This window comes from Somniosus microcephalus, chromosome 28, assembly GCF_052327205.1.
Source record: "Somniosus microcephalus isolate GS21.2 chromosome 28, FLI_Smic_1.0, whole genome shotgun sequence".
In the NCBI taxonomy this organism is placed as follows: Eukaryota; Metazoa; Chordata; class Chondrichthyes; order Squaliformes; family Somniosidae; genus Somniosus; species Somniosus microcephalus.
Genome location: NC_141014.1, coordinates 43,190,151 through 43,478,508, shown reverse-complemented (window position 1 = coordinate 43,478,508; position 288,358 = coordinate 43,190,151). Strand labels below are relative to the sequence as shown.

Sequence of the window (288,358 nt, the reverse complement as noted above, 5' to 3'; positions counted from 1 at the left end):
TGAATGGGAAGGGGTTTTAATGACTATCGCAGCCCTGGATGATTTTGCCTGAAAAGGAGATGCTGTTTAATGAAGTTTGGGTGATGTGTTGATTCTCTCTGTCCCAGGGTGTTGAGGGTACAGGCCTTGCCTTCATTGCCTTCACAGAAGCCATCACAAACTTCCCTGCCTCGCCATTTTGGTCTGTCCTGTTTTTTCTGATGCTGCTGAACTTGGGGCTGAGCACGATGTTCGGGAATATGCAGGGAATTCTCACTCCCCTCCTTGACAACTTCCCCAGGCTGTCCAGGAGGAAATCCATTTTCACAGGTAATGTGTGTTGGAGTGATTGAATCGAGGCTGGCAGTGACTGACTGGCTGGCTGGCCTCACTGGTACCTGACAAACAACAAAGCTAACGTTCCATTCTCATCCAAACCAACCAACCTTACAAACTCTGGATGCGCCAAACCTCTGTCCCCATTTCAATGGTTCAAGCCCCGATCCAACTCTCCCTCCCCCAATTCTGCACTAATTCCATCTCTCTGACAGCTTCAGTTAATCGTGAGATAGAATGTTTGTTCTGCTCCGCTTTTGCCCTCCCCTCGATCAGTGTAACATCTCACTGTCCCCTCGATCAGTGTAACATCTCACTGTCCCCGTGATCAGTGTAACATCTCACTGTCTCCTCGATCAGTGTAACATCTCACTGTCCCCTCGATCAGTGTAACATCTCACTGTCCCCTCGATCAGTGTAACACCTCACTGTCCCCTCGATCAGTGTAACACCTCACTGTCCCCTCGATCAGTGTAACACCTCACTGTCCCCTCGATCAGTGTAACACCTCACTGTCCCCTCGATCAGTGTAACACCTCACTGTCCCCTCGATCAGTGTAACATCTCACTGTCCCCTCGATCAGTGTAACACCTCACTGTCCCCTCGATTAGTGTAACACCTCACTGTCCCCTCGATCAGTGTAACATCTCACTGTCCCCTCGATCAGTGTAACATCTCCCTGTCCCCTCGATCAGTGTAACATCTCACTGTCCCCTCGATCAGTGTAACATCTCACTGTCCCCTCGATCAGTGTAACATCTCACTGTCCCCTCGATCAGTGTAACATCTCACTGTCCCCTCGATCAGTGTAACATCTCACTGTCCCCTCGATCAGTGTAACATCTCACTGTCCCCTCGATCAGTGTAACATCTCACTGTCCCTGTGATCAGTGTAACATCTCACTGTCCCCGTGATCAGTGTAACATCTCACTGTCCCCTCGATCAGTGTAACACCTCACTGTCCCCGTGATCAGTGTAACACCTCACTGTCCCCTCGATCAGTGTAACATCTCACTGTCCCCTCGATCAGTGTAACATCTCACTGTCCCCTCGATCAGTGTAACATCTCACTGTCCCCTCGATCAGTGTAACATCTCACTGTCCCCTCGATCAGTGTAACACCTCACTGTCCCCTCAATCAGTGTAACATCTCACTGTCCCCATGATCAGTGTAACATCTCACTGTCTCCTCGATCAGTGTAACATCTCACTGTCCCCTCGATCAGTGTAACATCTCACTGTCCCCTCGATCAGTGTAACATCTCACTGTCCCCTCGATCAGTGTAACACCTCACTGTCCCCGTGATCAGTGTAACATCTCACTGTCCCCTCGATCAGTGTAACACCTCACTGTCCCCTCGATCAGTGTAACATCTCACTGTCCCCTCGATCAGTGTAACATCTCACTGTCCCCTCGATCAGTGTAACACCTCACTGTCCCCGTGATCAGTGTAACATCTCACTGTCCCCTCGATCAGTGTAACATCTCACTGTCCCCGTGATCAGTGTAACATCTCACTGTCCCCTCGATCAGTGTAACATCTCACTGTCCCTGTGATCAGTGTAACATCTCACTGTCCCCTCGATCAGTGTAACATCTCACTGTCCCCGTGATCAGTGTAACATCTCACTGTCCCCTCGATCAGTGTAACATCTCACTGTCCCTGTGATCAGTGTAACATCTCACTGTCCCCTCGATCAGTGTAACATCTCACTGTCCCCGTGATCAGTGTAACATCTCACTGTCCCCGTGATCAGTGTAACATCTCACTGTCCCCTCGATCAGTGTAACATCTCACTGTCCCCTCGATCAGTGTAACATCTCACTGTCCCCTCGATCAGTGTAACATCTCACTGTCCCCTCGATCAGTGTAACATCTCACTGTCCCCTCGATCAGTGTAACATCTCACTGTCCCCTCGATCAGTGTAACATCTCACTGTCCCCTCGATCAGTGTAACATCTCACTGTCCCCTCGATCAGTGTAACATCTCACTGTCCCCTCGATCAGTGTAACATCTCACTGTCCCCTCGATCAGTGTAACACCTCACTGTCCCCTCGATCAGTGTAACACCTCACTGTCCCCTCGATCAGTGTAACACCTCACTGTCCCCTCGATCAGTGTAACACCTCACTGTCCCCTCGATCAGTGTAACACCTCACTGTCCCCTCGATCAGTGTAACATCTCACTGTCCCCTCGATCAGTGTAACACCTCACTGTCCCCTCGATTAGTGTAACACCTCACTGTCCCCTCGATCAGTGTAACATCTCACTGTCCCCTCGATCAGTGTAACATCTCCCTGTCCCCTCGATCAGTGTAACATCTCACTGTCCCCTCGATCAGTGTAACATCTCACTGTCCCCTCGATCAGTGTAACATCTCACTGTCCCCTCGATCAGTGTAACATCTCACTGTCCCCTCGATCAGTGTAACATCTCACTGTCCCCTCGATCAGTGTAACATCTCACTGTCCCCTCGATCAGTGTAACATCTCACTGTCCCTGTGATCAGTGTAACATCTCACTGTCCCCGTGATCAGTGTAACATCTCACTGTCCCCTCGATCAGTGTAACACCTCACTGTCCCCGTGATCAGTGTAACACCTCACTGTCCCCTCGATCAGTGTAACATCTCACTGTCCCCTCGATCAGTGTAACATCTCACTGTCCCCTCGATCAGTGTAACATCTCACTGTCCCCTCGATCAGTGTAACATCTCACTGTCCCCTCGATCAGTGTAACACCTCACTGTCCCCTCAATCAGTGTAACATCTCACTGTCCCCATGATCAGTGTAACATCTCACTGTCTCCTCGATCAGTGTAACATCTCACTGTCCCCTCGATCAGTGTAACATCTCACTGTCCCCTCGATCAGTGTAACATCTCACTGTCCCCTCGATCAGTGTAACACCTCACTGTCCCCGTGATCAGTGTAACATCTCACTGTCCCCTCGATCAGTGTAACACCTCACTGTCCCCTCGATCAGTGTAACATCTCACTGTCCCCTCGATCAGTGTAACATCTCACTGTCCCCTCGATCAGTGTAACACCTCACTGTCCCCGTGATCAGTGTAACATCTCACTGTCCCCTCGATCAGTGTAACATCTCACTGTCCCCGTGATCAGTGTAACATCTCACTGTCCCCTCGATCAGTGTAACATCTCACTGTCCCTGTGATCAGTGTAACATCTCACTGTCCCCTCGATCAGTGTAACATCTCACTGTCCCCGTGATCAGTGTAACATCTCACTGTCCCCTCGATCAGTGTAACATCTCACTGTCCCTGTGATCAGTGTAACATCTCACTGTCCCCTCGATCAGTGTAACATCTCACTGTCCCCGTGATCAGTGTAACATCTCACTGTCCCCGTGATCAGTGTAACATCTCACTGTTCCCTCGATCAGTGTAACATCTCACTGTCCCCTCGATCAGTGTAACATCTCACTGTCCCCTCGATCAGTGTAACATCTCACTGTCCCCTCGATCAGTGTAACATCTCACTGTCCCCTCGATCAGTGTAACATCTCACTGTCCCCTCGATCAGTGTAACATCTCACTGTCCCCTCGATCAGTGTAACATCTCACTGTCCCCTCGATCAGTGTAACATCTCACTGTCCCCTCGATCAGTGTAACATCTCACTGTCCCCTCGATCAGTGTAACATCTCACTGTCCCCTCGATCAGTGTAACATCTCACTGTCCCCTCGATCAGTGTAACATCTCACTGTCCCCTCGATCAGTGTAACATCTCACTGTCCCCTCGATCAGTGTAACATCTCACTGTCCCCTCGATCAGTGTAACATCTCACTGTCCCCGTGATCAGTGTAACATCTCACTGTCCCCTTGTGGTAAACCACTTTTGTCGTTCACTATCGTTACACTATAGTTATCACTGTTATATCGTTATCACTGTTCACACTGTTGTATCACTATACGAGGTCGCCTCTTGTCACGCTGTTATACCTGGGCTGAACACTGCTGACTCCGCCCATGGCTCCACCTACCTGCCCAGGTATAAAGGTGGTCGACTGGCTGGTATTCCTCCTTGTTGGATCCGATCACCCACGAGGGTGGGCTCTGTTATTTAGCCAATAAAAACCTATAGTTACTTTCTTAACTCGTCGCTTTTCATTGGATGAATTGATAGGTATATCAATTTTATTGGCTAAATTTTAAAATGTCGACACTTGAGCAGCCAAACGACCAGCCAAGCGACCAGCCAGACGCCCAGCTACAACAGCCACAGCAGCCGGCCTGGCTGCGAGCCCTCAGACCACCGTACCTGGACCTAAACCCACAGGCAGCAAACTCAGCCCTCGACTTCGAACACTGGCTGAGCTGCTTCGAAGCCTACCTGGGAGAATCCGGCGTGCCTCAGAAATCCATGCTAAGAGTTCTGAACGCCCAAGTGAGCTCTAAAGTATTCGCACTCATCCGGGACCTTAAAACATACGAGGACGCCATCAACCGGCTGAAAAGACAGTACCAAACCCCGGTAAATTCCATGTATGCCAGACACCTCCTAAGATCCCGCCCGCAACAGCCAGGAGAGCCCGTGGAGGAATTTTTACGGGTGCTACAAGCACTCGGCAGAGACTGTAACTTTAAAGCGGTAACGGCGGCAGAAAATACTGAAGACAATGTCCGCGATGCCTTCGTGAAAGGCCTGCGGTCCGACTACTCACGGCAAAGACTACTGGAAGCAAGGGACCTCGACCTGGACAAAGCTGCAGCCCTCGCTCCCTCTCTAGAGGTGGCCCATCGGGACCTCGAGGCATACTCAAGGTACTGTAACTCGCGACCCTGGGACTTGGGACCGACCCCGACCGCGATACCCCCCGCAGCAACCCCCCTGGGACCTACCTCAGCGTCGGCGTCCCGGACCCGATCGAGACCGCCACCCCCGGTACCGGCTCCGACATCGGACCCCCGCGATCGGGCCGCCGGCTGCTTCTTCTGCGGCCAGGCGAAACACCCGAGGTCGCGCTGCCCAGCCAGGAAGAAAGGCCACTTCGCTAAGGCCTGCAGAGGTGGATCATCAGAGGCCAGCAGTGCCTCATGCGAGCTGTGGGGGCGGCCATCTTCCTTCAAGGCAACAGAGGCCAGCATCCCCACATGTGAGTCATGGGGGCAGCCATCTTTGATACAGGCAACCGACACCAGCAGTGCCTCATGTGAGTTACGGGGGCAGCCATCTTCTCCGCCATTTTGTCCAACCTCGTGGGAGACCCACCACGCCCGACCACCACCGTGCCTCTAGACCCGACTACCGCCTCACCCGCAGACTACAGCAACTCGCTCAGCTATACACTAGCCTCCGTCTCACTGGACCAAACCCGCCCGCATCACCTGTCCAAGTCAATGATGGACATCAGAGTAAACGGCCACGCCACGACCTGCCTGTTCGACAGCGGAAGCACGGAGAGTTTCATCCACCAAGACACGGTGAGCCACTACTCCCTCCCTGTCCTGCCAACGCGCAACCGGATCTCGATGGCATCGAGATCCCACGCCACAGACATCAGCGGCTACTGTGTTGTGACCCTATCAGTTAAGGGTACGGAGTATAAAAATTTTAAACTCCTCGTCCTCCCCCAGCTATGCGCCGCCGTCCTACTAGGGCTAGACTTCCAATCCCACCTCCAAAGCGTCACGTTAGCATACGGCGGACCCCTCCCCCCACTCACAGTCGACAACCAACAGATTTTAAACCGCCCACCACGTAACACCTGCGGCCTATCCACCCTCAAGGTCCCGCCACCTTCCCTGTTCGCTAACCCACCCCCGACTGCAAACCCGTCGCGACCAAGAGCAGGCGGTACAGCGCCGGGGACAGAGCTTTCATTAGCTCTGAGGTGCAGCGTCTCCTGAAGGAGGGCATCATCGAAGGGAGCACCAGCCCCTGACGTGCCCAGGTCGTGGTAGTTAAGACGGGCAATAAGAACCGCCTGGTCATCGACTACAGCCAGACCATAAACAGGTACACCCAGCTGGACGCATACCCCCTTCCCCGCATATCTGATATGGTCAATCAGATCGCACAATACCGAGTATTCTCTACCATCGACCTTAAGTCGGCCTACCACCAACTCCCTATCCGCCCTGAGGACCGCCAGTATACCGCCTTCGAGGCGAATGGCCGCCTCTACCACTTCCTTAGGCTTCCCTTCGGCGTCACCAACGGGGTTTCGGTCTTCCAAAGGGAGATGGACCGGATGGTTGACCAGAACGGGCTGCACGCCACGTTCCCCTACCTAGATAACGTCACCATCTGCGGCCGCGACCGGCAGGACCATGACGTTAATCTGGAGAGATTCCTCCGTACGGCCCAACGGCTGAACCTCACCTACAATAAGGAGAAATGTGTGTTTAACACCTCGCGCCTTGCCATCCTCGGCTCACCGAGCTCACCGTGTCTGGGTGGATGAAACTCTCCGTGCTTCCGCTGTCGAACAGGCAGGTCGTGGCGTGGCAGTTTACTTTGATGTCCATCATGGACTTGGACAGGTGATGCGGGCGGGCTTGGTCCAGTGTGACGGAGGCTAGTGTATAGCTGAGCGAGTTGCTGTAGTCTGCGGGTGAGGCGGTAGTCGGGTCTAGAGGCACGGTGGCGGTCGAGCGTGGTGGGTAAAATGGCGTCTCCCACGAGATTGGACAAAATGGCGGAGAAGATGGCTGCCCCCGTAACTCACATGAGGCACTGCTGGTGTCGGTTGCCTGGATCAAAGATGGCCGCCCCATGACTCACATGTGGGGATGCTGGCCTCTGTTGCCTTGATGGAAGATGGCCGCCCCCACAGCTCGCATGAGGCACTGCTGGCCTCTGTTGATCCCCCTCTGCAGGCCTTTGCGAAGTGGCCTTTCTTCAAGCAGGTCGAGCAGGTCGCGTTTTTGGCAGGGCAGCGCGACCTCGGGTGTTTCGCCTGGCCGCAGAAGAAGCAGCCGGCGGCCCGAACGCGGGGGTCCGATGTCGGAGCCGGTACCAGGGGTGGCGGTCTCGATCGGGTCCAGGACGCCGACGCTGAGGTAGGTCCCAGGGGGGTTGCTGCGGGGGGTATTGCGGTCGGGGTCGGTCCCAAGTCCCAGGGTCGCGAGTTACAGTACCTTGAGTATGCCTCGAGGTCCCGATGGGCCACTTCTAGAGAGCGAGCGAGGGCTGCAGCTTTGTCCAGGTCGAGGTCCTTTGCTTCCAGTAGTCTTTGCCGTGAGTAGTCGGACCGCAGGCCTTTCACGAAGGCATCGCGGACATTGTCTTCAGTATTTTCTGCCGCCGTTACCGCTTTAAAGTTACAGTCTCTGCCGAGTGCTTGTAGCGCCTGTAAAAATTCATCTACAGACTCTCCTGGCTGTTGCGGGCGGGATCTTAGGAGGTGTCTGGCATACATGGAATTTACCGAGCTCTGGTACTGTCTTTTCAGCCGGTTGATGGCGTCCTCGTATGTTTTAAGGTCCCGGATGAGTGCGAATACTTTAGGGCTCACTTGGGCGGTCAGAACTCTTAGCTTGGATCTCTGAGGCACGCCGGATTCTCCCAGGTAGGACTCGAAACAGCTCAGCCAGTGTTCGAAGTCGAGGGCTGAGTTTGCAGCCTGTGGGTTTAGATCCAGGTACGGTGGTCTGAGGGCTCGCAGCCAAGCTGGCTGTTGTAGCTCGGCGTCTGGCTGGTCGTTTTGCTGCTCGTTTTGCTGCTCAGGGAACGACATTTTAAAATTTAGCCAATAAAATTGATATACCTATCAATTCATCCAATGAAAAGCGACGAGTTAAGAAAGTAACTATAGGTTTTTATTGGCTAAATAACAGAGCCCACCCTCATGGGTGATCGGATCCAACAAGGAGGAATACCAGCCAGTCAACCACCTTTATACCTGGGCAGGTAGGTGGAGCCATGGGCGGAGTCAGCAGTGGTCAGCCCAGGTATAACAGCGTGACCAGTGATAACCATAGAGTAACGATATAACAGTGATAACTATAGTGTAACGATAGTGAACGATAAAAGTGGTTTACCACAACATCTCACTGCCCCCTCGATCAGTGTAACATCTCACTGTCCCCGCGATGCTGTTTAACACCTCACTTTTCTTCTTGTTCCAGTGTTCTGCTGTATGCTGGGCTTTGTTGCTGGAATGATTTTTACGCAGCGCTCTGGAAACTACTTTGTCGCTATGTTTGATGATTACTCCGCGACGCTGCCTCTGATCATCGTTGTTCTGTTCGAGTTGATTGCAGTCGCGTGGATCTACGGAGCTGACAGGTTTGCTCAGTTTTAGAGCTCAGTCTCCTTTTTCAGTGTTCTTCTCTCCGTTAATCCTCGTCATCGCTTTGTTCCTTTCTATTTCTCCCTCGTTCTCTTTGCTCTTTCTATTTTTATTTTTCACTTTCTCATGTTAACTCCGATTATTAAACTCCCTCTAGTTCATTCTCTCTTTCACCATTTCTTCTCTATCCACACTGACTTTTTCATTTACTATCATCCTGCTGTTCTCAGAATCCATTTACTGTTCATGTCTGTGTCTCTCACTCTCCATTTTAGCTCTTTCTCTTTCTTTTACTCTTTGATTCTTTCTCTCTCTCTCTGTTGGACTTTGACGTCTAGAAGCTCGAGCTGGTAAGCATGTCATAGTCAGTCCTTCCACCACACTGCAGGCAGATGTTTGTGATGAGGAGACTTGGCTGGGGAGTCTAGAACCAGGGGCCACAGCATCAAGTTAAAGGCTCGGCCATTCAGGACTGAGATGAGAAGAAATTTCTTCACTCAGAGGGTGGTGAATCTTTGGAATTCTCTACCCCAGAGGGCTGTGGAGGCTCAGTCGTTGGGCATATTCAAAACAGAAGTCGATAGATTTCTGACTAGTAAGGGCATCAAGGGATATGGCGATAGGGCCGGTGAATGGAGTTGAGGCAGAAGATCAGCCATGATCTCATTGAATGGCGGAGCAGGCTCGAGGGGCCGAATGGCCGACTCCTACTCCTATTTCTTATGACTCTGGGACACGGGTCAGCAGCGGCTGGAATGTGAGCTGCAGTGGTCCTGAAGACGGGGTGTGGGCGGGTTGGCCCTGGGAGAAGCAGCTGGGACATGGTGTGTGTTGGTGCTGTGCTCAGGGCCTCTGCACTCACATTTCATGGTGAGTTGTCCAGCTCATTATGCCATTCATCAACTCCTGGTACCCACCTGCCAAGCATGGGCTCCAGCCAACCGCTGCCATTTGCCTAATGGCCGTCTTTGGGGGAGGAGGGTAAGAGGGATCTCCATGGGGCCGAGGTGGTCCCAAAATAACGATCCTGGCAATGAAAGATCGGAACTGAGTCAACTTTCTGTGGCAAACTCAATATTCTCTTCTACACTGTCACAGCAAAGCCTCCCAAGGAGGTGTGACCGAGTAGCGATGAGGAGCAGGGCACTGGCACTGCTGGCGGTTCTGGCTGAGTTGTAACTGAGGGTGTTTGTTGCAGGTTTATGGATGATATCCAGGCCATGATTGGTCACCGTCCTGTCGTTCTGTACAAGTACATGTGGAAGTATGTCTGTCCCATGATGATGATGGCTCTGCTCCTGGCCAGTCTGATCCGCATGTGCATCAAGCATCCAACGTATCGGGCGTGGAACCAAGAGAAGGTAAGATCACTCACAGCTTATTTTACAATTCTTTTAATTAAACTAACTGACTGGGAAAGTTCTATCCAGAATAACTTTGCTTTAGTGCTGCTGAAGCTGGCAGTGCTGATTAGAGTCATAGAGTTATACAGCACAGAAAGAGGCCCTTCGGTCCATCGTGTCCGCGCCGGCCATCAAGCCCTGTCTATTCTAATCCCATTTTCCAGCACTTGGTCCGTAGCCTTGTATGCTATGGCATTTCAAGTGCTCATCTAAAAGCTTCTTGAATGTTGTGAGGGTTCCTGCCTCTACCACCCTTTCAGACAGTGAGTTCCAGATTCCAACCACCCTCTGGGTGAAAAAGTTTTTCCTCAAATCCCCTCTAAACCTCCTGCCCCTTATCTTGAACCTATGCCCCCTGGTTATTGACCCCTCTACTAAGGGGAAAAGTTCCTTTCTATCTACCCTATCTATGCCTCTCATAATTTTGTACACCTCAATCAGGTCCCCCCTCAGCCTTCTCTGCTCCAAGGAAAACAACCCCAGCCTGTCCAGTCTCTCTTCATAGCTGAAGCGCTCCAGCCCAGGTAACATCCTGGTAAATCTCCTCTGCACCCTCTCCAATGCAATCACATCCTTCCTATAGTGTGGCGACCAGAACTGCACACAGTACTCCAGCTGTGGCCTAACTAACATTTTGTACAGCTCCATCATAACCTCCCTGCTCTTGCCTTCATTAGTCGAGACATAGAATATAAGTATCCCATATGCCTTTTTAACCACCTTATCTACCTGTTCTGCTGCCTTCAGGGAGCTATGTACATGCACACCAAGGTCCCTCTGATCCTTTGTCCTTCCTAGGGTCTTACCATTCATTGTGTATTCCCTTGCCTTGTTAGTCTGTCCAAAATGCATCACCTCACACTTTTCAGGGTTAAATTCCATTTGCCACTGTTCTGCCCATCCATCCAACCCATCTATATCGTCCTGTAGCCTGAGGCTTCCCTCCTCACTATTTACCACTCCACCAATTTTCGTGTCATCTGCGAACTTACTGATCATACCTCCTACATTCATATCTAAATCATTAATGTACACTACAAACAGCAAAGGACCCAGCACCGATCCCTGCGGTACACAGGCTTCCATCATTAATGTACACTATCCCGTGGCACTCGATCCCATCGCTGTTCGGAGCTCGCACAGCAGCTTTGGCCTTGGACATGGGGAGGGATGAAACTGCAAAATCGCTGTGTTGGTGAAATTTAAAAGGACGTGGCCACTGCTTGGGGGGAGGGCAAAAATTCTTGCAGCCTTTAGAAAGGCGCCAGAGGCATCTTGAGCCCTTGTGGGTCCGAAGGGCAGGGCTAGAAAATCCAGGGTGGAAACACAAGGTGGAATCTGGTGCCCAACCCCCGACCCCTGGATCATGGTGGTGAATAGGGGTCCCAGGGCAGGTCCAGCACGGGTCAGATACAAAGTAAAGCTCCCTCTACACTGTCCCATCAAACACTCCCAGGACAGGTACAGAGTAAAGCTCCCTCTGCACTGTCCCATCAAACACTCCCAGGACAGGTACAGCACGGGGTTAGATACAGAGTAAAGCTCCCTCTACACTGTCCCATCAAACACTCCCAGGGCAGGTCCAGCACGGGTCAGATACAGAGTAAAGCTCCCTCTACACTGTCCCATCAAACACTCCCAGGGCAGGTCCAGCACGGGTTAGATACAGAGTAAAGCTCCCTCTACACTGTCCCATCAAACACTCCCAGGGCAGGTACAGCACGGGTTAGATACAGAGTAAAGCTCCCTCTACACTGTCCCATCAAACACTCCCAGGGCAGGTACAGCACGGGTTAGATACAGAGTAAAGCTCCCTCTACACTGTCCCATCAAACACTATCGGGGTAGGTACAGCACGGGTTAGATACAGAGTAAAGCTCCCTCTACACTGTCCCATCAAACACTCTCGGGGCAGGTACAGCACGGGTTAGATACAGAGTAAAGCTCCCTCTACACTGTCCCATCAAACACTCCCAGGGCAGGTACAGCACGGGTTAGATACAGAGTAAAGCTCCCTCTACACTGTCCCATCAAACACTCCCAGGGCAGGTACAGCACGGGTTAGATACAGAGTAAAGCTCCCTCAACAGTTTATTGAGCGATTGGTGTAAATGTTTGTCTGCTCTATTCCCAGGCGGAGGAGGTGCTGCTGGAATATCCGGATTGGGCATTGGCCATGATGATCATCCTGATCATCATAGCCACTCTGCCCATCCCCCTGATGTACGTCCAGCGCGTGGTCCAGGACAGACTGGACAAACGCACGGCCTACTCTGAGTGTGTCTACATCAGGGGCGATGAAGGAGATGAGGCTTCGCTCACTGTGAATGAGAATGAGGAAGAGGCGTTCAGGAGAAATGGCTACCTGAAGGTTGACACGGAAGAGGAAGGTTTGGAAAGGGCAGAGCTGCTGGCGGAGGAGGAAGAGGAGGATGCGTTCGAAATGGATGACATGTCACAGGACAAAAATGAATTGAGTGCAAGAGTTTAGCAGCTCCTGTGGAGTTTGTTTGTCCATTTTAGACGTTTCCCTCGGGGCCTTTAACACGTTTTTAAAATATGCTGCAAAAGTTTTTGAACAACCAACTCAGCAGAGAGTGATCACCGCTGGACAGTCACCTGCCTAACAGGCTCTGGTTTTACTAAAGTTCGAAAGCTGCAGTATCCCAAACTGGAATTAATTTGTATTATTTTTAAAAATTCACCAACTATGCAAAAAGATCCCGGAACATGTGAGTGATATCACAGGTTACCAGAGTGAAGCAAGTCCCGAGAAATAACATTAAGTATCAGTTGGGGGAGGGTGGGGGGCAGCGGGGGTAGGGAGTGGGGAGCCATGGGGGGTGGGGAGCAGCGGTGGTGGGTGGGGAGCAGTGGGGGTATGGTGGGGTGGGGTGGGATGGGGAAATGAGAGCCACCCTCCAGTGGTAGCCATGTCGGGAGATTGTGACACTCGAGCTGAATGTTTCTTGAGCTAAACAACAATCGGCTACCCCGCCCACCGTACAGGCTGGGGAATGATTCTCGGACTCGCCCACAGGAAGAAACAGAAGATTGAAAGTAGACAGAAGTAGCAAGCTTCTAGAACGGTGCAGTCGATCTATGGTTCTAGATCGCTATACAGTGCAGTCGGTCTATGGTTCTAGATCGCTATACAGTGCAGTCGGTCTATGGTTCTAGATCGCTATACAGTGCAGTCGGTCTATGGTTTTAGATCGCTATACAATGCAGTCGGTCTATGGTTCTAGATCGCTATACAGTGCAGTCGGTCTATGGTTCTAGATCGCTATACAGTGCAGTCGGTCTATGGTTCTAGATCGCTATACAGTGCAGTTGGTCTATGGTTCTAGATCACTATACAGTGCAGTCGGTCTATGGTTCTAGATCGCTATATGCTGCAGTCTATGGTTCTAGATCGCTATACGATGCAGACAGTCTATGGTTCTAGATCGCTATACAGTGCAGTCAGTATATCATGGTGGGGGTGGTGGGGGCTTCATTTCCTCAGAAGATCGGAAAACATAAATTATTCAACGGGAGGCTGTGACCGATAGAAATGTATCCATTTGCTGTCAGGTCTGAGTTTTGCTCGTGACCGATTATAATAGTGTTGGTGTGCGAGTTTATGTTGTGTGTGTGTGTGTGTGTGTGTGTGTGTGTGTGTGTGTGTCTGTCTGTGTCTGTGTGCGCGCGCAAGTGTGCTTGTACTTATGTGTACCAGGGTTCCCCCTAAGGTGTGCGAGTGCGGGGCCGGGCATCGATCGGGATGTCCCGCGCAGGCTGCTCACAAGCTGGAAAAGATACCACGCAGCAAATTTAAAGGGACCGCGCACGGGAAAAAAAAATTAGGGGGAACATTGATGTGTACGTGTGTCCATGTACATACGTGTCCATGTGTGTACATTTCTCCTATTGTTACATGGATGCAATTCTTCCCTCCTGTCTGGGAGAGCAGTCGATCCATTTCATCACCCAGTGATTAGGTTTCCAGCTGTCCCCAGAGTTAATGTGAGGAGCTGTTAACTAAAAATAACTATTGGTTGGACAGAAGTATGTTACTTTGTGTTATCCGTGCCCTACCTGACCCATTTAATAAGAAAATACTGAGTATTTTTTCAAGAACATTGCAAGGAAAATAAATTGATTACATGTACAGACAAATGGAAGCCGTGATTTGTTTGTAATTATCCATAATAACCTCACAGGGAGAGCAGCTGCATTTATAATCTCACCTTTCATCCCAAAACACTTCACATCCAAAGTAGAAGATCCCATAACAACAAATGCAATGAATAATCATTTTTTGGTTCTAATCTTCCAACAGTGCCATGGATTCTTTTATATCCACCTGAACAGACAGGCGGAAGCTTAGTTTAACGTTTGATCTGCAGGAACGCCCCTCCGACAGTGCGGCGCTCCCTCAGTACTGCCCCTCCGACAGTGCAGCGCTCCCTCAGTACCGCCCCTCCGACAGTGCGGCGCTCCCTCAGTAATGCCCCTCCGACAGTGCGGCGCTCCCTCAGTACTGCCCCTCAGACAGTGCGGCGCTCCCTCAGTACTGCCCCTCTGACAGTGCAGCGCTCCCTCAGTACCGCCCCTCCGACAGTGCGGCGCTCCCTCAGTACTGCCCCTCTGACAGTGCGGCGCTCCCTCAGTACTGCCCCTCTGACAGTGCGGCGCTCCCTCAGCACTGCCCCTCTGACAGTGCGGCGCTTCCTCAGTACTGCCCCTCCGACAGTGCGGCGCTCCCTCAGTACTGCCCCTCCGACAGTGCGGCGCTCCCTCAGTACTGCCCCTCCGACAGTGCGGCGCTCCCTCAGTACTGCCCCTCCGACAGTGCGGCGCTCCCTCAGTAATGCGCTGCAGGAAGTGGCTACTCCAGTTGTGGACCTGAACTCGCAATCTTCTAACTCGGAGGCAAGAGTGTGCACACTATCAGACGTTGGACTGGTATGAGTGAGGCCTGTGTCGAGCTTTATGTTGGTTTGGGATTATGAGCTTGCACTGCTGATGGTCATCAGTCTGGTACACGAACCTAGCTCCTGAGTGCTGTGGAGGACAGGTGACTGCACAGAGATTGGCTGTGAGGAAGAAGGAAAGGTGACACATGGCAAGGGAGCAAGAAGATGATCATCACGTGAAATCTACACAGATACAATGTTAAAGAGCAAGGGGTGAGGACCGTGTAGCTACTTGGGTATCAGGGAGGGACCATACAACATCGACTGGGGAAAAACCTCAACCAGGATCCCAAAACACAAGAAACAGAAGGAAGACCAAGAATGAGCAACTTTTAATAAACATTCACTTATAGTACACACACCTGTTAGTGTATATCCCCCTCAACACCGGGTATATCCCCGCGACCCCGAGTATATCCCCCGCGACCCGGGGTATGTCCCCCGCGACCCCGAGTATATCCCCCGCGACCCGGGGTATGTTCCCCTCGACCCCGAGTATATCCCCTCGACCCCGAGTATATCCCCGCGACCCCGAGTATATCCCCCGCGACCCGGGGTATGTCCCCCTCGACCCCGAGTATATCCCCCTCGACCCCGAGTATATCCCCCTCGACCCCGAGTATATCCCCCTCGACCCGGGGTATGTCCCCCTCGACCCCGAGTATATCCCCCGCGACCCCGAGTATATCCCCCGCGACCCCGAGTATATCCCCCTCGACCCCGAGTATATCCCCCTCGACCCCGAGTATATCCCCCGCGACCCGGGGTATGTCCCCCTCGACCCCGAGTATATCCCCCTCGACCCCGAGTATATCCCCGCGACCCCGAGTATGTCCCCCGCGACCTGGGGTATGTTCCCCTCGACCCCGAGTATATCCCCCTTGACCCCGAGTATATCCCCCTCGACCCCGAGTATATCCCCCGCGACTCTGTGACACTGAGACTCTGTGACACTGAGACTCTGTGACACTGAGACTCTGTCACTCTGTCACTGAGACTCTGTGACTCTCTGACACTGAGACTCTGTGACACTGAGACTCTGTGACTCTGTGACACTGAGACTCTGTGACACTGAGACTCTGTGACACTGAGACTCTGTGACACTGAGACTCTGTGACTGAGACTCTGTGACACTGAGACTGTGACTGAGACTCTGTGACACTGAGACTGAGACTCTGTGATTCTGTGACTCTGAGACTCTGTACATTGTCAATGGTAGGTCATTGGGAGACTTCCTAGGAAGATCCACCTATTGCTCACCTCTTGGCTTCAGCACCGTAGACTATATGATTACGGATCTGGACCCATCCTCTTTCAGAACATTCACAGTCAAACCACAAACAACACTGTCAGATCACAGTCAAATTACTGCATATCTTGAAAGGACAGAAACAACCAACACAGAAACACAACCCAGTAAGCTGTACAACATTAAAAAATCTTACAGATGGGCCAAAAACTGCACGGAAAAATACCAGAAAGCAATTAGCAATCAAACAACTCAAGCTCTCTTGGACACCTTTCTGGAAAATACATACACACACAATAAAGAAGGCGTAAACCGGGCAGTGAATAACCTAAATAATATTTTTGATAATTTGGCATCAATGTCAAACTTGAAAGTTCGCAAGAACAAACCCAAAACAAAAAACTACGAAAAATGGTTTGACTCCGATTGCCAGAACATGAGGAAAAACTCAGAAAAATATCAAACCAAAAACACAGACAACCAGAAAACGAGGAATTACGCCTTACTTATTGTCAGGCACTAACACAATACAAAAACACACTCAGAACCAAGAAAGAGCAGTATATTAAGAATACACTCATCTCCATTGAGGAATCCATTGATTCCAATTGTTTCTGGGACAACTGGAATATATTACACAAAAAACAACACGACGAATTGGCCATTCAAAACGGAGACACATGGGAAAACCATTTTGAAAAATTATACCAGAAAAACACACTAAGCCCAGAGCAATACCAAATATGCGAAAAACTGGCAAAGCTAGAATTTGCCATAAAAGATAACCAAAACCCGATAGACCCCATAATATCTGAAAAAGAGCTAATTGAAAAACTCAAGGACCTGCGACCAGGAAAAGCTTGCGGTGCAGACGGCATCCTAAACGAGATGATTAAACACACAGACGATAAAATGAAATTGGCTATACTGAAACTCTTCAACTTGGTTCTGAGTGTTGGTTACTTCCCTGATATCTGGAACAAAGGACTCATAACGCCCATACACAAAAGTGGGGACAAAGTTGACCCAAATAACTATCGAGGCATCTGTGTAAACAGTAACCTGGGGAAGGTTTTCTGTAGTATCATAAACAAAAGACTTATAAACTTCCTTGAGGAGCACAATGTCTTGAGTAAAAGCCAAATTGGATTCCTACCAAACTATAGAACATCAGATCATATCTTCACCCTACAGACCCTAATTGACAAACATGTTCATCAAAACAAAAGCAAAATTTTTGCCTGCTTTGTAGATTTCCAGAAGGCTTTTGATTCCATCTGGCACGACGGTCTATTCTTGAAACTTATTGAAAGTGGTGTAGGGGGAAAAACATATGATGTAATTAAATCAATGTATACAAACAATAAATGTGCAGTTAAAATTGGAGACAAATAAACAAAATACTTCCCACAGGGGCGTGGTGTGACGCAGGGCTCGCCAATCTCACCGACACTCTTTAATATTTACATAAATGAGTTGGCAAAACTACTTGAACAATCTACAGCACCCGGCCTCACCCGATATGAATCCAAGGTTAAATTCCTCCTCTATGCAGACGACCTGGTTCTGCTGTCACCAACTAAGGAGGGTCTACAGCAGAACCTGGATCTGCTGGAGTCATTCTGTCAGACCTGGGCCCTGACAATAAACCCCCAAAAAACCAAAGTCCTTGTGTTCCAGCAAAGATCCAGACATCAGGGACCCAGAATAAATTTCACACTAGGAACAACTAAAATTGAACAAACCACTAACTACACATTGTAATGAAATCTGTTTGTCTTGCCTGTATTCGTTTTGCACTCATGTATATTACCCTCCCCCACACTGTGTATAGTTTCACTTCCTCTTTCCTGACTAACCTGGAATGTTCCAGGTCTTGGCTCTTGGCTCCGCCCCGACTTCTCTTACATAAAGATCCCAGGATCTATATGACTCATTCCTGCGAGCCAGTCAGTGTGTTGAGATGTTAGCTCTGATCTTAGTGATTAAAAGCCAACTTGTTAAGGTCTATAACTTCTAGTTTTGTGGTTATTAAAGGCACATCACACATACTTGGGCTTAAAAATCAGCTCTACGGGAAATTTTCATCTGGCTGTGAATGAACTGAAAGAGAAAGCTAGAAGGGCTTTCTATGCCATTAAAAGATCAATCCAAATAGAAATCCCAATTAGCATTTGGCTCAAAATTTTTAAATCAGTAATTGAACCAATTGCACTCTATGGCAGTGAGGTGTGGGGACCGCTAACACAACAAGAATTTGCAACATGGGACAAACACCCAATTGAGATCCTACATGCAGAATTCTGTATAAGTATCCACCGGACTCAAAGGAAAACCATAAACAATGCATGCAGGGCAGAACTAGGCCAATATCCATTAATAATTACTATCCAAAAAAGAGCCACCAAATTTTGGACACACCTAAAAATGAGCAACCCCCACTGCTATCATTACGAAGCCCTGAAATGCCAAGAGAGGACCATAAAGAAGAACACCCTCAGTCAACTAGTCCTGGGACTCAGTGAAGCAACCACTAACACTACTAACAATAACCAGCCCCAGGACAGTGACATCGTAGCACAGAGAATTCGACCCAACACAATTGTCACTAAGCAAAAGGAAAAATACCTGTCATATTGGGCAGAAACAACAAAAACCCAAAACAAACTCAATTGCTACTTGGCCCTAAACAGACAATACAACATGGCTGAATAGCTGACCATGGTAAAGGATAGCAAACTGAGAAAAACCTTGACAAGGTACAGACTTAGTGAACATAGCCTGGCCATCGAAAAAGGCAGACACAGACAGACCCGGCTGCCAAGAGAGGACAGGATATGCTCTCACTGCAGTCAGGGAGTGGTGGAGACAGAGATGCACTTCCTCACAGCTTGTGGAAAATATCAGGGCATCAGGGAGAATTTCTACCAAAAATTCACACAAATATGCCCTGAATTCAGAAATTTGAATGACGACCAAAAACTCCCATACCTACTAGGGGAACAGAGAAACTGTGTAACCTTAGGGGCACACTATGTTACAGCTTGCCATTAAACAGAGGGACAACCAGTAAACCTAAGAAAAGAGTATATACAAATTATACGAATGTATATTTATACACTCAGGGATATATCTGTTTATACACTGTATGAATAGATCTGCGTTTATGTGTTCAACCATAAATGTTTTTTGATGCTTTGGCAACATAAGATGTACCTTATCATGCCAATAAAGCGATTTGAATTGAATTGAATTGACTCTGTGACTCTGAGACTCTGTGACACTGAGACATTGAGACTCTGTGACTCTGTGACTCTGAGACTCTGACACTGTGACACTGAGACACTGAGACTCTGAGACTCTGTGACTGAGACTCTGAGACTCTGTGACTCTGAGACACTGAGACTCTGTGACTCTGACACTGAGACACTGAGACTCTGACACTGAGACTCTGTGACTCTGAGACTCTGTGACTCTGAGACACTGAGACTCTGAGACACTGAGACTCTGTGACTCTGAGACTCTGAGACTCTGTGACTCTGAGACACTGAGACTCTGAGACACTGTGACTCTGAGACTCTGAGACTCTGTGACTCTGAGACACTGAGACTCTGACACTGAGACACTGAGACTCTGAGACTCTGAGACTCTGACACTGAGACTCTGAGACTCTGTGACTCTGAGACTCTGACACTGAGACACTGAGACTCTGAGACACTGAGACTCTGTGACTCTGAGACTCTGAGACTCTGTGACTCTGTGACTCTGAGACTCTGAGACTCTGTGACTCTGAGACTCTGAGACTCTGTGACTCTGAGACTCTGAGACTCTGACACTGAGACTCTGTGACTCTGAGACTCTGTGACTCTGAGACTCTGACACTGAGACTCAGACTCTGAGACTCTGACACTGAGACACTGTGACTCTGAGACTCTGACACTGAGACACTGAGACTCTGTGACTCTGAGACTCTGAGATTCTGTGACTCTGAGACTCTGAGACTCTGAGACTCTGAGACACTGAGACTCTGTGACTCTGAGACTCTGAGACACTGTGACTCTGACACTGAGACACTGAGACTCTGAGACTCTGAGACACTGTGACTCTGACACTGAGACACTGAGACTCTGAGACTCTGAGACACTGTGACTCTGACACTGAGACACTGAGACTCTGTGACACTGAGACTCTGAGACTCTGAGACTCTGAGACTCTGTGACTCTGAGACTCTGAGACACTGTGACTCTGACACTGAGACACTGAGACTCTGTGACACTGAGACTCTGAGACTCTGTGACTCTGACACTGAGACTCTGTGACTCTGAGACTCTGAGACACTGAGACTCTGTGACTCTGAGACTCTGTGACTCTGACACTGAGACTCTGTGACTCTGAGACTCTGAGACACTGAGACTCTGTGACTCTGAGACACTGAGACTCTGAGACTCTGTGACTCTGAGACACTGAGACTCTGAGACACTGTGACTCTGAGACTCTGAGACTCTGTGACTCTGAGACACTGAGACTCTGAGACACTGTGACTCTGAGACTCTGAGACTCTGTGACTCTGAGACACTGAGACTCTGAGACTCTGACACTGAGACTCTGAGACTCTGTGACTCTGAGACTCTGTGACTCTGAGACTCTGAGACTCTGAGACTCTGTGACTCTGAGACTCTGTGACTCTGAGACTCTGAGACTCTGAGACTCTGAGACTCTGAGACTCTGACACTGAGACTCTGTGACTCTGAGACTCTGTGACTCTGAGACTCTGTGACTCTGAGACTCTGAGACTCTGACACTGAGACACTGAGACTCTGAGACTCTGTGACTCTGAGACTCTGAGACTCTGTGACTCTGAGACTCTGACACTGAGACTCTGTGACTCTGAGACTCTGTGACTCTGAGACTCTGACACTGAGACTCAGACTCTGAGACTCTGACACTGAGACACTGAGACTCTGTGACTCTGAGACTCTGAGATTCTGTGACTCTGAGACTCTGAGACACTGTGACTCTGACACTGAGACACTGAGACTCTGAGACTCTGAGACACTGAGACTCTGTGACTCTGAGACTCTGAGACACTGTGACTCTGACACTGAGACACTGAGACTCTGTGACACTGAGACTCTGAGACTCTGTGACTCTGAGACTCTGTGACTCTGACACTGAGACACTGAGACTCTGTGACTCTGAGACTCTGAGACACTGTGACTCTGACACTGAGACACTGAGACTCTGAGACTCTGTGACTCTGAGACTCTGTGACTCTGAGACTCTGTGACTCTGAGACTCTGTGACTCTGAGACTCTGTGACTCTGTGACACTGAGACTCTGAGACTCTGACACTGAGACTCTGAGACTCTGTGACTCTGAGACACTGAGACTCTGAGACTCTGAGACTCTGACACTGAGACTCTGTGACTCTGTGACTCTGTGACACTGAGACACTGAGACTCTGTGACTCTGTGACACTGTGACACTGAGACTCTGTGACACTGAGACTCTGTGACTCTGTGACTCTGTGACACTGAGACTCTGTGACTCTGTGACTCTGTGACTCTGAGACTCTGTGACTCTGTGACTCTGTGACTCTGACACTGAGACTCTGTGACTCTGACTGTGACACTGAGACTCTGTGACTCTGACACTGAGACTCTGTGACTCTATGACACTGAGACTCTGTGACACTGTGACTCTGTGACACTGAGACTCTGTGACTCTGTGACTGTGACACTGAGACTCTGTGACACTGAGACTCTGTGACTCTGTGACACTGAGACTCTGTGACTCTGTGACTCTGTGACACTGAGACTCTGTGGCTCTGTGACACTGAGACTCTGTGACTCTGTGACACTGAGACTCTGTGACTCTGTGACACTGAGACTCTGACACTGAGACTCTGAGACTCTGTGACTCTGTGACACTGAGACTCTGTGACACTGAGACTCTGTGACTCTGTGACTCTGTGACACTGTGACTCTGTGACACTGAGACTGTGACACTGTGACTCTGTGACTCTGTGACTCTGAGACTCTGTGACACTGAGACTCTGTGACTCTGAGACTCTGTGACACTGAGACTCTGTGACACTGTGACTCTGTGACACTGTGACACTGTGACTCTGAGACTCTGTGACTCTGTGACACTGTGACACTGAGACTCTGTGACTCTGTGACACTGAGACTCTGTGACTCTGTGACACTGAGACTCTGTGACACTGAGACTCTGTGACTCTGTGACTCTGAGACTCTGACTCTGTGACACTGAGACTCTGTGACTCTGTGACACTGTGACTCTGTGACACTGTGACTCTGAGACTCTGTGACTCTGTGACACTGAGACTCTGTGACTCTGTGACACTGAGACTCTGTGACACTGAGACTCTGTGACACTGAGACTCTGTGACTCTGTGACACTGAGACTCTGTGACACTGTGACACTGAGACTCTGTGACACTGTGACTCTGTGACTCTGTGACACTGAGACTCTGTGACTCTGTGACACTGAGACTCTGTGACGCTGTGACGCTGAGACTCTGTGACTCTGTGACACTGAGACTCTGTGACTCTGTGACACTGAGACTCTGTGACTCTGAGACTCTGTGACTCTGTGACACTGAGACTCTGTGACTCTGTGACGCTGAGACTCTGTGACTCTGTGACTCTGTGACACTGAGACTCTGAGACTCTGTGACGCTGAGACACTGAGACACTGAGACTCTGAGACTCTGTGACTCTGTGACTCTGTGACTCTGACACTGTGACACTGAGACTCTGAGACTCTGTGACACTGAGACACTGTGACACTGAGACTCTGAGACTCTGTGACACTGAGACTCTGTGACTCTGACACTGAGACACTGTGACTCTGTGACTCTGACACTGAGACACTGTGACTCTGTGACACTGAGACACTGTGACTCTGTGACACTGAGACTCTGAGACTCTGTGACTCTGACACTGTGACACTGAGACTCTGAGACTCTGTGACACTGAGACACTGTGACACTGAGACTCTGTGACTCTGTGACTCTGTGACACTGAGACACTGTGACTCTGTGACACTGAGACACTGTGACTCTGTGACTCTGTGACACTGAGACACTGAGACTCTGTGACTCTGTGACACTGAGACTCTGTGACTCTGTGACTCTGAGACTCTGTGACACTGAGACTCTGTGACACTGAGACTCTGTGACACTGAGACACTGTGACTCTGTGACTCTGTGACTCTGTGACACTGAGACACTGAGACTCTGTGACTCTGTGACACTGAGACTCTGTGACTCTGTGACTCTGAGACTCTGTGACACTGAGACTCTGTGACACTGAGACTCTGTGACTCTGTGACACTGAGACTCTGTGACTCTGTGACACTGAGACTCTGTGACTCTGTGACACTGAGACTCTGAGACTCTGTGACTCTGTGACACTGAGACTCTGTGACTCTGTGACTCTGTGACTCTGAGACTCTGTGACTCTGAGACTCTGTGACACTGAGACTCTGTGACTCTGTGACACTGAGACTCTGTGACTCTGTGACACTGAGACTCTGTGACTCTGTGACACTGAGACTCTGAGACTCTGTGACACTGAGACTCTGTGACTCTGTGACTCTGTGACACTGAGACTCTGTGACTCTGTGACTCTGAGACTCTGTGACACTGAGACTCTGTGACACTGAGACTCTGTGACTCTGTGACTCTGTGACACTGAGACTCTGTGACTCTGAGACTCTGAGACTCTGAGACTCTGTGACACTGAGACTCTGAGACTCTGTGACACTGAGACTCTGTGACTCTGAGACTCTGTGACACTGAGACTCTGAGACTCTGTGACACTGAGACTCTGTGACTCTGTGACGCTGAGACTCTGTGACGCTGAGACTGTGACTCTGTGACTGTGACTCTGTGACACTGAGACCCTGTGACTCTGACACTGTGACTCTGTGACACTGAGACTCTGTGACTCTGTGACTCTGTGACACTGAGACTCTGTGACTCTGTGACACTGAGACTCTGTGACACTGAGACTCTGTGACTCTGAGACTCTGTGACTCTGTGACACTGAGACTCTGTGACACTGAGACTCTGTGACTCTGAGACTCTGAGACTCTGTGACACTGAGACTCTGAGACTCTGTGACACTGAGACTCTGTGACACTGAGACTCTGTGACTCTGACACTGTGACTCTGTGACACTGAGACTCTGTGACTCTGAGACTCTGTGACACTGAGACTCTGTGACTCTGTGACACTGAGACTCTGTGACTCTGTGACACTGAGACTCTGTGACTCTGTGACACTGAGACTCTGTGACACTGAGACTCTGTGACACTGAGACTCTGTGACTCTGAGACTCTGTGACTCTGAGACTCTGTGACTCTGTGACACTGAGACTCTGTGACACTGAGATTCTGTGACACTGAGACTCTGTGACACTGAGACTCTGTGACTCTGAGACTCTGACTCTGTGACTCTGTGACACTGAGACTCTGTGACTCTGTGACTCTGAGACTCTGTGACTCTGTGACTCTGAGACTCTGTGACTCTGTGACTCTGTGACACTGAGACTCTGTGACTCTGTGACTCTGTGACACTGAGACCCTGTGACTCTGACACTGTGACTCTGTGACACTGAGACTCTGTGACTCTGTGACACTGAGACTCTGTGACACTGAGACCCTGTGACACTGAGACTCTGTGACACTGAGACTCTGTGACTCTGAGACTCTGTGACTCTGTGACACTGAGACTCTGTGACACTGAGACTCTGTGACTCTGACACTGTGACTCTGTGACACTGAGACTCAGACTCTGTGACACTGAGACTCTGTGACTCTGTGACACTGAGACTCTGTGACTCTGTGACACTGAGACTCTGTGACACTGAGACTCTGTGACACTGAGACTCTGTGACTCTGTGACTCTGTGACACTGAGACTCTGTGACACTGAGACTCTGTGACACTGAGACTCTGTGACTCTGTGACACTGAGACTCTGTGACACTGAGACTCTGTGACTCTGAGACTCTGACTCTGTGACTCTGTGACACTGAGACTCTGTGACTCTGAGACTCTGACTCTGTGACACTGAGACACTGAGACTCTGTGACACTGAGACTCTGTGACACTGAGACTCTGTGACACTGAGACTCTGTGACTCTGACTCTGTGACTCTGTGACACTGAGACTCTGTGACTCTGAGACTCTGACTCTGTGACTCTGTGACTCTGTGACACTGACTCTGTGACTCTGTGACACTGAGACTCTGAGACTCTGAGACACTGAGACTCTGTGACTCTGAGACTCTGTGACTCTGAGACTCTGTGACTCTGAGACTCTGAGACTCTGTGACACTGAGACTCTGTGACACTGAGACTCTGTGACTCTGAGACTCTGACTCTGTGACTCTGACACTGAGACTCTGTGACTCTGAGACTCTGTGACTCTGAGACTCTGTGACTCTGAGACACTGAGACTCTGTCACTCTGTGACACTGAGACTCTGTGACTCTGTGACACTGAGACTCTGTGACACTGAGACTCTGTGACTCTGAGACTCTGTGACTCTGACTCTGTGACACTGAGACTCTGTCACTCTGTGACACTGAGACTCCGTGACTCTGTCACTCTGTGACTCTGTGACTCTGAGACACTGAGACTCTGTCACTGAGACTCTGTGACACTGAGACTCTGTGACACTGTGACACTGAGACTCTGTGACTCTGAGACTCTGTGACTCTGTGACACTGTGACTCTGTGACTCTGTCACTGAGACTCTGACACTGAGACTCTGTGACACTGAGACTCTGTGACTCTGTGACACTTTGACTCTGTGACTCTGTGACACTGTGACATTGTGACTCTGTGACTCTGTGACTGTGACACTGAGACTCTGACACTGAGACTCTGTGACTCTGTGACACTGAGACTCTGTGACTCTGTGACACTGTGACACTGTGACTCTGTGACACTGTGACTCTGTGACTCTGTGACTCTGTGACACTGACATTCTGTGACTCTGACACTGACACTCTGTGACACTGAGACTCTGTGACACTGACATTCTGTGACTCTGTGACTCTGACACTCTGTGACACTGACATTCTGTGACTCTGTGACTCTGACACTGACATTCTGTGACTCTGTGACACTGACACTGACATTCTGTGACTCTGAGATTTTCTCTCTCTCTGGGCCCATCCTTTGGCGCTTTCCCCTCCCCGGAACATCTCGCTTTGTCTCGGCGGAGGCTGATCATCATATTCTAATAAGGGGCGGGGCCGCGGAACATTAGAATATTCAGTGGAGGCGGGGCTGGAATATTAACGAGAGGTGACGTCACGAGGGGAGTCAGGGAGAGGGTCGGGGCCGCGCGTGCGCACTGCCCCATAGCAACAGCGGCTAGGCCGCGGAGCCTCGGGCCGGGAGTGGAGGCGGCGCCGGGAGCGAGAATGGCGGAGGCCGGCGATGCCGAGGGTCAGAGGAGGAGGAACAGGAGCGGGCCTGAGCCGCGGAGAATGGGTAAGGCAGAGCCGGGCGAGGGCACCGGCTTCCGGGCTCAGCGGCCGGGGACCCGCTCCTGGGAGAGTGACCGCGACCCCCGCTCCCCGCTCCCGACTCCCCCCGCTCCCGCACCCCGATCCCCCGCTCCCGGGCCCCCGGCCCCCGCACCCCGATCCCCCGCTCCCGACCCTCCGCCCCCGTGCCCCCGCCCCCCCGCTCCCGACCCCCTGCTCGCTGCCCTCCGCTCCGGCCCTCCGCTCCCGGACCCCCTGCTCCCGACCCCCCGCTCCCGGCCCTCAGTGTCGGGTGGGTGGGTGTGGGGTGTGGGTCAGTGTCGGGTGGGTGGGGGGTGTGGGTCAGTGTCGGGTGGGTGTGGGGTGTGGGTCAGTGTCGGGTGGGTGGGGGGTGTGGGTCAGTGTCGGGTGGGTGGGGGGTGTGGGTCAGTGTCGGGTGGGTGGAGGGTGTGGGGTGTGGGTCAGTGTCGGGTGGGTGGGGGGTGTGGGTCTGTCGGGTGGGGGGTGTGGGGTGTGGGTCAGTGTCGGGTGGGTGGGGGGTGTGGGTCAGTGTCGGGTGGGTGTGGGGTGTGGGTCAGTGTCGGGTGGGTGGGGGGTGTGGGTCAGTGTCGGGTGGGTGGGGGGTGTGGGTCAGTGTCGGGTGGGTGGGGGGTGTGGGTCAGTGTCGGGTGGGTGGGGGGTGTGGGTCAGGGTGGGGGGTGTGGGTCAGTGTCGGGTGGGTGGGGGGTGTGGGTCAGTGTCGGGTGGGGGGTGTGGGTCAGTGTCGGGTGGGTGGGGGGTGTGGGTCAGTGTCGGGGGGGTGGGTGTGGGTCAGTGTCGGGGGTGTGGGTCAGTGTCGAGTGGGGAGTGTGGGTCAGTGTCGGGGTGGGGTGTGGGTCAGTGTCGGGGGTGTGGGGTGTGGGTCAGTGTCGGGGTGGGGTGTGGGTCGGGTCGGGTCGGGTCGGGATGGTGTTTGTTCCCAGTCCCGGTCTTGCCAGCAGCGATCACTGGATGAGGATCAGGGCTGGGAATCCTGACTCTCCCCAACCTTTGCCCCAGCGAGGTTCAGCTAATCAGGAGTTGGTTACTGATCAGAGCCTTTCACTCAATGCCTTCGCTTGGTGCTAATGTGCTAGTTTTTTCTGGGCTCGGTATTTTTTCCTCATTCATTGGTTTGAGTGACCATTTCTCTCTCCTGGACTGTTCCTGTGTTTTACAATGATCAGTATCAGGATGAGCTTAGTGACGGGGTGTATTAATATGTGAAACAAGACTGGAGTATGGTGCGTCAATTTATGCTAACTTGTGCGATCAGATTCAAGGAAGAAATTTCATTTATGTAGCACCTTGTCACATCCTGATGCTGTCCCAAAGTCCTTCACGCCCAGTGAATCACTCCTGTGCAGCCAATCTGCCCAGCAAGGCCCCACAAACAGCGAATGAATCAATGACCAGTTGATGTCTTCCTGGTGTTGGTTGAGAGTCCTGGGACTGTAGGAGGTTCCATTCCCCCCCTCCCTCCTTACAGACAGTTCTTGGACTTCAGGATTTAGACGAACAAAATACGCACAACACAGGGTTTGGCTCAACCTTTGATTTGTTCGTTTATTGAACTCTCAAAATTCCCCCAGTACAAACCCCTCTGTGATTTGACCGGGATAACACAAAACCCACATTACAAAACCCTTACACAAAGTTACCTGAATCTGACACGAAATACCAGTTAAAACGAGTCAGTGTTTAAGGATAGCAAAATACTGCAGATGCTGGAAATCCGAAATAACAACAGAAAATGCTGGAAAAACTCAGCAGGCCAGGCAACATCCGTGGAGAGAAATTAGAGTCGACGTTTCGGGTCGAACCCTTTTTCAAAACTGGAAAGGAAATGAAATAGATCGAAGGCAGGGCTGGGAGAGAACAAAAGAAGTAAAGAGACATTAAGAGGTATTCAAAACCAGGCGAGATGGTAATAGGACAAGTGGAGACAAAAGGCGGCTCAGATTAGGTGTGAAGTGTACTGGCAGGATGAGAGACAGCTGCCATGTGGGAGAGAGAAAAAAAGAAAAGGGGGGGGGAGGGAAAACCCAAAACAAAGGGGTGGAAAAAATATATAAGTAAAAATGTAATAGGGGCCGAGGTTATGATCTGAAATTGTTGAACTCGATATTGAGTCCGGAAGGCTGCAGAGTGCCTAATCGGAAGATGAGGTGCTGTTCCTCGAGTTTATGTTGAGCTTCCGTGGAACAATGCAAGAGGCCAAGGACGGTGCGGTGTTTAAGGAATCGCGCTTTGCTGCCTGCGGGTTAATTACTTCTCAGGACACTGAATTAAAGCCAGGAATGCAGTATCCTCTGAAGCCGCAGTGTGGTGTTGGCATGTGCTAGGCTGCTGTATGCTTGAAATGACCTTTCCTGGGCCTCGTGTCATGCCGGTTTCACATCTAACCTGTACCACAGACTCATCCATCTCTCCGATTGATGAGCCAGCAATTCCCGGAAACACAAACCTGCTTTCCTCCTTTTACATTCTTCCTGTTGGTGCGTGACCCACAATACAAAACCCTTACACAAGGTTACCTGAATCTGACGATCTGCTTTGTTCTGTGACGTCTGTTCAGAAACTAGCTGAAGACCCACCTGACTTGTCCCTATCCAGCATTCCCAGTGGCCTAAATAGTCACTTCCTGGAGGCACTTGAAGGCTGATTGGTGGAGGTTCTACAATGGGAGCTCACAGCACCCTCTAATCTGAACTCCTCCATCGCAACAACTTGAATTGATCTAGCGCCTTAAACATAGTAAAATCTCCTGAGGTGCTTCACAAACAAAACTTGACACCAAGCCAAAGATGGAGACAAAAGCTTGGTCAAAAAGGTAGGTTTTAAGGAATATCTTAAATGAAAGAGAGAAGTGGAGAGGTTTAAAGAGGGAATTCCAAAGCATAGAGCCTAGACGGCTGAAGGCACGGCCACCAATGGCGGGGCGACGGAAGTGGGAGATGCACAAGAGGCCAGAATTGGAGGCCAGGAAAACTAACATAAGCTGACTGGCTTTCTTTTTTTAATTTTCCTTTTTAAGATTGTCCAGTTGTAATTTGACGCTTTATCTTCTCAAAATATTTTCTACCGCTTGATTTTTTTCTGAATGAGGAACACAAGATGTTTCTGTGCTGTAGACTCTGAACAAGACTGACGCTTCCCTGCCCCAGTCTGGGAGCAGCCCCATTAGTATCACTGCAGGGAGGTTGTGTGCAGGTTTCACACTAAGCGTGACAGGACACAGCCCGAGCAGTGACTCAGTAAATACTTTCAGTGCCCGTGTAATCTGGGAAAATTAATGATTAATCTTTGAGTGTGCAATTTTGAAAGGCATTTCTTGTAACTTGTTGGGTTTCCTGCCTAGCTGTACCTCCCGTCACCTGGCTCGTCTAAACCCCCGCAGTGGCAGTGTGGCCCTCATCACCAAATCACACTCTCCCTTCTCCCCCCATCTCCTCTGGCACAGTCTCCTTAGAACATCTCGCCTTGTTCCACCCCTCTCAAATCTCCTTTAACATCCTTGTTCCAGTTTCTCACGGAGATACCCTCCCTGCTTTTCCCTCCGCCTCGGCACTTTGCTCATTCTCGGTGATTTCACCTTGTCCTCCCTGAACCTCCTACACTACATAGAGTCATAGAGTTATACAGCATGGAAAGAGGCCCTTCAGCCCATCACGTCCGCGCCGGCCATCAAGCCCTGTCTAATCTAATCCCATTTTCCAGCATTTGGTCCGTAGCCTTGTATGCTATGGCATTTCAAGTGCTCATCCAAATGCTTCTTGAATGTTGTGAGGGTTCCTGCCTCTACCACCCTTTCAGGCAGTGAGTTCCAGATTCCAACCACCCTCTGGGTGAAAAAGTTTTTCCTCAAATCCCCTCTAAACCTCCTGCCCCTTATCTTGAATCTATGCCCCCTTGTTATTGACCCCTCTACTAAGGGGAAAAGTTCCTTTCTATCTACCCTATCTATGCCCCTCATAATTTTGTACACCTCAATCAGGTCCCCCCTCAGCCTTCTCTGCTCCAAGGAAAACAACCCCAGCCTGTCCAGTCTCTCTTCATAGCTGAAGCGCTCCAGCCCAGGTAACATCCTGGTAAATCTCCTCTGTACCCTCTCCAAAGCAATCACATCCCTCCTATAGTGTGGCGACCAGAACTGCACACAGTATTCCAGCTGTGGCCTAACTAGCGTTTTGTACAGCTCCATCATAACCTCCCTGCTCTTATATTCTATGCCTCGGCTAACGAAGGCAAGTTTCCCATATGCCTTTTTAACCACCTTATCTACCTGTCCTGCTGCCTTTAGGGATCCATGTACATGCACACCAAGGTCCCTCTGATCCTCTCTTTCCGAGGGTCTTACCATTCATTGTGTATTCCCTTGCCTTGTTAGTCCCTCCAAAATGCATCACCTCACACTTTTCAGGGTTAAATTCCATTTGCCACTTTTCCGCCCATCTGACCAACCCATCTATATCGTCCTGTAGCCTTAGGCTTCCCTCCTTGCTATTTACCACCCCACCAATTTTCGTGTCATCTGCGAACTTACTGATCATACCTTTTACGTTCACATCCAAACCAGACCACAAACAGCAAGGGACCCAGCACCGATCCCTGCAGTACACCACTGAACACAGGCTTCCAGTCACAAAAACAACCTTCGACCATCACCCTCTGCCTTCTGCCACTAAGCCAGTTTTGGATCCAATGTGCCAAGGCACCCTGGATCCCATGGGCTCTTACCTTCTTGACCAGTCTCCTGTGCGGGACTTTGTCGAAAGCCTTACTGAAATCCATGTAAACCACATCCACTGCACTACCCTCATCCACACACCTAGTCACCCCCTCGAAAAATTCAATCAAATTGGTCAGACATGACCTTCCCTTGACAAAGCCATGCTGGCTATCCCTAATTAATCCTTGCCTCTCCAAGTGGAGACTAATTCTGTCCCTCAGAATTTTTTCCAATAATTTCCCTACCACTGATGTTAGGCTCACTGGCCTGTAATTCCCTGGTTTATCCCTACTACCCTTCTTGAATAATGGTACTACGTTAGCTGTTCTCCAGTCCTCTGGCACATCCCCTGTGGCCAGAGAGGTTCTGAAAATTTGTGTCAGAGCCCCTGCAATCTCCTCCTTTGCCTCACATAGCAGCCTGGGATACATCTCGTCCGGGCCTGAGGATTTATCCACTTTTAAGCCTGCTAAAACCGCTAGTACCTCCTCCCTCTCGATGCTAATATGTTCAAGTATATCACAGTCCCCCTGCCCGATTTCTATGTCCACATCGTCCTTCTCCATAGTGAACACAGATGCAAAAAATTAATTTAAAACCCCACCTACATTTTCTGGCTCTACACACAGCTTGCCACTCTGGTCCCTAATAGGCCCTACTCTTTCCCTAGTTATCTTCTTGCCCTTAATATACTTATAAAACACTTTAGGATTTTCCTTTATTTTGCTCGCCAGTGTTATTTCATGGCCCCTCCTCGCTCACCTAATTTCTTTTTTAAGTATCCCCCTGCACTTTTTATACTCCTCTAGGGCTTCCTCTGTCTTTAATTCTTTGTATCTGCCAAAAGCCCCCCTTTTTTTCCTAATCCATTCTCGTATATCCCTTGTCATCCAAGGTTCCCTGGGCTTGTTGGTCCCACCCTTGACCTTTACGGGAACATGTTGCCATTGTACTCTCTCAATTACCTTTCTGAAAGACTTCCATTGCTCCGATGTGGATTTTCCATCAAGAATCTGATCCCAGTCCACTTTGGCCAGATCCTGCCTTATATTAAAATCGGCCTTCCCCCAATTTAGAACCTTTATTTCCGGTCCATCCTTGTCCTTTTCCATGACTACCTTAAATCTCACCGAATTATGGTCACTGTCACCAAAGTGCTCACCTACTAACACTTCTACCACTTGCCCGGCCACATTCCCTAGAATTAGGTCCAGTACCGCCCCCTCTCTTGTAGGACTTTCTACATGTTGGCTCAAAAAGCTCTCCTGGATGCACTTTAAGAATTCTGCACCCTCTACGCCTTTCACACTCTGACTATCCCAGTTAATATTGGGGAAGTTGAAATCCCCCACTATTATTACCCTATTATTTGCACACTTCTCTGATATTTGCCTACATATCTGTTCCTCTACCTCCCCCTGACTGTTGGGGCCTATAGTACACTCCCAGCAAAGTGCTTGCCCCCTTTTTGTTTTTAAGTTCAACCCATATGGCCTCATTAGAGGAACCGGTTAATATATCATCCCTCCTTACAACAGTAATTGACTCCTTGATTAATATTGTGACACCCCCTCCTCTTTTTACCCCCCCCCCCCCCCCTCTGTCTCGCCTGAAGATTCTATACCCCGGAATATTGAGCTGCCAGTCTTGCCCCTCCCTCAACCATGTCTCCGTGATAGCAACAATATCATACTCCCATGTGTTCATCAACAACTTCAGTTCATCCACCTTATTCGCAAGACTCCTTGCATTAAAATAAATGCCATCCAGCCTTGCCCTACTCCCTTGTGCCGTTACATATTTGCTCTGCCTTCCAGTCTGACTTATTTTTTCCTCTCTATTTGGCTGTACATCAGCCCCTATTATAGTTCCACTCTGTATCCCATCCCCCTGCCAAGTTAGTTTAAACCCCCCCCAACAGTGCTAGCAAACCTCCCCGCAAGGATATTTGTCCCGTTCTGGTTTAGGTGCAACCCGTCCGACTTGTACAAGTCCCACCTTCCCCAGAAACAGGCCCAGTGATCCAGGAAACTAAAGCCCTCCCTCCTGCACCAACTCTTTAGCCACGCATTCATCTGCTCTATCCTCCTATTCCTATACTCACTAGCACGTGGCACCGGGAGTAATCCAGAGATTACAACCTTTGAGGTCCTGCTCTTTAATCTGCTACCTAGCTCCCTAAATTCTTGCTGCAGGACCTCATCCCTCTTCCTACCCATGCCGTTGGTCCCAATGTGAACCATGACCTCTGACTGTTCACCCTCCCCCTTCAGAATGCCCTGCAGCCGTTCACTGACATCCTTGACCCTGGCACCACCTGATTTGGGACACCCTGAGGTTGTGAAGGTTGTGAAACGCGCAGTAGAAATAAGTTTTTTTTCTCTCTCCCTTTGTATAATCTCTCCTACCCATAGCCTCAGGCACCCCCTTAACCTGCCATCTCACGTGGCCTTTCTACACCCCAGGCAAGGACATCTCCAACCACTTGTACCCCTCACCACTCGTGTCCTCCTACCCACTTCCTGCTGCATCTGTGGTGGGGAATAAGAAGATTCTTTCTGCCGTCTAGGCCCCATGCTCTGGAATTCCCTCCTTACACCCCCTGCGCCGCTCCATCTCATCCTTAAAACCGTTTGACCAACCCTTCCTGGTATCTCCTCCTTTGGCTCGCTGTCCATTTCTTGTCAAACTGCGCTCTGAGAGGCGCTGTGGCACGGTTTCTAGATTAATGGTGTTTTTTTCTACAATTTCTGGCTTGTTTCTGCCCAAGAAGAGGGAGGCTGTGCTGCTGCAGTTGGTGATGCACAGGATGCTGAGCCAGTGGACGGGTAGTGCTGTCTCAGCCTGGGCCTAAGGCTCCGCTTTGTAGATGGGCAGAGCTGCAGTATTTGATCCTATAGCTCGACTCTGCTGTCGCATTTGTGTGTAGTCGTCATAATGTTCGTTGCATTCAGCAGCATTCTCTAACTTTGTGTTTCTCGTCTTTTAGACCAAGTTAGTGAGCAGATCATGCTTACAGGAGCAACACTTCTGCGGGGGTATGTGTCCGTTTTTTTGATTTAATACTTGCTCACCTGTTTCATTGCTCTCAGGTAGTCTGGAGTCTGGTGATTTAGCTGCCAATTTGGCCACTACTCCGATTCCCCTAGTGGGGAGGCGGTCTAAGGTCGGAGGGCAGCTTCAGGTAATGGTTGTTGGGAAGAGTTTGGATACTCTCATTATCCCAGGAGCCTCGTCGGGTTATTGCAGGCTCTCCCAAAGCTCGGAATGTGGTGTCGGCTCGGCACAGCACAGCAGGCTAGTTAGTACGGTGAGAATACACCCGAGATTCCCCGGGATTCACTCCCAGCCTTCGGCCGTGTTGTCAGGAGCCGGACGATGGCCAGCTGGTTCTCTGTAGGAAAATAATTCTGAAAAGTCCAGAGCGAGTCTCCTGGAGTAGGCCGTGCATGAGTTAGTGGTTGGTTTGAGAAGTTGAGGGATGCCAGGACACGAGGATAGTGTTTTGTAAAATAAAGACACATGTACGCTGTAAGTGATGAAATGTAGTTTGAATGTTGATGTGTGGCCATTTCACGGAGCCAGTTACAGTTAAATTAGTGATGTTAGTTTAGTCAGTGAGAATCAGGATTGGGCTGGAGACTGCACTAACTGAGGAAATGGACCGAGGGATGGTTCTGAAGAGCTACCACCAGCAGAGAGCTGATGGGCCGAATAGGCTCCTCATGTGTTGGAATTTCTGTGATGACCCAGGGATAATGATTTTAAAATTTCAGATTTATCATAGATCGGACGACTCGAGGTGCCGAAGGTTGTGAAATGTCGGTAACCATCACCGAGCTTGGGGGCAAAGAGGATGAACTGTGTAACCCCGATGTAAAGCGTCTCGGGGTCTGCCTGCGACAGATTGGGGACGAGCTCGACGGAAATGTAGAGTTACAGAGGTGAGGAGCAGACCAACAGAGGCTGCAGCCCATTGACAAGAGCCGGGGACTGGGACCTCAGCCTCCAATACTGCTGGGCACTTCATCTCCCTACTAGCCTGTTTGGTTTCAGCCTGTTTGGTTCCTGTCTACTGCATCGACTTTCAATAACAGGTCACTGGAGGGGGCAGCCTGAATGCCCAGCCAGCAGATGGAGGAGACGTTAATCTCATCACTCGGTCGGGATTCGAGCCCAGAGGGACAGGGACAGTAAACCTAACCCTAACTCGCTGAAGCAACCAATCTCTCGAAGCGGTTAATCCAGTTCCCTGACTTAATGTCTGTCTTTTCACAGCCTGTGTGTGTTGTCCCTGTTTGTGAAAATGAGACCCTGTGAGATTTCAGCCTGTGGTTTTGTAGAAAGTACTACATTGAGTAATGTTGCAGTCTGTGATTTGAAAACTCTGCAACAACAAAGGGAGTAGTAGCAGGACATTTAGAAAATCATAATACAATCAAGCAGAGTCAACATGGTTTTATGAAAAGAAAATCGTGTTTGACAAATTTATTAGAGTTCTTTGAGTGTGTAACGAGCAGGGTGGATTAAGGGGAACCAGTAGATGTAGTGTATTTGGATTTTCAAAAGGTATTCGATAAGGTGCCACATAAAAGGTTACTGCACAAGATAAGAGCTCATGGTGTTGGGGGTAATATATTAGCATGGATAGAGGATTGGCTAACTAACAGAAAACAGAGAGTCGGGATAAATGGGTCATTTTCAGGTTGGCAAACTGTAACTAGTGGATCAGGGATCAGTGCTGGGGCCTCAACTATTTACAATCTATATTAGTGACTTGGATGATGCGACTGAGTGTACTGTAGCCAAATTTGCTGACGATACAGGTGGGACAGCAAGTTGTGAGGAGGGCAGAGTCTGCAAAGGGACAGAGAGAGGTTCAGTGAGTGGGCAAACATTTGGCAGGTGGAGTATAATGTGGGAAAATGTTGAGGTTATTCACTTTGGTAGGAAGAATAGAAAAGCAAAATATTATTTAAATGGAGAGAGACTACAGAATGCTGCGGTCCAGAGGGGTCTGGGGGTCCTCGTACATGAAACACAAAAAGTTAGCATGCAGGTACAGCAAGTACAGGAAACTCTCTCTTAACCGGCAAAATTCAGGAGTAGGTTCAGGTAAGTTTTGCTATATATTAGTGGCCGTGTAACCGGGGTTCCTGGATCTGTGGCCGTGTAACCGGGGTTCCTGGATCTGTGGCCGTGTAACCGGGGTTCCTGGATCTGTGGCCGTGTAACCGGGGTTCCTGGATCTGTGGCCGTGTAACCGGGGTTCCTGGATCTGTGGCCGTGTAACCGGGGTTCCTGGATCTGTGGCCGTGTAACCGGGGTTCCTGGATCTGTGGCCGTGTAACCGGGGTTCCTGGATCTGTGGCCGTGTAACCGGGGTTCCTGGATCTGTGGCCGTGTAACCGGGGTTCCTGGATCTGTGGCCGTGTAACCGGGGTTCCTGGATCTGTGGCCGTGTAACCGGGGTTCCTGGATCTGTGGCCGTGTAACCGGGGTTCCTGGATCTGTGGCCGTGTAACCGGGGTTCCTGCACCTGTGGCCGTGTAACCGGGGTTCCTGCACCTGTGGCCGTGTAACCGGGGTTCCTGCACCTGTGGCCGTGCAACAGGGACTCCTGGATCTGTGGCCGTGTAACTGGGGCTCCTGCACCTGTGGCTGTGTACGGGGCTCTCGTACCTTGGTAAGTATACCTCTCTGTAATCGGGACTTTTTGATCAACCGGCACCACGCCGGTCCTGTCGGTGCCGGGTAAAAAAGAGTTTCCTGTAATTAGGATGGCAAATGGAATGTTGGCCTTCATTGCAAAGGGAATGGAGTATAAAAGTAGGGAAGTCTTGCTACAACTGTACAGGGTGTTGGTGAGACCACACCTGGAGTACTGCGTACAGTTTTGGTCTCTTTATTTAAGGGAGGATATACTTGCATTGGAGGCAGTTCAGAGAAGGTTCACGAGGTTGATTCCGGAGATGAAGGGCTTGTCTTATGAGGAAAGGTTGAGCAGGTTGGGCCTACACTCATTGGAGTTTAGAATGAGAGGTGATCTTATTGAAACACACAAGATTCTGAAGGGGCTTGACAGGGCAGATGCTGAGGCTGTTTCCCCTCGTGGGGGAATCTAGAACTAGGGGGGGGGGGCATAGTTTCAGAATAAGGGGTCGCCCATTTAAGATGGAAATGAGGAGGAATTTCTTCTCTGAGGGTCGTGAATCTTTGGAATTCTCTTCCCCCGAGAGCTGTGGAGGCTGGGTCAGTGAATATATTTAAGGTGGAGATAGACAGATTTTTGAACGATAAGGGAGTCGAGGGTTATGGGGAGCGGGCAGGGAAGTGGAGTTGAGGCCAAGATCAGATCAGCCATGATCTTATTGAATGGCGGAGCAGGCTCCAGGGGCCGAATGGCTGACTCCTGCTCCTATTTCTTATGTTCTTATAACTGCAGCACGTGATGGGTGTGGAGCATTTCCGGTCTTGTGGCCTGGAATCCCCAGCCCGCTGACCCTCGGTGACCTTGTGGTCGGGTCCTGATTGTTAACCCTTCGATGTAGAGCAAGCTCAGTGAACGAGGCCACTTGCTGGAACTGTACCGTGCAGTGGGTGTGGCTGTCATCTGATGCTCTCTTTGTCTGAATTTCTCGACCCGATTCCTGCCGTACGCCCGGTATCCAAGTCTGTTTAATGGTTATACTAGTGAGCCTGGTTAATTTGAGCTTCCTCCTGCACACAGGATGATCGACAGCATCGGCAACCAGTGCCCCAAGGAGCTGTTTTTCAGAGTGGCCCAGGAACAGTTTGCGGATGGAGTCATCAACTGGGGGAGAGTGGTGACTCTCTTCTACTTTGCCTGCAAGCTCGTTGTGAAGGTACGGCTGCTTTCTGTGGGCGAGGGCAGCATGTAGCGGCAATCTAACTAATCCGTACTCTAGCAGCACCCCAGGGCAGAGCTGCTCAGATCCATCACTGCAAGAGTAATGTCCAAAATATTCACCAAATAAAATTGCTTCCTGATATCTGGCAGTAATTCCCAGACACCCAGGGGAGGGGCAGGTAACAACACACACAAAACTGAATCTCCCATTTCTAATCTGCACCCGAACCCAGTGGCGTTAATGCATCAGACAGGGCGAGGGGGGAGAGCGGAGAGCAGAAGGAATGATCCCGAGTGTAAAGGGGCTGAGCCATGAGGGAAGGTTAGAGAAGAACGAGCTCGACAATCTGAAGAGAAAGGTTAACGGGGTGCATCGTCAAGCCATGTCAAATACTGTATGGTATAGATCTACAAGATAAAGCCAGAATATTACTTCAAAGTAAGCCAGGCTAAAAAGGAATTTAAATGAGTGAAAAGTAAATTTAAAACAGATATTGGAATTGCTGTTGGATGGGGAGAGTCGGGACTAGCGGAACAGGCTTCGATGGGAGAGTCGGGATTGGGGACGGGCTTCGATGGGAGAGTCGGGATCAGAGGGACGGGCTTCGATGGGAGAGTCGGGATTGGGGACGGGCTTCGATGGGAGAGTCGGGACTAGCGGAACAGGCTTCGATGGGAGAGTCGGGATTGGGGACGGGCTTCGATGGGAGAGTCGGGACTAGCGGAACAGGCTTCGATGGGAGAGTCGGGATTGGGGACGGGCTTCGATGGGAGAATCGGGACTGGGGACGGGCTTCGATGGGAGAGTCGGGATCAGAGGGATGGGCTTCGATGGGAGAATCGGGACTGGGGACAGGCTTCGATGGGAGAGTTGGGATTGGAGACGGGCTTCGATGGGAGAGTCGGGACTGGGGACGGGCTTCGATGGGAGAGTCGGGATCAGGGACGGGCTTCGATGGGAGAGTCGGGACTGGGGACGGGCTTCGATGGGAGAGTCGGGACTGGGGACGGGCTTCGATGGGAGAGTCGGGATCAGGGACGGGCTTCGATGGGAGAGTCGGGACTGGGGACAGGCTTCGATGGGAGAGTCGGGACTGGGGACGGGCTTCGATGGGAGAGTCGGGATCAGGGACGGGCTTCGATGGGAGAGTCGGGATCAGGGACGGGCTTCGATGGGAGAGTCGGGACTGGGGACGGGCTTCGATGGGAGAGTCGGGACTGGGGACGGGCTTCGATGGGAGAGTCGGGATCAGGGACGGGCTTCGATGGGAGAGTCGGGATCAGGGACGGGCTTCGATGGGAGAGTCGGGACTGGGGACGGGCTTCGATGGGAGAGTCGGGACTGGGGACGGGCTTCGATGGGAGAGTCGGGACTGGGGACGGGCTTCGATGGGAGAGTTGGGACTGGGGACGGGCTTCGATGGGAGAGTCGGGACTGGGGACGGGCTTCGATGGGAGAGTTGGGACTGGGGACGGGCTTCGATGGGAGAGTCGGGATCAGGGACGGGCTTCGATGGGAGAGTCAGGACTGGGGACGGGCTTCGATGGGAGAGTCGGGACTGGGGACGGGCTTCGATGGGAGAGTCGGGACTGGGGACGGGCTTCGATGGGAGAGTCGGGATCAGGGACGGGCTTCGATGGGAGAGTCGGGACTGGGGACGGGCTTCGATGGGAGAGTCGGGACTGGGGACGGGCTTCGATGGGAGAGTCGGGATCAGGGACGGGCTTCGATGGGAGAGTCGGGACTGGGGACAGGCTTCGATGGGAGAGTCGGGACTGGGGACGGGCTTCGATGGGAGAGTCGGGATCAGGGACGGGCTTCGATGGGAGAGTCGGGACTGGGGACGGGCTTCGATGGGAGAGTCGGGATTGGGGACGGGCTTCGATGGGAGAGTTGGGATTGGAGACGGGCTTCGATGGGAGAGTCGGGATTGGGGACGGACTTCGATGGGAGAGTCGGGACTGGGGACGGGCTTCGATGGGAGAGTCGGGACTGGGGACGGGCTTCGATGGGAGAGTCGGGATTGGGGACGGACTTCGATGGGAGAGTCGGGATCAGAGGGACGGGCTTCGATGGGAGAGTCGGGACTGGGGACGGGCTTCGATGGGAGAGTTGGGATTGGAGACGGGCTTCGATGGGAGAGTCGGGATTGGGGACGGACTTCGATGGGAGAATCGGGACTGGGGACGGGCTTCGATGGGAGAGTTGGGATTGGAGACGGGCTTCGATGGGAGAGTCGGGACTGGGGACGGGCTTCGATGGGAGAGTTGGGATTGGAGACGGGCTTCGATGGGAGAGTCGGGACTGGGGACGGGCTTCGATGGGAGAGTCGGGATTGGGGACGGACTTCGATGGGAGAGTCGGGATTGGGGACGGGCTTCGATGGGAGAGTCGGGATTGGGGACGGACTTCGATGGGAGAGTCGGGATTGGGGACGGACTTCGATGGGAGAGTCGGGATTGGGGACGGACTTCGATGGGAGAGTCGGGACTGGGGACGGGCTTCGATGGGAGAGTTGGGATTGGAGACGGGCTTCGATGGGAGAGTCGGGACTGGGGACGGGCTTCGATGGGAGAGTCGGGACTGGGGACGGGCTTCGATGGGAGAGTCGGGACTGGGGACGGGCTTCGATGGGAGAGTCGGGATCAGAGGGACGGGCTTCGATGGGAGAGTTGGGATTGGAGACGGGCTTCGATGGGAGAGTCGGGATTGGGGACGGACTTCGATGGGAGAGTCGGGACTGGGGACGGGCTTCGATGGGAGAATCGGGACTGGGGACGGGCTTCGATGGGAGAGTCGGGATCAGGGACGGGCTTCGATGGGAGAGTCGGGACTGGGGACGGGCTTCGATGGGAGAGTCGGGATCAGGGACGGGCTTCGATGGGAGAGTTGGGATTGGAGACGGGCTTCGATGGGAGAGTCGGGACTGGGGACGGGCTTCGATGGGAGAGTTGGGATTGGAGACGGGCTTCGATGGGAGAGTCGGGATTGGGGACGGACTTCGATGGGAGAATCGGGACTGGGGACGGGCTTCGATGGGAGAGTCGGGACTGGGGACGGGCTTCGATGGGAGAGTTGGGATTGGAGACGGGCTTCGATGGGAGAGTCGGGATTGGGGACGGACTTCGATGGGAGAGTCGGGACTGGGGACGGGCTTCGATGGGAGAGTCGGGATTGGGGACGGACTTCGATGGGAGAGTCGGGATTGGGGACGGACTTCGATGGGAGAGTCGGGACTGGGGACGGGCTTCGATGGGAGAGTCGGGACTGGCGACGGGCTTCGATGGGAGAGTTGGGATTGGAGACGGGCTTCGATGGGAGAGTCGGGATTGGGGACGGGCTTCGATGGGAGAGTCGGGACTGGGGACGGGCTTCGATGGGAGAGTCGGGACTGGGGACGGGCTTCGATGGGAGAGTTGGGACTGGGGACGGGCTTCGATGGGAGAGTCGGGACTGGGGACGGGCTTCGATGGGAGAGTTGGGATTGGAGACGGGCTTCGATGGGAGAGTCGGGATTGGGGACGGGCTTCGATGGGAGAGTCGGGACTGGGGACGGGCTTCGATGGGAGAGTCGGGACTGGGGACGGGCTTCGATGGGAGAGTCGGGACTGGGGACGGGCTTCGATGGGAGAGTCGGGACTGGGGACGGACTTCGATGGGAGAGTCGGGACTTGGGACGGGCTTCGATGGGAGAGTCGGGACTGGCGACGGGCTTCGATGGGAGAGTTGGGATTGGAGACGGGCTTCGATGGGAGAGTCGGGATTGGGGACGGGCTTCGATGGGAGAGTTGGGATTGGAGACGGGCTTCGATGGGAGAGTTGGGATTGGAGACGGGCTTCGATGGGAGAGTCGGGATTGGGGACGGGCTTCGATGGGAGAGTCGGGACTAGCGGGACGGGAGAGTCGGGACTGGGGACGGGCTCGATGGGCCGAGCTGCCTCTTGTTGTGGACAAGCTCCTACTTGTTACAGTCTGCTGTGTGTGGGTGGTGAGGTTAACTTGTTTTATTGAGTTCCGCTGTTTGTGACAGTATCAGAAGCTTATCTGGGAAATTAATCTCCTGTGATTGCTGCAGTTTTCTCTGCCCTTTTGTTCTGTGTTGTACTCTGCAATCGACAATTACACTTTGCACACACAGTGGAGGAAAATGGTTTGGATTTGGGGTTGCTGTAGACCAGCTTTCCTCCTCTGTATGTCTGTTGACACCAGCAGTGTGGATTTACTGCGGGGCTCTATTCTGTGTGAAACAGCAAACGGTGGAAACCAGGATGCTGTGGAATTATGGAACTAGTCATCTTTGTCCCACCACAGCTGACGATTCTCACTCTCTATTCTGATCCAACAATCAACCCCCTGGGATGTGAATTGATACTCTAGTAAGTGGGTGCTCCACATCGCTTTAACTAGCCAACTAGTTAATGAGACTGGAGCAGGTTAGGGTTGTTAGTGAGACTGGAGCAGGCTAGGGTTGTAGTGAGACTGGAGCAGGTTAGGGTTGTTAGTGAGACCGGAGCAGGTTAGGGTTGTTAGTGAGACTGGAGCAGGTTAGGGTTATTAGTGAGACTGGAGCAGGTTAGGGTTGTTAGTGAGACTGGAGCAGGTTAGGGTTGTTAGTGAGACTGGAGCAGGTTAGGGTTGTTAGTGAGACTGGAGCAGGTTAGGGTTGTAGTGAGACTGGAGCAGGTTAGGGTTGTAGTGAGACTGGAGCAGGTTAGGGTTGTTAGTGAGACCGGAGCAGGTTAGGGTTGTTAGTGAGACCGGAGCAGGTTAGGGTTGTAGTGAGACTGGAGCAGGTTAGGGTTATTAGTGAGACTGGAGCAGGTTAGGGTTGTAGTGAGACTGGAGCAGGTTAGGGTTGTTAGTGAGACTGGAGCAGGTTAGGGTTGTTAGTGAGACCGGAGCAGGTTAGGGTTGTTAGTGAGACTGGAGCAGGTTAGGGTTGTTAGTGAGACTGGAGCAGGTTAGGGTTGTAGTGAGACTGGAGCAGGTTAGGGTTGTTAGTGAGACTGGAGCAGGTTAGGGTTGTTAGTGAGACTGGAGCAGGTTAGGGTTGTTAGTGAGACCGGAGCAGGTTAGGGTTATTAGTGAGACCGGAGCAGGTTAGGGTTATTAGTGAGACTGGAGCAGGTTAGGGTTATTAGTGAGACTGGAGCAGGTTAGGGTTGTTCGTGAGACCGGAGCAGGTTAGGGTTGTAGTGAGACTGGAGCAGGTTAGGGTTGTAGTGAGACTGGAGCAGGTTAGGGTTGTTAGTGAGACTGGAGCAGGTTAGGGTTATTAGTGAGACTGGAGCAGGTTAGGGTTATTAGTGAGACTGGAGCAGGTTAGGGTTGTTAGTGAGACTGGAGCAGGTTAGGGTTGTTAGTGAGACTGGAGCAGGTTAGGGTTGTAGTGAGACTGGAGCAAGTTAGGGTTGTTAGTGAGACTGGAGCAGGTTAGGGTTGCAGACTCTGAATGTATTCCGGGAAGTTTCATCACATGACCGCCAGCTGCCCTGCCCCCGCACTCTTGCCATTGGTCATCTGATATGTAAATCCTAACTGTGCTCCGCCTCCTCTGCCAATTGGAAAGCGAGCGACTGTTACCTGATTGGATGATTCTTGGCTGTCAGTTAAACAGCCTGTTTTTCCCATCTCCAATATTTCCATAACTATTAAACAAAAGTGTTCAAAGAAAATGGCAAAAATGTTTTGTTTAGTGGCCCAATGATTTTACTGCCGAGTTGCTTGCAGACTCCAGGGCAGCGCTAGAGGGTTTATACCCTGGAACTGGTGGGTCTGTCACTCGGGCTGGGATTTCCACCTCTGTTACAGAGACGTCTGGAGGCCAGCGTGCTGATGGGTTCCTCACCTCACTCGCAGCAAGCTGTGTACCTTTAGATGGTAAAAGTCCACAACCAAGCGCCCCAATTGGCTAGCTCTGGATTGGTGTCGTCCTTCACACTGAACTCCTGTACTCTCCACTTCTCAAAATGTCCATTGCTTGGCCCCAGGAGCTGAGTCTGTGCGCAGCAAGATTCACTGTGGGAGGGCCATGCTGTAGTGACCTGCAATATCCCTTTAAGGTGTGTGTCTAATGAGTGGCTAAGTAAGTGGGCAGAGATTTGGCAGATGGAATACAATACTGGAAAGTGTGAGGTCATGCACTTTGGCAGGAAAAATCATAGAGCAAGTTATTATCTTAATGGCAAGAAACTGGTAAGTACTGTAGTACAAAGGGATCTGGGGGTCCTGGTGCACGAAACTCAAAAAGTTAGTATGCAGGTGCAGCAAGTGATCAAGAAGGCCAATGGAATGTTGGCTTTTATTGCTAGGGGGTTGGAATATAAAAACAGGGAGGTATTGCTGCAGTTGTACAAGGTATTGGTGAGGCCGCACCTGGAATACTGCATACAGTTTTGGTGTCCATACTTAAGAAAAGACATACTTGCTCTCGAGTCAGTACAAAGAAGGTTCACTCGGTTAATCCCGGGGATGAGGGGGTGGTCATATGAGGAGAGGTTGAGTAGATTGGGACTCTACTCATTGGAGTTCAGAAGAATGAGAGGCGATCTTATTGAAACATATAAGATTGTGAAGGGGCTTGATCGGGTGGATGCGGTGAGGATGTTCCCAATGATGGGTGAAACTAGAACTAGGGGGCATAATCTTAAAATAAGGGGCTGCTCATTCAAAACTGAGATGAGGAGAAACTTCTTCACTCAGAGGGTGGTAGGTTTGTGGAATTTGCTGCCCCAGAAAGCTGTGGAAGCTACATCATTAAATAAATTTAAAACAGAAATAGATAGTTTCCTAGAAGTAAAGGGAATTAAGGGTTACGGGGAGCGGGCAGGAAATTGGACATGAGTCTAGGTTCGGAATGGTCATGGCCCTGTGGGTAGTGGAGTGGGCCTCGGGGCCGTGTAGCCTTGTTCTGCTCCTACTGTGTTCTAATTCTGTTAGATTTCAGGAGATGGTTTTATTCCTGTTCCTGGCTGGGGTGGAGATCGCCTTTACAGAAGGTAAGTACTGTAGAAAATATAGGGACAGAGTGATCTCCTGGAAGAATTTCGATCGCCTAGATGGGTCGGAGAGGAATTTCCCAGATTTTTTTCTCCCAAATTGGCCATTGGGTCTTTTATCTGGTTTTTCGCCTCTCCCGGGAGATCACATGGGTTCGGGTGGATGCAGAGTGATAGAAGATTTGAGGTTAGGATCAGATCAGCCATGATCTTATTGAATGGTGGAGCAGGCTCGAGGGGCCAATTGGCCTACTCCTGCTCCTATTTCTTATGTTCTTATGTTCTTATTTCTAGGCCATGTGCCAGAAGATTCCAGAACTGATCCAAACTATAATCAGTTGGACTATGGAATATATCCAGGAGAATATTCTGCGGTGGATTCGAGAGCATGGGGGCTGGGTGAGTGGCCACACCAGCATTTTGTCTCTGAGATTTAATGTAAATATCTCATGCTGTGCTTTGTATATCCCTCCCTGCAGTGTGGTTAATAATAGGCTGGTGACTGACCCGCGTTACTAGTCCTGACATTGAGCTTTAGTGATGGTGGAGGAAGACCATCAACTGGGAAACCTCCAGCATTACATAGTATTGTTCCCTGAGGAGTGGGTCTGGACACAGTAGCCTGGGGGAGAAGTACTGGTCAGCCCATGTCTGCCACTGGAGTTGGCAACATTAGGAGCAGAACTCCCCTGATCTGCTTTGAAATAGTACCATGGGATCAACAGCCTTGGATTAACATCTCATCTAAAAAATGGCCCCTCCGGCCGTGCGGCGCTCCGTCAGGACCGTCCCTCCGGCCGTGCGGCGCGCTCCCTCAGGACCGGCCGTGCGGCGCTCCGTCGGGACCGCCCCTCCGGCCGTGCGGCGCTCCGTCGGGACCGCCCCTCCGGCCGTGCGGCGCTCCGTCGGGACCGCCCCTCCGGCCGTGCGGCGCTCCGTCGGGTCCGGCCGTGCGGCGCTCCGTCGGGACCGCCCCTCCGGCCGTGCGGCGCTCCGTCGGGTCCGGCCGTGCGGCGCTCCGTCGGGACCGCCCCTCCGGCCGTGCGGCGCTCCGTCGGGACCGCCCCTCCGGCCGTGCGGCGCTCCGTCGGGACCGCCCCTCCGGCCGTGCACCGCTCCGTCGGGACCGCCCCTCCGGCCGTGCACCGCTCTCTCAGTACTGCACATGGCGTCTTGGCCTAGATTATGTCTCTGGAGTGGGGCTTGAACCCTTGAGCTTGTGACTCGAGCCATGCTGAGTATTTTACCAATCCGCTAAATAAGCTCAATGGTGACGGTGAAGTCCAATCCACAAATCAAAGGGCCTGCTGGACTATGGTAAAAATGAACGCAAATTGAAGAGGGATTGGATAGATGAGTCAAATCAGATGGAATGCCCGAGCCTCTCCTCCTCATCTTGTGATAAGCTGATAATCAGATGCCAGCACTGAGCTGGCTGCACGATGGCCCTGCGTGTGGAAGCTGTTTCGATTGATTGTAGCTCCAGTTATCCAGATCATTGGGGTGGAGACTACTGTTTCTTTGTGTGCAAAGTTCCCACAAGTCGCTGTCCCCGAAATAAGCCGTCTGAGGTGTTGAGGAATATGTAACGGAACTGCCATCTGCTTGTTTCGTCTAACCTGTTTTTGGTGGTTTTGTTTTGCAGGAAGCTCTCCTGGGCACACCAACCTGGCAAACCATCACCATCTTCACTCTGGGAGTCGTCATCACTCTGGTGGTGGTGCGATGGAAATCTTCCTAAAGTAGTGGTCAGAGCCCGGGGGAGCAGCAGAGGAGAGTGCGCTGGTGTGACCGGACCCTGCTCAGAGCAGCTTGAAAGAGCCATGGACCAGCTCCTCAACGAGGCCATGGCGCAGATTCCAGCAATTTGAGTTCATTTCTTCTCACCGATGCCCCTCACCTGTACAATCTGGGTGGTCCCCTGTGACTGAGGGTTCCGTGTGGCTTCTCTGATCATCGACCCATTGTGGAGTAGGCAGTTTATGTGCAGAGTAACGGGTGTCTATCCGTATCTTGGGATGGGGGGGGGCGCGGGGAGGAGGACGGGGAAGGGGGCGCGGGAGGCGGGGAGCGGGAGCAGGGGGCGGAGAGCGGGAGCAGGGGGCGGAGAGCGGGAGAAGGGGGCGGGGAGCGGGAGAAGGGGGCGGAGGGCGGGGGGGAAGGGGGCGGAGAGCGGGGGAAGGGGGCGGGAGAAGGGGGCGGGGAGCGGGAGAAGGGGGCGGCGGGGGGGAAGAGGGGGAGGGGGAGAGGGAAGGGGGCGGAGAGCGGGGGAAGGGGGTGGGGGGGAAGAGAGGGGGAGAGGGAAGGGGCGGAGAGCGGGAGAAGGGGGCGGGGAGCGGGAGAAGGGGGCGGGGGGGGAAGAGAGGGGGAGAGGGAAGGGGGTTGGAATTGTCGGCAGAATCGGTTTTAATGCCAGTTCTCCAATATTCTGTGGTTTGTTTCTTGCACAGTCTTGCTGTGCGCTGTATGTGGTAAAGTCACTTTATCATAATTAACAGGCTGATGGAGCTGGAGTAGGGTCTGACGCGGAGCAGTGCGAGTGCTGATTGTAGCCCTGGGCATTGATCAAGGTGACAGTCATATAAGATGTGTTTAGAGCTCCCAGCTTCACATCTCCAGAAAGTACAGATTCCTATCAGAGTTCAAACCCTCAGTGTCTGCCGCTTAAGGCAGTGTTCGAATGTTGTGCGAAGTGAGGAAGCCATCTTAGAAATGCTGGCGAGTGTGAAGGGATCTTGTTTTATGATGTATTCTACGCAGTGTAAAATGATGCTGGTTGCATGCACTTTGCCTTTTAGTTTTTTGCACGATGAGGGGAGGGGCTTGCCTTATTGTGCTGATCTGGTCATCCAGCAGGGATGTGTGGTGGGGGGCAGGGGTCAGTCAGGTGGCTGGCTGTGGTTTGACCCTTCGCTCACTGGCTATTGTTGCCTTTTTCAGATAAAATAAAAAATCTTTGCCAACGGGAGGCATTTTAAACCAGCTGGGAACAAATGAGAATTTTACACTGGTGCCAGTAAATGCAAGCTTCAGCAAGTGTGCAGTAATAGTGTGCTGGCATTTTTTGACCGTAGGTTAAGAGTTACAGTTGCAGCTTAGGTCTACAGTGAGACTGAATTAACCCAGTACTTGGGCAGGGTTTCTGCTCCTGCCTACTTTAGAAAGTGAAGCAAAAATATCACCTGGTGGAGAAGTGGGATGTGGGTCACATTGCCCATTTCCCACCCTGCCGGCTTCCTGCCCTGCTGGTGAGGGGGAAACTGGAGCCTATTCCAGCATACGTGGCCTGGGAGTGGGAGTGCGTCCTCTGGCCTTTCAGCCGCTGTGGTGAGGAGAGCCGTACGGGGGGTGGGGGCAAAATTACAATGGTGGAAGATTATATACACTCATTTCCCTTTTCTGATTTTGATTGGATAGCTAATTTTTGAGATTTTAGGCCACAATCTGCACTTGTGTCGGTGAAAACCTCCCTCATAACCGCCTGCCCACTGCCTGAAATCTCTCCGGTGCACACACCCCCGCTCCCTGTCCCCTCTCCGGTGCACACACCCCCGCTCCCTGTCCCCTCTCCGGTGCACACACCCCCGCTCCCTGTCCCCTCTCCGGTGCACACACCCCCGCTCCCTGTCCCCTCTCCGGTGCACACACCCCCGCTCCCTGTCCCCTCTCCGGTGCACACACCCCCGCTCCCTGACCCCTCTCCGGTGCACACCCCCCCCCCGCTCCCTGACCTCTCTCCGGTGCACACTCCCCGCTCCCTGACCCCTCTCCGGTGCACCCCCGCCCGCTCCCTGACCTCTCTCCGGTGCACACACCCCCGCTCCCTGTCCCCTCTCCGGTGCACACACCCCCGCTCCCTGACCCCTCTCTGGTGCACACCCCCCCCCCCCCCCCCGCTCCCTGACCTCTCTCCGGTGCACACACCCCCGCTCCCTGTCCCCTCTCCGGTGCACACACCCCCGCTCCCTGACCTCTCTCCGGTGCACACACCCCCGCTCCCTGACCCCTCTCCGGTGCACCCCCGCCCGCTCCCTGACCTCTCTCCGGTGCACACACCCCCGCTCCCTGTCCCCTCTCCGGTGCACACACCCCCGCTCCCTGACCCCTCTCTGGTGCACACCCCCCCCCCCCCCCCCCGCTCCCTGACCTCTCTCCGGTGCACACACCCCCGCTCCCTGTCCCCTCTCCGGTGCACACACCCCCGCTCCCTGACCCCTCTCTGGTGCACACCCCCCCCCCCCCCCCCCGCTCCCTGACCTCTCTCCGGTGCACACACCCCCGCTCCCTGTCCCCTCTCCGGTGCACACACCCCCGCTCCCTGACCCCTCTCCGGTGCACACCCCCCCCCCCGCTCCCTGACCTCTCTCCGGTGCACACACCCCCGCTCCCTGACCCCTCTCCGGTGCACACACCCCCGCTCCCTGTCCCCTCTCCGGTGCACACACCCCCGCTCCCTGTCCCCTCTCCGGTGCACACACCCCCGCTCCCTGTCCCCTCTCCGGTGCACACACCCCCGCTCCCTGTCCCCTCTCCGGTGCACACACCCCCGCTCCCTGACCCCTCTCCGGTGCACACACCCCCGCTCCCTGTCCCCTCTCCGGTGCACACACCCCCGCTCCCTGTCCCCTCTCCGGTGCACACACCCCCGCTCCCTGTCCCCTCTCCGGTGCACACACCCCCGCTCCCTGACCCCTCTCCGGTGCACACCCCCCCCCCCCCCGCTCCCTGACCTCTCTCCGGTGCACACACCCCCGCTCCCTGACCCCTCTCCGGTGCACACACCCCCGCTCCCTGACCCCTCTCCGGTGCACACCCCCCTGCTCCCTGACCCCTCTCCGGTGCACACTCCCCGCTCCCTGACCCCTCTCCGGTGCACCCCCGCCCGCTCCCTGACCTCTCTCCGGTGCACACACCCCCGCCCACTCCCTGACCTCTCTCCGGTGCACACACCCCCGCCCGCTCCCTGAACCCTCTCCGGTGCACACACCCCCGCCCACTCCCTGACACCTCTCCGGTGTACACACCCCCGCCCACTCCCTGACCTCTCTCCAGTGCACACACCCCCGCCCGCTCCCTGACCCCTCTCCAGTGCACACACCCCCGCCCGCTCCCTGACCTCTCTCCGGTGCACACACCCCCGCCCGCTCCCTGACCCCTCTCCAGTGCACACACCCCCGCCCGCTCCCTGACCCCTCTCCAGTGCACACACCCCTGCCCGCTCCCTGACCTCTCTCCGGTGCACACACCCCCGCCCACTCCCTGACCCCTCTCCGGTGCACACACCCCCGCCCGCTCCCTGACCCCTCTCCAGTGCACACACCCCCGCCCGCTCCCTGACCCCTCTCCGGTGCACACACCCCCGCCCGCTCCCTGACACCTCTCCGGTGCACACACCCCCGCCCGCTCCCTGAACCCTCTCTGGTGCACACACCCCCGCCCGCTCCCTGACCTCTCTCCGGTGCACACACCCCCGCCCGCTCCCTGACCTCTCTCCGGTGCACACACCCCCGCCCCGCTCCCTGAACCCTCTCCGGTGCACACACCCCCGCCCGCTCCCTGACCTCTCTCCGGTGCACACACCCCCGCCCGCTCCCTGACCTCTCTCCGGTGCACACACCCCCGCCCGCTCCCTGACCTCTCTCCGGTGCACACACCCCCGCCCGCTCCCTGACCTCTCTCCGGTGCACACACCCCCGCCCGCTCCCTGACCTCTCTCCGGTGCACACACCCCCGCCCGCTCCCTGACCTCTCTCCGGTGCACACACCCCCGCCCGCTCCCTGACACCTCTCCGGTGCACACACCCCCGCCTGCTCCCTGAACCCTCTCCGGTGCACACACCCCCGCTCCTTGACCCCTCTCCGGTACACGGACCCCCGCCCGTTCCCTGTCCTCTCTCCGGTGCACACACCCCCCGTTCCCTGACCCCTCTCCGGTACACGGACCCCTGCCCGGTGCACACACCCCCGCTCCCTGACCCCTCTCACCTCTTTTCCCCCCACCCCTCCCCCATGACTTGGGGCATACCTGTCCTCTCTCTGCCCCCCTCCGGGACACGGGGCATACCCGCCTATTCCATCCCCCCCGCCCCCCCGGGACATGCCCACCCGGGACTTGGGGCTTGAGCTCCCTGCACACTGACTCGGATTTTCGCTGTTTGGGGGTTCACAGGTAGTGGACGCTCTTCTATCACACGCCTTTCTCAGGTGGAAATGGCTCGCACCAAAGGACAAGATCAAGAGGACTTGGATCTTGCTCCTTTTGCCAACTGGTCCTTGTGGGCAGGGGTGCAGGATGTGATCCAGGCGTCAGGCTCTCGCATGGGTGGAACTGAATTGGGTCTCGTGCTTTCTGTGGAGAATCTTGGGAGCGATGGTCACATACTGTCATCTGAAATCTCAAGGAATGTGTACCATGATGGTGGTCAGTGTGTGGTGGATGCCTTAATGAAAAGAGTGATCAACTCCACCTAACAGTGAGAAATCTGCCATTTTAAATGTTTTTAATTAAAGAACTGACATAAGCCTTTATTCCCGTTGGACACTTACTTGGCCACGGGCACCTCACTTGTGAATTGAATTATTTCCCTCAGCCTTCTGTGTACAACACATGTGCTATAGCATTGACCAGGAATTGTTTGAAGTCATCCTGTGTGATTGTTTTATCATCTGAGGATCTGAAGCTGAACTGATGTCCCTTGCAGGTATCCATACATCGCTGGGTATATTGAACACGGGGTCTCTCGTAACTTCCACACGTTAAATTGGTTCAGGTCAATGTGGTCATTCCGATCCATTTCCTAAGGTAGATGGTGCAAAAAATATATCTGTTGCCTTTAATATATGCGCAGTGATTGTAGACCAGTATCTCTGCAAGATGGGCCCATCCCACCAAACCACACGTGGCGTGTAGCCATCATCCCACAAATACCTTGCCCAGACTATCATAAAACTGAGGCATGGGGATGCTGCACGGGAGGGGGTTAGAACCCGTGGGGTGGGTGAAATTCCCCATCTGTCAGCTGTACAATCATGGTATTGGTAGCCAGTTGTCCAGTGGGCCCACTGCATCGATTTATCTACCGGTCTGCTATTGTTCTAAAGCTGCGTGTTGTGTCCATGACTTCGATCAATTGCCTTAGCTTTTTTATATAAAAATGTGAAATGACCTTATTCTTATAAGCATTTCAGGAGCAATGAATCTTGTTCCTGTTCAGTTCTGTTCCTGTATTTTTGACCATTGGGAAACCCTTGAGCCAGGCCCCTTGTGGGCTTCATTTTCGGTGCTGTTTCTGACTTGTGAAGCAGGCCTGGGCTGCAGCGACTCACGCTGTGTCGCATGTAGCTTCCTGCCCTGCGTGTGGTTTGATCTCTCCATACAGTGCCTATTCTGGTACTCGCTCTTTAACCTGCCCCAGTCAGGACATTGGACCACCGATTGAGAGGGACGAGTCCTGTTTTATGACTGTTTAAAAGTACGAGGGAACAAAGCTTTCGTGCTGTAATTATCCCTAGGGAGGATAATTTTCAGATTATCTTCTTTGGCATGTCCGAACTCTGGGATTTTATAATCTTGTATTAAAATGTGTGCCTGTTTCTGGGTGACTGAAGACACAGTAAAACCACTGACTGGTAGCATTCACAGGTTGCTATAAAGAATAGTTTAGGAATGGGGGGCAGACACTGGTACAGATGGAGGTGACTGTCAGACCCATTCTCAATTCCCAAAATGATGCTTTTTTTAAAGCTTTTTTTTAATAATGTATGGTTCTCCCCATGAGATGTTCCTCACCCTCTTGGGTATGGCTGCGCCTTCCATCTCACCCCCGAAATGTATTTTGGGGTGCCACGCTCTCCGGCTGTGCCCTGCTTTACCACGTTTTGAGGCTGATCGTTGCAGCCCTTGTTACCATGGCTAAAATGAGAACTTTGCATAGATGGGGGTCAAACCCAGAATCCTCCTGATTGGCAGATGGTCATCTCCCTTTTTACATTTCTTGTATTGTAACCCTTGAGCATTTTTAACATTCCTGCCAACTGGTGTTGAGGTGATCGTGACCCAGCACTGCTAACAGTAATTTGGGGTTGCACTGTGCTGTGGTTTTACTGCGTTCAGCACCGTGTGTATGAGGTACAATGTCTTCAGTCTGAACTTAAAAGCTTTTAATATATCATGCAGAAGAGTTTAACATGAGTGAAAACTTTTAGGATTCATCGACAAAGCTCTGCTTTATCTGCAATTTACTTCATGCTGTTAATATAAAACACAACTTGAATGTCATCAAAGGGCTGTTTTTCTACTGTGGTAAATTCCTTATGTTTTGTGATTTTTTTTTTCAGAATAAACAATAACTTGAATTGAAGCACAGTTGCTAGTATTTCCTTTTGTGTCGCATTGGTCCCAGGGTCCAGTCTCCAAACATCAGAAGAGGCAGGCTGCTCCCAGGCACCTCTATCCTGCTATTTGTGCTTGGAGGGGAGGCAACTCCACCAACAGATACCACGCAGAGCGGTAAAGTGAATGAGGCCGTTGGCTCTGGCGGGTTCCATGTTCGCAGGGTTTCCAAGGCAACTCAAAGTAACACCCCAAGAGCAGCAGGCATTGGGGGAGCGGAAGAGTTCCTGATAGAACCATCCTTCGTGGGGTCGGGGTTGGTTGAGGGCACTGGATGGAGTGGTTGCCATGCTCTCCGGTGATGGGAATGGGGCTGCCAGTCTCGGTAAACAAGGGCAGAATGGCCTCTTCTCGCTCTGGATTTGATACCTGGCCACTGGCAGAGAGGGTTCTGTGTCCCGATTTGCAAGGTCATTGGGATGGTGGAGGGGCTGGAAACTGACCCAAATTAGGACAGTGTAGAGGGAGCTTTACTCTTAACCCGTGCTGTACCCACCCTGGGAGTGTTTGATGGGAATGTGCAGAGGGAGCCTTATTCTGTATCTAACCCGTGCTGTACCTGCCCTGGGAGTGTTTCACGGAACAGTGTAGAGGGAGCTTTACTCATATCTAACCCGTGCTGTACCTGCCCTGGGAGTGTTTGACGGGACAGTGTAGAGGGAGCTTTATTCTGTATTTACTCTCTATCTAACCCGTGCTGTACCTGCCCTGGGAGTGTTTGACGGGGCAGTGTAGAGGGAGCTTTACTCTGTATCTAACCCGTGCTGTACCTGCCCTGGGAGTGTTTGACGGGACAGTGTAGAGGGAGCTTTACTCTGTATCTAACCCGTGCTGTACCTGCCCTGGGAGTGTTTGACGGAACAGTGTAGAGGGAGCTTTACTCTATATCTAACCCGTGCTGTACCTGCCCTGGGAGTGTTTGACGGGACAGTGTAGAGGGAGCTTTACTCTGTATCTAACCCGTGCTGTACCTGCCCTGGGAGTGTTAGATGGGACAGTGTAGAGGGAGCTTTACTCTGTATCTAACCCGTGCTGTACCTGCCCTGGGAGTGTTTGATGGGACAGTGTAGAGGGAGCTTTACTCTGTATCTAACCCGTGCTGTACCTGCCCTGGGAGTGTTTGATGGGACAGTGTAGAGGGAGCTTTACTCTGTGATATACCTATCAATTCCTCCAATAAAAGGCGAAGAGTTACGAAGGTGACTAAAGGTTTTTATTGACTAAATAACAGAGCCCACTCTCGTGGGTGATCCGATCCAAGCAGGAGGAATACCAGTCAGTCGCTCACCTTTATACCTGGCCTGGTGGGTGGAGCCAAGGCGGAGTCGGCGGTGGTCATCCCAGGTATAGCAGTGTGGCAAGAGGCGACCTCGTACCGTGATACAATAGTGGTCAGTGATACAGTTATAACGAACAGTGGTGAACAGTGCTAACTACTAACAGTGATACGATAGTGAACGTGGTTTACCACATTCACCCCTTGTTTAGAATTAAGTCCGGCGGGGTGAAGTGTACTACCAATTCTGGTAGGTCAGTCTGTCCGGAGGCTTCGTAAGCCTCTCCGATCGCCGCAGCGGTGGTGTTGCCTTATCCGGTGCTGGTGCCTTATCCGGTGTTGATGCTGGTGTTTGCGTGGTCGGCGAGGGCTCGTGGGGTTCCGGCATGCCGTCTACCTGGGCTGGGGTTGGAGGGGGTGGTGGCGGTGTTTCCAGATCGGCTGAGGGTGCGAGGTCTCGTAGGGAGACAGTGTCCTCCCGCCCGTCTGGGTACGCCACGTAGGCGTACTGGGGGTTGGCGTGCAGGAGGTTCACCCTCTCGACCAGGGGGTCCGTTTTATGGGCCCTCACGTGTTTCCGCAGCCAGACCGGCCCCGGGGCGGTCAGCCAGGTTGGTAGAGTGGTTCCCGTAGTCGACTTCCTGGGGAAAACGAACATTCGTTCATGGGGGGTGGTGTTAGTGGCCGTGCAAAGTAATGACCGGATGGAGTGCAGCGCTGTCGGGAGGACTTCTTGCCAGCGGGAGGTTGGGAGGCCCTTAGACTTTAAGGCTAAGAGGACGGCCTTCCATACCGTCGCGTTCTCTCTTTCCACCTGACCGTTACCTCTGGGGTTGTAGCTGGTGGTCCTGCTTGCTGCAATACCTCTCTCTAGGAGGAATTGCCGGAGTTCCTCGCTCATGAAGGAGGAGCCCCGGTCGCTGTGTATATAGTTCGGGAACCCGAACAAGGCGAAGAGGGCATTCAGGCACTTGATGACCGTGCTACTGGTCATGTCGGGGCAGGGGAAGGCAAAGGGGAAACGGGAGTACTCCTCAACGATGTTGAGGAAGTACACATTACGGTCAGAGGACGGGAGGGGCCCCTTAAAGTCGATGCTCAGGCGCTCGAAGGGGCGGGTGGCCTTGATCAGGCTTGCTCGGTCCGGCCTATAGAAGTGCGGTTTGCACTCCGCACAGGTCTGGCAGTTCCTGGTCATGGTCCTGACCTCCTCGATGGAGTAGGTCAGGTTGCGGGCCTTAATGAAATGGTAGAGTCTGGTGACTCCGGGGTGGCAGAGCTGGTCGTGGAGGGTCTGAAGCCTATCGATATGCGCGCTGGCGCATGTCATTCGTGAAAGGGCATCAGGGGATTCGTTCAGCTTGCCTGGCCGGTACAAGATCTCATAATCGTAGGTGGAGAGCTCGATTCTCCATCTCAAAATCTTGTCATTCTTGATTTTGCCCTTCAGCTTGTTATTAAACATGAAAGCCACCGAACGCTGGTCGGTGAGGAGGGTAAATCGTTTGCCTGCCAGGTAGTGCCTCCAGCGCCGTACTGCCTCCACGATCGCCTGGGCCTCTTTCTCGACCGACGAATGTCGGATCTCGGGGCCCTGTAGGGTCCTTGAGAAGAAGGCCACTGGCCTCCCCTCCTGGTTTAGGGTGGCGGCTAAGGCGAAGTCGGATGCGTCGCTCTCCACCTGGAAGGGGATGGACTCGTCCACTGCGTGCATCGTGGCCTTGGCTATGTCTCCCTTAATGAGGGAGAAGGCCACGCACGCCTCCTCCGTGAGGGGGAAGGAAGTGGCTTTCAGGAGGGGTCTGGCTTTGTCCGCGTAATTGGGTACCCATTGGGCATAGTAGGCGAAAAGCCCCAGGGTTCTCCTAAGTGCTTTAGGGCAGTGGGGGAGGGGTAGCTCCATGAGGGGGCGCATTCTTTCTGGGTCGGGGCCGATGATTCCGTTCTCCACTACGCAGCCGAGGATGGCAAGGCGTGTGGTGTTAAACACGCATTTCTCCTTATTGTAGGTGAGGTTCAGCCGTTGGGCCGTACGGAGGAATTTCTCCAGATTCGCGTCATGTTCCTGCCGGTCGCGGCCGCAGATAGTGACGTTATCTAGGTAGGGGAATGTAGCCTGCAGTTCGTTCTGGTCAACCATCTGGTCCATCTCCCTTTGGAAGACCGAGACCCCATTAGTGACACCGAAGGGGACCCTAAGGAAGTGGTATAGGCGCCCATTCGCCTCGAAGGCGGTATACTGGCGGTCCTCAGGGTGGATAGGGAGTTGGTGGTAGGCCGACTTCAGGTCGATGGTCGAGAATACTTTATACTGTGCAATCTGATTGACCATGTCAGATATGCGGGGGAGGGGGTATGCGTCCAGCTGGGTATATCTGTTTATGGTCTGGCTGTAGTCGATGACCAGGCGGTTTTTATCGCCGGTCTTTACGACTACGACCTGGGCACGCCAGGGGCTGCTGCTCCCCTCGATAATGCCCTCTTTCAGGAGGCGCCGCACCTCAGAGCTAATGAAGGCTCTGTCCCCGGCGCTATACCGCCTGCTCTTGGTAGCGACGGGTTTGCAGTCAGGGGTAAGGTTAGCAAACAGAGAGGGTGGCGGGACCTTGAGGGTGGAGAGGCTGCAGGTGTTACGCGGTGGGCGGTTTAACGTTTGCTGGTTGTTGACTGTGAGTGGGGGGAGGGGTCCACCGTATGCTAGGGTTACGCTTTGGAGGTGGGATTGGAAGTCCAGCCCTAGTAGGACGGCAGCGCAGAGATGGGGGAGGACGAGGAGTTTAAAGTTTTTATACTCCGTGCCCTTAACCGACAGGGTCACGACACAGTAGCCGCTGATGTCCGTGGCGTGGGACCTCGATGCCATCGAGATTCGGCTGCGCGTTGGTAGGACAGAGAGGGAGTAGTGGCTCACCGTGTCTGGGTGGATGAAGCTCTCCGTGCTTCCGCTGTCGAACAGGCAGGTCGTGGCGTGGCCGTTCACTTTGATGTCCATCATTGACTTGGACAGATGGTGCGGGCGGGCTTGGTCCAGGGTGACGGAAGCTAGTGTGTAGCTGAGCGAGTCGTTGTCATCTGCGGGCGAGGCGGTCGGGCGTGGTGAGTAAAATGGCGTCTCCCACGAGGTAGGGCAAAATGACGGAGAAGATGGCTGCCCCCGTAGCTCACATGAGGCACTATTGGGGTCGGTTGCCTTAATCAAAGATGGCCGCCCCCATGACTCATGTGTGGGGATGCTGGCCTCAGTTGCCCTAAACAAAGATGGCCGCCCCCATGACTCATGTGTGGGGATGCTGGCCTCAGTTGCCCTAAACGAAGATGGCCGCCCCCATAGTTCGCATGCGGCACTGCTGGCCTCTGAGGATCCGCTCCTGCAGGCCTTGGAGAAGTGGCCTTTCTTCAGGCAGGTTCTGCATGTGGAGTTCTTGGCTGGGCAGCGCGACCTCGGGTGCTTCTCCTGGCCACAAAAAAAACAGCCGGCGGCCCGATCGCGGATGCCCGATGTCGGGGCCGGTGCCGGGGGTGGCGGGGCCGGTCGGGTCCGGGACGCCGACGCAGAGGTAGGTCCCGGGGGCGGCGCTGGGAAGGGTGCTGTGGTAGGGGTCGGGCCCGAGTCCCAGGGTCGCGAGCAGTACCTGGTGAATGCTTCCTGATCTTGGTGGGCCACTTCCAGGGAGATAGCGAGGGCTTCAGCTTTTTCCATGCTGAGGTCTTTAGCTTCCAGCAGTCTTTGCCGTGAGTACTCGGACCGTAGGCCTTTCAGGAATGCGTCGCGGATATTATCTTCAGTATTTTCGGCTGCCGACACCGATTTAAAGTCACAGTTCCTGGCGAGTGCATATAGCGCCTGTGAGAATTCGGCTACTGATTCTCCTGGCTGTTGCGGCCGTGATCTTAGGAGGTGCCTAGCGTACATGTAGTTTACCGGGGTCCGGTACTTCTGTTTCAGCAGGTTGATGGCGGTCTCGTAGGTAGTCATGTCCTCGATGAGAGTGTATACTCTCGGGCTCAGTTGCGCCTGCAGGACACTTAGTTTGGATGCCTGAGGGACGCTGGATTCTCTCAGGTATGATTCGAAGCAGACCAGCCAGTGTTTAAAGTCTGCGGCTGAGTTTGCTGCTCGTGGGTTCAGGTCCAGGTACGGCGGTCTGAGGGCTCGCAGCCAAGCTGGCTGGTGTGGCTGTGCTCCTGGGAGCTGCGCTGGTGGCTCCTCCGCCGGTTGTGACTCGTTGTCGGACATCATTAAATTTAGTCAATAAAATTGATATACCTATCAATTCCTCCAATAAAAGGCGAAGAGTTACGAAGGTGACTAAAGGTTTTTATTGACTAAATAACAGAGCCCACTCTCGTGGGTGATCCGATCCAAGCAGGAGGAATACCAGTCAGTCGCTCACCTTTATACCTGGCCTGGTGGGTGGAGCCAAGGCGGAGTCGGCGGTGGTCATCCCAGGTATAGCAGTGTGGCAAGAGGCGACCTCGTACCGTGATACAATAGTGGTCAGTGATACAGTTATAACGAACAGTGGTGAACAGTGCTAACTACTAACAGTGATACGATAGTGAACGTGGTTTACCACACTCTGTATCTAACCCGTGCTGTACCTGCCCTGGGAGTGTTTGATGGCACAGCCGAGGGGACTCGGGCCGCAGCCCAACAATCCAGCACCCGATCGAGAACGGGGCACAGCCGAGGGGACTCGGGCCGCAGCCCAACAATCCAGCACCCAAACGGGAACGAGGCACAGCCGAGGTGAGATAGAAAGCATGGGAAAGGCCCGAGGAGCCAGGCCATCAGGCACAGAGACCTCTGAGGAGAAGGGGAGCAACCAGAAGGCTCCCAACCAAGACTGTGAGTACAGGGCCCAGGGAGGGAGACTGAAGCCAGGGAAAGGTCCGAGGAGCCAGGCCGAGACAGAGGCCCAGAGACCTCTGAGGGGGAGGGGAACAGCCCGGAGACACCGGGAAACAGCGGCTCACAGACTCAGACCTGGGAAGGGTGAACCCAGGAGCCGAGGCCCAGGGACCACGGGGTCAGAGAGGGGGGACCGGGAAAGGTCGCGAACTGGGAGAGGGAAACACCAAACCCGGGGCCCCAGAAAAGCTTATTCTAAGATCAACAATACTTTCTCTACACTACCAATAATGAGCGAATCAGAAGAGCCACAACAGCCCCCGAGGGACACTGAGAGCAACCGCTTCCAGATTCCCCCCAACACCACAAAAAATGCTATAAAATCGATCAAGCATATGCAGATGAGAGAAAAACCAGAAACTCTTTTTGCTGACTGGTACAACACTGGGACAAAATGTAACCTCATTTTCTACTCGGATCAGCCAGAGGCTTGGATCACAGCAATAAAATCACACTATACCAGGGTTAAGCTAGAAAAAACCGCTAATGGGTCCAAAATGAAAATTAACACACCAGGAGACAGGGCAACCACGACTGTCAACATGTACGATAACGGAACAATATTAGTGCAAGGCAACCTCGACAACTTTGCAACGGCCTTCAAGACACTGAAAGGAATAACTGAGAGGGGAAGGAACAGCCCCAGAGTGGCTAACGGGGAAAAAGCGACCCGCACTCCCCCCAACATTGACAACTTACCAGGAGGAAATCAGCCTGGTCAGGAGGTGAACGAGCCACACAGTTCAAACCAGACACTAACCCCGGGGACCCACAGCCACATGATACAACTGACAAACCCCAGCATAACTACCAGGGAGGAAGCCACACATAGTCCCCCTACCAATTCCAGCTCACCAAGAGAAGAGCAGCATAGCCAGGAAGTGAGTGAGCCTTCCAGGGTCGACCAGACACATACCCCAGGATCACACAGCCAGATACAACTAAAAGATAAATTTAATCAATTAGAGATAGAGATGGTTAAACTTAGAGAGGAGTTCCTTAAAATGAATCACGAACAAAAGCAAGAGAGGGAGAGATACAAGAGAGAGCTGAATCTACTTGAGAACCAGGTGAATCTACTTGGGAATCGGGTGAAAGAGCTGCAGGAAAACGAAGAGAGCCATAGAGGAGAGATAACACCATTAGACCAGCAACCAGAGGCTAGAGATAAGACAAGACAGAGCCCGACGGAACGGCTGCACTCCCACACGGAACAACAGCAGCAGACACACAATACAAGGGGTGCCACACAGACCGACCAGCATACTGAATCTCAATCTTCCCCCACCACTGTGGAACCACAAGCGAGCCGCTCACAAGAGGAACGCACACACCAGACACCCCAGCCCAACACACACGCAATGAGTCCAGGCGAAAGCCACCAGACAGTAAACACAAACAAGGCTGACATCGTAATACTCATAGACTCAAATGGGAAATTTCTATGGCAGGAAAAAGCTCTTCCCTAGAAGTAAAGTAGAAAAGATCTGGTGCCCAACAACAGACAGAGCCATGGGATGGCTGACCAAAACCCGATTAGGCTCCCCCCAACACATAATAATACACATGGGCACAAATGACCTAAAGGCCCAGCAGAAAGAGGTAGCAACATCGCTCAGAGCAGTGATTAGGAAGGCAAGCAGTACATTTCCAAACACTAGAATCACTGTTTCCACAATATTGCTGAGAACAGACTTCAACAACAACACAATTCATGAGATAAATGCCAGCATAGCAAGAGACTGCGAATCAAAACACAACGTGCACCTGGCCCAACACCCCACCCTCGATGAGGAATGTCTTTACGACCACGTCCACATCCAAAGGAAAAGAATATCGATCTTTGCTAAAGCCCTGAAGGACGTCGCTTTTAACCGGGTCCATACCCAGACTCCAAGAGGACCCCCCCCCCCGACCACCAGAGATCAGCGGGGTACATATCAGGACCACTACAAAGACCACCACCACACCAACCGAGACCAGAGAGGATCCCCATGCACAACAACAATATCAGACCTGCACCACTCCTGTCCCACAGGGGAACAGGACCGCTCCCAGCCAGACAGAGGGAGAGATGCACAGGACGTACGCAATACCTCAGACAGAGACAATCCATTAAGAGACAATAAGCAGATGTGCAGCAGCATCTACTTCCGCCTTATGGATCAAGGACTAATTAATAGAAAGAACTGTAACCAAATAGTATTAACTTTTATAGACAACTGAGATGATCTTTTTTTCCCACACTTAGACACGACAAACACGTACCACTCTTTAACCTATCATAGTAAAAGATCAAACTTAACATGAAATCCTTATATATTTCGACCTGGAGTATCCAAGGTCTATGCTCTTCGGTGCTCGACGTGAAGAGTAGGACCCCAGAGTTCATAGATGAAACTAAAGATCTAGATATTATCATTTTACAGGAAACTTGGTATAAAGGAAAAGGACACACTGGCTGTCCCCAAGGGTACACTGAGCTGGTGGTCCCCTCCAATAAATTACCAAGAGTAACCCAAGGCAGAGACTCCGGAGGCATACTGATCTGGTTTAAAACAGAACTTAAGAATTACATCAAATTTATAAAAAAGGGCGAAAACCACATGTGGCTCAAAATTGAGAGGGAGATTATCTCTAACACCCAAGATGTTTACATTTGCGCACTTTCTATCCCCCCAATGGATTCCCCGTACTTTAAAGAGGACACCTTCTCCAACATAGAGGGGGAAATTATCCAATACCAGGCCCAGGGGAACGTGTTGATCTGTGGGGACCTCAATTCAAGAACTGACGAAGAACCAGACTTCACCAATAATCAGGGAAACAATTACGTATTCGGGAATAACCACTTCGATATCCCTTCCCTTCCATACAGGCATAACTGCGACAAGCAGACAAATACCAACGGAAAACAGCTCCTACAGCTCTGTCGAAGCCTGGGTCTGTACATTGTCAATGGTAGGTTCATAGGAGACCTCCTAGGAAGATCGACCTATTGCTCACCTCTTGGCTGCAGCACAGTAGACTATATGATTACAGATTTGGACCCATCCTCTTTCAGAGCATTCACAGTCAAACCACAAACAACACTGTCAGATCACAGTCAAATTACTATATCTCAAAAAGACAGAAACAAACAACATAGAAACACAACCCAGTAAACTGTACAACACCAAAAAATCGTACAGATGGGCCAAAAACGACACGGAAAAATACCAGAAAACAATTAGCAATGCATCAACTCAAGCTCTCTTGGACACCTTTCTGGATAACATATACACTCACAATAAAGAAGGCGTAAACCGGGCAGTAAATAACCTAAACAATATTTTTGATAATTTGGCAACAAGGGCAAACTTGAAAGCTCGCAAGAACAAACCCAAAATAAAAAACTATGAAAAATGGTTTGACCCAGATTGCCATAACATGAGGAAAAAACTTAGAAAAATATCAAACCAAAAACACAGACATCCAGAAAACGAGGAATTACGCCTTACTTATTGTCAGACACTAACACAATACAGAAACACACTCAGAACCAAAAAAGAGCAATATATTAAGAATACACTCAGCTCCATTGAGGAATCCATTGATTCCAATTGTTTCTGGGACAACTTGAATACACTACACAAAAAACAACACGACGAATTGGCCATTCAAAATGGGGACACATGGGAAAACCACTTTGAAAAATTATACCAGAAAAACACACTAAGGCCAGAGCAACACCAAATATGCAAAAAACTGGAAAAGCTAGAAATGGCCATAAAAGATAACCAAAACCCGCTAGACTCCATGATATACCTATCAATTCCTCCAATAAAAGGCGAAGAGTTACGAAGGTGACTAAAGGTTTTTATTGACTAAATAACAGAGCCCACTCTCGTGGGTGATCCGATCCAAGCAGGAGGAATACCAGTCAGTCGCTCACCTTTATACCTGGCCTGGTGGGTGGAGCCAAGGCGGAGTCGGCGGTGGTCATCCCAGGTATAGCAGTGTGGCAAGAGGCGACCTCGTACCGTGATACAATAGTGGTCAGTGATACAGTTATAACGAACAGTGGTGAACAGTGCTAACTACTAACAGTGATACGATAGTGAACGTGGTTTACCACATTCACCCCTTGTTTAGAATTAAGTCCGGCGGGGTGAAGTGTACTACCAATTCTGGTAGGTCAGTCTGTCCGGAGGCTTCGTAAGCCTCTCCGATCGCCGCAGCGGTGGTGTTGCCTTATCCGGTGCTGGTGCCTTATCCGGTGTTGATGCTGGTGTTTGCGTGGTCGGCGAGGGCTCGTGGGGTTCCGGCATGCCGTCTACCTGGGCTGGGGTTGGGGGGGGTGGTGGCGGTGTTTCCGGATCGGCTGAGGGTGCGAGGTCTCGTAGGGAGACAGTGTCCTCCCGCCCGTCTGGGTACGCCACGTAGGCGTACTGGGGGTTGGCGTGCAGGAGGTTCACCCTCTCGACCAGGGGGTCCGTTTTATGGGCCCTCACGTGTTTCCGCAGCCAGACCGGCCCCGGGGCGGTCAGCCAGGTTGGTAGAGTGGTTCCCGTAGTCGACTTCCTGGGGAAAACGAACATTCGTTCATGGGGGGTGGTGTTAGTGGCCGTGCAAAGTAATGACCGGATGGAGTGCAGCGCTGTCGGGAGGACTTCTTGCCAGCGGGAGGTTGGGAGGCCCTTAGACTTTAAGGCTAAGAGGACGGCCTTCCATACCGTCGCGTTCTCTCTTTCCACCTGACCGTTACCTCTGGGGTTGTAGCTGGTGGTCCTGCTTGCTGCAATACCTCTCTCTAGGAGGAATTGCCGGAGTTCCTCGCTCATGAAGGAGGAGCCCCGGTCGCTGTGTATATAGTTCGGGAACCCGAACAAGGCGAAGAGGGCATTCAGGCACTTGATGACCGTGCTACTGGTCATGTCGGGGCAGGGGAAGGCAAAGGGGAAACGGGAGTACTCATCAACGATGTTGAGGAAGTACACATTACGGTCAGAGGACGGGAGGGGCCCCTTAAAGTCGATGCTCAGGCGCTCGAAGGGGCGGGTGGCCTTGATCAGGCTTGCTCGGTCCGGCCTATAGAAGTGCGGTTTGCACTCCGCACAGGTCTGGCAGTTCCTGGTCATGGTCCTGACCTCCTCGATGGAGTAGGTCAGGTTGCGGGCCTTAATGAAATGGTAGAGTCTGGTGACTCCGGGGTGGCAGAGCTGGTCGTGGAGGGTCTGAAGCCTATCGATATGCGCGCTGGCGCATGTCATTCGTGAAAGGGCATCAGGGGATTCGTTCAGCTTGCCTGGCCGGTACAAGATCTCATAATCGTAGGTGGAGAGCTCGATTCTCCATCTCAAAATCTTGTCATTCTTGATTTTGCCCTTCAGCTTGTTATTAAACATGAAAGCCACCGAACGCTGGTCGGTGAGGAGGGTAAATCGTTTGCCTGCCAGGTAGTGCCTCCAGCGCCGTACTGCCTCCACGATCGCCTGGGCCTCTTTCTCGACCGACGAATGTCGGATCTCGGGGCCCTGTAGGGTCCTTGAGAAGAAGGCCACTGGCCTCCCCTCCTGGTTTAGGGTGGCGGCTAAGGCGAAGTCGGATGCGTCGCTCTCCACCTGGAAGGGGATGGACTCGTCCACTGCGTGCATCGTGGCCTTGGCTATGTCTCCCTTAATGAGGGAGAAGGCCGCGCACGCCTCCTCCGTGAGGGGGAAGGAAGTGGCTTTCAGGAGGGGTCTGGCTTTGTCCGCGTAATTGGGTACCCATTGGGCATAGTAGGCGAAAAGCCCCAGGGTTCTCCTAAGTGCTTTAGGGCAGTGGGGGAGGGGTAGCTCCATGAGGGGGCGCATTCTTTCTGGGTCGGGGCCGATGATTCCGTTCTCCACTACGCAGCCGAGGATGGCAAGGCGTGTGGTGTTAAACACGCATTTCTCCTTATTGTAGGTGAGGTTCAGCCGTTGGGCCGTACGGAGGAATTTCTCCAGATTCGCGTCATGTTCCTGCCGGTCGCGGCCGCAGATAGTGACGTTATCTAGGTAGGGGAATGTAGCCTGCAGTTCGTTCTGGTCAACCATCTGGTCCATCTCCCTTTGGAAGACCGAGACCCCATTAGTGACACCGAAGGGGACCCTAAGGAAGTGGTATAGGCGCCCATTCGCCTCGAAGGCGGTATACTGGCGGTCCTCAGGGTGGATAGGGAGTTGGTGGTAGGCCGACTTCAGGTCGATGGTCGAGAATACTTTATACTGTGCAATCTGATTGACCATGTCAGATATGCGGGGGAGGGGGTATGCGTCCAGCTGGGTATATCTGTTTATGGTCTGGCTGTAGTCGATGACCAGGCGGTTTTTATCGCCGGTCTTTACGACTACGACCTGGGCACGCCAGGGGCTGCTGCTCCCCTCGATAATGCCCTCTTTCAGGAGGCGCCGCACCTCAGAGCTAATGAAGGCTCTGTCCCCGGCGCTATACCGCCTGCTCTTGGTAGCGACGGGTTTGCAGTCAGGGGTAAGGTTAGCAAACAGAGAGGGTGGCGGGACCTTGAGGGTGGAGAGGCTGCAGGTGTTACGCGGTGGGCGGTTTAACGTTTGCTGGTTGTTGACTGTGAGTGGGGGGAGGGGTCCACCGTATGCTAGGGTTACGCTTTGGAGGTGGGATTGGAAGTCCAGCCCTAGTAGGACGGCAGCGCAGAGATGGGGGAGGACGAGGAGTTTAAAGTTTTTATACTCCGTGCCCTTAACCGACAGGGTCACGACACAGTAGCCGCTGATGTCCGTGGCGTGGGACCTCGATGCCATCGAGATTCGGCTGCGCGTTGGTAGGACAGAGAGGGACAGAGATGGCCACCCCCATGACTCATGTGTGGGGATGCTGGCCTCAGTTGCCCTAAACGAAGATGGCCGCCCCCATAGTTCGCATGCGGCACTGCTGGCCTCTGAGGATCCGCTCCTGCAGGCCTTGGAGAAGTGGCCTTTCTTCAGGCAGGTTCTGCATGTGGAGTTCTTGGCTGGGCAGCGCGACCTCGGGTGCTTCTCCTGGCCACAAAAAAAACAGCCGGCGGCCCGATCGCGGATGCCCGATGTCGGGGCCGGTGCCGGGGGTGGCGGGGCCGGTCGGGTCCGGGACGCCGACGCAGAGGTAGGTCCCGGGGGCGGCGCTGGGAAGGGTGCTGTGGTAGGGGTCGGGCCCGAGTCCCAGGGTCGCGAGCAGTACCTGGTGAATGCTTCCTGATCTTGGTGGGCCACTTCCAGGGAGATAGCGAGGGCTTCAGCTTTTTCCATGCTGAGGTCTTTAGCTTCCAGCAGTCTTTGCCGTGAGTACTCGGACCGTAGGCCTTTCAGGAATGCGTCGCGGATATTATCTTCAGTATTTTCGGCTGCCGACACCGATTTAAAGTCACAGTTCCTGGCGAGTGCATATAGCGCCTGTGAGAATTCGGCTACTGATTCTCCTGGCTGTTGCGGCCGTGATCTTAGGAGGTGCCTAGCGTACATGTAGTTTACCGGGGTCCGGTACTTCTGTTTCAGCAGGTTGATGGCGGTCTCGTAGGTAGTCATGTCCTCGATGAGAGTGTATACTCTCGGGCTCAGTTGCGCCTGCAGGACACTTAGTTTGGATGCCTGAGGGACGCTGGATTCTCTCAGGTATGATTCGAAGCAGACCAGCCAGTGTTTAAAGTCTGCGGCTGAGTTTGCTGCTCGTGGGTTCAGGTCCAGGTACGGCGGTCTGAGGGCTCGCAGCCAAGCTGGCTGGTGTGGCTGTGCTCCTGGGAGCTGCGCTGGTGGCTCCTCCGCCGGTTGTGACTCGTTGTCGGACATCATTAAATTTAGTCAATAAAATTGATATACCTATCAATTCCTCCAATAAAAGGCGAAGAGTTACGAAGGTGACTAAAGGTTTTTATTGACTAAATAACAGAGCCCACTCTCGTGGGTGATCCGATCCAAGCAGGAGGAATACCAGTCAGTCGCTCACCTTTATACCTGGCCTGGTGGGTGGAGCCAAGGCGGAGTCGGCGGTGGTCATCCCAGGTATAGCAGTGTGGCAAGAGGCGACCTCGTACCGTGATACAATAGTGGTCAGTGATACAGTTATAACGAACAGTGGTGAACAGTGCTAACTACTAACAGTGATACGATAGTGAACGTGGTTTACCACACTCCATAATAACAGAAAAAGAACTTTTTGAAAAACTCAAGGACCTGCGACCAGGAAAAGCTTGCGGGACAGACGGCATACTAAATGAGATGATTAAACACACAGACGACAAAATGAAACTGGCTATCCTAAAACTCTTCAACTTGGTTCTGAGTGTCGGTTACTTCCCTGATATCTGGAACAAAGGACTCATAACGCCCATATACAAAAGTGGGGACAAAGTCGACCCAAATAACTATCGAGGCATCTGTGTAAACAGTAACCTGGGGAAGGTATTCTGTAGCATCATAAACAAAAGACTTATAAACTTCCTTGAGGAGCACAATGTCTTGAGTAAAAGCCAAATTGGATTCCTGCCAAACTATAGAACATCAGATCATATCTTCACCCTACAGACCCTAATTGACAAACACGTTCACCATAACAAAAGCAAAATCTACGCATGCTTTGTAGATTTCCAGAAGGCTTTCGACTCCATCTGGCATGACGGTTTATTCCTGAAACTTATCGAAAGCGGGGTAGGGGGAAAAACATATGATGTAATTAAATCAATGTATATAAACAACAAATGTGCAGTTAAAATTGGAGACAAACAAACAAAATACTTCCCACAGGGGCGGGGGGTAACGCAGGGCTCGCCAATCTCACCGACACTCTTTAATATTTACATAAATGAATTGGCAAAACTACTTGAACAATCTACAGCACCCGGCCTCACCCTATATGAATCCAAGGTTAAATTCCTCCTCTATGCAGACGACCTGGTTCTGCTGTCACCAACTAAGGAGGGTCTACAGCAGAACCTGGATCTGCTGGAGTCGTACTGCCAGACTTGGGCCCTGACAATAAATCCCCAAAAAACCAAAGTCCTTGTGTTCCAGCAAAGATCCAGACATCAGGGACCCAAAATAAATTTCACACTAGGAACAACCAAAATTGAACAAACCACTAACTACACATACTTGGGCTTAAAAATCAGTCCTACGGGAAACTTCAAACTGGCTGTGAATGAACTGAAGGAGAAAGCAAGAAGGGCTTTTCTATGCCATTAAAAAATCAATCCAAATAGAAATCCCAATTAGCATTTGGCTAAAAATTTTCAAATCAGTAATTGAACCAATTGCACTCTATGGCAGTGAGGTATGGGGACCGCTAACACAACAAGAATTTGCAAAATGGGACAAACACCCAATTGAGATCCTACATGCAGAATTCTGTAAAAGTATCCTCCGGACTCAAAGGAAAACAGTAAACAATGCATGCAGGGCGGAACTAGGCCAATATCCATTAATAATCACTATCCAAAAAAGAGCCACCAAATTTTGGAATCACCTACAAATGAGCAACCCCCAATGCTATCACTACGACGCCCTGAAATGCCAAGAGCTGACCATAAAGAAGAATACCCTCAGTCAACTAGTCCTGGGACTCAGTGAAGTAACTACTAACACTAACCAGCCCCAGGACAGTGACAGCGTAACACAAAGAATTCGACCCAACACAATCGTCGCTAAGCAAAAGGAAAAATATCTGACATATTGGGCAGAAACAACAAAAACCCAAAGCAAACTCAATTGCTACTTGGCCCTAAACAGACAATACAACATAGCTGTATACCTGACCATGGTAAAGGACAGCAAACTGAGAAAAATCCTGACAATGTACAGACTTAGTGAACATAGCCTGGCGATCGAAAAAGGTAGACACAGGCAGACCCGGCTACCAAGAGAGGACAGGATATGCTCTCACTGCAGTCAGGGAATGGTGGAGACAGAGATGCACTTCCTCACAGCTTGTAGAAAATATCAGGGCATAAGGGAGAATTTCTACCCAAAATTTACAAAAATATGCCCGGAATTCAGAAAATTGAATGACGACCAAAAACTCCCATACCTACTAGGGGAAGAGAGAAGTTGCATAACACTAGCGGCACACTATGTTACAGCTTGCCATAAACAGAGGGACAACCACTAAAGATAAGAGTATATATAAATTATATGAAAGTATATTTATACACTCAGGGATATATCTGTTTATACACTGTATGGATAGATCTGTATTTTTGTGAACAAACATGAATGTTTTCCGATGCTTTGGCAACATAAGATGTAACTTGTCATGCCAATAAAGCGATTTGAATTGAATTGAATTGAATTGACAGTGTAGAAGGAGCTTTACTCTGTATCTAACCCGTGCTGTACCTGCTCTGGGAGTGTGTGATGGGACAGTGTAGAGGGAGCTTTACTCTGTATCTAACCCATGCTGTAGCTCCATCACCAGCTGTGCTGTTTGTTTTTGCCTTTTTTGATTTGCTGTGGGTGTGAGAGGGAGGAGAGGAGGAGGGCCAGAGGCTGGAGGGGGAGAGCCAGAGGCTGGAGGGGGAGACGGAGACGGAGAGAGGCAGGAGGAGGGAGCGCGGAGTGAATGGGGAGTCCAGCGGTGAGTGGCAGCCATGAGCGGGTCAGGGGCGGGGCCGGGGGTCTGTGCGGGGGGCCGAGCGTCGAGTCCGCGTCTGCGGCCTTTCCTCACTCCGGCTCCGGTCGCTGCAGCTGGTTTGTCGCCAATTCAGGGCCTTGAGCCCAGGGCTCGCAACTCGGTGAGCAGATGTTTGCTGCATTCGGTGCCCGTCTGTCCCCCAAAGCAGCCTCCCTCCCCACGGTCTCTCTCGTGTTGGAATTGTAAAGCATTATTTGGAAGCAGACCACTCCCAGGTGGTTTTGTTAAAGTTTGATCTTTTGTTAAATCCTGAATCCATAATTAATAAACACTAAGGGTGGACAAGAAAGGAAGGAGACTGGAGAAGTTGGAGAGGGAGATACAGATTCTGGGGCAGAGAAAAGAGAGACTCAAAGGGGAAAGTGTGAAAGCCCTAATTTGATTGACAGAAAATCTGGAAATCAGATATTTCAGCAGCTGAAACAGAAAAGACAGATTCAATGTTTGGGGTGTTTTCAGGATTGAAGTCCAAACACTGTCCTGTACTGACTTTGGGCTGCGGTTTGGTTTGTGGGTTTTCGGGTGGCCTGTTTCTCTCTGAAAACTGAGAAGCACTTTCCTCAACTTGGGCTGAGATCAGGAACCCCCACTGCCTCTCCCCACACCCCCCCCCCCCCCACATTGGGATCGTTCCCGTTAATTTATATGTTTGGTTTGAGCGGTTTTCCCCAGAGCCAAATATTTGAGTAAAGACAAAGAAATTTTCAGCTCTTCAAAGGTCCCATTCCCTCCCCATGATTTGATGTGCTTGGTGTGGCGCACAATCAGCTTGAGGTCATGTTCTGATCGCACAGACCCTCGGCCTGTTGTCTACAGTAAGTGGAGCAGCAGCACCCAAACTAACCTGTCCCAGAAAACAAACCGTGCGATTCAGCAGCTGAGTCCCAGGGACCATTCCCAGCTTTAAAAATGATTGCTATTAACATCGTGAGTGCCTTTTGACAGTAAAATGTGGAACTGGCTGCCGTAGCCCGCTATAAGCGGAACAGGTTTGTGAGTTGGTATGCTTTCTGACTGGTTTGTTATCAGTGAATTTGAAGGGTGCCCTTGTGAGGTAATAAATACATGAAACACCAGTGAAAATAATGCAGTTGTTATCTATAATTATGGTTTTGTGACGCACTCCTACTGTTGTTGCTCCTCAGCCTGTTTAACTGGTTTACTGGTGGGCCTTGCGTCATCTCAGGCCATAGAGTGTCAATCAAACTTTTAGCCTGCGTGTCAACCGCACGCAGAATGTGTATAACGTGAGATATGTAAATACTGTATATAACTGGGTATAACGTGTCCCATCAAACACTCCCAGGGCAGGTACAGCACGGGTTAGATACAGAGTAAAGGATGGGCTTCACTTGAACCATGCTGGGACCAGTGTCCTGGCGAATCGAACAATTATAGCTGTAGATAGGGCTTTAAACTAAATAGTGGGGTGGAGGGTTCAGGTGTGGGGAAATTTAAAAAGTCAAAAGAGAAAAGAGAAGGCCATAGTGCAGGGTAGCAATAGGGGTAATGATAACCAGAGTGTGACCAGAAGGGACAGAGCGTATAAATGAGTGCACCAGAAAGTAGAGTCAGAGTAGGGAAAAATGGTATAAAGTCAAAATTAAAGGCTCTTTATCTGAATGCATGTATCATTCGTAACAAGATAGATGAGTTGATGGCACAAATAGAAATAAATGGGTATGATCTGATAGCCATTACAGAGACATGGTTGAAAGGGGACCAAGGCTGGGAACTGAATATTCAGGGGTATTTGACATTTTGGAAGGATAGGCAGAAAGAAAAAGGAGGTGGGGTAGCTCTGTTAATAAAGGATGAGATCAGTGCAGTGGTGAGAAATGATAATTGGCTCAGAAGATCAAGATATAGAATCAGTTTGGGTGGAGATAAGAAATAATAAGGGAAAGAAATCACTGGTGGGAGTATTCTATAGGCCCCCGAACAGTAGCTACATTGTAGGACTGAGTATAAATTGAGAAATGGAGGCTTGTAAGAAAGGTACTGCAATAATCATGGGCGATTTTAATCTTCATATAGATTGGACAAATCAAATTGGCAAAGGTAGCCTTGAGGACCAGTTCATAGAATGTATTCAGGACAGTTTGTAAGAACAATACGTTGTGGAACCAACCAGGGAACAGGCCATTTTAGATCTGGTGTTGTGTACATAAGAACATAAGAAATAGGAGCAGGAGTAGGCCAATCGGCCCCTCGAGCCTGCTCCGCCATTCAATAAGATCATGGCTGATCTGATCCTAACCGCCAATCCACTATCACAGAACCATCTCCTGAATCTAACAGAATTAGACACACGAAATAGGAGCAGGATCAGGCTACACGGCCCCTGGGCCCGCTCCGCTACCCACAGGGCCATGACCGATCCGAACCTAGACTCATGTCCAAATTCCTGCCCGCTCCCCGTAACCCTTAATTCCCTTTACTTCTAGGAAACTGTCTATTTCTGTTTTAAATTTATGTAATGATGTAGCTTCTACAGCTTTTTGGGGCAGCATATTCCATGGACCTACCACCCTCTGAGTGAAGTAGTTCCTCCTCATCTCAGTTTTGAAAGAGCAGCCCCTTATTCTAAGACTATGCCCCCTAGTTCTAGTTTCACCCATCATCGGGAACATCTTCCCTGCATCCACCCGATCCAACCCCTTCACAATCTTATATGTTTCAATAAGATCGCCTCTCATTCTTCTGAACTCCAATGAGTAGAGTCCCAATCTACTCAACCTCTCCTCATATGTCCATCCCCTCATCCCCGGGATTAACCGAGTGAACCTTCTTTGTGCTCGAGAGCAAGTATGTCCTTTCTTAAGTATGGACACCAAAACTGTATGCAGTATTCCAGGTGCGGTCTCACCAATACCTTGTACAACTGAAGCAATACCTCCCTATTTTTATATTCTATCCCCCTAGCAATGAAAGCCAACATTCCATTGGCCTTCTTAATCACTTGCTGCACCTGCATACTAACCTTTTGAGTTTCGTGCACCAGGACCCCCAGATCCCTTTGTACTTCAGTACTTTCCAGTTTCTTCCAGTAAAGATGTGCGGGTTAGGTTGATTGGCCATGATAAAAATTGGCCCTTAGTGTTAGGGGGGATTAAATACGCGGGGTTACGGGGATAGGGCTTGGGTGGGATGGCTGTCGGTGTAGGGACCGGGTGCTAGGGTTTGGATGATCAGCCATGATCTCGTTGAATGGCGGAGCAGGCTCGAAGGGCCGAATGGCCTACTCCTGCTCCTATCTTCTATGTTTCTATGTTTAATGAGACAGGATTAATTAATGATCTCATAGTAAAGGATCCTCTTGGGAAGAGTGATCATAGCATGTTAGAATTTCAAAATCAGTTTGATGCTGAAGAACTTGGGTCTCAAACTCATGTCCTGAACTTAAATAAAGGCAATTACAAAGGTATGAAGACAGAGTTGGCTGAAGTGGACTGGGAAAATAGATTAAAGGGTAAGACAGCTAATGTAGTACCATTATACAAGAAGGGTAGCAGGGATAAACCAGGGAATTACAGGCCAGTGAGCCTAACATCTGTGGTAGGGAAATTATTGGAAAAAATTCTGAGGGACAAAATTAGTCTCCACTTGGAGAGGCAAGGATTAATCGGGGATAGTCAGCATGGCTTTGTCGAGGGTAAATCATGTCTGACAAATCCGATTGAATTTTTCGAGGGGGTGACTAGGGGGGTGGATGAGGGAAATGCTGTGGATGTGGTTTACATGGACTTCAGTAAAGCTTTTGACAAAGTCCCGCATAGGAGACTGGTCAAGAAGGTAAGAGCCCATGGGATCCAGGGTGCCTTGGCGCAATGGATCCTAAACTGGCTGAGTGGCAGGAGGCAGAGGGTGATGGTCGAAGGTTGCTTTTGTGACTGGAAGCCTGTGTCCAGTGGGGTACCTCAGGGATCGGTGCTGGGTCCCTTGTTGTTTGTGATCTACATAAATGATTTGGATGAGAATGTAAAAGGTATGATCAGTAAGTTCGCAGATGACACGAAAATTGGTGGGGTGGTAAATTGCGAGGAGGAAAGCCTCAGGCTACAGGACGATATAAACGGGTTGGTCAGATGGGCGGAAAAGTGGCAAATGGAATTTAACCCTGAAAAGTGCGAGGTGATGCATTTTGGACGGACAAATAAGGCAAGGGAATACACAATGAGTAGTAGGACCCGAGGAAGTACAGAGGGTCAGAGGGACCTTGGTGTACATGTACATAGATCCCTGAAGGCAGCGGAACAGGTAGATAAGGTGGTTAAAAAGGCATATGGGATACTTGCCTTCATTAGCCGAGGCATAGAATATAAGAGCAGGGAGGTTATGATGGAGCTGTACAAAACGCTGGTGAGGCCACAGCTGGAGTACTGTGTGCAGTTCTGGTCACCTCACTATAGGAAGGATGTGATTGCTTTGGAGAGGGTGCAGAGAAGATTCACCAGGATGTTACCTGGGATGGAGTGCCTCAGCTATGAAGAAAGACTAAACAGGCTGGGGTTGTTTTCCTTGGAGCAAAGAAGGCTGAGGGGGGACCTGATTGAGGTGTACAAAATGATGAGGGGCATAGATAGGGTAGACAAAGAGGAACTTTTCCCCTTAGTAGGGGGGTCAATAACAAGGGGGCATAGATTCAGGGTAAGGGGCAGGAGGTTTGGAGGGGATTTGAGGAGGAACTTTTTCACCCAGAGGGTGGTTGGAATGTGGAACTCACTGCCTGAAAGGGTGGTAGAGGCAGGAACCCTCACAACATTCAAGAAGCATTTGGATGAGCACTTGAAATGCCATTGCATACAAGGCTATGGACCAAATGCTGGAAAATGGGATTAGACTGGACAGGGATGGATGGGCGGCGCAGACACGATGGGCCAAAGGGCCTCTTTCTGTGCTGTAAAACTCTATGACTCTATGACAGTAGATAAGCAGTGGCAAACATTTAAGGCGATATTTCATAACTCTCAGCAAAGATATATTCCAGTGAGAAAGAAAGACTCTACGAGAAGGATGAACCATCCGTGGCTAACTAAGGAAGTTAAGGATGGAATCAAATTGAAAGAAAAGGCATACAATGTTGCAAAGATTAGTGGGAGGCCAGAGGATTGGGAAATTTTTAGAAACCATATACATTATTATGAGAGTAAACTAGCAAAAAATATAAAAACAGACAGTAAGAGCTTCTACAGGTATATAAAAAGGAAGAGAGTAGCTAAAGTAAATGTTGGTCCCTTAGAGGATGAGACTGGGGAATTAATAATGGGAAACAGGGAAATGGCAGAGACTTTGAACAAATATTTTGTATCGGTCTTCACGGTAGAAGACACTTAAAGATTCCTAATAATAATAGATAATCAAGGGGTTATAGGGAGAGAGGAACTTAAAACAATCACTATCACTAGAGAGAAAGTACTAGGCAAACTAATGGGACTAAAGGTGGACAAGTGCCCTGGACCTGAAGTCCTGCATCCTAGGGTCTTGAAAGAAGTGGCTGCCGAGATAGTGGATGCATTGGTTGTAATCTTCCACAATTCCCTGGATTTTGGAGAGGTCCCAGCGGATTGGAAAACTACAAATGTAATGCCCCTATTCAAGAAAGGAGGGAGACAGAAAGTAGGAAACTATAGGCCAGTTAGCCTAACATCTGTCATTGGGAGAATGCTGGAGTTCATTATTAAGGGAGTAGTAGCAGGACATTTAGAAAATCATAAGACAACCAAGCAGAGTCAGCATGGTTTTATGAAAGGGAAATCGTGTTTGACAAATTTGCCAGAGTTCTTTGAGGATGTAACGAGCAGGGTGGATAAAGGGAACCAGTAGATGTGGTGTATTTGGATTTCCAGAAGGCATTCAATAAGGTGCCACATAAAAGGTTACTGCACAAGATAAGAGCTCACGGTGTTGGGGGTAATAAATTAGCATGGATCGAGGATTGGCTAACTAACAGAAAGCAGAGAGTCGGGATAAATGGGTCATTTTCAGGTTGGCAATCAGTAACTAGTGGGGTGCCACAGGGATCAGTGCTGGGGCCTCAACTATTTACAATCTATATTAATGACTTGGGTGAAGGGACCGAGTGTACTGTAGCCAAATTTGCTGATGATACAAAGATAGGTGGGAAAGCAAGTTGTGAGGAGGACACAAAGAATCTGCAAAGGGATATAGACAGGCTCAGTGAGTGGGCAAAAATAAAAGGAAGAATAAAAAAGCAAATTATTATTTAAATGGAGAGAGACTACAAAATGCTGTGGGACAGAGGAATCTGGCGGGGGGGGTCCTTGTACATGAAACACAAAAAGTTAGCATGCAGATACAGCCAGTAATTAGGAAGGCAAATGGAATGTTGGCCTTTATTGCAAGGGGGATGGAGTATAAAAGTAGGGAAGTCCTGCTACAACTGTACAGGGCGTTGGTGAGACCACACCTGGAGTACTGCGTGCAGTTTTGGTCTCCTTATTTAAGGAAGGATATACTTGTATTGGAGGCAGTTCAGAGAAGGTTCATGAGGTTGATTCTTGAGATGAATCCTGAGAGGGCAGCACGGTGGCATAGTGGTTAGCACTGTTGCCTCACAGCGCCAGGGACCCGGGTTCAAATCCGGCCTCGGGTGACTGTGTGGAGTTTGCACATTCTCCCCGTGTTTGCGTGGGTTTCCTCCGGGTGCTCCGGTTTCCTCCCACAGTCCAAAGATGTGCGGGTTAGGTTGATTGGCCATGATAAAAAAAAATTGGCCCTTAGTGTTAGGGGGGATTAAATACGTGGGGTTACAGGGATAGGGCTTGGGTGGGATGGCTGTCGGTGTAGGGACCGGGTGCTAGGGTTTGGATGATCAGCCATGATCTCGTTGAATGGCGGAGCAGGCTCGAAGGGCCGAATGGCCGACTCCTGCTCCTATCTTCTATGTTTCTATGAAGGGGTTGTCTTATGAAGAAAGGTTGAGCAGGTTGGGCCTACACTCATTGGAGTTTAGAAGAATGAGAGGTGGTCTTATTGAAACATATAAGATTCTGAGGGGGATTGACAGGGTAGATGCTGAGAGGATGTTTCCCCTCGTGGGGGAATCTAGAACTAGGGGGCAGAGTTTCAGATTAAGGGGTCGCCCATTTAAAACTGTGGTGTGGAGATGCCGGAGTTGGACTGGGGTGGACAAATGTAAGAAGTCACACAACACCAGGTTATAGTCCAACAGCTTTATTTGGAATCACAAGCTTTCGGAGCGCTGCTCCTTCGTCAGGTGAAGTGGAGAAATGCATAAAGGCACAGCTTATATAGTCAGAGAATCATGTCAGATGTTTACAGGTAATGTTTCCAACTGCCATTTATCACACCTCGGCAGAGAGATAATCACAGCAATCAAAGGTGTGAATGGCCGGACCTGCTGTGATTTCCAGCAAAAAAAATGTTTTTTGTCTTTTTTTATTTTTCATAGACCCCAGCATCTGCAATATTTGACCCCTTGTGACCCCACCTCATTGTTCTTTGATGTAATGTTTCCCTGACTGACCTGTTTGGACACCATTCACACCTTTGATTGCTGTGATTATCTCTCTGCCGAGGTGTGATAAATGGCAGTTGGAAAGGTTACCTGTAAACATCTGACATGATTCTCTGACTATATAAGCTGTGTCTTTATGCATTTCTCCACTTCACCTGACGAAGGAGCAGCGCTCCGAAAGCTTGTGATTTCAAATAAAGCTGTTGGACTATAACCTGGTGTTGTGTGACTTCTTACAATTAAAACTGGGATGAGGAGGAATTTCTTCTCGGAGGGTCGTGAATCTTTGGAATTCTCTTCCCCAGAGAGCTGTGGAGCCTGGGTCATTGAATATATTTAAAGTGGAGATAGACAGATTTTTGAACAATAGGGGAGCCAAGGGTTATGGGGAATTGGCAGGGAAGTGGAGTTGAGGCCAAGATCAGATCAGCCATGATCTTATTGAATGGTGGAGCAGGCTCGAGGGGCCACATGACCTATTCCTGCTCCTATTTCTTATGTAAAGCTCCCTCTACACTGTCCCATCAAACACTCCCAGGGCAGGTACAGCACGGGTTAGATACAGAGTAAAGCTCCCTCTACACTGTCCCATCAAACACTCCCAGGGCAGGTACAGCACGGGTTAGATACAGAGTAAAGCTCCCTCTACACTGTCCCATCAAACACTCCCAGGGCAGGTACAGCACGGGTTAGATACAGAGTAAAGCTCCCTCTACACTGTCCCATCAAACACTCCCAGGGCAGGTACAGCACGGGTTAGATACAGAGTAAAGCTCCCTCTACACTGTCCCATCAAACACAGGGCAGGTACAGCACGGGTTAGATACAGAGTAAAGCTCCCTCTACACTGTCCCATCAAACACAGGGCAGGTACAGCACGGGTTAGATACAGAGTAAAGCTCCCTCTACACTGTCCCATCAAACACTCCCAGGGCAGGTACAGCATGGGTTAGATACAGAGTAAAGCTCCCTCTACACTGTCCCATCAAACACTCCCAGGGCAGGTACAGCACGGGTTAGATACAGAGTAAAGCTCCCTCTACACTGTCCCATCAAACACAGGGCAGGTACAGCACGGGTTAGATACAGAGTAAAGCTCCCTCTACACTGTCCCATCAAACACTCCCAGGGCAGGTACAGCACGGGTTAGATACAGAGTAAAGCTCCCTCTACACTGTCCCATCAAACACTCCCGGGGCAGGTACAGCACGGGTTAGATACAGAGTAAAGCTCCCTCTACACTGTCCCATCAAACACTCCCAGGGCAGGTACAGAACGGGTTAGATACAGAGTAAAGCTCCCTCTACACTGTCCCATCAAACACTCCCAGGGCAGGTACAGCACGGGTTAGATACAGAGTAAAGCTCCCTCTACACTGTCCCATCAAACACTCCCAGGGCAGGTACAGAACGGGTTAGATACAGAGTAAAACTCCCTCTACACTGTCCCATCAAACACTCCCAGGGCAGGTACAGCACGGGTTAGATACAGAGTAAAGCTCCCTCTACACTGTCCCATCAAACACTCCCAGGGCAGGTACAGCACGGGTTAGATACAGAGTAAAGCTCCCTCTACACTGTCCCATCAAACACTCCCAGGGCAGGTACAGCACGGGTTAGCTACAGACTAAAACTCCCATAAATACACAGATGCTAACACCACTTGTGTTGCAGGCATTTCATTCCTTCTGCTGCCTTACTGCGGTCTGAGCCCATCTGCTCTTTTAGTTTAATATGTTCATTATCTTGAGTGAAATAATTTGAATTACATGCATTTTATGAAGGTGTAATGGATTGAAGTTTCTGAGCAATGGTCTGATTGTATCGTCAGTATCGGCGACAGAAACATCCCACCATTTCCTGCAGGGTTTAAAGAAGGCACTTGAAGGCAATGGAAAATTACAAATAGTGTAATAAGAGTGAAGTCTGAAGGTTCCTTGTTAGCAGACAAATTGGCACCTCCACTCGACACATTGCCCATTATTTGGCAGGCAGGTCCTCGGGTCCAAAGGACATCGGCAAGAGTTCTTCAACCGTCATAGTCTTGCGGGAACCATCACACTTCGTCAAATGGACTTCCCACTTGCTTCCAAACTGCAGTGAGAGTGAGGAAAGAAAGAGGTTTTCTTAAATTCTCAAATAGCTAGACATTCTGTATTTGGCTGGCAGTCTTGTGTCTCGCAACCCTCATTTACACAACCCCGAACCCCAGATTAATCACAGCACCGAACCCCAGCCTGATCACAGCACCGAACCCCAGATTAATCACAGCACTGAGCCCCGAACCCCAGACTGATCACAGCACCGAGCCCCGAACCCCAGACTGATCACAGCACCGAGCCACGAACCCAGACTGATCACAGCACCGAACCCCAGACCGATCACAGCACCGAGCCCTGAACTGATCACAGCACCGAACCCCGAACTGATCAGAGCACCGAGCCCCGAACCCCAGACTGATCACAGCACTGAGCCCCAAACCCCAGACTGATCACAGCACTGAGCCCCGAACCCCAGACTGATCACAGCACCGAGCCCCGAACCCCAGACCGATCACAGCACCGAGCTCCGAACCCCAGATTGATCACAGCACCGAGCCCCGAACCTCAGATTAATCACAGCACTGAGCCACGAACCCCAGACCGATCACAGCACCGAGCCCTGAACTGATCACAGCACCGAGCCCCAGACCGATCACAGCACCGAACCCCGAACTGATCACAGCACCGAGCCCCGAACCCCAGACTGATCACAGTACTGAGCCCCGAACCCCAGACTGATCACAGCACTGAGCCCCAAACCCCAGACTGATCACAGCACCGAGCCCCGAACCCCAGACTGATCACAGCACCGAGCCCCGAACCCCAGACCGATCACAGCACCGAGCCCCTAACCCCAGATTGATAACAGCACCGAGCCCCGAACCTCAGATTAATCACAGCACCGAGCCCCGAACCCCAGACTGATCACATCACCGAGCCCCGAACCCTAGACCGATCATAGCACCGAGCCCTGAACCCCAGACTGATCACAGCACCGAACCCCAGACTGATCACAGCACCGAGCCCCGAACCTCAGATTAATCACAGCACCGAACCCCAGATTAATCACAGCACCGAACCCCAGACTGATCACAGCACCGAGCCCCGAACCCCGAACCCCAGATTGAGCACAGCACCGAGCCCCGAACCCCAGACTGATCACAGCACCGAGCCCCGAACTCCAGACTGATCACAGCACTGAGCCCCAGACTGATCACAGCACCGAACCCCGAACCCCAGACTGATCACAGCACCGAGCCCCGAACCCCAGACTGATCACAGCACCGAGCCCCGAACTCCAGACTGATCACAGCACCGAGCCCCGAACTCCAGACTGATCACAGCACCGAACCCCAGACTGATCACAGCACCGAACCCCGAACCCCAGACTGATCACAGCACCGAGCCCCGAACCTCAGATTAATCACAGCACCGAGCCCCGAACCCCAGATTAATCACAGCACCGAACCCCAGACTGATCACAGCACCGAACCCCAGACCGATCACAGCACCGAACCCCAGACCGATCACAGCACCGAACCCCAGACCGATCACAGCACCGAACCCCGAACTGATCACAGCACTGAGCACCGAACCCCAGACTGATCACAGCACCGAACCCCAGACTGATCACAGCACCGAACCCCAGACTGATCACAGCACCGAGCCCCGAACCCCAGACTGATCACAGCACCGAACCCCAGACTGATCACAGCACCGAGCCCCGAACCCCAGATTGATCACAGCACCGAGCCCCGAACCCCAGACTGATCACAGCACCGAGCCCCGAACTCCAGACTGATCACAGCACCGAACCCCAGACTGATCACAGCACCGAACCCCAAACCGATCACAGCCCCGAACCCCAGACCGATCACAGCACCGAACCCCGAACTGATCACAGCACTGAGCCCCGAACCCCAGACTGATCACAGCACCGAGCCCCAAACCCCAGACTGATCACAGCACTGAGCCCCGAACCCCAGACTGATCACAGCACCGAACCACATACCGATCACAGCACCGAGCCCCGAACCCCAGATTGATCACAGCACCGAGCCCCGAACCCCAGATTAATCACCGCACCGAGCCCCGAACCCCAGACTGATCACAGCACTGAGCCCCGAACCCTAGACCGATCACAGCACCGAGCCCTGAACCCCAGACTGATCACAGCACCGAGCCCTGAACCCCAGACTGATCACAGCACCGAGCCCTGAATCCAGACTGATCACAGCACCGAGCCCCGAACTGATTACAGCCAGCCCTCCTACTCTCTAAATCTTTACACAGAACCATTGGCCTAAATTATCCAGTTCATTAAAGGACCATCAGGAAATATTAGAAAGGAGGCCTCACCTCTCTCATGACTTGCCTGCAGGCACCACACGGAGTGATGAACTGGTCTTTTGTATTGCTGCAAGAGAGCAGAATGTGTTTAAAATCTAATCGTTAAAAGCCTGGCGACGTTACTTTAATATAAGCATTGTGTTCATGTGTGGCATTGGAGTCAGAGATGACTGCCCGACTCCATGCCTTCCCTATATTCACAACCAGAACTGGTTGATTGGAATTCTATACAGTTCTGGTTAATCCAGAATTCCCACGGACCATCCTCATCCCAGTGTATAGAATTCCCACGGACCATCCTCATCCCAATATACAGAATTCCCATGGACCATCCTCTTCCCGGTATACAGAATTCCCATGGACCAGGCCCATCCCAGTTTACAGAATTCCCACAGACCATCCTCATCCCAGTGTATAGAATTCCCATGGACCATCCTCATCCCAGTATACAGAATTCCCACAGACCATCCTCATCTCAGTGTACAGAATTCCCATGGACCATCCTCATCCCAGTATACTGAATTCCCATGGACCATCCTCATCCCAGTGTATAGAATTCCCACAGACCATCCTCATCCCAGTTTACAGTATTCCCACGGACCAGGTCCATCCCAGTGTACAGAATTCCCATGGACCAGGTCCATCCCAGTGTACAGAATTCCCATGGACCAGGTCCATCCCAGTGTACAGAATTCCCACGGACCAGGTCCATCCCAGTGTACAGAATTCCCACGGACCAGGCCCATGTCACTTTGCAACAGCAGCACCTTCCGGAACAGGGGAAAGTAGGAGACTGAAGGCGTTGCATCCACGGGCTGGTCTAAGCACTCGCCGCTCCCGATCGCCCGCTCCCTCTGACATCTCTCCATCCACGGGCTGGTCTAAACACTCGCCGCTCTCAATCGCCCGCTCCCTCTGACATCGCTCCATCCATGGGCTGGTCTAAACACTCGCCGCTCCCAATCGCCCGCTCCCTCTGACGTCTCTCCATCCATGGGCTGGTCTAAACACTCGCCGCTCTCAATCGCCCGCTCCCTCTGACATCGCTCCATCCATGGGCTGGTCTAAACACTCGCCGCTCTCAATCGCCCGCTCCCTCTGACATCTCTCCATCCATGGGCTGGTCTAAACACTCGCCGCTTTCAATCGCCCGCTCCCTCTGACATCGCTCCATCCATGGGCTGGTCTAAACACTCGCCGCTCCCTCTGACATCTCTCCAATTCTCCTTTGTTGCTCTCTGGCTCCCTGTGCGGTCGCCACCCTGTGTGTAAAGCACTTCAGTCTAAACTGTCTGTTCTCGCCCACCTCCTTGGTCCCAGAGTTTCCCACCTCTAGGTGTGGCTGCAACTAGTGTTTGTTATTGAGAGATAAGGTGAAGGGTCAAAGTCCAGAGTGGAGGGTTCAGATGAACTTGAAGAGAATAGAGAAGTTGAATCAGGAAGCAGTGACTAACTGAGACTAAGGTTGGTTTTAAAAGTCTGTAGATTGTAGAAGTGAAGGAGACGAGGAGTCTCAGGTTTGAGGTCCCGGGAGAGAATGAGTTAGAGTACGAGACAGAGTGATGAATCTTGAATTTGACACAGTGAGTGTTAGGAGGCCAAAGCCTCGATTTATTTAGGTTGGTTTCTGATATATCACGGGACAGCAGCGACTGAGTCAATACCTAGAAATAGCTATTGCCTTGAATTTGTTGGAACCTTCTGAGATAGCCTTGTGCATGGCCGTTCTTTCAGCACAGACTCCCACCGTGAAACATGAATTTTCAATATTGCAGCCTGAGGAACAGATAAAATAAGTCAAATTATTAGGAATCTGTTAAATCTGCTTTCCCTCTCCTCTCCACAAAGCTTTCTCCCTCCTCTCCTACAGTTGCTGATTCTTGCTGATGTTCAGCTCCACAGTTGCTGGTCACTTCAGTGGTGTTCTCTATGTCTGAGCACAGACAAACTGACAGCAGGCTATTCGCTCACTGGGGGCTTCACAGCCCAGCCTGATCCTCTCCTCACTCGATGCACTTTCCAGCAGGGGTGATGAGATAGTGACCAGGAGCAGGATCCCTGGCTGATTCCCCCGCGCACCCCTGTTCAAAGGCACTGAGGCCGATAGGAGCTCCTAGCACTGCTCCAGCTGTGATCAGACGTGGCACAGACTGGGGATTGAGTCTGAGGACGTCCTGTTCTGTATGTCTCAGGGACGCAGTGGACCGTGCAATCACTGCGGAAGGACTGACCATCAAATAAAATTACTGCGCAAATTAATTAGCAAGGTATAGTCTGTCCTCACGTATATCCAGTGCTGTGCACCAAGAATAGACACAGACCCCTGTGCTGTTCTCTCACCACCCCCTCCGCCCCCCCCCCCCCAACGGCATTTATAGCATTAATCTTACTCTCCGGTTAATGGTGAGCGTGACACCGCGTGCGTCCGGTTAATGGTGAGCGTGACACCGCATGCGCTCCGGTTAACGGTGAGCGTGACACCGCGTGCGTCCGGTTAACGGCGAGCGTGACACCGCGTGCGTCCGGTTAACCGTGAGCGTGACACCGCGTGTGTCCGGTTAATGGTGAGTGTGACACCGCGTGCATCTGGTTAACGGTGAGCATGACACCGCGTGCGTCCGGTTAACGGTGAGCGTGACACCGCGTGCGTCCGGTTAATGGTGAGCATGACACCGCGTGCGTCCGGTTAATGGTGAGCGTGACACCGCGTGCGTCCGGTTAATGGTGAGCGTGACACTGCGTGCGTCCGGTTAATGGTGAGCGTGACACCGCGTGCGTCCGGTTAATGGTGAGCGTGACACTGCGTGCGCCCAGTTAATGGTGAGCATGACACCGCGTGCGCTCCGGTTAATGGTGAGCATGACACTGCGTGCGTCCGGTTAATGGTGAGTGTGACACCGCGTGCGCTCCAGTTAGCGGTGAGTGTGACACCGTGTGCATCTGGTTAGCGGTGAACGTGACACCGCGTGCGTCCGGTTAATGGTGAGCATGACACTGCGTGCGTCCGGTTAATGGTGAGTGTGACACCGCGTGCGCTCCAGTTAGCGGTGAGTGTGACACCGCGTGTGCTCCGGTTAACGGTGAGCGTGACACCGCGTGCGTCCGGTTAATGGTGAGCGTGACACCGCATGCACTCCGGTTAACGGTGAGCGTGACACCGCGTGCGTCCGGTTAACGGCGAGCATGACACCGCGTGCGTCCAGTTAACGGTGAGCGTGACACCGCGTGTGCCCGGTTAATGGTGAGTGAGTGTGACACCGCGTGCATCTGGTTAACGGTGAGCGTGACACCGCGTGTGTCCGGTTAACGGTGAGCGTGACACCGCGTGCGTCCGGTTAACGGTGAGCGTGACACCGCGTGCGTCTGGTTAACGGTGAGCGTGACACCGCGTGCGTCTGGTTAACGGTGAGCGTGACACCGCGTGCGTCCGGTTAATGGTGAGCGTGACACCGCGTGCGTCCGGTTAATGGTGAGCGTGACACCGCGTGCGTCCGGTTAATGGTGAGCTTGACACCGCGTGCGTCCGGTTAATGGTGAGCGTGACACTGCGTGCGCCTGGTTAATGGTGAGTGTGACACCACGTGCACTCCGGTTAATGGTGAGCATGACACTGCGTGCGTCCGGTTAATGGTGAGTGTGACACCGCGTGTGCTCCGGTTAGCAGTGAGTGTGGCACCGCGTGCATCTGGTTAGCGGTGAGCGTGACACCGCGTGCGCTCCGGTTAGCGGTGAGTGTGACACCGCGTGCATCTGGTTAGCGGTGAGCATGACACCGCGTGCGCTCCGGTTAACGGTGAGCGTGACACCGCGTGCGTCCGGTTAACGGTGAGCGTGACACCACGTGCGTCCGGTTAACGGTGAGCGTGACACCACGTGCGTCCGGTTAACGGTGAGCGTGACACCGCGTGCATCCGATTAATGGTGAGCGTGACACCACGTGCATACAGTTAATGGTGAGCGTGACACCGCGTGCATCTGGTTAGCGGTGAGCGTGACACCGCGTGCGTCCGGTTAACAGTGAGCGTGACACCGCGTATGATGTGTCAGCCATTTAAATTGTGAACAATAGAAGTTTGAGCGGTTGGTGAAAGGTTGCTGCTCAGCTCCTGGTAATGTTTTACTGGACTGGTTGTGAATAACTGGATTCAGCATGACTGGCGCTGGCTCACGCAGCTGTTAATCACCCGACCCCCATCTACGACAGATACAGTTCCCACTGCTTATAGCACGATTTGCCCTCTGTACACGGTGGGCTGTGGAACCTGACAGGCAAGATCCTGGACATAGCAGGGACTGCAGCGCTGGGCGAGGCGAGTCTGTGTTATAGTCTGGCACTGATCACAGTCACGTCTGTTGAAACGTGTTGGTATTTTGGAGATATATTTTGTAAACTTCACTCAGGTTTAGATTTAACACTGACTACAGCATCATTTTTTAGTTAGCTGTTCACCGTTACCATGCTGTGTGAGATCCGTTACTCTGCTCTTGCCATTGCAGAATGGATCCATTTTCTGTTGATGTTTTGAAAGTAGCTAATAAATATGACATTAATTACTCCTGTGCATATTTATTGCTGCTAGTCAGGGCACGGCAAGTGTAATACTAAAGAGATTCAGATGTTCGCGACTGAAGTACGCAGTGGTTCTGGTCAGTTTCACCTCTGGCGGCCAGTTTCACCTCTGGTCAGTTTCACCGCTGGCCAGTTTCACTTCTGGTCAGTTTCACCTCTGGCGGCCAGTTTCACCTCTGGTCAGTTTCACCTCTGGCCAGTTTCACTTCTGGTCAGTTTCACCTCTGGTCAGTTTCACCTCTGGTCAGTTTCACCTCTGGCGGCCAGTTTCACCTCTGGTCAGTTTCACCTCTGGCGGCCAGTTTCACCTCTGGTCAGTTTCACCTCTGGCCAGTTTCACCTCTGGCGGCCAGTTTCACCTCTGGTCAGTTTCACCTCTGGCGGTCAGTTTCACCTCTGGTCAGTTTCACCTCTGGCGGCCAGTTTCACCTCTGGCGGCCAGTTTCACCTCTGGCGGCCAGTTTCACCTCTGGCGGCCAGTTTCACCTCTGGCGGCCAGTTTCACCTCTGGCGGTCAGTTACACCAGTATGGCGAGTAAATGTTTTTAAGCAGCAGGAGTTCTAGAGGCTACAGGATGACTGAAAGGATTTAATGACATTTTAAAGAGGTGAGAACAGTTGCCTAACAGCCGGCTCGCTGAATACAGTTTAAGTGGCGCCTTTGGAATTGACGTCTACAAAAATGGCAAATGGTCAGTGGCATTTGTCCAATATAGGCGGCAGTAACTCCAGGTGTGGTCTCACCAAAGCCTATATAATTGCAGCAAGACTTCCTTACTCTTATACGCCAACCCCCTTGCGATGAAAGCTAACATCTGCCTTCCCAATTGTTTGCTGTACCTGCATGTTAACTTTCTGTGATTCGTGTACAAGGACCCCTGTAATGAAATCTGTTTGTCTTGATCCTGTATTTGTTTTGCACTCATGTATATTACCCTCCCCCACTGTGTATAGTTTCACTTCCTCTTTCCTGACTAACCTGGGAGGTTCCAGGTCTTGGCTCTTGGCTCCGCCCCTGACTTCTCTTACATAAAGATCCCAGGATCTGTATGACTCATTCCTGTGAACCAGTCGGCGTGTTGAGATGTTAGCTCTGATCTTAGTGATTAAAAGCCAACTTGTTTAAGTCTATAACTTCTAGTTTTGTGGTTATTGAAGGCCCATCAATTTTAATCACTAAAGAATACTAGGATGGATCGACTCCTAAAACCAGAGCGTCTGGACTTGGATCCACATTCTGCTGAAGCATCAAATCAATTTGGACACTGGCTCAAATGCTTCGAACTCTTCGCGGGGGCCTCATCCGCTAGCGAGGTAGAAAAACTGAGTCTACTGACTACTCGCGTAAGTCATCGGATTTATTCGTTCATCCGGGACGCCACCTCCTACACGGAGGCCATCACTATCCTGAAGGCCCAATACCAGAGGCCGGTAAACGAAGTGTACGCCAGACATCTGCTGGCTACACGCAGGCAGCGACCAGAGGAATCAATGGACGATTTCTTACAGGGCCTAAAGGACCTGGTCCGGGACTGTAACTGCAAGGCCGTGACGGCCAACGCGTACTCTGACGAATTGGTCTGCGATTCCTTCATCACGGGCCTCAAATCGAATTATATCCGGCAGAGACTGCTGGAGAAGGAGGTCCTGGACTTAAAAAAGGCAGTGGCCACTGCGCGATCGCTGGACGTGGCCCAGAAAAACTCTGACTCTTATTCTTCCGGCCATGCGGCCCTCACCGCCTCGTGCGCGCCGAGGGGGCCGCCATCTTGGAATCAGCCATCTTCCCCATCCAGGTCTCAGACCAGCTCTACGCCGCCGGAGTCCCCACACAGAAGTTCACCCAGGAGTCCTACTACAGCGGCAATGTCTCGAGGCCCGAAATGCTACTTCTGCGGCCAGGCCAAGCACCCCAGACAACGATGCCCAGCGAAGGATGCTACATGCTTCAAATGTAAGAAAAAGGGGCATTTTAGCAAAGTCTGCAGGGGGAATCCGATTTCCAACTCCGTCACCGCCTCGTGCGGGCCGCCATCTTGGGATCCGCCATCTTTTCCTGACTCAACGGCCGCCCAGGGCCCAACAGTGGCTTCGATCACGGTGGATCAATCCAGGCCACACCCGTTGACAAAATCCATGATGGACATACAGGTAAACGGGAATTTAACGAAATGTTTAATTGACTGTGGGAGTACCGAGAGTTTTATCCATCCTAGCCTGGTACGGCGGCACTCATTAACGGTAACCCCTACATGGAGCAGAATTGCTATGGCTGCTAAGCCCCACACTTCGGACATTTTGGGCTACTGTGTGGTAACACTGACTGTAAAAGGCACGGACTACAAGGATTTTAAACTCCTCGTGATGCCAGAACTCTGTGTTAATGTAATCTTGGGCCTGGACTTCCAGTGCCACCACGAAAGTGTCACGCTAGCATATGGCGGGTCCCAGCCACCACTCACAGTCTGTGGCCTATCAACCTTAAAAATCAGCCCGCCCTCTTTATTCGCTAATCTCGCTCCGAACTGTAGGCCCATAGCGACCAAAAGTAGACGGTACAGTCTGGAAGACAGACACTTTATCAAGGCGGAAGTGGACAGACTCCTGCGGGAAGGCATTATTGAATGCAGTACCAGCCCGTGGCGTGCCCAAGTAGTCATAGTTAAAAATAGCGAAAAGAAACGGATGGTAATTGACTACAGCCAGACTGTTAATATTTATACCCAGCTGGACGCCTACCCTTTACCCCGCATATCAGAAATGGTCAACCACATTGCGCAATACCGAGTCTTCTCGACTATCGACCTCAAATCCGCGTATCACCAGCTCCCCATTAGAACGGAGGCGAACGGGCGCCTCTACCATTTTCTCAGAGTGCCCTTCAGGGTAACAAATGGGGTCTCGGTCTTCCAACGTGAGATGGACCGCATGGTTGACGAGAATAAACTACAAGCTACCTACCCCTATCTGGACAATGTCACTATCTGCGGGCACAACCAGCAAGACCACGATCTAAATCTTGCGAGATTTTTAAAAACTGCCCTAAAGCTGAATCTAACCTACAACGAAGACAAATGTGTCTTCAACACAACCCGTCTCTGTATCCTCGGCTGTGTGGTGGAAGATGGGGTAATTGGACCGGACCCTGACCGATTACGCCCCCTAAAGGAACTGCCCCTGCCACACAATCCCAAAGCTTTAAAAAGGTGCCTGGGATTTTTTTCGTATTATGCCCAATGGGTGCCCAATTACTCTGATAAGGCCCGACCCCTCATTAAATCGACGTCCTTCCCACTATCAGCTGAAGCTCGGGAGGCTTTCACCAGTATCAAACAGGACATTGAAAGGGCTGCAGTGTGTGCAGTGGACGAACGCATTCCCTTTCAAGTTGAAAGCGATGCGTCAGACTTTGCCTTAGCTGCGACCCTCAATCAAGCTGGGAGACCTGTGGCCTTCTTCTCCCGAACCCTTCAGGGACCTGAAATCAGGCACTCTTCTGTCGAGAAGGAGGCACAGGCTATAGTGGAGGCAGTGCGGCACTGGAGACACTACCTAGCCGGCAAACGTTTCACCCTGCTCACCGACCAGCGGTCGGTGGCTTTCATGTTTAATAACAAACAAAGGGGGAAAATCAAGAATGACAAAATACTCAGGTGGAGGATCGAACTATCCACGTTCGACTATGATATTATGTACAGGCCGGGAGCCCTTAATGAACCCCCAGATGCCCTATCACGGGGAATGTGTGCCAGCATTCATACGGACAAATTACAGGGTCTCCACAACGACCTCTGTCACCCAGGGGTCACCCGACTATACCATTTTATAAAGTCCCGCAATCTGCCCCACTCCATCGAGGAGGTCAGGGCAATGACCAGAGCCTGCCACATCTGTGCGGAATGCAAGCCTCGTTTCTACAGGCCGGACCGTGCACACCTTATCAAAGCCACACGGCCATTCGAGCGCCTAAGTCTGGACTTCAAGGAACCCCTTCCCTCTGCCGACCGTAACGTATACTTCCTCAATATCATTGATGAATATTCCTGCTTCCCCTTCGCCATTCCCTGCCCAGACATGACCAGTGCCACGGTCATCAAGTGTCTCTGTAATCTATTCTGCATGTTTGGCATGCCGAACTACATACACAGCGATAGGGGGACGTCATTCATGAGTGACGAGCTGCGCCAGTTCTTGCTCTCGAAGGGGATAGCCACCAGCAGAACCACTAGCTACAACCCCCGGGGTAATGGGCAAGTGGAAAGGGAGAATGCTACTGTTTGGAAGGCTGTCACGTTAGCCTTAAAGTCAAAAGGCCTTCCGACCTCCCGCTGGCAGGAAGTCCTCCCAGACGTGCTCCACTCCATAAGGTCTCTGTTATGTACTGCCACTAACGCTACCCCTCACGAAAAGATGTTCGTTTCCCCCCGGAAATCCTCCTCGGGCATATCTCTACCCGCGTGGCTGACGTCTCCGGGGACAGTACTATTGCGGAAGCACGTGAGAGGCCATAAAACGGACCCCCTTGTGGAAAAGGTACAGCTCCTCCATGCAAACCCTCAGTACGCCTATATCGAATACTCTGACGGGCGAGAGGACACTGTTTCCATAAAAGACCTCACTCCCTCGGGGAGCGGAGAGAGCGATGGGAGACTACCCGATGAAGACCTACACTACAAAGAGACAGGACGCCCAGAGGTATCAATACCCAACTTTAACCTGGAGGACACTGCAGATAACCTGGAAAACACTGCGGAGGCCCGGACAGCGGAGGAACCAGAATCCACTCCCCTAGAGGCACCCCAACCGGCTTTGCGCCGATCACTGAGAACTGCAAAACCTCCTGACAGACTCACTTATACCAACTTTTAAGAAACATCACCCCGATGGACTAAATCTATAGAAGGGGTGAATGTAATGAAATCTGTTTGTCTTGATCCTGTATTCGTTTTGCACTCATGTATATTACCCTCCCCCACTGTGTATAGTTTCACTTCCTCTTTCCCGACTAACCTGGGAGGTTCCAGGTCTTGGCTCTTGGCTCCGCCCCTGACTTCTCTTACATAAAGATCCCAGGATCTGTATGACTCATTCCTGTGAACCAGTCGGCGTGTTGAGATGTTAGCTCTGATCTTAGTGATTAAAAGCCAACTTGTTTAAGTCTATAACTTCTAGTTTTGTGGTTATTGAAGGCCCATCAACCCCCAAATCCCTCTGAATACATTTACTAGTCTCTCACCTTTTAAAAAATACTCTGCTTTACCATTCTTCCTACCAAAGTGGATAATTTCACATTTCCCCACATTATACTGCCTCTGCCATGTTCTTGCCCAATCTGTCTATTTCCCTTTGCAGGCTCTTTGTGTCCTCCTCACAGCTTACTGTCCCACCTAGCTTTGTATAGTCAGCAAACTTGGATACATTGCACTCGGTCCCTTCATCTAAGTCATTGATTCTAGGCATGCAGCATATTGACAGTAAAGCGATGAGTAGATTCCTTACTTACCCGTGAAAACCTTCCCATCCTCCGTCAGTACAGCAGCCCCCACTGGGAACTTGCTGTACGGACAATACGCAAACGCCTTGGCCTCTTGGCTTTTCTTGACTAACATGTCTGCCTCCTCGGCTTTCTGACGATCTGTTTGCTGTGTAGGGGTACACATCCTGTCACACACACAAACAGAGTTTTAGCAAAGGAGCTCAGAGTGTCTGCTGCTGTCTGACCATCGTCCCGCTAACAAACAGCAGGTGTGTGCAGTGTGGGTCTCTCATGCTGGGTAAACACAGTGCCACATGCTCAGGGCATTGGCCTTTACCCTGTGGAACAGCAGCTCCACATCGTTACATAACCATTTGCACTTTAACCAAGGCCCTCATGACATGATTCTAGGAGCGGGTGGGGGGGGCGCAGGGGGGGTGGTGAGTGGGTGGGAGAGGGCCGGGGAGTGGGGGAAACGGGCAGTGGCGAGTGGGAGGGGGTGGGAGAGGGCCGGGGAGTGGGGTGTTGAGACAGAGACAGACTCTGCCGAGTGTTTGTTGGGGGTAGAAAGAAGAGCAACGTATTGTAGGAGGAATCGGAGTCGTCGCTCAGGATGGCTCTGACATAACCTGTCTGGACAGAAGCTTTTGGCCTCGCACCAAACACAGGAGAGAGGGGCCGGGTCTCGGAGCTCTCCTGAGGCCGGGTCTCGGAGCTCTCCCGAGGCCGGGTCTCGGAGCTCTCCTGAGGCCGGGTCTCGGAGCTCTCCCGAGGCCGGGTCTCGGAGCTCTCCCGGGGCCGGGTCTCGGAGCTCTCCTGAGGCCGGGTCTCGGAGCTCTCCTGGGGCCGGGTCTCGGAGCTCTCCTGAGGCCGGGTCTCGGAGCTCTCCTGAGGCCGGGTCTCGGAGCTCTCCCGGGGCCGGGTCTCGGAGCTCTCCCGAGGCCGGGTCTCGGAGCTCTCCTGAGGCCGGGTCTTGCCCGAGCACAGTTGCACGGTGTCAGCTGCCCGGTCATTCCTTACCGTGGCCATTCTTCATTTGTAACCCGGGATATTAAGTATTGTCGGACTATCGACTGCGGGGGGAGTCATAACTCGATCCTCCACCTCACAGCCATTATCATCAGATTTGATATGTAACTGGCATTTGTGACAAATATTTCATCATTAGGAGTATGGAGCGTGTAAAAGTTTAAATGAACCCTGTGAAGACTTTCCAAAGTCCACTTACTTTAAAGATCTAACTCAATAATGTGGATCGAAGATGTGCGCTGACCTGAATGGACCTGGGGTCCAACCAACTAAAATACACAGAACAATGAAGTTACAGTTAACAAGCCAGCCGTCCCCAATATGGACAGGATGGACATATATGGAGGGTGAATAAACCACACAATGTATGAATTTACTGACCAGCCAAAACCTCCCACTATGGCCAGGATGGACACATATGGAGGATGTTTACATCTCCCACTCAATCCATTACAGGTTGAACATACAAACATGAAACAGACCCACTGGTCTATCCAGCTGTCCACACATGCCTTATGAATCACAAGACGCACACTCACCAGCACCCCGCCCAGAGCCAAGTCATCCTCTGGGAGAGACAGAAACCCATAAAAACCCAGGCCAATTAGAGGGGAAAAAAACAGAAAAATTCCTCTCCGACCCCCTTAGGCGACCAGGAGATCACACTGGCCCTGATTTATCTTCCAATATAGTTGCCTCTTGTACAAAGTGATCTCCGCCCCAGCAGTAACAGACCCAGCTCTCGCTTAAAGGAAATCAGCCAATCGGCATCCACTGCATGAGTTGGCAATCTGATCTCCCCCAGGTCCACTATTCTCTGGGAGAAGGAGAACCACCTAACATCTAACCTAGGTCTGCCCTTACACAACTTGTAAGCATAACCCCATGTCCCTCCCGACCACGCCAGTTGAAATAATTGGACAACATAAACACAATCTAATTCCTGAAACTGAAACTGAAACTAAATGACAAATGTGCAGCTTTTCCCGCCAGGACTCAAACCAGCACCATTTTCCCCTGCCCTTTAACATGAGAGTCCAGAACTGGGAAGGTTCTTTTCCATCACTTGCAGTCCAGTTATGATTGTTCTATGACATCCCCCGCCTCCACTTGTTGACCCCCTACTTTAAGGAACACTGGAGCAGGGAGTGTGAGCCCAGACACTGCTCCCTCTTTAAGTGAAAGTGCGAGTCTGGAATTCCAAATCTACTGATCAGTGTGACCGGTTTCAGCGAGATGTCAGAAGTCAGCCTTCCCGACTGTTGCACGACACCCCTCTCCCTGTCAAAGGATTTAAACTGTGATAATGCAGGTGAGCATGTAAACGTTTCAAAGCTTGTCCTACCTCTTCTCCGCTGGCCTCGGGAATATTCTGCTTCTCACTAAATGCTTGGCTGCATCCGTTGGTCTGTGAAACACCGAGAGCCACTTCACAGCCCCAGAAGCCACACTGTGGCACAGTGCTGCAACCGGATTGCACAAAGCAGCTGTAACTCACAATCCAGCTTAGTCGGTCGACAGGAAGAGAGAGAAAGAAGGGTTAGCCAGGGGACATGCACAACTAATAATGGCAGGAGCATTTCTGGGAACACAGCAAAAATGTCAGTAGAACTAAAACAGGGAATAAAAAGTAGAAATCCACTGACAGATTTTCACTGGGAAGGGAGGCTGGAGATCTACCAGGCAGGTAAAGACCAGAGAGAGATCTACTGGGCAGGGAGAGGCTAGAGATTCATTGGGAATGGAAAGAACAAAGATTCTCTGGGCACTGAGGCCAAAGAGTGATCCAATGTGTAGATTTGGATCACAGGTCACACACAGATACCCAAAGGGTCTTAGGAGTTTTAAGGTATTTTATTCAAGAGCTACAATTCAAAGCATAATCAGATATTACACGTGGTTAAGATAAGCATAATAAACATACAACCCATGACAGTAGAGCGATCTACGACCCCCGAAGCGGAATGCCACGACCGGACAGACGTTAGATAAGACAGCATGGTGGTCTTGGGTCAGTGGATCTCTGCAGCCTGCAGCAGTAGTCACGTCTGTTGGATCATCCCTCGAACTGTTAGGCCATCAGCCAGCATCGATTCACCTCAGAGGCTAAACTTGACCAAGGTGTTAGGCATAAGCCAGCATTGATTTCCACCTCGAGGAAGCCTTCGCCCCTAGCTGCCTGTTTTCCTCTCTCGGTCGTCTGCTTTTATACTTTATTTCGATGGGCTAGTGATTGCCTGGTGTGAATCATTTTTACCCATCCCATTGTTCAATTACAAGGGAGAGGGTATCTCTACAGGTATATAAAAAGGAAGAGAGTAGCTAAAGTAAACGTTGGTCCCTTAGAGGATGAGACTGGGGAATTAATAATGGGAAATAGAGAAATGGCAGAGACTCTAAACAATTATTTTGGATCGGTCTTCATGGTAGAAGATGCTAAAAACATCCCAATTAATAATAGATAATCAAGGGGCTATAGGGAGGGAGGAACTTAAAACAATCTCTATCACTAGAGAGAAAGTACTAGGCAAACTAATGGGGCTAAAGGCTGACAAGTGCTCTGGATCTGATGGCCTGCATCCTAGGGTCTTTTAAAAAAAAGTGGCTGCCGAGATAGTGGATGCATTGGTTGTAATCTACCAAAATTCCCTGGATTCTGGAGAGGTCCCAGCGGATTGGAAAACCGCAAATGTAACGCCCCTATTCAAGAAAGGAGGGAGACAGAAAGCAGGAAACTATCGACCAGTTAGCCTAACATCTGTCATTGGGAAAATGCTGGAATCCATTATTAAGGAGGTAGTAGCAGGACATTTAGAAAATCATAAGACAATCAAGCAGTCAACATGGTTTTGTGAAAGGGAAATGGTGTTTGACAAATTTCACAGAATCACAGAATCCCCACAGTGCAGATAGAGGCCATTTCGGCCCATCGAGCCTGCACCGACACATATCCCACCCTATCCCCGTAACCCCACGTATTTAATCCCCTAACACTAAGGGTCAATTTATCATAGCCAAATCAACCTAACCCGCACATCTTTGGACTGTGGGAGGAAACCGGAGCACCCGGAGAAAACCCACGCAGACACGGGGAGAATGTGCAAACTCCACACAGTCGCCCGAGGCCGGATTTGAACCCGGGTCTCTGGCGCTGTGAGGCAACAGTGCTAACCACTATGCCACCGTGCATAGTGCCATAGTACTAGAGTTCTTTGAGGATGTAACAGGGTGAATAAAGGGGAACCAGTAGATGTAGATTTCCAGGAGGCATTTGATAAGGTGCCACATACTGCACAAGAGCTCATGGTGTTGGGGGTAATATATTGGCATGGATAGGGGATTGGTTAACTAACAGAAAACAGAGAGTTGGGATAAATGGGTCATTTTCCGGTTGGCAATCAGTAACTAGTGGGGTGCCACAGGGATCAGTGCTGGGGCCTGAACTATTTACAATCTATATTAATGACTTGGATGAAGGGACCGAGTGTAATGAAGCCAAATTTGCTGATGATACATGTGATGAAATATGCCATTCATCAGGCACTGTATTCCCTGTGTTTAGTTTAGTTTCAGTTTCATTTCCTTACCTGTATTGTATTGTGTGTAGGGCTTCGCCCATACCTGGCCCCTACTTAAGCAAGCCCCAGCGTGTCTCACAGCAGTACAGCAGATCTCTGGATGAGAGACACTTCTCCACTGTGTATTACTTTCTGAGTTAATAAAAGCCTTGCTTTGCTCCGTTAACGTCGAGTCTCGGATTCATTGAGGCACATCAATTTTATTAACTCAATTTTCAACGCAATGGACCAACTCTTGAAACCCGAACGTTTGGATTTGGACGCGCATGCTTCGGACGCATCGGCACGATTCGGACACTGGTTTAAGTGTATGGAATTCTTCCTGGACAATTCCGCAGCCATCACAGGCGCTACGGACGCTGAGAGTATGAAACTCGGAATCCTGCGGAATTGGGTAAGCCACCGGGTTTACCCCCTCATCCAAGACGCCGACACGTACCCGGCCGCCTGCGACATCCTAAAGGCGCATTACCAGCAGCCTACGAACGAGGTGTACGCTAGGCATCTGCTCGCTACTCGCACACAGTGACCTGGGGAATCGCTGGATGAGTTCCTAGTCACCCTGAAAACGCTTGGCAAAGACTGCAAGTGCCAAGATGTAAAAGCCGCAGTGTACACTGACGAGCTTGTTCGTGATGCCTTTATCGCAGGCCTCAGCTCCACTTACATCCGGCAGAGACTACTGGAAAAAACAGGATTGGACCTGAAACAGGCTGTGGACACAGCGCGATCCCTGGATGTGGCCCAGAGAAACTCGGACGCCTACTCTTCAGCCCGCGCCGCCCACGCCACCACGTGTGCACCAAGGGTGCCGCCATCTTGGAAGGCATCTTCCCCGCCCGGCAGCCCGACACCGTCGGGGCCCCGCTCTCCCCCCAGAAGCCCTACGACAGCCGCGACGTGTCGGGGCCCCAACTGCTACTTCTGCGGGCAGCCGAAGCACATCAGAAACCTGTGCCCGGCGAAAGGCACCACCTGCTTTAAGTGTGGTAAGAAGGGGCACTTCGGGAAGGTGTGCAGAGGGAACCCCGCTGGAAAACCCGCCACCGCCGCGTGTGCGCCGTGGGAGCGGCCATCTTGGACGCCATCTTGCCCGACCTCGTGGGGTCCGCCATCTTGTGAGCAGACAGCGTGGGCGCCATCTTGTCTCGATCAGGGCCCTACAGTGGCATCGGTCACAGTGGACCAGACCAGACCGCACCCGCTATCCAAATCAATGGTGGACATCGAGGTAAACGGGTGCGGGGTTAAATGTTTAATTGACAGTGGAAGCACGGAGAGTTTTATCCACCCTGAACTAGCACAACAACTCTCTCTAACGGTGGTCCCTGCTCGGGGCACCATCTCTATGGCTGATAAAACCCAGACATCGACCATTATGGGTTACTGTGCGGTACAATTGTCCGTTAACGGAACTGTATACGATAATTTTAAATTACTAATCATGAAGAATCTATGTGTGAGCGTGATCTTGGGCCTGGATTTCCAGTGCCACCACCAAAGCATCACGCTCAATTACGGTGGGTCCCAGCCGCCCCTCACAGTGTGCGGTCTGGCTACCCTGAAGGTAAAGCCGCCTTCGCTATTCGCGAACCTTACTCCCAACTGCCGGCCAATAGCGACCAAAAGCAGGAGGTACAGCTGGGAGGACAGGCGGTTTATCGCGACCGAGGTAGACAGGCTCCTGAAGGAGCGCATTATCGAATGCAGCAACAGCCCGTGGCGCGCCCAAGTGGTGGTGGTGAGGGGTAGCGAGAAGAAGCGGATGGTGATCGACTATAGCCAGACGGTTAATCTATACACCCAGCTAGACGCCTACCCGCTACCCCGCATATCCGAGATGGTGAACCAAATTGCCCAATACCGGGTGTTCTCCACCATCGACCTCAAGTCAGCGTACCACCAGCTCCCTATCAGACCAGAGGACCGCCTGTACACCGCCTTCGAGGCGAATGGACGCCTCTACCAATTCCTCAGAGTCCCCTTTGGGGTGACGAATGGGGTCTCAGTCTTCCAGAGGGAGATGGACCGCATGGTCGATGACCACCACTTGCAGGCAACCTTCCCCTACCTCGACAACGTCACCATCTGCGGTCACAACCAGCAGGATCACGACTCGAACCTCGAGAGGTTCCTGAAAACCGCACAAAAACTCAACCTCACTTACAACGAGGACAAGTGCGTTTTCAACACCACGCGCCTCTGCATACTAGGCAGCGTGGTGGAGAATGGGGAAATCGGACCAGACCCCGACCGATTGCGCCCCCTACGGGAGCTCCCCCTGCCCAACACTCCCAAAGCCCTGAAAAGGCGCCTGGGGTTATTTTCTTATTATGCCCAATGGGTCCCCAACTACTCCGACAAAGCCCGCCCCCTCTTGAAAGCATCCTCTTTTCCGCTCTCTGCTGAGGCCCACGCCGCCTTCAAAAGCATTAAGCGGGATATTGAGCGGGCCACGCTACAGGCAGTGGACGAGAACACTCCCTTTCAAGTGGCAAGTGATGCGTCTGACTTTGCCTTGGCGGCCACCCTCAACCAGGCGGGGCGGCCCGTAGCTTTCTTCTCGAGGACCCTCCAAGGGCCCGAGATCAGACACTCCTCCGTGGAAAAGGAGGCCCAAGCCATCGTGGAGGCAGTGCGCCACTGGCGGCACTACCTAGCCGGCAAACGCTTCACCCTACTTACCGACCAGCGGTCGGTAGCGTTTATGTTCAATAATAAACAGAGGGGGAAGATTAAAAATGATAAGATTCTTAGGTGGCGGATCGAGCTCTCCACCTTCGAGTATGACATCATTTACCGGCCAGGGGCCCTTAACGAATCCCCCGACGCCCTCTCACGAGGGATGTGTGCCAGTGCCACCGGGGATCGGCTACAGACCCTCCACAACGACCTCTGCCACCCAGGGGTCACACGGCTGTTCCACTTCATAAAGTCCCGCAACTTACCCTACTCGATTGAGGAAGTTCGGTCTCTGACCAGGAACTGCCGCACTTGCGCTGAGTGCAAGCCTCGGTTCTACCGCCCAGATACAGCTCACTTAATCAAAGCTACACGGCCCTTTGAGTGGCTCAGCTTAGATTTCAAGGGCCCCCTCCCGTCAGTTGACCGCAATGTTTACTTCCTGAACATTGTGGACGAATACTCCCGTTTCCCATTCGCCTTCCCCTGCCCAGACATGACCAGTGCCACGGTCATTAAATGCCTCAACAGCCTGTTCTGCCTGTTCGGTATGCCGAGCTACATCCATACGGATAGGGGGGCGTCCTTCATGAGTGAAGAGCTACGCCAGTACATGCTGTCCAGGGGGATCGCCACGAGCCGTACCACCAGCTACAACCCCCAGGGTAACGGCCAGGTGGAGCGAGAGAACAGGACAGTATGGAAAGCAGTCACTCTAGCTCTAAGGACCAAGGGCCTCCCTATCTCCCGCTGGCAGGAAGTCCTCCCAGATGTGCTCCATTCGATACGGTCGCTATTGTGTACTGCCACTAATGCCACGCCTCATGAACGAATGTTTGTCTTTCCCCGGAAATCCACCTCCGGCGTATCCATGCCGTCATGGCTCTCCACCCCAGGTCCGGTATTTGTACGAAGGCATGTGAGGGGCCACAAGACGGACCCCCTCGTGGAGTCAGTGCACCTACTCCACGCCAACCCCCAATACGCGTATGTCCGGCACGCCGACGGAAGGGAGGACACCGTGTCCATAAAAGACGTCGCCCCAGCCGGTAACGACAACAACCACGACAACAACAACGATCACAGCAATTCTTACCCACCCACTATCCTTTCACCACCCCCGGAAGAACATCGACCAACGGTGCCCCCACCAACTACCCCTTCAACAACCCTGGCGGCGCCCCCGGCAGAGACCCAGGAGGCCACCGGGGACACCCAGCCGACACCCGCGGCACCACAACAGCTACGTCGGTCACAGAGGACTATCAAACCCCCGAACAGACTAAATCTGTAGAAGGGGTGAATGTGATGAAATATGCCATTCATCAGGCACTGTATTCCCTGTGTTTAGTTTAGTTTCAGTTTCATTTCCTTACCTGTATTGTATTGTGTGTAGGGCTCCGCCCATACCTGGCCCCTACTTAAGCAAGCCCCAGCGTGTCTCACAGCAGATCTCTGGATGAGAGACACTTCTCCAATGTGTATTACTTTCTGAGTTAATAAAAGCCTTGCTTTGCTCCGTTAACGTCGAGTCTCGGATTCATTGAGGCACATCAATACAAAGATAGTTGGGTCAGCAAGTTGTGAGGAGGATGCAAAGGGGGCGATTTTGCCAATGGGGACGCATTGGAGGTGGGACTGCTGCTTGTCGGGTCAATGTCCCGCCTCCATCGATTTGTGGCCAACCCATGCTATTTTCCCTTGATTGACCTTGTTAAGCCCGCCCAGCGGGCCTAGCAGACCAATTGAGGGAAAGCTGGTTACAGAGAACGTCAGTGTATGATATTTCTGAATTGTCATCGTTTGACAGCTCTGTGAAGCTGTCAAACACTGACATTCTCTGTATTGTGATGAGTTCTTAAATTCAAGACTCATCAAACCTCTTTCTTTAGCAGAAATTAGATGGTTGTTGCATTGGAGAATGCAGCAGCCATCTGTCATCTCTGCCGCGGAGGTGCGAGACTCTCCGCATCCCCAACTCTTGAAGCCTGCAGGAAGAAACAAAGGTAAGTAAACTTTTTGTAACACTTTCCACTCACCTCACATACTCACCTCTCCACACTTGCACCCATCACTTACCTTCACAAGGCACTTTTGCACCCCTCCGACCCCCTACTCGCCTCGGTGACCCTGACGGGGTTCGCAGCCTTCGGCAAGCCCGCACGTGTGTGGGTAAAATGGGGATAATCCTCTTATCTGCCTATTAACAGGCATGGTGTGGAGATGCCGGAGTTGGACTGGGGTGGACAAATGTAAGAAGTCACACAACACCAGGTTATAGTCCCAACAGCTTTATTTGAAATCACAAGCTTTCGGAGCGCTGCTCCTTCGTCAGGTGAAGTGGAGAAATGCATAAAGACACAGCTTATATAGTCAGAGAATCATGTCAGATGTTTACAGGTAACCTTTCCAACTGCCATTTATCACACCTCAGCAGAGAGATAATCACAGCAAAGGTGTGAATGGTGTCCAAACAGGTTAGTCAGGGAAACATTACATCAAAGAACAATGAGGTGGGGTCACAAGGGGTCAAATATTGCAGATGCTGGGGTCTGTATGAAAAACAAAAAACATTGGCTTGTTCTCTCTACACAGATGCGGCCGGACCTGCTGTGATTTCCAGCCAAAAAAAATGTTTTTTGTCTTTTTTTGTTTTTCATACAGACCCCAGCATCTGCAATGTTTGACCCCTTGTGACCCCACCTCATTGTTCTTTGATGTAATGTTTCCCTGACTGACCTGTTTGGACACCATTCACACCTTTGACTGCTGTGATTATCTCTCTGCCGAGGTGTGATAAATGGCAGTTGGAAAGGTTACCTGTAAACATCTGACATGATTCTCTGACTATATAAGCTGTGTCTTTATGCATTTCTCCACTTCACCTGAAGAAGGAGCAGCGCTCCGAAAGCTTGTGATTTCAAATAAAGCTGTTGGACTATAACCTGGTGTTGTGTGACTTCTTACATTTGTCCACCCCAGTCCAACTCCGGCATCTCCACACCATGGCTACTATCGACACCACAAACTGCCGGCTCAAAGTGGAGAGGATCTCCAAGAGGATCGCGCATATCGACACAGACATCAAGTTTCTACAGAGATGCAAGAAAGCAGACAAGATCCCGAAAGGACTACAGATCACTAACCCACTCAAGTCGACCTACAACACAGACTACGCTGAGAGACTCTGCCATCGTACCTCTCGCACACTCCTCAACCATCTCGTACACCAGCTCTACAGCAGACGCCGCAACCTCGAAACCGAGATGGAGTCCATGTTCTCAGCCTGTGCTCAGGACGCAGCAGACCAGCTACGAGACACCGCCAAACAAACAAGGCAACGGAACTACGCTACCTACATGCACACCAAGAACAGGAAGCTTGAGAAACTTGGCATCACCAGCAGCAGCAACCAAGCCTCCCCCGGTACCACGGTTGAAACCACAGGGAAATCCATCGTCAACCTGTCCGACCACACCCTTCAACCAGACGAAATTGAAGTTCTCAGCCGAGGGCTCAATTTCTGCCCCACCACCAAAATGGACCCCATCGGTCTCGCGGCAGACACAGAGGAATTCATCAGGAGAATGAAGCTCCGGGAATTCTTCCACAAATCCCAAGATGTCAGCAGCGAACCCAATGAGACAATCAATGATCCGAAACAGGAGACAGAGGGATCCGCAGTGCAGCAACCGAAGAAGAAAGAGTCAAATTGGACCCCTCCGGAGGGTCGCTGCCCTAAGCTTGACATGTATGCTCAAGCTGTCAGGAGATGCATCAACGCCAGATTCATCAGCCGCACTCACAAGACAGTCCAGAATGTCACCCGAGCACAACGCAACGCCATCCACGCTCTCAAGACCAACCGCAACATCGTCATCAAACCAGCAGACAAAGGAGGTGCCATCGTCATACAGAACAGAACGGACTATTGCAAAGAAGTATACCGACAACTGGACAACCAGGAACACTACAGACAGTTCCGCAGATCCGACCAAAGAACACACCCGCCAACTCAACAGACTGATCAAAACCTTCGATCCAGACCTTCAAAGCATCCTACATGCTCTCATCTCATGTACTCCCCGCGTGGGAGACTTCTACTGCCTCCCAAAGATACACAAAGCCAACACACCTGGACGTCCTATCGCATCAGGCAACGGAACCCTGTGTGAGAACCTCTCTGGATATGTCGAGGGCATCCTGAAACCCATCGTACAGGGAACCCCCAGCTTCTGTCGCGACACTACAGACTTCTTACAGAAGCTCAGCACCCACGGACCAGTTGAACCAGGAACACTCCTCGCCACGATGGACGTCTCGGCACTCTACACCAGTATCCCCCACGATGACGGCATCGCTGCGACAGCCTCAGTACTCAACACCAACAACAGCCAATCTCCAGACGCCATCCTACAACTCATCCGCTTCATCCTTGACCACAATGTCTTCACCTTCGACAACCAGTTCTTTACCCAAACACACGGAACAGCCATGGGGACCAAATTCGCACCCCAATACGCAAACATCTTCATGCACAAGTTCGAGCAAGACTTCTTCGCTGCACAGGATCTCCAACCAACGCTATACACCAGATACATCGACGACATTTTCTTCCTATGGACCCACGGCGAAGAATCACTGAAAAGACTACACGATAACATCAACAAGTTCCATCCCACCATCAAACTCACCATGGACTACTCCTCAGAATCAGTCTCATTCCTGGACACACGAATCTCCATCAAAGACGGACACCTCAGCACTTCACTCTACCGCAAGCCCATGGACAACCTCACGATGCTTCACTTCTCCAGCTTCCACCCTAACCACGTTAAAGAAGCCATCCCCTATGGACAAGCCCTGCGAATACACAGGATCTGCTCAGACGAGGAGGAACGCGATGGACACCTACAGACACTGAAAAACGCCCTTGTAAGAACGGGATATGACGCTCGACTCGTCGATCGACAGTTCCGACGGGCCACAGCGAAAAATCGCATAGGCCTCCTCAGAAGACAAACACGGGACACAACCAACAGAGTACCCTTCGTCGTCCAGTACTTCCCCGGAGCGGAGAAACTACGCCATGTTCTTCGCAGCCTTCAACATGTCATCGATGATGACGAACACCTCGCTAAGGCCATCCCCACGCCTCCACTACTCGCTTTCAAACAGCCGCCTAACCTCAAACAGACCATCGTTCGCAGCAAATTACCCAGCTTTCAGGAGAACAGCGACCACGACACCACACAACCCTGCCACAGCAACCTCTGCAAGACATGCCAGATCATCAACACAGATACCATCATCACACGTGAGGACACCACCCACCAGGTACATACTCATGTGACTCGGCCAACGTTGTCTACCTCATACGTTGCAGGAAAGGATGCCCCGGAGCATGGTACATCGGCGAGACCATGCAGACATTGCGACAACGGATGAACGGACACCACGCAACAATCACCAGGCAGGAGTGTTCCCTCCCAGTCGGGGAACACTTCAGCAGTCAAGGACATTCAGCCTCCGATCTTCGGGTAAGCATTCTCCAAGGCGGCCTTCGAGACACACGACAACGCAAAATCGTCGAGCAGAAACTGATAGCCAAGTTCCGCACCCATGAGGACGGCCTCAACCGAGATCTTGGGTTCATGTCACGCTACATGTAACCCCACCTGATGCAGGGTCATCCAGACTCGAGTCGACATTGGCTTGTTCTCTCTACACAGATGCGGCCGGACCTGCTGTGATTTCCAGCCAAAAAAAATGTTTTTTGTCTGTTTTTTTGTTTCTCATACAGACCCCAGCATCTGCAATAATTGACCCCTTGTGACCCCACCTCATTGTTCTTTGATGTAATGTTTCCCTGACTGACCTGTTTGGACACCATTCACACCTTTGACTGCTGTGATTATCTCTCTGCCGAGGTGTGATAAATGGCAGTTGGAAAGGTTACCTGTAAACATCTGACATGATTCTCTGACTATATAAGCTGTGTCTTTATGCATTTCTCCACTTCACCTGAAGAAGGAGCAGCGCTCCGAAAGCTTGTGATTTCAAATAAAGCTGTTGGACTATAACCTGGTGTTGTGTGACTTCTTACATTTATTAACAGGCAGTTAAGTGGCTGTAAACCCCTTCCCGCCTCCAAGGAGATGTGACCCGGCGCGGGTCAGCTACCCGCCTCTTGGCAAGATGGCACGCCCCCAAACTCTGCTATTTTCCCGGCAGTCCTGCCTCCATACCCGCGTCCCCAGGGCTGGCAAGATCGTGCCCAAAGAGTCTGCAAAGGGACAGAGAGAGGTTCAGTGAGTGGGCAAACATTTGGCAGATGGAGTATAATGTGGGAAAATGTGAGGTTATCCACTTTGGTAGGAAGAATGAAAAAGCAAATTATTATTTAAATGGAGAGAGACTACAGAATGCTGCGGTCCAGAGGGATCTGGGGGTCCTCGTACATGAAACACAAAAAGTTAGCATGCAGGTACAGCAAGTAATTAGGAAGGCTAATGGAATGTTGGCCTTTATTGCAAGGGGGATGGAGTATAAAAGTAGGGAAGTTTGATGCAACTTTACAGGGCGCTGGTGAGACCGCCCCTGGAGTACTGCGTACAGTTTTGGTCTCCATATTTAAGGAAGGATATACTTGCATTGGGGACAGTGCAGAGAAGGTTTACTAGGTTAATTCCTGGTATGAAGGGGTTGACGTATGACGAAAGGTTGAGCAGGTTGGGCCTATACTCACTGGAGTTTAAAAGAATGACAGGTGATCTTATTAAAACATATAAGATTCTGAGGGTGGATGCTGAGAGGATGTTTCCCATAGTGGGGGTATCTAGAACTAGGGGGCATAGTTTCAGGATAAGGGGTCGCCCATTTAAGACGGAGATAAGGAGGAATTTCTTCTCTCAGAGGATCGTGTCATGTTTCTTTAAGAACATTTTATGATTTTCTGGTTCATGTTATCTCCCTCATCACTCCGTGTCTTGGCCTCGGCCATTTGTGCTTGTTATCTGACCTTGCTGCTGTTTATTTCTCTTCTATTTCTTACAATTCCCTTCTTTGAGAAAGAAATATCCTTATTGACTTCTCACAACTTACTTTTGACTATTCTAGCTAGTTCTTATTGCTCTCTTAGCTTGGGCGTTAGTAGGGAGACTCGGAAAGGAAGATTTCCCCCTTTCTTACAGTCCATTCCTTTGAGGGGGAGGAGCAACCTCCGACCCCTTACTCAAATTCAATTCACTGTTCCGGTGTTCCAATTCTGCTCCGCCTGGGGGTCTCCTCTGTTTCTTCTATCTTTCCTGATCTTACCCCGCCTGGGGTCTCCTCTACGTTGCTTCGGATCTTCTCTTTCGGTGTGCTCAGTTAATTTGTTGGTGCTGGTTAGTCGTTGGCATGAGTACACATTTGGCTTATATATCAAAGTCCTACTACCCAGGTCACATATATCAAATACACTATCATTACAAGTTGGAGAACTACCAGAGCATGTGAAATAATACGAACCTAAGGGTGTGCTGATATATTAAGCCCAATATCCCACCAGTGTGAATCGTCCCCTATGCTGTCAATTTCAATGTCTATTCTCGAGTTGTCTTGCTCCAAAACATAAAAATGCTTTAGGGAGGAGTTCAGTCGCATCACGAGCTCACTGAAACCCTTAGACACCAGGGGAATGTATTACCCGAATTGTGCCACATACTTAAGTATCTTATTTACTGTCAGTTTCACTTGAGCATAGGTTTTGATATTGAGTAAAACGTGTTGATTAATGGGACAGGTCCTGTTAGACCCGTAGTTAGACCCGTAAAGCATGGTAGTTGCGGTAGTAGGAGGCACCACCAAAACCACCTCATTCTGGATTCGGACTGGTTTTTCCCACACTCTGTTATCTACAAAACTATTATTATTACAGTCACAGTTAAATTCAGTCTTACAATCATTTCACGCGACATTACAGTTTAACATCTAATCAACAAGTCATGGACTTAAAAGATTCTCCAGATCTCTTTTACTCGTATCCATCTTGTGGATAATTCTTGCTAAACATGATTTCTCCTTAGCCCTCAATTGTCCCAATCCAGATTCCATGTAACTCTCCACTTCAACTACAATTTCAATTCCTCTAACAGGCACCAGTGTGTTTAACTCCATTCTAATTGTTTCATTAATTTCTCAATGCTTTAAAAGTTGTTTCACTCTCCTGAGCCACATTAACCATTTCATGTCCTGCTGTTGTCAAGTAACTGAGCATGTCCGAGATCCGTTCTTCAGTGCAGATTTACCATGCATTTCCGGATGGTAATTGCTTTATACGTAACAAATCATATTTGCACACTCATATCGATATCATAATATCGTGCCACATGTGCCATCCGATACAGGCCATTCTCAGGCTTTCAGGTGATCCTATCAAAAAATTGTAGTCGTCTGGAGATCTTTGCACATCTTCCTCTGCATGGTCCCGATGTCTTGGATAGTGACCAGGCTATCAATGCAGTTTTCTTAAAAAGTTCATTATAGGCAGGGACACAAATGTCTCCAAGCGAAAGCTATCAATTTACTAATCGTAACTACACTTTACTGACTTTCACTAGAATGAAAATTCACATTTATACCAGATTTTATCTCATTCATGAGCATCTGGAGAAACTTTACTGTCCAATACAATATTAAAGATAAAAAACATAGATCAAAGTTGTTTGGTGAACCAATTAAAAAAACAGATGCCAGCGGAAAGGGTTAACTCCTTTGCAGGTTTATAAGGCGGCAGAGCAAAAATTCTTATTAACTAAACACGATACAGAACAGAAAATAAAACAAAAAAACAGTAAATTATATAATATTTCTTTTTGTTCTTTCTTCAGATGCGTTTTCAAATGACTAAAAATATTGAATACAACTGAAGAAAAATTAGTTTTCACATTTAAACAAAACAAATCAAACTGCTTTGGAAAATTTCACCCTAGCAACCGTGACTCCAAGGTTAAATCTTAGACTGAAACTTAATCTTTTGTTAAACAAACTTTTTGTTTCTCTCAGTTTTTCCACAACAGCTTCACTTAAATTGTAGTTCAAAGTTTGTTTCCAATTCTGGGAGCACAATCTTATTCGTAAATTCTTAAAACTTCCAAAATCCAAGACATGACTACAAAGGGTTAAACGGCTTTCAGCAAAAAGTGGGCGGAGCTAAAACAAACATAACAGACACTTTTTAAAGACAGACTTTCAGACAAAACGAAGGCTGTAACTTCTTAAACATTCATAGTCAGGAAAACTTCCGCACTTTAACACACACTGAAATTCCAGCATCCTTTAAGGTTCCTTTCACTCAGCAAATCTTGTGTTTTATTTGTCTCGGCAGACGTTAATGATGTCCATGTCGGTAAAACTTTAAGTTTCTCTTTTTTTTCTTTTAAATTGGCGTCTCAGCAGCTTTTCCTAGCTCTCCAAATCGCTGTTTTCTTCCTTCCTTTGCTGAGTTTTCAGATTGGTCAGCCTGCAACTTAGATTTTTCCTCTTCTCTATCTCCCCCTCTCTCTCATGCACTTTATGTTTCATCTCCTTCAGGCTATTTATGAACTGTTCCCAGTGATACGCCAATGCCATTGTATTTCTGGTTTTGCTTTTTAACGTGCTCTTTCCCACTCCCTTCTTTCAGAGAAAAATACTCAGTCTAAGCAATGATCACGTGCTCCGGTCCACCACTAACGAGACCCTTAAAACTCCTAAACACTGTGTATCCCACTTCTGACACCACTGTAGATTTGGATCACAGGTCACACATAGATACCCACAGGGTCTTAGGAGTTTTAAGGTATTTTATTAAAGAGCTACAGTTCAAAGCATAATCAGATATTACATGTGGTTAAGATAAGCATAATAGACATACAACCCGTGACAGTAGAGAGCGATCTACGACCCCCGAAGCGGAATGCCACGACCGGACGGACGGACAGATGGTTAGATGCCCGATAAGACAGCATGGTGGTCTTGGGTCAGCGGATCTCTGCAGCCTGCAGCAGTAGTCACTTCTGTTGGGTCATCCCTCGAGCTGTTGGAGGTGTTAGACCATCAGCCAGCATCGATCCACCTCAGAGGCTAAACTTGACCAAGGTGTTAGGCATTGATTTCCACCTCGAGGAAGCCTTCGCCCCTAGCTGCCTGTTTTCCTCTCTCGGTTGTCTGCTTTTATACTTTATTTCGATGGGCTGGTGATTGCCTGGTGTGAATAATTTTTACCCATCCCATTGTTCAATTATAAGGGAGAGGGTATCTCTGACAGCCCCCTCCCAGCCTCATGAGGTCATTTTCCTCCTTATCTCTGTTCTAAAGGTCTTGTCATGTTTCTTTAAGAACATTTTATGATTTTCTGGTTCATGTTGTCTTGCATTTTATGACTCCCTCATCACTTCCATGTCCTGGCCTCGGCCATTTGTCATTTGTGCTTGTTATCTGACCTTGCTGCTGTTTATTTCTCTCTTCTATTTCTTACAAATGGGTTGGGACAGAGATCCACTGGACAAGGAGGGACCAGAGAGAGATCCACTGTGCAGACCAGAGAGATCCACTGGACAAGGAGGGACCAGAGAGAGATCCACTGTGCAGACCAGAGAGATCCACTGGACAAGGAGGGACCAGAGAGAGATCCACTGTGCAGACCAGAGAGATCCACTGGACAAGGAGGGACCAGAGAGAGATCCACTGTGCAGACCAGAGAGATCCACTGGGCAAGGAGGGACCAGAGAGAGATCCACTGTGCAGACCAGAGAGATCCACTGGACAAGGAGGGACCAGAGAGATATTCACCTGACAGGGACAGAGATCCAGTGGGCAGGGAGGGACCAGAGAGAGATCCACTGTGCAGACCAGAGAGAGATTCACCTGACAGGGACAGAGATCCACTGGACAAGGAGGGACCAGAGAGAGATCCACTGTGCAGACCAGAGAGATCCACTGGACAAGGAGGGACCAGAGAGAGATCCACTGTGCAGACCAGAGAGATCCACTGGACAAGGAGGGACCAGAGAGAGATCCACTGTGCAGACCAGAGAGATCCACTGAACAAGGAGGGACCAGAGAGATATTCACCTGACAGGGACAGAGATCCAGTGGGCAGGGAGAGACCAGAGAGATCCACTGGACAGGGAGAGACCAGAGAGATCCACTGATAAGAGATAGAGATCCAGTGGACAGATGCATTAAACAAAAATGAATGAGTCATTGTTCTGTCCACAGTTAGCAGATTAACCCTTTCACTCATCTCCTCCCATTCACATTAGCACTGGAGTGGACAGCCAGGAGAATTGCACTACAACAGGAGGATGGAGTGCCCGGTCTGCGGGGGTCAGTTTTCCAAGATGGTAATTCAGCACCATGCATGGGACTGCAATGGATCTAAATTACCTGAAGGTAAGCAGTGAACTGCAGTGAGAATTCATAGGATCATAGAAATTTACAGCATGGAAGGAGGCCATTTCGGCCCATCATGTCCGCGCCGGCCGACAAAGAGCTATCCAGCCTTAATCCCACTTTCCAGCTCTTGGTCTGTAGCCTTGTAGGTTCCGGCACTTCAAGCGCACATCCAAACACTTTTTAAATGTGGTGAGGGTTTCTGCCTCTACCACCCTTTCAGGCAGTGAGTTCCAGACCCCCACCACCCTCTGGGTGAAGAAATTTCCCCATAAATCCCTGCTAAACCTCCAACCAATTACTTCAAATCTCTGCCCCCTGGTTGTTGACCCCTCTGCTAAGGGAAATAGGTCCTTCCTATCCACTCTATCTAGGCCCCTCATAATTTTATATACCTCAATAAGGTCTCCCCTCAGCCTCCTCTGTTCCAAAGAAAACAACCCCAGCCTCTCCAATCATTCCTCATAGCTAAAATTCTCCAGCCCAGGCAACATCCTCGTAAATCTCCTCTGCACCCTCTCTAGTGCAATCACATCCTTCCTGTAATGTGGTGACCAGAACTGCACGCAGTATTCTAGCTGAGGCCTAACTAGTGTTTTATACAGTTCAAGCATAACCTCCCTGCTCTTATATTCTATGCCTCGGCTAATAAAGGCAAGTATCCCGTATGCCTTCTTAACCACCATATCTAACTATCCTGCTACCGTCAGGGATCTGTGGACCTGCAATCCAAGGTCACTTTGTTCCTCTACATTTCTCAGTGTCCTACTATTTATTGTGTATTCCCTAGCCTTGTTAGCTCTCCCCAAATGCATTACCTCACACTTCTCCGGATTGAATTCCATTTGCCACTGTTCTGCCCACCTGACCAGTTCATTGATATCTACCTTGTAGGTACCAACGATGTAGGTAAAAAGAGGGAGGAGGTCCTACAAGCTGAATTTAGGGAGTTAGGAGCTAAATTGAAAAGTAGGACCTCAAAGGTAGTAATCTCTGGATTGCTACCAGTGCCACGAGCTAATAAGTTTAGAGAGAGTAAGATAGATAAGCTAAATACGTGGCTTGAGCAGTGGTGCAAGGGAGAGGGATTTAAATTCTTGAGGCATTGGAACCAGTTCTTGGGGAGGAGTGACCTGTACCAAGGGGACGGTCTACACCTGAACTGTGAGGGAGCCGATGTCCTCGGGGTAATATTTTCTAGGGCGGTTCGGGAGGATTTAAACTAATTTGGCAGGGGGATGGGAACCTAGGTAGTGGAAAAGAGGGAAGTCATATGAAGTTAGAAATAGATGGTAGAAAGGTGAGAAGCAATAAGCAAAGGAGAGAAACACAAAGGGCCAAACTAATTCATAATGAGAGTGTGAAAAAAGCAAGCCTGAAGGCTTTGTATCTTAATGCTAGAAGCATTAGGAACAAGGTGGATGAATTAGTTGTGGAAATAGAGGTAAACAAGTATGATTTGATTGGGATTACAGAAACGTGGCTGCAGGGTGGGCAAGGCTGGGAACTTAACATCCAGGGATATACAATATTTAGGAAGGATCGGCAAAAAGGTAGGGGAGGTGGGGTAGCATTGCTGGTAAAGGAGGGGATTAATGCAATGGAAAGGAAGGATATTAACTCGGATGAAACGGAATCTGTATGGGTAGAAATGAGAAATAGCAAGGGGAGGAAAACGTTAGTGGGTGTGATATATAGGCCTCCAAATAGTAATATGGAGGTGAGGGAAGGCATAAAAAGGGAAATTAGAGAAGCGTGCGATAAGAGCACAGCTGTCATCATGGGTGACTTTAATTTACATATTGATTGGACTACCCAAATTAGTAAAAATTCTGAGGAGGAGGAATTCCTGGAATGTTTTCGGGACGGTTATCTGGACCAATATGTCGAGGAGCCGACTCGAGATCAGGCCATTTTAGACTGGGTATTGTGCAATGAGAAGGGACTTATCAGCAATCTTGTTGTACGAGGCCCCTTGGGTCAGAGCGATCATAATATGATCGAGCTCTCAGTCGAGATGGAGAGTGAGGAAATTGAATCAGAGACTAAGGTCCAGAACTTAAATAAAGGGAATTACGAGGGTATGAGACGGGAATTGGGTAAGATTGATTGGGTGGTGTTTCTGGGGGGATTGACAGTGGATAGACAATGGCAAGCATTCAAAGATAGAATGGAAGAATTCCAGAACATGTTTATACCGATTTGGCATAAAAATAAACCTAAAAAGGTGACTCAACCGTGGATAACGAGGGAAATTAGGGACAGCATAAAATCAAAAAAAAGGGCATATCAACTGGCAAAAAAAAGCACCAGACCGGAAGATTGGGGGCAGTACAGGATACAGCAAAAGAGGACAAAGGGATTAATCAGGAAGGGGAAAATAGAATACGAAAGTAAACTTGCAGCAAACATAAAGACAGACTGCAAAAGCTTTTATCGGTATATCAGGAGGAAAAGACTGGTAAAATCCCAAGTCGGTCCCTTGCAGTCCGATTCGGGAGAATATATAATGGAGAATAAGGAAATGGCAGACCAATTAAACTCATACTTTGGTTCTGTATTCACAAAGGAGGACACAAATAACCTCCCAGGAATATCGACAAACATAGGGACTAATGAGAGGGAGGAGCTGACAGAAATTAGTATCTCTAGGGATATGGTGTTGGGTAAGTTGAGGGGACTGAAGGCCGACAAATCCCCGGGGCCTGATAAACTACATCCTAGGGTACTTAAGGAGGTGGCCCTGGAGATAGCAGATGCTCTAAGGATCATCTTCCGGAACTCCATTGACTCGGGAACAGTACCCGTGGATTGGAGGGTAGCTAATGTTACCCCAATATTTAAAAAGGGGGGTAGAGAGAAAGCAGGGAATTATAGACCAGTAAGCCTTACATCGGTTGTGGGCAAAATGCTAGAGTCCATTATTAAGGATAAAATAGCGGAGCACTTGACAAATGGGGAAAGGATCGGACAGAGTCAACATGGATTTACAAAGGGTAAATCGTGTTTGACTAATCTGCTGGAATTTTTTGAGGAAGTAACTGGTAAAATAGATGGGGGAGAGCCAGTGGATGTGGTGTACCTTGACTTCCAGAAAGCCTTCGATAAGGTTCCACACAAAAGATTATCATGCAAAATTAAGGCTCATGGGATTGGGGGCAAAGTATTAACGTGGATAGAGAACTGGCTGGCGGATAGAAAACAGAGAGTTGGAATAAACGGCTCGTTTTCGGAGTGGCAGGCAGTGACCAGCGGGGTGCCGCAAGGATCTGTCCTGGGACCCCAGCTGTTCACAATATATATAAATGATCTGGATCAGGGAATTGGATGCAATATTTCCAAATTCGCTGACGACACTAAACTAGGAGGAGGGGTGGGCTCTGATGAGGGTGTCAAGAGGCTACAGTGCGATTTGGACAGGTTGGGGGAATGGGCGGATACGTGGCAGATGCACTATAATGTGGATAAATGCGAGGTTATCCACTTCGGGGGTAAAAACAGGAGGGTGGATTATTATCTAAATGGCAATAGATTGGGAGATGGGGAAGTGCAGAGGGACCTGGGTGTTCTTGTGCACCAGTCACTGAAGGAGAGCATGCAGGTGCAACAGGCGATTAAGAAGGCAAATGGTATGTTGGCCTTCATATCAAGGGGGTTCGAGTATAGGAATAGGGATACCTTACTACAGCTGTACAAGGTGCTGGTGAGACCGCATCTGGAGTATTGTGTACAGTTTTGGTCGCCCCATCTGCGGAAGGATGTTCTTGCCATGGAAAGAGTGCAGCGGCGATTCACCAGGCTGATACCTGGAATGGCGGGAATGACCTACGAGGAGAGATTGAATAGTTTGGGCTTGTACTCACTGGAGTTTAGAAGATTGAGAGGGGATCTCATCGAAACATATAAAATTATGGCAGGCCTGGACAGGCTGAATTCAGAGAGAATGTTTCCAATGGCAGGGGAGCACAGAACCAGGGGCCACAGTCTAAAAATAGCGGGCAAATCATTTAAAACAGAGATGAGGAAGAATTTCTTCACTCAAAGAGTGGTGAGCCTGTGGAATTCCCTGCCACAGAGGGCTGTGAAGGCTAATTCAATAAATATTTTCAAGAGAGAATTGGATATATTTCTGAAGGCTAAGGGGATTAAGGGTTACGGAGAAAAGGCGGGGACGGGGTACTGAACTGGTAAGATCAGCTATGATCTCAGACAAAGATCAGCCATGATCTCATTGAATGGCGGAGCAGGCTCGAAGGGCCGAATGGCCTACTCCTGTTCCTATCTCTATGTTTTCTATGTTTCCTGCAGTCTTCAGCTTTCTTCTTCATTATCAACCACACAGCCAATTTTAGTACGTATCATCTGCAAACTTCTTAATCATACCCCCTACATTCGTCTAAATCGTTGATATAGACCACAAAAAGCAAGGGACCCAGTACTGAGCCCTGCGGAACCCCACTGGAAACGGCCTTCCAGTCACAAAAACACCCATCAACCATTACTATTTGTTTCCTGCCTCTGAACCAATTTTGGATCCAACTTGTCACTTTGCCCTGGATCCCATGTGGGACCTTATCAAAAGCCTTGCTAAAATCCATATACACCACACCAGACGCACTACCCTCATCGACCCTCCTTGTTACCTCCTCAAAAAATTCAATCAAGTTAGTCAGACACGACCTTCCCTTAGCAAATCCCTGCTGACTGTCCTTGATTAATCTGTGTCTTTCTAAATGAAGATTTATCCTGTCCCTCAGAACTTTTTCCAATAATTTTCCCACCACCAAGGTTAGGCTGACTGGCCTGTAATTACTCGGTCTATCCCTTTCTCCCTTTTTAAACAAAGGTACAACGTTAGCAGTCCTCCAGTCCTCCAGCACCACACCTGTAGCCAGAGAGGATTGGAAAATAATGGTCAGGGCCTCTGCTATTTCCTCTTTTGCTTCTCTTAACAGCCTGGGATACATTTCATCCGGGCCTGGGGATTTATCCACTTTCAAAACTGCTAAGCCTCTTAATACTTCCTCTCTCACTATGTTTATTTCATCTAATATTTCACACTCCTCCTCCCTTATTGCAATGTCTGCATTGCCCCTCTCTTTTGTGAAAACAGACGCAAAGTATTCATTAAGAACCTTACGCACGTCTTCCACCTCCACACACAGGTTACCTTTATGGTCTCTAATAGGCCCTACTCTTTCGTTAGTTATCCTCTTGCTCTTAATAATGTATTTGTAAAACATCTTTGGGTTTTCCTTGATTTTACTTGCCAAAATTTTTTCATGCTCTCTCTTTGCTTTCCTAATATTTTTAATTGCACCCCTGCACTTTCTGTACTCCTTTAGGGTTTCTGCAGTTTTGAGCCCTCGGTACCTGTCATAAGCCTCCCTTTTTTCTCTATCCTACCCTGTAGGTCCCTTTGACATCCAGGGGGCTCTAGATTAGTCCCACCCTTTTTCTTTAGGGAAACATACTTGCTCTGAACCCTCCGGATCTCCTCCTTGAATGCCTCCCACTGCTCTGAGACTGATTTACCTTCAAGCAGCTGTTTCCAGTCCACTTTGGCTAAATCCCATCTCAGCTTAGCAAAACTAGCTTTTCCCCAATTGAGATCTTTTATTCCTGGTCTGTCCTTGTCCTTTTCCATAACTACCCTATCTCTAACTGAATTATGATCACTAGCACCAAAATGCTCTCCCACTGATACCCCTTCCACCTGCCCAGCTTCATTCCCTAAAACCAAGTCCAGAACCACCCCCTCCCTTGTTGGGCTTGTTACATACTGGCTAAAAAAGTTCTCCTGAATGCATTTTAGGAATTCCGCACCCTCTATACCTTTCACACTAATGTTATCCCAGTTTATATTAGGGGCAAACTGGATAGTCACAGGGCACTGAACATCCAAATAGCCCTCCCTGGGATCAGACCCACACTGTCCTGCCCAGGGATCAGACCCACAGCCCTCCCTTGGATCAGACCCACAGCCCTGCCCAGAGAGCAGACCTACAGCCCTCCCTGGGATCAGACCCACAGCCCTCCCTGGGATCAGACCCACAGCCCTGCCCAGGGATCAGACCCACAGCCCTGCCCAGAGATCAGACCCACAGCCCTGCCCAGAGATCAGACCCACAGCCCTCCCTGGGATCAGACACACAGCCCTCCCTGGGATCAGACCCACAGCCCTCCCTGGGATCAGACCCACAGCCCTCCCTGGGATCAGACCCACAGCCCTCCCTGGGATCAGACCCACAGCTCTCCCAGGGATCAGACCCACAGCCCTGCCCAGAGATCAGACCCACAGCCCTCCCTGGGATCAGACCCACAGCCCTGCCCAGAGAGCAGACCCACAGCCCTGCCCGGGATCAGACCCACAGCCCTCCCTGGGATCAGACCCACAGCCCTCCCAGGGATCAGACCCACAGCCCTCCCTGGGATCAGACCCACAGCCCTGCCCAGAGATCAGACCCACAGCCCTCCCTGGGATCAGACCCACAGCCCTCCCTGGGATCAGACCCACAGCCCTGCCCAGAGAGCAGACCCACAGCCCTCCCTGGGATCAGACCCACAGCCCTCCCTGGGATCAGACCCACAGCCCTCCCAGGGATCAGACCCACAGCCCTCCCAGGGATCAGACCCACAGCCCTGCCCAGAGAGCAGACCCACAGCCCTCCCTGGGATCAGACCCACAGCCCTCCCTGGGATCAGACCCACAGCCCTCCCAGGGATCAGACCCACAGCCCTCCCAGGGATCAGACCCACAGCCCTGCCCAGAGAGCAGACCCACAGCCCTCCCTGGGATCAGACCCACAGCCCTGCCCAGAGATCAGACCCACAGCCCTCCCAGGGATCAGACCCACAGCCCTGCCCAGAGATCAGACCCACAGCCCTGCCTGGGATCAGACCCACAGCCCTGCCCAGGGATCAGACCCACAGCCCTGCCCAGGGATCAGACCCACAGCCCTGCCCAGGGATCAGACCCACAGCCCTGCCCAGGGATCAGACCCACAGCCCTGCCCAGAGATCAGACCCAGAGCCCTGCCCAGGGATCAGACCCACAGCCCTCCCTGGGATCAGACCCACAGCCCTCCCTGGGATCAGACCCACAGCCCTGCCCAGGGATCAGACCCACAGCCCTGCCCAGGGATCAGACCCACAGCCCTCCCTGGGATCAGACCCACAGCCCTCCCTGGGATCAGACCCACAGCCCTGCCCAGGGATCAGACCCACAGCCCTGCCCAGGGATCAGACCCACAGCCCTCCCTGGGATCAGACCCACAGCCCTGCCCAGGGATCAGACCCACAGCCCTGCCCAGGGATCAGACCCACAGCCCTGCCCAGGGATCAGACCCACAGCCCTCCCAGGGATCAGACCCACAGCCCTCCCTGGGATCAGACCCACAGCCCTGCCCAGGGATCAGACCCACAGCCCTCCCTGGGATCAGACCTACAGCCCTCCCAGGAATCAGACCCACAGCCCTGCCCACAGATCAGACCCACAGCCCTGCCCACAGATCAGACCTACAGCCCTGCCCAGAGATCAGACCCACAGCCCTCCCTGGGATCAGACCCACAGCCCTGCCCAGAGATCAGACCCACAGCCCTCCCTGGGATCAGACCTACAGCCCTCCCTGGGATCAGACACACAGCCCTCCCTAGGATCAGACCTACAGCCCTGCCCAGAGATCAGACCCACAGCCCTCCCTGGGATCAGACCCACAGCCCTGCCCAGAAATCAGACCCACAGCCCTGCCCCGAGATCAGACCCACAGCCCTGCCCAGAGATCAGACCCACAGCCCTCCCTGGGATCAGACCCACAGCCCTGCCCAGAGATCAGACCTACAGCCCTGCCCAGGGATCAGACCCACAGCCCTCCCTGGGATCAGACCCACAGCCCTGCCCAGGGATCAGACCCACAGCCCTCCCTGGGATCAGACCTACAGCCCTCCCTGGGATCAGACCCACAGCCCTGCCCAGGGATCAGACCCACAGCCCTCCCTGGGATCAGACCCACAGCCCTGCCCACAGATCAGACCCACAGCCCTCCCAGGGATCAGACCCACAGCCCTGCCCACAGATCAGACCCACAGCCCTGCCCAGAGATCAGACCCACAGCCCTGCCCAGGGATCAGACCCACAGCCCTGCCCAGAGATCAGACCCACAGCCCTGCCCAGGGATCAGACCCACAGCCCTGCCCAGGGATCATACCCACAGCCCTCCCTGGGATCAGACCCACAGCCCTCCCTGGGATCAGACCCACAGCCCTGCCCAGAGATCAGACCCACAGCCATCCCTGGGATCAGACCCACAGCCCTGCCCAGAGATCAGACCCACAGCCCTGCCCAGAGATCAGACCCACAGCCCTGCCCAGAGATCAGACCCACAGCCCTGCCCTGGGATCAGACCCACAGCCCTGCCCAGAGATCAGACCCACAGCCCTGCCCAGAGATCAGACCCACAGCCCTCCCAGGGATCAGACCCACAGCCCTGCCCAGAGATCAGACCCACAGCCCTCCCAGGGATCAGACCCACAGCCCTGCCCAGGGATCAGACCCACAGCCCTGCCCAGGGATCAGACCCACAGCCCTGCCCAGAGATCAGACCCACAGCCCTGCCCGGGATCAGACCCACAGCCCTGCCCAGGGATCAGACCCACAGCCCTGCCCAAGGATCAGACCCACAGCCCTGCCCAGGGATCAGACCCACAGCCCTGCCCAGGGATCAGACCCACAGCCCTCCCAGGGATCAGACCCACAGCCCTGCCCAGAGATCAGACCCACAGCCCTCCCAGGGATCAGACCCACAGCCCTCCCTGGGATCAGACCAGCAGCCCTCCCAGGGATCAGACCCACAGCCCTGCCCAGAGATCAGACCCACAGCCCTCCCTGGGATCAGACCCACAGCCCTGCCCAGAGATCAGACCCACAGCCCTGCCCAGAGATCAGACCCACAGCCCTGCCCAGGGATCAGACCCACAGCCCTCCCTGGGATCAGACCCACAGCCCTCCCTGGGATCAGACCAGCAGCCCTCCCAGGGATCAGACCTACAGCCCTCCCAGGAATCAGACCCACAGCCCTGCCCAGGGATCAGACCCACAGCCCTCCCTGGGATCAGACCCACAGCCCTGCCCAGAGATCAGACCCACAGCCCTGCCCAGAGATCAGACCCACAGCCCTGCCCAGAGATCAGACCCACAGCCCTGCCCAGAGATCAGACCCACAGCCCTGCCCAGAGATCAGACCCACAGCCCTGCCCAGAGATCAGACCCACAGCCCTGCCCAGAGATCAGACTCACAGCCCTCCCAGGGATCAGACCCACAGCCCTGCCCAGAGATCAGACCCACAGCCCTCCCAGGGATCAGACCCACAGCCCTGCCCAGAGATCAGACCCACAGCCCTCCCAGGGATCAGACCCACAGCCCTCCCAGGGATCAGACCCACAGCCCTGCCCTGAGATCAGACCCACAGCCCTCCCTGGGATCAGACCCACAGCCCTGCCCAGGATCAGACCCACAGCCCTCCCTGGGATCAGACCCACAGCCCTCCCTGGGATCAGACCCACAGCCCTGCCCACAGATCAGACCCACAGCCCTCCCTGGGATCAGACCTACAGCCCTCCCAGGAATCAGACCCACAGCCCTCCCAGGGATCAGACCCACAGCCCTCCCTGGGATCAGACCCACAGCCCTGCCCAGAGATCAGACCCACATCCCTCCCTGGGATCAGACCCACAGCCCTGCCCAGAGATCAGACCCACAGCCCTCCCAGGGATCAGACCCACAGCCCTGCCCTGGGATCAGACCCACAGCCCTGCCCAGGGATCAGACCCACAGCCCTCCCAGGGATCAGACCCACAGCCCTACCTGGGATCCGACCTACAGCCCTCCCAGGGATCAGACCCACAGCCCTGCCCAGAGATCAGACCCACAGCCCTGCCCAGAGATCAGACCCACAGCCCTGCCCAGAGATCAGAGCCACAGCCCTGCCCAGAGATCAGACCCACAGCCCTGCCCAGAGATCAGACCCACAGCCCTGCCCTGAGATCAGACCCACAGCCCTGCCCAGAGATCAGACCCACAGCCCTGCCCAGGGATCAGACCCACAGCCCTCCCTGGGATCAGACCCACAGCCCTGCCCAGGGATCAGACCCACAGCCCTCCCTGGGATCAGACCCACAGCCCTGCCCAGAGATCAGACCCACAGCCCTGCCCAGAGATCAGACCCACAGCCCTCCCTGGGATCAGACCCACAGCCCTGCCCAGAGATCAGACCCACAGCCCTCCCAGGGATCAGACCCACAGCCCTCCCTGGGATCAGACCCACAGCCCTGCCCAGGATCAGACCCACAGCCCTCCCTGGGATCAGACCCACAGCCCTGCCCACAGATCAGACCCACAGCCCTCCCTGGGATCAGACCTACAGCCCTGCCCAGGGATCAGACCCACAGCCCTCCCTGGGATCAGACCCACAGCCCTGCCCAGAGATCAGACCTACAGCCCTCCCTGGGATCAGACCCACAGCCCTCCCAGGGATCAGACCCACAGCCCTGCCCAGAGATCAGACCCACAGCCCTGCCCAGAGATCAGACCCACAGCCCTGCCCAGAGATCAGACCCACAGCCCTCCCTGGGATCAGACCCACAGCCCTGCCCAGAGATCAGACCCACAGCCCTCCCTGGGATCAGACCCACAGCCCTGCCCAGAGATCAGACCCACAGCCCTGCCCAGAGATCAGACCCACAGCCCTCCCTGGGATCAGACCCACAGCCCTGCCCAGAGAGCAGACCCACAGCCCTCCCAGGGATCAGACCCACAGCCCTGCCCAGAGATCAGACCCACAGCCCTCCCTGGGATCAGACCCACAGCCCTGCCCAGAGAGCAGACCCACAGCCCTCCCTGGGATCAGACCCACAGCCCTGCCCAGGATCAGACCCACAGCCCTCCCTGGGATCAGACCCACAGCCCTGCCCACAGATCAGACCCACAGCCCTCCCTGGGATCAGACCTACAGCCCTCCCAGGAATCAGACCCACAGCCCTGCCCACAGATCAGACCCACAGCCCTCCCAGGGATCAGACCCACAGCCCTGCCCAGGGATCAGACCCACAGCCCTCCCTGGGATCAGACCCACAGCCCTCCCAGGGATCAGACCCACAGCCCTCCCTGGGATCAGACCCACAGCCCTGCCCAGAGATCAGACCCACATCCCTCCCTGGGATCAGACCCACAGCCCTGCCCAGAGATCAGACCCACAGCCCTCCCAGGGATCAGACCCACAGCCCTGCCCTGGGATCAGACCCACAGCCCTGCCCAGGGATCAGACCCACAGCCCTCCCAGGGATCAGACCCACAGCCCTACCTGGGATCCGACCTACAGCCCTCCCAGGGATCAGACCCACAGCCCTCCCAGGGATCAGACCCACAGCCCTCCCAGGGATCAGACCCACAGCCCTGCCCAGAGATCAGAGCCACAGCCCTGCCCAGAGATCAGACCCACAGCCCTGCCCAGAGATCAGAGCCACAGCCCTGCCCAGAGATCAGACCCACAGCCCTGCCCAGAGATCAGACCCACAGCCCTGCCCAGAGATCAGACCCACAGCCCTCCCTGGGATCAGACCCACAGCCCTGCCCGGGATCAGACCCACAGCCCTGCCCAGGGATCAGACCCACAGCCCTGCCCAGAGATCAGACCCACAGCCCTGCCCAGAGATCAGACCCACAGCCCTGCCCAGAGATCAGACCCACAGCCCTGCCCACAGATCAGACCCACAGCCCTCCCTGGGATCAGACCCACAGCCCTGCCCAGGGATCAGACCCACAGCCGTGCCCTGAGATCAGACCCACAGCCCTGCCCAGAGATCAGACCCACAGCCCTGCCCAGAGATCAGACCCACAGCCCTGCCCAGGGATCAGACCCACAGCCGTGCCCTGAGATCAGACCCACAGCCCTGCCCAGAGATCAGACCCACAGCCCTCCCAGGGATCAGACCAACAGCCCTCCCTGGGATCAGACCCACAGCCCTGCCCAGAGATCAGACCCACAGCCCTGCCCAGGGATCAGACCCACAGCCCTCCCTGGGATCAGACCCACAGCCCTCCCTGGGATCAGACCCACAGCCCTGCCCAGAGATCAGACCCACAGCCCTCCCTGGGATCAGACCTACAGCCCTGCCCAGAGATCAGTCCCACAGCCCTCCCTGGGATCAGACCCACAGCCCTCCCTGGGATCAGACCAGCAGCCCTCCCAGGGATCAGACCCACAGCCCTGCCCAGGGATCATACCCACAGCCCTGCCCAGAGATCAGACCCACAGCCCTGCCCAGGGATCAGACCCACAGCCCTCCCTGGGATCAGACCCACAGCCCTGCCCAGAGATCAGACCCACAGCCCTGCCCAGAGATCAGACCTACAGCCCTCCCTGGGATCAGACCCACAGCCCTCCCTGGGATCAGACCAGCAGCCCTCCCAGGGATCACACCCACAGCCCTCCCTGGGATCAGACCTACAGCCCTGCCCAGAGATCAGACCCACAGCCCTGCCCACAGATCAGACCCACAGCCCTCCCAGGGATCAGACCCACAGCCCTGCCCTGAGATCAGACCCACAGCCCTCCCAGGGATCACACCCACAGCCCTCCCTGGGATCAGACCCACAGCCCTGCCCAGAGATCAGACCCACAGCCCTGCCCAGAGATCAGACCCACAGCCCTGCCCAGAGATCAGACCCACAGCCCTGCCCAGAGATCAGACCCACAGCCCTGCCCAGAGATCAGACCCACAGCCCTCCCTGGGATCAGACCCACAGCCCTGCCCAGAGATCAGACCCACAGCCCTCCCTGGGATCAGACCCACAGCCCGCCCTGGGATCAGACCCACAGCCCTCCCTGGGATCAGACCCACAGCCCTGCCCCGAGATCAGACCCACAGCCCTCCCTGGGATCAGACCCACAGCCCTGCCCAGAGATCAGACCCACAGCCCTCCCTGGGATCAGACCCACAGCCCGCCCTGGGATCAGACCCACAGCCCTCCCTGGGATCAGACCTGCAGCCCTGCCCAGGGATCAGACCCACAGCCCTGCCCAGAGATCAGACCCACAGCCCTCCCTGGGATCAGACCCACAGCCCTGCCCTGGGATCAGACCCACAGCCCTGCCCAGAGATCAGACCCACAGCCCTGCCCAGAGATCAGACCCACAGCCCTGCCCAGAGATCAGACCCACAGCCCTCCCTGGGATCAGACCCACAGCCCTCCCTGGGATCAGACCCACAGCCCTGCCCAGAAATCAGACCCACAGCTCTGCCCAGCGATCAGACCTACAGCCCTCCCTGGGATCAGACCCACAGCCCTGCCCAGAGATCAGACCCACAGCCCTGCCCAGAGATCAGACCCACAGCCCTGCCCAGAGATCAGACACACAGCCCTACCTGGGATCCGACCTACAGCCCTCCCAGGGATCAGACCCACAGCCCTGCCCAGAGATCAGACCCACAGCCCTGCCCAGAGATCAGACCCACAGCCCTGCCCAGAGATCAGACCCACAGCCCTGCCCTGAGATCAGACCCACAGCCCTCCCTGGGATCAGACCCACAGCCCTGCCCAGAGATCAGACCCACAGCCCTGCCCAGAGATCAGACCCACAGCCCTCCCTGGGATCAGACCCACAGCCCTGCCCAGAGATCAGACCCACAGCCCTGCCCAGAGATCAGACCCACAGCCCTCCCTGGGATCAGACCCACAGCCCTGCCCAGGGATCAGACCCACAGCCCTCCCTGGGATCAGACCCACAGCCCTGCCCAGGGATCAGACCCACAGCCCTGCCCAGAGATCAGACCCACAGCCCTGCCCAGAGATCAGACCCACAGCCCTGCCCGGGGATCAGACCCACAGCCCTGCCCAGGGATCAGACCCACAGCCCTGCCCAGAGATCAGACCCACAGCCCTGCCCAGAGATCAGACCCACAGCCCTCCCAGGGATCAGACCCACAGCCCTGCCCAGAGATCAGACCTACAGCCCTCCCTGGGATCAGACCCACAGCCCTCCCTGGGATCAGACCAGCAGCCCTCCCAGGGATCACACCCACAGCCCTCCCTGGGATCAGACCTACAGCCCTCCCAGGAATCAGACCCACAGCCCTGCCCACAGATCAGACCCACAGCCCTCCCAGGGATCAGACCCACAGCCCTGCCCAGAGATCAGACCCACAGCCCTCCCTGGGATCAGACCCACAGCCCTGCCCAGAGATCAGACCCACAGCCCTGCCCAGAGATCAGACCCACATCCCTCCCTGGGATCAGACCCACAGCCCGCCCTGGGATCAGACCCACAGCCCTCCCTGGGATCAGACCCACAGCCCTCCCAGGGATCAGACCCACAGCCCTGCCTGGGATCAGACCTGCAGCCCTGCCCAGGGATCAGACCCACAGCCCTGCCCAGAGATCAGACCCACAGCCCTGCCCAGAGATCAGACCCACAGCCCTCCCTGGGATCAGACCCACAGCCCTGCCCAGAGATCAGACCCACAGCCCTGCCCAGAGATCAGACCCACAGCCCTGCCCAGAGATCAGACCCACAGCCCTGCCCAGGGATCAGACCCACAGCCCTGCCCAGAGATCAGACCCACAGCCCTGCCCAGAGATCAGACCCACAGCCCTGCCCAGAGATCAGACCCACAGCCCTCCCTGGGATCAGACCCACAGCCCTGCCCAGAGATCAGACCCACAGCCCTGCCCAGAGATCAGACCCACAGCCCTGCCCAGAGATCAGACCCACAGCCCTGCCCAGGGATCAGACCCACAGCCCTGCCCAGAGATCAGACCCACAGCCCTGCCCTGAGATCAGACCCACAGCCCTGCCCAGAGATCAGACCCACAGCTCTGCCCAGAGATCAGACCCACAGCCCTGCCCTGAGATCAGACCCACAGCCCTGCCCAGAGATCAGACCCACAGCCCTGCCCAGAGATCAGACCCACAGCCCTGCCCTGAGATCAGACCCACAGCCCTGCCCAGAGATCAGACCCACAGCTCTGCCCAGCGATCAGACCTACAGCCCTCCCTGGGATCAGACCCACAGCCTTGCCCAGAGATCAGACCCACAGCCCTGCCCTGAGATCAGACCCACAGCCCTCCCTGGGATCAGACCCACAGCCCTCCCTGGGATCAGACCCACAGCCCTGCCCTGAGATCAGACCCACAGCCCTCCCTGGGATCAGACCCACAGCCCTGCCCAGAGATCAGACCTACAGCCCTGCCCAGAGATCAGACCCACAGCCCTCCCTGGGATCAGACCCACAGCCCTGCCCAGGGATCAGACCCACAGCCCTGCCCAGAGATCAGACCCACAGCCCTGCCCTGAGATCAGACCCACAGCCCTCCCTGGGATCAGACCCACAGCCCTGCCCGGGATCAGACCCACAGCCCTGCCCAGAGATCAGACCCACAGCCCTGCCCAGAGATCAGACCCACAGCCCTCCCTGGGATCAGACCCACAGCCCTCCCTGGGATCAGACCCACAGCCCTGCCCAGAGATCAGACCCACAGCCCTGCCCAGAGATCAGACCCACAGCCCTCCCTGGGATCAGACCCACAGCCCTCCCTGGGATCAGACCCACAGCCCTGCCCAGAAATCAGACCCACAGCCCTGCCCAGAGATCAGACCCACAGCCCTGCCCAGAGATCAGACCCACAGCCCTCCCTGGGATCAGACCCACAGCCCTCCCTGGGATCAGACCCACAGCCCTGCCCAGAAATCAGACCCACAGCCCTGCCCAGCGATCAGACCTACAGCCCTCCCTGGGATCAGACCCACAGCCCTGCCCAGAGATCAGACCCACAGCCCTGCCCAGAGATCAGACCTACAGCCCTCCCTGGGATCAGACCCACAGCCCTGCCCAGAGATCAGACCCACAGCCCTGCCCAGAGATCAGACCTACAGCCCTCCCTGGGATCAGACCCACATCCCTCCCTGGGATCAGACCCACAGCCCTGCCCAGGGATCAGACCCACAGCCCTGCCCAGGGATCAGACCCACAGCCCTGCCCAGGGATCAGACCCACAGCCCTCCCTGGGATCAGACCCACAGCCCTCCCAGGGATCAGACCTACAGCCCTCCCTGGGATCAGACCTACAGCCCTCCCAGGAATCAGACCCACAGCCCTGCCCTGGGATCAGACCAGCAGCCCTCCCAGAGATCAGACCCACAGCCCTCCCTGGGATCAGACCTACAGCCCTCCCAGGAATCAGACCCACAGCCCTGCCCACAGATCAGACCCACAGCCCTCCCAGGGATCAGACCCACAGCCCTGCCCTGAGATCAGACCCACAGCCCTCCCTGGGATCAGACCCACAGCCCTGCCCAGAGATCAGACCCACAGCCCTCCCTGGGATCAGACCCACAGCCCTCCCTGGGATCAGACCCACAGCCCTGCCCAGAGATCAGACCCACAGCCCTGCCCAGAGATCAGACCCACAGCCCTCCCAGGGATCAGACCCACAGCCCTGCCCAGAGATCAGACCTACAGCCCTCCCTGGGATCAGACCCACAGCCCTCCCTGGGATCAGACCAGCAGCCCTCCCAGGGATCACACCCACAGCCCTCCCTGGGATCAGACCTACAGCCCTGCCCAGGGATCAGACCCACAGCCCTCCCTGGGATCAGACCTACAGCCCTCCCAGGAATCAGACCCACAGCCCTGCCCACAGATCAGACCCACAGCCCTCCCTGGGATCAGACCCACAGCCCTGCCCAGAGATCAGACCCACAGCCCTCCCAGGGATCAGACCCACAGCCCTGCCCAGAAATCAGACCCACAGCCCTGCCCAGAGATCAGACCCACAGCCCTCCCAGGGATCAGACCCACAGCCCTGCCCAGAGATCAGACCTACAGCCCTCCCTGGGATCAGACCCACAGCCCTCCCTGGGATCAGACCCACAGCCCTCCCTGGGATCAGACCCACAGCCCTGCCCAGGGATCAGACCCACAGCCCTCCCTGGGATCAGACCCACAGCCCTGCCCAGAAATCAGACCCACAACCCTGCCCAGCGATCAGACCTACAGCCCTCCCTGGGATCAGACCCACAGCCCTGCCCAGAGATCAGACCCACAGCCCTGCCCAGAGATCAGACCTACAGCCCTCCCTGGGATCAGACCCACAGCCCTGCCCAGAGATCAGACCCACATCCCTCCCTGGGATCAGACCCACAGCCCTGCCCAGGGATCAGACCCACAGCCCTGCCCAGGGATCAGACCCACAGCCCTGCCCAGGGATCAGACCCACAGCCCTGCCCAGGGATCAGACCCACAGCCCTCCCTGGGATCAGACCCACAGCCCTGCCCAGAGATCAGACCCACAGCCCTCCCAGGGATCAGACCCACAGCCCTGCCCAGGGATCAGACCTACAGCCCTCCCTGGGATCAGACCCACAGCCCTGCCCTGGGATCAGACCAGCAGCCCTCCCAGGGATCACACCCACAGCCCTCCCTGGGATCAGACCTACAGCCCTCCCAGGAATCAGACCCACAGCCCTGCCCTGGGATCAGACCAGCAGCCCTCCCAGAGATCAGACCCACAGCCCTCCCTGGGATCAGACCCACAGCCCTGCCCAGAGATCAGACCCACATCCCTCCCTGGGATCAGACCCACAGCCCTGCCCAGGAATCAGACCCACAGCCCTGCCCACAGATCAGACCCACAGCCCTCCCAGGGATCAGACCCACAGCCCTGCCCTGAGATCAGACCCACAGCCCTCCCTGGGATCAGACCCACAGCCCTGCCCAGAGATCAGACCCACAGCCCTCCCTGGGATCAGACCCACAGCCCTGCCCAGAGATCAGACCCACAGCCCTGCCCAGAGATCAGACCCACAGCCCTCCCAGGGATCAGACCCACAGCCCTGCCCAGAGATCAGACCTACAGCCCTCCCTGGGATCAGACCCACAGCCCTGCCCAGAGATCAGACCCACAGCCCTGCCCAGAGATCAGACCTACAGCCCTCCCTGGGATCAGACCAGCAGCCCTCCCAGGGATCACACCCACAGCCCTCCCTGGGATCAGACCTACAGCCCTCCCAGGAATCAGACCCACAGCCCTGCCCACAGATCAGACCCACAGCCCTCCCTGGGATCAGACCCACAGCTCTGCCCAGGGATCAGACCCACAGCCCTCCCTGGGATCAGACCCACAGCCCTGCCCAGGGATCAGACCCACAGCCCTCCCTGGGATCAGACCCACAGCCCTGCCCAGAGATCAGACCCACAGCCCTGCCCAGAGATCAGACCCACAGCCCTGCCCAGAGATCAGACCCACAGCCCTGCCCAGAGATCAGACCCACATCCCTCCCTGGGATCAGACCCACAGCCCTGCCCAGAGATCAGACCCACAGCCCTGCCCAGAGATCAGACCCACAGCCCTGCCCAGAGATCAGACCCACAGCCCTGACCAGAGATCAGACCTACAGCCCTGCCCAGAGATCAGACCCACAGCCCTCCCTGGGATCAGACCCACAGCCCTCCCTGGGATCAGACCTATAGCCCTCCCTAGGATCAGACCCACAGCCCTGCCCAAGGATCAGACCCACATCCCTCCCTAGGATCAGACCCACAGCCCTGCCCAGGGATCAGACCCACAGCCCTGCCCAGGGATCAGACCCACAGCCCTGCCCAAGGATCAGACCCACAGCCCTGCCCAGAGATCAGACCCACAGCCCTGCCCAAGGATCAGACCCACATCCCTCCCTAGGATCAGACCCACAGCCCTGCCCAGGGATCAGACCCACAGCCCTGCCCAGAGATCAGACCCACAGCCCTCCCTGGGATCAGACCCACAGCCCTCCCTGGGATCAGACCCACAGCCCTGCCCAGGGATCAGACCCACAGCCCTGCCCAGAAATCAGACCCACAGCCCTGCCCAGAGATCAGACCCACAGCCCTCCCTGGGATCAGACCCACAGCCCTGCCCAGAAATCAGACCCACAGCCCTGCCCAGAGATCAGACCCACAGCTCTGCCCAGCGATCAGACCTACAGCCCTCCCTGGGATCAGACCCACAGCCCTGCCCAGAGATCAGACCCACAGCCCTGCCCAGGAATCAGACCCACAGCCCTGCCCAGGGATCAGACCCACAGCTCTCCCTGGGTCAGACCCACAGCCATGCCCTGGGATCAGACTCACAGCCCTGCCCAGAGATCAGACCCACAGCCCTGCCCTGGGATCAGACCCACAGCCCTGCCCAGAGATCAGACCCACAGCCCTGCCCAGGGATCAGACCCACAGCCCTGCCCAGGGATCAGACCCACAGCCCTCCCTGGGATCAGACCCACAGCCCTCCCTGGGATCAGACCTACAGCCCTGCCCAGAAATCAGACCCACAGCCCTGCCCTGAGATCAGACCCACAGCCCTGCCCAGAGATCAGACTCACAGCCCTGCCCAGGGATCAGACCCACAGCCCTGCCCAGAGATCAGACTCACAGCCCTGCCCAGAGATCAGACCCACAGCCCTGCCCAGAGATCAGACCCACAGCCCTGCCCTGGGATCAGACCCACAGCCCTGCCCAGAGATCAGACCCACAGCCCTGCCCAGAGATCAGACCCACAGCCCTCCCTGGGATCAGACCCACAGCCCTGCCCAGAGATCAGACCCACAGCCCTGCCCAGAGATCAGACCCACAGCCCTGCCCAGAGATCAGACCCACAGCCCTGCCCAGAGATCAGACTCACAGCCCTCCCTGGGATCAGACCCACAGCCCTGCCCAGAGATCAGACTCACAGCCCTCCCAGGGATCAGACCCACAGCCCTGCCCAGAGATCAGACCCACAGCCCTGCCCAGGGATCAGACCCACAGCCCTCCCTGGGATCAGACCCACAGCCCTCCCAGGGATCAGACCCACAGCCCTGCCCAGAGATCAGACCCACAGCCCTCCCTGGGATCAGACCCACAGCCCTCCCAGAGATCAGACCCACAGCCCTGCCCAGAGATCAGACCCACAGCTCTGCCCAGGGATCAGACCCACAGCCCTGCCCGGGATCAGACCCACAGCCCTGCCCAGAGATCAGACCCACAGCCCTGCCCAGGGATCAGACCTACAGCCCTGCCCAGGGATCAGACCCACAGCCCTGCCCAGAGATCAGACCCACAGCCCTGCCCAGAGATCAGACCCACAGCCCTCCCAGGGATCAGACCTACAGCCCTCCCAGAGATCAGACCCACAGCCCTCCCAGAGATCAGACCCACAGCCCTGCCCAGAGATCAGACCCACAGTCCTGCCCAGGGATCAGACCCACAGCCCTCCCAGGGATCAGACCCACAGTCCTGCCCAGGGATCAGACCCACAGCCCTGCCCAGAGATCAGACCCACAGTCCTGCCCAGGGATCAGACCCACAGCCCTCCCAGGGATCAGACCCACAGCCCTGCCCAGAGATCAGACCCACAGTCCTGCCCAGGGATCAGACCCACAGCCCTACCTGGGATCAGACCCACAGCCCTGCCCAGGGATCAGACCCACAGCCCTGCCCAGAGATCAGACCCACAGTCCTGCCCAGGGATCAGACCCACAGCCCTGCCCAGGGATCAGACCCACAGCCCTGCCCAGGGATCAGACCCACAGCCCTACCTGGGATCAGACCCACAGCCCTCCCTGGGATCAGACCCACAGCCCTGCCCAGGGATCAGATCCACAGCCCTCCCTGGGATCAGATCCACAGCCCTCCCTGGGATCAGACCCACAGCCCTGCCCAGAGATCAGACCCACAGCCCTCCCTGGGATCAGACCTACAGCCCTGCCCAGGGATCAGATCCACAGCCCTCCCTGGGATCAGACCCACAGCCCTGCCCAGGGATCAGACCCACAGCCCTGCCCAGGGATCAGACCCACAGCCCTGCCCAGGGATCAGACCCACAGCCCTGCCCAGGGATCAGACCCACAGCCCTGCCCAGGGTTCAGACCCACAGCCCTGCCTGGGATCAGACCCACAGCCCTGCCCAGGGATCAGACCCACAGCCCTGCCCAGGGATCAGACCCACAGCCCTGCCCAGGGATCAGACCCACAGCCCTGCCCAGGGATCAGACCCACAGCCCTGCCCAGGGATCAGACCCACAGCCCTGCCCAGGGATCAGACCCACAGCCCTGCCTGGGATCAGACCCACAGCCCTGCCCAGGGATCAGACCCACAGCCCTGCCCAGGGATCAGACCCACAGCCCTGCCCAGGGATCAGACCCACAGCCCTGCCCAGGGATCAGACCCACAGCCCTGCCCAGGGATCAGACCCACAGCCCTGCCCAGGGATCAGACCCACAGCCCTGCCCAGGGATCAGACCTACAGCCCTGCCCAGGGATCAGACCCACAGCCCTGCCCAGGGATCAGACCCACAGCCCTGCCCGGGATCAGACCCACAGCCCTGCCCAGGGATCAGACCCACAGCCCTGCCCAGGGATCAGACCCACAGTCCTGCCCAGGGATCAGACCCACAGCCCTGCCCAGGGATCAGACCCACAGTCCTGCCCAGGGATCAGACCCACAGCCCTGCCCAGGGATCAGACCCACAGCCCTGCCCAGGGATCAGATCCACAGCCCTCCCAGGGATCAGACCCACAGCCCTGCCCAGGGATCAGACCCACAGCCCTGCCCAGGGATCAGACCCACAGCCCTCCCTGGGATCAGACCCACAGCCCTCCCTGGGATCAGACCCACAGCCCTGCCCAGGGATCAGACCCACAGCCCTCCCTGGGATCAGACCCACAGCCCTCCCTGGGATCAGACCCACAGTCCTGCCCAGGGATCAGACCCACAGCCCTGCCCAGAGATCAGACCCACAGTCCTGCCCAGGGATCAGACCCACAGCCCTGCCCGGGATCAGACCCACAGTCCTGCCCAGGGATCAGACCCACAGCCCTGCCCAGGGATCAGACCCACAGCCCTGCCCGGGATCAGACCCACAGCCCTGCCCGGGATCAGACCCACAGCCCTGCCCAGGGATCAGACCCACAGTCCTGCCCAGGGATCAGACCCACAGCCCTGCCCAGGGATCAGACCCACAGCCCTGCCCGGGATCAGACCCACAGCCCTGCCCAGGGATCAGACCCACAGCCCTGCCCGGGATCAGACCCACAGCCCTCCCAGGGATCAGACCCACAGCCCTCCCTGGGATCAGACCCACAGCCCTGCCCAGGGATCAGACCCACAGCCCTCCCTGGGATCAGACCCACAGCCCTGCCCAGGGATCAGACCCACAGCCCTGCCCAGAGATCAGACCCACAGTCCTGCCCAGGGATCAGACCCACAGCCCTGCCCAGGGATCAGACCCACAGCCCTGCCCGGGATCAGACCCACAGCCCTCCCTGGGATCAGACCCACAGCCCTGCCCAGAGATCAGACCCACAGCCCTGCCCGGGATCAGACCCACAGCCCTCCCTGGGATCAGACCCACAGCCCTGCCCACAGATCAGACCCACAGCCCTCCCAGGGATCAGATCCACAACCCTGCCCAGGGATCAGACCCACAGCCCTGCCCAGGGATCAGACCCACAGCCCTGCCCAGAGATCAGACCCACAGCCCTGCCCAGAGATCAGACCCACAGCCCTGCCCAGGGATCAGACCCACAGCCCTCCCTGGGATCAGACCCACAGCCCTGCCCAGAGATCAGACTCACAGCCCTCCCTGGGATCAGACCCACAGCCCTCCCTGGGATCAGACCCACAGCCCTGCCCTGGGATCAGACCCACAGCCCTCCCTTGTGAGGGTGCCGGTCAGTTCCTTCAGTAACCCCTAGATGGCACCTTCACTGGTTGGTTTCCCTTTGTTAATTGTTGCGTGTTTCTCCTGTTTATTACTTAACTGCCTTTTATCAGGTTTATTGGTTTCAACTGTTTTTGCTTGTATTTAAGTTCTGTGGTTTCTTCCCTCTGGGCTCAGTCCTGACAAGGGAGTCAGTCTTGCCAAGGTGCTCAGGTTTGGACAAGCCGGTTGCCTCATGGTAGCTTGTCTTGAGTTCCTCTCTTGACAAGCCGGTTGCCCTGGGGTAGCTTGTCTTGAGCTCAGTCTGGACAAGCCGGTTGCCTCACGGTAGCTTGTCTTGAGTTCCTATCTTGACTAGCCGTTTGCCCTGGGGTAGCTTGTCTTGAGCTCCTATGTTTCGTAACTGTTTACCTGTGTGATTCTAATAAAGTACTGTTATTTAAGACTGCACATCTGCTTCTCGCCTCGTCTGTCTGCACTTGGGTCCAGAACCAGCCTCGCCCGGACAGCTCGGCCCCGTGTCTACACGGCCCCGTGACAGCCACCTTGGGATCAGACCCACAGCCCTGCCCAGGGATCAGACCCACAGCCCTGCCCAGGGATCAGACCCACAGCCCTGCCTGGGATCAGACCCACAGCCCTGCCCGGGGATCAGACCCACAGCCCTGCCCAGGGATCAGACCCACAGCCCTGCCCAGGGATCAGACCTACAGCCCTGCCCAGGGATCAGACCTACAGCCCTGCCCAGGGATCAGACCCACAGCCCTGCCCAGGGATCAGACCTACAGCCCTCCCTGGGATCAGACCCACAGCCCTGCCCAGGGATCAGACCCACAGCCCTGCCCAGGGATCAGACCCACAGCCCTGCCCAGAGATCAGACCCACAGCCCTGCCCAGGGATCAGACCTACAGCCCTGCCCAGGGATCAGACCCACAGCCCTGCCCAGGGATCAGACCCACAGCCCTGCCCAGGGATCAGACCCACAGCCCTGCCCAGGGATCAGACCCACAGCCCTGCCCAGGGATCAGACCCACAGCCCTGCCCGGGGATCAGACCCACAGCCCTGCCCAGGGATCAGACCCACAGCCCTGCCCAGGGATCAGACCCACAGCCCTGCCCAGGGATCAGACCTACAGCCCTGCCCAGGGATCAGACCTACAGCCCTGCCCAGGGATCAGACCGACAGCCCTGCCCAGGGATCAGACCCACAGCCCTCCCTGGGATCAGACCTACAGCCCTGCCCAGGGATCAGACCCACAGCCCTGCCCAGGGATCAGACCCACAGCCCTGCCCAGGGATCAGACCCACAGCCCTGCCCAGGGATCAGACCTACAGCCCTGCCCAGGGATCATACCCACAGCCCTCCCTGGGATCAGACCTACAGCCCGCCCAGGGATCAGACCTACAGCCCTGCCCAGGGATCATACCCACAGCCCTCCCTGGGATCAGACCTACAGCCTGCCCAGGGATCAGACCCACAGCCCTGCCCAGGGATCAGACCCAGAGCCCTGCCCAGGGATCAGACCCACAGCCCTCCCTGGGATCAGACCCACAGCCCTGCCCAGGGATCAGACCCACAGCCCTGCCCAGGGATCAGACCCAGAGCCCTGCCCAGGGATCAGACCTACAGCCCTGCCCAGGGATCAGACCCACAGCCCTGCCCAGGGATCAGACCTACAGCCCTGCCCAGGGATCATACCCACAGCCCTCCCTGGGATCAGACCTACAGCCCGCCCAGGGATCAGACCCACAGCCCTGCCCAGGGATCAGACCCACAGCCCTGCCCAGGGATCAGACCCAGAGCCCTGCCCAGGGATCAGACCCACAGCCCTCCCTGGGATCAGACCCACAGCCCTGCCCAGGGATCAGACCCACAGCCCTCCCTGGGATCAGACCCACAGCCCTGCCCAGGGATCAGACCCACAGCCCTGCCCAGGGATCAGACCCACAGCCCTGCCCAGGGATCAGACCCACAGCCCTGCCCAGGGATCAGACCCACAGCCCTGCCCAGGGATCAGACCCACAGCCCTGCCCAGGGATCAGACCCACAGCCCTGCCCAGGGATCAGACCCACAGCCCTGCCCAGGGATCAGACCCACAGCCCTGCCCAGGGATCAGACCTACAGCCCTGCCCAGGGATCAGACCCCACCACCCTATCAACCTGTGAATTGTCTGTGCCACAGGACAATATTCCCTGAAAGCTAAATACTGGAACACAGAATCTGTGCCAAGCCTGCAGTGCAAGACTGGGAGAGTGCTGCACTGTCAGAGGTGCCGTCCTTCGGCCTAAACCTAAACCGAGGCCCCATTTGCCTGTTCTGTGGTTCTGGTGGATGTCAGTGGTACATCCTGATGTTGTGGCCAATATTCCTCCCTCAACCAACACCCTAAAAACAACACGACTGCTCATTCAGGGCATTGTTGTTTGTGGGATCTTGTTGTGCATAAAACGGCTCCTGCATTCTAGCTACAAAACAACAGATCGTGACTCAAAGTAACTGGGTGAATGGGAAGTGATTGAGTGGTTGCTGAGTGGCTGTAAATCAACATATAAATAAATCATTAAAATATAACTAACACTGTAATGTATTTAACTGGAAACTAAAGCTTGGCGCGTAAATCATTGACTTTTTGTTTTTGAGGTGCACTGACCCTGGAAGGAGCAGCTCCGAGTGCAGTGAGTTGTTTTTATACTTTTCCTGGATTGTTCTGTTGATGGGGGATGGGAACGCAAAGGGGGATGGGAACGTGAAGGGGATGGGAACGTGAAGGGGATGGGAATGCGGAGGGGGATGGGGACGTGAAGGGGGATGGGAACGCGAAGGGGGATGGGGACGTGAAGGGGGATGGGGACGTGAAGGGGGATGGGAACGCAAAGGGGGATGGGAACGTGAGGGGGATGGGAACGCGAAGGGGGATGGGAACGCAAAGGGGGATGGGAACGCAAAGGGGGATGGGAACGTGAGGGGGATGGGAACGCGAAGGGGGATGGGAACGTGAAGGGGGATGGGAACGCGAAGGGGGATGGGAACGCGAAGGGGGATGGGAACGCAAAGGGGGATGGGAACGTGAGGGGGATGGGAACGCGAAGGGGGATGGGAACGCGGAGGGGGATGGGAACGCGAAGGGGGATGGGAACGCGAAGGGGGATGGGAACGCGAAGGGGGATGGGAACGCGAAGGGGGATGGGAACGCGAAGGGGGATGGGAACGCGAAGGGGGATGGGAACGCGAAGGGGATGGGAACGCGGAGGGGGATGGGAACGCGAAGGGGGATGGGAACGCGAAGGGGGATGGGAACGCGAAGGGGATGGGAACGCGAAGGGGGATGGGAACGCGAAGGGGATGGGAACGCGAAGGGGGATGGGAACGCGAAGGGGATGGGAACGCGAAGGGGGATGGGAACGCGAAGGGGATGGGAACGCGAAGGGGGATGGGAACGTGAGGGGGATGGGAACGTGAAGGGGGATGGGAACGTGAAGGGGATGGGAACGCGAAGGGAGATGGGAACGTGAAGGGGATGGGAACGCGAAGGGGGATGGGAACGTGAGGGGGATGGGAACGGGAAGGGGGATGGGAACGCGAAGGGGGATGGGAACGCGAAGGGGGATGGGAACGCGAAGGGGGATGGGAACGCGAAGGGGGATGGGAACGCGAAGGGAGATGGGAACGCGAAGGGGATGGGAACGTGAGGGGGATGGGAACGTGAGGGGGATGGGAACGTGAGGGGGATGGGAACGCGAAGGGGGATGGGAACGTGAAGGGGATGGGAACGTGAAGGGGGATGGGAACGTGAACGGGGATGGGAACGCGAAGGGGGATGGGAACGCGAAGGGGGATGGGAACGCGAAGGGGGATGGGAACGTGAGGGGGATGGGAACGTGAGGGAGATGGGAACGTGAAGGGGATGGGAACGCGAGGGGGATGGGAACGTGAGGGGGATGGGAACGTGAGGGGGATGGGAACGCGAAGGGGGATGGGAACGTGAAGGGGATGTGAACGCGAAGGGGGATGGGAACGTGAAGGGGATGGGAACGTGAAGGGGGATGGGAACGTGAGGAGGATGGGAACGCAAAGGGGGATGGGAACGCGAAGGGGGATGGGAACGTGAGGGGGATGGGAACGCAAAGGGGGATGGGAACGTGAAGGGGATGGGAACGTGAAGGGGATGGGAACGTGAGGGGGATGGGAACGCGAAGGGGGATGGGAACGCGAAGGGGGATGGGAACGCGAGGGGGATGGGAACGCGAAGGGGGATGGGAACGTGAGGGAGATGGGAACGCGAAGGGGGATGGGAATGTGAAGGGGATGGGAACGTGAAGGGGATGGGAACGTGAGGGGGATGGGAACGTGAAGGGGATGGGAACGTGAAGGGGATGGGAACGTGAAGGGGATGGGAACGCGGAGGGGGATGGGAACGTGAAGGGGATGGGAACGCGGAGGGGATGGGAACGTGAAGGGGATGGGAATGCGGAGGGGGATGGGGACGTGAAGGGGGATGGGAACGTGAAGGGGGATGGGAACGCGAAGGGGGATGGGAACGTGAGGGGGATGGGAACGCGAAGGGGATGGGAACGCGAAGGGGGATGGGAACGCGAAGGGGGATGGGAACGCGAAGGGGGATGGGAACGCGACGGGGGATGGGAACGCGAAGGGAGATGGGAACGCGAAGGGAGATGGGAACGTGAAGGGGGATGGGAACGTGAAGGGGATGGGAACGCGAAGGGAGATGGGAACGCGAAGGGGGATGGGAACGTGAGGGGGATAGGAACGTGAGGGGGATGGGAACGTGAGGGGGATGGGAACGCGAAGGGGGATGGGAACGCGAAGGGGGATGGGAACGCGAAGGGGGATGGGAACGTGAGGGGGATGGGAACGCGAAGGGGGATGGGAACGTGAAGGGGATGGGAACGTGAAGGGGATGGGAACGTGAGGGGGATGGGAACGTGAAGGGGATGGGAACGTGAAGGGGATGGGAACGTGAAGGGGATGGGGACGTGAAGGGGGATGGGAACGTGAAGGGGGATGGGAACGCGAAGGGGGATGGGAACGTGAGGGGGATGGGAACGCGAAGGGGGATGGGAACGTGAAGGGGGATGGGAATGCGGAGGGGGATGGGAACGCGAAGGGGGATGGGAACGCGAAGGGGGATGGGAACGCGAAGGGGGATGGGAACGTGAAGGGGGATGGGAACGCGAAGGGGATGGGAACGCGAAAGGGATGGGAACGCGAAGGGGGATGGGAACGTGAAGGGGATGGGAACGCGGAGGGGGATGGGAACGTGAAGGGGGATGGGAACGCGAAGGGGGATGGGAACGTGAAGGGGGATGGGAACGCGAAGGGGGATGGGAACGCGAAGGGAGATGGGAACGTGAAGGGGGATGGGAACAGGAAGGGGGATGGGAACGTGAAGGGGATGGGAACGCGGAGGGGGATGGGAACGTGAAGGGGGATGGGAACGCGGAGGGGGATGGGAACGTGAGGGGGATGGGAACGTGAGGGGGATGGGAACGCGAAGGGGGATGGGAACGCGAAGGGGGATGGGAACGCGAAGGGGATGGGAACGCGAAGGGGGATGGGAACGCGAAGGGGGATGGGAACGTGAAGGGGGATGGGAACGCGAAGGGGGATGGGAACGTGAGGGGGATGGGAACGTGAGGGAGATGGGAACGTGAAGGGGATGGGAACGTGAGGGGGATGGGAACGTGAAGGGGATGGGAACGTGAGGGGGATGGGAACGTGAAGGGGGATGGGAACGCGAAGGGGGATGGGAACGTGAGGGGGATGGGAACGTGAGGGAGATGGGAACGTGAAGGGGATGGGAACGCGAAGGGGATGGGAACGTGAAGGGGATGGGAACGTGAGGGGGATGGGAACGTGAGGGGGATGGGAACGTGAAGGGGATGGGAACGTGAAGGGGATGGGAACGTGAGGGGGATGGGAACGTGAGGGGGATGGGAACGTGAAGGGGATGGGAACGTGAGGGGGATGGGAAAGTGAAGGGGATGGGAACGTGAAGGGGATGGGAACGTGAAGGGGATGGGAACGCGAGGGGGATGGGAACGCGAGGGGGATGGGAACGCGAGGGGGATGGGAACGTGAGGGGGATGGGAACGCGAAGGGGGATGGGAACGTGAAGGGGATGGGAACGTGAGGGGGATGGGAACGTGAAGGGGATGGGAACGTGAAGGGGATGGGAACGCGGAGGGGGATGGGAACGTGAAGGGGATGGGAACGCGGAGTGGATGGGAACGTGAAGGGGATGGGAACGTGAAGGGGATGGGAATGCGGAGGGGGATGGGAACGCGAAGGGGGATGGGAACGCGAATGGGGATGCGAACGTGAAGGGGGATGGGAACGTGAAGGGGATGGGAACGCGAAGGGGGATGGGAACGCGAAGGGGGATGGGAACGCGAAGGGGGATGGGAACGCGAAGGGAGATGGGAACGTGAAGGGGGATGGGAACGTGAAGGGGGATGGGAACGGGAAGGGGATGGGAACGCGGAGGGGGATGGGAACGTGAAGGGGGATGGGAACGCGAAGGGGGATGGGAACGTGAAGGGGGATGGGAACGCGAAGGGGGCTGGGAGCGCGAAGGGGGATGGGAACGTGAGGGGGATGGGAACGTGAGGGAGATGGGAACGTGAAGGGGATGGGATCGTGAGGGGGATGGGAACGTGAAGGGGATGGGAACGTGAGGGGGATGGGAACGTGAGGGGGATGGGAACGTGAAGGGGATGGGAACGTGAAGGGGATGGGAACGCGGAGGGGGATGGGAACGTGAAGGGGGATGGGAACGTGAAGGGGATGGGAACGCGGAGGGGATGGGAACGTGAAGGGGATGGGAATGCGGAGGGGGATGGGGACGTGAAGGGGGATGGGAACGTGAAGGGGGATGGGAACGCAAAGGGGGATGGGAACGTGAGGGGGATGGGAACGCGAAGGGGGATGGGAACGCGAAGGGGGATGGGAACGAGGAGGGGGATGGGAACGCAAAGGGGGATGGGAACGCAAAGGGGGATGGGAACGTGAAGGGGGATGGGAACGCGAAGGGGGATGGGAACGTGAAGGGGGATGGGAATGCGAAGGGGGATGGGAACGTGAAGGGGGATGGGAATGCGAAGGGGGATGGGAACGCAAAGGGGGATGGGAACGCGAAGGGGGATGGGAACGCGAAGGGGGATGGGAACGCGAAGGGGGATGGGAACGTGAAGGGGGATGGGAATGCGAAGGGGGATGGGAACATGAAGGGGATGGGAACGCGAAGGGGGATGGGAACGTGAAGGGGATGGGAACGCGGAGGGGGATGGGAACGCGAAGGGGGATGGGAACGTGAAGGGGGATGGGAACGTGAAGGGGATGGGAACGCGAAGGGGGATGGGAACGCGAAGGGGGATGGGAACGCGAAGGGGGATGGGAACGTGAAGGGGGATGGGAACGTGAAGGGGATGGGAACGCGAAGGGGGATGGGAACGCGAAGGGGGATGGGAACGCGAAGGGAGATGGGAACGTGAAGGGGGATGGGAACGTGAAGGGGGATGGGAACGGGAAGGGGATGGGAACGCGGAGGGGGATGGGAACGTGGAGGGGGATGGGAACGCGAAGGGGGATGGGAACGTGAAGGGGGATGGGAACGTGAAGGGGGATGGGAACGCGAAGGGGGCTGGGAGCGCGAAGGGGGATGGGAACGTGAGGGGGATGGGAACGTGAGGGAGATGGGAACGTGAAGGGGATGGGATCGTGAGGGGGATGGGAACGTGAAGGGGATGGGAACGTGAGGGGGATGGGAACGTGAGGGGGATGGGAACGTGAAGGGGATGGGAACGTGAAGGGGATGGGAACGTGAAGGGGATGGGAACGCGGAGGGGGATGGGAACGTGAAGGGGGATGGGAACGTGAAGGGGATGGGAACGCGGAGGGGATGGGAACGTGAAGGGGATGGGAATGCGGAGGGGGATGGGGACGTGAAGGGGGATGGGAACGTGAAGGGGGATGGGAACGCAAAGGGGGATGGGAACGTGAGGGGGATGGGAACGCGAAGGGGGATGGGAACGCGAAGGGGGATGGGAACGCGGAGGGGGATGGGAACGCAAAGGGGGATGGGAACGCAAAGGGGGATGGGAACGTGAAGGGGGATGGGAATGCGAAGGGGGATGGGAACGTGAAGGGGGATGGGAATGCGAAGGGGGATGGGAACGCAAAGGGGGATGGGAACGCGAAGGGGGATGGGAACGCGAAGGGGGATGGGAACGCGAAGGGGGATGGGAACGTGAAGGGGGATGGGAATGCGAAGGGGGATGGGAACATGAAGGGGATGGGAACGCGAAGGGGGATGGGAACGTGAAGGGGATGGGAACGCGGAGGGGGATGGGAACGCGAAGGGGGATGGGAACGCGAAGGGGGATGGGAACGCGAAGGGGATGGGAACGCGAAGGGGGATGGGAACGCGAAGGGGGATGGGAACGCGAAGGGGGATGGGAACGCGAAGGGGGATGGGAACGCGAAGGGGGATGGGAACGCGAAGGGGGATGGGAACGTGAAGGGGATGGGAACGTGAGGGGGATGGGAACGCGGAGGGGGATGGGAACGCGGAGGGGGATGGGAACGCGAAGGGGGATGGGAACGTGAAGGGGGATGGGAACGTGAAGGGGGATGGGAACGTGAAGGGGATGGGAACGCGGAGGGGGATGGGAACGTGGAGGGGGATGGGAACGCGAAGGGGGATGGGAACGTGAAGGGGGATGGGAACGTGAAGGGGGATGGGAACGCGAAGGGGATGGGAACGTGAAGGGGGATGGGAACGTGAAGGGGATGGGAACGCGAAGGGGGATGGGAATGCGAAGGGGATGGGAACGCGAAGGGGGATGGGAACGCGAAGGGGGATGGGAACGCGAAGGGGGATGGGAACGCGAAGGGGGATGGGAACGCGAAGGGAGATGGGAACGTGAAGGGGGATGGGAACGCGAAGGGGATGGGAACGTGAGGGGGATGGGAACGCGAAGGGGGATGGGAACGTGAAGGGGATGGGAACGCGAAGGGGGATGGGAACGTGAAGGGGGATGGGAACGTGAAGGGGGATGGGAACGCGAAGGGGGATGGGAACGTGAAGGGGATGGGAACGCGAAGGGGGATGGGAACATGAAGGGGATGGGAACGCGAAGGGGGATGGGAACGTGAAGGGGATGGGAACGTGAAGGGGATGGGAACGCGAAGGGGGATGGGAACGTGAAGGGGGATGGGAACGTGAAGGGGGATGGGAACGCGAAGGGGGATGGGAACGTGAGGGGGATGGGAACGCGAAGGGGGATGGGAACGTGAGGGGGATGGGAACGCGAAGGGGGATGGGAACGCGAAGGGGGATGGGAACGCGAAGGGAGATGGGAACGTGAAGGGGGATGGGAACGTGAAGGGGGATGGGAACGGGAAGGGGATGGGAACGCGGAGGGGGATGGGAACGTGGAGGGGGATGGGAACGCGAAGGGGGATGGGAACGTGAAGGGGGATGGGAACGTGAAGGGGGATGGGAACGCGAAGGGGGCTGGGAGCGCGAAGGGGGATGGGAACGTGAGGGGGATGGGAACGTGAGGGAGATGGGAACGTGAGGGGGATGGGAACGTGAAGGGGATGGGAACGTGAAGGGGATGGGAACGTGAGGGGGATGGGAACGTGAAGGGGATGGGAACGTGAAGGGGATGGGAACGTGAAGGGGATGGGAACGCGAAGGGGGATGGGAACGTGAGGGGGATGGGAACGCGAAGGGGGATGGGAACGTGAGGGGGATGGGAACGCGAAGGGGGATGGGAACGCGAAGGGGGATGGGAACGCGAAGGGAGATGGGAACGTGAAGGGGGATGGGAACGTGAAGGGGGATGGGAACGGGAAGGGGATGGGAACGCGGAGGGGGATGGGAACGTGGAGGGGGATGGGAACGCGAAGGGGGATGGGAACGTGAAGGGGGATGGGAACGTGAAGGGGGATGGGAACGCGAAGGGGGCTGGGAGCGCGAAGGGGGATGGGAACGTGAGGGGGATGGGAACGTGAGGGAGATGGGAACGTGAAGGGGATGGGATCGTGAGGGGGATGGGAACGTGAAGGGGATGGGAACGTGAGGGGGATGGGAACGTGAGGGGGATGGGAACGTGAAGGGGATGGGAACGTGAAGGGGATGGGAACATGAAGGGGATGGGAACGCGAAGGGGGATGGGAACGTGAAGGGGATGGGAACGCGGAGGGGGATGGGAACGCGAAGGGGGATGGGAACGTGAAGGGGGATGGGAACGTGAAGGGGATGGGAACGCGAAGGGGGATGGGAACGCGAAGGGGGATGGGAACGCGAAGGGGGATGGGAACGCGGAGGGGGATGGGAACGCGAAGGGGGATGGGAACGCGAAGGGAGATGGGAACGCGAAGGGGGATGGGAACGCGAAGGGGGATGGGAACGTGAAGGGGGATGGGAATGCGAAGGGGGATGGGAACGCGGAGGGGGATGGGAACGTGAAGGGGGATGGGAACGCGAAGGGGGATGGGAACGTGAAGGGGGATGGGAACGTGAAGGGGATGGGAACGTGGAGGGGGATGGGAACGTGGAGGGGGATGGGAACGCGAAGGGGGATGGGAACGTGAAGGGGGATGGGAACGTGAAGGGGATGGGAACGCGAAGGGGGATGGGAACGCGGAAGGGGATGGGAACGCGGAGGGGGATGGGAACGCGAAGGGGGATGGGAACGTGAAGGGGATGGGAACGCGAAGGGGGATGGGAACGCGAAGGGGGATGGGAACGCGAAGGGGGATGGGAACGCGAAGGGGGATGGGAACGCGAAGGGAGATGGGAACGTGAAGGGGGATGGGAACGCGAAGGGGATGGGAACGTGAGGGGGATGGGAACGCGAAGGGGGATGGGAACGTGAAGGGGATGGGAACGTGAGGGGGATGGGAACGCGGAGGGGGATGGGAACGTGAAGGGGGATGGGAACGCGAAGGGGGATGGGAACGTGAAGGGGATGGGAACGCGAAGGGGGATGGGAACATGAAGGGGATGGGAACGCGAAGGGGGATGGGAACGTGAAGGGGATGGGAACGTGAAGGGGATGGGAACGCGAAGGGGGATGGGAACGTGAAGGGGGATGGGAACGCGAAGGGGATGGGAACGTGAAGGGGGATGGGAACGTGAAGGGGATGGGAACGCGAAGGGGGATGGGAATGCGAAGGGGATGGGAATGCGGAGGGGGATGGGAACGCGAAGGGGATGGGAACGTGAAGGGGGATGGGAACGCGAAGGGGGATGGGAACGTGAAGGGGATGGGAACGTGAAGGGGATGGGAACGCGGAGGGGATGGGAACGTGAAGGGGATGGGAATGCGGAGGGGGATGGGGACGTGAAGGGGGATGGGAACGCGAAGGGGGATGGGAACGTGAAGGGGGATGGGAACGTGAAGGGGGATGGGAACGTGAAGGGGATGGGAACGCGAAGGGGGATGGGAACGTGAAGGGGGATGGGAACGTGAAGGGGGATGGGAACGTGAAGGGGATGGGAACGTGAAGGGGATGGGAACGTGAGGGGGATGGGAACGTGAAGGGGATGGGAACGTGAAGGGGATGGGAACGTGAAGGGGATGGGGACGTGAAGGGGGATGGGAACGTGAAGGGGGATGGGAACGCGAAGGGGGATGGGAACGTGAGGGGGATGGGAACGCGAAGGGGGATGGGAACGTGAAGGGGGATGGGAACGCGGAGGGGGATGGGAACGCAAAGGGGGATGGGAACGCGAAGGGGGATGGGAACGCGAAGGGGGATGGGAACGCGAAGGGGGATGGGAACGTGAAGGGGGATGGGAACGCGAAGGGGATGGGAACGCGAAAGGGATGGGAACGCGAAGGGGGATGGGAACGTGAAGGGGATGGGAACGCGGAGGGGGATGGGAACGTGGGGGGATGGGAACGCGAAGGGGGATGGGAACGTGAAGGGGGATGGGAACGCGAAGGGGGATGGGAACGCGAAGGGAGATGGGAACGTGAAGGGGGATGGGAACAGGAAGGGGGATGGGAACGTGAAGGGGATGGGAACGCGGAGGGGGATGGGAACGTGAAGGGGGATGGGAACGCGGAGGGGGATGGGAACGTGAGGGGGATGGGAACGTGAGGGGGATGGGAACGCGAAGGGGGATGGGAACGCGAAGGGGGATGGGAACGCGAAGGGGATGGGAACGTGAAGGGGGATGGGAACGCGAAGGGGGATGGGAACGTGAAGGGGGATGGGAACGCGAAGGGGGATGGGAACGTGAGGGGGATGGGAACGTGAGGGAGATGGGAACGTGAAGGGGATGGGAACGTGAGGGGGATGGGAACGTGAAGGGGATGGGAACGTGAGGGGGATGGGAACGTGAAGGGGGATGGGAACGCGAAGGGGGATGGGAACGTGAGGGGGATGGGAACGTGAGGGAGATGGGAACGTGAAGGGGATGGGAACGCGAAGGGGATGGGAACGTGAAGGGGATGGGAACGTGAGGGGGATGGGAACGTGAGGGGGATGGGAACGTGAAGGGGATGGGAACGTGAAGGGGATGGGAACGTGAGGGGGATGGGAACGTGAGGGGGATGGGAACGTGAAGGGGATGGGAACGTGAGGGGGATGGGAAAGTGAAGGGGATGGGAACGTGAAGGGGATGGGAACGTGAAGGGGATGGGAACGCGAGGGGGATGGGAACGCGAGGGGGATGGGAACGCGAGGGGGATGGGAACGTGAGGGGGATGGGAACGCGAAGGGGGATGGGAACGTGAAGGGGATGGGAACGTGAGGGGGATGGGAACGTGAAGGGGATGGGAACGTGAAGGGGATGGGAACGCGGAGGGGGATGGGAACGTGAAGGGGATGGGAACGCGGAGTGGATGGGAACGTGAAGGGGATGGGAACGTGAAGGGGATGGGAATGCGGAGGGGGATGGGAACGCGAAGGGGGATGGGAACGCGAATGGGGATGCGAACGTGAAGGGGGATGGGAACGTGAAGGGGATGGGAACGCGAAGGGGGATGGGAACGCGAAGGGGGATGGGAACGCGAAGGGGGATGGGAACGCGAAGGGAGATGGGAACGTGAAGGGGGATGGGAACGTGAAGGGGGATGGGAACGGGAAGGGGATGGGAACGCGGAGGGGGATGGGAACGTGGAGGGGGATGGGAACGCGAAGGGGGATGGGAACGTGAAGGGGGATGGGAACGCGAAGGGGGCTGGGAGCGCGAAGGGGGATGGGAACGTGAGGGGGATGGGAACGTGAGGGAGATGGGAACGTGAAGGGGATGGGATCGTGAGGGGGATGGGAACGTGAAGGGGATGGGAACGTGAGGGGGATGGGAACGTGAGGGGGATGGGAACGTGAAGGGGATGGGAACGTGAAGGGGATGGGAACGTGAAGGGGATGGGAACGCGGAGGGGGATGGGAACGTGAAGGGGGATGGGAACGTGAAGGGGATGGGAACGCGGAGGGGATGGGAACGTGAAGGGGATGGGAATGCGGAGGGGGATGGGGACGTGAAGGGGGATGGGAACGTGAAGGGGGATGGGAACGCAAAGGGGGATGGGAACGTGAGGGGGATGGGAACGCGAAGGGGGATGGGAACGCGAAGGGGGATGGGAACGAGGAGGGGGATGGGAACGCAAAGGGGGATGGGAACGCAAAGGGGGATGGGAACGTGAAGGGGGATGGGAACGCGAAGGGGGATGGGAACGTGAAGGGGGATGGGAATGCGAAGGGGGATGGGAACGCGAAGGGGGATGGGAATGCGAAGGGGGATGGGAACGCAAAGGGGGATGGGAACGCGAAGGGGGATGGGAACGCGAAGGGGGATGGGAACGCGAAGGGGGATGGGAACGTGAAGGGGGATGGGAATGCGAAGGGGGATGGGAACATGAAGGGGATGGGAACGCGAAGGGGGATGGGAACGTGAAGGGGATGGGAACGCGGAGGGGGATGGGAACGCGAAGGGGGATGGGAACGTGAAGGGGGATGGGAACGTGAAGGGGATGGGAACGCGAAGGGGGATGGGAACGCGAAGGGGGATGGGAACGCGAAGGGGGATGGGAACGTGAAGGGGGATGGGAACGTGAAGGGGATGGGAACGCGAAGGGGGATGGGAACGCGAAGGGGGATGGGAACGCGAAGGGAGATGGGAACGTGAAGGGGGATGGGAACGTGAAGGGGGATGGGAACGGGAAGGGGATGGGAACGCGGAGGGGGATGGGAACGTGAAGGGGGATGGGAACGCGAAGGGGGATGGGAACGTGAAGGGGGATGGGAACGCGAAGGGGGCTGGGAGCGCGAAGGGGGATGGGAACGTGAGGGGGATGGGAACGTGAGGGAGATGGGAACGTGAAGGGGATGGGATCGTGAGGGGGATGGGAACGTGAAGGGGATGGGAACGTGAGGGGGATGGGAACGTGAGGGGGATGGGAACGTGAAGGGGATGGGAACGTGAAGGGGATGGGAACGTGAAGGGGATGGGAACGCGGAGGGGGATGGGAACGTGAAGGGGGATGGGAACGTGAAGGGGATGGGAACGCGGAGGGGATGGGAACGTGAAGGGGATGGGAATGCGGAGGGGGATGGGGACGTGAAGGGGGATGGGAACGTGAAGGGGGATGGGAACGCAAAGGGGGATGGGAACGTGAGGGGGATGGGAACGCGAAGGGGGATGGGAACGCGAAGGGGGATGGGAACGCGGAGGGGGATGGGAACGCAAAGGGGGATGGGAACGCAAAGGGGGATGGGAACGTGAAGGGGGATGGGAACGCGAAGGGGGATGGGAACGTGAAGGGGGATGGGAATGCGAAGGGGGATGGGAACGTGAAGGGGGATGGGAACGCGAAGGGGGCTGGGAGCGCGAAGGGGGATGGGAACGTGAGGGGGATGGGAACGTGAGGGAGATGGGAACGTGAAGGGGATGGGATCGTGAGGGGGATGGGAACGTGAAGGGGATGGGAACGTGAGGGGGATGGGAACGTGAGGGGGATGGGAACGTGAAGGGGATGGGAACGTGAAGGGGATGGGAACGTGAAGGGGATGGGAACGCGGAGGGGGATGGGAACGTGAAGGGGGATGGGAACGTGAAGGGGATGGGAACGCGGAGGGGATGGGAACGTGAAGGGGATGGGAATGCGGAGGGGGATGGGGACGTGAAGGGGGATGGGAACGTGAAGGGGGATGGGAACGCAAAGGGGGATGGGAACGTGAGGGGGATGGGAACGCGAAGGGGGATGGGAACGCGAAGGGGGATGGGAACGCGGAGGGGGATGGGAACGCAAAGGGGGATGGGAACGCAAAGGGGGATGGGAACGTGAAGGGGGATGGGAACGCGAAGGGGGATGGGAACGTGAAGGGGGATGGGAATGCGAAGGGGGATGGGAACGTGAAGGGGGATGGGAATGCGAAGGGGGATGGGAACGCAAAGGGGGATGGGAACGCGAAGGGGGATGGGAACGCGAAGGGGGATGGGAACGCGAAGGGGGATGGGAACGTGAAGGGGGATGGGAATGCGAAGGGGGATGGGAACATGAAGGGGATGGGAACGCGAAGGGGGATGGGAACGTGAAGGGGATGGGAACGCGGAGGGGGATGGGAACGCGAAGGGGGATGGGAACGTGAAGGGGGATGGGAACGTGAAGGGGATGGGAACGCGAAGGGGGATGGGAACGCGAAGGGGGATGGGAACGCGAAGGGGGATGGGAACGCGAAGGGGGATGGGAACGCGAAGGGGGATGGGAACGCGAAGGGAGATGGGAACGCGAAGGGGGATGGGAACGCGGAGGGGGATGGGAACGCGAAGGGGGATGGGAACGTGAAGGGGGATGGGAACGCGAAGGGGGATGGGAACGCGGAGGGGGATGGGAACGTGAAGGGGGATGGGAACGCGAAGGGGGATGGGAACGTGAAGGGGATGGGAACGCGGAGGGGGATGGGAACGCGAAGGGGGATGGGAACGTGAAGGGGGATGGGAACATGAAGGGGATGGGAACGCGAAGGGGGATGGGAACGTGAAGGGGATGGGAACGCGGAGGGGGATGGGAACGCGAAGGGGGATGGGAACGTGAAGGGGATGGGAACGCGAAGGGGGATGGGAACGCGAAGGGGGATGGGAACGCGAAGGGGGATGGGAACGCGAAGGGGGATGGGAACGCGAAGGGAGATGGGAACGTGAAGGGGGATGGGAACGCGAAGGGGATGGGAACGTGAGGGGGATGGGAACGCGAAGGGGATGGGAACGCGAAGGGGATGGGAACGTGAAGGGGGATGGGAACGCGAAGGGGGATGGGAACGTGAAGGGGATGGGAACGTGAGGGGGATGGGAACGCGGAGGGGGATGGGAACGTGAAGGGGGATGGGAACGCGAAGGGGGATGGGAACGCGGATGGGAACGCGAAGGGGGATGGGAACATGAAGGGGATGGGAACGCGAAGGGGGATGGGAACGTGAAGGGGATGGGAACGTGAAGGGGATGGGAACGCGAAGGGGGATGGGAACGTGAAGGGGGATGGGAACGCGAAGGGGATGGGAACGTGAAGGGGATGGGAACGCGAAGGGGGATGGGAATGCGAAGGGGATGGGAATGCGGAGGGGGATGGGAACGCGAAGGGGATGGGAACGTGAAGGGGGATGGGAACGCGAAGGGGGATGGGAACGTGAAGGGGATGGGAACGCGGAGGGGGATGGGGACGTGAAGGGGATGGGAACGTGAAGGGGATGGGAACGCGGAGGGGATGGGAACGTGAAGGGGATGGGAATGCGGAGGGGGATGGGGACGTGAAGGGGGATGGGAACGCGAAGGGGGATGGGAACGTGAAGGGGGATGGGAACGTGAAGGGGGATGGGAACGTGAAGGGGATGGGAACGCGAAGGGGGATGGGAACGTGAAGGGGATGGGAACGCGGAGGGGGATGGGAACGCGAAGGGGAATGGGAACGTGAAGGGGGATGGGAACGTGAAGGGGATGGGAACGCGAAGGGGGATGGGAACGCGAAGGGGGATGGGAACGTGAAGGGGGATGGGAACGTGAAGGGGGATGGGAACGTGAAGGGGATGGGAACGCGAAGGGGGATGGGAACGCGAAGGGGGATGGGAACGCGAAGGGGGATGGGAACGCGAAGGGGGATGGGAACGCGAAGGGGGATGGGAACGCGAAGGGGGATGGGAACGTGAAGGGGGATGGGAACGTGAAGGGGATGGGAACGCGAAGGGGGATGGGAACGCGAAGGGGGATGGGAACGCGAAGGGGGATGGGAACGTGAAGGGGGATGGGAACGTGAAGGGGATGGGAACGCGAAGGGGGATGGGAACGCGAAGGGGGATGGGAACGCGAAGGGGGATGGGAACGCGAAGGGGGATGGGAACGCGAAGGGGGATGGGAACGTGAAGGGGGATGGGAACGTGAAGGGGATGGGAACGCGAAGGGGATGGGAACGCGAAGGGGGATGGGAACGTGAAGGGGATGGGAACGCGAAGGGGGATGGGAACGTGAAGGGGGATGGGAACGCGAAGGGGGATGGGAACGGGAAGGGGATGGGAACGCGGAGGGGGATGGGAACGCGAAGGGGGATGGGAACGTGAAGGGGATGGGAACGCGAAGGGGGATGGGAATGCGAAGGGGGATGGGAACGCGAAGGGGGATGGGAACGCGAAGGGAGATGGGAACGTGAAGGGGGATGGGAACGCGGAGGGGGATGGGAACGCGAAGGGGGATGGGAACGCGAAGGGGGATGGGAGCGCGAAGGGGGATGGGAACGTGAGGGAGATGGGAACGTGAAGGGGATGGGATCGTGAGGGGGATGGGAACGTGAAGGGGATGGGAACGTGAGGGGGATGGGAACGTGAGGGGGATGGGAACGTGAAGGAGATGGGAACGTGAAGGGGATGGGAACGTGAAGGGGATGGGAACGTGAAGGGGATGGGAATGCGGAGGGGGATGGGAACGCGAAGGGGGATGGGAACGCGAAGGGGGATGGGAACGCGAAGGGGGATGGGAACGTGAAGGGGGATGGGAACGTGAAGGGGATGGGAACGCGGAGGGGGATGGGAACGTGAAGGGGGATGGGAACGCGAAGGGGGATGGGAACGCGAAGGGGGATGGGAACGTGAAGGGGGATGGGAACGCGAAGGGGGATGGGAACGTGAAGGGGCATGGGAACGCGAAGGGGGATGGGAACGTGAAGGGGGATGGGAACGCGAAGGGGGATGGGAGCGCGAAGGGGGATGGGAACGTGAGGGGGATGGGAACGTGAGGGAGATGGGAACGTGAAGGGGATGGGATCGTGAGGGGGATGGGAACGTGAAGGGGATGGGAACGTGAGGGGGATGGGAACGTGAGGGGGATGGGAACGCGAAGGGGGATGGGAACGCGAAGGGGGATGGGAACGCGAAGGGGGATGGGAACGTGAAGGGGATGGGAACGTGAAGGGGGATGGGAACGCGAAGGGGGATGGGAACGTGAAGGGGGATGGGAACGCGAAGGGGGATGGGAACGTGAGGGGGATGGGAACGTGAGGGAGATGGGAACGTGAAGGGGATGGGAACGTGAGGGGGATGGGAACGTGAAGGGGATGGGAACGTGAGGGGGATGGGAACGTGAAGGGGGATGGGAACGCGAAGGGGGATGGGAACGTGAGGGGGATGGGAACGTGAGGGAGATGGGAACGCGAAGGGGATGGGAACGCGAGGGGGATGGGAACGCGAAGGGGATGGGAACGTGAAGGGGATGGGAACGTGAGGGGGATGGGAACGTGAGGGGGATGGGAACGTGAAGGGGATGGGAACGTGAAGGGGATGGGAACGTGAGGGGGATGGGAAAGTGAAGGGGATGGGAACGTGAAGGGGATGGGAACGTGAAGGGGATGGGAACGCGAGGGGGATGGGAACGCGAGGGGGATGGGAACGCGAGGGGGATGGGAACGTGAGGGGGATGGGAACGCGAAGGGGGATGGGAACGTGAAGGGGATGGGAACGCGGAGGGGGATGGGAACGTGAAGGGGATGGGAACGCGGAGTGGATGGGAACGTGAAGGGGATGGGAACGTGAAGGGGATGGGAATGCGGAGGGGGATGGGAACGCGAAGGGGGATGGGAACACGAAGGGGGATGGGAACGCAAAGGGGGATGGGAACGCGAAGGGGGATGGGAACGCGAAGGGGGATGGGAACGTGAAGGGGGATGGGAACGCGAAGGGGGATGGGAGCGCGAAGGGGGATGGGAACCGGAAGGGGATGGGAACGCGAAGGGGGATGGGAACGTGAAGGGGATGGGAACGCGGAGGGGGATGGGAACGCGAAGGGGGATGGGAACGTGAAGGGGGATGGGAACGTGAAGGGGATGGGAACGCGAAGGGGGATGGGAACGCGAAGGGGGATGGGAACGCGAAGGGGGATGGGAACGCGAAGGGAGATGGGAACGTGAAGGGGGATGGGAACGTGAAGGGGGATGGGAACGGGAAGGGGATGGGAACGCGGAGGGGGATGGGAACGTGAAGGGGGATGGGAACGCGAAGGGGGATGGGAACGTGAAGGGGGATGGGAACGCGAAGGGGGCTGGGAGCGCGAAGGGGGATGGGAACGTGAGGGGGATGGGAACGTGAGGGAGATGGGAACGTGAAGGGGATGGGATCGTGAGGGGGATGGGAACGTGAAGGGGATGGGAACGTGAGGGGGATGGGAACGTGAGGGGGATGGGAACGTGAAGGGGATGGGAACGTGAAGGGGATGGGAACGTGAAGGGGATGCGAACGCGGAGGGGGATGGGAACGTGAAGGGGGATGGGAACGTGAAGGGGATGGGAACGGGAAGGGGATGGGAACGCGGAGGGGGATGGGAACGTGAAGGGGGATGGGAACGCGAAGGGGGATGGGAACGTGAAGGGGGATGGGAACGCGAAGGGGGCTGGGAGCGCGAAGGGGGATGGGAACGTGAGGGGGATGGGAACGTGAGGGAGATGGGAACGTGAAGGGGATGGGATCGTGAGGGGGATGGGAACGTGAAGGGGATGGGAACGTGAGGGGGATGGGAACGTGAGGGGGATGGGAACGTGAAGGGGATGGGAACGTGAAGGGGATGGGAACGTGAAGGGGATGCGAACGCGGAGGGGGATGGGAACGTGAAGGGGGATGGGAACGTGAAGGGGATGGGAACGCGGAGGGGATGGGAACGTGAAGGGGATGGGAACGCGGAGGGGGATGGGGACGTGAAGGGGGATGGGAACGTGAAGGGGGATGGGAACGCAAAGGGGGATGGGAACGTGAGGGGGATGGGAACGCGAAGGGGGATGGGAACGCGAAGGGGGATGGGAACGCGGAGGGGGATGGGAACGCAAAGGGGGATGGGAACGCAAAGGGGGATGGGAACGTGAAGGGGATGGGAATGCGGAGGGGGATGGGAACGCGAAGGGGGATGGGAACACGAAGGGGGATGGGAACGCAAAGGGGGATGGGAACGCGAAGGGGGATGGGAACGCGAAGGGGGATGGGAACGTGAAGGGGGATGGGAACGTGAAGGGGGATGGGAGCGCGAAGGGGGATGGGAACAGGAAGGGGATGGTAACGCGAAGGGGGATGGGAACGTGAAGGGGATGGGAACGCGGAGGGGGATGGGAACGCGAAGGGGGATGGGAACGTGAAGGGGGATGGGAACGTGAAGGGGATGGGAACGCGAAGGGGGATGGGAACGCGAAGGGGGATGGGAACGCGAAGGGGGATGGGAACGCGAAGGGAGATGGGAACGTGAAGGGGGATGGGAACGTGAAGGGGGATGGGAACGGGAAGGGGATGGGAACGCGGAGGGGGATGGGAACGTGAAGGGGGATGGGAACGCGAAGGGGGATGGGAACGTGAAGGGGGATGGGAACGCGAAGGGGGCTGGGAGCGCGAAGGGGGATGGGAACGTGAGGGGGATGGGAACGTGAGGGAGATGGGAACGTGAAGGGGATGGGATCGTGAGGGGGATGGGAACGTGAAGGGGATGGGAACGTGAGGGGGATGGGAACGTGAAGGGGATGGGAACGTGAAGGGGATGGGAACGCGGAGGGGGATGGGAACGCGAAGGGGGATGGGAACGTGAAGGGGATGGGAACGCGGAGGGGATGGGAACGTGAAGGGGATGGGAATGCGGAGGGGGATGGGGACGTGAAGGGGGATGGGAACGTGAAGGGGGATGGGAACGCAAAGGGGGATGGGAACGTGAGGGGGATGGGAACGCGAAGGGGGATGGGAACGCGAAGGGGGATGGGAACGCAAAGGGGGATGGGAACGCAAAGGGGGATGGGAACGCAAAGGGGGATGGGAACGCAAAGGGGGATGGGAACGCAAAGCGGGATGGGAACGTGAAGGGGGATGGGAACGCGAAGGGGGATGGGAACGTGAAGGGGGATGGGAACGCGAAGGGGGATGGGAACGCGAAGGGGGATGGGAACGCGAAGGGGGATGGGAACGCAAAGGGGGATGGGAACGCAAAGGGGGATGGGAACGTGAAGGGGGATGGGAACGCGAAGGGGGATGGGAACGTGAAGGGGGATGGGAATGCGAAGGGGGATGGGAACGTGAAGGGGATGGGAACGCGAAGGGGGATGGGAACGTGAAGGGGATGGGAACGCGGAGGGGGATGGGAACGCGAAGGGGGATGGGAACGCGAAGGGGGATGGGAACGTGAAGGGGGATGGGAACGTGAAGGGGATGGGAACGCGAAGGGGGATGGGAACGCGAAGGGGGATGGGAACGCGAAGGGGGATGGGAACGCGAAGGGGGATGGGAAAGCGAAGGGGGATGGGAACGCGAAGGGGGATGGGAACGCGAAGGGAGATGGGAACGCGAAGGGGGATGGGAACGCGGAGGGGGATGGGAACGCGAAGGGGGATGGGAACGTGAAGGGGGATGGGAACGCGAAGGGGGATGGGAACGCGGAGGGGGATGGGAACGTGAAGGGGGATGGGAACGCGAAGGGGGATGGGAACGTGAAGGGGGATGGGAACGTGAAGGGGATGGGAACGCGGAGGGGGATGGGAACGTGGAGGGGGATGGGAACGCGAAGGGGGATGGGAACGTGAAGGGGGATGGGAACGCGAAGGGGGATGGGAACGCGGAGGGGGATGGGAACGTGAAGGGGGATGGGAACGCGAAGGGGGATGGGAACGTGAAGGGGGATGGGAACGTGAAGGGGATGGGAACGCGGAGGGGGATGGGAACGAGGAGGGGGATGGGAACGCGAAGGGGGATGGGAACGTGAAGGGGGATGGGAACGTGAAGGGGGATGGGAACGCGGAGGGGGATGGGAACGTGAAGGGGATGGGAACGCGGAGTGGATGGGAACGTGAAGGGGATGGGAACGTGAAGGGGATGGGAATGCGGAGGGGGATGGGAACGCGAAGGGGGATGGGAACACGAAGGGGGATGGGAACGCAAAGGGGGATGGGAACGCGAAGGGGGATGGGAACGCGAAGGGGGATGGGAACGTGAAGGGGGATGGGAACGTGAAGGGGGATGGGAGCGCGAAGGGGGATGGGAACAGGAAGGGGATGGTAACGCGAAGGGGGATGGGAACGTGAAGGGGATGGGAACGCGAAGGGGGATGGGAACGTGAAGGGGGATGGGAACGTGAAGGGGATGGGAACGCGAAGGGGGATGGGAACGCGAAGGGGGATGGGAACGCGAAGGGGGATGGGAACGCGAAGGGGGATGGGAACGCGAAGGGAGATGGGAACGTGAAGGGGGATGGGAACGTGAAGGGGGATGGGAACGGGAAGGGGATGGGAACGCGGAGGGGGATGGGAACGTGAAGGGGGATGGGAACGCGAAGGGGGATGGGAACGTGAAGGGGGATGGGAACGCGAAGGGGGCTGGGAGCGCGAAGGGGGATGGGAACGTGAGGGGGATGGGAACGTGAGGGAGATGGGAACGTGAAGGGGATGGGATCGTGAGGGGGATGGGAACGTGAAGGGGAAGGGAACGTGAGGGGGATGGGAACGTGAGGGGGATGGGAACGTGAAGGGGATGGGAACGTGAAGGGGATGGGAACGTGAAGGGGATGGGAACGCGGAGGGGGATGGGAACGCGAAGGGGGATGGGAACGTGAAGGGGATGGGAACGCGGAGGGGATGGGAACGTGAAGGGGATGGGAATGCGGAGGGGGATGGGGACGTGAAGGGGGATGGGAACGTGAAGGGGGATGGGAACGCAAAGGGGGATGGGAACGTGAGGGGGATGGGAACGCGAAGGGGGATGGGAACGCGAAGGGGGATGGGAACGCGGAGGGGGATGGGAACGCAAAGGGGGATGGGAACGCAAAGGGGGATGGGAACGCAAAGGGGGATGGGAACGCAAAGCGGGATGGGAACGTGAAGGGGGATGGGAACGCGAAGGGGGATGGGAACGTGAAGGGGGATGGGAACGCGAAGGGGGATGGGAACGCGAAGGGGGATGGGAATGCGAAGGGGGATGGGAACGCAAAGGGGGATGGGAACGCAAAGGGGGATGGGAACGTGAAGGGGGATGGGAACGCGAAGGGGGATGGGAACGTGAAGGGGGATGGGAATGCGAAGGGGGATGGGAACGTGAAGGGGATGGGAACGCGAAGGGGGATGGGAACGTGAAGGGGATGGGAACGCGGAGGGGGATGGGAACGCGAAGGGGGATGGGAACGTGAAGGGGGATGGGAACGTGAAGGGGATGGGAACGCGAAGGGGGATGGGAACGCGAAGGGGGATGGGAACGCGAAGGGGGATGGGAACGCGAAGGGGGATGGGAAAGCGAAGGGGGATGGGAACGCGAAGGGGGATGGGAACGCGAAGGGAGATGGGAACGCGAAGGGGGATGGGAACGCGGAGGGGGATGGGAACGCGAAGGGGATGGGAACGTGAAGGGGGATGGGAACGTGAAGGGGATGGGAACGTGAGGGGGATGGGAACGCGGAGGGGGATGGGAACGTGAAGGGGGATGGGAACGCGAAGGGGGATGGGAACGTGAAGGGGATGGGAACGCGAAGGGGGATGGGAACATGAAGGGGATGGGAACGCGAAGGGGGATGGGAACGTGAAGGGGATGGGAACGTGAAGGGGATGGGAACGCGAAGGGGGATGGGAACGTGAAGGGGGATGGGAACGCGAAGGGGATGGGAACGTGAAGGGGGATGGGAACGTGAAGGGGATGGGAACGCGAAGGGGGATGGGAATGCGAAGGGGATGGGAATGCGGAGGGGGATGGGAACGCGAAGGGGATGGGAACGTGAAGGGGGATGGGAACGCGAAGGGGGATGCGAACGTGAAGGGGATGGGAATGCGGAGGGGGATGGGGACGTGAAGGGGATGGGAACGTGAAGGGGATGGGAACGCGGAGGGGATGGGAACGTGAAGGGGATGGGAATGCGGAGGGGGATGGGGACGTGAAGGGGGATGGGAACGCGAAGGGGGATGGGAAAGCGAAGGGGGATGGGAACGTGAAGGGGGATGGGAACGTGAAGGGGGATGGGAACATGAAGGGGATGGGAACGCGAAGGGGGATGGGAACGTGAAGGGGATGGGAACGCGGAGGGGGATGGGAACGCGAAGGGGGATGGGAACGCGAAGGGGATGGGATCGTGAGGGGGATGGGAACGTGAGGGGGATGGGAACGTGAGGGGGATGGGAACGTGAAGGGGATGGGAACGTGAAGGGGATGGGAACGTGAAGGGGATGGGAATGCGGAGGGGGATGGGAACGCGAAGGGGGATGGGAACGCGAAGGGGGATGGGAACGTGAAGGGGGATGGGAACGTGAAGGGGATGGGAACGCGGAGGGGGATGGGAACGTGAAGGGGGATGGGAACGCGAAGGGGGATGGGAACGTGAAGGGGGATGGGAACGCGAAGGGGGATGGGAACGTGAAGGGGCATGGGAACGCGAAGGGGGATGGGAACGTGAAGGGGGATGGGAACGCGAAGGGGGATGGGAGCGCGAAGGGGGATGGGAACGTGAGGGGGATGGGAACGTGAGGGAGATGGGAACGTGAAGGGGATGGGATCGTGAGGGGGATGGGAACGTGAAGGGGATGGGAACGTGAGGGGGATGGGAACGTGAGGGGGATGGGAACGTGAGGGGGATGGGAACATGAAGGGGGATGGGAACGCGAAGGGGGATGGGAACGCGAAGGGGGATGGGAACGTGAGGGGGATGGGAACGTGAAGGAGATGGGAACGTGAAGGGGATGGGAACGTGAAGGGGATGGGAACGTGAAGGGGATGGGAACGTGAAGGGGATGGGAACGCGGAGGGGGATGGGAACATGAAGGGGGATGGGAACGTGAAGGGGATGGGAACGCGAAGGGGGATGGGAATGCGAAGGGGGATGGAAACGCGAAGGGGGATGGGAACGCGAAGGGGGATGGGAACGCGGAGGGAGATGGGAACGTGAAGGGGGATGGGAACGTGAAGGGGGATGGGAACGTGAGGGGGATGGGAACGTGAGGGTGATGGGAACGTGAAGGGGGATGGGGATGGGAACGCGAAGGGGGATGGGAACGTGAGGTGGATGGGAACGTGAGGGGGATGGGAACGCGAAGGGGGATGGGAACGTGAAGGGGGATGGGAACGCGAAGGGGGATGGGAACGTGAAGGGGGATGGGAACGCGAAGGGGGATGGGAACGCGAAGGGGGATGGGAACGCGAAGGGGGAAGGGAACGTGAGGGGGATGGGAACGTGAGGGAGATGGGAACGTGAAGGGGATGGGAACGTGAAGGGGATGGGAATGCGGAGGGGGATGGGAACGCGAAGGGGGATGGGAACGTGAGGGGGATGGGAACGTGAGGGGGATGGGAACGCGAAGGGGGATGGGAACGTGAAGGGGGATGGGAACGCGAAGGGGGATGGGAACGTGAAGGGGGATGGGAACGCGAAGGGGGATGGGAACGCGAAGGGGGATGGGAACGTGAGGGGGATGGGAACGTGAGGGAGATGGGAACGTGAAGGGGATGGGAACGTGAAGGGGATGGGAACGCGGAGGGGGATGGGAACGCGAAGGGGGATGGGAACGCGAAGGGGGATGGGAACGCGAAGGGGTATGGGAACGCGGAGGGGATGGGAACGCGAAGGGGGATGGGAACGCGAAGGGGGATGGGAACGCGAAGGGGGATGGGAACGCGAAGGGGGATGGGAACGTGAAGGGGGATGGGAACGCGGAGGGGGATGGTAACGTGAAGGGGGATGGGAACGTGAAGGGGGATGGGAACGCGAAGGGGGATGGGAACGTGAAAGGGATGGGAACGCGGAGGGGGATGGGAACGCGAAGGGGGATGGGAACGTGAAGGGGGATGGGAACGTGAAGGGGATGGGAACGCGAAGGGGGATGGGAATGCGAAGGGGGATGGGAACGCGAAGGGGGATGGGAACGCGAAGGGGGATGGGAACGTGAAGGGGGATGGGAACGTGAAGGGGATGGGAACGCGGAGGGGGATGGGAACGTGAGGGGGATGGGAACGCGAAGGGGATGGGAACGTGAAGGGGCATGGGAACGCGAAGGGGGATGGGAACGCGAAGGGGGATGGGAGCGCGAAGGGGGATGGGAACGTGAGGGGGATGGGAACGTGAAGGGGGATGGGAACGGGAAGGGGGATGGGAGCGCGAAGGGGGATGGGAACGCGAAGGGGGATGGGAACGCAAAGTGGGATGGGAACGTGAAGGGGCATGGGAACGCGAAGGGGGATGGGAACGCGAAGGGGGATGGGAGCGCGAAGGGGGATGGGAACGTGAGGGGGGATGGGAACGCGAAGTGGGATGGGAACGTGAAGGGGCATGGGAACGCGAAGTGGGATGGGAACGCGAAGGGGGATGGGAGCGCGAAGGGGGATGGGAACGTGAGGGGGATGGGAACGTGAAGGGGGATGGGAACGCGAAGGGGGATGGGAGCGCGAAGGGGCATGGGAACGCGAAGGGGCATGGGAACGTGAAGGGGGATGGGAACGCGAAGGGGGATGGGAGCGCGAAGGGGGATGGGAACGTGAGGGGGATGGGAACGTGAAGGGGGATGGGAACGCGAAGGGGGATGGGAGCGCGAAGGGGGATGGGAACGCGAAGGGGGATGGGAACGCGAAGGGGGATGGGAGCGCGAAGGGGGATGGGAACGTGAGGGGGATGGGAACGTGAGGGAGATGGGAACGTGAAGGGGATGGGATCGTGAGGGGGATGGGAACGTGAAGGGGATGGGAACGTGAGGGGGATGGGAACGTGAAGGAGATGGGAACGTGAAGGGGATGGGAACGTGAAGGGGATGGGAACGTGAAGGGGATGGGAACGCGGAGGGGGATGGGAACGCGAAGGGGGATGGGAACGTGAAGGGGATGGGAACGCGAAGGGGGATGGGAACGCGAAGGGGGATGGAAACGCGAAGGGGGATGGGAACGCGAAGGGGGATGGGAACGTGAAGGGGGATGGGAACGTGAAGGGGGATGGGAACGTGAGGGGGATGGGAACGTGAGGGGGATGGGAACGTGAGGGGGATGGGAACGTGAGGTGGATGGGAACGTGAGGGGGATGGGAACGTGAAGGGGGATGGGAACGTGAAGGGGGATGGGAACGTGAGGGGGATGGGAACGTGAGGTGGATGGGAACGCGAAGGGGGATGGGAACGTGAAGGGGGATGGGAACGTGAAGGGGGATGGGAACGCGAAGGGGATGGGAACGCGAAGGGGGATGGGAACGTGAAGGGGGATGGGAACGTGAGGTGGATGGGAACGCGAAGGGGGATGGGAACGTGAAGGGGGATGGGAACGCGAAGGGGGATGGGAACGTGAGGGGGATGGGAACGTGAGGGGGATGGGAACGCGAAGGGGGATGGGAACGCGAAGGGGGATGGGAACGTGAAGGGGGATGGGAACGTGAGGGGGATGGGAACGTGAAGGAGATGGGAACGTGAAGGGGATGGGAACGCGAAGGGGATGGGAACGGGAAGGGGATGGGAACGCGAAGGGGGATGGGAACGTGAGGGGGATGGGAATGCGAAGGGGGATGGGAACGTGAAGGGGATGGGAACGCGAAGGGGGATGGGAACGTGAAGGGGGATGGGAACGTGAGGGGGATGGGAACGCGAAGGGGGATGGGAACGTGAGGGGGATGGGAACGCGAAGGGGGATGGGAACGTGAGGGGGATGGGAACGCGAAGGGGGATGGGAACGCGAAGGGGGATGGGAACGTGAGGGAGATGGGAACGTGAAGGGGATGGGAACGTGAGGGGGATGGGAACGTGAGGGGGATGGGAACGTGAGGGGGATGGGAACGTGAGGGGGATGGGAACGTGAAGGAGATGGGAACGTGAAGGGGATGGGAACGTGAAGGGGATGGGAACGTGAAGGGGGATGGGAACGCGGAGGGGGATGGGAACGTGAAGGGGATGGGAACGCGAAAGGAGATGGGAACGTGAAGGGGGATGGGAACGCGAAGGGAGATGGGAATGTGAAGGGGGATGGGAACGCGAAGGGAGATGGGAAGGTGAAGGGGGATGGGAACGCGAAGGGGGATGGGAACGTGAGGGGGATGGGAACGTGAAGGGGATGGGAACGCGAAGGGGGATGGGAACGCGAAGGGGGATGGGAACGTGAAGGGGATGGGAACGCGAAAGGAGATGGGAACGTGAAGGGGGATGGGAACGTGAGGGGGATGGGAACGCGAAGGGGATGGGAACAGGAAGGGGATGGGAACGCGAAGGGGGATGGGAACGCGAAGGGGGATGGGAACGCGAAGGGGGATGGGAACGTGAGGGGGATGGGAACGCGAAGGGGGATGGGAACGTGAAGGGGGATGGGAACGCGAAGGGGGATGGGAACGTGAAGGGGATGGGAACGTGAGGGGGATGGGAACGCGAAGGGGGATGGGAACGTGAGGGGGATGGGAACGTGAGGGGGATGGGAACGCGAAGGGGGATGGGAACGTGAGGGGGATGGGAACGCGAAGGGGGATGGGAACGTGAGGGGGATGGGAACGCGAAGGGGGATGGGAACGCGAAGGGGGATGGGAACGTGAGGGAGATGGGAACGTGAAGGGGATGGGAACGTGAGGGGGATGGGAACGTGAGGGGGATGGGAACGTGAGGGGGATGGGAACGTGAGGGGGATGGGAACGTGAAGGAGATGGGAACGTGAAGGGGATGGGAACGTGAAGGGGATGGGAACGTGAAGGGGGATGGGAACGCGGAGGGGGATGGGAACGTGAAGGGGATGGGAACGCGAAAGGAGATGGGAACGTGAAGGGGGATGGGAACGCGAAGGGAGATGGGAATGTGAAGGGGATGGGAACGTGAGGGGGATGGGAACGTGAGGGGGATGGGAACGTGAAGGAGATGGAACGTGAAGGAGATGGGAACGTGAAGGGGATGGGAACGTGAAGGGGATGGGAACGTGAAGGGGGATGGGAACGCGGAGGGGGATGGGAACGTGAAGGGGATGGGAACGTGAAGGAGATGGGAACGTGAAGGGGATGGGAACGTGAAGGGGATGGGAACGTGAAGGGGGGATGGGAACGCGGAGGGGGATGGGAACGTGAAGGGGATGGGAACGCGAAAGGAGATGGGAACGTGAAGGGGGATGGGAACGCGAAGGGAGATGGGAATGTGAAGGGGGGATGGGAACGCGAAGGGAGATGGGAAGGTGAAGGGGGATGGGAACGCGAAGGGGGATGGGAACGTGAGGGGGATGGGAACGTGAAGGGGATGGGAACGTGAAGGGGATGGGAACGCGAAGGGGGAATGGGAACGCGAAGGGGGATGGGAACGTGAAGGGGATGGGAACGCGAAAGGAGATGGGAACGTGAAGGGGGATGGGAACGTGAGGGGGATGGGAACGCGAAGGGGATGGGAACAGGAAGGGGAATGGGAACGCGAAAGGGGGATGGGAACGCGAAGGGGGATGGGAACGTGAGGGGGATGGGAACGCGAAGGGGGATGGGAACGTGAAGGGGGATGGGAACGCGAAGGGGGATGGGAACGTGAAGGGGATGGGAACGTGAGGGGGATGGGAACGCGAAGGGGGATGGGAACGTGAGGGGGATGGGAATGTGAGGGGGGATGGGAACGCAAAGGGGGATGGGAACGTGAGGGGGATGGGAACGTGAGGGGGATGGGAACGCAAAGGGGGATGGGAACGTGAGGGGGATGGAGTTCAGTTTCCAATCCCCTCCTCGGAGGTTTGGTAGCGGTGTTCAAAATCATGAACAGTTTTGCGAGTAAATAAGGAGGAACAGTTTCCAGTGGCAGAAGGGTCGGTAACCAGAGGGCACAGATTTAAGGTAATTGGCAAAAGAACTAGAGGTGACATGAGGAAATGTATTTTTATGCAGCGACTTGTGATCTGGAATGGTGGTGGAAGCAGATTCAATAGTAACTTTCAAAATGGAATTCAATAAATACTTGAAGGGAAAAAAATTACAGGGCTGTGCGGAAAGGGCAGGGGAATGGGATTAACTGGAAGCTTTTTCAGAGCCAGTACAGGCACAATGGGCCGAATGGCCTCCTCCTGTGCTGTGTGATTCTATGATTCAGTTGCAATGCCAGTGAGTTGCACCTGGCGGCGCTGTTGTGCAGTCAGAGACACTAAGCACAGCACCACCAGCAGGCAGTCAGCGGCACTGCAGCTCGAGCATAATTCCACCTGGGAGCTCCAAACCAGCCTAATTCTCAGCTCATCATCTGCCACCTCCCCAGTGCACTGACTCTCGCTAGGGTATAGTTTCATGGGCACTGGCCGCACTCCAGCACCTCCCCGAGTTACCATTCAATTATGAGCCCAGGCAGTCAGTGTCGGCAGCTATTCATTCATGGGAGGCATCGCACCGAGCCGATTCTGTCTAAACCAATTCTTATTCTTGCTGGAACAATTTGCACAATTAATGTCAGTAAAAGTGTCAGGTTGCAGCAGTCCTTGGGTGTAGGGTCTGTTTCCTGTGTGGGTTGCTGATGGACGAGGGGTGGGCAGAGTTTGCTCTCAGGAATGTTGATCGGAGGTTAAAGTTGCTTCTCTTTCAGTTTATCCAAGGACAGGATTATCAGCGTGCAACTTTCACCAGCTATTTCCCCCAACACTTGAATGAAGTGGATTCTGTTGTCTCGTCAGATACGCCTGCAGTTACACACTCCAGCACAGGTAACATCAGCAAAAGACTGAGATGGCACCAAAGTTATTGTGCAATCCCCACTCTCCGCCAATTTGTTCCCTGGTACCACATATCCCCAAATTTCTCTCCTACTACCCTAAAGGTGCAGACACTGACTCTCACTGGGGTACAGTTCTACAGACACTGACTCTCACTGGGGCACAGTTCCACAGACACTGACTCTCACTGGGATACAGTTCCACAGACACTGACTCTCACTGGGATACAGTTCCACAGACACTGACTCTCACTGGGGTACAGTTCCACAGACACTCTCACTGGGGTACAGTTCTACAGACACTGACTCTCACTGAGGTACGGGTTCCACAGACACTGACTCTCACTGGGGTACAGTTCTACAGACACTGACTCTCAGTGGGGTACAGTTCCACAGACACTGACTCTCACTGGGGTACAGTTCCACAGACACTGACTCTCACTGGGGTACAGTTCCACAGACACTGACTCTCACTGGGGTACAGTTGCAGAGACACTGACTCTCACTGGGGTACAGTTCCACAGACACTGACTCTCACTGGGGTACAGTTCCACAGACACTGACTCTCACTGGGGTACAGTTCCACAGACACTGACTCTCACTGGGGTACAGTTCCACAGACACTGACTCTCACTGGGGTACAGTTCCACAGACACTGACTCTCACTGGGATACAGTTCCACAGACACTGACTCTCACTGGGGTACAGTTCCACAGACACTGACTCTCACTGGGGTACAGTTCCACAGACACTGACTCTCACTGGGGTACAGTCCCACAGACACTGACTCTCACTGGGGTACAGTTCCACAGACACTGACTCTCACTGGGGTACAGTTCCACAGACACTGACTCTCACTGGGGTACAGTTCCACAGACACTGACTCTCACTGGGGTACAGCTCCACAGACACTGACTCTCACTGGGGTACAGTTCCACAGACACTGACTCTCATTGGGGTACAGTTCCACAGACACTGACTCTCACTGGGGTACAGTTCCACAGACACTGACTCTCATTGGGGTACAGTTCCACAGACACTGACTCTCACTGGGCTACAGTTCCACAGACACTGACTCACTGGGGTACAGTTCCACAGACACTGACTCTCACTGGGGTATGGGTTCCACAGACACTGACTCTCACTGGGTTACAGTTCCACAAATACTGACTCTCACTGGGGTATGGGTTCCATAGACACTGTCTCTCACTGGGGTACAGTTCCAAAGACACTGACTCTCACTGGGGTACAGTTCCACAAATACTGACTCTCACTGGGGTATGGGTTCCACAGACACTGTCTCTCACTTGGGGCACAGTTCCACAGACACTGACTCTCACTGGGGTACGGGTTCTACAGACACTGACTCTCACTGGGGTACAGTTCCACACACACTGACTCTCACTGGGGTACAGTTCCACAGACATTGACTCTCACTGGGGTACAGTTCCACAGACACTCACTGGGGTACGGGTTCCACAGACACTGACCCTCACTGGGGTGCAGTTCCACAGACACTGACCCTCACTGGGGTACAGTTCCACAGAAACTGACTCTCACTGGGGTACAGTTCCATAGGCACTGACTCTCACTGGGGTACAGTTCCACAGACACTGACTCTCACTGGGGTACAGTTCCACAGACACTGACTCTCACTGGGGTACAGTTCTACAGACACTGACTCTCACTGGGGTACAGTTCCATAGACACTGACTCTCACTGGGGTACAGGTTCCACAGGCACTGACTCTCACTGGGATACAGTTCCACAGACACTGACTCTCACTGGGATAGTTCCACAGACACTGACTCTCACTGGGGTACAGTTCCACAGACACTGACTCTCACTGGGGTACAGTTCCACAGACACTGACTCTCACTGGGGTACGGGTTCCACAGACTCTGACTCTCACTGAGGTACAGTTCCACAGACACTGACTCTCACTGGGGTACAGTTCCAAAGACACTGACACTCACTGGGGTACAGTTCTACAGACACTGACTCTCACTGGGGTACAGGTTCCACAGGCACTGACTCTCACTGGGGTACAGTTCCACAGACACTGACTCTCACTGGGATACAGTTCCACAGACACTGACTCTCACTGGGGTACAGTTCCGCAGACACTGACTCTCACTGGGATACAGTTCCACAGACACTGTCTCTCACTGGGGTACAGTTCCACAGACACTGACTCTCACTGGGGTAGAGTTCCACAGACACTGACTCTCACTGGGGTACAGTTCCACACACACTGACTCTCACTGGGATACAGTTCCACAGACACTGACTCTCACTGGGGTACAGTTCCGCAGACACTGACTCTCACTGGGATACAGTTCCACAGACACTGTCTCTCACTGGGGTACAGTTCCACAGACACTGACTCTCACTGGGGTACGGGTTCTACAGACACTGACTCTCACTGGGGTACAGTTCCACAGACACTGACTCTCACTGGGGTACAGTTCCATAGACACTGACTCTCACTGGGGTACAGGTTCCACAGACACTGACTCTCACTGGGGTACAGTTCCACACACACTGACTCTCACTGGGGTACAGTTCCACAGACACTGACTCTCACTGGGGTACAGTTCCATAGACACTGACTCTCACTGGGGTACAGTTCCACAGACACTGACTCTCACTGGGGTACAGTTCCATAGACACTGACTCTCACTGGGGTACAGGTTCCACAGGCACTGACTCTCACTGGGATACAGTTCCACAGACACTGACTCTCACTGGGATACAATTCCACAGACACTGACTCTCACTGGGGTATGGGTTCCACAGGCACTGACTCTCACTGGGGTACAGTTCCACAGACACTGACTCTCCCAGGGGTACAGTTCCACAGACACTAACTCTCACTGGAATACAGTTCCACAGGCACTGACTCTCACTGGGATACAGTTCCACAGACACTGACTCTCACTGGGGTACAGTTCCACAGACACTGACTCTCACTGGAATACGGTTCCACAAACACTGACTCTCACTGGGATACAGTTCCACAGACACTGACTCTCACTGGGGTACAGTTCCACAGACACTGACTCTCACTGGGATATGGGTTCCACAGACACTGACTCTCACTGGGGTACAGTTCCACAGACACTGACTCTCACTGGGGTACAGTTCCACAGATACTGACTCTCACTGGGGTATGGGTTCCACAGACACTGACTCTCACTGGGGTACAGTTCCACAAATACTGACTCTCACTGGGGTATGGGTTCCACAGACACTGTCTCTCACTTGGGGCACAGTTCCACAGACACTGACTCACTGGGGTACAGTTCCACAGACACTCACTGGGGTACGGGTTCCACAGACACTGACCCTCACTGGGGTACAGTTCCACAGACACTGACTCTCACTGGGGTACAGTTCCACAGAAACTGACTCTCACTGGGGTACAGTTCCATAGACACTGACTCTCACTGGGGTACAGTTCCACAGACACCGACTCTCACTGGGATACAGTTCCACAGACACTGACTCTCACTGGGATACAGTTCCACAGACACTGACTCTCACTGGGGTACGGGTTCCACAGGCACTGACTCTCACTGGGGTACAGTTCCACAGACACTGACTCTCACTGGGATACAGTTCCACAGACACTGACTCTCACTGGGGTACAGTTCCACAGACACTGACTCTCACTGGGGTTCAGTTCCACAGGCACTGACTCTCACTGGGGTACAGTTCCACAGACACTGACTCTCACTGGGGTACAGTTCCACAGACACTGACTCTCACTGGGGTACAGTTCCACAGACACTGACTCTCACTGGGGTACAGTTCCACAGACACTGACTCTCACTGGGGTACGGGTTCCACAGACTCTGACTCTCACTGGGGTACAGTTCCACAGACACTGGCTCTCACTGGGGTACAGTTCCAAAGACACTGACACTCACTGGGGTACAGTTCTACAGACACTGACTCTCACTGGGGTACAGGTTCCACAGGCACTGACTCTCACTGGGGTACAGTTCCACAGACACTGACTCTCACTGGGATACAGTTCCACAGACACTGACTCTCACTGGGGTACAGTTCCACAGACACTGACTCTCACTGGGGTAGAGTTCCACAGACACTGACTCTCACTGGGGTACAGTTCCACACACACTGACTCTCACTGGGATACAGTTCCACAGACACTGACTCTCACTGGGGTACAGTTCCGCAGACACTGACTCTCACTGGGATACAGTTCCACAGACACTGTCTCTCACTGGGGTACAGTTCCACAGACACTGACACTCACTGGGGTACAGTTCCACAGACACTGACTCTCACTGGGGTACAGTTCCACAGACACTGACTCTCACTGGGGTACAGTTCCACAGGCACTGACTCTCACTGGGGTACAGTTCCACAGGCACTGACTCTCACTGGGGTACAGTTCCATAGACACTGACTCTCACTGCTGTACAGTTCCACAGACACTGACTCTCACTGGGGTACAGTTCCATAGACACTGACTCTCACTGGGGTACAGGTTCCACAGGCACTGACTCTCACTGGGATACAGTTCCACAGACACTGACTCTCACTGGGATACAATTCCACAGACACTGACTCTCACTCGGGTATGGGTTCCACAGGCACTGACTCTCACTGGGGTACAGTTCCACAGACACTGACTCTCACTGGGGTACAGTTCCACAGACACTGACTCTCACTGGAATACAGTTCCACAAACACTGACTCTCACTGGGATACAGTTCCACAGACACTGACTCTCACTGGGGTAGAGTTCCACAGACACTGACTCTCACTGGGGTACAGTTCCACACACACTGACTCTCACTGGGATACAGTTCCACAGACACTGACTCTCACTGGGGTACAGTTCCGCAGACACTGACTCTCACTGGGATACAGTTCCACAGACACTGTCTCTCACTGGGGTACAGTTCCACAGACACTGACACTCACTGGGGTACAGTTCCACAGACACTGACTCTCACTGGGGTACAGTTCCACAGACACTGACTCTCACTGGGGTACAGTTCCACAGGCACTGACTCTCACTGGGGTACAGTTCCACAGGCACTGACTCTCACTGGGGTACAGTTCCATAGACACTGACTCTCACTGCTGTACAGTTCCACAGACACTGACTCTCACTGGGGTACAGTTCCATAGACACTGACTCTCACTGGGGTACAGGTTCCACAGGCACTGACTCTCACTGGGATACAGTTCCACAGACACTGACTCTCACTGGGATACAATTCCACAGACACTGACTCTCACTCGGGTATGGGTTCCACAGGCACTGACTCTCACTGGGGTACAGTTCCACAGACACTGACTCTCACTGGGGTACAGTTCCACAGACACTGACTCTCACTGGAATACAGTTCCACAAACACTGACTCTCACTGGGATACAGTTCCACAGACACTGACTCTCACTGGGGTACAGTTCCACAGACACTGACTCTCACTGGGATACAGTTCCACAGACACTGACTCTCACTGGAATACAGTTCCACAAACACTGACTCTCACTGGGATACAGTTCCACAGACACTGACTCTCACTGGGGTACAGTTCCACAGACACTGACTCTCACTGGGATACAATTCCACAGACACTGACTCTCACTCGGGTATGGGTTCCACAGGCACTGACTCTCACTGGGGTACAGTTCCACAGACACTGACTCTCCCTGGGGTACAGTTCCACAGACACTAACTCTCACTGGAATACAGTTCCACAGGCACTGACTCTCACTGGGATACAGTTCCACAGACACTGACTCTCACTGGGGTACAGTTCCACAGACACTGACTCTCACTGGAATACAGTTCCACAAACACTGACTCTCACTGGGATACAGTTCCACAGACACTGACTCTCACTGGGATACAGTTCCACAGACACTGACTCTCACTGGGGTACAGTTCCACAAACACTGACTCTCACTGGAATACAGTTCCACAAACACTGACTCTCACTGGGATACAGTTCCACAGACACTGACTCTCACTGGGATACAGTTCCACAGACACTGACTCTCACTGGGGTACAGTTCCACAGACACTGACTCTCACTGGGGTACAGTTCCATAGACACTGACTCTCACTGGGGTACAGGTTCCACAGGCACTGACTCTCACTGGGATACAGTTCCACAGACACTGACTCTCACTGGGATACAATTCCACAGACACTGACTCTCACTCGGGTATGGGTTCCACAGGCACTGACTCTCACTGGGGTACAGTTCCACAGACACTGACTCTCCCTGGGGTACAGTTCCACAGACTCTAACTCTCACTGGAATACAGTTCCACAGGCACTGACTCTCACTGGGATACAGTTCCACAGACACTGACTCTCACTGGGGTACAGTTCCACAGACACTGACTCTCACTGGAATACAGTTCCACAAACACTGACTCTCACTGGGATACAGTTCCACAGACACTGACTCTCACTGGGGTACAGTTCCACAGACACTGACTCTCACTGGGATACAGTTCCACAGACACTGACTCTCACTGGAATACAGTTCCACAAACACTGACTCTCACTGGGATACAGTTCCACAGACACTGACTCTCACTGGGGTACAGTTCCACAGACACTGACTCTCACTGGGATACAATTCCACAGACACTGACTCTCACTCGGGTATGGGTTCCACAGGCACTGACTCTCACTGGGGTACAGTTCCACAGACACTGACTCTCCCTGGGGTACAGTTCCACAGACACTAACTCTCACTGGAATACAGTTCCACAGGCACTGACTCTCACTGGGATACAGTTCCACAGACACTGACTCTCACTGGGGTACAGTTCCACAGACACTGACTCTCACTGGAATACAGTTCCACAAACACTGACTCTCACTGGGATACAGTTCCACAGACACTGACTCTCACTGGGGTACAGTTCCACAGACACTGACTCTCACTGGGATACAGTTCCACAGACACTGACTCTCACTGGAATACAGTTCCACAAACACTGACTCTCACTGGGATACAGTTCCACAGACACTGACTCTCACTGGGGTACAGTTCCACAGACACTGACCCTCACTGGGGTACAGTTCCACAGACACTGACTCTCACTGGGGTACAGTTCCACAGAAACTGACTCTCACTGGGGTACAGTTCCATAGACACTGACTCTCACTGGGGTACAGTTCCACAGACACCGACTCTCACTGGGGTACAGTTCCATCGACACTGACTCTCACTGGGGTACAGGTTCCACAGGCACTGACTCTCACTGGGATACAGTTCCACAGACACTGACTCTCACTGGGATACAGTTCCACAGACACTGACTCTCACTGGGGTACGGGTTCCACAGGCACTGACTCTCACTGGGGTACAGTTCCACAGACACTGACTCTCACTGGGATACAGTTCCACAGACACTGACTCTCACTGGGGTACAGTTCCACAGACACTGACTCTCACTGGGGTTCAGTTCCACAGGCACTGACTCTCACTGGGGTACAGTTCCACAGACACTGACTCTCACTGGGGTACAGTTCCACAGACACTGACTCTCACTGGGGTACAGTTCCACAGACACTGACTCTCACTGGGGTACAGTTCCACAGACACTGACTCTCACTGGGGTACGGGTTCCACAGACTCTGACTCTCACTGGGGTACAGTTCCACAGACACTGGCTCTCACTGGGGTACAGGTTCCACAGGCACTGACTCTCACTGGGGTACAGTTCCACAGACACTGACTCTCACTGGGATACAGTTCCACAGACACTGACTCTCACTGGGGTACAGTTCCACAGACACTGACTCTCACTGGGGTAGAGTTCCACAGACACTGACTCTCACTGGGGTACAGTTCCACACACACTGACTCTCACTGGGATACAGTTCCACAGACACTGACTCTCACTGGGGTACAGTTCCGCAGACACTGACTCTCACTGGGATACAGTTCCACAGACACTGTCTCTCACTGGGGTACAGTTCCACAGACACTGACACTCACTGGGGTACAGTTCCACAGACACTGACTCTCACTGGGGTACAGTTCCACAGACACTGACTCTCACTGGGGTACAGTTCCACAGGCACTGACTCTCACTGGGGTACAGTTCCACAGGCACTGACTCTCACTGGGGTACAGTTCCATAGACACTGACTCTCACTGCTGTACAGTTCCACAGACACTGACTCTCACTGGGGTACAGTTCCATAGACACTGACTCTCACTGGGGTACAGGTTCCACAGGCACTGACTCTCACTGGGATACAGTTCCACAGACACTGACTCTCACTGGGATACAATTCCACAGACACTGACTCTCACTCGGGTATGGGTTCCACAGGCACTGACTCTCACTGGGGTACAGTTCCACAGACACTGACTCTCCCTGGGGTACAGTTCCACAGACTCTAACTCTCACTGGAATACAGTTCCACAGGCACTGACTCTCACTGGGATACAGTTCCACAGACACTGACTCTCACTGGGGTACAGTTCCACAGACACTGACTCTCACTGGAATACAGTTCCACAAACACTGACTCTCACTGGGATACAGTTCCACAGACACTGACTCTCACTGGGGTACAGTTCCACAGACACTGACTCTCACTGGGATACAGTTCCACAGACACTGACTCTCACTGGAATACAGTTCCACAAACACTGACTGTCACTGGGATACAGTTCCACAGACACTGACTCTCACTGGGGTACAGTTCCACAGACACTGACTCTCACTGGGATACAATTCCACAGACACTGACTCTCACTCGGGTATGGGTTCCACAGGCACTGACTCTCACTGGGGTACAGTTCCACAGACACTGACTCTCCCTGGGGTACAGTTCCACAGACACTAACTCTCACTGGAATACAGTTCCACAGGTACTGACTCTCACTGGGATACAGTTCCACAGACACTGACTCTCACTGGGGTACAGTTCCACAGACACTGACTCTCACTGGAATACAGTTCCACAAACACTGACTCTCACTGGGATACAGTTCCACAGACACTGACTCTCACTGGAGTACAGTTCCACAGACACTGACTCTCACTGGGATACAGTTCCACAGACACTGACTCTCACTGGAATACAGTTCCACAAACACTGACTCTCACTGGGATACAGTTCCACAGACACTGACTCTCACTGGGGTACAGTTCCACAGACACTGACTCTCACTGGGCTACAGTTCCACAGACACTGGCCTAGAAATTCAGTTGCCTTAGCGCCGCTTTTGAGGCGCTAGAGGGACTAGCGCCAGAGTTATGGCCAGTTTAAAAATTCCCTGGGGCCCTAAATCGGCGTTGCACCGGTAGCGCTGCGCCGGCACCGATGACGTCATCGGTGTGCGCAGCGTCCCGGTTGCCGTGGTAACCCGCCCGAACTCCGAAATTGAGTTGCGGCCGCCTCGCCCGTGGCAGCCGCAAGCAACGTTCTGTCAGAGGTGCCTTACTCCAGTTTGCGCCGGCGCATTAAAGGCCCCGCGGCGGCCGGCCACTTTCCCGCCGGCCGCCTGCCCGCAGCTCCCTCCCCGGACTTCTCCCCCCACCCCCCCGGAACAGATGCAAGCCCGGCACTTGTCCGAGATGCCGGGCTCATTTTTAAGCTGATTTGCGCGGGCCGCGGCCGGGTGCAGGCAGCTCCTCCTTAACGGGAGGAGGAGGCATGCACGTCCCCAGCCTGCCGCACCGCATCGGGTGCCGCAGCGCCGGAATTGCGGCGCGAAACGGCAGTTAGCGCCGATGTACCGCCGCAAAGACCCTTCAGTAGCGCCGGCAGCCGTTTGGGCGCGGCACTACTGAATTTTTGGCGCGCGCAGGGGGACTTAGCGCCGGCACTAACTTCCGGCACTAAAGCCCTGCCTACGCCAGAACCCAATTTCTAGGCCACTGACTCTCACTGGGATATGGGTTCCACAGACTCTGACTCTCACTGGGGTACAGTTCCACAGACACTGACTCTCACTGGGGTACGGGTTCCACAGACTCTGACTCTCACTGGGGTACAGTTCCAAAGACACTGACACTCACTGGGGTACAGTTCTACAGACACTGACTCTCACTGGGGTACAGGTTCCACAGGCACTGACTCTCACTGGGGTACAGTTCCACAGACACTGACTCTCACTGGGATACAGTTCCACAGACACTGACTCTCACTGGGGTACAGTTCCACAGACACTGACTCTCACTGGGGTACAGTTCCACAGACACTGACTCTCACTGGGGTAGAGTTCCACAGACACTGACTCTCACTGGGGTACAGTTCCACACACACTGACTCTCACTGGGATACAGTTCCACAGACACTGACTCTCACTGGGGTACAGTTCCGCAGACACTGACTCTCACTGGGATACAGTTCCACAGACACTGTCTCTCACTGGGGGTACAGTTCCACAGACACTGACTCTCACTGGGGTACGGGTTCTACAGACAGTGACTCTCACTGGGGTACAGTTCCACAGACACTGACTCTCACTGGGGTACAGTTCCACAGACACTGACACTCACTGGGGTACAGTTCCACAGACACTGACTCTCACTGGGGTACAGTTCCAGAGACACTGACTCTCACTGGGGTACAGTTCCACAGACACTGACTCTCACTGGGGTACAGTTCCACAGGCACTGACTCTCACTGGGGTACAGTTCCATAGACACTGACTCTCACTGGGGTACGGGTTCCACAGACTCTGACTCTCACTGGGGTACAGTTCCACAGACACTGACTCTCACTGGGGTACAGGTTCCACAGACACTGACTCTCACTGGGGTACTGTTCCACACACACTGACTCTCACTGGGGTACAGTTCCACAGACACTGACTCTCACTGGGGTACAGTTCCATAGACACTGACTCTCACTGGGGTACGGGTTCCACAGACTCTTGACTCTCACTGGGGTACAGTTCCACAGACACTGACTCTCACTGGGGTACAGTTCCACAGACACTGACTCTCACTGGGGTACGGGTTCCACAGACTCTGACTCTCACTGGGGTACAGTTCCACAGACACTGACTCTCACTGGGGTACAGTTCCAAAGACACTGACACTCACTGGGGTACAGTTCTACAGACACTGACTCTCACTGGGGTACAGGTTCCACAGGCACTGACTCTCACTGGGGTACAGTTCCACAGACACTGACTCTCACTGGGATACAGTTCCACAGACACTGACTCTCACTGGGGTACAGTTCCACAGACACTGACTCTCACTGGGGTACAGTTCCACAGACACTGACTCTCACTGGGGTACAGTTCCACAGACACTGACTCTCACTGGGGTACAGTTCCACACACACTGACTCTCACTGGGGTACAGTTCCACAGACACTGACTCTCACTGGGGTACAGTTCCATAGACACTGACTCTCACTGGGGTACAGTTCCACAGACACTGACTCTCACTGGGGTACAGTTCCATAGACACTGACTCTCACTGGGGTACAGGTTCCACAGGCACTGACTCTCACTGGGATACAGTTCCACAGACACTGACTCTCACTGGGGTATGGGTTCCACAGGCACTGACTCTCACTGGGGTACAGTTCCACAGACACTGACTCTCACTGGGGTACAGTTCCACAGACACTGACTCTCACTGGGGTACGGGTTCCACAGACTCTGACTCTCACTGGGGTACAGTTCCACAGACACTGACTCTCCCTGGGGTACAGTTCCACAGACACTAACTCTCACTGGAATACAGTTCCACAGGCACTGACTCTCACTGGGATACAGTTCCACAGACACTGACTCTCACTGGGGTACAGTTCCACAGACACTGACTCTCACTGGAATACAGTTCCACAGACACTGACTCTCACTGGGGTACAGTTCCACAGACACTGACTCTCACTGGGGTACAGTTCCACACACACTGACTCTCACTGGGGTACAGTTCCACAGACACTGACTCTCACTGGGGTACAGTTCCACAGACACTGACTCTCACTGGGGTACAGTTCCACCGACACTGACTCTCACTGGGGTACAGTTCCACAGACACTCACTGCGGTACGGGGTTGTCTGGGAAATCCAGGTCATCTTGTTATTTTATTTCTCTTTGTGCTTTTGTTTAATCCAGAAAAGTTTTATGAAGTAGCAGAAGAGGCACGGGAATGCCCACTGTGCAGTTACTATTTCCCCGCGGATCAAATAATGGAACACGCAGCATTCTGCAATGGCCCAAGCTACAGACAGTTCCAGGAGAGATGGGTCTCCAGCTGCAGCCAGGCCCAGGAGCGAGAGATCCCCAGCTACAGCCAGGCCCAGGAGCGAGAGATCCCCAGCTACAGCCAGGCCCAGGAGCGAGAGATCCCCAGCTGCAGCCAGGCCCAGGAGCGAGAGATCCCCAGCTACAGCCAGGCCCAGGAGCGAGAGATCCCCAGCTACAGCCAGGCCCAGGAGCCAAGGGTCTCCACTGAGGATGGCAGCACCACCATGCAACTCTTTTGGAGGTACAGGCTCGCACTGGTCGAGCCATCTTCCACCTTTGGGTGACAAACTCTGTCACATCCGTTGTGGTCTCTCTCTGTCTGTCTCTCTCTCTCCCTTATCTGGGACAGTCTCAACTTAGGAGTGCAAGTATCCCCGGGAATCAATATTTGCAGAGGGTCCTCAAAAGTGCGTCAGTATTTACAGGGGGTCCTCGGGAGTGTGTCAGTATTGACAGGGGGTCCCCGGGAGTGTGTCAGTATTTACAGGGGGTCCCCGGGAGTGTGTCAGTATTTACAGGGGGTCCCCGGGAGTGTGTCAGTATTTACAGGGGGTCCCCGGGAGTGTGTCAGTATTTACAGGGGGTCCCCGGGAGTGTGTCAGTATTTACAGGGGGTCCCCGGGAGTGTGTCAGTATTTACAGGGGGTCCCCGGGAGTGTGTCAGTATTTACAGGGTGTCCCTGGGGAGTGTGCCAGTATTTACAGGGGGTCCCCGGGAGTGTGTCAGTATTTACAGGGTGTCCCTGGGGAGTGTGCCAGTATTTACAGGGAGTCCCCGGGAGTGTGTCAGTATTTACAGGGGGTCCCCGGGAGTGTGTCAGTATTTACAAGGGGTGCCCGGGAGTGTGCCAGTATTTACAGGGAGTCCCCGGGAGTGTGTCAGTATTTACAGGGGGTCCCCGGGAGTGTGTCAGTATTTACAGGGGGTCCCCGGGAGTGTGTCAGTATTTACAGGGGGACCCTGGGAGTGTGTCAGTATTTACAGGGGTTCCCCGGGAGTGTGTCAGTATTTACAGGGGGTCCCCGGGATTGTGTCAGTATTTACAGGGGGTCCCCGGGAGTGTGTCAGTATTTACAGGAGAGTCCCCGGGAGTGTGTCAGTATTTACAGGGGGTCCCCGGGAGTGTGTCAGTATTTACAGGGTGTCTCCGGGAGTGTCAGTATTTACAGGGGGTCCCCGGGAGTGTGTCAGTATTTACAGGGGGTCCCCGGGAGTGTGTCAGTATTTACAGGGGGTCCCCGGGAGTGTGTCAGTATTTACAGGGGGTCCCCGGGAGTGTGTCAGTATTTACAGCGGGTCCCTGGGAGTGTGTCAGTATTTACAGGGGGTCCCCGGGAGTGTGTCAGTATTTACAGGGCGTCCCCGGGAGTGTGTCAGTATTTACAGGGTGTCCCTGGGAGTGTGTCAGTATTTACAGGGGGTCCCCGGGAGTGTGTCAGTATTTACAGGGGGTCCCCGGGAGTGTGTCAGTATTTACAGGGTGTCTCCGGGAGTGTCAGTATTTACAGGGGGTCCCCGGGAGTGTGTCAGTATTTACAGGGGGTCCCCGGGAGTGTGTCAGTATTTACAGGGGGTCCCCGGGAGTGTGTCAGTATTTACAGTGGGTCCCCGGGAATGTGTCAGTATTTACAGGGGGTCCCCGGGAGTGTGTCAGTATTTACAGGGGGTCCCCGGAAGTGTGTCAGTATTTACAGGGGGTCCCCGGGAGTGTGTCAGTATTTACAGGGGGTCCCCGGGAGTGTGTCAGTATTTACAGGGGGTCCCCGGGAGTGTGTCAGTATTTACAGCGGGTCCCTGGGAGTGTGTCAGTATTTACAGGGGGTCCCCGGGAGTGTGTCAGTATTTACAGGGCGTCCCCGGGAGTGTGTCAGTATTTACAGGGTGTCCCTGGGAGTGTGTCAGTGTTTACAGGGGGTCCCCGGGAGTGTGTCAGTATTTACAGGGGGTCCCCGGGAGTGTGTCAGTATTTACAGGGGGTCCCCGGGAGTGTGTCAGTATTTACAGGGGGTCCCCGGGAGTGTGTCAGTATTTACAGCGGGTCCCTGGGAGTGTGTCAGTATTTACAGGGGATCCCCGGGAGTGTGTCAGTATTTACAGGGTGTCCCTGGGGAGTGTGCCAGTATTTACAGGGTGTCCCTGGGAGTGTGTCAGTATTTACAGCGGGTCCCTGGGAGTGTGTCAGTATTTACAGGGGGTCCCCGGGAGTGTGTCAGTATTTACAGGGTGTCCCTGGGGAGTGTGCCAGTATTTACAGGGGGTCCCCGGGAATGTGTCAGTATTTACAGGGGGTCCCCGGGAGTGTGTCAGTATTTACAGGGCGTCCCCGGGAGTGTGTCAGTATTTACAGGGCGTCCCTGGGAGTGTCGGTATTTACAGGGGGTCCCCGGGAGTGTGTCAGTATTTACAGGGGGTCCCCGGGAGTGTGTCAGTATTTACAGGGGGTCCCCGGGAGTGTGTCAGTATATACAGCGGGTCCCTGGGAGTGTGTCAGTATTTACAGGGGGTCCCCGGGAGTGTGTCAGTATTTACAGGGGGTCCCCGGGAGTGTGTCAGTATTTACAGGTTGTCCCTGGGAGTGTGTCAGTATTTACAGCGGGTCCCTGGGAGTGTGTCAGTATTTACAGGGGGTCCCCGGGAGTGTGTCAGTATTTACAGGGGGTCCCCGGGAGTGTGTCAGTATTTACAGGGGGTCCCCGGGAGTGTGTCAGTATTTACAGGGGGTTCCCGGGAGTGTGTCAGTATTTACAGGGGGTTCCCGGGAGTGTGTCAGTATTTACAGGGTGTCTCCGGGAGTGTCAGTATTTACAGGGGGTCCCCGGGAGTGTGTCAGTATTTACAGGGGGTCCCCGGGATTGTTCCAGTATTTACAGGGGGTCCCCGGGAGTGTGTCAGTATTTACAGGGGGTCCCCGGGAATGTGTCAGTATTTACAGGGGGTCCCCGGGAGTGTGTCAGTATTTACAGGAGAGTCCCCGGGAGTGTGTCAGTATTTACAGGGGGTCCCCGGGAGTGTGTCAGTATTTACAGCGGGTCCCTGGGAGTGTGTCAGTATTTACAGGGGGTCCCCGGGAGTGTGTCAGTATTTACAGGGCGTCCCCGGGAGTGTGTCAGTATTTACAGGGTGTCCCTGGGAGTGTGTCAGTATTTACAGGGGGTCCCCGGGAGTGTGTCAGTATTTACAGGGGGTCCCCGGGAGTGTGTCAGTATTTACAGGGTGTCTCCGGGAGTGTCAGTATTTACAGGGGGTCCCCGGGAGTGTGTCAGTATTTACAGGGGGTCCCCGGGATTGTTCCAGTATTTACAGGGGGTCCCCGGGAGTGTGTCAGTATTTACAGAGGGTCCCCGGGAGTGTGTCAGTATTTACAGGGGGTCCCCGGGAGTGTGTCAGTATTTACAGGAGAGTCCCCGGGAGTGTGTCAGTATTTACAGGGGGTCACTAGGAGTGTGTCAGTATTTGCAGGGGGTCCCCGGGAGTGTGTCAGTATTTACAGGGGGTCCCCGGGTGTGTGTCAGTATTTACAGTGGGTCCCCGGGAGTGTGTCAGTATTTACAGGGGGTCCCCGGGATTGTGCCAGTATTTACAGGGGGTCCCCGGGAGTGTGTCAGTATTTACAGGGGGTCCCCAGGAGTGTGTCAGTATTTATAGGGGGTCCCCGGGAGTGTGTCAGTATTTACAGGAGAGTCCCCGGGAGTGTGTCAGTATTTACAGGGGGTCTCCGGGAGTGTGTCAGTATTTACAGGGGGTCACCAGGAGTGTGTCAGTATTGACAGGGGGTCCCCGGCAGTGTGTCAGTATTTACAGAGGGTCCCCGGGAATGTGTCAGTATTTTTGTGATGGGGTGGGGGGGGTGCTGCAGAAGCGTGAATAATTTATAGGGGGTTCCCCACTCTAACAGCACGGTTCCACAGAATCACAGAAACCCCACAGTGCAGATAGAGGCCATTTCGGCCCATCGAGCCTGCACCGACACATATCCCACCCGATCCCCGTAACCCCTACACCAACACATATCCCACCCTATCCCTGTAACCCCACGTATTTAATCCCCCTAACACTAAGGGTCAATTTATCATAGCCAATCAACCTAACCTGCACATCTTTGGTTATAGATTTTTGTTTCCTAGACTGGCCATGCTCTGAGTGAGATTGCCAGTCTAGTGGTGAATTCAGGGCAGTTTCGTGCTGTGCGCCCAAGCCTACAGTGAAAAGTGGTCTGAGACAGCCAAGCACATTTGATGCAGAACCCATACAGGCAGTGAGCTGGACTTGCACTCAGAGGTGAAAGGGTGGTGTCTGACCCACTGCACCACCCAATTCACAAAGCAGGGCTTTGATGCTTGAATCCATTGATTGGCACTGTGCCAGCCTGTGGACTGTACATCATTTAAAGCTGATATAGGGCCCTTCCGCCTCAGATCTTTGCAAATCCTGTTCCTTTCTCCTTTTCAGTTACATCAGTGGTAACGGGCCTGTGGTTCCAGGAGCAGCAGCTGGGAGTGAGGGGCCCAGGGAGGTTCTCAGCAGCAGAGGTGCAGACGCAGGCAGTGTGCCCAACCTAGAAAATGCACTGCAATATTTGGGAAAGCTGGAGCAGTGGATGACACAGGATCCGGAATTCAAGCAGTAAGTTTATGGAGCCAGTGACACTTGGTATGTTTCTGATTATTATCAAACTTCCTTACCTGAGATTACTTTGTCTCAAAATCGTGTTTGACAAATCTGTTAGTTTTTTGAGGTTGTAACTAGCAGAATAGATGAGGGGGAACCAGTGGATGTGGTGTATTTGGATTTTCAGAAGGCATTCGATGAGGTGCCACACAAGAGGTTATTAAACAAAATTAGGGCTCGTGGGATTGTGGGTAGTATACTCGCATGGATTGAGGATTAGTTAACGGACAGAAAACAGAGAGTAGGAATAAACGGGTCATTTTCGGGTTGGCAGGCTGTAACTAGTGGGGTACCGCAAGGATCAGTGCTTGGGCCTCAGCTATTCACAATCTACATCTGGAGCTGAGCAGTGGACCTGTGAGAGGCTCAGAGTCGGCGACAGCAACTCAACACAGGACTGACATCGGAATTCAGAAGTGACGTTGGCACAAGGAAGCTGATTGAGTAGCTGGTGAGTGTTTTTGTTAAGTTTATTTCTGTCAAGGTAGTTCATAGTATATTATATAGTGGCGTGGCAGGGCAGCTCAGTGCCGTGAACTGCACATCCTGTGCCATGTGGGAAATCCTGGTCGCTTCTCGTGGTCTGGACGACCACGTGTGCAGGAAGTGTCGCCAGCTACAGCAGCTCGAGCTCCGGGTTTCAGAGCTTGAGCGGCGGCTGGAGTCACTGCAGTGCATGCGCGAGGCTGAGTTATGTGGATAGCACGTTTCTGGAGGTGGTCACCCCACAGCTTAAGTGTGTGCAGGCAGAGAGGAAATGGGTGACCGCCAGACAGAAGAGGAGGACCAGGCAGGCAGTGCATCTCGCTCGCTAACCAGTATTCAGTTCTGAATACTGGTGAGGGCGATGGTTCCTCTGGGGAGTGTAGCCAGAGCCAAGTCCACAGCACCATGGGTGGCTCAGCTGCACAGGTTGGGAGGAAGAAGAGTGGAAGAGCAATAGTTAGGGGAAAAGGCAGGCGTTTCTGCGGCCGCAGACGTGACTCCAGGATGGTATGTTGCCTCCCTGGTGCCAGGGTCAAGGATGTCACTGAACGGCTGCAGGACATTGAGGGGGGAGGGTGAACAGCCAGAGGTCGTGGTCCACATCGGTACCAACGACATAGGTAGAAAGAGGGATGAGGTCCTGCAGGCAGATTTTAGGGAGCTAGGGAAGAGATTAAAAAGCAGGACCTCAAAGGTAGTAATTTCTGGATTACTCCCAGTGCCATGTGCTAGTGAGTACAGAAACAGGAGGATAGAGCAGATGAATGAGTGGCTGGAGAGATGGTGCAGGAGGGAGGGCTTTAGATTCCTGAGGCATTGGGACCGTTTCTGGGGGAGATGGGACCTGTATAAGCCGGACGGGTTGCATCTCAACGGGACTGGAACCAATATCTTCATGCTGGGGTTTGCTAGTTTTGTTGGGGAGGGTTTAAACTAGCTTGGTAGGGGGATGGAAACCTGAGAGTGGATTCAGAAGGGAGAGAAGCAAAGCTGGAAATGGAAGGCAGAAAATTAGTTAGCGAGTTTGGAAGGCAGAGGAAACAAAGGCTAGAAAATAGACAACAAGGGAGTTTGGAATTGCTAAATGGTATATACTTCAACGCAAGGAGTCTAGGGAATAAAGCAGATAAGCTGAGGGCACAGATCGACAGGTGGGAGGAATATGATATTCTAGCTATTACTGAGACATGGCTGAAAGAAGGGCAGGAATGGCAGCTCAACATTCCTGGTTACAGGGTTTTCAGACGAGATCGAGGGGGGGTCGCGATATTGATTAAAGAATCAATTACAGCTGTGAGGAAGGAGGATATCTTAGAAGGGTCATCAAATGAGGCCATATGGGTTGAACTGAAAAACAAAAAAGGGGCAATCACACTGCTGGGAGTGTACTCTAGACCTCCGAACAGTCAGAGGGAGATGGAAGAGCAAATATGTAGGCACATTTCTGAAACATGCAAAAATAGGGCAGTAATAGTAGGGGATTTCAACTTCCCTAATTATTAACTGGGATAACATTAGTGTGAAAGGTTTAGAGGGAACAGAATTCTTAAAATGCATTCAGGAGAACTTTTTTAGCCAGTACGTAGCAAGCCCAACAAGGGAGGGCGCGGTTCTGGACCTAGTTTTAGGGAATGAAGCTGGGCAGGTGGGAAGGGTATCAGTGGGAGAGCATATTGGTGCTAGTGATCATAATTCAGTTAGATTTAGGGTAGTTATGGAAAAGGACAAGGATGGACCAGGAATAAAGTTCTCAATTGGGGAAAAGCTAATTTGACTAAGCTGAGAGGTGATTTAGCTAAAGTGGACTGGAGACAGAAACCTGAAGGTAAAGTGTCAGAGCAGTGGGAGGCATTCAAGGAGGAGATAGTGAGGGTTCAGAGCAAGTATGTTCCTTAAAGAAAAAGGGTGGGACTAACAAATCTAGAGCTCCCTGGATGTCAAGGGGCATACAGGGTATGGTAAAGAAAAAAAGGGAAGCTTATGACAGATACCGAGGGCTCAATACTGCAGAAAGCCAAGAGGAGTAGAGAACGTGCAGGGGTGAAATCAAAAAGGAAATTAGGAAAGCAAAGAGAGGGCATGGAAATATATTGGCTCTGACCATCATTTTCCAATCCTCTCTGGCTACAGGTGTGGTGCCAGAAGACTGGAGGACTGCTAACATTGTACCTTTGTTTAAAAAGGGAGAAAGGGATGGACCGAGTAATTACAGGCCAGTCAGCCTAACCTCGGTGGTGGGAGAATTATTGGAAAAAATTCCGATGGACAGGATAAATCTTCATTTAGAAAGACACGGATTAATCAGGGACAGTCAGCATGGATTTGTCAAGGGAAGGTTGTGTCTGATTAACTTGATTGAATTTTTTGAGGAGGTAACAAGGAGGGTCGATGAAGGTAGTGCGTTTGTAGTCTATATGGATTTTATCAAGGCTTTTGATAAGGTCCCACATGGCAGACTGGTCACGAAAGTAAAAGCCCATGGGATCCAAGGCAAAGTGACAAGTTGGATCCAAAATTGGCTCAGAGGCAGGAAACAAAGGGTAATGGTCGAAGGGTGTTTTTGTGACTGGAAGGCTGTTTCCAGTGGGGTTCTGCAGGGCTCAGTACTGGGTCCTTTGCTTTTTGTGGTATATATCAATGATTTGGCCTTGAATGTAGGAAGAACGATTAAGAAGTTTGCAGATGATACAAAAATTGGCCGTGTGGTTGATAATGAAGAAAGCTGCAGACTGCAGGAAGATATCAATGGACTGGTCAGGTGGGCAGAACAGTGGCAAATGGAATTCAATCCGGACAAGTGTGAGGTAATGCATTTGGGGAGGGCTAACAAGGCAAGGGAATACACATTAAATGGTAGGACACTGAGCAGCGCAGAATATCAGAGGGACCTTGGAGTGCATGTCCACAGATCCCTGACGGTAGCAGGACAGGTAGATAAGGTGGTTAAGAAGGCATACGGGATACTTGCCTTTATTAGCCGAGGCATAGAATATAAGAGCAGGGAGGTTATGCTTGAACTGTATAAAACACTAGTTAGGCCTCAGCTAGAATACTGCGTGCAGTTCTGGTCACCACATTACAGGAAGGATGTGATTGCACTAGAGAGGGTGCAGAGGAGATTTACGAGGATGTTGCCTGGGCTGGGGAATTTTAGCTATGAGGAAAGATTGGAGAGGCTGGGGTTGTTTTCTTTGGAACAGAGGAGGCTGAAGGGAGACCAAATTGAGGTGTATAAAATTATGAGGGGCCGAGACAGAGTGGATATGAAGGACCTATTTCCCTTAGCAGAAGGGTCAATAACCAGGGGACATAGATTTAAAGTAATTGGTCGGAATTTTAGAGGGGATTTGAGGAGAAATGTTTTCACCCAGAGGGTTGTGGGGGTCTGGAACTCACTGCCTGAAAGGGTGGTAGAGGCAGGAACCCGAACCACATTTAAAAAGTACTTGGATATGCACCTGAAGTGCCGTAACCTACAGGGCTACGGACCAAGTGCAGGAAAGTGGGATTAGGGTGGATAGATCTTTGTCAGCTGGTACAGACAGGATGGGCCGAATGGCCTCCTTCTGTGCTGTAGATTTCAATGATTTGGATGAGGGGACCAAATGTAATATATCCAAGTTTGCTGATGATACAAAGCTGGGTGGGAATGTAAGTTGTGAGGAGGATGCGAGGAGGCTTCAAGGGGATATAGACAGGCTAAGTGAGTGGGCAAGAACATGGCAAATGGAATATAATGTGGAGAAATGTGAAGTTATCCACTTTGGTAAAAAAAATAGAAAAGCAGAGTATTTTTTAAATGGAGAGAGATTGGGAAATGTTGGTGTTCAGAGGGACCTGGGTGTCCTTGTACCCGACTCACTGAAAGTTAACATGCAGGTACAGCAAGCAACTAGGAAAGCTAATGGTATGTTGGCCTTTATTACAAGAGGATTTGAGTACAAGAGTAAAGACATCTTACTGCAATTATATAGGGCCCTGGTGAGACCACACCTGGAGTATTGTGGACAGTTTTGGTCTCCTTACCTAAGGAAGGATAAACTTGCCATAGAGGGAGTGCAACGAAGGTTCACCAGACTGGTTCCTGGGATGGGAGGATTGTCCTATGAGGCGAGATTGAGTAGACTAGGCCTATATTCTCTAGAGTTCAGAAGAATGAGAGGTGATCTCATTGAAACATACAAAATTCTTACAAGGCTTGACAGGGTAGATGCAGGGAGGATGTTTCCCCTGGCTGGGGAGTCTAGAACCAGGGGTCACAGTCTCAGAATAAGGGGTCGGCCATTTAGGACTGAGATGAGAAATTTCTTCACTCAGAGGGTGGTGAATCTTTGGAATTCTCTACCCCAGAGGGCTGTGGAGGCTCAGTCATTGAGGATATTCAAGACAAAGATCGATAGATTTTTGAATATTAAGGGAATCAAGGGATAGAAACATAGAAGATAGGAGCAGGAGTAGGCCATTCGGCCCCTTGAGCCCGCTCCGCTATTCAATGAGATCATGGCTGATCATCCAAATTCAGTACCCTGTTCCTGCCTTCTCCCCATATCCCTTGATCCCTTTAGCCTTAAGAAATATATCCAACTCCTTCTTGAATATATTTAATGAATTGGCCTCTACTGCCTTCTGTGGTAAAGAATTCCACAGGTTCACCACTCTCTGGGTGAAGAAATTCCTCCTCATCTCTGTCCTAAATGGCTTACCCCTTATCCTTAGACTGTGACCCCTGGTTCTGGACTCCCTGACCATCGGGAACATCCTTCCAGCATCTAGTCTGTCTAGTCCTGTTAGAATTTTATAAGTTTCGATGAGATCCCCTCTCATTCTTCTAAACTCCAGCCAGTACAAGCCCAATCGACCCAATCTCTCCTCATATGTCATTCCTGCCATCCCAGGTATCAGCCTGGTGAATCTTCGCTGCACTTCTTCCATGGCAAGAACATCCTTCCTCAGATAAGGTGACCAAAACTGCACACAATACTCAAGGTGTGGTCTCACCAAGGCCCTGTACAACTGCAGCAAGACATCCTTGTTCCTGTACTCAAACCCTCTCGCTACAAAGGCCAACATACCATTTGCCTTCTTAACCGCCTGCTGCACCTGCATGCTTACTTTCAGCGACTGGTGCACAAGGATATGGGGATAGTGCAGGAAAGTGGAGATGAGGTAGAAGATCAGCCATGGCTCGAAGGGCCAAATGGCCGACTCCTGCTCCTATTTCTTATATTCTTTTGTTCAAATCACTCCCTACCTCCCAAACCTTCACATTGCCTGTCTTTGGGTTCTAGGTAAGTGAGCAAGGGAAGTGAACAATAAACCCTGTCCATTAATCACTTTCAGCTTTGGTCTGTCTCTGTTAGCTTTCACTCTGGTCGATGAGAGTGGCAGAGCATCGCCTCAGACCTTGTTTTAAGTTTAAAATAACAACCAAATTTAATTTGCAAAAAATGAATAAGCAAATAAGTAACAATGATATAAACACATTTAAATATTTATAGTAAACTCTCTTCCGCCAACTCCTTCAGATCACAACTCTTAAGAACAAAGCTAACTCTTACTATATAACTTTTAAATAATACAGGTAACAGTAAATCTTTTCCTAGAATTTCTTAGCACTGTTTCTTGAAAATTCAAAGAGATTTTTTTTTCATGAGTTTCAAACTTCAGTTGTTTTCAAACTGACCCCTGAAGCACGCTCTGTGACGTGGACAGCTCTTTCTTTACATTCTGGTAAAGTTAACAGACACTGGATTTTGCTTATCTCAGCTCTCAGATTTATACAAGGATCTTTCACTCGTACACAAACTGAACCAATCACTCAGCACTGTTTGAGTTTGAATTGTTTTTCTCCAGCATTAAAGGGTGAAACATTAAGTTTGGTAAAGGAACTGAACTGGAGTTAATTTTATAAATTGCTTGTGTAATGTGACTGGACTTCGCAGAACAGATACTAAATCAAAACTAGACAAGTATATCTGGTATATGTCACACGCCACTCTGTCCTGAACCTCATTCATCATATCAAATCCGACCAGGACATCGAGAGGACATGTGCTTTGGAGCGAGACACATACAGAAAGTTCAGGTGCTCCGGACACATCCCTTCCAAACAGTGCGCGTAGAGTGAGAGGGATGCGGGCAGTCAGTGAGGGGGTGCGGGCAGTCAGTGAGCGGGGCACACACACAGTCAGTGAGGGGGGTGCGGGCAGTCAGTGAGGGGGTGCGGGCAGTCAGCGAGCAGGGTGCGGGCAGTCAGTGAGGGGGTGCGGGCAGTCAGTGAGGGGGTGCGGGCAGTCAGCGAGCGGGGTGCGGGCAGTCAGCGAGCGGGGTGCGGGCAGTGAGTGAGGGGGTGCGGGCAGTCAGTGGGCAGGGTGCGGGCAGTCAGTGAGCGGGGTGCGGGCAGTCAGTGAGCGGGGTGCGGGCAGTCAGTGAGGGGGGTGCGGGCAGTCAGTGAGGGGGTGCGGGCAGTCAGCGAGCGGGGTGCGGGCAGTCAGTGAGGGGGGTGCGGGCAGTCAGTGAGGGGGTGCGGGCAGTCAGCGAGCGGGGTGCGGGCAGTCAGTGAGGGGGGTGCGGGCAGTCAGTGAGGGGGTGCGGGCAGTCAGCGAGCGGGGTGCGGGCAGTCAGCGAGCGGGGTGCGGGCAGTGAGTGAGGGGGTGCGGGCAGTCAGTGAGGGGGTGCGGGCAGTCAGTGAGCGGGGTGCGGGCAGTCAGTGAGGGGGGTGCGGGCAGTCAGCGAGGGGGGTGCGGGCAGTCAGCGAGCGGGGTGCGGGCAGTCAGCAAGCGGGGTGCGGGCAGTCAGTGAGGGGGTGCGGGCAGTCAGTGAGGGGGGTGCGGGCAGTCAGTGGGCGGGGTGCGGGCAGTCAGTGAGGGGGTGCGAGCAGTCAGTGAGGGGGTGCGGGCAGTCAGTGAGGGGGGTGCGGGCAGTCAGTGGGCGGGGTGCGGGCAGTTAGTGAGGGGGGTGCGGGCAGTCAGTGAGCGGGTGCGGGCAGTCAGTGAGGGGGTGCGGGCAGTCAGTGAGGGGGGTGCGGGCAGTCAGTGAGGGGGTGCGGGCAGTCAGTGAGCGGGGTGCGGGCAGTCAGTGAGGGGGGTGCGGGCAGTCAGTGAGGGGGTGCGGGCAGTCAGTGAGGGGGTGCGGGCAGTCAGCGAGCGGGGTGCGGGCAGTCAGCGAGCGGGGTGCGGGCGTGCGGGCAGTCAGCGAGCGGGGTGCGGGCAGTCAGTGAGGGGGGTGCGGGCAGTCAGCGAGCGGGGTGCGGGCAGTCAGTGAGGGGGTGCGGGCAGTCAGTGAGGGGGGTGCGGGCAGTCAGCGAGCGGGGTGCGGGCAGTCAGCGAGCGGGGTGCGGGCAGTCAGTGAGGGGGTGCGGGCAGTCAGCGAGCGGGGTGCGGGCAGTGAGGGGGTGCGGGCAGTCAGTGAGCGGGGTGCGGGCAGTCAGTGAGGGGGTGCAGGCAGTCAGCGAGCGGGGTGCGGGCAGTCAGTGAGGGGGGTGCGGGCAGTCAGCGAGCGGGGTGCGGGCAGTCAGTGGGCGGGGTGCGGGCAGTCAGTGAGCGGGGTGCGGGCAGTCAGTGAGGGGGGTGCGGGCAGTCAGCGAGCGGAGTGAGGGGGTGTGGGCAGTCAGTGAGTGGGGTGCGGGCAGTCAGCGAGCGGGGTGCGGGCAGTGAGGGGGTGTGGGCAGTCAGTGAGGGGGTGCGGGCAGTCAGTGAGGGGGTGCGGGCAGTCAGTGAGTGGGTGCGGGCAGTCAGTGAGCGGGGTGCGGGCAGTCAGCGAGCGGGGTGCGGGCAGTCAGTGGGCGGGGTGTGGGCAGTCAGTGAGGGGGGTGCGGGCAGTGAGGGGGTGCGGGCAGTCAGCGAGCGGGGTGCGGGCAGTGAGGGGGTGCGGGCAGTCAGTGAGTGGGGTGCGGGCAGTCAGTGGGCGGGGTGCGGGCAGTCAGCGAGCGGGGTGCGGGCAGTGAGGGGGTGCGGGCAGTCAGCGAGCGGGGTGCGGGCAGTGAGGGGGTGCGGGCAGTCAGCGAGCGGGGTGCGGGCAGTGAGGTGGTGCGGGCAGTCAGCGAGCGGGGTGCGGGCAGCGAGCGGGGTGCGGGCAGTGAGGGGGTGCGGGCAGTAAGCGAGCGGGGTGCGGGCAGTGAGGGGGTGCGGGCAGTCAGCGAGCGGGGTGCGGGCAGTGAGGGGGTGCGGGCAGTCAGCGAGCGGGGTGCGGGCAGTGAGGGGGTGTGGGCAGTCAGCGAGCAGGGTGTGCACACAGTTGGTTTCTGTAGACCTTCCGCTGAGGTTAGAGTGGACAATGAGGAGAACCCCCACAGAAATTCAACCCCTATATTTTCTAGTCTTGGAATGGGCTTCTAACTCAGCAAGAGTGCAACCTACTGTGGTCCAGAATACTAAATCCTTCTCTCTAAAGCTATGGTTGCTTCAGCAGCTACATGTTACAGACCAGAACAAGTAATAAAGAAGACATCAGTAGTGTGATTGCTAACAATGGATGTCTGTGGTATCTCAGGCAGAGGCCACAGGTTTCAGTGTTTCTCTCTTTGTGTTGCAGGGTGTTGGAGCCCCTCCTGAACAGCTCCAACGCTTTTCACATTCTGCAGTCGTTGTTGAACACCATATTCAGCAGAAGTGTCACTGGGGGGGCCAGGGGGGCTGCCCGTGTCTTCCTTTTCTTCCAGCTGGCAAAACTATTTCTGCCAACAGTGAGTATTCAAATATAATTCAATCAATAACGCATAAATCAAACAATACTCTGGATAATGGGTGGGCACTGTACCCCTGGGTAATGGGTGGGCACAGTACCCCAGGGTAATGGGTGAATAATGTACATGGGTAATGGTTGAGCACTGTACCCGGGTAGGGCCTTGGGAATATTTGATAGGACAGTGTAGAGGGAGCTTTACTCTGTATCTAACCCGTGCTGTACCTACCATGGGAGTGTTTGATGGGACAGTGTAGAGGGAGCTTTACTCTGTATCTAACCCGTGCTGTACCTGCCCTGGGAGTGTTTGATGGGACAGTGTAGAGGGAGCTTTACTCTGTATCTAACCCGTGCTGTACCTGCCCTGGGAGTGTTTGATGGGACAGTGTAGAGGGAGCTTTACTCTGTATCTAACCCGTGCTGTACCTGCCCTGGGAGTGTTTGATGGGACAGTGTAGAGGGAGCTTTACTCTGTATTTAACCCATGCTGTACCTGCCCTGGGAGTGTTTGATGGGACAGTGTAGAGGGAGCTTTACTCTGTATCTAACCCGTGCTGTACCTGCCCTGGGAGTGTTTGACAGGACAGTGCAGAGGGCGATTTACTCTGTATTTAACCCATGCTGTACCTGCCCTGGGAGTGTTTGATGGGACCAGGAGCCAATATAAGTCAACAAGGACATGTGTGATGGGTTAGCAGGATAGGAAACAGGCAGCAGAGTTTTGATGAGCTGAAATTTATGGAGGGTGGAGCGTGGGTGGCCGATGTTACCGAGGTAATGTTACAGAGGTGGAGTGGGCAGTCTCTGTGCTGGGGTTGGAAGCTGAGCTCAGGGTCAAATAGAACACCAAGGCAACAAAGAGTCTGATTCAGCCCAAGACAGTGCCCAGGTAGGGCCATGTAATTGTTGGCAAGGATATGGTGTTTGTGGTGGGGGCCGAAGAAAATGGCTTTGGTCTTCCCAATGTTTAACTGGAGAAAATTGTGGCTCATTCAAGACTGGATGTCAGACAAGCAGTCTGACAACAGAACAATGGAGAGGTAGAGCTGGGTGTCAACCGTGTACATGTGGAAGCTGATCCCATGTCTGCGGATGATGTCACAAAAGGACAGTCTGTATATGAGGAAGACGAGGGGGTCAAGGATAGATCCTTGGACAATTGCAGAGGTAATGCTGCAGGGCCGGAAGAGAAGCCTTACTGGAGGTGCTCTGGTTATCATCGCGTAGTTATACGTCGAACCAGTCCTATTGAGCAGGAGATGAAGCGTTGGAGAAAGATGGTGTGTTTGACTGCATCAAAGGCTGCAGGGAGGTCGAGGAAGAAGAGGAGGGATAATACACCACAGTCTCGGGGGATGTCATTTGTAACTTTGGTTAAGGCTGTGACAGGGCGGAAACCTCATTTGAGAGATTTAAACAAGGAGCAGTAGTACACAGCAGCAACTAATTGCTCTAGTTCTGTTTTTAAGATCTTGCAATCGGAATCCTTCACTGCTTTTAAGAAATGGGCGAAAGTATTTATTCTGGAGGTGGTGGTTCCTTGGATCTCCCAGATGGGCGGCTGGGTGAGTAACTGTGCCAGGGCACCAGCTGGTGCTCATGCATTGATTTACATTAAACATCTTGAATTCAGCAGAGACTGTGGCTCAAACTTCGAGCTTTGCTGTATGGTGCTGTATTTACACACTACGCCATCAGATCTCCCATTCAATAAAGGGGGTCCCACATCTGCAGGTGGCCGGAGTGATGGACTGCCAGTGAGGGGCAAGATGCAAGCTCACTCTTCCAATTTTCCATATAAATTTCCAATCTCATCTTGGAGATGTGGGGTGAATATAGACTCCTTCTCCTGAACAACGCAGATAACATGAAACAGCCAGTTTGGGATTTGTAAAATATCACACTGGAATGGGAAGAGAGCAATTTCAGGTTAAGCTGAGGAGCATTGATGGGACAGTGTAGAGGGAGCTTTACTCTGTATCTAACCCGTGCTGTACCTGTCCTGTGAGTGTTTGATGGGACTGTGTAGAGTGAGCTTTACTCTGTATCTAACCCGTGCTGTACCTGCCCTGGGAGTGTTTGATGGGACAGTGTAGAGGGAGCTTTACTCTGTATCTAACCCATGCTGTACCTGCCCTGGGAGTGTTTAATGGGACAGTGTAGAGGGAGCTTTACTCTGTATCTAACCCGTGCTGTACCTGCCCTGGGAATGTTTGATGGGACAGTGTAGAGGGAGCTTTACTCTGTATCTAACGCGTGCTGTACCTGCCCTGGGAGTGTTTGATGGGACAGTGTAGAGGGAGCTTTATTCTGTATCTAACCCATGCTGTACCTGCCCTGGGAGTGTTTGATGGGACAGTGTAGAGGGAGCTTTACTCTGTATCTAACCCGTGCTGTACCTGCCCTGGGAGTGTTTGATGGGACAGTGTAGAGGGAGCTTTACTCTGTATCTAACCCGTGCTGTACCTGCCCTGGGAGTGTTTGGTGGTGACACTTGATTCCTGAAATGGGAAGCCCTGTGAGTAATTCAGTCTGTCTTTTTCTGTTCACAGGGAGCAGTAGTGTGTGCTCTCGGTGCTCTCCTAGCAAGTGGTCTGCTAGTGGGTCTCGCGATGCTACTGAAGACATCAAATTCAAATAAATAAGCAGGGCACATGAATGTACCAGGGCTATTGATGACCAATGCGTATAACCAATGCACCTGAACTTCAGAAACTACTTTTAAGCAAAACATCATGTGTCCAGACACCAGAAACGGTTCTCTCTGACTCTGGAGTCTTCGATCTACCAACGGGCATCCTATTCCCAGAAATGCGCCGAGGAGCAATCTTTTCACACACCTTATGGTCAGAATATTCTGGCAAAGGTGATGAACCGTCTTGATCTTCCCAGTCACAGTCAGCCAGAACCCAGGAAAGTCACCAACAAAACCAATAGAGGTGGGGCAGGAGAGGGAGTGGGGCGGGAGAGGGAGCGAGGTGGGGCGGGAGAGGGAGTGGGGCGGGAGAGGGGTGGGACGGGAGAGGGAGCGAGGTGGGGTGGGAGAGGCGGGAGAGTGAGAGGGGCGGGGGAGGGAGCGAGGTGGGGCGGGAGAGGGAGTGGGGCGGGGGAGGGAGAGGCGGGAGAGTGAGAGGGGCGGGGGAGGGAGCGAGGTGGGGTGGGAGAGGGAGTGGGGCGGGAGAGGGAGAGGCGGGAGAGTGAGAGGGGCGGGGCGGGAGAGGGAGTGGGGCGGGAGAGTGAGAGGGGCGGGGCGGGAGAGGGAGTGGGGCGGGAGAGGGAGTGGGGCGGGAGAGGGAGTGGGGCGGGAGAGGGAGCGAGGTGGGGCGGGAGAGGGAGTGGGGCGGGAGAGGGAGAGGCGGGAGAGGGAGAGGCGGGAGAGTGAGGGGGGCGGGAGAGGGAGCGAGGTGGGGCGGGAGAGGGAGAGGTGGGAGAGGGGCGGGGCGGGAGAGGGAGAGGCGGGAGAGTGAGGGGCGGGGCGGGAGAGGGAGAGGTGGGAGAGGGGCGGGGCGGGAGAGGCGGGAGAGTGAGGGGCGGGGCGGGAGAGGGAGTGGGGCGGGGCGGGAGAGGTGGGAGAGGGAGGGGCGGGGCGGGAGAGGGAGTGGGGCGGGGCGGGAGAGGTGGGAGAGGGGCGGGGCGGGAGAGGGAGAGGCGGGAGAGTGAGAGGGAGTGGGGCGGGAGAGGGAGCGAGGTGGGGCGGGAGAGGGAGAGGTGGGAGAGGGGCGGGGCGGGAGAGGGAGAGGCGGGAGAGGGAGCGAGGTGGGGCGGGAGAGGGAGAGGTGGGAGAGTGAGAGGGGCGGGAGAGGGAGAGGCGGGAGAGGGAGGTTCTCTGGTCTGGATTAGTAGTCCAGTAACATGACATTGCCAGAGGATAGGATTGTGTTGGATGTTGTAGAATGTGGCACCGTTCTGTGGGCCTTTAGTACAGAAAGGTTGAAACAGGACGGATGAGAAATGCTGGATGTTTTATTGAGAACACCTCACCTGCCTAAATCTTGCGGCAGCACTCTTTCTACACGGATGTTGGACAATGGGAACGGAGGGTTTGTAAATAACTGTGTCGCTGCCGGCCACTGGAGGTGACCACTGGACTGGTGCCCGGTAGATGTATGTACCTGCAATGCCAACACAGGTACGTCCCTTCAGCTGACTGAGGGGCATTGTTGAGGCTCATGGAGACTGTGTTGAAAGAAGCACCTTGGGCGGAGATCGAGGAGGTAGCCGTCTAGCGAAATACTTCTGTAATCTTTGTAACAAAATAAATAATGACGTTGATTTTCAAATGTTACCACAGAATTATTCATGTCTGTCTTGCCAGCTGATAACGGAGTCTGATGATGTAATGGGGTGTAATGAACAGGATGAGGTTCCTGGGACAGTCCAATGCAAATATTGAGTCTGTTTGCTTCTCTCAATATCATAGACTAGCACAGCACAAGAGGAGGCTGTGGTAAACCACTGTTATTGTTGTTCACCGTTGTTGTTGGTAAAACCGCTAACGCCAGCAGCGCCGCATGTGAACCGTGGGGGCAGCCATCTTGTCCGCCATCTTGGGCTCCCCCAGCCGCGTGGGGATCAGGATCATGGGCGCCGCCATTTTGTCCGCCATCTTGGATGTCTCCAACTTCAACCACGGGGGACCCGGACTCAACCACCGCCTCATCTGACGAGCACATCGACTCGCTCGACCATACGCTGGCCTCCGTGACGCTGGACCAATCTCTCCCTCATCAACTGTCCAGGTCCATGATGGACATTACGGTAAACGGCCGCGCCACGACCTGCCTTTTTGACAGCGGGAGCACGGAGAGCTTTATCCACCCCGACACGGTGCGCAGTTACTCTCTCCCGGTCCTGCCGACGCGACATCGGATCTCTTTGGCTTCCAAAGCCCAGTCAGCGGACGTCGGTGGCTACTGTGTAGTGACCCTTTCAGTAAGGGGCACAGAATACAAAAATTTTAAACTCCTGGTCCTGCCCCATCTCTGCGCTGCCGTTCTACTGGGGTTGGATTTTCAGTGCCACCTTAAAAGTGTCACATTAGCGTACGGCGGACCCCTCCCCCCACTCACAGTCTGCAGCTTTTAAATCGCCCACCGCGCACCATTTGCAGCCTCTCCACCCTTAAAGTCCCCCCCACCTCCTTGTTCGCTAACCTCACCCGTGACTGTAAGCCCATCGCTACCAAAAGCAGGCGTTACAGTGCCGGGGATAGGAGCTTCATTAAATCCGAGGTAGCGAGACTCCTGAAGGAAGGGATTATTGAAAGTAGCACCAGCCCATGGCGAGCACAAGTGGTGGTAGTGAAGACTGGCGAAAAACAGCGCCTAGTTATTGACTACAGCCAGACGATCAATCGATACACCCAGCTAGATGCATACCCACTCCCCCGCATATCTGACATGGTCAATCAGATAGCACAATACCGGGTGTTCTCGACGATTGATCTGAAGTCAGCATACCACCAGCTCCCCATCAGGGCTGAGGACCGCCAGTACACAGCTTTTGAAGCTGACGGTCGTCTCTACCACTTCCTCAGAGTTCCCTTCGGCGTCACCAACGGGGTTTCAGTCTTCCAATGGGAGATGGACCGGATGGTTAACCAGAACGCGCTCCAGGCCACTTTCTCCTATCTAGACAACGTCACCATCTGCGGCCGCGACCAGCAGGACCATGATGTTAATCTAGAGAAATTCCTCCGTACGGCCCAGCGGCTGAACCTAACATACAACAAGGACAAATGTATGTTTCGTACCAAGCGCCTTGCCATTCTTGGCTGTGTAGTGGAGAACGGAGTCATCGGCCCCGACCCCGACAGGATGCGCCCCCTTATGGAGCTCCCCCTCCCCCACTGCCAAAAAGCACTGAAGAGATGCCTAGGGTTTTTCTCGTACTATGCTCAGTGGGTGCCCAACTATGCGGACAAAGCCAGACCCCTCATCAAGTCCACCTCCTTCCCCCTGGCAGCAGAGGCCTGTGCAGCCTTCACTCTCATAAAAAGAGATATTGCGAGGGCCACGATGCACGCAGTGGATGAGTCCATCACTTTCCAAGTGGAGAGCGACGCATCCGACTTTGCCCTAGCTGCAACCCTTAACCAGGCGGGGAGACCCGTGGCCTTTTTCTCAAGGACCCTCCAGGGCCCCGAGATTCGACACTCCTCTGTCGAAAAGGAGGCCCAGGCCATTGTGGAAGCTGTGCGACATTGGAGGCATTACCTGGCCGGAAAACAATTTACCCTGCTCACTGACCAGCGTTCAGTAGCTTTTATGTTTAATAATAAGCAGAGGGGCAAAATCAAGAACGACAAGATCTTGAGGTGGAGAATCGAACTCTCCACCTACAATTACGATATCTTGTACCGGCCCGGGAAACTCAATGAGCCCCCAGGTGCCCTATCACGTGGTACATGCGCCAACGCGCAGGTCGATAGACTGAAGACCCTCCACAATGACCTCTGCCACCCGGGGGTCACCAGGTTTTTTCACTTCATCAAATCCCGTAACCTGCCCTACTCCATCGAGGAGGTCAGGACCATGACCAGGAACTGCCAAATCTGTGCCGAGTGCAAACCGCATTTTTATAGGCCAGACAGAGCAAGCCTGATCAAAGCCACGTGCCCCTTTGAACGGCTGAGCGTCGATTTTAAAGGGCCCCTCCCCTCCTCCGACCGCAATGTGTACTTCCTCAACATAATTGACGAGTACTCCCGTTTGCCATCCCTTGCTCAGACATGACCAGTACCACGGTCATTAAATGTCTGAATGACCTCTTCGCCTTGTTCGGTTTCCCTAGCTATATTCATAGCGACAGGGGCTCATCCTTTATGAGCGACGAACTTCGGCAGTACCTGCTCTCGAGAGGTATTGCTACAAGCAGGACCATCAGCTACAACCCCCGGGGGAATGGCCAGGTGGAAAGGGAGAATGCGACGGTCTGGAAGGCAGTCCTTTTAAACTTGAAATCTAAGGGCCTTCCGACCTCTCGCTGGCAGGAAGTCCTCCCTGCAGCACTCCATTCCATTCGGTCACTGCTCTGTACAGCCACCAATGCTACCCCTCACGAGAGAATGTTCTCCTTCCCCAGGAAGTCCACATCGGGGATCTCGTTACCGACATGGCTGACTTCTCCAGGACCCGTCCTACTGCGGAAGCACGTGAGGTCCCATAAGACTGACCCCCTGGTCGAGAGGGTGAGCCTCCTCCATGCCAACCCTCAGTATGCTTACGTGGTGTACCCGGACGGGCGGGAGGACACAGTCTCCATACGAGACCTCGCACCTTCGGGTGCTCCCGAAACACCTCCCTCGCCACCCACCACTACCCACGCCTACCCCCAGTACGCTTACGTAGCGTACCCGGACGGGCGGGAGGACACAGCCCCCACACGAGATCTCGCACCTTCGGGTGCCCCTGAAACACTACCATTGCCATCCACCACTACCCACAACCCAACCCCGCTAGACGGCATGCCGCAGCCCCAGGACCCGTCATTGACCACCCAACCACTCAATGAGACGCCAGATTCAACGTTGGATGCTGCACCATCACCGCCGCCACCACGACGATCAGGACGGCATACAAGGCCACCTGATAGACTTACTTACACGAACCTTTAGTACACTTCACCCCGCCGGACTCAATTTTAAACAAGGGGTGAATGTGGCAAACCACTGTTATTGTTGTTCACCGTTGTTGTTGTTGCACACTGTTGTACCTATGCATGCCTCAGCATGTCTCTGCTGGCTCCGCCCCTGGCTCCACCCACAGGCCCAGGTATAAAGGTGATTGACCTGCAGCCCCCTGCCTTCTTGGAACCCAGTCAACCACGAGAGGCATGCTCTGTTCTTTGCTAATAAAAGCCTTTAGTTACTCTCCTAACTCTCCGTCTTTTATGAGTAATTGATAGCGCATCAGAGGCCATTCGACACATCGGGCTGGATTTTCATTAAGCTGTCAGGAAGGAGGCGGGACTACAACTTTCGGGTTTTAGTCCCGCCTCCATCGACGTCCAGCCAATCGACGCGATTTTCCCTTGATTGACCTTGTTGAGCCCGCCCAGCGGGCTCAGCAGGCCAATTAAGGGCCACCCGGCAACAGGTGACATCACAGACTGAAATTTCATCTGTCAAGAGTTTTTGACAGATGAAATATCAGTGTTTCACAGCTGTTTGAAGCTGTCAAACACTGACACAGTCTGACTTCTAACCCGAGTCCTTCTACGCAGACTCAGTTAGAACTCTCACCAACACTGAAAGCTGAAGGCTGTCACTTTTGACAGATCGCAGCCGTTCTGCTTTCAGTTCCGGCTGAGTGATGGACTCCTGACGCCTACAGGAAGGCTGTTAAGGTAAGTACAGGTAAGTAAAACTTCTTTACACACTTTAGACACACCAAACACACTTACCTTTGCACTCATGCACCCATCACTCACCTGAACACCGACATCGCGACCCCTCCAAGTCCTTCAACCCGACGGCCCGCCTGCTCTAACCTGGCGTGGTTTGGAGCCGTCGGGAATCCCACACGACACCCCTCAAAATAGGGATTAGGCTAAAAACTGCCTGTTAACTACCTGTTAACAGGCAGTTAATTGGCACTAATCCCTTCCCGCCTCGGGTCGGCGGGTCCCAGTGCGGGGCGGGTACCCGCCTCCTGTGGAACTTATGTGGAGGCGGGTTTTGGGCAGGATGGTGTCGGGACCCCCGAATTCGGGATTTTTGCTCCCCGCACGCCTGAAAGCCCGCCTCACGGCACACTGAAAATCTGGCCCGTCGAGTCTGCGCCGGCTCGTTCACAGAACAATCCAGTTAGTCCCATTCCCCGCTCTTTCCCCATATCCTTCAAGTACTTATCCAATTCCCTTTTGAAGGCTACTATTGAATCTGTATCCACCGCCCCATCGGGCAGTGCATTCCAAATCCTAACCACTCGCTGCGTAAAAAAGCTTCTCCTCATGTTGCCTCTGGTTCTTTTGCCAATCACCTTAACTCTGTGCCCTCTCGTTAGCGACTCGTTATCATATTGTTTTTACATAAATGTTTATATTCTGGAGGGGTGAGGTACACACCCGAGGTAAGGCACATACAGGAATGTATCCATTTTCACAGTGGGGAAAGAGGACAGAATACCAGCGGTACAGGGGAAGTTAAAAAAAGTCACAGGGTGAAACTAGTTAGCACGGGGATCATGGCGATTAACCCGCGACATACACGCTGCCTGCTCATTAAAATGATTGCTCCGTGCAGCCAGCGCTACCCATGTTGTTCATTGGCTGCACGAATGAGATGGGGACCCGATATCGGGAGTCCATGCCACTACTTAAAGGCAGCCTGCACCTCTTAAAGGGGAGGTTTTGTTGTGGCTACCATTGGAAATAGTTTGTGAGCTGAAATGACAGCTCATACATTGCTTCTCAGTGAAGTTGAGGTAAGAGAAGGGCTCCCTGAAGACTCTCTGTGGATGTGGACCCTGCTGAGTGGCCTCCTCGCTCTGCTGGCAGCTTGTCCTGCTCTGTGCTGTCTTCCTATGTGCTCTATTCCCAGAGTAAGGGTTTTACTGGGGACAAGGGCATCAAAGGTGGAGGAGAGGTTAAGATTGAGCAGATTGGTAGCTGCAGAAGTATCATGACGAATAGAGGGCCAAAGGCTAGACAGCTGGGATTTTGAAAGTTGTTGTAAGTGACTTGGGGGAGAAACCCACCAAAAATGGCCTGGAATTTCAGGACCAGTGTGTAGCCCACGGCAACACACAGTCCCGCTGGAAAGTGATTCTTAATGTCACTGATGCTTTGGTGAGTAAGGATTATATTAAACTCACGTTCCATTTACAAAAAACTGTTATTTAAATTTTCTCAAGACCAAGTTAATTCCAAAAAGGAGAATTCCTATTCAGTACAAACTGTGAACAGGGGGAGGAGGGGTTGTAGCAAGTCACACAGCAAGAAGTCAGTGAAACAATAGCTGACTCGAACTAAGGGAAGGAAACTGCTAATTATTAATTAAATTATCTATATCTGAACAATATAACATCAATTCATTGATTTCCACAGAAATGTTACATCCTTTTAAACAAACACGAGTAATCTGCTTCTTATCGCTGCTGCGTATAGTCCCCAGGATTACTGAGAAATAGAAGGGGAGATAAGTCAGGATATCTGCTGTTTATTGAAATGATTGTCTATCTGTTTATCTGGGAGTTCCCTTATTTGCATATAGTGCTTGGGTGACTTTATGGACGGAAACTGGGTGTGGAGAGTGGCTGAGATAGTGAGGAAGTCAATGAGTATGTGTAGGGGCAGTTGTTAACCCTGGTCTAGAAAACATTATGTGTTTGTGCAGTGTAAGTGACTAAGTACCAGTGTGTGCAGGTGTCTCTCTCACTGTGAGAGCATCTATGTGTGTGAGTGAGTACGTACATGTGTGTAAGTAGTGAAGTGTGTTAGCATCTGTGTGAATGCGTGTGTATGTGTGAGAGACTGTGACCGCGAATTTAATTGACCTCAGAGGGCGGGTCTGGAGGCGGGTCTGTTGAGATCGTAAAAATTGGGAGCGGACTGCGAACCCTGCACTTGTTCCTGGAGTTCTGGCACTGCTCTTTCTGGATGGCCCCAGAGGCATAGCGTCTACATGCAGCTGAGCAGAGCTAGGAGGGTCCTGCGACCTCCGACGGGGACTCTCCACTGCTGTCGCTGTCTCCACCATCTGCTGATGCTCACCTGTGAGCTGTAATACACCAGGTGACAACACTACTCTATGTCGCGAAGGCCCCACTGTATCTGCGCTGGTGCTGGGTGCACTGAGTACTGTTGACGCTGCTCCCTCAGAGGCTGCAGGTTCCTCTGAGGAGTTGTCCGGCTCTTCCTCCTGGACAGTGGTGAGGGGGGCGCTTGATGGACCTGTGGGAGAGTAAAGGCATGAGTTAGAGATGTGATTTTTAGGTAGCAGACACATCCTTTTGTGCAGATGATACAAAGTGAATCTCTATGAACATCATATGCCATTGCAGTCAATCATGAAATCTAAATGAGTGGGATGAAACTCCATTGTCACCAGCTTCATCTAGTGCGCCTGTCTCTCCGTCCCCCACTTCCAGCTCCTCACCACCTCCAACGATCTCGTGCGCAGCCTCCTCAGCACTTGTCAATGTCCCCCACTTCCAGCTCCTCACCACCTCCAACGATCTCGTGCGCAGCCTCCTCAGCACTTGTCAATGTCCCCCACTTCCAGCTCCTCACCACCTCCAATGATCTCGTGCGCAGCCTCCTCAGCACTTGTCAATGTCCCTCACTTCCAGCTCCTCACCACCTCTAACGATCTCGTGCGCAGCCTCCTCAGCACTTGTCAATGTCCCTCACTTCCAGCTCCTCACCACCTCTAACGATCTCGTGCGCAGCCTCCTCAGCACTTGTCAATGTTGCCAAGGATGGAGCCCCTCCTCCTGTCTGTGCTCTCTCCCTTTTATTGTGGGCTATCTTTTCCTGCAAGGAGGGACAAAAGTGGAGTTTCAACGAGTGATGGAGTGACTGTGAAGAATCCATAACATAGAAGCTTTGAGGGAGACCAAGATGAAGTGAGGTGCCAAGAGGAAGCTGACTCCCTGTGCGGTTAGTTGTTGTCATTGCATAACAGTGAGAGCGAGTGTGAGGGGTGCATAGTAGGATGGTGAAGTGATTCAGTACAGAGAGAGAGGTGGATAGGTAAGGGTGCAAGGGAAGTAAGGGTAAGGTGGATGTGGAGGAGCAGGCTTACGAAGCAGAGTGCTGGTGATGAGAAGAGAAGGGAGGCAGATTGAAGGTAAGTGTGATGTGGTACTCACTTTTGCTGATCGCAGAAGATCATTAAACCGTTTCCGGCACTGGATCCAGGTACGTGAACATAGGGACCTAGCGCTTACCTCCTCAGCAATGTGCAGCCAGGCTGCCTTTGTTTGCTGAGGAGACTTCCTCCGGCCATCGGGAGGGAAATGAATCTTCCTGCACCCTCTTACTCCCTTCACCAAAGCTTGGAGGGAGTCCTCATTGAAATGTGGAGCAGCCTTTGGTTTTGCACCACTCATTGTGGCCTTGGCACATTCAGAGGCCAGCAGAAACGATAAATGAAAGGCTGAGGCTGCATGGGACTGGCCAGTGCGCATCACGGCACTTAAGGGGCCAATTAAATTAAAATTTCAAATCGGGAGCAGCTGAAATCGGCAGCGGGTCCGGAACCCGCCCACCAGGCAACCAGACTCCAACCCACCTCCTCCATTAAATTCGCGGCCTGTGTGTGTGTGACCGTGAGTGAGTGGGTAGGACACAAGAACTCAAAGTCCTGATACCAACAGAAGAAGCCGGTGTAGAACTGTTTAAGATGGAGGGTGTGTAGAGCTTTCAGGAAGAAGAACGGATAGGGAAGTAGATGTGTAGCCCAGGGATACCAACCGGAGAGCTTACAGAAGTTGATCCCATGGGAGGTGGAAAGTCATACATCTTTAAAGCTAACACTAGGCGTGTGCTTCACTCCAATAGATCAGATTAAGAAGGAAGACAGTTTGCTCTCTGAAGAGATAAAAAGGATGTGTGACAAAAGGATACAAAATGGGAGAATCTCATAATCTCAGAATGTCCCAAAGTGCTTCACAATTAATTATTCTTGAAGTGTAGTCACTGTTGTTATTTGGGCAAACTCAGCAGAAAATTTGCAAACAGCAAGGTCCCACAAACAGCAAATGGCCAGTTAATCTGTTTTGGTGGTGGTTGAAGTAAGATGTTAGCCAAGACACCAGAGAACTCAGCTTTTCTTCAAATAGGTTTATGTCCACCTGAGCAATAAGATGGTCCCTTAGTTTAACTTCTCATTCAAGGGACAGCATCACCAACAGACTTGATGCTCAACATGTCCAATTAACGCAGAACAGTAACAAGACAAATAGAATGCTAAGCAAATGACCAAAAATAAGTCATGCCTAAAATGTTACAAAACATTGTTTCCGTTTCTGGTCACCAATGCACAAGGGAAACATTCAAGTCCTTTTAATTCCTCTATGGATTCCTGCCCAAATGTAGTGAGCTGCTCCAATATAGCTGACCCACTTTCTCTCCTGGTTTTCGCTCCCAAAGGTTGTGGGTAGCCGTGGCCTGTAAGCATTTGTGAAGATGTTCAGCAAGGGGCACAGCTAACAAAGCTGTATCTCTGAGCCCTGACTATATCTATTCCTGGCCCTTGCTACTCCCATTAGTTTACATAGTAGTTTCCAGGCACATCTCTTTTGTGGTTGACCTGTTAATAGCTCTGTGCATGAAACTATTGGGAGTCAGAATTCACTCATCCCATGACCACCTCCCACCTGGACATTATGCTTGAAGAGGTGGATGCCTTCCACTCCACTCCGGCAACAGGACCACCAAGGCATTATTCCTGAAAGTGGGAGTTTTTTCCATGGTCATTTCACAATGTCTCCCTCTTCCCTACCACTCCTCAACTTCCCTTTAAGGGGCAGCAACAGTCTTTAAGAGTGACTGGTTGAGCCAATTTTCCAACTGGTAGCCAACCAACTTCCAGGCTGACTCCCTGTTTTCCATGCACAGGGAGCCCATACAAATTAAGTGAATGGGTCTAAACTGGAAATTGGGCCAGGGCAATATCCCAACCGGCTTGGCGGGTGCACAAAGCACGGAGTGATTTTGCTGGCATCAGGAAGTTGTGGTTATTGCATCATTTAAAAGGGAATTTGAGTTGTACGTGGAAAGAAATATAAAAGGACACAAAGAATGTACAGGAATATGTGACATCTCCCGTTGAAGAGCTAGACTGACACAGGTGTGATTGCCTAAATGGCCTCCTTCTGGACTGTAAATACTATTCTCAATTTGGCTACATTTATTGTTTACCTTTATTACTAACTACTAGTGTTTCTGATACTGGAACTGCTTTAAATTCCAGTTCACCGTCCAGCATTATTCCCTGTAATTTTTTATTAATTTATTTTCCTTACCCTCATTTTAATTGATCTAATCTCTACACATTTATTGTATATGGTCTGTTCACACTTATAAAATGATCTTAGATTGTGATTAATCAGAAACGTAATTTGATAACCGGAAGATGGTACTTTAAATTTCTGTTGAGGGGGAGGGATTGCAATCAGGGTGTGATATAAAGCATCATGACAAGCTGACTGGCCTCAGATCCCTGAAAGGAGCAGAGGCGGCTTCAGTTGACAGAATATTCGGAGTCAAGCTCCTGGTCAGTCTCCGATTCGAGCTCTCTCCCAGTCTATCTGTGTTGATGTGTGTGACGTTGTATATTTTGAGAATATTTTCTCTCTGCATTGTTTGAAATGTTTATACTTATTCTATCTAAATGCTAAAGTTTCTTTTAAAACAGTGGAATTGATTTTAACTCTACCCGACCAAGCAGGTTACTTAGCGGTTTGCGATGTTAACCTGCAGGGTTTTGCAGAAGGATGAGTGGCCCGCCTAAAGCAGGTGGGAGCTTCATAAATTTATGCAAATCAGGGTCTTATTACATAGAGAGGACCCCGGAGCGGTTTTAACCGGGGCCTGAATGGAGAAGCCGGCGTAGCTTTCCCGCTAGGCAGGGGCAGGTCTGCAGCTGGTCTGGAGACAGAAAAGGCCCTTCTGGTAAGTCTAAAACTTTCCTTTGTGGAGCAGGAGGAGCAGAAGTGCTCATCCAGGCGCCACAAGGAAAGTCGCGGCCTCTCCGCCCCAGACACCTCCCCTTGCCTCTCGCAAGACCAACCCCCTGAAACCCCTTACTCAACACTTGACTAGAAGCCAGCAGGTAGCCAAGGGCCACCCAGTCCTCGCCTGCCAGCAGCCGCTCTGAGTTAAATCTGACCCAGTATTTTAAATTTAAAATTGTTTATTTTGGGTGTAATAATTCTGTTTGTTAGTTTGTAGAAGTAGTTTGTAGAACTAATTTTAGACAATTTAAATCCCAACATTATTAACAATTTTTTTTTTTTTTAAACAGCCAAGTGCACATTTACGTCATGTCCCACTCAGTGTCTGCACCATGTGTCGTCTTAATTCTGGCAATGTCCACGATAGGCCTGATCGAGTCAAAGCCAGTGAGGCTATCCCACCAGAGAAATCACGGCCAAGGGCATGACCCACCACCATCCAATCAGCACCCTGTCCTGTACGTACAGATCAATGATGATGGGAATGTCAACAAGTCACAGCACCAGAATGATTACAGTAAGGAAATCATTTCAACTCTTCTGAAAATCTTTGATTGTTTTAATTTTAATTAATTGAGTGAGTTTCTACTTTCCCCCATGACTGGGCGGATGAAAGTTTCTCTTGGTGTGGTGCTGAGCTACATGAACCAAGAAGATCTGAGGTTTGGTCCCCAGTCTGCTAATTCAGCTGATAGTAGGCCAGCTTTCAGAGTGCTACAGTGGGAATCAGCCAGGATTCCTGCTCCTGATCACTGTCCAGTGACTCATGCAGGGAAATGCATTCATTGAGTTTCCCTGTGATTCTCTCCACAGTCAAATAGTCTTCTGATAGTCACTGTCTAGGCTTACATTTGGAGAATGGGCAGCTGGGTGAAATACTGCAGAGCATCCAGCAAGAACCAGTGCCTTCAGGAGAGAAACCTGAAAGGAACATTAGAGATCAAGACAAGCCCAGTTGTTCTTCGACACTTGTCTTTGGGTCGGCTGCAATGAGATGCAGATCGGGAGCCTGTTACACTTTGGGCTGGAATTTACTTACCGAGACGAGTTGGGGGCGGGACTGCTGCCCCAGTTCTAGTCCCGCCCCCAGCAACGTCTGATGAACTGACGTTATTTTGCCCTGATTGGCCTTGTTAAGCCCGCCCTGTGGGCTTGCCGGCCAATTAAGGGAAAGCTGGTGTCAGATGACATTAGTTTATGACACTTCATCTGCCAGTTTTCTTAAAGGCATATGCACCACACTTGTTTGACAGATGATTTGACAGTGACAGCATTGAGGTGCTGTCAAACACTGACAATCACTGTCCAAAGGTGAGCCCTTGCATCCAGGCTCTCCAATTACTCTCTTAGGATAAAACAGATGGCAGCTGCAGCTGAGATTGCAGAAGTCACTTCTCCCGATGAGATGAGGCTACACAAACACTTCACAGCTTGTCGCCTGCAGGAACATCTAAACACATTAAACAGCACGGCGGCATAGTGGTTAGCACTGTTGCCTCACAGCGCCAGGGACCCGGGTTCGAATCTGGCCTCGGGTGACTGTCTGTGTGGAGTTTGCACATTCTCCCCGTGTTTGCGTGGGTTTCCTCCGGGTGCTCCGGTTTCCTCCCACAGTCCAAAGATGTGCGGGTTAGGTTGATTGGCTATGATAAATTGACCCTTAGTGTTAGGGGGATTAAATACGTGGGGTTACGGGGATAGAGTGGGATTTGTGTTGGTGTAGGGGTTACGGGGATCGGGTGGGATATGTGTCGGTGCAGGCTCGATGGGCCGAAATGGCCTCTATCTGCACTGTGGGGTTTCTGTGATTCTGTGATGTGTGATTACTTTCATAACATTTCCTTACCTCTGATACTAACCATTGTCACTTTGCATCCTTCACAACAATCTTGCAGCTGTCATCCAAACACCAACATAACAACAGACCCACAGCACATCTCACTTACCCTGGCAAGGTTCCCAGACGTCAGGAAGCCCGCAGAAGGCTCAAAATGGGAAAAAGCCTCTTCTTAACGACCTGTTAACAGGCAGTTACGTGGCTATAATCCTTTTCCCGCCGCTAGGAGTCGGGTCCCTGCGCAAATCGGGTACCCGATTCCTGGGAAGATTGGTTGGCGGCGGGTTGGGAGCGGGTTCGGGACCTGCTCCCTTTTTTTTGCATTTCCCAGCAGTCCCGCCTCCAAACCCACCTCCTCAGGGCTGGTAAAATCCAGCCCTATGTCACAATCCCACCTGGGAAAGGGTGAGGCTATGGCACAGCCTGCGCTGTGGAGTTGGCCCAGTATGGCCGGCCTTCTGCTGTTTCATATTGTACATTTCTACTGAGGGAACTCTTGATCATTACATGAGCTAACAACATCTAATGAAGAAATATCACTACCTTTTGAAGGTGGCATTGAGGGTTAGCACATCACAGGGCAAGATGAACAGTAGTTAAAGGGAGCTGAACATTGGCTTGAGGAAATTCAATGGGATTTCTGGACAGTCTCTGATGCTTCCACATGGCTGCCTACTGGTAGTATTAGTAGCTGTAAACCGAGGCTCAATGGTAGCACTCTCGCCTGAGTCAGAGGTCGTTGGTTCAAGTCCCATTCCAGAGACTTGAGCACAAAATCTAGGCTGACACTTTAGTGCAGCACTGAGGGATGAGATGTTAAACTGTGGCCCTATCCTGGGATGTAAAAGATCCCATGGCATTATTTCGAAGAGCAGGAGAGATATCCTTGGGAGTCCTGGCCAATATTTATTATCAATCAACGTCACAAACAGATTTTCTGGCCATTAACACATTGCTGTTTGTGGGAGCTTGCTGTTTGCAAATTGGGTGCAGTGTGTCCTACATTACAACAGTGACTACACTTCAAAAGTACTTCATTGGCTGTAAAACACTTTTGGACGTCCTAGGTAGTGAAACGTGCTGTAAAATTGCAAGTCTTTCTTGTATTGGCTGGCAATACAGTATCTTTCCACCTTCTCTACTGCAGATGTATTAGGTCAATGGAAAAGAAGGGATAGAATTACAAAAACGGAGAACTTGCCTAGACTTTAGCTATAAAAATAGAAAATAAAAACATTGTTTTACGGGGCACAGACACGGTGTCAAGGAGTTTTCAGTGAGCCTCCATTCCAGGATCAGCCCAATTCAGGAACTCAGCTGAAATAGCATCACATCGCAGAAGGCGGCCGTACAATAGCAATAGATTTATACAGTGCCTTTCACATCCTCAGGGTGTCTCAAAGCACTTCACTTCCCTCCCTGCGATTCCCTCTCTCCCCCCGATTCCCTCCACTCCCTCCCCCCAATTCCCTCCACTCCCTCCCCCCGATTCCCTCCACTCCCTCCCCCCGATTCCCTCCACTCCCTCCCCCCGATTCCCTCCACTCCCTCCCCCCGATTCCCTCCACTCCCTCCCCCCAATTCCCTCCACTCCCTCCCGATTCCCTCCACTCCCTCCCCCGATTCCCTCCACTCCCTCCCGATTCCCTCCACTCCCCCCCCCCCCGAGTCCCTCCACTCCCTCCCCCCGAGTCCCTCCACTCCCTCCCCCGATTCCCTCCACTCCCCCCCCCCCCCGAGTCCCTCCACTCCCTCCCCCCAATTCCCTCCACTCCCTCCCCCGATTCCCTCCCCCAATTCCCTCCACTCCCTCCCCCGATTCTCTCCCCGATTCCCTCCACTCCCTCCCCCGATTCCCTCCACTCCCTCCACTCCCCCCCCGAGTCCCTCCACTCCCTCCCCCCGAGTCCCTCCACTCCCTCCCCCGAGTCCCTCCACTCCCTCCCCCCGAGTCCCTCCACTCCCTCCCCCCGATTCCCTCCACTCCCTCCCCGCGACTCCCTCCCCCCGACTCCCTCCACTCCCTCCCCCCGATTCCCTCCACTCCCTCCCCCGATTCCCTCCACTCCCTCCCCGCGACTCCCTCCCCCGATTCCCTCCACTCCCTCCCCCCGACTCCCTCCACTCCCTCCCCCCGATTCCCTCCACTCCCTCCCCCGATTCCCTCCACTCCCTCCCCGCGACTCCCTCCCCCCGATTACCTCCACTCCCTCCCCGCGACTCCCTCCCCCGATTCCCTCCACTCCCTCCCCCCGATTACCTCCACTCCCTCCCCGCGACTCCCTCCCCCCGATTACCTCCACTCCCTCCCCGATTCCCTCCACTCCCTCCCCCGATTCCCTCCCCCAATTCCCTCCACTCCCTCCCCCGATTCTCTCCCCGATTCCCTCCACTCCCTCCCCCGATTCCCTCCACTCCCTCCACTCCCCCCCCGAGTCCCTCCACTCCCTCCCCCCGAGTCCCTCCACTCCCTCCCCCGAGTCCCTCCACTCCCTCCCCCCGAGTCCCTCCACTCCCTCCCCCCGATTCCCTCCACTCCCTCCCCGCGACTCCCTCCCCCCGACTCCCTCCACTCCCTCCCCCCGATTCCCTCCACTCCCTCCCCCGATTCCCTCCACTCCCTCCCCGCGACTCCCTCCCCCCGATTCCCTCCACTCCCTCCCCCCGACTCCCTCCACTCCCTCCCCCCGATTCCCTCCACTCCCTCCCCCGATTCCCTCCACTCCCTCCCCCGATTCCCTCCACTCCCTCCCCGCGACTCCCTCCCCCCGATTACCTCCACTCCCTCCCCGCGACTCCCTCCCCCGATTCCCTCCACTCCCTCCCCCCGATTACCTCCACTCCCTCCCCGCGACTCCCTCCCCCCGATTACCTCCACTCCCTCCCCGATTCCCTCCACTCCCTCCCCGATTCCCTCCACTCCCTCCCCCCATTCCCTCCACTCCCTCCCCGATTCCCTCCACTCCCTCCCCGATTCCCTCCACTCCCTCCCCCCATTCCCTCCACTCCCTCCCCGGCTCCCTCCACTCCCTCCCCGGCTCCCTCCACTCCCTCCCCGATTCGCTCCACTCCCTCCCCCGATTCCATTCCTCCATCTCCTATCCAGTTTTAGACTATGAAGTCAGTGTAATGGAATCTTTCACTAACACTGCCTGTCATTTGCAGCTGTGATGGATATTGCATTCACCAAGAGCAGGATTCTGATTAAAGGAAGAACGAGTGCTCGGTATTTGTGTGTGCATCCGAACAACACTCTATATAGCACGGTGAGTAACAGTACATGAACTACATTAACAGCATCAACACTTGGCCCTTTTTATATGAAGTGAAGATCCTAATGGAACCCTGTTCATTATGCCTGGCTGAATTATATGAAAATTTTCCAACCAAAAGCCATTCATATGTGGTCAACATCTGAAGTCCCCCTAAGATCTATCCTTGGCCCCTCCTATTTCTTGTCTTCGGTCCCCCCCACAAACTCTGTTCCCTAGCCGACTCATCCCTTTCCCTGGCTGAGGCTAAACCAGTCTATTTGCAACCTCAGCGTCTTATTTGACCCAGAGCTGAGCCTCTGACCCGTATCTTCTTTATCACCAAGACCGCCTATTTCCACCTCCATAACATCACCCATCTTCGCACCTGCCTCAGCTCATCTGCTGCTGAAACCCTCATCCATGCTTTTGTTACCCCCAGACTCGACTATTCCAACACTCTCCTGGCCGGCCTCTCATCTTCCACCTTAAACTTAAGCTCATCCAAAACTGTGCTGCCCATATCCTACCTCGCACCAAGTCCCGTTCACCCATCACCACTGTGCTCGCTGAACTACATTGGTTCTCAGTCCCCCAAAGCCTTGAATTTAAAATACCCTGCAGGACTTCGTCCCTCCCCATCTCTAACTACCTCAAGCCCTACAACTCTCCGAGATCTCTGCTTTACTCCAATTCTAGCCTCTTGTGTAGCACCAGCTTCCTTCGCTCCACCATTAGTGGCCATGCCTTCAGCAGTCTAGGTCCTAAAGCTCTGAAGTTCCCTCCCTAAACTCTCCACCTCTCTTCTTTTAAGATCATCCTTAAATCCTACCTCTGGCCACTTGACCTAATATCTCCTTCTTTGGCTCGGTGACAATTGTTGTCTGAATACGCGCCTTGGAAAGAGCCTTTGGAAATTAAAGGCGCTATATAATTGAAAGTTGTTGTTACCAAATTAAAAATAAAGCGGATGTTCAGGGTTCTGCTGGTTATCTGTCATACAGCGGAAGAGCTGCGGAATCCTGGGAAAAACAACAGAAAGCAGTGAGGAATTCCACAGTATTTAGGTGAGGAATTCCACAGTATTTAGGTGAGGAGTTCCACAGTACCCAATGCAAGAGTTGCAAACCCTATGTCTGATGTTTCTGAAATCAGTCTACTGTATTAAGAACATTGAGCCAAAAACTTTGTTTTGGACCGTTATTTGTGTAGAAAGAAGTGTCACATTTCAGAACCATTACAGATGCACATTGATCAGTCGTATTCTGCTGAGATGGGGGTTGAGATACATTGTCCTTTATTAATGTAGAGTTGTATTTTTCCTGTATTGTACTTGATTGAGGAGGGATTGATTTAGACAGCAGGGTTTAAAAAGGTACAGAAAAACAAATTGCTTGACCTGAGCATTGCATTCCATTGCACAACTTGCCTGGAGTTCCAGTGTGCAGTTGTCAGCCAAACTTTGATATCTTCTGAACTCTCTGAATTGACATTTGTTTCAGTTTCAGTTGACAGAGAACTGCAAATTCAAAGAAGACAGAGCCAATGACCCCGGAAACACAGAAAATCTCAACTCTTCACCTGTGAAGGTGCACAGCAAATGTTTGCAATCTGGACAGGTCAATCCCAATTTACCAGATCCACTGGCGATGGTTGAATGTTGAGAAGACCACCACAGCTCAGGTGTTCAGCAATAATTATGGGTATTACTGTCAGATATTATTTATGTATTTAAAAAGTTAATAATCTTAGCGCAATATAAATGGTTTTATTTATATAAATACATCGTTTACGTAAAATGTAATGTTGAAACTGGTTTGTTTTAATACCCTATTTATATAAATGGTTGTTCAGCATTTGTGAGGCCCCTCTTATTTTGAACGCCTCTGTGCACAGATTGGGGGCACTGACAGCAACACCAAAGCCAGAGCATCCGCAAGATCGCACAGTGCAACTGCTGAGATGTCATGTTCCTGACTTCACATTTCCCTATATTGGTGGGTGGGTGGGGAGGGGAAGTGAGAGGGGAGATAATCTGTTCCGTCACCAGAATGCAAAGTGGATCACTGGCATGTAGGGTAGGCTGAAGGCAAAGCCAGAACACAATGTCCAGGGATACATGGCCTCACCACCACGAGGTGGGTCTGGGTGTGGAGCCAGCCTTGCCACATTAACTGACACAAAACCCCCTTCCCCACACAGCACGAGTCATGTACAAAGAACATGTATGCTGCAGCCACATCTTGAGATTAGCTGGACCCAGTTATTCAATCAGCTTAATTCACAGGTATCCATTAATCTCTATTTATACTGAACTTGCTCCACAGTAATGTGCTCATAGTCACGAGATATTAGTGAAAGCAATTTTGTACTAATTTATGTGTTTTCTTTTATTTATTTTCCTCACAAAATTCCCTGCAATGGCACAAACCACTCTCTGGCCAACACAATGAATACTCCCAGCCCATTTCAGCGTCACCCTATAAACAGCTACTAGCCGCATGTGGCAGCGGCTGGGCAAGGGAGTCTGCTGGGGTTGGGGGCCAGCTGGGTCAGAGGGCCTGTTGAGCTAGGGACGGGAGTCTGGTGGGGTAGGGACGGGAGTCTGCTGGGGTAGGGACGGGAGTCTGCTGGGGTAGGGACGGGAGTCTGCTGGGGTAGGGACGGGAGTCTGCTGGGGTAGAGGGCCTGCTGGGGTAGGAACGGGAGTCTGCTGGGGTAGGGACGGGAGTCTGCTGAGATAGGAACGGGTGTCTGCTGGGATAGGGACGGGAGTCTGCTGGGGTAGGAACGGGAGCCTGCTGGGATAGGGATGGGAGTCTGCTGGGGTAGAGGACCTGCTGAGGTAGGGACGGGAGTCTGCTGGGATGGGGACGGGAGCCTGCTGGGGTAGGAACGGGAGCCTGCTGGGGTAGGGACGGGAGTCTGCTGGGGTAGGGACGGGAGTCTGCTGGGGTAGGGACGGGAGTCTGCTGGGGTAGGGGGACCTGCTGGGGTAGGGACGGGAGTCTGCTGGGTTAGAGGACCTGCTGAGGTAGGGACGGGAGTCTGCTGGGATGGGGGGTCTGCTGGGATAGGGGTCTGCTGGGGTAGGGACGGGAGCCTGCTGGGGTAGGGGGCCTGCTGGGATAGGGACGGGTGTCTGCTGGGATAGGGGGTCTGCTGAGGTAGGGACGGGAGTCTGTTAGGGTAGGGTGCTTGCTGGGGTAGGGACGGGGGTCTGCTGGGATAGGGACGGGGGTCTGCTGGGATAGGGGGCCTGCTGGGGTAGGGACGGGAGTCTGCTGGGGTAGGGACGGGAGTCTGCTGGTATAGGTGCAGATGGAGTTGTGTGAGCAATGGATATTTTTGCTGTGCATATTAATGAAATGATACCATTTGTTTCAGTAGCTTTAGAATTTTTTCCAACTGCTCTTTATTTAATCCTCGGAACCACTCCCGGAATTCCATTTGACAATTAGCGCATGCCTGTATACTTATTGAATGCTTAACTCAAATCATTAATAAACTTTTTGTCGCACTGTGTATGTGTTCATGCCTTTTTATAAACAAAGCGAGGCAGAAAATGTATTTTTACAAAGTTACTTGAAGCAGGAATTGAAGATTCCTACCGGGTCGGTCGCGGGTGAATCGGCTCTCACTCCGGCTCTCTCGGTTCCGGAGCCGTTCCTGGCAGCGCAAATTGCCAGATCCCACTCGGTTAGCCCCGGAGCGGAGCGGGAACACCAGCGGCTCACCGGCCAATAGCGCGAGGTGTGGAGCGGGAGGCCGAGGCCCGAGGCCTTACCCTCTCCTCCAATCACAGCGCCGCTTCTTCCCGCTCTCCGGCCGGCCGCCGCTCCCCAACACTGCTCCACACTGGGTCAATCTGACCGTAAAAGGTGGGAGGCGGCGAACTGAAACAGCAGAGGGTGTTTGATGGAGCGAGCTGCCAGTTCAGCCGCCATTAAAAAGGAGAAAAAAACACGAAGGCTGATGAGAGAAAAACATGAAAAGCTGGTGAGTGTAGGAACCGGGATCTGGTGCCAGCAAACTTACTCTCCGAGACCAAATCCAAGGACAGCTTGCTCCGAGACATCAAATCCAGAGACCACTTACACCGAGACACCAAATCCAGAGACCACTTACACCGAGACACCAAATCCAGAGACCACTTACACCGAGACACCAAATCCAGAGACCACTTACACCGAGACACCAAATCCAGAGACCACTTACACCGAGACACCAAATCCAGAGACCACTTACACCGAGACACCAAATCCAGAGACCACTTACACCGAGACACCAAATCCAGAGACCACTTACACCGAGAGACCAAATCCAGAGACCACTTACACCGAGACACCAAATCCAGAGACCACTTACACCGAGACACCAAATCCAGAGACCACTTACACCGAGACACCAAATCCAGAGACCACTTACACCGAGACACCAAATCCAGGGACCACTTACACCGAGACACCAAATCCAGAGACCACTTACACTGAGAGACCAAATCCAGAGACCACTTACACTGAGACACCAAATCCAGAGACCACTTACACCGAGAGACCAAATCCAGAGACCACTTACACTGAGACACCAAATCCAGAGACCACTTACACCGAGACCAAATCCAGAGACCACTTACACCGAGACACCAAATCCAGAGACCACTTACACTGAGACACCAAATCCAGAGACCACTTACACCGAGACACCAAATCCAGAGACCACTTACACCGAGACACCAAATCCAGAGACCACTTACACTGAGACACCAAATCCAGAGACCACTTACACCGAGACACCAAATCCAGAGACCACTTACACCGAGACACCAAATCCAGAGACCACTTACACCGAGACACCAAATCCAGAGACCACTTACACTGAGACACCAAATCCAGAGACCACTTACACCGAGACACCAAATCCAGAGACCACTTACACCGAGACACCAAATCCAGAGACCACTTACACTGAGAGACCAAATCCAGAGACCACTTACACCGAGACACCAAATCCAGAGACCACTTACACCGAGACACCAAATCCAGAGACCACTTACACCGAGACACCAAATCCAGAGACCACTTACACTGAGAGACCAAATCCAGAGACCACTTACACCGAGACACCAAATCCAGAGACCACTTACACTGAGAGACCAAATCCAGAGACCACTTACACTGAGACACCAAATCCAGAGACCACTTACACCGAGACACCAAATCCAGAGACCACTTACACCGAGACACCAAATCCAGAGACCACTTACACTGAGAGACCAAATCCAGAGACCACTTACACCGAGACACCAAATCCAGAGACCACTTACACTGAGAGACCAAATCCAGAGACCACTTACACTGAGAGACCAAATCCAGAGACCACTTACACTGAGACACCAAATCCAGAGACCACTTACACGCAGAGACCAAATCCAGGGAACACTTACACCGAGAGACCAAATCCAGGACACATTTACGATAAAATGGGAATCAGAGTGCCTCAGTATGCGGAATGGTCATGGTGGTGAAGGCGAGAGGTGGGTAATGGATGAAGATATGACGATGGAATCAGATGCTGACTGCTGGGGCCTGATGATATTATTTCAGGTAATCTGATGATTGGATGTAACCAGCGTAACGCCTGATGTCTTTTTCTGTGAGAAATGTAGAGATGTGAAAGAAGTGAGGAAATTGGGCTCGGTTCCTTGAATGAACAATTCATAAGGCGATTTTGTGACTTGTCTGTGTGAGGTAAAAAAATGAAATGAAAAAGGACGTGTCTACAATGATGATGTCGTTCGTCACCAGTAATGCAGGGTGGCTACGTTGTCTAGTCACTGCGAACAGGGGAGGTCAGCCAAAGAAACTTTGAAAAAAGCCTGAAAGGAGTTATTTTATTTGTAGAGTAAAAGTTACAGAGAAAAGCACACGGATTGCCATGGGAAGGAAGGGCACCTCTTGCAGTTTTCCCCCCAATGTGGCGGCCCCAGAGATACAACTTACAAGGTGTGTGCAGTACAGTGTGTTATGTGCTTGTGGTTTAATAGCTAATAATCCCAGAGGCAGCAGGTTGTGGTGGTAAAGAGATTAGGAGTTCAGGAAGTCGAACAAGACAAGTGCATTCCTAACCCGAATGGTAGGTGACTCTCTCAGGCCAATTCTGACTCTGTGCCCTTTCTGTTAGGACTCATCCTTCTCATATTCAACAAGCATTCCAGGGCAATATGATAGAAATGTTTAAAAGTTGGGCTGGGGTAGATAGAAGCAGGCTGCTTCCAGTGGTTGAGGGGTCAAGATAAGGAGCCACAGATACAAGATTAAATGTAAGAGATTTTAGATCAGTGATCAAGAAACTTCTTCACACAGAGTTGTGAGGCTGTAGAATTCACCTCGTGGTTGGGGCTCAAAGTTCTGTGGTGACAAGTGGTCCTCATTTTTCTATCCATGACAGGCCTCGGACCAATTTTTCTCCAACTGCTGATGCAGTGGTTCAAGCTAAGAGGTGCCAGGTATCAGGAACAGCAGTAGCAGTAAATAAAATCTAAATGTAAGTAAGTACCAATACAGTTTATCTGCATCTACTATTTTAATACGTTTTGCTGAAGTGCCAAATATGGATTAGGCCCACCATGGAACATTAGTTTGACACTCCTGAGCTACAGTGAGGCTGAAATGGATAACATGGCCATTCACCTCATTGTTTGTGTGATCTTGCTGTGTGCAAATTGGATGCTGCATTTCCCTACATAACAAGTGATTGCACTTCAAAATAATTGTATAAAGCACTTTGAGATGAGATAAAGTGCTATATAAATACAAGTCTTTCTTTAGTAACATACTCGGGGAGAATTTCCACTCCCGTTTTCAGTGTAATTTCACTGCAGAATCGGGGCAAGTAACATTTCTGGCAGCAAAATGGGGCAGAAGCCATCTACGCAAGTTTTCTGCCTCAAAAATCACCCCCCAAATTCCCTCACGCTTTTTGGCCCTTCCCACAATCTGCCCACCGAGTCCCAAATAAACTCAGCTGAATATCTTATACTGCAAGGGGAATCAGAGCACATCTCGTCACTGAAGTCCTCACTCTGTGTAACAGTCTACCTTTGACACCAGATCCTTATCTCCTTCTCCCCCACTTTCAAATAAAGGAACATTCTCTGACTCCAGAACCCATCCTAGAGCATGACCACACCTAAACTCTCTTTGCCCGTACATGACCGTGCCAATAGTCATCACCTCGAATCATAGAATGATACAGTACAGGAGGCCATTCAGCCCATCGTGCGTGTGCCGGCTCTTTTACACAGCTATCCAATTAGTCCCACTCCCCTGCTCTATCCCGCAAAATGGTCCCCTTCAAGTATTTATCCAATTCCCTTTTGAAAGTTATTATTGAATCTGCTTTCACTGCCCTTTCAGGCAGCGCATTCCAGATCATCACAACTCACTGTAGTTTTTTTCCCCTCATGTCGCCTCTGGTTCTTTTCACAATGACCTTAAATCTGTGTCCTCTGGTTACCGACCCTTCTGCCACTGGAAAGTGTCTCCTTATTTACTCTATCAAATCCCTTCATGATTTTGAACAACTCTATCAAATCTCCCCTTAACTGTCTCTGCTCTAAGGGGAACAACCCCAGTCTCTCCACATAACTGAAGTCCCTCATCCCTGGTGCCATTCTGGTAGATTTCCTCTGCACCCTCTCTGAGACTTTGACACCCTTCCTAAAGTGTGGTGCCCAGAACAGGCCACAATCTTAGGCAGTCCCTCGGATGACTTGCTTACACATTAAAGAATGAGTTCGGAGGTGACTGATGAGTCCAATGCGGGACCTAGTCTCTGTCACAGGTGGGCCAGACGGTGGTTGAAGGGGCGGGTGGGTGGGGTGCTTGGGTTGACGTACACTCCTTGCGCTTGGCTTCCGCTTGCTCCCGGCGAAGAGACTCGAGGTGTTCGGCGCCTTCCCAGATGCTTCTCCTCCACTTTGTGCAGTCTTGGGCCAGGGATTCCCAGGTGTCGATGGGGATGTTACACTTTTTCCAAGGAGGCTTTGAGGGTGTCCTTGAAGCGTTTCCTCTGCCCACCTAGGGCTCTCTTGCCGTGCCGGAGCTCTGAGTAGAGCGCTTGTTTTGGGAGTCTCGTATTGGGCATGCGGACAATGTGACCCGTCCATCGGAGCTGATTGAGCGTGGTCAAAGCTTCGATGCTGGCCTGAGCAAGAACACGGACGTTGGTGCGCCAATGGATTTGCAGGATCTTGCGGAGGCAGCGTTGGTGGTACCCCTCCAGTGCTTTGAGGTGCCTGCTGTACATGGTCCATGACTCTGAGGCATACAGCAGGGCGGGTATCACTGCTGCTCTGTAGACCATGACCTTAGTGCCGGGTTTGAGGTCCTGGTCTTCAAACACTCTCTTCCTCAGGCGACCGAAGGCTGCACTGGCACACTGAAGGTGGTGTTGGACTTCGTCGTTGTCATCATCGTCTGCCCTTGTTGACAGTAGGCTCCAGAGGTATGGAAAGTGGTCCACGTTGTCCAAGGCCTTGTGGATTTTGATAATGGGGGGGGGGGGGGGGGGGGCAGTAGTGTGTGGCGGGGGCAGGTTGGAAGAAGACCTTTGTCTTACGGATGTTTAGTGTAAGGCCTATGCTCTCGTACGCTTCGGTGAAGGTGTTGACGACGGTTGGGAGTTCGACCTCCGAGTGAGCGCAGACGCAAGCGTCGTCCGCATACTGTAATTCGACGAGAGGATGGGACGGCCTTGGATCTGGACTGGAGGCGACGGAGGTTGAACAGTTTCCCGTTTGTTCTGTAAGTTAGCTCCACTCTAGTGGGGAGCTTACTGAGGGCGGGATGGAGCATTGCAGCAAGGAAGATCGAGAAGAGCGTTGGTGCAATGACACAGCCTTGTTTGACCCTGGTTCATACGTGAATTGGGTCTGTGGTGGACCGTTGGTCAGGATCACAGCTTGCAGGTCGTCGTGAATCAAGCGAGTGTCCTCAACTCCATCCCACAGCATGATACCCGCCACCATCTCAGCATAACCCCAGCCCGGCATGAGGTTGAAAAGGCCATCCGACAACTGAAGAACAAGGCCTCAGGAGCAGATGGAATCCCCGCCGAGGCACTAAAGCATGGCTGAGAAGCACTACTGGCACGAATTCATGAACTAATTTCTCTTATCTGGGAGGAGGAGAGCATGCCAGGGGATCTCAGAGATGCCGTAATTGTGACCATCTTCAAGAAAGGTGACAAATCTGATTGCGGTAATTACAGAGGAATTTCCCTGCTGTCTGCCACAGGGAAAGTCATCGCAAGGATCCTCCTCAATCGCCTTCTCCCAGTGGCCGAAGAGCTCCTCCCAGAGTCGCAATGCGGATTCCGCCCACTAAGGGGCACAATGGACATGATCTTCACCGCATGACAATTACAATAGAAATGCAGGGAACAGCACCAACCGCTGTACATGGCCTTCTTTGATCTCACAAAGGCCTTCGACACTGTCAACCGTGAGGGATTATGGAGTGTCCTCCTCAAATTCGGCTGCCCTCAAAAGTTTGTCACCATCCTCCACCTGCTTCACAGGCCACAATACAAGGGCCCTAACCAATGCTTCCTTGCTTTTGTACTCTCTGACTATTTATAAAGCCCAGGATCCAGTATGCTTATAAAGCCCAGGATCCAGTATGCTTATAAAGCCCAGGATCCAGTATGTTTATAAAGCCCAGGATCCAGTATGTTTATAAAGCCCAGGATCCAGTATGCTTATAAAGCCCAGGATCCAGTATATGCTTATAAAGCCCAGGATCCAGTATGTTTATAAAGCCCAGGATCCAGTATGCTTATAAAGCCCAGGATCCAGTATGTTTATAAAACCCAGGATCCAGTATGTTTATAAAACCCAGGATCCAGTATGTTTATAAAGCCCAGGATCCAGTATGTTTATAAAGCCCAGGATCCAGTATGCTTATAAAGCCCAGGATCCAGTATGCTTATAAAGCCCAGGATCCAGTATGCTTATAAAGCCCAGGATCCAGTATGCTTATAAAGCCCAGGATCCAGTATGTTTATAAAGCCCAGGATCCAGTATGCTTATAAAGCCCAGGATCCAGTATGTTTATAAAGCCCAGGATCCAGTATGTTTATAAAGCCCAGGATCCAGTATGTTTATAAAGCCCAGGATCCAGTATGTTTATAAAGCCCAGGATCCAGTATGCTTATAAAGCCCAGGATCCAGTATGTTTATAAAGCCCAGGATCCAGTATGCTTATAAAGCCCAGGATCCAGTATGTTTATAAAGCCCAGGATCCAGTATGCTTATAAAGCCCAGGATCCAGTATGTTTATAAAGCCCAGGATCCAGTATGTTTATAAAGCCCAGGATCCAGTATGCTTATAAAGCCCAGGATCCAGTATGTTTATAAAGCCCAGGATCCAGTATGTTTATAAAGCCCAGGATCCAGTATGTTTATAAAGCCCAGGATCCAGTATGTTTATAAAGCCCAGGATCCAGTATGTTTATAAAGCCCAGGATCCAGTATGTTTATAAAGCCCAGGATCCAGTATGTTTATAAAGCCCAGGATCCAGTATGTTTATAAAGCCCAGGATCCAGTATGCTTTAACAGCCTTCTCAACTTGTCCTGCCACCTTCAGGTACTTGTGTACATACACCCCCAGATCTCTGTGCTTTCACCCCCTTTAAAATTATACCATTTAGTTTAAAGTTGCTGTGGGAACAAACAAGTGTAACATGTTAATCGGCTGGCCCTATGCCAACACTTTTTTAATGTTAAGGGCTTATTAAAAATTAATAGAAAAGTTTCTGCCTAAATTATTTTATGGCAGTATAGCAGTGGCCAGAATGGGATACAATCTGAACCAGACTAATCTAGTGCAGGGCTGTGGGAAACCGAAACAAAGCTAGGTATAGATTTTCCAGCCCACCACTGAATTTTCAATGGATCTGGGCAGGCAGATGTTCAATCTGTGTGAATGAGGGAAAACATCCCCTTAAGTACTTCCTTCCATTTGCGTCCCAGCTGTCCAGTATTTGAGATCGATGGAAGGGCTACAGAAACTGTCAGAAGCTGAAGAGCCCATATCCTGTATGTAAAGGATCCCAGGGCTAGAAAGTACCTGCCAGAGATCAAGAGTAACCGGAAAATCCCAGCTGCAACAGGCAGAAAACCCAAAGTTGGCCTAGTGCAGACAATGCTTCCTTCACATGCAGCAAGAGCATTTATTACCAGAGATACAAAGGCAATCAGGTACAATACTGTGCTAGAAAATATCTACGAGAAGGCAGAGCTGAAAAGTTCTGTTAGTGAACTTTGCACTGAATGATTATGTATAAAGGCTCAGTGTGTTACTAAAGGTGTATTTAGCACTTCTGTAGTTGGGACTGAGGGTGAACAATGTCCATGCATTGGCTCCCTGACCCCGCCATCAGAAACTTACACCAAATTTTCTTTTGCCTTCACGCACCCACAGTCATAGTTGGGTGAAAATAGCCGGTGTAGGTAGGTACACGCCTGTACCCAAAGTTCAGTGTTGCCCAATAGAAATAGTTCACTAGCCACAGGCCTGGCTACGGTGACACTATTTTAGTGTACGCCTGTACCCGGGTGTACCCCTGTACCCGGGTGTACCCCTGTACCCGGGTGTACGTCTGTAAACGGGTGTACCCCTGTACCCGGGTGTACCCCAGTACCCGGGTGTACGCCTGTACCCGAGTGTACGCCTGTACCCGAGTGTACCCCTGTACCCGGGTGTACGTCTGTAGACGGGTGTACCCCTGTACCCGGGTGTACGCCTGTAGACGGGTGTACCCCTGTACCCGGGTGTACCCCTGTTCCCGGGTGTAGCCCTGTTCCCGGGTGTACCCCTGTACCCGGGTGTACCCCTGTACCCGGGTGTACCCCTGTACCCGGGTGTACCCCTGTACCCGGGTGTACGTCTGTAGACGGGTGTACGCCTGTAGACGGGTGTACGCCTGTAGACGGGTGTACGCCTGTACCCGGGTGTACGCCTGTAGACGGGTGTACCCCTGTACCCGGGTGTACGCCTGTACCCGGGTGTACCCCTGTTCCCGGGTGTACCCCTGTTCCCGGGTGTACGCCTGTTCCCGGGTGTACGCCTGTTCCCGGGTGTACGCCTGTAGACGGGTGTACCCCTGTACCCGGGTGTACGCCTGTACCCCTGTACCCGGGTGTACGCCTGTTCCCGGGTGTACGCCTGTTCCCGGGTGTACGTCTGTAGACGGGTGTACGCCTGTACCCGGGTGTACGCCTGTAGACGGGTGTACCCCTGTACCCGGGTGTACGCCTGTACCCGGGTGTACCCCTGTTGCCGGGTGTACGCCTGTAGCCGGGTGTACCCCTGTTGCCGGGTGTACGCCTGTAGCCGGGTGTACCCCTGTTGCCGGGTGTACATCTGTAGACGGGTGTACCCCTGTACCCGGGTGTACGCCTGTACCCGGGTGTACCCCTGTTCCCGGGTGTACCCCTGTTCCCGGGTGTACGCCTGTAGACGGGTGTACCCCTGTACCCGGGTGTACGCCTGTACCCGGGTGTACCCCTGTACCCGGGTGTACATCTGTAGACGGGTGTACCCCTGTACCCGGGTGTACGCCTGTAGCCGGGTGTACCCCTGTACCCGGGTGTACCCCTGTACCCGGGTGTACATCTGTAGACGGGTGTACCCCTGTACCCGGGTGTACGCCTGTACCCGGGTGTACCCCTGTACCCGGGTGTACCCCTGTTCCCGGGTGTACGCCTGTAGACGGGTGTACCCCTGTAGACGGGTGTACGCCTGTACCCGGGTGTACCCCTGTATCCGGGTGTACCCCTGTACCCGGGTGTACCCCTGTACCCGGGTGTACCCCTGTACCCGGGTGTACCCCTGTTGCCGGGTGTACGCCTGTACCCGGGTGTACGTCTGTAGACGGGTGTACCCCTGTACCCGGGTGTACCCCTGTTCCCGGGTGTACATCTGTAGACGGGTGTACCCCTGTACCCGGGTGTACGCCTGTTCCCGGGTGTACCCCTGTTCCCGGGTGTACGCCTGTACCCCGGTGTACCCCTGTACCCGGGTGTACCCCTGTTCCCGGGTGTACCCCTGTACCCGGGTGTACCCCTGTACCCGGGTGTACCCCTGTACCCGGGTGTACCCCTGTTCCCGGGTGTACGCCTGTTCCCGGGTGTACGCCTGTACCCGGTGTACCCCTGTTCCCGGGTGTACGTCTGTACCCGGGTGTACGCCTGTAGACGGGTGTACCCCTGTACCCGGGTGTACGCCTGTACCCCTGTTCCCGGGTGTACCCCTGTTGCCGGGTGTACGCCTGCACCCGGGTGTACGCCTGCACCCGGGTGTACACCCGGGTGTACGCCTGCTCCCGGGTGTACGTCTGTAGACGGGTGTACGCCTGTACCCGGGTGTACCCCTGTACCCGGGTGTACGCCTGTAGACGGGTGTACCCCTGTACCCGGGTGTACGCCTGTACCCGGGTGTACCCCTGTTGCCGGGTGTACGCCTGTAGCCGGGTGTACCCCTGTTGCCGGGTGTACCCCTGTTGCCGGGTGTACGCCTGTACCCGGGTGTACCCCTGTACCCGGGTGTACCCCTGTACCCGGGTGTACCCCTGTACCCGGGTGTACCCCTGTACCCGGGTGTACCCCTGTACCCGGGTGTACCCCTGTACCCGGGTGTACCCCTGTTGCCGGGTGTACCCCTGTACCCGGGTGTACCCCTGTACCCGGGTGTACATCTGTAGACGGGTGTACCCCTGTACCCGGGTGTACGCCTGTTCCCGGGTGTACCCCTGTTCCCGGGTGTACGCCTGTACCCCGGTGTACCCCTGTACCCGGGTGTACCCCTGTACCCGGGTGTACCCCTGTACCCGGGTGTACCCCTGTACCCGGGTGTACCCCTGTACCCGGGTGTAGACAACCTATGCAGATTTCCTAAACCAAGTCTTTTAGTATAAAAACACAAAACACCGTTTATTTTTATGGTTTTATTTCTGATTAAACAAAGGTGTGTGGCGATGTGATAATGATACAAGTGCAAGTGGCAATTTTCACAAAGTGAATGGCAGATTTATAAGCAGCACATCTCAGCACGTGGGAGTCAAAGGTAAAACTCAAAGCAAGCATACATATTCTCAGACACACGTACACGGTGGCATACAGGTATACTCGCAGACACATGTATACTTCCAGTCACACCAAGTAGAAAGACAAGTTGGCGACTTATGAGAAACTAGCAAAACACAAGGTGAAGCTGTGACGGATTTTACTGGAAGCTGGATAACTTATAAATAGCTGCCTTTCTAATCAAGCTCCCAAAGTAACCCAATTTCTGGAGATGGGGGTCTTTGTATTTACTGAAATAGTAATGTTATGTCGACATTTAGAGCTGTCAGTCAGCTGTTCAGGCGTGGCTACAATGAGCAGCTCCAATCTAACAGCAGCCTGTCATTCTATCTACTCCACAGAGCTGCAATTACAGCAACACATTTCATTTTGTAAACTATGTATCATGAATGATAGGTACTGAAACAAACCGTGCATTCATGAAGAGGAAGAGCACTGTAAAAGCCACTGTAAAGAACAAATCCACGGGTAGGAAAATCTGGAACAAAGATCCTTGCCTGCATCCCACAGGAGAACGGGCATCAGGCAGCGACCTTGAATTTCAGTCACCTGGTATTAGCCATGAGGCCCACCAACAAGCACTGGCCAGAGGGCAATCAGCACACCGCTCAAATGTCCCATTTTAATTGGATGTTTTAACATTAAACAGTGCCACTGAGCATAGCAGCAAAGGGCAGGCGAGACCCAGGCTGACAGTCAGCTGCAATGCCTGACCTGAATTCTACCCCTCCAAACTATGGCAATTTGACAGGAATGGGCAATAGAAACAACCTGCTTTTTCTCTCCTGGATTCAAATATAAAACTGCCCTGTACCCAGTAACAAGTCCAGTGACACGAGCTTTCCCTACAGTACACCGCCATATACAAAACCTCACCCATACACTAAACCTCTCCACATAGCACCACTCGCCACACTCCGCGCCCCTCCCCACATACACACCCCCCCACTCCCAGCGTCCCCCCGCACTCCCAGCACCCCTCCCCGCGCCCCATCCCCACATACACACACCCCCACTCCCAGCGTCCCCCCGCACTCCCAGCACCCCTCCCCGCGCCCCATTCCCACATACACACACCCCCACTCCCAGCGTCCCTCCCCGCACTCCTCCCCCACTCCCAGCGCCCCTCCCCGCACCCCTCCCCCACTCCCAGCGCCCCTCCCCACATACACACACCCCCACTCCCAGCGCCCCTCCCCGCACTCCTCCCCGCACTCCCAGCACCCCTCCCCGCGCCCCATCCCCACATACACACACCCCCACTCCCAGCGTCCCCCCGCACTCCCAGCACCCCTTCCCCACTCCCCATACACCCCCCCACACCCAGCGCCCTTCCCCGTACCCCTCCCCCCACTCCCAGCACCCCCCCCGCACCCCTCCCCACATACACACACCCCCACTCCCAGCGCCCCTCCCCCACTCCCAGTGCCACTCCCCGCACCCCTCCCCCACTCCCAGCGCCCCTCCCCACATACACACCCCCCCACTCCCAGCGCCCCTCCCCGCACTCCTCCCCCCACTCCCAGCACCCCTCCCCGCACTCCTCCCCCCACTCCCAGCGCCCCTCCCCCGCTCCCAGCGCCCCTCCCCACATACACAGCCCCCCACTCCCAGCGCCCCTCCCCGCACTCCTCCACCCACTCCCAGTGCCACTCCCCGCACCCCTCCCAGCGCCCCTCCCCCACTCCCAGTGCCACTCCCTGCACCCCTCCCAGCGCCCCTCCCCACATACACACACCCCCACTCCCAGCGCCCCTCCCCGCACTCCTCCCCCCACTCCCCGCACCCCTCCCCCACTCCCCGCACCCCTCCCCACATACACCCCCCCCCACTTCCAGCGCACCCCTCCCCGCACTCCTCCCCCCACTCCCAGTGCCACTCCCCGCGCCCCTCCCCACATACACACCCCCCCCACTTCCAGCGCACCCCTCCCCGCACTCCTCCCCCCACTCCCAGTGCCACTCCCCGCGCCCCTCCCCACATACACCCCCCCCCACTTCCAGCGCCCCTCCCCGCACTCCTCCCCCCACTCCCAGCGCCCCTCCCCGCGCCCCTCCCCCACTCCCAGTGCCACTCCCAGCGCCCCTCCCCACATACACACTCCCCCACTTCCAGCGCACCCCTCCCCGCACTCCCAGCGCCCCTCCCTGCTCTAACCCACCCACAGCATCCATCCCACACACACAACCCCCCCCTCCCCACACTAACCCACCCCCAGCACCCCTCCCCACTCCAATCTTCCTTTAAAAAGTATAATTTTCTTACCCACTTACCAATTTTAGCCGAAAAATGATTTTAAAATCTTTTTTAAAGCTGGAGCTTCTCCTTTATAAAACCTGTACAGCGGGGTCTGTGACCCACATTCAATAACCCGCAGAGGTAGTTTGTGACTGCAGCACGTGTCACATCATCATCTGCAATGATGCCTTGTTTTGCAAAGCTTCCACCCTTTGACCTTTCACACTTGCGCCGATACCTGGGATGGCAGGAATGACGTATGAAGAGAGATTGGGCCGATTAGGCTTATATTCGCTAGAGTTTAGAAGAATGAGAGGGGATCTCATTGAAACTTAAAATTCCACTAGGACTAGACAGACTAGATGCAGGAAGGCTGTTCCCGATGGCGGGGGCGTCCAGAACCAGGGGTCACAGTCTAAGGATAAGGGGTAAGCCATTTAGGACTGAGATAAGGAGGAATTTCTTCACCCAGAGAGTGGTGAACCTGCGGAATTCTTTACCACACAAGGCAGTTGAGGCCAATTCATTAAATATATTCAAGAAGGAGTTAAATATATTTCTTAAGGCTAAAGGGATCAAGGGATATGGGGAGAAGGCAGGGACAGGGTACTGAATTTGGATGATCAGCCATGATTGCATTGAATGGCGGAGCAGGCTCGAGGGGCCGAATGGCCTACTCCTGCTCCTATCTTCTATGTTTCTATGTTAAAACTAGAAAATGCATCGCAGGGCAGTCAGGTAAAGCCGACACAGCTTCGCGGTTCAAGAGGGTCATTTGTCACACCGGAGGCAGTAACCTGTCCTCACTCCGTGCTCACGGACCCACCGTGTATTTACAGCATTTTATGTGTTTGAGTTTTCTCTTTGTTATCTCTAATATCTACACACACACACACACATCTAGCAGTACACAGTAAATCTGGACAACAGATTTTTCCTGTCAAGAAATCAGAGTATATTAAAAGCATGACCATTTAAAAACTACCTTAGGGTAAAATGATTTCAGTAACTTCTGGTTTGAAAAGAGCATAAGATGATTAAAATCACTGGGGAGTTTTACTGCATGATACATCTGTCCACTCGAATTAGTATTAAAAGGCAGAATGTGAGGAGCAAGCGCTGGATGGGCCTGAGCAGTGTTGCTCCTTCATCATTACAGAACTATGGGCAGGAAGCAAAAAGATTCGTCATCAGTTTCTTTTGTGTTGTTAAATGGAATGGCGGCGCGCACTGACGCAGCGGCTTTGCTTCTCCCAGTCATGGGAGCTTGCAAGATCACATTTCGTTGTTCATGTACTTGTGCAATGACAATAAAGTTGAATTATTATTATTATTTGCCTTTCCCTTCCAACAGCTACATTTGGATTACTGGGTTCAAGGCCCGACGCTCACACGAACGCCTCAAAACAGCTTTTGTTTGCGCTTCTCCCTTCTCCGTCTCCCCACAGCCGCTCCCATCACCAGTGAGCAGAGAGGGCTGGCTGGCGTGTCTTCGCTGCTGCTCCATCCCCTCCCTCACCTCACCCCACTCCAAGCTATGGAAAGTGCCATGCTCCATCTAGTGACTGAGTTGAGAAGTGCAGAAAGGTAGAATGTGCTCACTGAGGATGTCAGCAAGCCTCAGGTTCAAACTCTCTACTCCAGAAGCACTAAGCCAGCAGCTAATGCAGAATAACTTTGTTCTGGATAAAATGGAAGACATAAATGTCAGTGTTTGGGGGGCGGTGGGGTGCAGAAGGTGAAATAAAGTGTTTGTCAGGGACTGATCCACTGCAGCCTCCCTACAGTTATCATTCAGGTAGGTAGTGTTGAAGATTGCATAGCTTGGCTAAGGGGTGGGTTTAAAAAGTTGTTGGATGGCATAACTGGGACAGTTATTTTGGAGTTGACCCAGTCAAACGTTAAAGGAACCTTTTCAATTCCAAACCTTTCTACGTCAACCCAGCTAAGACTAGAGCACAATCTCAGTTGTTCCCAAAGACAGAGACCAGTTCAAGTGGTTAAACCTACAGGCCCCCACATCCAGGATTTTAAATTGAAATGCAGTGCAGGGCATACCAGCTTATTTAAATGCAGTTTATCAATCTTGTTAGCATCATTACTGAGACACTGTTTACATATATACACGCAAGCGTAAATATACAAAACATGTGGACATGCGTGCATGCATGTGGATAAACACATGGATATGCGCACACATGGACACAGGTACGCACGTGGGCACAAACACGCCGGTACACACGTGGGCATGCTAAGAAATGTAATAAACTCATGATCACACTAAGACATGCAGATACACACAGGGCCACACCATGACACGCAGATACACACAGGGCCACACCATGACACGCAGATACACACATGACCACACCATGACATGCAGATACACACATGACCACACCAAGACATGCAGATACACACATGGCCACACCATGACATGCAGATACACACATGGCCACAAACATACTTCTGAAGTTCACTTAGAATGTAAATTCTCACTTGCTAAATCAACTGTTTTGCACACACAAAATACCCACAGATAAGAGACTTCATGAACCACAAAACAAAATATGCAAGGTCAGTTAACAAAGGTAACTATCACAGAAAGAGGCAAGGAAGAGTAGTCCAAGATATTCAATCTAATTAGGTTTAAATGGTACAGGGTTTGTGGAAGGAGCCAGCTACGTTATATTATTTGCCTAATACCCACTGGAGATTGTGAAACCGTACCGATTCCACTCTCAATAACTTCTACCTCTCCTGGATCAGGTTCTGTGACCTTCACAGTCCTATTATTCATGAACAGTGGATGATATCAGAGCATAAAACTACCATGGAAAACAAACTGAAAATGCTAATATACAGCAACAATCAGCATCTGAAAGAGAAAAGCCAGATTATCGATTTGGGGGGGGGGGGGGGGGGGAAGACTCTTCATGTTGAACTAATGAAACACCTCCATCCTCATCATTTACTTGTTGGCCTCTTTCAGGCGCTGATCGACTAGCTAAGAACTCTCAGAGTTTGTGTTTTTTTCTTACCTCGACACTCTGTCCCTGGGAACTCAGTCACTGCACTGCAGCACAGAACAGCAGCATAAGATTTTTCCCCAGGCTGTGGCCTTAACCTGCTATTAGGGGTAGGCACAGCGTGGAGGCCAGACACGTCTAGAAGGAGAGTTTTGAGAGGAAAAAAACACAAAAGAATGAAAAAAATGCAGGATGGTAGTGTCCATCTGCTTCTATGTACCTTGAACTTCTATCAGCAAGGCACAAGCAGAGACTTGCAAATATGTTACTGACTTGCTGAGGAACATAGCAATACAGGTAAGGTCATAAATTTAAGAAGCTGTCATTGATTAGTGCATCATTTGCATTGTTCATTAAACACAGTTTTGAGATGCTCCTGTTTTATACTGGCCAGTGCAAACACCAGCAGCTTTGTGCCATCCAAGCAGCCATTATGAATATAAGCATAAGGAATGTGCTGATGGAAACAACGATGTCAGTATGATCGACTGGCAAAGATGTTCCTATTCTCAGGGGACTTTAGCAGGCTGCATTCACAGAAATCACAGAAACCCCACAGTGCAGATAGAGGCCATTTCGGCCCATCGAGCCTGCACCGACACATATCCCACCCGATCCCCGTAACCCCTACATCAACACATATCCCACCCTATCCCCGTAACCCCATGTATTTAATCCCCCTAACACTAAGGGTCAATTTATCATAGCCAATCAACCTAACCCGCACATCTTTGGACTGTGGGAGGAAACCGGAGCACCCGGAGAAAACCCACGCAAACACGGGGAGAATGTGCAAACTCCACACAGACAGTCGCCCGAGGCCGAATTCGAACCCGGGTCCCTGGCGCTGTGAGGCAACAGTGCTAACCACTATGCCACTGACCCAGCGCAGCGGACTCAGCAGCCTGCAGTCAGTGAGCCCGACTCTCAGTGAGCCGAGAGACACTGAAGCCTGCAGCTGATGTAGTCTATGAGAACTAAAATGAGAAACTGAATTCTGTTCCAAAAATACAGAAAATGCACAGCAGGTTGATCTGTGGCTGAAAGAGAAAGGCCATATTAACTTATGGTGCTGAGATCAGTTCTGACAGTGTAGATCCAAACCGTTGTCTTTCCTGTTCCAGGCACCGACAGATCTGCTGCAAGTTCCCAGCAGTTCCCGTTTTAATTTTTGATATTGTAAATGACAGACAGGAGCGAAGGGTGCATAGGGGCAAACACTTCTCAGTTCTTCCAGCACGATTGATTTCTTCTGATGTCTGGAGTGCAGAGCTTCTCAGTTCACTGGGTCACTAACTTCAAGCAGTGTAGGTACTTAGAACCTTTGTGTAGTCACTGATATAAATTAGAATTTAATATTCCATAGAGAGCAGCAAAATAAACAATTAGTAATATATATTTAGTCAGACCAAAGAATCTAAAAAAGACAACATCACCGAATCCAAGTTTTTGACTAAATCTATAATCATATAAGATTAATGAATGTCTGAGATATTTTGTCCAAAAGCAATGCAAAGGATCACAAGTATTCCTACTGCAAAGCGAGACACCGAGATGGCCCTCTGGCTCAGAGCTGTGCGGAATGGGAAGCAGATTTCCATTGCTTAGATGACTAGGTGCGTCCAGTCGCTGGATGTCCGGCCATACTGAAATTAGAATATAATGATATATTTTATCATGTACTATATCGTCAATCCCCCTCCCCATAACTCTCCTCAGTTACAATGGTGACAGCAGAGAAACACACAGTAAGTCCAGGTAAAGGATTGCAGTGGATTGAAATCTTTCCCTTTTTCAGTGTTCTCCTGAGCGGTACAGACCAGGAGCCTCCCAGGTTGCATCTCTGGTCTATGCCAGGGCAACAGCTGGAGTGTCACAATTGGCAAGGTCACAGAAAGCCAGGGTTCTCATCCCCGAGCACTGTCTAGTCACTTTTGCTGGCAAGTGTACACGACAATGTTGGACGAGGACAGGATCCGGTTTGGCTAGGCTGTTTTCCGGAGTTCACCGACACGGCCTAGACTCCTGCATGAAGAACGCCCACTTGGGCAAAGTACCGTAGGGAAACTGGCACCAGTGCAACAGTACAAGCAGCAAGAGTCGATTCCAGGCTGCTTCAAAGTCAACTGTCATTGTGATAAATGCAGCTGCTCTAGAACACCTTCCAGACAGTGGCATCACGGAGACGAGCTGGCCGATCTCGGGGCAAAGTAAACAGTTGAGATTTCTATAATAACATCAGGGATAATTTTTCTGAAGATATTTTTTAGAATATAGAATGAATACTTCAAATAAAACATGCCCTGATCTTTGCCGCCCCTTTGAGGGAAGACTTTATAAGACATAGTCCTGTATAATGGGAAGAGACACTCTTCACTTGAACTCTACCCAGGAGCAGGTATGAAGGTGTCTGCTGTCATCACCTTCACCTTGCAAGAGTCAGCAGGACATATTACAAGGATAATCATATTGGGTGCTTCAATACCCTGAATTCCTACCTGAATATCAGTCAGTTCTTTCAGGAACCGTTTAGCTAGCTCTGGGCCATTCTCCATGGTGGGAATGTGATGGTTCTGAAGAGGAAAAAGTGAATTAAAGAATTGCTTTAACTACAGCATTCTGCCATTAACATACATTAAAAATAAAGCTGCTGCATAGCATGATGATGTTTTTAACTTTAGCCCATGTTCTATGATGTGAGTCTTTGACCTCGAGCCCATGTTCGGTTCTGTGATTCTTTTCCAAACAGCATGTGCTAATGATGTCACGGTTACTGAATCTGAGAGTGAAGGAGCCAAGAACATGGGATGCCGAAGCACCTTTAGCTCAACGACCACTAAACAACACTGCCCCCTTTTGCTATTAATGTGAGATTTTCACTTCACCGGAGAACATATTCTGCAGCTTCCACTGTTTAAATTACACAAATCCTTGGTACATGCCAGGTACAATTTATGAGAGTCACTGTGATCCATGCCTGCGGTACCTCAGCTCTCTCTCGCACTCGACCTCTGATGTGTACAGGTGTTAATTCTGCTCCCTTCAAACTGATTCATTTGAGCAGTCCCGTTGGTTCCCGCATACACACTAGCTGTGAAACATGAAGGCAGCATCTCGGGTCCCTCGCGCAGTTGAGCCATGAATCATGGGGTCAAAACTTCAGCTCGATCATGCAGTCGTGCTATTACCTTTGAGATACTACATCCAGTTCAGGGGGGAAATTGAAATGGAGGAATGAGAGTGTGAGATCCCCTCCATCAAGCCTCTCATCAGCACCTGGGAAACATACAAAATTCTTACAGGGCTTGACAGGGTAGATGCAGGGAGGATGTGTCCCCTGGCTGGGGAGTCTAGAACCAGGGGTCACAGTCTCAGAATAAGGGGTCGGCTATTTAGGACTGAGATGAAGAGAAATTTCTTCACTCAGAGGGTGGTGAATCTTTGGATTTCTCTACCCCAGAGGGTTGTGGAGGCTCAGTCGTTGAGTATATTCAAGACAGAGATCGACCAAGTGTCTGTGGGAGAACACTTGGGTACGAGTGATCATCGTATCATAAGATTTAGATTAGCAATGGAGAGGAGCAAGGAACAATCTAGAGTGGAACTTCTAAACTGGAATAGGGCTAACTTCAATGGGATGCGAAAGGATCTAGCCAGGGTAAAATAGAACCAAAGACTGACAGGAAAAACTCTAACAGAACAATGGGTGATCTTTAAGGAGGAGATGTTCCAAGTACAGGCTAGGTACATTCCAACAAGAGGGAAGGGTAAGGGAACCAAAGCAAGGGCTCCTTGGATGACGAGGGAGATAGAGAAGATGATGAAACAAAAAAGAGGGTGCATGATGAATGTCAGGTGAATTCTTCAAGGGAGAACCAGACCAAATACAATAAGTTGAGAGATGAAGTGAAGATGAAAATAAGATGGGCAAAGAGAGAATATGAGAGTAGAATGGCGGTTAACATAAAAGGGAACCCAAAAATCTTCTACCGGCATGTACACAGTAAGCGGGTAGTAAGAGGCGGGGAGGGGCCCATTAGGGACAAAGAAGGTGATATATGCTTAGAGGCGCGGGGCAAGGCTAGAATACTCAATGAGTACTTTGTATCGGTGTTTACGAAGGAGGTGGATGCTGACAAAATATCAGTAGAAGTGGAAAAGGCAGAAGCAATGGAAGGGGTGAAAATTGATGGACAGGATGTACTAGAAAGACTGGGTATGCTTAGAGCGGACAAGTCGCCTGGTCCAGATGGCTTACATCCCAGGTTGTTAAGGGAATTGGGGGAGGAGATAGCGGAAGGGCTTGCCATAATTTTCCAATCTTCCCTAGATGCGGGGGAGGTACCGGAGGATTGGAAAGTGGTAAATAGAAACATAGAAGATAGGAGCAGGAGTAGGCCATTCAACGAGATCATGGCTGATCATCCAAACCCTAGCACCCGGTCCCTACACCGACAGCCATCCCACCCAAGCCCTATCCCCGTAACCCTGTAACCCCACGTATTTAATCCCCCTAACACTAAGGGCCAATTTTTATCATGGCCAATCAACCTAACCCGCACATCTTTGGACTGTGGGAGGAAACCGGAGCACCCGGAGAAAACCCACGCAAACACGGGGAGAATGTGCAAACTCCACACAGACAGTCACCCGAGGCCGGATTTGAACCCGGGTCCCTGGCGCTGTGAGGCAACAGTGCTAACCACTATGCCACCGTGTGACACTATTGTTCAAGAAAGGGTTCAAGAACAATCCTAGTAACTACAGGCCGGTCAGTTTAACATCAGTGGTGGGTAAAGTTTTAGAAACAATAATCAAGGAAAAAATTAACAGGCACTTGGAGAGGTTTAAGCTAATTAAGGAGAGCTTTGTAAAAGGCAGATCATGTTTGACTAATCTAATTGAATTTTTTAATGAAGTAACAGGGAGGATTGATGAAGGGAATGCAATGGATGTTGTCTACATGGATTTTAGGAAGGCGTTTGACAAAGTACCACATAGAAGGCTGGTTTACAAAATTGAGGCTCATGGAATAGGTGGGTCAGTGGCAGCTTGGATAAGGAATTGGCTTAAGGACAGAAAACAGCGAGTTGTGGTAAATGGCTGTTTTTCAGACTGGAGGATGGTAGACAGTGGTGTTCCCCAAGGGTCAGTGCTGGGGCCACTGCTTTTTTTGACATATATAAATGACCTGGATATTGGAATACAGAGTAGAATTTCTAAATTTGCCAATGTCACCAAACTTGGGAGTGTGGCAAACAGTGAGGATGATACCAATCGACTGCAACAGGACATAGAAAGGCTAGCAGAATGGGCAGATGGAATTTAATACAGAGAAGTGTGAGATGATGCATTTTGGCAGAAGGAACAGGAAGAGGCAATATACACTTAATGGCACAGTTTTAAAGAGTGTGCAGGGACAGAGGGACCTGGGAGTTAATGTGCATAGGTCCCTGAAGGTGGCAGGACATATTGAGAGAGTGGTTAGCAAAGCATATGGGATCTTGAGCTACATAAATAGAGGTATTGAGTAGAAAAGTAGAGAAGTTATGCTGAACCTTTATAAAGCGCTGGTTAGGCCACAACTGGAGTATTGCGTCCAGTTCTGGTCACCACACTTTAGGAAGGATGTGAAGGCCCTTGAGAGGGTGCAGAGGAGATTTACCAGAATGGTTCCGGGGATGGGGGATCTTAGCTACAAGGACAGGTTGGAGAAGCTGGATTTGTTTTCATTAGAGCAAAGGAGGTTGAGGGGTGATTTGATAGAGGTGTACAAGATTATGACGGGTTTGGATAGGCTAGACGGGGAAAGGCTGTTCCCACTAGTTGATGGTACAAGGACTAGGGGACACAGATTTAAGGTTTTGGGCAAGAGATACAGGGGGTACGTGAGAAAAATCTTTTTTACGCAGCGAGTGGTGAGGACCTGGAACTCGCTGCCGACGGAAGTGGTGGAAGCGGAGACACTCAATGTTTTCAAGGGGAGACTGGATAGGCACTTGAGGGAAATAAACTTGCAGGGCTACGGGGATAGAGCGGGGGAATGGGACTGACTGGATTGCTCTACAGAGAGCCGGCACGGACTCCATGATAGATTTTTGAATATTAAGGGAATCAAGGGATATGGGGATAGTGCAGGAAAGTGGAGATGAGGTCGAAGATCAACCATGATCTTACCGAATGGCGGAGCAGGCTCAAAGGGCCAAATGACCTACTCCTGCTCTTATTTCTTACGTTCTCATGTAAAACAAAGTGGAGCTTGCTGCAAACCCCATGGGTTGGGCTGGTATAGGTCGGGATCTAGTTTAGCCCAGTATTGTTTATTTTTGGATATCTGGAGTCCCCTGGAGAAATGGAAATGTCGAAATTAGAATCCTTTGATGATTCTCGGGCTCCTCCAAGCTGAGTGACAGCTCAGTGTTTGCCACTTCATGAGGTGCTCGCTTGGATTTTTAGTTTCTTGTTCTGCTGGTCACGCTGTTACTTTCAGCTTGTTTGCAAAAACTTCCACAAATTCAGTGTTTTTTTAATATAAATGAATATATTGCCTGGGATTCTGCTAATGGACTCACCTGACCCTGGTACAGGATCCGATCGACTGGACAGACGACGCAGGCTGTACCAGCTCCAAAAACTTCTTTCACTCGATTCTCCTGCAGTCCTTTGATAAGCTCAGGCATTGCCATCCCTCGCTCTGAAACTTTAAACTCGCCCTGGAAAGAAGCACAGTGTTTAACAGCGCTGAGACCGCAGGCCAGCACGTGACTTCTCATTAACCTGCACTAATCGTTCCATCACCGGCACGATCAAAATCCTGGAACTCCCTACCTAATGTCATTGTGGGAGGACCCTTACTTCAAGGGCTGCTACGGTTCATGGAGAAGACTCACTACCACTTTCTCAGGCCAACTAGGGATGGGCAATAACTGCGAACTTGCCAGCAACACCCACAAATAAGAAAAATACCAATTTGTATCTTGGGTCAAAAAAATGAAGCCTCCTCACTAAGTTACACCTCCAGAAAAATATAATTGCTAGCTTATCATCTGCAGGGAGCGGAGGGAGGGGCAGGGGTTAGGATTTTGGTTTCCTCTCTCCAAGGCCAGGAAAAATAGTCTACAGCAGGTTTGAGTTTGGAACAGTGAAGAGGCAGAAGCATCTTGTTTTCCAAGTGAGTGCCTGACTTGTAAAGTCAGTTATTACTATTTTGAAAATAGGTAAGTTTTGCTGTGAAACTGTATGCTGTTCACTCATACATTTCATGTACAATAAACCAGTTTGTTGATTTACAGTTGGCCACATCTCACTAAAATGTCTTCCAAAAGGAGGAGAAACACACATGGGGCATGTGTGAGATCACGGTATTCAGTATACACAGAGCTCTTATTGTTATGGCCCCAATATCACGCTATTGTTTAACTAGATACTGGGCAGCAAAGGTTTGCAGATGGTAGAGGATACGAGGTCTGCTTCCAGGAGTGACTGGTGACGCTGAACCCAAGAGAATATCTAGGACAGACCTGAAACACTGCTCACAGAATCATTAATATTGTGATTCTACCAACAATCTAGTGTTGTAGATACTCCCCCTATTGACATTTTGAATCTGCTGGCAGCAGCTGGGCACTCTACTCACCTGCTGCCTTATCCCATTTCTCAGGCAGGATGCGACAGAGGGGCACACTCCAGAAGGACATAGAACCGGCTAGCTTGGGAGACTGATAGACTAAAATCATTGAAAAAATCCCAAACTTTCTGTAAACGGATGAGGGTATATCATATAATCATAGTAAAGACATATCAAATAAAGATTTATTACTGCAATGCCAACATACCCACTGTCGTGCTAGGTCCAGCAAACTCTGCCTGGTGACTCCCGGAAGGATTGTACCATCCAGTGGAGGGGTGAGCAACTCCGCCTCTGAAGAAGGAAATGTAGAATTCTTTAACAAGCAAAAAAAAACCTAAATACTGGCCAACATCAATTCAACAATCAACTGTGATTAATGGCTAGGGAGCTCTCACTGACCATCACCTTAACTGGGATTAATGGCTAGGGAGCTCTCATTGGCTAACACACCAGTTAAAATCTATGACCTATTGTTTATTATTGAGAAGCACAGGTGAAAGGCCAAGGCCCACCGTGCAGGACAGTCAGAAAGGCCAAGGCCTACCGTGCAGGACAGTCAAAGACCAAGGCCCACCGTGCAGGACAGTCAAAGTCCAAGGCCCACCGTGCAGGACAGTCAGAAAGACCAAGGCCCACCGTGCAGGACAGTCAGAAAGACCAAGGCCCACCGTGCAGGACAGTCAAAGTCCAAGGCCCACCGTGCAGGACAGTCAAAGACCAAGGCCCACCGTGCAGGACAGTCAAAGTCCAAGGCCCACCGTGCAGGACAGTCAGAAAGACCAAGGCCCACCGTGCAGGACAGTCAAAGTCCAAGGCCCACCGTGCAGGACAGTCAAAGTCCAAGGCCCACCGTGCTGGACAATCAGAAAGACCAAGGCCCACCGTGCAGGACAGTCAAAGACCAAGGCCCACTGTGCAGGACAGTCAAAGGCCAAGGCCCACCGTGCAGGACAGTCAAAGACCAAGGCCCACCGTGCAGGACAGTCAAAGACCAAGGCCCACCGTGCAGGACAGTCAGAAAGACCAAGGCCCACCGTGCAGGACAGTCAGAAAGACCAAGGCCCACCGTGCAGGACAGTCAAAGACCAAGGCCCACCGTGCAGGACAGTCAGAAAGACCAAGGTCCACCGTGCAGGACAGTCAGAAAGACCAAGGCCCACCGTGCAGGACAGTCAAAGACCAAGGCCCACCGTGCAGGACAGTCAGAAAGACCAAGGCCCACCGTGCAGGACAGTCAAAGACCAAGGCCCACCGTGCTGGACAGTCAAAGGCCAAGGCCCACCGTGCAGGACAGTCAGAAAGACCAAGGCCCACCGTGCAGGACAGTCAGAAAGACCAAGGCCCACCGTGCAGGACAGTCAAAGGCCAAGGCCCACCGTGCAGGACAGTCAAAGTCCAAGGCCCACCGTGCAGGACAGTCAGAAAGACCAAGGCCCACCGTGCAGGACAGTCAGAAAGACCAAGGCCCACCCTGCAGGACAGTCAGAAAGACCAAGGCCCACCGTGCAGGACAGTCAGAAAGACCAAGGCCCACCGTGCAGGACAGTCAAAGTCCAAGGCCCACCGTGCAGGACAGTCAAAGTCCAAGGCCCACCGTGCAGGACAGTCAAAGTCCAAGGCCCACCGTGCAGGACAGTCAGAAAGACCAAGGCCCACCGTGCAGGACAGTCAGAAAGACCAAGGCCCACCGTGCAGGACAGTCAGAAAGACCAAGGCCCACCGTGCAGGACAGTCAGAAAGACCAAGGCCCACCGTGCAGGACAGTCAAAGTCCAAGGCCCACCGTGCAGGACAGTCAGAAAGACCAAGGCCCACCGTGCAGGACAGTCAGAAAGACCAAGGCCCACCGTGCAGGACAGTCAGAAAGACCAAGGCCCACCGTGCAGGACAGTCAGAAAGACCAAGGCCCACCGTGCAGGACAGTCAGAAAGACCAAGGCCCACCGTGCAGGACAGTCAGAAAGACCAAGGCCCACCTTGCAGGCCGTGTGGTGGATAATGAAGAAGAAAGCTGCAGACTGCAGGAAGATATCAATGGACTGGGCAGAATAATGTAAATGGAATTCAATCCAGACAAGTGGCGAGGTAATGCATTTGGGGAGGGCTAACAAGGAAAGGGAATACACTATAAATGGTAGGACACTGAGAAGTGCAGAGGGAGCTTGGAGTGCATGTCCACAGATCCCTGAAGGTAGCAGGACAGGTAGATAAGGTGGTTAAGAAGGTATATGGGATACTTGCCTTTATTAGCCAAGGCACAGAATATAAGAGTAGGGAGGTTATGCTTGAACTGTATAAATCACTAGTTAGGCCGCAGCTAGAATACTGCGTGCAGTTCTGGTCACCACATTACAGGAAGGATGTGATTGCACTAGAGAGGGTGCAGAGGAGATTTACGAGGATGTTGCCTGGGCTGGAGAATTTTAGCTATGAGGAATGATTGGAGAGGCTGGGGTTGTTTTCCCTTTGGAACAGAGGAGGCTGAGGGGAGACCTTATTGAGGTGTATAAAATTATATGGGGCCTAGATAGAGTGGATAGGAAGGACCTATTTCCCTTGGCAGAGGGGTCAACAACCAGGGGGCATAGATTTCAAGTAATTGGTCGGAGGTTTAGAGGGGATTTGAGGGGAAATTTTTTCACCCAGAGGGTGGTGGGGGTCTGGAACTTACTGCCTGAAAGGGTGGTAGAGGCAGAAACTCTCACCCACATTCAAAAAGAACTTGGATGTGCAGTTGAGATGTCGTGGCCTACAAGGCTACGGACTAAGAGCAGGCAGGGATTAGGCTGGATAGCTCTTTGTCGACCGGCGCAGACACGATGGGCCGAATGGCCTCCTTCCGTGCTGTAAATTTCTATGATCCTATGAACGTTTAAAACAAATAATTTTGTGTTAGTAGAATGGGACACAGTAACTCAATTTAACACTTGAATGCCAACGAGTTAGGTGCTGTGCTGCAGTTGCCAGTGTCACGTACCGCCTTGCTCGTTCTTCCAATAGATGAAGAGGTTCATGGTTCCCACTTCGGTGATCTCATGCTCGTCTCCGTAGAGCCACAGCACCTGCTGACAGCCTTGTTTCTGAGCCTCATTCTGAACATAAATCGTGGGACCGTAATTTCTAGGTAGTGAAGAAGTGAGAAGAGAATTCTGTCAAATATTACGCAATATGACTTCAAGTGAAGAAATTATTCAAAACATAAAGAGCATAAAACGCAATGTGATCGAGGGTGGATTCACATTAAAAGATCACTCCACATATAGAGCACTAACAGGGCTTTGTGCAGCAGTCCTGCAAATCAGATTAATTTGAAACCTAATCACGTTAACAATTAAGGGTAAGTACTTAGTCCTGGAGATGCCCTCCCCTCTGACTGCTGTCACACATGCTCCTCATCACAGGTGGAATCTAGCTTCAGCAAAAATCTTCCATTCTGGAACTGCAAACAGGCTGCAGATCACTGGTTATACTGGAAAAACATTCACTGGGAGAGGTTTGGAATTTAGTTGTTGGGTTGGTAACTGGATATCACAAATAGAGCTAGCTCTACGGTGCTCCTCTCCTGACAGCAGCAACACTTCCTAGGGTATGATCGCATAGGCACTTGCCTCAAGTGGCCATTCCCCATATACAAACCTAGCGAGTGAGTGCCGCCAGGTTCTTTGACCATGGAGGAGTGTTATGGCTGCCAAATTCAGTGCTCACCTGATGCCACAAATTGCACCATTCAGCAGTGGAAGCCCTGGCTAACTTTTACCTTCCCTAGCCACGGGGTGCTGGAGCAGAGACTGGGAATCAATCCTGGGAGGGTCTGTACGGCCCAGCACCACACTGGGTGCATCTTACCTGCTAGACCACGACCATCGCCATCGTGGAGCTCCATCATACCGTCAGAAACTATTTTTTAAAATTGCATTTCATTCTTTTTGCCCTCACTTACCCTCCCATTTTGCAGTCACCTACGCCTCCTTTCCAAGCACGCACGAACTTGGGATCAGCAAGCAATGAGACAGGGTTGAAACTTCCTGTGGCAAAGTAGGGTCCAACAGGCCCAATGATAACAAAGAGTAGGGCATGATTAGCTCGAGACACCCCAAGGGAAGGCTGGGGAAAAAAGTAAATGTGGTAATGTGAAAGTGTGCTCCACTCCCTGCAGCTTCTTGTCTAATGTTTAACTAGTGCTGCTTGCTGTAAAACAACCCCCCCCCCCCCCCACACAGGGAAAGCAAGCCAACTTGGTGACCAGGCGCACCAGCACAATATCAGGGATGAGAATTATGGCGGGGACTTCAAAAATGAGTTCAGTATTTGTGTAGCAGAGAAGGTTAAAGGTTTGAGAAGGTACATAGCATGTGATTCCATACAGCACTGGTGAGTGAATCAGTAACAAAGGAGCATAAATTTAGGGTTAGTACTAAAAGCTTAAAGGGTAAGGTCAGAGGGAGTTACTTTCACACAAAGGAATATATTACCACAACTGACTACTTAAGCCGAGTCAATCACAACATTTAAGAGGGAATTGGATAAGCAATAGTTTGGATTTGTGAAGTGCATTTCACACAATAAAGTGTCCCTAGGCGTGTCACATAGGAGAAAGTAGACGAGTGGGAGAATTCGGATAACGTACTGAAAGCGTGCTTGAAAAGATCGGTTTTAAAGGAGTACTTTAAAGACGGGGAGAAAATGACAAAGAATAGAATTATTCAAGGGTACAGTGAAGAGCGAGAAATGGGATTAGAGCAGGTAGCACCAGTGTGGAGCTCGCACTGGCACAGGGACAATGGGCCTCTTTCTGTACTGAAATTTCTGTGATTCTAGCCCCCTGGAGGAAGATCATGTGGGACAGAGGTACCCAAACGATGTTCATCTGCTAGTAACTTGTTTCTGTATGGATTTACCCTTCAGTGTATGCATGATTAAACACAACACTGGCAGGCGAATCTGTTAAAAAAAACCTGCATAACAATAACCTGGAAAACAAAGGCCTCGTACCTCTGTCCCAATGAAAGTGGGTCGGATGTAGAGACTCGCGGTATCAGAATATGGGACCCATTCTTTGTCAACTTCGATTAGTTTCCGAATACATTCCACCAGCTCTTCTTTGTCAAAGTCCTAAAAATACAGACAAGCGGTCAGCGTTCTTCAGAAACTCTGGCGATGCAGAACTTCTACAGTCTTAAGTTTCTGAGGGGCGACATGCACAAAGGGGGCCGCTTTGGAACATGTACAACTACACCAGACCACAGCACCAATTCTAGTCTGAGAGAGATAGGCCAGAAGGATGGATGCTACTGGAGATGGAAATACCCTGCTGGTGAGGTAGAGGTGCTTCTGACATTAGAATTACAGTATAAATGGAACTTTTGCTCTGTATCTAACCCATGTTGCAATTGAACTGGGACAGCCAAACAAGCAGCTGGAAGTCTTAGTTTAATATCTCACTTGAACAGTGACATCTCTGACAATGCAGCGCTCCTTTAGCACTGCATTGAATTATATGTGTATGTCCTGGAGTGGAATCTGAATGGTGCAAAATGGCTGGCACATTCAGCAACATAACCGTCACTCCACTTCAAAATGATTCATTGCATCTAAGCACTTTGAGATGTTCCCGAGAGATGAGATCAGGCACTAAATAAATGCACATCTTTCTTTTTCTTTCTTTAATGCATTCAGTGTGGATTGTGACCAAGTGTCCTGTGTCCTACGTACTGGCAGACATGCCCGGAGTGCTGATCGATGCATCCGCTCCATGTTCAAATCAGGTCGGAACATCCGAATCTTATTGTCTGCGCCACGGAAAGCCTTCATACCTTCAAAGAGCTTTTGGGTGAAAAGAACAGAGAACAAACATTGAGTTCAAATCGTACCATGTGCTGCATTTCACCAATGACTTCAACTTTAACATGTGGTTCTCCCACAGCCGAGGATGTAAAGATACTTTACTTAACTACACCCCATTAAGCGCATTTATCTTCATTTCCACCGCCCTCTAGAACAATGATATCAATTGGAGCTCGAGTGTTAAAGGTTTAAGGCAGCTGTTGCCAATGTGAGGCATCGTATGAGAACACGTGACATTTGTGCACAAAGGATTATGGGATGGCAGTGTCTCCAGTGGAATCTGTTACAACCATTATATCATCATGTCATTAAAACTAACAGAACGCAAACACAAATTGCACTGTAGAAGGTACACTGTCTCCCAGATCACATTTACTTCAGCTTCAAACTAAGCTCTCGTTACTGGAAGAGAAGGGGATTAATGTGTTTAATAAAAAATATGGGCTGGAATCAGAAAGCCGTAGGCTTATATTATTGAATCCCTTGAATCTCTCTTCTTGCCCTATGATCTAATTTGACTGCTGTCTCTCGCTCTGAATTATAGCCAGAATTAAACATGGACACAGATATTAAGAAAGACAGTACAAGCACTTTTCAAATTATATACTCATGTTCTTGTGTGGTAAACCACTGTTATACCTGCCTGTGTGGGTGTTGGTATTCCACTGTGTACATGTCTGTACGTGCCTCGGCTGACTCCTCCCACGAGTCCAGGTATAAAGGTGACTGCTCCACAGTCCCTCTGTATTCTGGACTGGTCGACCACTCGAGGCACACCTTCATTCTCTTGTTAATAAAAGCCTGTTAGTTACTCGCTTAACCTCAGTCTTTTGAGTAATTAATAGCGCATCATCTTGTTCCTTCAGTTACATATAATTTACAGCACAAAAGTAGGCCATTCGGCCCAACTGGTCCATGCTGGCAATTATGCCCCACACGAGCCTCCTCCCACCCACCCTACTTCATCTCACCCTATCCTTCCATTCCTTTCTCCCTCATGTGTTTATCTAGCTTCCCCTTAAATGTATCTCTGCTATTCGCTTCAACTACTCCCTGTGGTAGCAAGTTCCACATTCTCACCACTCTCTGGGTAAAGAGGTTTCTTGGATTTATTAGTGACCATCATAAAAGTCAAGTTGACAGATGCATAGCCTGCACATATTCTATCATCTCTTCCTTCTTTTCCTGGTCTCCTTGTGCCACATTGTATCTGAGGCTGAGAGAGCAGGTGACCCAGAGATGGGTCTCTCTGATTTCCCTTCCCTCTGGGTCTCTGCTAGGTGTCTGATTAAGGCAACAGGCTAAGATTGGAAATTCTACACGTGAGGGATTGCCAGAGTAGATTCAGGCTGCAGCACTCATCGGTTCAGCGTGTTGCTGTTTCATAACCTGTACATTGTGAGCTTGCTGGGGATTGAGGGGATGTGTGAGCTAGCTCATTTACCCTAAAATTAAAGGGGCAGACACTTCTTGAAAACCAATACTAAGGGTTAAAAATAGCAATTATAAGGGTCAGCCACATTATAAAGAGTCAGGCATGCTACAAAGAGTCAGGCTTTTTTTTATTTATTCGTTCACGGGATGTAGGCGTCGCTGGCAAGGCCAGCATTTATTGCCCATCCCCAATTGCCCCTGGAGAAGGTGGTGGTGAGTCGCCGCCTTGAACCGCTGCAGTCCGTGTGGTGAAGGTGCTCCCACAGTGCTGACTTTGTCGTAGCGGTTTGGTGCAACCAAGTGGCTCGCTGGGCCATTTCAGAGGGCAGTTAAGCGTCAACCACATTGTTGTGGGTCTGGAGTCACATATAGGCCAGACCGGATAAGGATGGCAGGTTTCCTTCCCTAAAGGACATTAGGGAGCCAGTTGGGTTTTTTCGACAATCATGTAGTTTCATGGTCACCAGCTTTTTAATTCCAGATTTATTTAATTAACTGAATTTAAATTCCCCAGCTGCCGTGGTGGGATTTGAACTCCTGTCTCTGGATTATTAGTCCAGGCCGATGCTACCGTACCCAATGTGCTATAAAGACTCGGCTATATTATCACAAAGTAGCAGTTAAGAGGTCTAATAGCCCATGAATGTTTTTATTAAAAATAAAATCTGTGAAGAAGTGAAAAATTGCTAAACAATACATAAAAATCATCTCAGGTTGTGAAAGGACATTAGAAAAGGAAAATGGACTAAAAAACACAGCGTCACTTTCCACATGCACGCTGACGACACCCAGCTCTACCTCACTACCTCTTCTCTCGACCCCTCCACAGTCTCTAAATTGTCAGACTGCTTGTCCGACATCCAGTACAGGATGAGCAGAAATTTTCTCCAACTAAATATTGGGAGAACCGAAGCCATTGTCTTCGGTCCCCGCCACAAACTCCGTTCCCTCGTCACCGACTCCATCCCTCTCCCTAGTATCTGCCTAAGGCTGAACCACACTGTTCACAACCTTAGTGTCATATTTAACCCTGAAATGAGCTTCTGACCACATATCGCGGTATAACTAAGTCCACCTATTTCCACCTACGTAACACTGCCCGACTCCATCCCACCTCAGCTCATCTGCTGCTGAAACCCTCATCCATTACTTGTTACCTCCAGACTTCACTATTCCAACACACTCCTGGCCAGCCTCCCACATTCTACCTTACATAAACTTGAGGTCATCCAAAACTCGGCTGCCTGTGTCCTAACACACACCAAGTCCCGTTCACCCATCACCCCTGTGCTCGCTGACCTACAATGGCTCCCGGTTAAGTAACGCCTCAATTTTAAAATTCTCATCCTTGTTTTCAAATCCCTCCTTGGCCTCGCCCCTCCCTCTCTCTGTAATCTCCTCCAGCCCCACAACCCCCCGAGATATCTGCGCTCCTCTAATTCTGGCCTCTTGAGCATCCCTGATTATAATCGCTCCACCATTGGTGGCCGTGCCTTCAGCTGCCTGGGCCCTAAGCCCCGGAATTCCCTCCCTAAACCTCTCCACCTTTCTACCTCTCTTTCGTCCTTTAATACGCTCCTTGAAACCGACCTCTATGACCAAACTTTTGGTCATCTGTCCTAAGTTCTTATGTGCCTCAGTATCAAATGTTTGTTTTAGAACACTCTTGTGAAGCGCCGTGGGACATTTCACTACGTTAAAGCTGCTATATAAATGCAAGTTGTTGTAAAACATTCCAAAACGTAAAGGAATGAATGGCAAGTGGATGGGAGAAATGAATAGGAAAATAGGGCGGTACACAAGATTAGAAGTTGTCGAATCATTGTTCATATCAGAGGCTGCAGGGTGCCAAGGAGAAAGATGAGATATTGCCACCTCACTGCTATTGTAAGGAGACTGCTTACCTCTATAGAATAGTGCAGAACTGAAGATGCTGGATGCAACGTGAGGTTCTGCAGGGGTTTGATGTGGGGTTTGTCCCACCCTTTCTCTGCATTCCATTCTACTGTCAACATATGGTCTGAAAATGACTTGCCAAACACCAGCTTGTTGCTGTCGGGCTTCTCCCTGGGGTGTTTAGAAAGCTCGATCTGCAAATCAGCAGCCTGTTTAAGGGAGAGAAAGAAAGAGTCTTAGTTAATATACTGTGTTCTTGAAGACAACTGGGTGGCAGTGACTGGTATAACACAAACTATACCTGGCATGCTGCGTTTGTTGTCTGCTGAGTACTCAACTCCAACCTCCCTCTCACAACCTTTTTGTTAATATTATAATGGATTGCCCTCCTCTGAAATTTCCTTTTATTCCACTTGAGCTCCAAATACATTGTCCTATACACTCTGCTGCTTCCATAAACCCTCACTGTGTTGAGATCTAAACTGTTTTCCTACTCTAACTCATTCTTTCCCAGGATGTGAAAACTGCAGCGCTTACCTCTCAGTCCTTACTTCCTCCTACAGCCTTCTAAAGACCACGCCTAGCATCGCTGAATCACTCGTTCCTGATTTGCTGCCTCCTTAACTTTGGTTGTGTCGTACTTCATGGATCCTTGACCCTTCACCTATACCAATTGAGGAATTACTGGATTCCTCGACTGCTTACCTCTATAGAATAGTACAGAACTGAAGATGCTGGAGGTGTACTCAGACCAATTGTAACACCCCAACTGAACAATAACCTCCTCTAACTGTTCTACATCCATCTCTGGTGATACTGCCATCTCAATATCCACATCCTGAGTGAAAGCGGAGGCAGAGTGCCTATATGTACCGCTGCCATTTCCTCACTTCATCCTTTGGCAGCCCTACCAGCACATTAAACATCCCCTTGCTAATGTGACTATAAACAGTCTTTTATTTTACTTTATGTTTTGCCAAATTTTCCCTCATACTATCTTAGTCTTTGGAATCTCCTTTCTATATTCTTTATAGTTGCTGTGGCTTTCTTTCTTTCTCAGCCATGTTTTATTCCTCTCCCAAAAGGTGTTGACTCTTCCTGGGGAACCTCACCCAAACGACCATTCTTCATGAGCGTGTAAAGACAATGAGTGTTGTCAGGCTATTCAATCACAGGTGCCAGCACATCCAGGCCTGATCCCATACACACACAGCACACTCCAGCAGGAGGCCCTGGATTGTAATCGGGAGCACGAACCCTGATCTTGCCACTCTAGGGCAGTGAGGCCAACTGTCGCATCCCCATTGCTGCCCTGGCTGAAAGCATCTAATACAACACAGACCAGGGATGCAACTTGGGATCGTGCCCTGTAAGACTCAGTCATCTGTTGCCTTTACCAGTTGAATCATTGGGAGGATAAGAACATAAGAAATAGGAGCAGGAGTAGGCCAATCGGCCCCTCGAGCCTGCTCCACCATTCAATAAGATCATGGCTGATCTGATCCTAACCTCAAATCTTCTATCACTCTCCATCCCACCCGAACCCATGTGATCTCCCGGAAGAGGCGAAAAACCAGATTTAAAAAAACCAGTGGCCAATTTGGGAGAAAAAATCTGGGAAATACCTCTCCGACCCATCTAGGCGATCGAAACTCTTCCAGGAGATCTCACTGTCCCTATATTTTCTACAGTACTTACCTTCTGTAAAGGCGATCTCCACCCCAGCCAGGAACAGGAATAAAACCATCTCCTGAAATCTAACACAGAATTAGAACACAAGTAGGAATAGAACCAGGCTACACGGCCCCTGGGCCTGCTCCACTACCCACAGGGCCATGACCATTCCGAACCTAGACTCATGTCCAATTTCCTGCCCGCTCCCCGTAACCCTTAATTCCCTTTACTTCTAGGAAACTATCTATTTCTGTTTTAAATTTATTTAATGATGTAGCTTCCACAGCTTTCTGGGACAGCAAATTCCACAAACCTACCACCCTCTGAGTGAAGAAGTTTCTCCTCATCTCAGTTTTGAAAGAGCAGCCCCTTATTTTAAGATTATGCCCCCTAGTTCTAGTTTCACCCATCATTGGGAACATCCTCACCGCATCCACCCGATCAAGCCCCTTCACAATCTTATATGTTTCAATAAGATCGCCTCTCATTCTTCTGAACTCCAATGAGTAGAGTCCCAATCTACTCAACCTCTCCTCATATGGCCATCCCCTCATTCCCGGGATTAACCGAGTGAACCTTCTTTGTACTGACTCGAGAGCAAGTATGTCTTTTCTTAAGTATGGACACCAAAACTGTATGCAGTATTCCAGGTGCGGTCTCACCAATACCTTGTATAACTGCAGCAATACCTCCCTGTTTTTATATTCTATCCCCCTAGCAATAAAAGCCAACATTCCATTGGCCTTCTTAATCACTTGCTGCACCTGCATACTAACTTTTTGAGTTTCGTGCACCAGGACCCCCAGATCCCTTTGTACTACAGTACTTTCCAGTTTCTTGCCATTAAGATAATAACTTGCTCTATGATTTTTCCTGCCAAAGTGCATAACCTCACACTTTCCAGTATTGTATTCCATCTGCCAAATCTCTGCCCACTTACTTAGCCTGTCTATGTCACTTTGCAGGTTTTTTATGTCCTCACTCACTACTTTCCCTCCCATCTTTGTATCATCTGCAAACTTTGATGTGTTACACTCGGTCCCCTCCTCCAAATCGTTAATATAGATTGTAAAGAGTTGGGGACCCAGCACTGACCCCTGCGGAACACCACTAGTTACTGATTGCCAGTCTGAGAATGAACCATTTATCCCAACTCTCTGCCTTCTGTTAGATAGCCAATTCTCCACCCACGCCAGAATATTACCCCCAATCCCGTGATTTTTTATCTTGAGCAATAATCTTTTGTGGGGCACCTTATCAAATGCCTTTTGGAAGTCTAAATACACTACGTCCACTGGTTCTCCTTTATCCACCCTGTATGTTACTTCCTCAAAGAACTCAAGCAAATTTGTCAAACATGACTTCCCCTTCATGAAACCATGCTGAGTTTGTCCTATTAAATTATGTTTAGTACTGTAAAGGTAGCCTGATTAGCTGTCATGTGCTGATCTCTGCACTACATTAAAAATGAGATGTCATTACTGCAAAGTTACAAGAATCAATCTATTGCAAGGTACTGCAGAACTCTATACAGATAGCTTACCTTAAACATTGTGCTAACAGATCTCCAGGATCCATTGGAAAAACCATGAGCCCGGAACAACTGTCTTAATAAAACCTGCAAAATAGAAAATCCTGAAATTAATATCAGGTGAAATTATGGCACAAGCTACGTCTGCAAAGACACAAGTGTTGCAGGATAAATACATGTTCATTAAAGGACCACTTCCAATAAACATTTTCAGGAAGTGTGTTTTAACCCAACCAGGTATCTGCTGTCAGCCTAGCTAGGGCAAAAGCTGTGCTTGTAAGCTAATGATCATCGAGTGACTATGGGGAGAGGGGGGGGGGGGGGGCGGGCATTGAGGTTCTTTGGGTTCAGCTTATAGCCAAGATGACATACCATATGATGGGAGATTGCAACCAAGTTACTCCTGTATGGAAAGGTGACTCCAGCATGTTGCAGGGCACTGTTTACGATTGAGCAGCCAGCCCAGAGTCCCGGACGAAACATAGAAGATAGGAGCAGGAGTAGGCCATTCGGCCCCTCGAGCCTGCTCTGCCATTCAATGCGATCATGGCTGATCATCCAAATTCAGTACCCTGTCCCTGCTTTCTCCCCATATCCCTTGATCCCCTTAGCCTTAAGAAATATACCTAACTCCTTCTTGAATATATTTAATGACTTGGCCTCAACTGTCTTCTGTGGTAGAGAATTCCACAGGTTCACCACTCTCTGGGTGAAGAAATTCCTCCTCATCTCAGTCCTAAATGGCTTACTCCTTATCCTTAGACTGTGACCCCTGGTTCTGGACTCCCCCGCTATCGGGAACAGCCTTCCTGCATCTAGTCTGTCTAGTCCTGTTAGAATTTTATAAGTTTAAATGAGATCCCCTCTCATTCTTCTAAACTCTAGCGAATATAAGCCTAATCGACCCAATCTCTCTTCATACGTCATTCCTGCCATCCCAGGTATCAGCCTGGTGAATCTTCGCTGCACTCCCTCCATGGCAAGAACTTCCTTCCTCAGATAAGGCGACCAAAACTGCACACAATACTCAAGGTGTGGTCTCACCAAGGCCCTGTACAACTGCAGCAAGACATCCTTGCTCCTGTACTCGAACCCTCTCGCTACGAAGGCCAACGTACCATTTGCCTTCTTAACCGCCTGCTGCACCTGCATGCTTACCTTCAGCGGCTGGTGCACAAGGACACCCAGGTCTCGTTGCACTTCCCCTTTTCCCAATCTATTGCCATTCAGATAATAATCTGCCTTCCTGTTTTTGCCACCAAGCCCAGCATCCAGGTCAACATTCCTCCTTCAATTATCATAAAATAGTTTCTCCTTTTCACTTAAATCATTTGTGGGATCTCACTGTGTTCAAAATGGCGGTCACATTTGCCTACATAACAACAGTCATTGTACTTCAAAATAACATGCTGTTTGTGAAGCACTTTGAGACATTTCGGAGACAGGTAATAAAGCATGGCATCATTTTTTTTTTAGCAGCGCTACAGAGTGTAGAAGTCTCAGAATTTTGCACAGATAGCACACTTTGAACAAGAAGTGAATAAATAGCAGCCCGATCACAAAAGCAATGTGAATCATCTCTGTGAGTGAGCAAATGGCTGAAGATTTGGATCTCATACTATCATGTCTTAGCAGACATTGATCATTCGAGAGATTTTAAAAATATAAATGAAATAAAATCATCCAAGCAGAACACTACTAGTTAAAGCAGACTGCATTCATCAGAATTCCAGCTGCCACCCAGTGCAAACTTCAACAATCATTTATTGCTTAGGCACAAAGAGATTAATTTGCATTTTACTAGCTCAGCAATTCAAAGGTTAGAAGAAAGCATCCTTTCTGATATATACTGTAAAGTGCTCTGCCTGGTTCAAAGTACAGTCCTCTGCCTGTGGAGACGTTAAGTGGAGAATACTAGCAGTGAAGCTCACATGAAGCTCCGATGGAAAGGGGAACCAGAGTGAAGACCTCCCCTCCATTTAAAGGTACATCAAGCTGTTGCATTGTTTGGAACTCTGGGAGAATCAGATACTCAAGGTAAAGAAATGGAAGAAACTATTTTTCTCTAGAAGCCATAAAAAGTGTGTTGTAGTACAAGGGTTTGTCTGTTAGGGAAGGGACCATAAGTACTCCGTGATCTCTCAGAGGTTCTGGTGTATCAGTGTTATCAGATTGTGTTATACAGACGTTGTTTGATGACCCCCACCCCACAGTGACTCTCGGCCGTATTAACGGGATGCTTACTGGAGAAAGTTCACATTCAGAGCAGCTTGTGCACCAAGTCAAGCTTAAAACTACAATGCTAAACTGGCTAATCTCAGCCATGGTAGCTGAAAGGTTGCAATTATCATCACTGCCCTGAGAAAGACATGGGAATGTAATTAATATCCCAGTCAGGCTTTCCTCTCTGGTTTAATCAGCACACAATTTTACAGGTGGTAAAACATTTAAGGAGGAAAGCTTTTCTTTTAAGACGTTATTTCCCAAAATGTCAATGTAAGAGATCGAAATATCAGCACAGGCTCTTCCGAACACCCTCGACACAGGGTGGCGCCGAACACCCTTGATACAGGACGGCCCCGAACACCGTCAGGAATAAGCCCAGCCAGAGACCTGAGAGGTCAAATCTCGGGTCTTACTGTGTCAGCTACTACATCTGTAATAAACTAATTGATCTCTTGCGGCAATTGTTAGTAACTCCTGTGCTAGAGAATGGAAAAAGGATCAGCCAGGGATCCTGCTCTGAATCATTGTCCAGTTAACACTGCTTTGGTGGGGGGGGGGGGTGGGGGGTGAAGGAGAGGCAAAGAGGGAGGGAGAAAGTGAGTGTTCTTTTTATATTTGTTCATGGGATATGGGCATCGCTGGCAAGGCCAGCATTGATTGCAAATCCCGAGTGTGTGAGCGAGCAAGCTTACGTATGTGGAGAGGTCAAGTTTGCCTGTGATACCTCCCCTGGTGAAATCTCTTGGACAGGGTGTGAGGAAAGGTTTTGGAAGGCTACAGGAGCCTGTGGGACTCTACCTCGACAACATTTAAATCTTTAGAAGAGGAGGAGAGACAAATGGGAGAAATCAGAGCTTTACGTTGCAGTAATTTAGGCCGAGGCTCCAGTGCATTAATAATTAGCAACTTATCAGGCATTTCTGGCATTACTTACAGTAATTCTGAGCAAAATGATGAAGTCTTTCACTCTCGAAACATACTATGTCAGAATAAAAATCCCAGTTAAAGATGTTGCTCTGGGAATGAATCCTGCAGAAAGGTTAGGATTAAACTCCTCGGTGATATTTCAGGATTCTTACAAACACAGAACGGTTTCTAAAGTTATTGACAACAATTTACATTTATATACCTTTAACGCACAAATTGTCCCAATGCACTTTACAGAGTCGTAGCACGAGGACTGGAAACCCTGAGCTAGGACGGAGAGTTTAAGGGGGCGTTTGAAGGCTTGGGAGATAAGATGGAATTTGAGGAGGTTTTCAAGGAGGATGAGAGAAATGTAGAGGGATCTTAGGAGGTTGTTTCAGAATATCTCTGCCACCAATAGTGGGTCAGAGGGAGGGTGGGGTACACAGGAGGCCAGAGTGCAGGGCAGGATATGAGCAGGTCCATATTGGACACATTGGAGTTTATGGAGTGTGGATGAAGAAAGGCAAAGAGAGCATTGGAATAATCGAGTCTGGTGATGACAACAATCGGGTTTCAGTGGTAGAGGGGCTCGGGGGACAGAGGTGGACAATGTTGCAGGGGTGGAGGAGAGAACATGGGATTTGAAACACAGCTCACGTCGGACAGGATGCCAAGGTTGTACCCAATTTTGTTGAGCCTGAGTGAGAAGCCAAGGAGGGGATGGAATCAGTGTCAGAGATCCGGAGTTTGTGATGAGTACCAAAGACCATGGCTTCGGTCTTCCCAATGTTCAGCTGAAGGAAGTTGTGGTTAATCCAAGACTTGATGTTGGACAAGCAGCCCGACAGCACCCACGTGAGTTGTAGGGATGAGAGAAGTTCTGCTAAACCTTTATAAATCACTGGTTAGGCCTTAGCTGGATTATTATATTCAATTCGGGGCACCACACTTCAGGAAGGATGTCAAGGCCTTAGAGCGGGTGCAGAGGAGATTTACTAGAATGGTGCCAAGGATGAGGGACTTCAGTTATGTGGTGAGATTGGAAAAGCTGGGGTTGTTCTCCTTAGAGCTGAGAAGGCTAAGAGGTGATTTGATAGAGGTGTTCAAAATCATGAATGGTCTTGATAGAGTAAATAAGGAGAAACTGTTTCCAGTGGCAGAAGGCACGGTAACCAGAGGACACAGATTTAAGGTAAATGGCAAAAGACCCATATACACAACATCAACTGCATTGCCCTCATCCACCCTCTCTGTTACCTCATTAAAAAACTCAATCAAGTTAGCCAAACACGAATTTTCCTTAACAAATCAATGCTGGCTCTCCTTTATTAGTCCATGCTTGTCCAAGTGGCTGCTAATTTTCTCCCAGATTATTGTTTCTAAGAGCTTCCCCACTACCGACGTTAAACTGACTGGCGTGTAATTACCAGGTTTATCCTTCTCCCCCTTTATGGAACAAGGGTGTAAAATGTGCAATCCTCCAGTCCTTTGGCACCACTCCTGTATCTAAGGAGGATTGGAAGATTGTGGCCAGCACCTCCGCAATTTCTACCCTTACTTCCATCAGCAACGTGGGATGTAGCCCATCCAGACCGGGTGACTTATCCACTTTAAATACTTGAAGGAAAAAAGAATGCAGGGCTATGGGAAAAGGGTAGGGGAATGGGACTACTTAAGAATCGGCACAGGCACGATGGGCCGAATGGCCTCCTTCTGTACTGTATCATTCTAAATGTCCAAGAGGTGGAGCTGGGTATTGTCAGCATACACATGGAAGCCGATCCTGTGACTGCAGATGCCAACAGGGTAGCATATAAATGAGGAAAAGGAGGGTGCCATGGACAGCTTGTTGGTGCACGAGGAAGGAAGGAGAAGCCACTGTTAGAAATGTGCAGACTGTCCTCAGGAAGGTTGGAGTGGAACCAAGCAGGCCAGTCAACAACGACTTGCTTTTATAAAGCGCCTTTCACGTAGAAAAATATCCACGGCGCTTTACAGAGGCGTGAGCAAAACAAAACATAAAGATGGGCAACGAAGGAGAGGCAGTGGAGGAGGACAGCATGAGCAACCATGTCAAAGACTGCAAAAAGATCGAGGATAAGAAGGGACAGTGCACCATCGTCAACAGCACAGAGGATGGCATTTGTAATTATGACCAGGGCTGTCTCAGTGCTAGGTCGGAAGCCAGACAGGAGAGATTTGACCAGGGCACAGAACTGGGAGGCGTGACAGTCAGTTTAACCTCGGTAGCGGGAAGCTTTTAGAAATGATAATCTAGGACAAAATTAACAGTCACTTGGACAAGTGTGGATTAATTAAGGAAAGCCAGCGTAGATTTGTCAAAGGCAAATTGTGATTAACTAACTTGATTGAGTTTTTTGATGAGGTAACAGAGAGGGTTGATGAGGATGTGGTGTACATGGACTTCCAAAAGGCATTTGATAAAGTGGCACATAATAGTCTTGCTAGCAAAGTTGAAGCCCATGGAATAACAGCATGGATACGAAATTGGCTAAGTGACAGGAAACAGAGTAGTGGTGAACGGATGTCTTTCGGACTGGAGGAAGGTACTTCTCTTAGGCAGTCCCTCGGAACCGAGGATGACTTGCTTCCACATTAAAAATGAGCTCGCATGTGACTGATGAGTCCAATGCGGGACCTACAGTCTCTGTCACAGGTGGGGCAGACGGTGGTTGAAGGGGCAGGCGGGTGGGTGGGGTGCTTGGGTTGACGTGCGCTCCTTGCGCTTGGCTTCTGCTTGCTCCCGGCAAAGAGACTCGAGGTGTTCGGCGCCTTCCCGGATGCTTCTCCTCCACTTTGTGCGGTCTTGGGCCAGGGATTCCCAGGTGTCGGTGGGCATGTTACACTTTTTCAAGGAGGCTCCGAGGGTGTCCTTGAAGCATTTCCTCTGCCCACCTGGGGCTCTCTTGCCATGCCGGAGCTCCGAGTAGAGCGCTTGTTTTGGGAGTCTCGTATCGGGCATGCGGACGATGTGACCCGCCCATCGGAGCTGATTGAGCGTGGTCAGAACTTCGATGCTGGGGATGTTGGCTTGAGCAAGAACACTGAAGGTACACAGTGGTGTTCCCCAGCAGTGAGTACTAGGACCACTGCTTTTCTTGATATATATTAATAACTTGGACTTGGGTGTATAGGGCACAATTTTAAAATTTGCAGATGACACAAAACTTGGAAGAATTGTGAAAAGTGAGGAGGATAGTGATAGACTTCAAGAGGACATAGACAGGCTGGTGGAATTGGCAGACACGTGGCAGATGAAATTTAATGCAGAAAAGTGCGAAGTGATACATTTTGGTAGGAAGAACGAGGAGAGACAATATAAACTAAAGGATACAATCCTAAAGGGGGTGCATGAACAGAGAGACCTGGGGTATATGTGCACAAATCGTTGAAGGTGGCAGGGCAGGGCGAGAAAGTGGTTAAAAAAGCGTACAGGATCCTGGGCTTCATAAATAGTGGCATAAGCAAGGAAGTTATGATGAACCTTTATAAAACACTGGTTCGGCCTCAACTGGAGTATTGTGTCCAATTCTGGGCACCGCACTTTAGGAAGGATGTGAAGGCCTTAGAATGTGTGCCGAAAAGATTTACAAGAATGGTTCCAGGGATGAGGGACTTCAGTTACGTGGATAGACTGGAGAAGCTGGGGTTGTTCTCCTTGGAGCAGAGAAGGTCGAGAGGAGATTCAATAGAGGTGTTCAAAATCAAGAGGGGTCTAGACAGAGTAGATAGAGAGAAACTGTTTCCATTGGCAAAAGGGTCGAAAACCAGAGGACACAGATTTAAGGTGATTGGCAGAAGAACCAAAGGCAACCTGAGGAAAACTTTTTTACGCAGCGAGTGGTTATGATCTGGAATGCACTGCCTGAAAGGGTGGTGGAGGCAGACTCAATCGTGGCTTTCAAAAAAGAGAATTGCATAAGTACCTGAAGGGAAAAAAAATTGCAGGGCTACAGGGAAAGGGCAAGGGAGTGGGACTAGCTGAAGTGCTCTTGCAGAGAGCCGGCACAGACTCAAAGGGCCGAATGGCCTCCTTCTGTGCTGTAACCATTCTATGATTCTACATCCTCTGGGGCCTTAGAGAGGAAAAGGTAGTTAGAGAAGAGGCCAGTTTTCCAATCTTGAGCAAGAAACGACTGACAATTCAAACTGTCTGAAGATTTTTTTTGATCTTTTAAATATATAAAAGGCAGCTTTTGGCATAGTTTTTACAGACATAGTAAGATTGATTGTAACAAAACAGTAAGCAGATTAATTTCAAGAGAGGAAACGCACTTCAGTTTCAAAGTCAATAGAGCTCTGCTCATAGAGAAGTCCAAATTAACTCGGTAACAAGATCTCAAAGTGAGAATACGTGAGTAAAGCTAACCAGAACAGAGAAGACAACACCTAATGAACCAGTAATGAAGAGCAGTTATGGAGGACAGAGAGATTTGCAACCAGATCACTGCAGTGTAACGACCCAACAGGGTAACGACCTTCCGAGTACAGAAATTGTAAGATGGGTCATTAATACCAGACTAAAATACCTGTAGAAAGCTTGCAATTAGTACCTATTTTTTTGTACAAACTGAAAGACCACATGCAGCACAATCTTTAATAACCTTAGTTCAGCATTTGTTTTGTTTTTTAAGTGAACCCAGCAAGTGATTCCAGAGGCATGCAGAACAGAAGGAGGCCATTTAACCCATTGTCTGTGCTAGCTCTTCACTAGAGCAATCCAAAAGTAACTGCATTATCCTGATCGCTTCCCGTAGCCCTTTCTCTTCCTCTGCTTCATATATTTATCTATATTTTCCTTAAAAATGTAATGGTTTCTACCTCAGTGAGCCCGTGGTAAAGCATTCCATGCTGCAACAACCCGCTGAGTAAAGACATTTCTCCGAGCCTCTCCTCAATCTCTGACAATTTTAAATTGATGAACCTTCACCACTGACTCCCCAGCCAGAGGAAATCATTTTTCTCTAGTCACTATAAAGTGCTTTCTAATTTTAAAGATCTTCATTACATATTCTCTCAGCCTTCTCTGCTCCAATGGAAACAGTCCCAGTATAAGAACATAAGAAATAGGAGCAGGAGTCGGCCGTACAGCCCCTCGAGCCTGCTCCACCATTCAATCAGATCATGGCTGATCATCGACCTCAACTCCACTTTCCCGCCCGATCTCCATATCCCTTGATTCCCCTGGAGTCCAAAAATCTATCGATCTCAGCCTTGAATATACTCATCGACTGAGCCTCCACAGCCCTCTGGGGCAGAGAATTCCAGAGATTCACAACCCTCTGAGTGAAGAAATTCCTCCTCATCTCAGTCTTAAATGGCCGACCCCTTATCCTGAGACTGTGACCCCTGGTTCTAGACTCTCCAGCCAGGGGGGAAACAACCTCTCAGCATCTACCCTGTCAATCCCCTTCAGAATCTTGTATGTTTCAATGAGATCACCTCTCATTCTTCTAAACTCCGGAGAGTATAGGCCCATTCTACACAATCTCTCCTCATAGGACAGCCCTCTCATCCCAGGAATCAATCTAGTGAATCTTTGTTAAGGCAATTATATCCTTCCTTGGGTAAGGAGACCAAAACTGTCCACAGTACTCCAGGTGTGGTCTCACCAAAGCCCTATATAGTTGCAGCAAGACTTCCTTACTCTTACACTCCAACCCCCTTGCAATAAAGGCCAACATGCCATTTGCCTTCCTTATTGTTGCTGTACCTGCAGGCTAGCTTTGTGTTTCTTACACGAGGACACCCAAATCTCTGAACACCAACATTTGAAAGATTCTCACCATTTAAAAAATATTGTTTTTCTATTCTTCCTGCCAAAGTGAATAACCTCACATTTCCCTACATTATACTCCATCTGCCACCTTACTGCCCACTCACTTAGTCTATCGATATCCCTTTGCAGACTCTTTGGGCTGGATTTTGTCAGCCCCCAGGAGGCGGGACAGCCGGTAAAGTTGCAGAAAGTGGGGGCGGATGGCAAACCCGCCCCCATCCCACCTCCATGTCCTTTTGCCAGGAGGCGGGAAGATGTCCTGCTTTGGGTCCCGTCTCCTCAAATCAAATCAACTTTTATTGTCATTGTTAGTGCACAAGTGCAGTACAACGAAATGTAGGCTTGCGGCTCCAGAGTGTGTACATTTGGATTAAGACATTTAAACATTCAACATACATTTGGCTTGTAGTATATTAACATTAATATAACCATATAAAGTGCATTGACAGATGTGCAGGCTTTAGAGTTTATTTGTGGAGTTCAGTAGGATGACAGCCCTGGGAGAGCTGTTCCTAAATCTGGTCGTACGGGTGCGAATGCATCTGTAGCGTCTCCCAGATGGCAGGAGGGCGAACAGACTGTGGCTGGGGTGGGTAGGGTCTTTGATGATGGACCGTGACCTCCATAGACAGCGTTTCTGGTATATGTGCTCTATGGTCGGTAGCCGGGTGCCGGTAATGCGTTGGGCAGTTTTGACTACCCACTGCAGGGCTTTCCGGTCATAGTAGCTACAGCTGCCATACCATACTGTGATACAGTTTGTCAGGATGCTCTCTATAGTGCAGCGGTAAAAGTTAGAGAGGATCAGGGGTGACAGGTTACATCCCTTCAGCCTCCTTAGGAAATATAGGCGCTGCTGGGCCTTCTTCACCAGAGAGGAGGTGTTGAGGGACCAGGAGAGGTCTTCCGTGATGTGGACTCCGAGGAACTTAAAGCTATCCACCCTTTCCACCACAGCCCCATTGATGTGGATGGGGGTGTGACTTCCGCCTTTGGTCTTCCTGAAGTCCACGATGATTTCTTTTGTTTTCTTGGTGTTAAGGGCCAGGTTGTTATCGGCGCACCACTTCACGAGATGCTGGACCTCCTCCCTGTAGGCTGACTCATCGTTGTTGGTGATCTGGCCTACTACCGTGGTGTCATCCACAAACTTGATGATGGTGTTGGAACCATTAACAGCCACACAGTCGTGGGTGAAGAAGGAGTAGAGGAGGGGGCTCAGCACACATCCTTGTGGGGCCCCCGTGTTCAGGGTCGGGGGGGGGGGAAGGTGTGGTTACCTAATTTGACAGACTGGGGTCTGTTTGTTAGGAAGTCCAGGGTCCAGTTGCAGAGGGAAGTGTTCAGGCCAAGAGTTTGGAGTTTGGTGGCCAGCTTGTTGGGGACGATAGTGTTGAATGCTGAGCTGTAGTCTATGAACAGCATTCTGATGTAGGTCTCCTTACCATCTAGGTGATTCAGTGCCGAGTGGAGAGCAGTTGTGATTGCATCCTCCGTTGATCTGTTTGCACGATAGGCAAACTGGTGTTGGTCAAGGGAGGCAGGAACACTGGCTTTGATGTGGGCTAAGACCAGTCTCTCGAAACACTTCATTATGATGGGTGTGAGTGCGACAGGTCGATAGTCGTTCAGGCACGTCACAGCCGTTTGTTTTGGCACAGGAATAATGGTAGCGGTCTTGAAGCATGTAGGGACTACTGCCTGGGCCAATGACAGATTTAAGATGGCGGTGAAGACATCAGCCAGCTGATCAGCACATTCCTTGAGTACCCGTCCAGGGATGCTATCCGGTCCAGCAGCCTTTCATGTGTTCACTCCGCGTAGAACACCCCTTACGTCGGAGGTCGACAGAGTGAGCACCTGGTCTTCCGGGGGTGGCAAGGCTTTGGTAGCCGGCTCCCTGTTGTCCCTGTCGAAGCGAGCGTAGAAGTTGTTAAGCTCCTCCGGAAGGGAGGCATCGCTAACCGGGGGACTGGTGTTTTTGCCCTTGTAGTCAGTGATGGACTGGATGCCTTGCCACATGCGCCGGGGGTCCGAGTTGTTGCGGAAGTGATCCTCTATCCGCAGTGTCTGTTTCCTTTTGGCAGTCCTGATACCCTTTTTTAGGTTGGTCCTAGCTGCACTGTAAGCCGCCGCGTCGCCAGATTTAAATGCTGCGTCGCGTGCTTTCAACAGTGCGTGGACCTCTCCGTTCATCCAGGGTTTCTGGTTGGGGTATGTCCTGATATTTTTATGGGTCGTGACGACCTCGACGCAGCTGTTGATGTAGAATAGCAGTGGATGCGTATTCCTCGATGTCATTATGGGCAAACATGCCCCAATCAGTGCGTTCGAAGCAGTCCTGAAGCTCCGATACTGCCCCCTCTGGCCATACTTTCACTGCTCTCACTGATGTTCTCCCTCTTTTGATGAGCGGTTTGTATGCCGGGGCTAGAAACAGGGAGAGGTGGTCCTCGAGGTGGGAAAGGGATTAAATCCTTTCAACTGCCTGTTAACAGGCAGAAAAAAGGATTAGTGCCATTTTACCTTTTCAGGTGAAGGCTTCCCGACCTCGGAGAACCCCGCCGGATTGGAGGTCTGCGGGTGTCAGAGGAGTCCGAAAGTGAGATGTAGAGGTGAGTGATGGGTGCAAGTGTGGAGTGGTAAGTATGTGAGGTGAGTGTTGTGAGTGTTATAAGTGTTATAAAATGTTCACTTACCTTTGTTTCTGCCTACAGCCTTCGGCCGCGGTGGTTCCGGAGTCCCGACATCTTCTTTGTAGATTTCACAGACTGGCTGTTGGATCCTCCGAACCAACAGTCATCTGCTTTCTACAAAGTTGAAAGGTTTGATGAGTCCTGAACACAAGGACTCAGCAAACTACACAGAATGTCAGTGTTTGACAGCTTCACAGAGCTGTCAAACGCTGACATTTCTTCTTTCAAGAAATCTTGACAGATGGCACGTCAGACATTGACGTGCTCTGTTAATGACTTCCCCCTAATTGGCCTGTTGAGCCCGCAGGGTGGGCTTAACAAGATCAATCAGGGGAAAATCCCTCTGGCTGGCCAGAACATGATGGAGGTGGGACTTAGACCCGACAAGCAACAGACCCGCCTCCAGCACATCTCATTCACAAAATCCACCCCTTTGTGTTCTCCTCACAGCTTACTGTCACACCTAGCTTTGTATCATCAGCAAATTTGGATACATTACACTCGGTCCCTTCATCTAGGTCATTGATATAGATTGTAAATAACTGAGGCCCCAACACTGATGCTTACGGCACCACACTAGTTACAGCCTGACAACCTGAAAAAGATCCGTTTATCCTTATCCCTACTCTCTGTTTTCTGTCCGTTAACCAGTCCTCTATCCATGCTACTATATTACCCCCCAACCCCATGAGCCCTAATCTTGTGTAAGAACCTTTTATGTGGCACCTTATCGAATGCCTTTTGGAAATCCAAATATACTACATCCACTGGTTCCCCTTTATCTACCCTGCTAGTTACATCCTCAAAAAACTCTAACTCAAACACGATTTCCCTTTCATAACATGATTAGGCAGAGTCAACATGGTTTTATGATTTTCTAAGTGCCCTGATACCACTTCCTTAACAATGGATTCCAGCATTTTCCCAATGACTGATGTCAGGCTAACTGGCCTGTAATTCCCTGTTTTTTCTCTCTCTCTCCTTTCTTGAATAGCGGTGTTACATTTGCAACCTTCCAATCTGCTGGGACCATTCCAGAATCTAGAGAATTTTGGAAGATCAAAACCAATGCATCCACTATCTCTTCAGCCACCTCTTTTAGAACCCTAGGATGTAGGCCGTCAGCTCCAGGGGTATCTCAAGTCTCTCCTCATAACTCTAGCTTCCAAACCCTGACCTCATCCTGGTGAATCTACACTGTGGCCTTAATGTCCTTTCAATAATGGGATGCCCAAAACTCCACACAGTCTCCAACTATGGCCTAACTAACATTTTATACAAACTGATCACTACTCCTTTACTCAACAAAGCTGTAATTCCTTTGATAGCTAGGTTACCTTTTCATGTGTTGTAGTTGACAAAATACTGAGAGATACATGTTTCCACTAATTTCTTGATATCTGATAAACAAAAGTGAAATGGTCGTCAAGCAATGCTGTACTATAATCAGACTTGGATAAAGATCTTGATTTGTGTTGGCTTAATACAGGTCAACTTGAAGCAAACTAAATACGGCATCATATATTAAACCCTAAATACACAAAGGCAAAGTCCAATAGATTTATTTCCTACATCGGGATTTTCCACCTAATCATCCTAATTTTAGTGCGCGTTGAGGATCTGAATCACAAATCGAATGTGAGCTTACATCAGAGATGGTGCAACATAATCATTGCTTCATCAGTGACTGATTCTTTATCAAGTATATAGGACATATCCTTCGTCAGTATTCTCATCAGTAAAAATGTGACTGGCATTAGTGTCAATAAGCTACAAGGCAGGATGGGCGGCGCAGACACGATGGGCCGAAGGGCCTCTTTCTGTGCTAAAAAACTCTATGACTCTATGATAAGGCGTGACTTGGCCTCAGGAGTTCGGGCTGTACCACTCGGTCCATCATCAGGAGATCGGGCTGCACAACTCGCCCTGGAATCAGGGCCGGGCTGCACTGCACTCCCTGTAATGTGCAATGTGCTTGTGGTGCTGCTGGTTGCAGAGTACAAACAGCAAATTGCGCTGAGGAACACAGGAACAGGAGTAGGCCATTTAGCCCCTCGAGCCTGTTCCATCAATCAATGAGATCATGGCTGATCTGTGAGCTAACTCCATATACCCGCCTTTGCCCCATATCCCTTAATACCTTTGGCTAACAAAAATCTATCAATCTCAGATTTAAAATTAACAACTGATCTCGCATCAATTGCCGTTTGCGGAAGAGAGTTCCAAACTTTGACCACCCTTTGTGTGTAGAGGTTATGCTGAGGTCTCAGGAGACCTTGTTAGCTGGGAGGAGTCTGCACCATTTTTCTAACTCTGAACTTGTCCTTGCTAATAGTGAATGCTAGGAATAGCTCCTTCTCTTCATTATGTAGTCACATAATTACCAATAAATTTAAGGCTCTATTCAAACCCTTAATGACCGGTTATTACTGTGGAGCCATAAACTGCTCTGCAGTACATACGTGTGGCACTGCATTGCTAAGACACACACTTAAAGAACAGTATTGACTGATCTCACTTGAAGGTAAACATATCTGTCACAAAGTTCCTAAGAAAAATTCAATGATTTGTCAATAGACTCTTAGTAAGCATTAAAATGGCTTAACACAAAGAGTGTCCATTCCTGCTAAAGACCCTTTTTATTACACACCAGAAAATCTGGGAGCAACATTACAAATCCTCTGATCTTTGGTGCCTTTCTCTATGTTTCCCTATGTTAATGGATATTCTTTTTTGTTCCATTTAATACTGTGAGGAAATCAGCCGGTGAAGATTTCTATGAATGGTTTAGCACTATGAACGTTGCGGAAGGTACTACCATGTTACAACTTTTAATGCTTTAATTTTTTTTTTTAAGGCTGTAATAATCATTAAGCAAAACAAATCCTAGTATCACATTGTGCACACCCAGGTACTGACATACGATCTACCATAACAGCCTCTGGGGAAATGGAAAGAGGCAAGTCACACTATATTATATATAAATTATAAATAACTAGAGGATTCACTCCTCGTGACATCGATAAATTGTTCAAGCTTCATTTTTACTTTGAAATCATCTCAAAAACTTTAGAAAGCAGATTGGTAATGCTTTCCATTGGTATCGATGTTATCTATGAACTTTAAATTGCCAAGTTTCCTCTGATGCACCATACTTAGCTGCACAAACCAGTCGTGCACGTTACAATTGGTCTCGGTACCCCGGGCTAAGGAGAGGCAAACTGGCTGGAGTATCTGCTCCTCACTGTGCAGAAAATGTAAGGATGGAGCAGGCTCGAGCTCATCCCCGATGCCCCCACAGTCGAATATTCTGCCAACACAATGCCTGTGCTTGTACCTGAAGAAAGTCACATTATTGAGGAAGCGAAGGTGCCTTGGGGAGAGTCAGTGGCTCCACAGCAGGACCCGGTCCTCAGCTCCAGCCCCTCGAGCTCGGCAATCAAGTCTGGCAGCCCGAGACCCATATTCAGTCCCCGCACTATTGAACCAAGTGCCGCTCCCCCCGACTCAGCCCTCACTCACCCTCAGCTCAGCTCAGCCCTCACTCACCCTCAGCAGCCCCGCTCCCGCCGCCATTGCACCGCGTCTCACATCCAAACTCGACCGGCTACACCTCCAGCGCCGCCCGAGCGCTGCAAAAAGGTTCCGCCTCTGCAGCCAGACTGAACAGTGCAAGAGCAGGGTTATCAGCCTGGCAAAGCCCTGCAGACAGGGAAATTTCAATGACTTAGATGAGGGGACTGAGTGTACTCTTTTGGTTGGGTGCTTAAACAAATAAACTGTAACTAATAAAACATTAAAGGAAACTTAACAACTTAAATTAAAATCTGATTGGCCAGGTTGATGATGCACTCCAGTCCCCGCAACGCCCACCGGTCGCGGAAGGCCTCGAGCGTGCCGGCGGACATCGCGTGCTCCATCTCCAGTGCCACCCGGGTGGGAACATGGCCGCGGAAGAGAGGCAGGCAATCAGGCCGAACGACTCCCTCGACTGCCCGCTGCCTGGACCAGTTAATGGCTATTTTGGGGATCAAGTGTACTCTTTTGATTGGACCAAAAAACAAATTATCTGTAAATTAATCAAACTTTAAATTAACCTTAACAAATCAAATTAAAATTTGGTTGTCCGAATTGATTATGCACTCCAGTCCCCGCGGCGCCCACCGGTCGCGGAAGTACTCAAGCGTGCCGGCGGACACCGCGTGCTCCATCTCCAGGGCCACCCGGGCGCGAACATGGCTGTGGAAGAGGGGCAGGCAGTCAGGCCGAACGACTCCCTCGACCGCCCGCTGCCTGGACCAGTTAATGGCTATTTTGGGGATGCTCAGTCATTGAGTAGATTCAAGGCTGAGATCGATAGATGTTTGGGCACTGAGGGAATCAAGGGATATGGAGATAGGGCAGGAAGTTGGAGTTGAGGTAGCCATGATCTTATTGAATGGCGGAGCAGGCTCAAGGGGCTGTATGGCTGACTCCTGCTCCTATTTATGTTCTTAAATCTACCAGGGAGAGCAGTGCCAGACAGAGTGATTGCAGGCAGAGGGAAGGAGGTAGCCAGGTAGTAGGAGAGCAGAATAGAATTATAGTATGTTCAGCAGAAACAGGACATTCTGCCCATTGGGTCCATGCTGATGTTTCTGCTCCCCACCAACCTCCCCCCATCCCTCTTCATCTCACCCTATCAGCGAGCCTTCTATTCCTCCTCAATTTTTTTTGATCTAGCTTCTCCTTAGGGAAGGTAGTTGGGGAACCCACTACAATGCATAAGCAGCCAAATATTTACAATATGTACAGTGCAGAGTAAGCAGTACTCAAACAGTGTGTCTGTGCAAAGGGGTACTGTTCGATTTCCTATGCATGGGAAAGATTCTTTCTGTAACCTATGTGTAGAGAAATCATTAATACATTCTTTGTAAACACATTTAAAATCATGTTATACATTGCAGACACGGAACATGATGTTAATTCAATTCTGTAAAACATGTCTGTCAGAATAATGGTGCATTACCCTACATTAGGGTGTGACTGCAGTCTGAATCTAGAATCGGGGTCCAACTGGAGGAAGCAGTGTCACTCGAGGCAGATCAAGCCATAAATTTATTTAAAAGTTTAGCATCTGTGCGAAACGTGCTTTACACTGAGGCTAACCTTGTCGTGTTAATGTACCCTTCGACCAACAGACAAGCAAACAGATCACTGTAGGCAATGAACAGACTCTAACATTGCTGAGGGGTGACCTAATAGAGGTCTTTAAAATTCTGGAAAATGTTGATAGAGTGGATACAGACAGAATGTTTCTACTTGTGGCATAACTAGAGGCCATCAATATAAGATCATCATCATCATCAGAATCATCATCATAATCAGAATCATAATCATCATCAGAATCATCATCAGAATCATAATCATCACCAACTTTATTGTCATTGTTAGTGCACAAGTGCAGTACAACGAAATGTAGGCTTGCGGCTCCCGAGAGTGTACATTTAGATTAAGACATTTAAACATTCAACATACATTTGGCTTATAATACATTAACATAAACATAACCATAATAAAGTGCATTGGCAGATGTGCAGGCTTTAGAGTTTATTTGTGGAGTTCAGTAGGATGACAGCCCTGGGAAAGAAGCTGTTCCTAAATCTGGTCGTACGGGTGCGAATGCATCTGTAGCGTCTCCCAGATGGCAGGAGGGCGAACAGACTGTGGCTGGGGTGGGTAGGGTCTTTGATGATGGTCCGTGACCTCCGTAAACAGCGTTTCTGGTATATGTGCTCTATGGTCGGTAGCCGGGTGCCGGTAATGCGTTGGGCAGTTTTGACTACCCGCTGCAGGGCTTTCCGGTCATAGTAGCTACAGCTGCCGTACCATACTGTGATACAGTTCATCAGGATGCTCTCTATTGTGCAGCGGTAAAAGTTAGAGAGGATCAGGGGTGACAGGTTACATCCCTTCAGCCTCCTTAGGAAATATAGGCGCTGCTGGGCCTTCTTCACCAGAGAGGAGGTATTGAGGGACCAGGAGAGGTCTTCCGTGATGTGGACTCCGAGGAACTTAAAGCTGTCCACCCTTTCCACCACAGCCCCATTGATGTGGATGGGGGTGTGACTTCCGCCTTTAGACTTCCTGAAGTCCACAATGATTTCTTTGGTTTTCTTGATGTTAAGGGCCAGGTTGTTATCGGCGCACCACTTCACGAGATGCTGGACCTCCTCCCTGTAGGCTGACTCATCGTTGTTGGTGATCTGGCCTATTACCGTGGTGTCATCCGCAAACTTGATGATGGTGTTGGAACCATGAACAGCCACACAGGGAGTGGTTGAAGCGAATAGTATCGATGCATTTAAGGGGCAGTTAGAGAAGCATATGAGGGAGAAGGGAATAGAGGGTTATGCTGATAGATTTAGATGAGGAAAGACGGGAGGAGGCTCGTGAGGAGCATAAACGCCGGCATGGACTGGTTGGGCCGAACGGCCTGTTTCTGTGCCGTATATCCGATGTAATTTTAATTTTGTTCCTTTCTCCTCTTCTCTGTCAAGTATTTGTTTTAGAGCTGGGAATGCCAGCCTGTGATGCAATCGCTGTTAATAGTGTCTATAATGAAGAAGAATAAACGCATTGAATATGCTTCCGGGCCCAAACCAATATTAACGTTAAAATTGATCTGTTGCTTTCGGCTGTCTTGATGTCTGACTGCAACAACTTCCTGTGCTGTACTTGCTGTCAATGGTCCTAGAAGCTTGAACAAGGGGTTTCCTGTAATCTGCTGTTTAGTTCAATTCCTCCAGTCACAATTATTACACCAATACACCGGGACTCTCCTGATGATGGTAAGGAACAGAAAAATATTAACGACAGCAAGCCTAGAATCTGCATTAAATCTTGCCGTTTACACTGTGATACTTTACACTCCTCGAGTTCACAGTCACCTGACCTGTTGGGTTAGATTATAGCCTGGAATATCAGTGAGTTCCAATGTCACTGAAATTTCTATTTTTAAAATACATTTTCTGTTAAAACTCTTTGTATTATCTCTGTAACCATATACCCTTTGTTTATTTTTGTGACTATTATCTGTGTGTGTAACACAAGTTACTGCGCTGCATAAAGTAATTCATTATGTGTACAAAATTATTACAGGGCTTGATAGGGTGGATGCTGGGAGAATGTTTCCCTTGGCTGGGGAGTCTAGAACCAGGGGCCACAGCCTCAGGATAAAGGGTCGGCCATTCAGGACTGAGATGAGAAGAAATTTCTTCACACAGAGGGTGGTGAATCTTTGGAATTCTCTACCCCAGAGGGCTGTGGAGGCTCAGTCATTGGGCATATTCAAAACAGAAGTCAATAGATTTCTGACTAGTAAGGGCATCAAGGGATATGGCGATAGGGCCGGTGAATGGAGTTGAGGCAGAAGATCAGCCATGATCTCATTGAATGGCCGACTCCTGCTCCTATTTCTTATGTTCTTATGTGAAGTGCTTTGTGTTGTCATGTAACAGGGTGGCAACAATGGGACGTTCATGCCGATCGCTCCCGAGTCTGCTGATGAATGTACGCTAATTATATCTCGAGGTTTTGAATTACTCTGCACAAAACCTTCATGCAGCACTGGCTTCAGCGGGAGGAGTGACTCTTGTCCTTCGATCTGATTGGCTTTGCACTGGGGGAGGAGATGCAGAGAGGTGACAGCTTTGCACTGGGGGAGGAGATGTGGCAGTCGACACATTCCAGCTAAATCCCGTATGAGAAATGGAGTGGAGGCTGAACAATGTCTGATTGGCCAGACTGGTAGCGTACAAAGGCAGATCTGTGTTCAATTTTTCATTTTAACCCTTCAGTGACTCATACCGATGTTTAAAAGTTCATTGTCAATATCAATTTATGCAGAACAGCTATTAATATCTGTATTTCTTTCTTTCTCCGTCTTTAGGTTCTTTCAACACGCTCCCCGCCACCCCCCCGAACATTATTCTCAAGGTCACATCCATTACTGCAGCCCGTTTTGCTGTTGTGTGGGAACTATTGCCACATCTGTGGATATGTATTTAATGTTCAACAGCATCTTCTTACTCACAGGCTATTCAACCCATTAACTGTTTCTTTGTGATGAGAGGCAGAATATGTGAACCTTTCCAATCACTTGTGCTGCCCTATAAGGGGCATTTATCTCATTCATCCCAGTCTGGCAAAGGGTATGCACCCAAAATATTCATGGTTCTTTTCTCGTTACAGATACTGGCAAACCTGCTGCATATTTCTAGCATTTTCATTTTAACTTCTCTTTATTGTTACAAAAGAGACTCTTAAACCAGAATATCAAAGTTATCTGCTTTCATTTTGTCACATATCACAAAGAGCTACAGAGCCTGAGACTCTGTAGGATCTGGTGAGTTGAATGGCCTCTGAGGTTCCTAGGGTGTGCAGGGAGTGGAGTACAGCTCCTGCCACGTCACTGCTAATCCAGAAATGCTCCCATCATTTTATGGCCAGTACTGAAACTGCATTTTACGATACGCCATTCATTATAAAATATTAGCCTCTGGAGGTTTAAGGTAAAGGAATGTTAAAGGCAGTGTTCTCGCAGTCTGGAGACTTTGCACGCTCATTCCCTGGAGTAACCTGATCCAAAAAAACTGTTGAACAGCTGCCTTCTTTATCACAAAAGCAAAATACTGCGGATGCTGGAAATCTGAAATAAAAACAGAAAATGCTGGAAATACTCAGCAGGTCAGGCAACATCTGGGGAGAGAGAGAAACAGAGTTAACGTTTCAGGTCGATGACCCTTCGTCAGAACTGGAAAAAGCTGGAGATCGAACAGGTTTTTACGCAAGTGTAGGGGCAGGGAAAGGGGGGAGGAGAGGAAAGAACAAAAGGGAAGGTCTGTGATAGGATGGAAGGCAGGAGAGACTGTGAGACATTAAGAGATGGTGCAAGGCAAAAGGAGATGGTAATGAGACAAGTTAAGAAACAAAAGATGACTCTCGATGAAGTGTAAATGGCACTGGCAGAATGAAAGACAGCTGCCATGTGGGAGAGAGAAAAAATAAATGGAAAAAAAGAATAGGAGCAGAGGTTCTGATCTGAAATTGTTGAACTCTATGTTGAGTCCAAAAGGCTGTAAAGTGCCTAATCGGAAGATGAGGTGCTGTTCCTCGAGCTTACGCTGAGTTTCATTGGAACAGTGTAAGAGGCCGAGGGCGGTGAGGTCTGAGTGGGAGTGGAGCGGAGAATTAAAGTGACAGGCCACCGGAAGCTCGGGGTCACCCTTACGGACTGAACGGAGGTGTTCCGCAAAGCGGTCACCCAATCTGCATTTGGTCTCCCCAATGTAGAGGAGACCGCATCGTGAGCAGCGAATACAGTATATTAAATTGCAAGTAGTATCAGTAAATCGCTGTTTCACCTGGAAGGGGTGTTTGGGGCCCTGGACAGTGGGAAGGGTGGAGGTAAAAGGGCAGGTGTTGCATCTCCTCCGGCTGAGCGCACTGGATACAGTAAAGTCAATGGGCCCCGACAGCATTCCGGCTATCGTGCTGAAGACTTGAGCTCCAGAACTAGCTGCGCCTCTAGCCAAGCTGTTTCAGTACAGCTACAACGATGGCATCTATCCGACAATGTGGAAAACTGCCCAGGTATGTCCTGTCCACAAAATGCAGGACAAATCCAACCCGGCCAATTACCGCCCCATCAGTCTACTCTCAATCATCAGCAAAGTGATGAAAGGTGTTGTCGACAGTGCTATCAAGCAGCACTTACTCACCAATAACCTGCTCACTGATGCCTAGTTTGGGTTCCGCCAAGACCACTCGGCTCCAGACCTCATTACAGTCTTGGTCCAAACATGGACAAAGGAGCTGAATTCCAGAGGTGAGGTGAGAGTGACTGCCTTTGACATCAAGGCAGCATTTGACTGAGTCTGGCATCAAAGAGCCCTAGTAAAACGGAAGTCAATGGGAATCGGGTAAAACGCTGCACTGGCTGGAGTCATACCTAGCACAAAGGAAGATGGTTGTGGTGGTTGAAGGTCAATCATCACAGCCCCAGGACATCGCTGCAGGAGTTCCTCAGGGCAGTGTCCTAGGCCCAACCATCTTCAGCTGCTTCATCAATGACCTTCCCTCCAACATAAGGTCAGAAATGGGGATGTTCGCTGATGACTGCACAGTGTTCAGCGCCATTCGCAACTCCTCAGATAATGAAGCAGTCCATGCCCGCATGCAACAAGACCTGGATGACGTTCAGGCTTGGGCTGATAAGTGGCAGTAACAGCCACATAAATACGGTGGCAACAAGAGCAGGTCAGAGGCTAGGTATTCTGCGGCGAGTGTCTCACCTCCTGACTCCCCAAAGCCTTTCCACCATCTACAAGACACAATTAAGGAGTGTGATGGAATACTCTCCACTTGCCTGGATGAGTGCAGCTCCAACAACACTCAAGAAGCTCGACACCATTCAGGATAAAGCAGCCCGCTTGATTGGCACCCCATCCAACATCTTAAACATTCACTCCCTCCACCACCGGCATACCGTGGCTGCAGTGTGTACCATCTACAAGATGCACTGCAGCAACTCGCCAAGGCTTCTTCGACAGCACCTCCCAAACCCGTGACCTCTTCCACCTAGAAGGACAAGGGCAGCAGACGCATGGGAACACCACCACCTCCAAATTCCCCTCCAAGTCACACACCATCCTGACTTAGAAGTATATCGCCGTTCCTTCCTCGTCGCTTGGTCAAAATCCTGGAACTCCCTAACAGCACTGTGGGAGTACCTTCACCACACGGACTGCAGCGGTTCAAGACGGCGGCTCACCACCACCTTCTCAAGGGCAATTAGGGATGGGCAATAAATGATGGCCTTGCCAACGATGCCCACATCCCACAAACAAATTTTAAAAATGTAAAGATTAAAACTCTGTTAGTTAATAAATAATATCCTGTTTTTAATCTTATAATGTATTAATCATGTTATCACAGATGTATTAATAACGTGATGTTAAATCACTGTCTTGACTTCATTTTTGATGTCTCTGGCAAGTCAGCTAATTTTCATTTTCAGTTGCTTATCAATGACTTCCCTCTTCCATAATGCGAGGAGTGGGGCAGTTCACTTCTGATTCATAGGGCTCGAATTTCCAAGCCCCGTGGAGGCGGGAGTGGTGGGAAAATTGCAGAATCAGGGGGCATGAACCCACCCCGCCCCCAACTCGCCTCCGTGCCAATGCCCCAGGAGGTGGGTATCCAACCTGTGCTGGGAGCTGCCTCCCCGAGGCGGGAAGGGTATTTGTGTCAATTAACTGCCTGTTAACAGGTAGTTAACAGGCAGTTTTTTGCCTCATCCCTATTTTTAGCCCTGAAGTGTGGGCTTCCCGATGGCTCCGAACCACGCCAAGTTAGCGAGGCGGACCGCCGGTCTGCAGGGGGTCGAGATGTCCGTTGTGCAGGCGAGTGATGGGTGCAACTGTGAAGAGGTAAGTGTGTGAGGTGTGTGTAAAGTGTTTTAATAAGTTCTACTTACCTTTACTTTCTCCTGCAGGCTTCCTTCCTTAAGCTCTCGGGAGTCCCTCATCTCACCGGCACAGAAAGCAGAATGGCCGCTGAAATGTCAAAATCTGCAGCATTCTGCTTTCTGGTCTGGAGAGATCTCTAACTGAGTCTGAGTAGACGGACTCAAGTTAGAAGACAGATTATCGGTGTTTGACAGCTTCACAGAGCTGTCAAATGTTGATTTTTCATCTGTCAAAATCTTTTGACAGATGAAATGTCAATCACTGACGTCACCAGTAACCAGGTGTCCCTTAATTGGCCTGCTGGGCGGGCTTAACAAGGTCAATCAAGGGAAAATAGCGTAGGTTGGCCACAAGTCAATGGAGACGGGACTACAACCCAAAAAGTGGTAGTCCCACCTCCATCACGTCCTGTAAGGAGGGCATCTCTTAACTGGTTTACGGTAATTCACCTGGTCAGGCAGCCTGCTGCTACAATGTAAACCAATTTCCAATAAACCAATTTTCAAACAGCGGTTTCGAATCGCTACCCCACCTTCCAGTTCTGACTGCAGGGCTTATAATTAAATGATATTAAAAACGGACACGTGGTTTGGATGAGAGAAATAAAATCAAGCTTTATTAACTAAATGAACTACAATCAAATTATAAACTATACCACACGAACACAGTAATTACAGTAAAATTGCTTAAATGGGGGAATGCAGACGGTAAAAACGAGGGGTAAGTGACTACAATGTTATTTAAACAATCTTAGCAATATCCCCTTAATTCACCATCCCCCAACTCCTTACTCGGTTGCTTTGATGAGGAGTCAGAAACTCTGCTCACATGTGGTCCAGCGAAGTGAGAGAGAGAGAGAGAGAGGCTCACCTGTGGTCCAGCGAAGTGAGAGAGAGAGAGAGAGAGGCTCACCTGTGGTCCAGTGAAGTGAGAGAGAGAGAGAGGCTCACCTGTGGTCCAGCGAAGTGAGAGAGAGAGAGAGAGAGGCTCACCTGTGGTCCCAGGAAGTAAAGAGAGAGCGATAGCTTCTCAGCAGCTATCTTATATACCTGGTGAGCCCCCTGCCCCCCCCCCTGCTGTTTGCCTGTCTGGAAGATTCGCGCCCAAAAAGTTCCAATTCACAAGAGAAAAGCTGTGATTGGCTAACTCAAAGTGGTTGGACTGGGTTAGTGTGTCTGCACTGTGGGGCCGAAATGATCCCGCCCACACCCGGAGTTCACCTGGGCTAAAACAAAAGAGAATGCAACAGCCCTATTGTCCAGAATGCTGGGTGATTTAAATCCATTCAGTTCTTAAACTGTTCCCATTCAAGATCCGGTCCATGGTTTCAGTGTCTCATTGTGTGTCTGAGTAGTTATTGAATGTCTGAATGGCTGTGTAAACATAGCCGATTGTTTTGCGGTTTCTACTCTCAAGTGGGTAATTGCTTAAGTCAATAAACAGACCTTGCCTCTGAAGAGAAGGGGAACCTCCCTGTTTTGATTGACAGGTCTGACTCAGCCACTGCTAGATCCTCCCACTTTATACACACAGACCTCTGGAGCTGCTTGCTTGTCCTTTTGCCATGCTTTCTCTGCCATTTTAAAACCTTTTGTGATTGCCCAAACTCCAGGGAACGACTTTATTAAGATATGTTGTCTCAATGTGTGCGAACATTTCCACGAATTCCTCGATTCCATTGTTGTCCACGCCATTTTCAGACCGCTCTGCAATTTGCACAGTTCAAAACTCAAAGGGTACCACTTTAATCTTAAAGTCCTGATGTTGAGACAATTCAGGTCACGCAATTTTTCGTCTGCGATGTGGACCAATATTTTTCAATCTTCAGGGAAATAGGGGAAATGTTGCAACCCCTACAGTCCCCATTGACAAAATCCAGCCCATAGTGTTCAACTCCATTGAAAGTTAATGAAGCAGCAAATGTCAGTCTCCAGCAGCATCTGGACAACATCCAGGCTTGGGCTGACAAGTAATATTCATGCCATATAAGGGCTGAGCAATGACCATCTGCAAAAAGAAAAGCTCCAACCACTTCCCCAGGCCTTCAACAGTACCACCATTGACAAGTTCTCCAACCATCATCAACATTTTGGGTTAACTAACTAGAAGCTTAATGGGACTAACAGATCAATAGCATGTTTATAAAAGCAGGGCAGAGGCTGGCTACTCCGCAATGAGTGCTTCACCTCCTGGCCCCTCAAAGCTTCTCCACCATCTACAAGCCTCAATTCTGAAATGTGATGGATACTCGCCACTCGCCTGGATGGGTGCAACTACAATAACAATAACTTGTATATATATATATATATAGCACCTTTAACATAGAAAAACGTCCCAAGGCGCTGCACAGGAGTATTATAAGACAAAACATTTGACAGCTACAGTAACACTGAATAAGCTCAACATCATAGAGTCATACAGCACAGAAAGAGGCCCTTCAGCCCATCGTGTCCGCGCCAGCCATCAAGCCCTGTCTATTCTCATCCCATTTTCCAGCACTCGGTCCGTAGCCTTGTATGCTATGGCGTTTCAAGTGCTCATCTAAATGCTTCTTGAATGTTGTGAGGGTTCCTGCCTCTACCACCCTTTGAGGCAATGAGATCCAGATTCCAACCACCCTCTGGGTGAAATTTTTTTTTCTCAAATCCCCTCTAAACCTCCTGCCCCTTACCTTGAAACTATGCCCCCTGGTTATTGACCCCTCCACTAAGGGGAAAAGTTCCTTTCTATCGACCCTATCTATGCCCCTCATAATTTTGTACACCTCAATCAGATCCCCCCTCAGCCTTCTCTGCTCCAAGGAAAACAACCCCAGCCTGTCCAGTCTCTCTTCATAGCTGAAGCGCTCCAGTCCAGGTAACATCCTGGTGAATCTCCTCTGCACCATCTCCAAAGCAATCACATCCCTCCTATAGTGTGGTGACCAGAACTGCACACAGTATTCCAGCTGTGGCCTAACTGGCGTTTTGTACAGCTCCATCATAACCTCCCTGCTCTTATATTCTATGGCTCGGCTAATGAAGGCAAAAATCCCATATGCCTTTTTAACCACCTTATCTACCTGTCCTGCTGCCTTCAGGGATCTATGTACATGCACACCAAGGTCCCTCTGATCCTCTGTCCTTCCTAGGGTCCTACCATTCATTGTGTATTCCCTTGCCTTGTTAGTCCTCCCAAAATGCATCACCTCACACTTTTCAGGGTTAAATTCCATTTGCCACTGTTCTGCCCATCTAACCAATCCATCTATATTGTCTTGTAGCCTGAGGCTTCCCTCCTCGCTATCTACCACTCCGCCAATTTTCGTGTCATCTCCCACCCTTGACCTTTACGGGAACATGTTGGCATTGTACTCTCTCTATTTCCTTTCTGAAAGACTCCCACTGCTCTGATGTGGATTTTCCTACAAGTAGCTGATCCCAGTCCACTTTGGCCAGATCCTGCCTTATCATATTAAAATCGGCCTTCCCCCAATTTAGAACCTTTATTTCCGGTCCATCATTGTCCTTTTCCATGACTACCTTAAATCTCACCGAATTATTGTCACTGTCACCAAAATGCTCTCCTACTGACACTTCTACCACTTGCCCGGCTACATTCCCTAGAATTAGGTCCAGTACCGCCCCCTCTCTTGTAGGACTTTCTACATGCTGGCTCAAAAAGCTCTCCTTTAGAATTCTTTAAGAATTCCACACCCTCTAAGCCTTTCACACCCTGACTATCCCAGTTAATATTGGGGAAGTTGAAATCCCCTACTATTATTACCTTATTATTTCCACACTTCTCTGAGATTTGCCTACATATCTGTTCCTCTATCTCCCCCTGACGATTGGGGGCCTATAGTACACTCCCAGCAAAGTGCTTGCCCCCTTTCTGTTTTTAAGTTCTACCCATATGGCCTCATTAGAGGAACCTGCTAAGATATCATCCCTCCTTACAGCAGTAATTGACTCCTTGATTAATATTGCGACACCCCCTCTTTTACATCCCCCTCTGTCTCGCCTGAAGATTCTATACCCCGGAATATTGAGCTGCCAGTCCTGTCCCTCCCTCAACCATGGCTCTGTGATAGCAACAATATCATACTCCCATGTGTTCATCAACACCTTCAATTCATCTGCCTTACTCGCAAGACTCCTTGCATTCAAATAAATGCCATCCAGCCATGCCATACTCCCTTGTGCAGTTACATATTTGCTCTGCCTTCCAGACTGGCTTGTTTTTCCCTCGATATTTGGCTGTGCATCACCCCCTACTATAGCTCCACTCCGTATCCCATCCCCCTGCCAAGTTAATTTAAACCCCCCCCCCGCCCAACAGTACTAGCAAACCTCCCCGCAAGGATGTTGGTCCCGTTCCAATTTGTGTATTTGTACTCCAAGATCCCTTTGTTCCTCCACCCCACCCAGATTTGCACCCTCCAGGTAATAAGTGACCTCCCTATTCTTCCTACCAAAATGTAATATCTCACATTTATCTGCATTGAATTTCATTTGCCAATTATATGCCCATTCTGCTTTCCTGTAATTTGTTGCAGTCCTCCACATTATTAACGATCCCCCCCCGCAAGGATGTTGGTCCCGTTCTGGTTCAGGTGCAACCCGTCCGACTTGTACAGGTCCCACCTTCCCCAGAAGCAGACCCAGTGATCCAGGAAACTAAAGCCCTCCCTCCTGCACCAACTCTTTAGCCATGCATTCATCTGCTCTATCCTCATTCCTATGCTCACTAGCATGTGGCACCGGGAGTAATCCAGAGATTACAACCTTTGAGGTCCTGCTTTTTAATCTGCTACCTAGCTCCCTAAATTCTTGTTGCAGGACCTCATCCCTCTCTACCCATGTCGTTGGTCCCAATGTGAACCACGACCTCTGACTGTTCGCCCTCACCCTTCAGAATGCCCTGCAGCCGTTCAGTGACATCCTTGACCCTGGCACCAGGGAGGCAACATACCATCCTGGAATCAGGTCTGTGGCCACAGCAACGTCTATCTGTTCCCCTTACGATATAATCCCCTATCACTATTGCTCTCCCACTCTATTTCCTCCCCTCCTGTGCAGCTGAGCCACTCGTAGTGCCACAGACTTGGCTCTTGCTGCATTCCCCTGAGAAACCATCTCCCCCAGCAGTATCCAAAACGGAAAATCTGTTGGAGAGGGAGATGGACCCAGGGGACTCCTGCAATACCTTCCTAGTTCTTTTACTCTGTCTGGCGGGCACCCATTTCCTGTCTGCCGGTGCACTCTTTACCTGCGGTGTGACCACCTCGTTAAACATGCTATCTACGAAGATCTCAGCTTCGCCGATGCTCCACAGTGACTCCAGCTGCAGCTCCAGCTCCGAAACGCAGATTTCAAGTAACTGCAGCTGGAGACACTTCCTGCACATGTGTTCGCCCTGGACACCTAAAGTGTGCCTGACTTCCCACATAGCACAGGAGGAGCACTCCACGCAGCCGAGCTGCCCTACCATGTCCTACCCTTCATTTATTCCCTTTACTTCCTTTAAATTAAAGAATATTAAATACACTCGAGACCTTACTTCCCTTTAAACACTACTTACTCTAAACTAGAGACCTTACTTTTACATTAACGACTGGACTGTAGAAATACTCACCAGGTCCTACTTACCAATCAGCTCCTTCCCTGGTTGTGACGTCACTTTAGTGGTTTCGCAGTTGTTGTTGTTTGATTGCTCCCGCTCTCGGACTCTTTCCTTGGTGTAAAGTAAGAACCAATTCCTACAGGGTGAAGAGTTAGGAAAAACCAAGGTGAAGCAAGGGAGCTCCTCCTTCCGCTCCTCACCCAACACCCTGACTCACCCAACTCGCAGCACTCTGTGTAAACTGCACTCATCTAGAGCAGGGGTTCTCAGCCAGGGTCCACACCACGGGGGATTGACTAGTTTCAGCAGGTGGTGGAAAGCTATCCCTGTTCGCGTTGAGGGGCTGAGGCCAAGTGAACTTTGACGGTTACCATGTGAGATGAACCCCCATCCCCGCCCCTCACACACCCCTTTCTCCCACCGGGGTCCGTAGAATTTTTATAACACGGGGTGGGGGGGCCTCAGTAGCAAAAAAAAAAGTTGACACCCCTGATCAATGGCTACTACTGGCACACTGACTGCAGTACACACCATCTATGGAGCGCACGACAGCGACTCACCACTTCGACAGCACCTCCCAGCCTTGTGACCTCAAACAGCGAGAAAGTCATAGGAACAAGATCACCTCCAAATGACACATGATCCTAACTTGGACACATATGGGCTCGATTTTGCCATTGGTGGCGGGGTGGGTGGGGGTCAGGTGGTTAGCGAGTCCCGGTCCCGTCTCCGCTGTTGGGCGGGAAAATATTGCGATTTTGGCCTAATTGGGCAATTGATTCCCAGCATGTGCGAACCCCTGGTCCAATTAGTTTTTGGGCCTGAAACTCGCCTCTGATGATGTCATTTCTCCAGTTGCATTTAAGGGCTCCATGCAGCCTTGGTTCATTTTGTGCCTAAACGCTTGTGTTTGCTTCTGTTCAAAATAGTTTTTGGCGCTAGTGCAATGTTGACTTCAAGGCCCAAGGCCTCACCATGATTTAATGATGACTCACTTCATGCTCTGATGGAGGGAGCCAGAGCACAAAAGGAGGTGCTCGTTCCATCCTCTGGGAAGAAAAAACCTCCTCAGCAGACCAAAGCTGTGTGGCTGCAAATTGCCCAGGAGGTCAGTTCCAAATCGACGTGCAGCAGAACCTGGCTGCAGTGCCGAAAGAGGTTCAATGACCTTGTCCGAACAGGCAAAGTGAGTATACCATCACCTTTACCCTAATTCTGCTCCCCATCTCCTCTCAACACCATCACTCTGCATTGTCAACCTACTCCTACACATCCCACTTTACCCTTACATCCCTTACACCCTTAACCATCACTCTCTCTCAATGTGCACAATCACTTAACTATTCGACCCATACTCCCCATCACTGTTATGCTATAACAACTAACACCACACAGGGAGGGCCCTTTAGTATTGGGACCTCACTCCATCTTTGTATCCTTCTAAGCATCTATGCTATGGATTCTCTACACTCACTCCATCATGCTCACTCAAACTCCACTTGTTTGCCTCATTGCAGGAAAAGAGAGCCCACAATAAAAGGGAGAGGGCGAAGACCGGACGAGGGCCACCCCCAATAGCCCATCTTACCAGCGCAGAGGAGGTGGCCCTAGAGATTGTTGGCGCCGAGGAGGATGTGGAAGTGGGGGATGGACAGACGGGCACATCTGGTGGTGACAGAATTTGCATCTCTCTCATTGACATTGCATGAGTGACTGATATGCTCAAACAGATTGACTTATGATCATCTGCACTATTCCATGTACATGCTACGTCTATATCACATGTTTAACTCATGCCTTTACTCCCCCACAGGACCATCGACAGCCCCCCTCCCCACTGTCCAGGAGGAAGAGGCTGAGCTGGAAGACTCCTCAGAGGAACCTGCAACCTCTGAGGGCGCAGCATCAGCAGAATTAAGCGCACCCAGCACCAGCGCAGATACACACACCTCGGTGGGATCTTCGGGACATAGAGTAGTGTTGTCACCTGGTGTATAATAGCTCACAAGTGAGCATCAGCAGATGGTGGAGACAGGGACAGCAATGGAGAGTCCTCATCGGAGGCCGCAGGGCGCTCCCAGCTCTGCTCAGCTGCATTTCGACCCTGTGCCTCCGAGTCCATCCAGAAGGAGAGCGAAAGCTGGAACTCCAGGAACAGGTGCAGGAGTCTCTGGCAGGTTTTGTCTCCGGGGTCACTGCAAGTGTGGAGTGGATGGAGGAGTCCAATGAGCAGAGCCTTTGTGGAGGCATTGGCGAATGAACACATCACCGCGGCAAGGATGGCAACCTCTGTGGAAAAGATAGCTACGGTAAAGGAGAGGATGGCTACAGCCATGGAGGAGCTAAGTCGCTAGAGTGTGGAAAACATGGTGAATGTTCAGAATAGACTGACATCTCTGGAGGAGCGATGGACAGCTATTGATCAGAGAAACTAGACCTTCATGGAAGTCCTCTGGAGTAGGACTGTCAGTGCAGAAACGGGTCCTCATGGCCCCCCTGATGTGCAGCAAGGTGCTGTCAAGCCACTTGCTAGCTCGGAAGTGGGGCTGACCCATGAGAGGGATGTTGGTGGCAGAGAACAAGGAAGTGGGGGCTCCTCTCCAAGAGTTCACACTCCCATGCCACTGCAGAGCCCTTGGTCAGAGCCCCACCAGTGTCCTCACCCAATTGAGATGGGCGTCTCAGCCCCTGCACAGCCACAGGATGAGCAGACTGTTGGTGAGCCCTCACAGGCTCGCAACCCCAGAGGACGCGTGTTGAAGCAGGAGCAGCATGAGAGTGAGCAAGGGGCCACCACATCTGCTGAAGCTACAGGGGAAGCACCACGTAGGAGCACGTGTAAGAGGAAGATAAAGCACAAGTAGTCACAAGGGTAGTTATTTGGGTGTTCTGTTGTGTTTAATTGTTAAATGCCATCCTTTAGTCAATGTATTAAAATGAAGTGATGGCAAACTGTTGAAGTTCTGGACTCCGTCATTTCGGAAATGGAAGTTCCACAATAAGGGCTCAGGGCGAATTATATTTGTCATAATGGTGGTCCGAGTGATGGGAAGCCACAGGTTCTTGTCCATTGTCTATGGTGTGGTAAGAAGCTGCCAGGCACATGTGTTTGAATGGACAACTTAAGCAAATCTGGCCAAGATGAGTCCATCCCTTGCATCCCAGGCAGCTATGTGCTTGCGTGCTGCTGCAGCTAGTTGATGCGCATCCGCAAGGTCTTCGTTCTCATTCTCCTCCTCATCTGAGGAGGCTATGCGCTGAGCCACTTGTTCCTCAGGCAGCTGCAAGCCATGATGCTGTGCAATGTTGTGCAGTGCACAGCAGACCACGACGATTCTGGAGACCCTGGCTGCTGAGTACTGCAGGGCTCCACCTGATCTGTCAAGGCATCTGAATCGCATTTTCAGCAAGCCAATGGTTTGCTCGATGATGGATCTGGTCGAAATGTGGCTGGAGTTGTCGCGCTCCTCAGCTTCGTTGGATGGCCACCTGAACAATGTCATTAGCCACGTCTTCAGGAGATAGCCTTTGTCTCCAAGTAGCCATCCGCAAAGTTGGTTTGGTGGACTGAAGGACGGAGGCACACTAGACTGCCGCAGGATGAACGAGTCATGGCAACTGCCAGGGTACTTGGCGCAAACATGCAAAATGTCCTTCTTGTGGTTACACACCAGCTGCACGTTGAGGGAGTGGAAGCCCTTGCGGTTGACAAAGAGAGCTGGGTTGTGATGGGGTGCCTTAAGGGCCACATGTGTGCAGTCTACGACACCCTGCACCCTTGGCAAGCCTGTCATATTTGCAAAGCCAACCGCACGCACGGTTACACTTGCTTGATCCGTGGAGAAGTATATGTAATTGTGCGCCTTGGCAAAGAGGGCATCGGTTACCTGCATGATGCAAGTGTGTGTGGCTGACTGGGAGATGCCGCTGATGATCCCTGGAAGGAGCCTGAAGCAAAAAAGTTGAGTGCGGTGGTGACTCTAAGGGGTGGCCACCTGCTCCTCTGGGCTCCAGGTGTTGGTGCAGCATTGCGCAGATGTCACTGACTACCTCTCACGAAAGTCTCAGCCTCCTTTGGCACTGCTGCTCAGTCATGTTGAGGAAACTCATCCTCATCCTGTAAACCTTGTTTTAGGGGTATCTCCTGCGGCGACGTACTTCCCTGCGCTGGTGCCTTCTGCCCTGTGCACCATCAGGTGGGTGAGCAGCAGGTTGGCATTCCTGTTGTTGCTGCTGTTGTGCCTGGTTCTGCTGCTGCCGCAGCTGCTCGTCCTCCAAACCTGAAGACCAGGACAAAGGGAAATAAATGGTTCCCATGCTGCTAGTAGATATCTCTGTTGAGGAAGCGCTCAGTCAATGTTGGGAGAGGTTTTCCCAGGAGGTCACAGGATCTCAGCTTCACCACTTCCAAGATCAGTGGACCTGCAAAAAGTTCTCCAAGACCTGAAAAAACAAAGTTCTGCCACCTGCAACTGATCCTCGTTAAGAGCTCTGTTTTTATGGTGGAGCTGCAGCTGTTAGGAAGCCAGCCACTTGTGAACCCAACAGGATTAGCTGGCGTGTTTCAGGAGAGACGTGCAGCACGTTGGAAATGTGGCAAAATTTGAAAGGCCTCTCAAAATGGGATTATAGAGGTACTTAAGTGGTAGTTAAGTGCCTGAAGGGCCTATCCCGCCACCTGGAGGCGCGACTGAAACGGACTCTGCAAGCCTGCCTCTGGCAAAGTTGCGCAGAGGCGGGTTGACGACGGGATTGGAACCCACCGTCATTTTTTCAAATGTTCTCACCAGTCCCGCCTCCAAACCTGCCTCCTCAGGGCTGGTAAAATCCAGCCCCTGGATTGAGATTTTTCACTGCCACGCTCGCCAGCCCGCAGTTTTCCACTTACTCACTTTAATGGGCAGAAAAATAGAGGACTGGCAAACACAGAAGTGGGAAACATAGACATTTTGTTAGTCCTTTAACATCACTGGATCAGAATCTTGGAACTCCCTGCCTAATACCTCAGTGGGAGTAGTGCTCGAGTTTAAATAAAGCCACACAGTTTACTGGCACAGGTTACTGGTAAGTTTGTCTAGCTAGGACCATCCTACCCATTAGGGCACTGGATGCAGGATTATCAGAAACTGAGTGGGAAGAATCCCAAACCCTCCAGCTTCCATTAGTAAACCAAGCTTGCTGGTCAATCATCAACAGCGCCCTCAAGTACTGCGGACCTACTTACCAAGGGGACCACAGAGGGATAACCTGCATTTCATATCTGTATGTCTTTTATTAATTAAAATTGAAATTTTAATGAAATTTGAACTTCGTCCAATGAGCCTCTGGGGTTAGTGACAACTATGATTACATCATGTGACTAGGATGACACTGGGACAACCTTTATGATTCAAGCAGTGTATGATAAGAGGAGGCCGGTCACATGCAGTTTGGTCCAGTAGACCCATGCTCATTTTGAACTGGGTTAATTCCCTCTCATTCAAACGAATTTCACTAAGAATTGTTATCAGAAAGCGGAGTCTTAACGTTACATCAATTTTGACCTGGATTCCAACGTAAGTTCTAGAGCTGTAAGGACAATGTTCCATCTAGTTATTTTATTCATTCGACTTCTATTCTTTTGGTAAGTTATTTTTCTGTATCTTTTCCCCTATTCTTATCCTACATTGCTCTGTATCACACGCCACCTACAGCAAGAGCAACTGAACTGCTGCCAGGTCTCTGAATCTCATTCTAGCCAGAATGACTGACCCTCCAGTTTTCATTCACTCCCCGTGGGAAGGTGTCAGACAGCCTGCACTTGGTAACTCCCCAAGGGCAGGACTGTGATCACTAAAGTACTATGTGGAGAAAGCTAGGGACAAAATGGCTGTTCTAAAACTCTGTGGCACAGTTATATCCCCAAACCACCACTTCTGATTTAGCATTTTAAAATCATGAGGCGCACAAATAAAGAGCAGCTTGTAAATGTGCTGCACAAGCTGGAAAGGTAATGCATGGACAATAGATTATATACATAGGATATACAGCACAGAAACAGGCCATTCGGCCCAACTAGTCCATGTCGGCGTTTATGCTCCACTCGAGCCTCCTCCCGTCTTTCCTCATTTAACTGTCGGCATAAACCTCTATTCCCTTCTCCCTCATACGCTTGTCTAACCGCCCCTTAAATAAATCTATACTATTCGCTTCAACCACTCCCTGTAGTAGTAAGTTCCACATTCTCACCACTCTCTGGGTAAAGAAGTTTCTTCTGAATTCCCTATTGGATTTCTTGGTGACTATCTTATATTGATGGCCTCTAGTTATGCTCTTCCCCACAAGTGGAAACATTCTCTCAGGGGGCGATTTTGCCAGCCCTGGGGAGGCGGGTATGGAGGCAGGACTGCCAGGAAAATGGCAGAATCTGGGGGCGGGTACCCATCCCACCCGCCTCCGTGCCATCTTCCCAGGAGGCGGGTACCTGACCCGCGCTGGGAGCTGCCTCCTCGAGGCGGGCAGGTAGTTAACAGGCAGTTTTTTGGATAATCCCTATTTTGCCACCTAAAGTGTGGGCTTCCTGACAGCGCCGAACTTCGCCAGGGTCAGCGAGGCGAGCTGTGGGTCTGCGGGGATGGAGGGGCCAAGATGTCCGGTGTGCAGGTGAGTGATGGGTGCATGTGTGCAGAGGTAAGTGTGTGATGTGAGTCTTAAGTGTTTTAAAAGCTTTACTTACCTTTGCTTCTTCCTCCATGCTTCAACCCTTCAGGTCTTGGGAGTCCCTCGTCTCACCGGCAGAGAAAGCAGAATGGCCACTGCATTCTCAAATGCATCTGCTTTCTGCTCAGGAGAGATCTCTAAGTAAGCCTGTGTTCCAGGTCGCAACTTAGAAGACAGATTGTCAGTGTTAGAGCTCTCAAACGATGACAATTCATCTGTCAAAAGCTCTTGACAGATGAAACGTCACTTGACATCACCAGTAACCGGCTTTCCTTTATTTGGCCTGCTAAACCCACTGGGCGGGCTTAATAAGGTCAATCAAGGGAAAATAGCGTGGGTTGGCCGGACGTCGATGGAGGCGGGACTAAAACCCATCAAGCAGCAGTCCTGCCTCCATCACGTCCCCATTGGCAAAATCACCCACTTTATCAAATCCTTTCATCATTTTAAAGACCTCTACAGTATTAGGTCACCCCTCAGCCTTCTTTTTTCAAAAGAAAAGAGACCCAACCTGTTCATCCTTTCCAGATACGTATACCCTCGCGTTTCTGGTATCATCCTTGTAAATCTTCTCTGCACCCTCTCCAGTGCCTTGATATCCTTTTTATAACATGGCGACCAGAAGTGTACACATACAGATTTAGCATGGCCTTGCTAACCTGTGTTGCAATTTTTAGTGATTTGTGTATTTAGAACATAAGAAATAGGAGCAGGAGTAGGCAATGAAATCACGGCTGATCTTTTACCTCAACTCCACTTTCCTGCACTATCCCCATATGCCTTGATTCCCTTAATATCCAAAAATCTATCGCTCTCATACTATTTGCTTTCCTAATTGCTTGTTGTACCTGCATGTTAACTTTCAGTGATTCATGTACAAAGACACCCAGGTTCCCCTGAACACCAACATTTCCCAATCTCTCACCATTTAAAAAATACTCTGCTTTTCTATTTTTCCTACCAAAGTGGATAACTTCGCATTTCTCCACATAATATTCCATTTGCCATGTTCTTGCCCATTCACTTAGCATGTCCATATCCCCTTGAAGCCTCTTTGCATCCTCCTCACAACTTACATTCCCACCCAGCTTTGTATCATCAGCAAACTTGGATATATTACATTTGGTCCCCTCATCCAAATCATTGATACAGGTTGAGCCTCCAAATTCCAGAGTTCCGGAATCCGGACTCCAGGACGATTGGTGGCAGGGTTGTCTGGAATCCATAAAATGTTCAGGAATCCGGACACCCTGAGGGAGGCTTACCAAAAACCGGAAATATCACAACCTGGGCCCAGGCATTTCTGGACTCTGAACGTGTTTCTGATGTCTGAAGTCCGGAAATATTGCAACCTGGGCTCGGGCGTTTCCGGACTTCGGACATCAGAAACACGTTCCGAAGTCCGGAAAAACACGAAAACCGGCTCGGCCTCGGTCCCGAGGTTGCCAGATTCGGGACGCTCAACCTGTATAGATTGTGATTGGCTGAGGCCCAAGCACTGATCCTTGCAGTACCCCACTAGTTACAGCCTGCCAACCCGAAAATGACCCATTTATTTCTACTCTGTTTTCTGTCCGTTAACTAATCCTCAATCCATGCGAGTATATTACCCCCAATCCCATGAGCCCTAATTTTGTTTAATAACCTCTTGTGTGGCACCTTATCGAATGCCTTCTGAAAATCCAAATTGCAGTGTTGACTCTGCCCAATCCTATTATTATTTTCTAAGTGCCCTGTTACCACGCTGTTTACTGATAGAATAACCACCAACCAGTAGGAAAGGTTGAGACTAGATTCTCTTCAAGGAAACTACATTTATAACATAAGTTGGTAACCTCTTTCTATCATATACTGACCTAGGAAGGGGAAGTGGGTTGGACAAATCTAGCCCAAATTAATGGAATTAAGTCTCTGCTGCTAACTGCAAGGGTTCTACGAGAAATGAATATGAGCAGTCTGAATCTAGTTCCTGATGAATACAGTCTCACATCATAGAAATGACCCGAATATAAACTGAAAACCTTAATTAAAGAAGCCCCAGGATGGGTGATGTGGAGGTGCAATTCATTCATCACAATGAAACGGAACACTGGAGGACTGCTTTGACACACCTCCTTGTAGATGCTGATAGAATTGTGTAGGCAGAGACATGGCTACAGGTCATCAGCCTGCCCTCTTGGCCAAGGAGATAGTGGTAAAAGAACCAGAGGGGAGATGAGTTTTTTTTTTAATACAGCGAGTTGTTGTGATCTGGAATGTGCTGCCTGAAAGATGGTGGAAGCAGATTCAATCGCAACTTTCAAAAGGAAATTGAATAAATACTTCAAGGGGGAAAATTTGCAGAGCTATGGGGATAGAGCAGGGAGTGGGACTAACTGGATAGGTCTTTCAAAGAGCCAGCTCAGACACGATGGGCCGAAAGGCCTCCTTCTGTGCTGTATCATTCTATCAAAAGAGGAAAGGGGAAAATATGAATAATTTTAAAAGCGAAAGCTTGGAGCAATAATAACAGGTTTGTTAATCCTTTAGTATAGATGTCATCAGAGCCAACGATCTGAAGCACACACGGCCACCAGCAC

At 52.4% G+C, this 288,358-nt stretch overlaps 6 protein-coding genes across 17 annotated transcripts in view; 4 read left to right on the top strand and 2 right to left on the bottom strand.

The window, feature by feature from the left end:
* Positions 1-12,806, top strand: part of LOC147099697 (sodium-dependent neutral amino acid transporter B(0)AT2-like) — a 17,625-nt gene extending 4,819 nt beyond the window's left edge. Inside the window, exons 3-6 of the mRNA XM_085969082.1 lie at positions 108-309; positions 8,419-8,578; positions 9,781-9,943; positions 12,120-12,806. Of these exons, the coding sequence (XP_085825208.1) occupies positions 108-309; positions 8,419-8,578; positions 9,781-9,943; positions 12,120-12,476 (882 nt within the window). The 3' untranslated portion in view covers positions 12,477-12,806. The remainder of the gene's footprint in view (positions 1-107; positions 310-8,418; positions 8,579-9,780; positions 9,944-12,119) is intronic.
* Positions 12,807-26,509: 13,703 nt separating this feature from the next.
* On the top strand, positions 26,510-47,384 carry LOC147099696 (apoptosis regulator BAX-like). Of its 2 annotated transcripts, none has more exons than XM_085969079.1 (6): positions 26,510-26,725; positions 34,461-34,509; positions 35,248-35,415; positions 38,202-38,337; positions 45,637-45,741; positions 46,988-47,384. In XM_085969079.1, exons 1-6 carry the CDS (start codon positions 26,656-26,658, stop codon positions 47,081-47,083), a joined length of 624 nt encoding a protein of 207 aa, XP_085825205.1. In that variant the 5' UTR covers positions 26,510-26,655; the 3' UTR covers positions 47,084-47,384. The 2 variants fall into 2 exon arrangements, with proteins under 2 accessions (XP_085825205.1, XP_085825207.1); XM_085969081.1 differs by having other exon boundaries at positions 26,543-26,725; positions 35,259-35,415.
* A 23,017-nt stretch (positions 47,385-70,401) lies between these two features.
* On the top strand, positions 70,402-194,121 carry LOC147099695 (uncharacterized). 5 transcript variants are annotated; one of them, XM_085969069.1, is made up of 9 exons: positions 70,402-70,506; positions 111,078-111,207; positions 136,585-136,619; positions 164,937-165,054; positions 177,174-177,546; positions 181,756-181,929; positions 190,993-191,143; positions 192,612-192,707; positions 193,695-194,121. In XM_085969069.1, the coding sequence occupies exons 1-9, from the start codon at positions 70,492-70,494 to the stop codon at positions 193,785-193,787; spliced, it is 1,185 nt and encodes a 394-aa protein (XP_085825195.1). In that variant the 5' UTR covers positions 70,402-70,491; the 3' UTR covers positions 193,788-194,121. The 5 variants fall into 5 exon arrangements, with proteins under 5 accessions (XP_085825195.1, XP_085825194.1, XP_085825193.1 ...); XM_085969067.1 differs by lacking the exon at positions 70,402-70,506 and adding an exon at positions 70,547-70,663; XM_085969070.1 differs by lacking the exon at positions 70,402-70,506 and adding an exon at positions 94,324-94,841.
* LOC147099693 (cytidine deaminase-like) lies at positions 79,958-214,677 on the bottom strand. 4 transcript variants are annotated; one of them, XM_085969074.1, is made up of 6 exons: positions 214,523-214,677; positions 94,875-95,034; positions 92,528-92,685; positions 84,119-84,230; positions 82,464-82,521; positions 79,958-80,157 (listed from the first exon to the last, which is right to left on the bottom strand). In XM_085969074.1, exons 3-6 carry the CDS (start codon positions 92,682-92,684, stop codon positions 80,044-80,046), a joined length of 441 nt encoding a protein of 146 aa, XP_085825200.1. In that variant the 5' UTR covers position 92,685; positions 94,875-95,034; positions 214,523-214,677; the 3' UTR covers positions 79,958-80,043. The 4 variants fall into 4 exon arrangements, with proteins under 4 accessions (XP_085825200.1, XP_085825199.1, XP_085825201.1 ...); XM_085969073.1 differs by lacking the exons at positions 94,875-95,034; positions 214,523-214,677 and adding an exon at positions 94,069-94,199; XM_085969075.1 differs by lacking the exons at positions 94,875-95,034; positions 214,523-214,677 and adding an exon at positions 93,729-93,813.
* On the top strand, positions 202,993-212,919 carry LOC147099694 (uncharacterized). 2 transcript variants are annotated; one of them, XM_085969078.1, is made up of 4 exons: positions 202,993-205,363; positions 206,114-206,340; positions 210,826-210,926; positions 212,420-212,919. In XM_085969078.1, the coding sequence occupies exons 2-4, from the start codon at positions 206,133-206,135 to the stop codon at positions 212,573-212,575; spliced, it is 465 nt and encodes a 154-aa protein (XP_085825204.1). In that variant the 5' UTR covers positions 202,993-205,363; positions 206,114-206,132; the 3' UTR covers positions 212,576-212,919. The 2 variants fall into 2 exon arrangements, with proteins under 2 accessions (XP_085825204.1, XP_085825203.1); XM_085969077.1 differs by having other exon boundaries at positions 202,994-205,363; positions 212,414-212,919.
* A 16,990-nt stretch (positions 214,678-231,667) lies between the features above and the next one.
* bcat2 (branched chain amino-acid transaminase 2, mitochondrial) lies at positions 231,668-265,735 on the bottom strand. 3 transcript variants are annotated; one of them, XM_085969065.1, is made up of 11 exons: positions 265,489-265,735; positions 250,348-250,422; positions 247,139-247,339; positions 243,669-243,779; positions 242,949-243,068; positions 241,897-242,060; positions 240,934-241,076; positions 238,164-238,249; positions 236,901-237,041; positions 232,827-232,901; positions 231,668-231,974 (listed from the first exon to the last, which is right to left on the bottom strand). In XM_085969065.1, exons 2-11 carry the CDS (start codon positions 250,354-250,356, stop codon positions 231,933-231,935), a joined length of 1,092 nt encoding a protein of 363 aa, XP_085825191.1. In that variant the 5' UTR covers positions 250,357-250,422; positions 265,489-265,735; the 3' UTR covers positions 231,668-231,932. The 3 variants fall into 3 exon arrangements, with proteins under 3 accessions (XP_085825191.1, XP_085825190.1, XP_085825192.1); XM_085969064.1 differs by having other exon boundaries at positions 265,516-265,735; XM_085969066.1 differs by lacking the exon at positions 265,489-265,735 and adding an exon at positions 265,304-265,459.
* Between the last annotated feature and the right edge of the window lie 22,623 nt (positions 265,736-288,358).

What these genes read in the sequence shown, in the direction of transcription:
- LOC147099695 (XM_085969069.1), top strand. An exon ending in AAGGAGCAGCTCCGAGTGCA is followed by an intron (nt 136,620 to 164,936) that starts GTGAGTTGTTTT and finishes CTTCTCTTTCAG; the next exon opens with TTTATCCAAGGACAGGATTA. An exon ending in AGTTACACACTCCAGCACAG is followed by an intron (nt 165,055 to 177,173) that starts GTAACATCAGCA and finishes TGTTTAATCCAG; the next exon opens with AAAAGTTTTATGAAGTAGCA.
- LOC147099693 (XM_085969073.1), bottom strand. Translation starts at nt 94,118, where the DNA reads ATGGGTTTCTGTCTCTCCCAGAGGATGACTTGGCTCTGGGCGGGGTGC. An exon ending in TGGCTCTGGGCGGGGTGCTG is followed by an intron (nt 92,686 to 94,068) that starts GTGAGTGTGCGT and finishes TGTGTGTGACAG; the next exon opens with GATGTGTACCCCTACACAGC. An exon ending in AAGGCAATAGCTATTTCTAG is followed by an intron (nt 82,522 to 84,118) that starts GTATTGACTCAG and finishes GCTCTCTTGCAG; the next exon opens with CAATACAAAAGACCAGTTCA.
- bcat2 (XM_085969064.1), bottom strand. Translation starts at nt 265,542, where the DNA reads ATGGCGGCGGGAGCGGGGCTGCTGAGG. An exon ending in CACTCCGGGCATGTCTGCCA is followed by an intron (nt 243,069 to 243,668) that starts GTACGTAGGACA and finishes CTGTATTTTTAG; the next exon opens with GACTTTGACAAAGAAGAGCT. An exon ending in GGTGACTGCAAAATGGGAGG is followed by an intron (nt 241,077 to 241,896) that starts GTAAGTGAGGGC and finishes TTCACTACCTAG; the next exon opens with AAATTACGGTCCCACGATTT.
- LOC147099696 (XM_085969079.1), top strand. Translation starts at nt 26,656, where the DNA reads ATGGCGGAGGCCGGCGATGCCGAGGGTCAGAGGAGGAGGAACAGGAGC. An exon ending in CCTGCAAGCTCGTTGTGAAG is followed by an intron (nt 38,338 to 45,636) that starts GTACGGCTGCTT and finishes TCTTATTTCTAG; the next exon opens with GCCATGTGCCAGAAGATTCC. An exon ending in TTCGAGAGCATGGGGGCTGG is followed by an intron (nt 45,742 to 46,987) that starts GTGAGTGGCCAC and finishes TTTGTTTTGCAG; the next exon opens with GAAGCTCTCCTGGGCACACC.
- LOC147099694 (XM_085969077.1), top strand. Translation starts at nt 206,133, where the DNA reads ATGTCCCACTCAGTGTCTGCACCATGTGTCGTCTTAATTCTGGCAATG. An exon ending in ACAGCACCAGAATGATTACA is followed by an intron (nt 206,341 to 210,825) that starts GTAAGGAAATCA and finishes TGTCATTTGCAG; the next exon opens with CTGTGATGGATATTGCATTC. An exon ending in ACAACACTCTATATAGCACG is followed by an intron (nt 210,927 to 212,413) that starts GTGAGTAACAGT and finishes CATTTGTTTCAG; the next exon opens with TTTCAGTTGACAGAGAACTG.